The sequence below is a fragment of the Diplotaxodon limnothrissa genome, linkage group LG7 (genome assembly GCF_057381915.1).
Source record: "Diplotaxodon limnothrissa isolate DT_005_m linkage group LG7, D_limnothrissa_male_GT1.1, whole genome shotgun sequence".
NCBI classification, from domain to species: Eukaryota; Metazoa; Chordata; class Actinopteri; order Cichliformes; family Cichlidae; genus Diplotaxodon; species Diplotaxodon limnothrissa.
Genome location: NC_140602.1, coordinates 66906324 through 67194681, shown reverse-complemented (window position 1 = coordinate 67194681; position 288358 = coordinate 66906324). Strand labels below are relative to the sequence as shown.

Sequence of the window (288358 nt, the reverse complement as noted above, 5' to 3'; positions counted from 1 at the left end):
AAAACTTTGTAATTTTATAACAAAGTGTAAAAAATGACTGCAATTCAGGTTATGCAATACTTCTGTTAAACACCTTAAATTAAAGCTAAATGTCTGAACTTCAACCACATCTTGATTGCTTTAATTCACTGTGGTGGTATACAGAGGAAATATTACAAAACTCTCCCAATACCTATGATCCTAACTGCATACTATTTAGAAACAGTTATAGTTAATATCCAAACTGTTATAAGATTCTTGCCTTTTGTGGATCCCAAGGGTACATGCTGAATTGACTTTGAGGTCAAGCAACATCAGTTTCATTAACTTGGTGTTGGTATAGATGGTATACACTGAGATACACGGTTGATTGACTGTGCATTCAGTGGATGCTGATAAGATGTGATGACTTCAACCTGAGAAAAAACAATATTACGTGTTACAATATTACAGTCTTACAGCACTTTGAATGACGCTGAAAGCTGCTAGCCCCATATCATGACAGACACACCTCGTTGTTTTGCATCATTCACTGTTGTCTGCATGTCCAAGCAGGTTACCGCCCTGCAGTTTTACAGAAGTTTCCTGACTCAACTTTCTGTTCCTCTTAAGGTCTTACACAAAAGAAACTGAATGCCGTGAGATGACTTGTTGGGAATATAAATGACGCAGTCATGTTGTGCCATTCATATTCAAAATGTAATGTAGTTTTACCCAAATACTGAGTAGTCCGTACATCTATATGAGAGAGGGTGTCAGGAGCATCCTGAGCTTATTGCATGTTGCTCTTTGTATCATATTTGTATCGAGTTTTTTGGTTTTTCCTTTATTATGATTTATTCCCTGAGGTTTCTCTTGTGTGTTTGTCTCCTCCCCGTGTGTTTGCATTTGTCTCTCGCCCCTCCGTGTGTCTTGTGTCTCCATGTTTTCATCTCTTTTTGCCCGCTCTGTGTCTTAGTCGTGTCACCGTGTTTAGTCTCACCTGTCTTGCCCTGCTCCTCTCCTCGTGTTTCATCTTTTCCCTCCCTGTTCATGCCGGCCGCTGTGTCAAGCCTGTGTGTTTCCTGTTTTATTTTGACAGTCTTGCGTCCCATGTTCAATGTGTTCTGCTTTGCGTCGCTCTGTCTCGTCACCTTTAATTTGTCCCAGCTGTTCCCCCCATGTGTTTCCACTTCCCCGATCACCCTCTTGTGTGTATTTATTGTGTCAGTTTTGCCTTGGTCTTCGTCGGTGTGTTGTGTTCCTCCCGGGAGTTGTCTGTGTTTCTTCCAGTGAATCCCTCCTCGTGTTTCCGTGTTGCCTCCAAGATTTTTCTAGTGTTCCAACTTTTGTGTTTACTTATTTAGTTCTCACAGTTTAGGTGTTTCTCGGTTTAGTTTTTTGTTATTTTGGATTTTTCCTGTCTGAGTTCACATTTTGAAAATCTGCCTAAATAAACAGCTCGCCCTTAGTTAACCACTACCTTGTCTCCTGCGGTCTATGTTTGGGTCCTCGTACAAACCTCACACGATCTGCACTCACCAAGAGATCGTGACAGAGGGACAGAGCTCTGTATTCATATAGACATATAGAGAGATTTATAGATGTATGAAAAACTAACACATTTACATTAATAGTTTGGCTTCTTTTTGTCTAATAGCTTTAACCCTGAGTGTTTTGTGCTGATTCAGCCACGGTTTTTTTTTTTCATCCGACTGTCTGAGCTGCCCCACAAACTCTTATTTGTATCTTTAACCCTTGTGACATTTCTCTAGTAATTATAGTCACAAGAAGGAATAAGTCAGATTATTCCTTCTTGTGACTGGATTATAATTCAAAGAAAAGATTCAAATAAACAAAGAAACTTACCTTCGAGGTAGCAGAGCTGATGCGCTGATCAAAAAGGGCAGTTTTGGGAGGTCGGACAGAATTTATGAGGATTCCTGATCATGTGGTCAGCCTAACTCCTCCCCTCCTTCCTGGTTTTTTCACAACTCTCACAGCTTTCTAAACAGCGCTGTGTGTGTTATGTGATCACTTCTGCTAACCACTGAAGGCGTATCTACTATGTAGGACTTCATTTCAGTAAAAAAAAAAACAGACATTACATGTTTTTAAGCTCTCAGCACTCAAACCAGGAAACCTTAATGTACAACACTCTGACTTTCAGTTTTGTTTCTCTGAAATCACTGTCGTCATTGCAGGAACACTCTGGACGTTCTTAAGTGCTTTGTGGGCAAACTGAAAAGTGTTATATTGCCTTCATAAGGTCTACTTTAGAGCTGGGGTGAGTCAATATTAGTGTACACTCTGCAAAACACCATTGTAATGTTCTGGGTGAACCACAATGAGTCTGAAAAAAAGAGTTTAAATGTTACTTTTAAGCTGCCATCAGCAGGTTTAAACAGAACGCAGCATGACAGTGATGCTCACACACTCTTTGTAGTGTTATAGTTCTGTATAGATCTCGTAAGTAGTTTGACTGAACGACCAGCAGAATTGAGAGCTACGACTGTCAGTTAAGCAAACGAGCTGCAGCTCATGAATTAATATTTTAAAACAAAAGGGCCCCCACTCTGGTGTGAGAGCTCTGTGACCGCTCTTGCAAGTAAAAACTGCAGCGTGTGTGTTTCTACTCTCTGACTCTCAGCTGAAGAAGTGTCTTTAGAATAAATCTCTTGACATCCTTATATACTACAAAGAAGAATCAGCTGCTGAGGAGGATTAATGAATGATGCCAGGGACACGTTGCTGTACTTGGTCTCCATGGTCTCCGGTTCATCAGCTGACAGGAAGTAAAGATGCTCTGTGTGGTGAAGTATCTGGTTCTGTAAAGGTTCTGTAGCACCAGCTGGAAACCTTCGACCAGTTGATATGAGGACAGTGTTGTGCAAAAGTCTTGACCTGCTCCTCATTTCCATCCATCTTCATCCGCTTTATCCGAGGCCGGGTCGCGGGGGCAGCAGCCTAAGCAAAGAGGCCCAGACCTCCCTCTCCCCAGCCACCTCCTCCAGCTTATCCGGGGGAACACCAAGGCGTTCCCAGGCCAGCCGAGAGATATAACCTTTCCAGAGTGTCCTGGGTCTGCCCCGGGCAGACATCCTTGTCAGATGCCCGAACCACCTCAGCTGGCTCCTTTCAATTTTGCCAACCAGCCATTCTTGTAAATTTTTTTAAGTTGTCTTGAATAATAGTTCATCAGGCTTTCTGAAGGTCTTTCAATTGTTTTTAAGTTTTGGGTCATTGGCTGCTTTTTCACTCATTCTCAATCCAGTCCTTTTTCCATTTTCAGATTAATTTGTTTAAGCCACTCAGCATTAAACTTTGAATCATTTAAGCATTCAAAAACTCACCAGATATTATATCTTGATTAGTCCTCAGTGAGAATTATCACCTGAACCAGGAGACAATAATGTACAATACTCTCACTTTCAGTTTTGTTTCTCTGAAATCCCTGACATCATCACGAGAAAAACCTGTGTGGGTGTGCTTTAATGCTTTGCCAGTTATTAGAAGAGATAAAGCTAAATGTGTTCCAAAAGGAAGAAGAAGAATATTTTAACTTGAACTGCAGTGTAGAAAAGTGCAAGAACCTCAAATTTGTAATCAGGCACAGCCGAGTACTTGAACATATCAGTGAGGTTGAATATTTAACCTCAGTTTTAATGGTCTGCTGTAAGTCCATCAAAGCCCATCAAAGAAAGTTTTGCATTCTTCCTGACAGACACCTCAGAGTCTGCCTGACCTTCTCCTCATTCTTCCAGGTAACGACTTCCACAAAGCAGCAGGCTGGAAGAACCGTGGTCAAAGGTTCAGTGGAAGAATCTGACTCATAGGTGAGAGAGTGCATCAGGTTTTGTGTTCTTACAGCATGGTCAATATGACATGTGAAATTAAATATATTAAAGATGAGCCCACCTGGCTTGTCTTGGGTTTAGCTTCTTGGCAAGTGAAGGAACTTGAGGTTCTTACAGTTAGTTCAATCTAGGAAAAGCCTCTCTGCTCCCTCTGGGTGGATCTATTCCTCCAGAGCCACCTTGAGTAGGTTATAGTCACCCACCCAAAGAGGACTTCATACAATTTTCCATCTTTTTTGACAAACATTCAGGCTTTTGTTTTACTATAGATTTTTCATACCCATTCTCTTTGCAATTTTTGCCTTTATGGACTAAATTTAGTTTGGTTTGTGGTTGTGGCTCACATCTTTGACATGGGGAACAAGAACACATGGATTTAAATGCAGACTCAGACAAGCGACAAAAGTTTCAATGATTTTTATTATAAGTAAAAGATGGCACAGAGCCAGAGGATCCAGTCCAGCACACACACCAGGAAGGAACTGAGAAGGACACAAGAATCCAAAATAAGGACACTAGGAACGTTTCCTTCTACAGAGAGGTGATGTAATCCTGATTTACTGCTTCTGGAGTGTAAAACATCGTGCAGGATGGAGGAGAAACCGATGTTTGAGCACACTGCTGGTTGTTGAGAGCAGGTGTGTTGACTGAACTCCACCAGCTGATGGAGCTGTGCTCACTGGACTGGAGAATCCTGCCACTCACTAACACACAAACCAACAGGAGGAGGCAGCAAGACAGAGAACAAAGATGAGATTTTTCTGTTCCAAGCTACAAGATATTGTTACAGTTAATAACTCATCAACTCACCTTTGGTGTGAGCAGCCTCGGCCATTAATGATCAGCGCATCAGCTCTGCTGCCTCGTAGGAGTCCTCGTTGAACACCTCCAGTCTCAGCTCCAGATTCAGCCACAGATCCACGTGAGCCCCTCGGCACGCTACAGTCACCAGGCTGTTTGCTCTCAGAGTTCAGCTCCCCTGGATTACTGACTACCTGACAGGCGGCAAACTGCAGTCTACGGCTGTTACTCTGGACGTATATAAATATCTATTAAATTATATATCTTATGATATATAATTTAATATATGTTTTTAAAAAGGGTTTTATTATTAATTATTAATTAACTCTAGAACAACACCAGGTGATTTTCACCTGAGCAAATATATTTAAATGATTTTGAATATGTTGCGTTTGTCTGAGTGTCATGGGTCCTTGGGTAGCTTCAGCATTGTCTTTGACGTCTTTGAAGGTACAGCCTGCTTTTTTCTCTTTTTTTTCTTTTCTTTTCTTTTCTTTTTTTTTTTTTTTTTTTTACAGCCATGTATGATTTTCACCTGGCAATAGTGATAGAGGGTAAAGCAGGTTTTGGGTGAATTTCACTTAGTTTTTACCCACCAATACAACAAAGTACAATTTTTTGTTTCTCTATCCTGCACCTGTTCGCTTGTCGAGGAGACTGTGCCTTCACCAGAGAAGTTTAAAATTTTCCATTAATTATTTTTTTGTTAAAGAATTTTTTGTTCTCAAATTCAAAATTTTTCAGTAATGTTGGAGCATTTTTTAGGGTCCCCCATGGCACTTCTTTTTCCATTTTGTTTGACATGGCACAGTTGGAAATAAAAGATGGCCACTCTAATTGATCATGTGTTGTCATATTTTGGTATATATTGATGCCAAGTACTTCTTGTTGGGTATATTATATTGGGTAAAAATCACCCGGCGTTAGTGATGGTGTTATAGTGATAGTGTTTTAGGGTTAATTATTATATATATATAATATATATAATAAATATATAATATATAATTATTATATTATTATTATATTATATTATATTATATTATATTATTATTATATTATATTATATTATTAATTAATTACTAATAATTGTTTTTCTATTATTAATCTATTATTAATCAAAATTAATATTAATTTCATTAATTTGAGTGTAATTATGGTTTATTTTGAAGATGGTAAAGATTTAAAGGACTGTTGGTCTCACAAGAGGAGATAGGATTTTGGTAAATAAGTTCCAGTGTGAAATTAGTGCAATTCATGGCCATTTTATTTCTAATTTTTGGCACAGTAATTTTCTCCTTGGGAGACTCGTTCACCAGTTCACACCAGTCGCTTAAAAGACTGACTCTACATGCATCTTGGATCTTTGGGGGAAATATGAAAGAAGAAATTGTGTCTTTACCATGTTGTATATGTGTTTCACGTGAACAAAAGGAATTTTTTGCCAGTGTTTCCAGCACAGACACATAGGATTTTATTTTCTTATGGAAGCTGCGTCTTTCTTCTTTTTCACTAAGTTCTGTGATATATTGGAAGATTTTACGTGTGACTGTGAAAGACTTCAGTTTGAAGTGATCACGCTTACATCTTTGACTGTCTTCATAAAACACACCGCGTGGACCTAACATGTTGGTAGATGAGTAGGTGAGAGTTTGGAAACAATTTTGTTTATAAAATTGTGTGAATGCTACAGTTGTGGAAAATCCATATTTAAAGCGCCAGAGATAAGCTTTTCCAAGAAGTAGACACAAACATCCTAAACAAGGACTATTGAATGTATAAATCAGAATATCCTCCACTAAAATTCCAAACTGTTGCAAAAAAGGTTCCAAAGCTTCACATAAACAAGGTTCACTATGCTTTATTGTTTTCTGGGTTTTTTGGGTTTTAAAATCTGGCCTAAATGCTGGAGAAACAATGATATTTTTACTATGTTTCATGACAACAATAGCAAATGCATACTGCTTTTGTTCATTACTTTGAAGGTATTCTTTCAGAAATGGAAAAAATCTGTTTGGATCAACACTTGGAATTTTTTTCTGCATTTCTTCAATTATTAAATGATAAAATTTCTCATACTCGTTATTCTGTCGATGAATCGGTTTACATTCATCCTTAAGCTTCAGTTCTTTCTGCTCTTCTATTCTACAAGTATTGAGTTTATCATTTAAATGTTTCACTTCAGCTGCTGTCAATATCTCAGAAAAAATTTGTGCATTGAAACTTTTAACTTCGGATAAAAAAAAAATCTGATTGCCGGGTATGCTGAGAATTATTAAAGAAAAAGAAATTTCAGAGAATTTCATATATTCATGATTTCTTTTTGATTTCTTAGGAACGGTAAAAACATTTGAAAATGCATATTTTCTTTTGAGGAGGTTATTAGATTTTGTTTTAGATACAGTATGAACCTGAGTTGATTTATCACACCAATTTTTAAAGACAACATGTCGAATGTTGAAGTCACCTTTATGGAGATAATTAAAACTGAATGATATTTGTGGTATTATTTTGGTAAATGCAGTGGGTTTTTTTTGCTTGTGTTTAAAAATGTAATTTTCTTTGTTATGGAACAAGGGTGCTGATTTCTTAGCTGTAAAAAGAGTAAAAAAAGATGTATGATTAAGGAATTCACAACTGCTGTAACTGCATTATTTAAAGGGTTGGATGATCCAAATTACAAAAAGATTTTCTATATGGTATCCCAGTTAAAACCACAATAAGCAACTTTCCTCAGAAAGTAAATAAATGAGTCAAAACACAATCCATGAATTTGCAAACTGTTTGAACAAACATTAAACTAATAATATGATACATCAACTTTTTTACCAGTGATATTTTGCATTTTCCTTCCTTTAAAAAAGAAAAGAAAAGAAGAAAACCTGAATTTACTCTCTTTGAATTTGTTGCCAGCAACAAATGTTCTCCAAAAATGAAGCACCAGTAAATACATAAAAAAAAAAAAAAAAAAAAAAAAAAAAATCATGATTCTCATTGGTGTATGACCAAAAACCTGACAGCATTCCTGACAGCATTTTTGCTCTTAGCTTGGACTTAGTCTAAACAGATGCGCTGATGAGCTTTATCTCCTGACAATGTGATTTCCATTTCATCATCATAACTGTTTTTAATTGACTAGAACAGAGGAATGTTTCTTACATAGCCTTAACCAGGACAGAAGACAAACCACAGGAGGTTATAGGCAAAATGTTTTGCTGGCATCAAATTCAAAATAAGCTGGTATAATTGAAAAAAAAAAAGTCTAATTAAACATTGTATGATTTGTGCCTTAACTTTAACTTAAAAGTGTTTTTTTTAATTAAAAAAGACAAGTAAAAATAAGACAAAAAATAAGATAAAAGTAACTACTACTTTCTTTTTTTAACTTCCAAGTTTCAAGAAAATGTAAAGGAAAACATATGGGCTCAAATTGTGGTCATAAATATTTTGTACTTGTAAATCAGGATTTGTATGTGTAAAAACAATTTGTGTGCGTAAAGAAAAGATTTGTGTGTGGACTTAGCCAAAAAGTATGTGTGAAGGACCTGAAGCTCCATAAAGCACCCCTCCAATAGCCAAACCCACCTGTTCTCTGATTGGATAGTTAAATTTGTGATTGACACACGTATTTTTTGGCTAAGTCCACACACAAACCTTTTTTACACACACAAATTCTTTTTACACATACAAATCCTGATTTACAAGTACAAAATATTTATGACCACAATTTGAGCCCATAAAAACAAGCGTTATTAACCTACCGTTGGTATGTATAGCCATGTACCTGTAACAGATAATTGAGATCATTAACATTTTAACTTAATATGGGGAAACAGAATATACAGTCAGGTTTGCAATTATTTGAACAATGACTGAATGCAAAATTTTAATAAAACACTTTAATTACAGCTAAAGGTCAGAACTTCAACCACATCTTTAATCAAACAAAGGGGAGATTCACAAAAACTGTGTTTCTGTCCAAGTACTTAGGGACCTAATTGTATATGCTACACTTGGAATAAAAACAAAGAAGAAAAGATTTTAGAGACAGTTACAGTTAATATCCAAACTGAGATGATGTAAAATACTTGCTTTCTATGGCTTAAAAACAGATACTTTTCCATGGTAACGGACTGATGAATCGTGGTTGTGGTTGTAGTTGGTTTGAGCTGATTTACGTCACTGGATTCTCACAAAAAGTTGTTACGATTTTTCAACCTAAATAGAAAATATATTACACATATTACCACAGCATGTTAGATACCATACACTGAACCCTCTCTAGTCGCATATTATCACAGTCAAATCTAATTTTTATTGCATCATTCACTCTTGTGTCCCTGTGAAACTACATGCAGCAGGTATCTGACCTACTTTTATAGATGTTTCTTGTTTTTGTCCTCCCAGCTGTTTCAGTTTCTTGTGCAAGGAAAGTGTTGTCTTATCAAGCTTTCTTTTAAAATTGCCCGAGGTGATTAATCTGTGTGCACATGCATGTATACATATAGCTATCTGTAAAGTAAGGAACAGAGAGATCTATATCTGTGTAGACAGATAAGATAACTGCTCTACGGTACTGAACAGGTTTACTTCATCAAGCTATGAGCCAAATAAGCTGATACCAAATCATTGCTTTTCTTTTTGTGTTTTGATAGTAGTAAAGCTGAAACAAACATGCTTTTTTGATCCATAGAGTTTGTTACATTGTTCACTTCACTGCCTAAGCTGCCACAGAAACTCTGATTTGCGTTTTAACCCTTGTGACAAAGTATAAGTATAAAAACAGGATACAAAGAAACTTACCTACGAGGCAGCAGAGGTGGGTCGCTGATCAAAAGGGACGTTTTGGAAGATCTGACAGGATTTTATAACAATTTCTGACCATGTGACCACACTAACTCCTCCCCTTTTCTACCTGATCATTTCACAAGTATATTGAACACAAATTATCTTAAATTTCAACGAGAATAGTAGAGTGTGTTTTGTGATCACATCTTCTAATCACTAAAAGTGTATCCAGTCACACAAGTTTATTTCCATTAAAAATCAGAGATTGTAGCATGACTTGCCCTCAGTAAGCACAATCACCTGAACCAGGAAACAACAATGTAGAACAGGTTTACTTTCAGTTTAGCTTCTATGAAATTACTGTGATCAGAACAGTAATATCACTGTAGATAAAGCCTAAGGGCTTTATTGATTAATTGAAAATTCTTATATATACTGTAAAGTGTAGAAGTAAATTTAAATATAAATTGATATACAAAGAGGTGTTTACAAGGGTTATAGAGCTGGTTACGTAGCTATTTGGTGGTTACGTGTTTTGATATTTACATGTTTACACATTTGAATGTTTACACATGCATGTTCAAAGCAGTAATACGTATGTATTATAGCTACCTACCGGTACTTGTTTTCCGTGCATTGATCTGAGTATAAGATTTCCTAGCTTCTGAGAGGCCAGTGAAGTATTCATGAGAGCGGTACACAGGAAGTGTTGGTTGTTGTTGCTGTGTGCTGAGAGTAAGGAGGCTGCTAAGAAAGTTATCAGTCTCCATCTTGCTGTTCCTAATTATTCAGAGAGATTCCAAACCATCTAGTGAACCCTCACGTTACAATAGACAATGTAAGACTATTTATACTCATATTCTTGCAAAAGCCTGATGTTTTAGGTGAACCCCCTCGAGCCCTGATGTCTGAAACAAGAGTTAAAAAACCTTTTAGTTAGAAAAATGAAACTGCTTTCATCTGTCCATTTCCAAAACCAGGTTCAGCTGCATTATGTGTACAGACAATGTTGTGTACTCACACTAAACACTAAAGGAAATGTTTGCATTCTCCTGGACTGGCAAACATTTTGTAATCATCTCTCTGAAAGTTCCTCTGTCAGTTCTCAACTCCAATAAGAGATCTTAAACACCTCCTCAATTACAAACTCAGAAAACTACCATCACATTTTGATCCAACATGCAAAACTATCTGGAAATTGTCTGACTGGCAATGGCTTCATTAGGGGACCTGATCCTTGGAGTGGACCAATGTTTGGCACGGCATGTTTTGGGGTTTAAAGCCACAGAGACTCTGTGTTTAGAAAAAATGTGTCTTAGCTGTTCTGATACTCCTGACACATATGGGATGACTAACAGTTTTTGGTTAGACAGCAGTTGTCCTTCTTCTCTCCTGGATCACCTCGAGGTTTCTTTAGCAGCCTTCCCAGCTTGGACAAATATCCTGCTGGGATGATCACTTTTACTCAGGGCCTTCTTGATATAATATTCTTTTGTTTTCTCCCAATGAAAACGTTACATCCAGATAGACAGAATCAACTTTTGGGGGTTTCCTTATTTGGATGATTGAGCATGTATCAAAACGATAAAAGAAAACCACACGTCAGCCATGGACTGGCCTCCGAAGACTGTGGACCTCAACATTTTTATATTATTGTAGCAGCGTGGGATCATCTTGACATAGAAGAGAAGAAAAGGAAGAAACATCAAAAGAAGAGCTTTGAATGCACTTCAAAAAACCTGGAGAACTACTCCTGAACACTACTTTCACTAAATTCAACGTAGCTTTCCTGAGAGAACATGATGCGTGATAAGCAGATGACCTAACAAGGAAAAAAACGAAACTCACACAATATATATGGAGAAGGGTGATGGGGGAAGTGGAAACACTAGGGGTACGAATTAAGCATGAGGAGACAGGAGGAAGTAAAACTAAACCCACTGAACACAGGATGCGAGGCTGTAAGTTACAAATAAAAATAATAAGGCTTTAAAGTAAAACAGGAAGTACACGAACCCCCAAACCTGACACAGGATTGGGGATAAACCAAGACGAAACACACAGACATGACATACTTGTTTTTTATGGATTACAGAAGACCTCTTTGGATTTGCTGTGGCTTTGTGGTCAGGCAACACCAAAGATCCAAATGACATGTGGCTTTCTTTTATAGCGTATATCATGATTTACACAGGTGGTAGGATGCAGTGAATTCTCACAACATGCTGTGTTGGTTTTTCAAGCTGAACAGAAAAAAAAAGTCGCATGCATTATGGCAAATGGACGGGTTCTTATACATCGATTTTCTACTTTATCTGAGCACTCAAAACGTTTTACACAACTTGTGCATTCACCCAAGCACTTTCTTCTACACTGTTTCTAATTCCTATCTAACATTCACACACATTCATACTCTGATGGATGCATCGGAGAGCAACATGGGGGTACTATCTTGGCATATAGACTGGAACAGACTGGGATTGAACCCCCAAGCTTCCGGTTAGTTGGTGACCTGATCTACCAACCAATAAGCAAAACACATTTAATGACACACACTGAAAGCTCTCCGGCCCCAGATCCTCACGGTGGCACCTCACTGTTTTTACGTCATTTTCTCTGGTATGCATGTGAAACTGGTTGTAGCAGGTGTCTTGTGACATTTCTCACATTTTCTCCCTGCTGTCATGAATCTGATGTACATAACAAAGGGTTGTCTCTGAACGTTCTTTACCCTTAGAAAATAAAATGCCTGTGGTGACTGTGTGAGACAAAAAAATACATTATATGTGTTTGGTTTCTGTTTAATCTGAAAGTTCTGCTTTTAAAAAGGCAAGTTTATTAAGTTGTCGCCTTAAAATGTGATTTAAATTTGTAATCATTGTGCGAACACTCTAACAACTTTTACCACAAAAAGGAATCTATAAAAATGTAAAGTACCAACTACAGTGAACACAAATTACATTCAAATTGGACAAGTATAGTAAAACATGTTATCTGGTTACTTCTTCTCATCATTGAAAATGTATCCAGTCAGCCAGGAGTTTCATTTCTGTGAAAATAAAAACAAAACAATCCTGACAACATGATTACACCTGTGTATGTTTCAGTTTTGTTTGTCTGAAATTCCTGCCATCAGCCTCTTAAAACGAGTTTGCGTGCTGTCACGACTTCAAGTTGTTACTTAATTGAAAGTTTCCACACAGACTCTATAAAGTCTAGTTTAGAGTCCAGGGTTAAGAGTGTAGACGTAACAGTATCACTACTGCAATAGTTTATAAACTTAAAAAAGGGTTGTTTATAAAAAATGTGAAGAAGATGGTCCTTTGGAAATGAAATGATTAATTGTATAAATGAATGTGTTTGTATGTGACCCGTACACTCAGTGTGTGATGATCTGTGGTTAGTGGCCTTCTCTCTTTTCTTCCATTACACTTCCATTTTGTGTAACAATGAGTGTAAATAACTTCAGGTACAACAAAGACAGTTGGAAGGAGGTAACCCAGAAAGACATTAAAGTATACATGCGTCTTGATTTTGAGTGGTGTGCATACATCTAGTAATGTGTAGTCTAGTGATAAGACTACACACCTTCGGAGCGAGAGTCACAAGTTCGATTTCCACCCGGTATCCAGTAAGCGTCCTGGCTAGACCTGCCATACTAAAACCAAGCCCTGGAATGGTGCAGCAATATCTGCAGCTCGGACACAGGAATTTCGCTACATGTTGTACTCTGTATAATTGTGTATGTGACAAATAAAGGTTTTTGTTCTGTTAATGATTTTACCTGCAGTTTATGTGATACAGAGTCTGCCCAGATGATTTTTTCGACCACCATGTCACTCCAGAAATGTTACATGTTTTTACCGGTGATTCACTTTGACAACCGTGACAAAAAACAAGCCAACAAGACAATCATCTATGTCCCCAATCCAAACATCACAGTGGATGAGCATCTGGTCGCTTTAGGTGACGCTGGCCTTTCAAACGGAAATGCCAAGAAAGCAGTTAAATATACCATGAAGATGTTGGCAACGTGTGATGCCAGGACAAATTATGTGTGGAACATGAAACGTGTAGACGGTTCTCCTGTAAAGAACCAATTGAAGTTTGTGGTTCTGGAGATTGATTGGAGGTCTCAAGAGACATAAGACATAATTGTTTTTCATTAATTGTCCTCCTGGTCTGGAGCCGTGCCAGAATCAAGTGTAACTTTCAGATAATTTTCTGCAATCACTTTTGACCAGGAGCACAACAGATGTTACTTTATTTCACAGGTGTCAAACTCCAGGCCTCGGGGGTCGGTGTCCTGCAGGTTTTAGATGTATCCTTGAGCCAACACAGCTGATTTCAACGGCTAAATCATGGCCTGGAACGGCCTGGTAATGAACTAATGATTTGACTCAGGTGTGTTGACCCAGGGTGAGATCTAAAACATGCAGGACACTGGCCCTCGAGGCCTGGAGCTTGACACCTCTGCTTTATTTGATGTATATAAATTTTAAATGGTTTCAAAGCAATGTTAATGGAAACTTTGACCCAAAGTAGTCTGTGATTAACAGTATACTATGTATGTTTGATGATTATTTCTTATTTTCAAAATAACACAGAAATTATGTTTTTTTGGAATTTGAATTCAAGCTATATAAGCTCAGATTAATGAGACTTTCTATATATAATAAACGGAAGTAAAAAAAAAAAAACCTGTAATGTTCAAAAGAATTGAAGTTGATAAAAAGATCGAACACAGCAAGCAGTGATACTATATCTGTTACTACAGTTGTTGTGATGAGTCTTGAGGGGGAGGTCATTTTTGGGTGGGAACACAAAACTGTTTAACAAGAAATAAACACATGAGGGTTAATTATCTGAGAAGTGTAAAGATATCTTGTTCAGTGCCTCCTCCTGCCTTACCTGTGCCTTAGGCCTTCAACATTCCTCCTTTTAGAAAAGACTTTTATATCTTTTGTTGATGTGATTTAGCAGCCAAACTAGCTCAACCAGATGAACCTGGGTTGCCACCCAGCTGTTGGAGTTTCATACACTTCTCTGCCACTCCTGACTTTCTCATAGAGTACCACAGTTCCACTCTTGGCACGCCCATTATATGTTTTTTAGATCCACAAAGTCAGCAGAGCTCCTTCTCCGTCTTTTCTCTGCATGAAACCCTACCACTGCTCACTGATCATTACCCTTTCCCTTATCTCGGCTTATGGAGAGAGGTGGGGCAGAGAGAGACTGAAGCCCCCTGGCTTTCCCTTGCCTTCCTAGCCTTATGTGATAAAAAAAAAAATGATCAGAGTGCTAAAACAGAGTCTGCTTGTAGTAAATCCTCTTTATTTTTAATCAAAGATAAATCAAAAATATTAATTTGATCAATATATAAAAGAGAAATGTAGTTTGAGTAGTGAATATCAATGTTCTGATTTTGTGTGTGTACATGATCCAGCTTTGACCTTGGTGCTCATGGTTTGACTGCATGCAAGAAGATAAAAATTCTGTTACCAATCCATTATTGTACGTGATCTTGAAGAAAGGGGGCATTAATGGTTGAATTATTGATTGGTTGGTTGATTGGTTGAATCATAATTAATAATTGAATTAATTGAATAATTGCATTTGCTGATTGCTAATTACACAGAATACTGATTAGACTAGAATCAGGTTTACTCAACATGACTATATTTAGGTTTAAACCATAAAATTCACCGTGGTGGTGTACAGAGGCAAAACTGCAGTAGTCATAGTACAAACTATCATTGTCCAAATATTTATGGACCTAACTACATATACTATACTTGAAAACAGAATTATTTAGAGACAGTCACAGTAATATTCAAAGTGGAATGTTTCAAACTCTTCGAGGATGTGTGTGCAGTGAATTCTCACAACATGTTGAGCTGGTTTTTCAAGCTGAACAGAAAATATGTTGCAAGTATTATCACAAGTTCAATGACACACACTGAAAGCTCTCCAGCTACAGATCACTGCCACACCACTGTTTTTACGTCATTTGCTCTGGTATGCATGCAGGTGAAACTGGTTGTCCACCCTAATCTTACGACAGTTCTCACATTTTCTTCCTGCTGTTATGAATCTGATGCACAAAACAAAGGATTTTGGACGTTCTTTATCTTTAGAAAATAAAATGCCTAAGGTGACTGTTTGAGCCAAAAAAAATAAATTATATGTGTTTAGTTTCTGTTCTTAGAGTCCATTTTTTTTCTTCTACTGTACCATTCTGCTGAGTGACTGTCTTCTGCTCGTCAAATACATTTCATGGCGATGTTGACCCTGTGCTAACTTGCATATGACAAATAAAACTGAAAACTTAAATTTAAATCTGATCTAAAATCATCCTTTTTGGGGCGATCGTGGCTCAAGAGTTGACAGTTCATCTTGTAATTGGAAGTTTGCTGGTTCGAGCCCCGGCTTGGACAGTGTCGGTCGTTGTGTTCTTGGGCAAGACACTTCACCCGTTGCCTACTGGTGGTGGTCAGTGCGCCCCAGGGTGGCTGTGGCTACAATGTAACTGCCATCACCAGTGTGTAAATGTGTGGATGACTGAATGTAGTGTAAAGCACTTTGGGGTCCTTAGGGACTAAGCAAAGTGCTATACAAATACAGGTCATTTACCTTTTTATTTTCTATCAGAGATCAATTTAAATTAGTTCCATCAATTTATATAAATGAGAAATGTAGTTTGAATAGTGAAAATGTTTTTTCTGATGTCTGAATTTTGTGTGTGTACATGATCCAGACCAGTGGCAGTCCTGTTTGGCGCCCTGGGCGAACACTCTCTCTGAACACCAAGTTAATCAGAGCTGGGCTATTCCCTTCACCCACATCGGCTCCATCTGAACTCTGCATTGCCTGCTGGGTACTGCTCATAGGATCAGACATTTTTTAACAGAGAGCCAAACAGATGTGTAGTGGTGCTGGTGCTGATGATCAACAGGCTCAGCTGATTTATTCCTCTGTTGTTACACCAACAACAGACTGTACACCCACTTTGTCTTTGCTAAACTCTTACTTTAAATTCTTCCCTATAGATCCTCATTTCAACACCAATCTGATTTTAGTATATACTTTGACTAGGCCACTCCAAAGCCTTTGTTTGTCTGCTTTTTCAATTAATGTATTTATTTCTGTTTTGAGGTAATTCGGAGGTAAACTTGAATCATTGCCCTGCTGCATAACTTGAATGTGCTTGAACTTATATATGGCATGAACTGATAACCAGACATTTTTCAGAATCAGACTCAAAATATTTTATTAATCCCTGTAGAATTTCTGTCACATTTGAGCCAAGAAAGTACAAACAGTGACTAAATTAAATATTACAATCTATACAAATGGTTCAATTATAAATATCCCAGTATATTACACAAATTAAAATATATGGTTGACATTGAGGTGACCCTCTTTCAGTTAGGATTTTCTGGTACAAAGTAGAATCTGTGTTTCCATTAACTGCAGCAAGTCGTTCAGATCCTAAAGCATCAAATTCCCAGACGATTGTTGGAAGCCTAGCAGTGACTTCTTGTGGTGAAGGAGTTAATTACAATCACATGACTGGCTGCCCTTTGGTGGATGGCAACAAATGTAAAATGTAAATGTAAAAACCATTAAAATGCTAATGTCACACATCCAGATTCTAAGTGTGGACCGGGGGCGGGCAAGATGGCGGACTGAGCAGTCGCATCCGTCTGAACTCCTCACTAAAGTCCCGATGTTTTAATCTTGAAGTTATAAAATCCACTCCTTTGAGCTATATTGACGACGTTTCAGCTCGAACATGAAGAAAACCAACAACACGAAACCTCCGGCAGTGAAAAACCTCCCTTTTACAACCCAGAGAAACACCGAGCATGACTACCCAGCTCCGATGGAAACGGCTAATTCCAGCAGCAACAAGAGGGACAGACTGTTAACAACCCCTGATAATACTCCTGAGAAACCACATATGGAGAAAAAAGCAAAAGGTACGGCTAGTGATAATGACTCCAACACATCCACTGACACTATACTGAAAGCTATTGAGAGTCTTGGAAAACGTGTTGATGACCGCATGGACGAAGTTGGCAAACAAATTCAACAACATAGCGCCATGCTGGCTTCCATCGCTAAATCGGTGCAGTTTAATTCAGAGGAGCTGCAAGAATGCAAAAAGAAAATAAAACACCTGGAAAAAGAGATGGAATCAATCAAAAAAGATAATGACGATATTAAGGATCGTGTATTGAGCCAGGAAAGATACAAAAGAAGATGGTGTCTTCGTATCAAAGGGAAAAAGGAGAAAACAAATGAAAATATCAGAGAAGAAGTGGTGGAACTTCTAGGAAGGATTGCTCCGGACCTAAAGATGAAGATGGAAGAAGCAGTTGATGTTGTCCACAGAGTGGGAAGAGCGGTGGAGAATAAGCATCGACAAATCATTATTCTGTTTGTGAGACGTGCCGTGAGTGATGACATCTGGAGGCGAACAAAGACTTCTCCCGTGTGCAAAGAAGAAGGCATCCGCTTTGCTGAAGACCTGACCCCAGAGGACGGGAGATCCAGACAAGCGTTGTGGCCAAAAATCGACCAGGCTCGGTAGGAAGGCAAGGCTGCAGGCTTCAGGGGCCCTTTTGGTTTCATAGAAGGCAAACGTATCAGGGTAGAGACTCCAGGTACGGGCTGACATCTGACTACGAAAGGAATGTACAGTGGAACATTTCGGATGATGGGACTTTTACCTCAAGATTTTCCTACTCCATCTCCTAAACTTCCTCTTTAAAGCTGTTCATGTGTTCCGTGTTCCAACTAAAAACTAATATTTCTTTTTTTTTCCTTTAACACAAGGGGACTTAAAGACTCAATTAAGCGCAAAGCTGTTTTTCTGTTCTGCAAGGGGCAACAGGCAAATTGTTTTTTTCTCCAGGAAACTCATTCTGAGGAATCTGATGTGAAATTTTGGTCACAACAATGGGGAGATAAAAAATTTTTTAGTCATGGTACAAACAGGTCGGCTGGGGTTGCTATTTGTTTCAACAGATGTCCTGGAAGGTTTTTGTGCAACATGGCAGACAAAAATGGACATTGGGTTGCCTGTGTGTTAAATACTGATAATACTCTGATTATTTTTGGTTAATGTTTATGGATACAACAATGATCAAGAGAATAAGAACCTGCTGCATCAAATTTCTACAGTTATAAAGGAACTTTATACCAAATTCCCTACTGATTATATAGTAGTTGGAGGTGATTTCAATGTGACTCCTGATGAATGGTTGGATAGATGGCCTTCAAAGTTTTCAAGAGAACATAAAAACCCAATATTTGAAAAATTAATAGATGTATGGAGAGTGTTAAACGAAGATGTAAAACAATTCACCTGGCACAAACCTAATGTTCAAAGCAGGTCACGTATTGATTATTGGTTGGTATCCAACTCAATTTTACAATATGTTAAGGAAACAGTCATCTCTAACAGTCCCTTAAGTGACCATTGCGCCTTTATTCTGAGACTACAAAGCAAAGACCAAAACAACACATTTAAGGATTATTGGAAATTTAATTGTCAGATGCTGAGAAATGAGGAGTATTGTAATTCTATTAAAAAATTAATTTTAGATATCCAGAATGATGAAGCCATCAATACACCGATACTCAAATGGGAATATCTTAAATTTAGAATCAGAAAAACCTCAATTGCATTCGGTAAAAAGTTAAACAGACAAAGAAAAGAAGAGGAATCAAATGTAGTAAAAGAACTTATGAATCTGTATGGCAAATTGAATTGGACTGAGGAAGAAAAAGGAAAAATTAATAATTTACAATCTAAATTGGACGAAATGTACCTTTATAGAGCCAAGGCTGCTTATTTGCAATCCAAAGCAAAGTGGATAGAAGAGGGTGAAAAGAACACTGCCTATTTTTGCAATCTAGAAAAACATAGACAAGAATATAACTCAATATGTAACCTAATAATCGACGGAGAGGAATGTACAGACCCTAAACGCATTTCAAATGAAGTATTTACTTTTTACAGTAACCTTTATAAGTCTTCATACTCAGAACAAAATGTCACCTCCTTCTTTGACAAAATAAGATAAGATAAGATAACCTTTATTAGTCCCACACGTGGGAAATTTGTTTTGTCACAGCAGGAAGTGGACAGTGCAAAAGTTATGACGCAAAAATTAGAATACAATAAGAATAAATACAGTACACAACTGTACAGAATAGAATAAAATAATATACTATATACAGTAGAATAAAATAGAATAAAAATATACAATAAGATAAAAATAGAATACGAATGCTATATACAACTGAGTAAAAATACAACGATGCCAGAAAGGATTATTGCACTTAGTGTTATTGCACATGTGTGGATGTGTGTGTTTGTTCAGTTAAAGTCTTTGTTGTGGAGTCTGACAGCAGTGGGGAGGAAAGACCTGCGAAATCTCTCCGTCCCACACCGTGGGTGCCGCAGTCTCCCACTGAAGGAGCTGCTCAGTGCTGTCACAGTCTGCTGCATGGGGTGGGAGACGTTGTCCAACAGGGATGACAGCTTAGCCGCCATTCTCCTGTCACTCACCACCTCCACTGGGTCCAGAGGGCATCCTAGAACAGAGCTGGCCCTTCGGATCACCCTGTTCAGTCTCTTCCTGTCCCCAGCAGAGATGCTGCCGCCCCAGCAGACCACACCATAAAAGATAGCAGAAGCCACCACAGAGTCATAGAAGGTCTTCAGGAGTGGGCCCTCCACCCCAAACGACCTGAGTCTCCGCAGCAGGTACAGTAATCAGTAAATCAGTAATTGGATTCCAGTAATTGATGATAATTTTAGAGAAATTTGTGATGAAGACCTGACTATAGAAGAATTTGATTTTGCTATTAAGAGCATGGCATCTGACCGTTCACCGAGACCAGATGGTATAACAACTAATTTCTATAAGCACGTTTGGGAAGACCGAAAATTACTATTATTCAGTGCGATAAATGAATGTATAAATCAAAAGGAGCTTATGACAACAATGAAACAGGGAGTTATAAAATGAATTCCAAAACCGGGGAAAGATAAGAAAAAACTATCTAAGACCTATAACACTTTTAAATACAGACTACAAAGTTTTTACAAAAGTTTTAGCAACAAGACTAAAAACAGGTATTTCTGAAATAATTAGCCCAACACAATCAGGATTTCTCAAAGGACGGTTGATCCAAAATAATATCCGCTTGGTTTTGGACCTCATTGATTACAATTACCTAATTAAGGATAATGGTTTTATGTTGTTCTTGGACTTCCATAAAGCATTTGATTCTATTGAACACACTTTTATTATTAAGACATTTAAACATTTTGGGTTTGGTGATGCATTTCTGGATATGGTCACTATGTTGTATACTGATATTAATAGTTGTGTTTCTCTTTTAGAAGGCACATGTCCCAGGTTCAGGGTGGAGAGAGGTATCAGGCAGGGCTGCAGCATCTCACCTCTTTTATTCATTGTAGCCACTGAATTACTTGCTACAGTGGGGCAAAAAAGTATTTAGTCAGCCACCGATTGTGCAAGTTCCCCCACCTAAAATGATGACAGAGGTCAGTAATTTGCACCAGAGGTACACTTCAACTGTGAGAGACAGAATGTGAAAGAAAAATCCATGAATTCACATGGTAGGATTTGTAAAGAATTTATTCGTAAATCAGGGTGGAAAATAAGTATTTGGTCAATAACAAAAATACAACTCAATACTTTGTAACATAACCTTTGTTGGCAATAACAGAGGTCAAACGTTTACTATAGGTCTTTACCAGGTTTGCACACACAGTAGCTGGTATTTTGGCCCATTCCTCCATGCAGATCTTCTCGAGAGCAGTGATGTTTTGGGGCTGTCGCCGAGCAACACGGACTTTCAACTCCCGCCACAGATTTTCTATGGGGTTGAGGTCTGGAGACTGGCTAGGCCACTCCAGGACTTTCAAATGCTTCTTACGGAGCCACTCCTTTGTTGCCCGGGCGGTGTGTTTTGGATCATTGTCATGTTGGAAGACCCAGCCTCGTTTCATCTTCAAAGTTCTCACTGATGGAAGGAGGTTTTGGCTCAAAATCTCACGATACATGGCCCCATTCATTCTGTCCTTAACACGGATCAGTCGTCCTGTCCCCTTGGCAGAAAAACAGCCCCATAGCATGATGTTTCCACCCCCATGCTTCACAGTAGGTATGGTGTTCTTGGGATGCAACTCAGTATTCTTCTTCCTCCAAACACGACGAGTTGAGTTTATACCAAAAAGTTCTACTTTGGTTTCATCTGACCACATGACATTCTCCCAATCCTCTGCTGTATCATCCATGTGCTCTCTGGCAAACTTCAGACGGGCCTGGACATGCACTGGCTTCAGCAGCGGAACACGTCTGGCACTGCGGGATTTGATTCCCTGCCGTTGTAGTGTGTTACTGATGGTGACCTTTGTTACTTTGGTCCCAGCTCTCTGCAGGTCATTCACCAGGTCCCCCCGTGTGGTTCTGGGATCTTTGCTCACCGTTCTCATGATCATTTTGACCCCACGGGATGAGATCTTGCGTGGAGCCCCAGATCGTGGGAGATTATCAGTGGTCTTGTATGTCTTCCATTTTCTGATGATTGCTCCCACAGTTGATTTTTTCACACCAAGCTGCTTGCATATTGTAGATTCACTCTTCCCAGTCTGGTGCAGGTCTACAATACTTTTCCTGGTGTCCTTCGAGAGCTCTTTGGTCTTGGCCATGGCGGAGTTTGGAGTCTGACTGTTTGAGGCTGTGGACAGGTGTCTTTTATACAGATGATGAGTTCAAACAGGTGCCATTCATACAGGTAACGAGTGGGGGACAGAAAAGCTTCTTACAGAAGACGTTACAGGTCTGTGAGAGCCAGAGATTTTCCATGTTTGAGGTGACCAAATACTTATTTGCCACCCTGATTTACGGATAAATTCTTTACAAATCCTACCATGTGAATTCATGGATTTTTTTTTCACATTCTGTCTCTCACAGTTGAAGTGTACCTCTGGTGCAAATTACTGACCTCTGTCATCATTTTAAGTGGGGGAACTTGCACAATCGGTGGCTGACTAAATACTTTTTTGCCCCACTGTATTACTGTCATAAACTCAAACATCAAAGGATTAGACATAAATAATCACAAATTAATAATAAGTCAGCTTGCCGATGATACAACAGTCTTTCTAAAAAATAAAGAACAAATTCCACTGGCCTTAGATACAATAAAGATCTTTTCTGATGCTTCTGGACTACGCCTGAACCTGGACAAATGTGAACTCATGAGTATCCACAATTGTTCTCACTCTCTTTGTATGATATACCTGTCAAAAATGAAATCAAATATATCTTGGAATCTGGATAACTAAATGCATGGCTGATAGTGAAGAAAAGAATATTCAGAATACAATTGACAAATGCAAAAAAACTCTAAACCATTGGCTACAGAGAGATTTAACGTTGTTCGGCAGGATAATGTTGACCAAGGTTGAATCTTTGTCCAGATTAATCTATCCAGCTTATTCCCTAGCCATCCCACCAAGAATTATAAAAGACATCAATAAGGTGAATTTTAATTTCATATGGAAAAATAAACATCATTATGTTAGTAACAGGGACTTGATAAAAGATTATGAAGAGGGGGGTTTAAAAGCAATCGATTTTGAAATAATGAATGGCATTTTAAAGATTAATTGGCTACGATCTTTCTTGAAAAATGATAATGAGATCTGGTTCTTGATACCATCTCTTATTTTCAACAAAGTTGGGGGGATCCAATTCCTTTTAGTATGTGATTTTGAAATTTCTAAACTACCGTACCCATAAAACTTTCCAAATTTCATCAACAAGTTTTGTTAAATTGGAAATTAATGTTTAAACATAACTTCAGTCCCCACAATGTTCCACTGTGGAATAATAGGGTGATATTGAATCGGGGGAAATCTATGTTTGTGGAAGAATGGATGACTAAACAAATTTGGTCTGTGACACATATAATGGATGAAAATGGAGATATACTTGAATTAAACAGGCTTAATGAGAAATATGACATGAGTTGCTCGTTCGAGCTCTATAAAAAGGTTTCACAGAATATCCCAACAGTCCTTGTAAATACGGTAAAGATCAATTTTTCAAATATACAGACTCCAAATTTGCATAAAGTTAAACTAGATGGTCTTGACTTGGTTAATGGAAAATGCAATAATCAGTTTTTGAGGAGGTATTTGGTTAACACCTTATATCCAGGTAGGACAAAACATTCACTCGTCTTTAAAGATTATAACAAATCTGAGATCTCGTTGATCAGAACCAAATATTTAACATTTCCAATTCCCCCCAAATTTAAAGAAGTCCATTTTAGAACTACAAAAAATATTTACCCCTCCAATGAATTTATGAGAGACAGATTTAAATTTGTGTTAGACAACTGTTATATTTGTAAAACAACTTCGGAAACAACAGAGCACATGTTCTATGGATGTGTGACAATCCAGAATTTATGGAAATCTCTCCATGTCCTAATATTGTCCCAGTATGGATATATTGATTTTTGGTCTTTTCAAAATATTCAAATTGGAGTAATCCTTAAGGACAAAAATAGTGAGTTTTTAGTTAACAATCTCATTATTATAACAAAGTATTACATACATAAATGCCGATATGCTAAATCCCCCCCTTCATGGCCTGCTCTTAAAAACGACCTCTCCCTGTTCCGTAAATCTCTTAAGCTAATAAATAAGCCCCAAGCAATCAAATTGCATAGATTTTTAGAAGAGTTTGATTTTTCTTAGCCCCTTATTTAAGTTATGTGTCTTGTTTATGGAACCTCACTTTTAGAGATTTTATGATCCCCCTTGTCTTCTTTATTTCTGTTCCTTGTTTTTCATTCTTTTTTTATTCTTATTTATTTTTGTATTGGTTATTCATCTTTTTATATTATTATTATGTAGATGTGTGAATATGGATGTGTATGTATGCATGTGTATATGCATATATATGTATATATGTGTGTGTATGTATGTTTACTTTCAGTTATTGTCGATTTCATTGTGGTGTATAGGAGATGTGATTCTGTTCTGATTGATTTAATATGTCGCTTGTCTCTTTGAGATTGTCATTGTTATTGTTCTAAATAAAGTTCATAAAATAAAAAAAATTATTGAACGCGAAAAAAAAAAAAAAAAAAAAGATTCTAAGTGTGACCGACTGCCTCTGCCGTGGGCAAAAGATGACTTAGACTTAGTTCCTCCTACGCCGGGCGGCGCATCGGGCAGCTAGTGATCTCCGTCGATGTCGGTCAGCAGCGACTGCTTCAGCTTCGTCCCGGGCAATGTCGACAGTTCTCAGATCGTCCATGAATGTTCGACGCCATGTGGTCTTTGGTCGGTGTTGTGGCCATTTTTGTTGAATGTTTATAGAATGCAATTTGTATTCATTTTTTGTTTTTTTCCTTGAAGGTGTAAGAATATACTGACCTTAATTTGTAATTAATTTTATTGGATAAGCATTCGAAAAGTGATTGGTTTATTAGTTTATGGACCCTCCCATTAATTAAGAGATTAAGAGCACCCGGGAGGGGTGTGGTAAAGAGGTTTTTTGTTTTGTTTGCCAAATGTCAGATGGGAAGACGGGAGGGTTAAAAAATGATTTTTTGAACACTTTTGAAATTGTTAAAACAAATTAAGTTAACTTTCGTTTAAGTTTAAGTTTTAAGAAGTTATTTGGCTGATTTCTGTTTGTATTTTTTTCCCGAAATAAACGGCATATGATTTTTAAACAATGGAGTCAGAAGTGCGTAGCAAAACAAACCTCCCGTTGCCACCCACGGCCTTTCCTCGGATTTTTTTGTTTGGAAAGTAAAAGGCCGCGACATTTAAGTCAAAAAATCATTTTGACTCGCTTGGATGTCAACTTGGAAGATGGGAAAACTTGCAAGAATTGGACTTGGAAGATTGGATCTTCGCAGAATGGACTGAAAAAAAATGACGCAAAGTTCGTGAGTAAATGCGAAACTTTGTTTGGATCAACCGAGATGCTGAGCTGCAACATGAAACATTTGTATTAAACAATTATCTTTTGGACCTTGTGAAACGAATTTTCTGGTTAAAATGGAGGAACAAGAAAGAGAGCTTTTTAATTTAATTAAAAAACGCAGAGCGAAGCTTGGCGTTCTGACAAGAAAACGAAATGACATTAATGCTCTCATTGATGCTGGAGAATCAAAAGCCTCCATAGATGAACACATGAGAACATTTAATGATTATTTGGGAGAGTTTATGGACTTACAGACTTCAGTTCAAAAATTGCTGAACGATGATGAAAAAGAAACAGATCACAGCGATTGGTATGAACCTAAGCTGATCAGTTTTAAAGACTTTCTGCATGAAATCGACACTTGGATAAATGCAGACCCTGATCCACAAAAGGATGAAGTTGTAGCCTCTAATGTTGGATCAAAGGTAGCATCTCATGACAGTGACATTGCGCCGCATGATAGTGTCTCACAAGTAGCGCAAGAAGCGAGCGACATGATTTCTGAACGAGTTGCTAAACCTGGCAGCAAGGGCTCTAGTAAAGCGCCCAGTAATGTTACTGCAGCCTTAACTTTAAGGAGTAAAAGCTCGCGTGCGGCTTCAATTGCGCTGATGGAAGCGGAAGTGGAAAGAGCCGCTTTAAAAGCGGAGGTGGACGCACTGCAAGAAAAACATGCACTCGAACTGGAAGAAGTTCAATTAAAAGCAAGAAAAGAAGCATTGGCTCTAAGAACTAAGTTGATTAAGGCTGATGCAAAAAGGCAAATTCTCACCTCTGCTCAGGATCGGCAGAGCCTTGCATCCAGGGCTGAGGTTGAATCAGAAGGCGGGATTACAGCGCCTTCTGGAACATCTACTGAGTTCATACCTGCTGCTACAGCTCGAAAGGCCACAAGACCAAAGAAAACCCCTTTAGTTCATTCTCCTTTGCCAATGCCCCTAGAGACACATGCGCCTGCTGGGGTCAAACCAGAAGGGGAGAGCCCAAGGCCAATCTCTTCACAGGTTGATATTCACAGCAGTGCCCTAATAGAGATTATGACAAAGCAAAATGAAATTACTCAGATGCTTGTAAACCAACAGAGGTTGTCACTGCTTCCAGCTATAGACATTCCTGTTTTTGGTGGTGATCCTTTACGTTTTAGATCCTTTCTTAAGGCTTTTGAACAAGGAATAGAGACTAAAACTGATAATATGCAGGATAGGCTTTATTATTTAGAACAGTTTATTACAGGACAGCCCAGAATTTTAGTGAGAAGTTGTATGCACATGAGTCCACAGACAGCTTACGTTGAGGCAAAAAGGCAGCTTGAGTGGAACTTTGGTAACAGAGCAAAGATAACGTCTGCATTTATAGACAAGGCTCTTAACTGGTCAGTTTTAAAGTCTGACGATGCTTCAGCATTACGTGCTTACACATTCTTTCTAAGAAGCTGCTTCAACACAATGGATGAAGCTGGGTTTCTTGATGAGCTGGAAAATTCAACCAATATGAGGATTCTTGTTTCAAAGTTGCCTTTTAGACTTCGTGATAAATGGCGACTAATAATCGTTGATATAACAGAAACGTGCGATCGCAGAGCAGGGTTTAAAGATCTTCTTGATTTTCTTGAAAAGCAAACAAGAGCTGCATTAGATCCTGTTTTTGGAGAGAGTCAAAACACAAAAGAAAAGAGAGCTTCAAAACCATCAAAGACACCGCTTAAAACTAAAAGCAGTAGCTTTGCTACTTCTGTAGCTGTAGTTTCAGAACAGATCAATGACAAACTCAAACCGGAACGGATTCAGATAAGCCATGAAGATAAAGGGTTAGACCAAACTCGGTGCTTGTTTTGTGACCAAACTCATTTTTTGGACGTATGTGACTTATTCAAACTAAAAGCCAACAAAGAAAAGGTGACATTCCTTAAGAGTAAAGGTTTATGCTTTGGTTGCTTACAGAGAGGCCACATGAGTAAAACTTGTCCACATCGTTTGACGTGCCACACCTGTAACAAAACTCACCCTACTGTTCTCCACATAGACTCAAATGAACGGCAGTGGCAAGCAGCTAAAGCTGAATGCAAGGAATCATCAGTCTCAAATGCTCTTGTTTCTTTGAACTTTGGTAGCCATACTGGGGCCGGGGCTAATGAATGTGCCTTGTCAGTTGTTCCAGTAAAAGTGAAGTTGGAAAATGGGACGAAGGTTGTGGAGACGTACGCCTTTCTTGATCCCGGCAGCTCTGCAACCTTTTGCACTGAGGCGTTGATGATGCAGTTAAATGCATCTGGAAAGAAAGTGGAAATCATGTTAAAGACTATGGGTCAGGAAAGGCCAGTAAGTAGCTATAAACTTTTTGGTATGGAAGTAGCTGCTTTGAAACAGAATGAGTATTTGAGGTTGCCTGATGTGTACACTCAAAAGTTTATTCCTGTCACTAAAGAAAATATCCCTAAAGAAGAAAACTTAAGAAAATGGCCTTACTTAAAGGAGGTTAAGTTGACACCGATAAATGCTGGCATTGGGCTGCTTATTGGTGTAAATTCTCCCAAAGCGCTGGAACCTTGGAGAATCATTAACAGTGAGGGTAATGGACCCTATGCTGTGCTAACTCGTCTCGGTTGGGTTGTCAATGGGCCACTCAATCAGGGTAGTGAAAAGGATGAGCATGATGCTAGTTTTGTCCAGGTAAACCGCATTTCTATAAGTAGTTTAGAGGAAATGCTGGTTAAGCAGTATAATCATGATTTTGTGGAGAACCAGTGTAATGAGCGTGCAGAAATGTCTGTAGAAGATAAACAGTTCATGAACATAATGTTAGAGTCAGCTGTACTTAAGGATGGCCATTATTACTTGAAATTACCCTTTCGTAAACCTGAAGTAAGAATGCCAAACAACAAACAGGTGGCTCAGCAGAGGGCGCAATATCTGCTAAAACGGTTTCAGAAGGATCAGTTATTCTTTGAAGAATACAAAGAATTCATGCACAATGTTAGTATGGAGGGACATTCAGAAATCATACCACAAGAACAGTTGAAGAATGAGTAAGGAAAGGTGTGGTATATACCTCATCATGGGGTCTACCACCCCCGCAAGAAAACACTGCGTGTTGTGTATGATTGTGCTTCAACATTTTCTGGAACATCACTGAACAAAGAGCTATTACAAGGCCCAGATCTGACTAGCACTTTATTAGGTGTGCTGATTCGCTTTCGGCAGGGTCCAATAGCACTTATGACAGACATTAAAGGGATGTTTCATCAGGTCAGAGTAGCTGAGGAACACGTAAACTTTTTGCGTTTTCTCTGGTGGCCCGATGGTGACATCACAAAACAGCTGGTGGAACATAGAATGCTAGTCCACATTTTTGGTGCAGTATCCTCCCCCAGCTGTGCCACCTATGCACTACTAAAGACTGCTAATGACAACCAACATCTGTACCCAGAGGAGGTTATACATACAATCAGGCATAGTTTTTATGTAGATGACTGTCTTAAATCTGCTCAGTCTGTTGAGCAGGCCATCTCACTTTATCAGCAGCTTACTGAGGTGTGTGCCAAGGGGGGATTTAAGCTCAATAAGTGGGTATGTAGTGATCGCTCTGTCCTCTGTCAGATCCCGGAAGAAAATAGAGCCACAGGTGTAAAGATGCTGGACCTTAGTCGGGATCAGCTACCCACAGAAAGAGCTCTCGGTGTGCAATGGGATATTGAACGTGATGTTTTCACATTCAGTATTGTGAACAAGAACAAACCACTTACAAGACGTGGTATTCTGTCCAATGTCAGCTCCATTTATGACCCTTTGGGTTTCTTAGCTCCAGTCATTCTGCCTGCAAAACAAATTCTGCAACATCTATGTAAACTGAGGTTTGGCTGGGATGAGACAATACCAGCAGAAATGTCACAAACTTGGCAAAAATGGGTTGAGGATTTAGTTCTTCTTAACAAGTTTAGTATTAGTAGATGTGTCACACCCAAAGGATTTGGGGAGATAGAAAGTGCACAGCTGCATCACTTTTGTGATGCCAGTGAAACTGGATATGGTACCGTATCATATCTTAGGCTATCTAATGGCAAGCAGGAAGTGTGTGTTTCCTTTATTATTGGTAAAGCAAGGGTGGCGCCGTTAAAACAAGTCACCATCCCACGTCTTGAGCTGGCTGCTGCAGTTTTAGCTGTGCGCTTAGACAAAATGCTATCAGTTGAACTTAATCTTAATCTGAGTGAGTCAGTCTTTTGGTCTGACAGCACAACTGTGCTACAGTACATTGCAAACACAACCACACGGTTCAAAACGTATGTAGCTAATAGAGTTTCCACCATTCATGCTTTGACAAAAGTTGAGCAGTGGAGGTACATCAGTTCAAAGCTGAATCCAGCTGATGCAGCCACAAGAGGAATGACAGTTGGCTGTTTCCTGAAATCAGCCACCTGGATCAGTGGTCCAGAATTTCTCAGTAAACCTGTTGGTCACTGGCCCGTAGGCATGAATTGTGTATCTGTCCATTTGGAAGCTGACCCAGAAATAAAAGGGGAGGGCCTGATGTGTGCAGCTGTGCTGAAAGAAGATGTGTGTCCCACTACTAAGCTGCTGTTGTACTTCTCCAGCTGGACAAAATTAAAAAGGTGTGTGGCATGGATCCTGAAAGTAAAAGAAAAACTTAAACTGCAAACAAGGAAAAGACAGAAGTTGCTGGGCACGCACTGTGGAAGTCAAATATGTGTTAAGCAAGAGGATAAATGGAACACTCTGCTCAAAACTGAGGATTTGTCCAAGGCTGAGGAAGCTATAGTGAGCTTTGTGCAGAGAAAACATTTTGCTGATGAAATGACTGCCCTAAACTCTGGCACTGTAAGGAAGTCAAGTCATCTGTATAAGCTTGATCCTGTAGTTGCTAATGGTGTCTTGAGAGTGGGTGGAAGACTGAGCAAAGCGGATTTACCTGAGGAAACAAAACATCCTGCAATTTTGCCAAAAGAAAGCAATGTTTCAAAGCTTATTCTTCAGCATATTCACGAAAAGATTGGTCACAGAGGAAGAAATCACATGCTTTCAACCCTTCGCCGTCAATACTGGATCCCTCATGCTAATTCAGCAGCTAGAAAATTAATCAAAGACTGTATAGTGTGTCAAAGACAACGGCAAAAGCCAGGTGAGCAGAAAATGTCGGATCTTCCTATTGACAGAATCTCAGCTGATCTTCCACCATTTACTTATGTTGGTGTTGATTATTTTGGACCAATAGAAGTAAAGAGAGGCAGGAGTCTTGTTAAGAGATATGGAGTTCTCTTCACATGCCTAACCTGTCGTGCAGTCCACCTTGAGGTGGCACATTCTCTTGATACAGGCTCCTGCATTAATGCCATCAGGAGATTCATCTGCCGCAGAGGACAGGTCAAAGAAATCCGGTCAGACAATGGAACCAACTTTGTCAGCTCAAATCGTGAGTTAAAACAAGCTATGTTAGAGCTAAACCAAAGTAAAATCCAAAAAGGTTTAGCACAGGATGGCATAAAGTGGACCTTTAACCCGCCCTATGGGGCCCATCATGGTGGAGTATGGGAGCGCTTGGTGCAAGAAATAAAGAGAATATTATACTCTATCACAAACCAGCAAGTACTAGATGATGAAACCTTGCATACAGTTTTTTGTGAAGTGGAGGCTATACTGAATGACCGCCCAATCACACCTTCTTCTGACGATCCTAATGATGTAGAAGCTCTTACTCCAAATCACTTGCTCCAGTTAAAAGGCAAACCTGTGCTGCCACCAGGTTTATTTAAAAAAGAGGATCTGTATCTGCGAAGACGATGGAAACAAGCCCAGTATATTGCGGATCTATTCTGGAAAAGGTGGGTGAAAGAATACCTTCCTATGTTGCAGGAACGACAGAAATGGAACAAGATTCATAGGAACTTTTGCATTGGTGATGTTGTGCTTGTTGTTGATGGAGCTGCACCAAGAAATTCTTGGCCCATTGGCCGCATCACTGAAACCATGGCCGATGCACACGGAGTAGTTCGCCGTGTTAGAGTTAAGACACGAACAAATGAGCTGGAGAGGCCAATCAACAAAATATGTCTCCTGGTGGAGGCCATCTAGAGGAAACAATGAATGTTTGCCTCCAACTGAGCCAAGTTCTGGAACCTCTGGCTCTACATTTACACTGACACTCACTTTGCCCTACACTCCATTATACAACATACACCTTTTTTGAATACACACAAAGCAAACAACATGAACATCGGCCTTGCTTTCGCTTGCCAGTGCGTGGACGGCACTGGCAAGAACTCTGCCATTGCCGGTGTTGTGCCAAAAAGTGATTCCCTGCCAGAAACTGATTGCCGTCCGCGGGAGCGCGCAGCTGCTTAAAGCTGCAGCGCCCGGATTACTTGCGTTGCCAGCTACTTCCGTGCAACTGATATAACGTGGGGGGAAAAAACCCAAACACATTTATGCCTTTGTTATTAGGCAAAGGTATGCATTTATGGAGCTTTAACGTTTCTTGTAACCGAATTATGACGCTATCAGAAGGTTGCTTTCAGTGTGTAGCGCAGTCACGAATGACTACACGCGTCACGATGGAATAATTAATGCCTACAGGTTTAGTATGTCTACTCTCGTTGTTCATATTTGTTATAAGACTGTCGAATAGTAGTTAAAACAAGAAAGACCTATTGTGCCAGTATCACCATGATTCTTTCTTGTTTGTTCAGAATAACGACTGAGAACATGGCATTTTAGCGCTACCAAAAAGTGATTGTGGCCTATAACTTGTCACTGAAACAATATTTCGGCTTCAAACTTGTTGGATATATTCCAGAAGGGTTACATGTGATATATTATATCCCAAAAACTCTCCAAGAACTGCTGAATAACTTGTACAGGAACAATAAAACTGATAATATGCCATTTTCAAGCTGCCAAAAAGTGATTGTGGACTATAACTTGTCACTGAAACAATATTTCTGCTTCAAACTTGTTGGGTATCATCCAAAAGGATGATATGTGGCACATCATATCCCAAACAGCCTCTAAGAAATGCTGAATAACTTTTAAAGGATCATTAATACCCATAATATGCCATTTTCAGCCTGCCAAAAAGTGATTGCCACCTATATCTTGTCACTGAAACAATGTTTCTGCTTCAAAATTTTTGGATATCATCCAGAAGGGTTACATGTGACATATTATATCCCAAACACTCTCCAAGAACTGCTGAATAACTTTTAAAGGAACATTAACATTGATAATATGCCATTTTCAAGCTGCCAAAAAGTGATTGTGGACTATAACTTGTCACTGAAACAATATTTCTGCTTCAAACTTTTAACAAAATACTCGTGTTACCTTGTTTTGTCTAATTCATACTGGCTGCAAGATTTACCCACTGTGGTACCACAGGAGCTGTGCCAAGAAGCCCCGCAAGACCAAAAAAACCCCATTTGTTTGTGAAGCATGCTGGTCAGAGGGTCGCTGTCAATGTTTCAATGTTTTTGAAATGTTTCTTGTTTTGTATCGTCGTCTCCTATAATATTTATTGGTTGTTTATTAATTCATTAATTTATGTTCGTGTTGCTGTGTGTTTCTCTGTGTTGTTCACAACATTAGAGTTCAGCTTTGATTGCAATTTGTTTGTAGGATGATTCAATTATTTTGTGTTTCCTAACATGTTAGCATAGTTACTGTATGCAAAGAATTAATATATATGTTGTTCCATGGTTTACTGGTGTTGAGCTTCCGCTATACCCCCTATTTCTGGTCTATTTGTTAGTTTATTTTAACTGGTGGTTTCTTCTTTAATTAGATGTAATTATTTGTTTTTGGTTTTCGTTTCAATTAATAAGTGCTGTATTGGAATGACATTTTTATTACCGTTTATTTTGTCTTTCCTATTACTTGGTGTTCCTAATGTGTTTAAGCAGATCTCCTCCCACCTGTTTCCATTTGGCCATTATCCTTTTTTTGTATTATTTTTGAATTACAACATTTTTGAAATTTGACATTTTATGCACAGGTTGAAAATGACATATTATCGGTATTAATGTTCTTTTAAAAGTTATTCAGCAGCTCTTGGAGAGTTTTTGGGATATAATATATCACATGTAACCCTTCTGGATGATATCCAACAAGTTTGAAGCCGAAATATTGTTTCAGTGACAAGTTATAGGCCACAATCACTTTTTGGTAGCGCTAAAATGCCATGTTCTCAGTCGTTATTCTGAATAAACAAGAAAGAATCATGGTGATACTGGCACAATAGGTCTTTATTGTTTTAACTACTATTCGACAGTCTTATAACAAATATGAACAACGAGAGTAGACATACTAAACCTGTAGGCATTAATTATTCCATCGTGATGCGTGTAGTCATTCGTGACTGCGCTACCCACTGAAAGCAACCTTCTGATAAGCGTCATAATTCGGTTACAAGAAACGTTAAAGCTCCATAAATGCATATCTTTGCCTAATAACAAAGGCATAAATGTGTTTGGGTGTTTTTTTTCCCCCCCACGTTATATCAGTTGCACGGAAGTAGCTGGCAACGCAAGTAATCCGGGCGCTGCAGCTTTAAGCAGCTGCGCGCGCTCCCGCGGATGGCAATCAGTTTCTGGCAGACAAGGAGGGTTGGGCGTGGGGCTAGCAACCCCACCCTTTAAAAACTCCAACTGCTACGGAAACAGCAAGTGAATCTCATTATCGACTGAATCAGGGCGAAGATGATCGGCAACCCTTAATGACGGCAGTGGAGAAAAGCCCTCGGGTCGTCCACTGCCCGATGCGTCGACCAATTTTCGACCCAAAAGAAACTACTCGTTATGGAATATGGAATGTACGGACTCTGTACCAAACAGGTAAATTGTCCCAGCTTCTATATGAATTTGGGCAAAAGATGACAGTCAATAAAAATCTAAATGATAATTTCTTAATACAATGATCCAAAAATGAAGGATTAAACAGTCCAGTGTCCCACTTGAGTACAAAATAAAACACACAGTCCAAGGCCAGAGCCAGCTATCCCACAAGCCAGTTGCACTTCACATGTTGACCACTTTAACAGGAATCAGCAGTTGTCTTCCAGGACCCACCACCCTGTAAGTAGAAGGCCAGTAATCACTCCGGCCTCAGCAACTCAACTCTGCCTTTAGGCTGCAGCATGTAGTAGGATAACAGAGTAACAAACTATCCATCATAAACATATCAGGTCATCCTAGATTTGGTCATATTACATACCTGCACAGAGAGACAAAATATCACAGCAGTGTTTGTAGTGTGGGCTATAAGTAGATTAGAGTATCAATGTAATCAAATACACTTAACTTCAGTTGGTCCAACCTCATCACAGCAAATGTGACACACAAAACCACTGCCAAACCAGTACAACTTCACACAATAAACATGGAGATGAATTAACACAGGCAACACTAGTCCACCATGTTACACTTACCATGCACTGGCCATTTCCTCCTGTGCACTTATAAAGCAGCTGTTAGTATGCTTTAGCTCTCCATTTAGAGTGTTGGATGATGATGTTGAACAGCTTTAAGCTCAACCCCCAAAAGGTTGATTCTGTTCATCTGGTCGTAATGTTTTCAGTGGGAGAAACGTTTCGTCACTCATCCAAGTGATTTCTTCAGGTTTCCCTAACCTTATAAACAGTACATTGCATAATGACCGAAGGCACCTAAAGATAGTTCCAGCCGATCCAGGAGAAAAGGGCAACCGCTGCCTAAGCGAAAACTCGTAGTCATCCTGTATCTGAACAGGATGACTACCTGAACATCTCAACTGTTCAGGTGTTTCGGAACAGTTGAGATGCATTTGAGTCTCTGTAGCTTTTAAACCCCAAAACACGCTGCGGCAAAAACCGGTCCTCCTCAAGGATCGGGTCCCCCGACACAGTAATATAGTGGAGGATTGCCAGGATTTGTACATCGGGGAAACCAAACAACCTCTGGTGAAGCAGATGGCACCCAGTCAGGCCAGGACTCTGCAGTCTATTTACACCTGCAGGCCAGTGGACACTCTTTCAAAGATGAGGATGTACACATCCTGGACAGGGAGGAACGCTGGTTTGAGCGCAGAGTCAAGGAGGCCATTTACGTGAAAAGGGAAAGACCATCTCTGAATCGAGGAGGGGGCCTAAGGGTACATCTTTCGCCATCTTACAATGCTGTGATTGCAGCCGTTCCCCAACTCTCTGTGAATGGTAGTGGTTGTTGACCAATAGTCATGAGAATTTGCATTTTAATGATCATCATAATTATGATGAAGGAACTGACCTCCCAGCCCATTGTTCCTTCAGTGGGCTGGTTTCAGTCATTATGCAAATGTACTGTTTATAAGATTGAAACCTGTAGTCAGCTGAGACTGAAGAAGTCACCTGGATGAGTGACGAAATATTTCTCCCACTGAAAATGCTGCGTCCAGATGAACAGAATCAACTTTGGGGGTTCTGTTTACGTTTGTTAGCCACTTGGATATGATAGTAAACAGTAGACAGACAGTAGACACTGATGTGGCTGATTGAATCTTTTGGACTGTGTTCAGCATAATTAGCCATTAATTGGAAGAGGTGTATTGTTGATTTGTCAGCTATTCTCAATGTATGATGAATTATAATGGGTGTTTGTTATCTATTTGTATACTCACTATGGAGAGAGAGTGTGTATTATTGTCATGGTGTGGTGTGTGAGAGTAAGGAAGCAAGATGCAGACAAAAGACTGTGATGCGAGTGAGCGTTTATTTACAGAATGTGAGACTATTAACAAAGTGAGGGCCACAACGGAAACTAAGAAAACAAACTGCAGTGGGTGAGCTAGCATCAGAGGGAGGGTTCGCCCAGCGCATCAAAAAGGCCAGGACCGCCCCTGACTGTATATTTATTTTTTGTTGCCCTAACTTAGTCATCGTAAGTAAGCCTTATTTAGTTTTTCAAGGCAACGAGTTTAAGTTCTGGGAACTAATTAGATTTGACAGCGCTGGTGCTCAGTTTGGCTTATACCTTTAGTAGTATTGTGAAAATTAACTATATACCAGGTTTTTATTATTGTGAGCTCAAATACAGAAATTTGCAGGAGTGCTGGACTTTTTTAAAAATTTTAACAAGCTAATTATAATAAATGATAAATTGTTTATTGTATCTGTTACAAACAGAATTGTTTTGTATTGACTAGAATTTGGATTTTTGTTTTATTATGGTTTTAATGGTTTTATTATGGTGATATGTTCACCTTTATGGACTAAATTTAGTTTGGTTTGTGGTTGTGGCTCACATCTTTGACACAGAGAACAAGAACACATGGATTTAAATGCAGACTCAGACGAGTGACACAAGTTTCAATGATTTTTATTTTAAGTAAAAGATGGCACAGAGCCAGAGGATCCAGTCCAGCACACACACCAGGAAGGAACTGAGAAGGAGACAAGAATCCAAATTAAGGACACTAGGAGAGTTTCCTTCTACAGAGAGGTGATGTAATCCTGATTTACTGCTTCTGGAGTGTAAAACATCGTGTAGGATGGAGGAGAAACCGATGTTTGAGCACACTGCTGGTTGTTGAGAGCAGGTCTGTTGACTGAACTCCACCAACTGATGGAGCTGTGCTCACTGGACTGGAGAATCCTGCCACTCACTAACACACAAACCAACAGGAGGAGGCAGCAAGACAGAGAACAAAGATGAGATTTTTCTGTTCCAAGCTACAAGATATTGTTACAGTTTATAACTCATCAACCCACCTTTGGTGTGAGCAGCCTCGGCCATTAATGATCAGCGCATCAGCTCTGCTGCCTCGTAGGAGTCCTCGTTGAACACCTCCAGTCTCAGCTCCAGATTCAGCCACAGATCCACGTGAGCCCCTCGGCACGCTACAGTCACCAGGCTGTTTGCTCTCAGAGTTCAGCTCCCCTGGATTACTGACTACCTGACAGGCGGCAAACTGCAGTCTACGGCTGTTACTCTGGACGTATATAAATATCTATTAAATTATATATCTTATGATATATAATTTAAAAAAAATTTTTTTAAGTATTTACTTTTTCATTCACTTTGAATGAATTAAGTTAATTTTAATTTATAATCCATTCCAACCTATTATATTATGTAATAAAATTCTTTTTTTTTTCTTTTCTTTTTTTTTTAAATATTCATGCTTAATATGCCTCCCAATCTAAATGATTCAGAGGAATATGGCAAAGCTTTAAAGGACTATTGTTCCCACAAGAGGACTTCAGATTTTGGTAAATAACTTCAACTACTGCAACATTAAAATCCTTGGTTATTTGTTTTATAACATTTGATTTGGCACAGTCATTCACAAGTGCTGACCAATCGTCTAAAAGACTGTGTCTACATTCATTTTGGATCTTTTGGGGAAATACGAAAGAATAAATTGTGTTTTCACCACATTGTAAATGTGTTTCACGTGAACAAAAGGAAATTTTTGCCAGTGTTTTCAGCACAGACACGTAAAATTCAATTTTCTTACGGCAGCTGTGTTTTTCTTCTTTTTTAATAAGTTTCCTGATATTTTGGAAGATTTTACTGTTGACCGTGAAAGACTTCAATTTGAAGGGATTGCTCTTGCATTGTATACTTTCATGAAAAACGCTCTTTGGATCCAACATGTTGGTATATGAGCAGGTAATATTTTGAAAAAAGTCTTGACCACTCAATCCCCAAAATTGTGTGAATCCTACAGTTGTTGAAATTCCATATTCTCTGTGCCAAGAATACGCTTCTTTACTGAGTACAGACATACAGTTCAGGCAAGGACTATTGAGCGTATAAACCAGAATGCTCTCCACAAAGGTTCCAAGCTGTTGCAAAATAATTTCAACCTCTTGACATAAAAGTGGCTCAGTATGTGTGTCATTTTCATAATCTACCTCAAATTCCGGTGAAACAAAGACGGTCTTACTGCGTTTCATGAAAAAAATGGCCAATGCATATTGTTTACGTTCATGCATCTGCAGATAATCTTTGAGGGAATCAAAAAATTTATTTGCATCGACACTTGGAATTTTGTCTGCCTCTCTCTGCATTTCTTTGATTTGATGATAACAGTCCTCTTTCTTTTTCTTTTTAAATCCTCGAATCAAATCACAGTTTTTCTTAAACAGTTCAATGTTTTGCTCGAATTCCAAACGGCAAGAACTGAGTTCATTGCGTTTCAAATTTGGTAAACCGTTTAAGTGTGGCATTTGAAGTTTTGTCAGTATCTCCGAATAATCATTACAGGTTTCAAATTTAGGTAAAAAAATGATCTGATGACCGGATATGTTGAGAATGTTTGAAGTAAGAGGATTCACGGAGTCTGGGTGTGCATGAGATCTTTTTGGTTTCTTGATAGTTATATACTGATCTGGGAATGAGTCTTTCCTTTTGGTCGAGTGATCGCCTTTGGTTTTGGAAACAAAAGAAGCCGTTTGTTTATTATAGCGATTTTTAAAGAAGATAATCTTTCTGATGTTAAATTGGCATTTACTGTGAAAGGACGATAATATCTTTGTTTTTTTGCTATTAAACATCCTGCTTTCTTTTGGTTTATTTAAGTCATATTCTTTGTGTTTCAAGCTCGATTTTATTTTCTGGAGCCAGTGTGCTCTTCTTTTCACTAAAGAAAGAGAGGAAAAAAGGCACAATTTGTGAATTTACAGCTGTTAAAGTCGTGTTATTTAAAAAACGTGGCTGGTCCAAATTACAAATAAGATATTCTGTTTGGCATCTCACAGTAAATAAAAACACAATCCATCAATTTGCAGGTAACTGAAAACACTACAAAGATGGAACATACAGTGTTGAAGCAGAGGTATTTTGCTGTGTTTAATTTACTGACTTTTAATTTGCTGCCAGTAAATGGCCCCGAAATACCCGCCTCTAGCGTTCAGCCCAACCGCCCCAAAAACAGAAAAATTGATTCATCACATTTTTCCAGTTTTATATAAGCATTAACTCACCTTTGGTACGAATAGCCGTGCAGCTGTAACGGGCCGACTTTCTTGTCTTTTTCAAATATTTCATTAACTTGTCTGACCTGAAACAGGACAAATAATTGGGAAAGAATGAGTTCATCTTAACCTGGGAAAACAGTGCATACAGTCAGATCTGTAATTATTTGGATAATGACTCTGTAAGTATAAAAATGGCAGTAATTCCTAAGCTGCAACATTTGTGTTATGTCCAAATACTTAAGGACCTAACTGTATGTGCTACACTTGGAATCCAAAAAGTATTTTTAGAGACTGTTACAGTTAATATCCAGACTGAGATGATGTAAAATACTTGCTTTTTATGGATGATAGACGGTTTTTTCTTTGCCATGGCAAACTCTCAGATGATTTGTGGTTTCGGTTGTAGTTGGTTTGCGTTGATTGGATTCTCCCAAAAAGTTGTTAAAATTTTTCAATCTAAACAGAAAAAAAATATTACCTGTATTACCACAGCATGTTAGATACCACACACTGAAAGCTCTCATATCACATGGATACTCTTGTATCCATGTAAAATTACATGCAGCAGGTATCTGACCTACTTTTATAGATGTTTCTTGTTTTTGTCCTCTCAACAGTTTCAGTTTCTTGTGCAAGGAAAGTGTTGTCCTATCAGGCTTTCTTTTAAAATTGCCCGAGGTGATTAATGTGTGTGCATATGCACGTATACATATTAGTGATGCGCGATACCACTGATTTCCTTTCCGATCCGATACCAAGTAATATTCAGGGTGCTGATCCGATACCGATACTTTTTACAAAAACGTATTTTATTTATTGTATCTCAAATGATAGCGTCATAATGATTACAGAACATCAGATTACTTGTTCTTATCACTTAATAATGCAGAGTTCATCACATAGAAATAAAAAACTGAAGTTGTGCGCTATTTGAACACCTTGCCTGCTTGCAGCACTAAAGGACTCCATGAGAGAGGTCTGTCTCGCCCTAGCACCACCTGTCCCTGTCCTCCTCTTCAGTTCACCTCAACATACGCTCGTCATATTCTGTGATGTGATTTACTCTGAGGTGTTTGACAAGGTTAGTGATGTTGCCACAACCATACATGCCAACCCTCTCGATTTTTCCGGGAGAATCCCGGAGCCACCATTCTCCCGAATTTCCACCTGGACAACAAAATTGAAAAACCATATCGCAGAATTCCTATCATGGCCCAGCCAATTCCAGTTTCCAACAATGGCGGCAGCTACTTAGTTTTAATATTACTCTTATTTCTCTTTCTGGGTCGCAAAAAAAAAACAACCCCAAAACATTTTAACATATTGTCAGGTGAGAATGTAGCTGTGGAAACTTCAAATATCTGAGCCGACCGACACATCGTTTTCAAACCCCCGCGGGCTTTCGCTACTCGGGTTAAACATGATATATAAGTCACTTTGATAACTTAAAAATGTTATTGTTTGGCTTTTTCAGTGTTTTATTTGTTCGTGAGTAAATCGGTTTGGCTGAGAATAAAGTTATTAGATTAGATTAAATTAAATTTAACTTTATTAATCCGTCGGGTGGGTTCCTCCGGGGTTTTCACACAGCTGAATAAACATCAAACAGAAAACTAATTAAAGAAAGTCTGAGACGGTCGAGAGTTTACGCCAGCGCCCGGTTATATTTTAGATAGCAAGGAGCAGACGGCAGAGTTTCACTCCACCGAGGGATCCTGTGACGTACTACCCGGCTTTCTTTAGACCGCGAAGGCAGGGTCCTCAGGTGGAAGCAGCCTCTGAATTTGGACACCCCCGCTGTTTCCGGGCCGGTGTTGTGCCAAAAAGTGATTGTCTGCCAAAAACTGATTTCCGGTATTTGCCAAAAAGCGATTGCTCATATTTAAAGTGCTATAAGTAACTTGTTGGGCTATAATATGTTAAACATATGTCAAATGCATCCCTTATGGATGACATAAAGTCATCTTGAGCCACAAACAACATTCGTGTAGCAAGATACAAGCCGCAATCAGTTTTTGGCAGCGACTTTTATATAACCTTTATTTATGCAGTAAAAAAAATCTCATTAACATTAAAAATGTATTTTGTAAGAGTAAGTTGCCCAACAGGACAGCAGAAATGGCAGCAAATATTACAATAGTTCTGTAAAAATATTTTAAGTGGGGATAAAGGACCGGATTGGTTATAATGTAAGTACAAGTTGTAAAGATACTTAAAAAACAGATAATTTTTTAATTCTTTATGTAACCCCTTTGTATCCCCTGTTCACCGAAGTCTATTTACGAACATACGTAAAGATATTACACATAAAAAATACACAGAAACACTGGAAATCAGTTTTTGGCAGACAATCGCTTTTTGGCACAACACCGGCTAACAATAACGGTGACATATAATATCGACATTTTAATGTGAGAATTGATTCTAGAACATAAATGACTGCTATCGGAGGAATCGATATTTCAGGATCGATCCGCACATCACTAATACATGTAGCTGTAAGAGACAGAGAGATCTATATCTGTGTGTAGACAGATAAGATAACTGCTCTACGGTACTGAACAGGTTTACTTCAAGAAAATATCTGAGCCAAATAAGCTGATACCAAATCATTAGGGTTTGTTGTGTTCTAATAGTAGAGTTGAAAGCTGAAACATGCTTTTTTGATCCATAGAGTTTGTTACATTGTTCACCTCACTGCCTAAGCTGCCACAGAAACTCAGATTTTTATTATTAACCCTAATATGTATCAAAAACAACATACAAAGAACAAAGAAACTTACCTACGAGGCAGCAGAGCTGAGCAGTGGTAAAGTAGATCTGACACGATTTTATAACCATACCTGAGCATGTGACCACTCTAACCCCTCCCCTTTCCTACCTGATCATATTACATTTATACTGACACAAATTACCGTAAATGGTACCTGAACCAGGGAACAATAATCCACATCACACCCACTTTCAGTTTTCATTACTCTGAAATAGCACTAAAATTTTTCATCATTTAATTGAAAAGTGTTAATAATAAAGTCTATATTTTATTATTTCATTATATAATATTTATTATATCATATATTAAATCTATGTAACAAAGTCAGCCTTTATAATGTCTATTTTAGGGAGGTACAGGAGCAATGTGTCGGTTAATGGACTTATTGTAGTATCACTACAGTGGTTGATAAACTGTTTACTTATATTACTTACTAATTATTATTATTATTACTTATTGCTTATTTATTATTACTTATTTATTTATTTAGTAATATTATTACTTATTACTTATGTATTTCAAATATGAAACAAAGTAATCTTGATTACTGTGAGTGTTATCTGAACCAGGTAGCAAAAATGTACAACACTCACACACTCTCAGTTTTGTTTCTCTGAAGTCACTGTGGGTGTGCTTAAGTGTTTATGAGTTAACCGGAAAGTGTTACATAGCCTCCTGTCTGCCACACAGTGCTTCCTGACACTCAGGAAGACTGCAACAGCAATTACTTATGATGTTCAACATCAGGGAAACAGTCATGTTGCAATAGTGTGCAAAACCAGACCTAAGAATGACTGACGTAACAAGTTAACAGAAGTGACATTTATTCACTATAGCAAAAGTCATCTGTAATGAAATACACACATTTTATTTTATTTTTATTTTTATTTTTATTTTTTCTTTCCTTATTCTTTAAGAGGACCAAAATGTGCCAAAACAATATTCCCAACAATATTCAGCCTGGACTGCTGAAACAAAGCCAGGCTGGTCAGTGGACTCATGCTGCTCATGCCAAATTCTGATCATCTGCAGCCTCAGTGACGTTTTTTCCTGTCTTCAAATCTCCAGTTTTACTGATCCTGTGCCCACTGCAGGCTCGGATTTCTGTTCTTGGCTGACACAGCCTTCTGCTGTTGTAGTCCATCTGCCTCAATGTGTTGTTTCACTCTGAGTTGCTTTTCTGCTCACCAGGGCTGCACAGAGTGGTTACTGAGTTACCATACAGAGAGTATGGTAACTCAGTAACCACTCTGTGCAGAGTGTTTGGAGCCAACAGAGAGTTGGCTCCAAACACTCTCATTTAACTCTAGAGACTGTTGTGAAAATCCCAGCAGATCAGCAGTGTTTAAACCAGCCCGTCTGGCACCGCCAATTACGCCACAGTCACCGAGCTCACATTTTTTCCCGTTCTGATGTTTGATGTGAGCATTAACCGGAGCACCTGACCTGTGTGTGCGAGATTTTATCAATTGTAGTACCGCCACATTCTAATCTGACTGGATAATCACATGATTATCCAGGTGTGCAGGTGTTAGCCAAGCTGTATTTTTTGGCTTTTTTCACAGCAGATGTTTCATAGCAGGGGAAGCACAGGTGTAACTGATTGCACCGAAAAACAACTGTGCTGTGTAGTTGAGGTAATTACAGGGTCGTGGTATTGTTCATGCTGGTTCACTGTCATGGCTTACTGGGATGTTTGTTGGAAATGAGCCATCGCTACCAAATCTGTTCCTGCTATGACAGTCAAAAAGTCTGCTGTGTACTGAAAAGGCTTCAATTAAAATATGGTGATGTGGTCATGTTTTCACACATGCTGTAATAATGATTAATGATGGAGAAATATACGTGCAGCGTATTTCATAATGTAACAGCACATATGCAGCATCACAATCAACAGATGTCCATGGGCAATGTTTCTGGGCTAAATCTGGCTGAGTGAGAAAAGTCTTTTGTTTTCAGACTGGTATAAAATATCTTTTTTAATTTTCTCTCAAACATTTGAAGAGGCTGAATGTTGGAGAGCTTAATCATGCAGGAGGGGCTAAGTGTACAACAATAGAAACCAAATGAGGCGCTTTGGGCATTTGACGCCTCCAAAATGTCAGGTTTTGGGTATGTTTTCTTTTTTTTTTTGGCCTGTCCCATTTGGCTCTTTTGCCATCAGAATTGTTGTCTAAAGGCAAAGAAAGATGCCCAACGGATTTACTTTACCAAACTGACCATCCCAGCCTTGCCGTAATGGTCCATTTGATTCACCTTTTATTGTTTATTTTATTTTCACTTGCTGAATACGGGACAGACTTGACTGGGGGAAAGAAGGGGAGAAAGAAAGAGGGAAAGAGAAACAGCTGAGAAGAGGGACGGGGGAGAAGGGCAAAAGACAAAAACCAACAGAACGGGCAGAGAAAAAAAATGCATATATCAATCACCTGGATCACCTGCTGAGAAAGAAAAAAGAAAGCAAGCAGAAGAGAACAAGAGTAATAGAATAAACAACATCACAATGATATATGGGAATATGACAGTAAATACTAAATATTAAACATTATTGTGCAGCACATAAGATCAACAGAACACAGTGTGCTTTGAGGTAGGAGCCAAAAAGGGTGTAGTTTGTGGGTGTGATCACCCGTGTGTACACCTGTGAGCATGGACGCGCTTGTTTTTAAAAGGTTCCTTCATGTAATGATCTGCTAGAGGGTGTGGGGGGGCCACTGCCCCGTCCTCCAGAGCATGAAGCAAGTATGGAGGAGATCAAAACTCCAGACATCCAGAGGCCCCCAGAACACAAGAGACCAAGGAAGACCAACAGAGGGGCAGCCGTGCCACTGTCCCAGAAAGAGCTGAGGAGAGTCCCAGATGAGGGCTCACCCAGCAGCCGCGGAGCAGAAGCCAGGGGGAGTTGCAGTGACGCGCCCGTGAGCTCCGCCGGCAGCCAGCTGTGCCTGAGTGATCGAGCCCCAGGCCGAGAGGTCGGGGGCACCCCACCTCCGAAGTGGCCCGAGCGAGCCCCAGGCTCCAGGCCCCGATAAGCGGCCGCCAAGGAGTGAGCCGGTGTGTACCTGGACGCCCATCCCCAGACACAAAGAACCACCAACGCACCGATGTCTGAGGGAGTCCGCCACTGGCAGGGGAAGTGGTGGTGGTGGGGGGGGGGGATAGGCCTCCAAACCTTGGAGGGCCTGAGATGTCCCCAGAGAGGTGGCATCTGATACCTAACCTGACATATAGACACAGACATACAGGCACACACAGATACAAACATCCATTCCCACCCTCATGCTCTCATTACCTCCACAAATACACACATTTTAGATGTAAGCACAGGAGGGAAAAATGAAAGCGGGATTGTTTTATTATTCTTAGAATAATAAAAGCAATTTAATGTCATTAAAGAGTGTCTATTCTAAAGAGTAGACAATTACTAGTCTACTCTCAACATTCTATTCTACAATACATATCTTTGTAATATAAAAGAGAAAACATAAATGTGATAAAAAAAAATTATGAGATAATTGAAAAATATAAAATAATGAGGTACACATGTCCAGCTGGGATAATCACACCAGGGTCTTCTTGATGTGATGTTCGTCTATTTCTCTGGCCGCTGCATCTGTGGGGACGGCGTTCGCTGATCCATTTGTGATGGTTTATGGTACACATCAACTTTTAAATGCCCCATTATTGATGAAAATCTCACAGTCTAAGAAGCCTAACCTGCCACTTTTCATTTCCTCCCTGGTGAATTTGATGTGTTGGTGCACCAAGTTGATGGAATCAGGGAATTGTGGTACGTCCTGAGACTTGATTTTCACCCAGGTGTCAATGACTTCCAGGGTAAAATAACAAAGCCCTCTTTTCCACTTCTTCCATGTACAAATTGAGCACAATGGGTGAAACTAGGGAACCCATGGACATCCATGTTTCTCCCTGTACTGACCCTTGTATGTAAAACATGTGGAATTAAGACACTGTTCAAAGAACAAACACACTTGTTTGGTGCTGAGGCTGGGGTCATCCTCACGAACTACCTCCACTGCTTCAGTAATAAGTTTTATTAGGTTTCTGTTCTTAGAGTGATATTTTAATATGAGTCTAGCTGTATGGGCTTCCCCAGAAATGTGATTTACATCTTTAAACCTTGTGCTAACACTCTGAGAACTATTTCAAAAGAATCAGAAAAAATTTAATCTATCAACTATTTTGAACACAAATTATATTAAAATTGTACAAGTATATAAGACATGTTATTTGCTCGCTTCTTCTAATCACAGTCAGGCAGGAGTTTAATTTCTGTTAAAAAAAATATACAGACCTGATTAGCCCGTTATAAGCATCAGCACCTGAAGCAGGAACAATAATGCACAACACACACTTTCAGTTTTGTTTCTCTGACATTCCTGCATCACCCGAGGAAAATGAATGTGTGTGCTTTCACTGCTTTGAGTTGTTATGTAAAAGTTTTACACAGCCTGGATTCAAGGGAAAGAATCAGCATCACTGCAATAGTTCATAAACTTAAAACAGGTTGTGTTTAAAAAAATGTTGCCCAGCTACACTCATCCTGTACACCACCTTACAGACTTCAGATTGCAGTGTTTGCATAAGATGTTGTTCACCTGCGTGCACCTTCCTCCACTCTTACAGTGTCATGAAAATGTATTTGACCCCATCCTGATTTCTGATGTTTTTTTAAAAATATTTTTCACACTTTACATGTTTCAGATCAAACAAACATAATATTGATGGTAAATGGCCTGTATTTATATAGCGCTTTATTTTGTCCCTATGGACCCCAAAGCGCTTTACACATTCAGTCATCCACCCATTCACACACTGGTGATGCCAAGCTACATTGTAGCCACAGCTGCCCTGGGGCGCACTGACAGAGGCGAGGCTGCTGGACACTGGTGCCCCCGGGCCCTCTGACCACCACCAGTTGAGCTATTCAGAGGTGGACTGTGATCACTGTCCTGCTGCATAACCTGAATGAGCAGTTACAGCAAGTTGTCCAGATCCTGAAGCAGCCCCAGACCATCACACTGCCACGACTGTTGGAATCTTGGCAGTGACACCTTGTGGCGAAAGAGTTAATTACAGCCACATGACTGGCTGCCCTTTGACGTATGGCAACACAACAGCATAGAAAAGCCTGATTTTCCAGATACCTGCTGCATTTTAATGTTTGACTTTGTGCTGACTTTAGAATAACCACCATGTTTGACTGTTGGTTTCTTCTTATGAAATGCTGCTAATTTATGCCAGATGTGACAGGATGTAAACCTTCCAAAACCTTTTGTCCCTTCAGTTCACATAGTATTTAAATGTGGAATATTTGTGGAAATATTTCTTTATTTTATTTCTTTACTTGGGCAGCGGTGGCTACCACCACAGAATTCATTTTTCAAGCCATGTGCCAATGCAGAGCAGAGCAGCTACAGTTAGGTCCATAAATATTTGGACAGAGGCAATTTTTCTAATTTTGGTTCTGCACATTACCAGTAAATTTTAAACAAAACAGCTTAGATGGAGTTGAAGTGCAGACTCTGAGCTTTAATTGGGCCTGAACAAAACAATTACACAAAAATGTGAATAAAGCATTTGGACAATTTGCATTACTCAAAATAAAATGTTCATTTCTAATATTTGTTTGAAAACACTTTGCTGTAAATGACAGCCTGAAGTCTTGAACTCTTGGACATCACCTGGGTTTCCTCCTTTGTAATTCCACTACTTTGCTTTAATAAACTCCTCTGTGGAGGTAAGCATCAACGACACAGAGCTCTCAGTTCTCACTCCTTTATTCGTCTCCAACATCAACTGCGCATATCGCGCCACAAAACACAGGAACACACTTCCTATACACTGGGTCTGAGTGGAGCCCTCTAGTGGTCCACCACACATGCCCCCCCGAACACCCAGCAGAACTAGTCCAGGACCCGGGGCTTAAGCAAACGGCCGGAACGGCTGAACTGGGGGGGGGGGAACTGACAGAGGGCAACCCAGCCCGGGAGCGAGGCTGGCACTGGCGGTCAGAAAAAGCTGCAGACGACTCGGACTCCGTTGATTTTGGGTCGCTCCTGGGGGAAAAAACAGAATCCATCAGCCCGGTGGCAGGTGGGCGGCTGCGGCGAGGGGCCTGGGCCAGGACCACCTGATCCTCTTGCATAACATGTGCAGGCTTAAGTCTAGCAACAGAGACAACTTCCTGCCGACCGCCAAAGTCCAAAATGAAATGTTTGTTGCCTGGTTTAAGAACCCTGTATGGCCCGTCATATGGTGGACGCAGCGGAGTCCTATGGGCATCGTGCCTGACGAAAACGAAACGAGCAGAGTCCAACGAACTCGGAACAAAAGTGTCAGGCAGGCAGTGGTGCACAGGACCAGGAACAGGAAATGAGTCTCTTGGGGGGCGAAAAGGCAACAAAGAGGTATCGAAACATGGGGGAGGGCTCTCAGGTAAGAATTCCCCGGGGACCCGGAGAGGCTGGCCGAGCACCAGTTCAGCTGGGGAAACCCCGAGGTCTTCTTTAACCGCACTACGCAATCCCAGCAAAACCCACGGAAGACGGTCGACCCAGTCGCCACTTGTTAAGGAAGCCTGGAGCGCGGCCTTAAGTAACCGGTGAAACCGTTCGCACATCCCATTAGCTTGCGGGTGGTATGCTGTGGTGAGGTGGACCTTGACTCCCAGGCCGTCAGCCATAGCAGACCAAAGCTCGGAAACAAACTGGGGGCCCCTGTCCGAGGTAATGTCAGCAGGGGGGCCGAAACGTGAAACCCACGTTGACAAAAATGCCCTGGCCACCGTCGCCGCTGTCGTGGACGCCAGGGGTACCGCCTCCGGCCACCTGGTTGTGCGGTCCACCACAGTCAAAAGGTGCGTGAAACCCTGTGACTGTGGCAAGGGACCAACCAGGTCCACATGAACGTGATCGAAACGCCTATCCGGGACACGGAAACGTTCGAGGGGTGCCTGTGTGTGCCGGTGGATTTTCGAGCGTTGGCATGGGATACAAACCGCCGCCCATTCTTTCACCGTCTTGCGAAGGCCCGGCCAAACAAACCTGGCGCTGACCAGCTTGACCGAGGCCCGGACGCCGGGATGAGAGAGGGCATGCACCGAGTCAAAAACACAATGACGCCACGAAAGGGGAACCACCGGGCGGGGGCGGCCGGTGGAAACGTCGCAAAGAAGGTGCGGACCGCCGTCCCACATCGGGGTGTCCTCCAGCACGAGGCCCGTTTTTGTTGACTGAAGGGCAAGGACGTCCGGGTCAGCACGTTGCTCGGCGGCCATGGCAGCGTAGTCGATGCCGACATACACCGGAGAAACCAACACACGTGAGAGACAGTCAGCGACGTGATTGGACTTACCAGCCACATGCTGAATGTCTGTGGTAAACTCCGAAATGGCCGCCAACTGGCACTGCTGGCGTGCGCTCCATGGGTCAGAGACATTGGACATCGGAAACATCAAAGGTTTGTGGTCAACGTACGCAGTAAAGTTGCGACCCTCGAGGAAAAAACGAAAATGTCGTGTCGCGAAGTGCAGGGCTAGCAACTCCCTGTCAAAAACACTGTACTTGCGTTCAGCATCCCGGAGCATACGACTGAAAAAGGCGAGTGGTTGCCAGAGACCTGAAACCCGCTGTTCCAACACCCCACCCACTGCCACGTCAGAGGCATCGGTGGTCAATGCGATCTCCGCCGATGGAAGCGGGTGGGCCAGCAGGGCTGCGTCAGCCAGCGCAGACTTGGCTGCGGAAAACGCACGGACGCGTTCCGGCAGCCAGTCAACCGGATCTTTGGCTGTTTTACCTTTTAAGGCAGCATAGAGTGGCTGTAGCAGCTGGGCAGCTCTGGGGAGAAAGCGGTTGTAAAAATTTATCATCCCCAAGAACTCCTGCAACGCTTTAACCGACGTGGGACGCGGAAAAGCCGAAACGGCCTGGACTCTGTCGGGCAACGGAACCACACCTTCAGCGGAAATGCGGTGCCCGAGGAAATCCAGAACAGGCAACCCAAACTGGCACTTGGAAGGGTTGATGATCAGGCCGTGCGCTGCCAAACGCTGGAAAACCTGGCGCAGATGGGACTCGTGCTGGCTCGCTGAGCAGCTGGCCACCAATATATCGTCCAGATAAACAAAAACGAACGGCAGCCCACGCAAAACTGAGTCCATCAGCCGCTGAAAGGTCTGGGCGACACCTTTCAGGCCAAACGGCATGCGCAAAAACTCGAACAAGCCGAAGGGGGTGATGACAGCGGTTTTAGGAATGTCTTCGGCGCGCACGGGAACATGGTGATACCCCCGCACCAAGTCAATTTTAAAAAATCGACGTTCAGGCGAGATTGGCAGAAAAATCCTGAATGTGGGGGATGGGGTAACGGTCATTCTCCGTGGCATTATTTAAACGGCGGAAATCTCCGCATGGCCGCCACCGACCGTCCGATTTGGGCACCATGTGAAGCAGAGAGGCCCATGCACTGTTCGAACGCTGTACAATGCCAAGGCGCTCCATGGCTGCAAACTCTTCCCGAGCGACGGACAGTTTCGCGGGGTCGAGGCGGCGCGCGCGCGCAAACACCGGGGGCCCGACCGTGGGAATATAATGCTCAACCCCATGCTTCGTTACCGTGCTAGAGAAATTAGGGACAGACAGCGATGGAAACTCTAAAAGCAAACGCTGAAAAGCATCCCCGGAGGTCACTACATTAGCCCGAATCAGGGGCTCGGCGGCCCGAGTAAAACAGGGTAGCGAAGAAAACGAGAGAGCATCGATTAAACGTCTGTTAGCGACATCGACAAGTAGTCCATGAGCACACAGGAAATCAGCACCCAAAATAGGTACAGAGCTAGTAGCAACAACAAAGTTCCACTGGAAATCCCGGCCATGAAAACAAACAGTCACCAACCTTTCCCCAAACGTTTTGATGGGAGAGCCATTAGCTACAATGAGCTGCGGCCCACAGTTCGCTGCTAGTCCGTCGGCAGCGGTAGGGGGAAGGAGGCTCTTCTGGGAGCCGGAGTCCACGAGAAAACGTCTCCCGGAGCGCGAGTCCTCTATGAAGAGCAGCCTTTCTGTATTGCCAGCGGTCGCGGCTGCTACGGCGCGCTGGTAGGTCCGTTTCCCTGGGCCGTGAAAGCGCAAGGCGGCAGGCAGTGACGCGCTCTGTCGCCAAAGCGCTGATGGTAGAAACAGATGCTCTTTCCGCGGTGCCGGCGTGTAGCAATCCCTGCCGTCAGCAAGGGGGCGGATGCTCCGGGGGAGGCAGGTGGAGGCGTGGAAGGTGCCGCCGGCGTGTCCGTAGCCAGGGCGTGAACGTCGAAAGTGCGGCTAGCCAGGAGAATGCGATCCGCTTCTTCAGCCAGGGAGCAATAATCCTTCGCAGGCAGAAGCGGAGAGTTTGCGAGGACAGCTCTCACGGCGGCCGGTAGTTGGCGGAGGAAGAGGTGGGCGAAGAGGAAACCACTGTCATCCGGCCCGAGCAATGATAGCATGTTCTCCATGAGCTCGAGCGCGGTACCGCCACCCAAGCCTGACAGGTTGAGGAGCTTTTCGGCTCGTTCAGCGTCGGAGAGGGCATAAGCAGCTCTTTGAGGGCGGCGTATTTCCCTTGGGCGGGTGGGTCCCGGAGGAGCGCCATCGCGCGACAGGTGGCCAGCGGGTCGAGCGAGGCCACCGCATGGTGATACTTCGTGTCGTCAGCCGAGATGCCGCGAAGGGTGAACTGAGCCTCCACGTGTACAAACCATGACGGGGGGTCATGGAGCCAAAAGTCCGGCAGTTTAAGCGCCACAGCGAACGCAGCTGCAACAGGAGGCGGAGGTCCGGCGGCCGCTGATGCATCCATAGCGGAGTCTGCGTTATCTGCGGCCCGTTGCATGCTCGAGTCAGGGGTCACCAATGTGGAGGTAAGCATCAACGAGACAGAGCTCTCAGTTCTCACTCCTTCTTTATTCGTCTCCAACATCAACTGCACATATCGCGCCACAAAACACAGGAACACACTTCCTATACACTGGGTGTGAGTGGAGCCCTCTAGTGGTCCACCACACCTCAGTTGTTTTGGCTATATGTTTGGGTCATTCATCTGTATTACAAAACACCACCCCATCAATGTGACTGCATTTAGCTGGATGTGAGCAGACAGTATGTCTGTTAACACCTCAGAATTCATTCGGGTGCTTCTGTCCTGTGTCACATCATCAATAAACAGTAGTGTCCCAGTGCCACTGGTATCCATGCTCGCCTAAGGTAGGCTTTGAATCATGAGCTGCTCCATGTTTTCTCCATATTTTTTTCTTCCCATCAGTGTGGTAGAGGTGGATCTTGGTTTCATCTGTCAAATGAACTGTGCTGACTTGCACCTTGTGGTGAATCCTCTGTATTTACTTCCATGCAATCTTCCCTTTGTGGTAAACTTAAATATATCCATACACCTACCTCCTGGACAGTCTCGTTTACTTGGTTGGCTGTTGTGAAAGGGTTTCTTGTCACCGTTGAAATGATTCTTTGATCATCCGCCAACAGTGGATGAGCCGTGGACCTCCAAGTCTTTTTTGCATTGCTGAGTTCACCAATGCTTTCTTTCTTTCCCAGGATGCAACAAACTGTAGATTTAGTCCAAAGATCCAGACTTGGAGGCAAACCTGACCAATGGAAGATTGGCCTTTATTTACATGGTAGCAACAAATCCACAGCAATAGTGAAAACAGCTCTGTAATGAATCCAAGAGCAAAACACAAGGGCACACAAACAGTACATCACAGAAAATAGTTAAGAAAACTGAGGACTTAAATACACACAAGGTAATAGCTGGCAAAACAAGATCACATTTAACACAACTAGGACAAGAGATTATTTAAAAAAAACAAAAAACAAAAGAAAAAACAGAAAAAACAAATGCTGAGACTTGACAGGCCAAACTAAACACAAAGGCTAAACTGACTAAACATAAAACATATGACAGAAACACATTAGACATGAAGAACATAGGCGTGCAGGAAAAACTTGAGAATAACAATGAAATCGATGAATACAAAGGTATTTAAAAAACTGAAAACTACAAAAGTAGTAAATTCATCCCACTCCCATCCTGTTTTCTAGCTTCAGGAGCAGCAAGAAGACAGCTGTAGACTTTCAAAAATAATCAGGAGGCAGGTACAAATAAGTGCAGAGGAGTCCAAAAGACAGTCCCCTTGTCTGTCACAGGCATCTCATTTTGTTTTGTTTTTTTACTCATGTTTAAAGTGCCTTTGGGTTTCTTACAAATCTAAGTAATTCATCAGCATCATCATCATCATTATAATAATAATAATTATTAATAATAATCATTAGTATGACATCCGCATTGTGGACTCCTCAGTTGTTCTCCTCAGGAACAATGGAAGGTGAGATGAACTGTGTCAGTGTGAAGCACTGAATTACAGGCTGATGTCAAAACAGGTGACAACTCTACTATTGGGGATGTTTCAGAGAAAGAGGAATCAGCACTGCTTCTGCCCCACCTGGAAATCCTCCTATATTTTGAATGAAAAATGCAAAATCTTGCATAAATATTTTTCTCATGCCTAAAGATGAATAAAAATACTTGAATATGAATAAAAAAAAATTTGTCCCCATAAGTGACTGTTGGTCCCCACAACCATAGTTGAGTGCTAATTTTTCTGTCCTCACAAAGATGTCTAAACATGCACACACACACACACACACACACACACAGCTAAGGCAGCCTGTCAGTACTTTATTTTATTACTTCCAGCCACCGGGGGGCGCTTGTTATCGTTTTTTCTCTGAAGCCAATGCCTCCGATCCTCAAATGCTTCATAAAATATCTTCGTAACTGTTTTGTTTACGTTTCATGATTCAGGAGATACGATATTTTAAAGATAGTTCTCTTTCTTTTCTCTTTTTTCCATTAAGCCCCGCCCAGCCGTGCAGCGTTGAGAAACAAAACGTGCGGCCGAACGCATGCTGATGACGACACCGTCGACGATCCACAACAACAAAACAACAACAGAACTCAGCTGTTTGCTAGCTAACTAGCCGGCCTGGTTGTTCAGCGCTGTTCTCGGCAGTTTCCCGTCACTCTGGTTTAGCCACAGAAGTTTTAGAGCTGCTAATACGTCTGGCTATGAAATGGTTTCTAGAAAACCCTCAGTTATGTTCTGCAGTTGGGTTTAATTTTAACTTCCTTTGTCTCCTTTTTGCGGGCTTCTAGCTGATTAGCTTTACGACTGAGGACGGAAAGGAGGCTGTCTGCTCGCCATAAAGGTAACCACTCGTAACGCGCAAAAAACAAGCGCATAATGTCCAATGCGGTGTTAGTGCGCAGACTGTGAAATAGTCTAAATGTTGGCCTGTTGCATTTGAGAGAAGCTGGAAGCGAAGTATGAGTGATGGTGGGCGAATAACGGAACATTCAGCGCACCTGTGCTCAGGTTACGCTGTCACGTGATCTATCCTGTAACTTCACTCCTGCACGTTATCTGAAGTTATTAAATGTGGAAGTAGTAGCGTTACAAAAACCTGGTTGTTGCTCTATGTGCAGCACCTTGATCAACCTTTGTCGTTTTTAAATACATTTACTTGACAGGATTTCCCAGGAAAAGCAATAAAGTTGCACTTTAAAGCAAAAAGACAAATTAATGGGAACATGTTCTGCGCATGTCTTTCTGCTCTTTATTTATTTTTAGTTTTTTAATTTAATTTGTGGACTCCTTTTCGCTTAAGGCACCTTTCTTATGATTGGCTGCACCAAGCAAAGTGGAGGCTTGAACGGCAGGTGGGTGTGGCACACGGATATCCTCATTCTTTCAAGGCGTAACAGAGCTGACCTCTGACCTTTTGGCTCACAGGAATTAGTTGTATGTACACTGACGTCAGTATTTGAAACTTTGTATTTAATGTGACAATACACTACTGAAAGAGCATGATGCATATGACAGATAAAATGATATTTTGGCAGTGCTCTTTTCAACTTACAGAATGGGTTGACTTTGTTCCTATTATATGTTGTTGTTTAAGGTGTTTCCTCCTGGGTTTACATTTCTATACTTTATACGTTATCATCACACAGGCACAGTTAATGGTTTATATCTCTCAGAAGTCAACTTGAAATGACCCACTGGCCAAATTTAGTTGGACAAAAAGCAATATCTTTAAGAATGAGCCTGGTATTTCTTTAAAAAATATCAGTATCCACAGCAGGGCTTATAAAACTGCAATGTTACATATTTGTAGTGTAGAAGTGGCTAATTATTTTGAGTGCTTCATTTGTATGTTACAAACTGATTAGGCCTCAGTCACACAGGCTTAGAAACAGAGTAATGATGTGAATTGCCTGACCAGTTGGCAGCTGTGCACCAAACCCTCCCTGCAGGCCTCGACTGGGACAAAAAAATCGGCCCGGGCATTTTGACTAGAGACCAGTCCACAAAGTATTATAGGAAAAGCCATAAAGCCTTTGAATGAAAACAAATGCTGCTGTGACAGTAATGTACACGCTCTTGTTGGTATATATGATTTCTATACATTTTATATCAGATGACCACTTTGGTTTTAAGATTTAGAATTAATTATTTATTAAAAGCGAGATATTTTAAATGAGAATAAGAAAGAAAAGTATTTCTTTGTGCCCCCCTCTCCCTGTTAATACCCTACCTGGCCCCCTGGCAACACTTTGCCAGACCCGCCCCTGCACAGTTACCAGCTGTCAGCTACTTAGAAAAGGATCCTGGTGTTATTTGTCTCTCAGAAACGGTTCATAACTTCCCTTCATGTCACCTTAAAGGTAAACATGTTTCTCAGTCACCTGTTGATGATCCAGTAAGGACATCTCCTGGTTTCATCCTCATGTTTCCCTCTCACCACATAACCAAACCGATATCATAACCAGCAGCTTTTACAGCTGTGGCTCCAGCAAACATCAGCTGATACTAGAAATTAATATTAAATAAATTCTAACAACAGCTGATCAAGCTTAAACGTGCTGCTGTTGTTTAGCGTGACATCTGCTGGTTTCCTCTTTCTGGCACAAAGTGGGCGATAAACAAACAAGAGAGAAAAGCCGATCAGCTGATCATTGATCAGTTTCATGATTGAAGTAGCAACAGGAGAGGGAGGGGAGAGAATGAGAGAAGAAGAGGCAGCTGCAGCGTAAAGAGATAAATAAAATAAATCCAGATTTGTGTCTTTTTCTTTTTCATTCTAGCTGAAGTACGGGACAAATCACGTTCCTTTCCACCTCAATACCATCTTCTTCTGTTTGTCTGTGATAAGACTGCTTTCAGAGCAAAGGGGAGGGTGTATCTGACCTCAGCTGTAACCACTCCAGCCCAGAGTCGATCATGAAACACTGGCCAATCCACCATCTTTCATTGTTTATACTGTTACAAAAAACAAAACATTGGCCCACCCGGCAAATGCCCAATGGCCAGTCCAGCTGTGCTTCCCTGTGATTGGTGACTGCAGTCACTTGTAGCTTGCATGGGAGGCATTGACTTGTCTGCAAGAACTCACCATTTACTCTCCAAGCTGCAGTGAAATTTGCAGCTGCCATCAGCCTCCTGTAACCACTCACTCATACACTTTTTACCCCTCAGCTGTAAAAGGCTGATGGGCGACAGGGACACCCAAGATTGTGAATGCGACAACTCGAGAAAATGGCAATGAAGGACTTTCAAATTGATACCATGTGTGTATCTAGTAAAAACAGACGAGTTTGAATCTTAGTGACATCGTCCTCAAGGTCAGGGGTCAGAGGTAAATTTTTCTGACTATCTTGAGAATGCGATAACTTGAGATGGAAGTCACTTAGGATTATTAAATTCATATCTACTAGCAGGCTGAGGGGTACCACTGGCTACTTGTTTCCTTTACCATTTGGTGGTTGCCAGCTGGGTCACTTATTGGTCTGTAGCCCTGGGTGACTGAGGCCTCGAGCAGCTTGTTTCATGCTCATGAACTCCAGCGAGTGTCATAAAACTGTTTTCAGTTACATTAAAAAAAATTGTGGGCATTGACCAGAGAAAACAAAGAGAAGGTGCTTAAGGTCTTAATCTACGTTGTCCATAAGATTCTGTAACACTGAGAAGGCTTTAGAGTCTGTTCTGTCCAAGGGAGCCCACGACAGATTTATTGGTGAGATTTAGGAAAATCAGCGAAGGTATTCACGTACTTGGTGAAGGCAATTAAGCCACAGTCTTTCAGGAATACTAAGGTTCAGTAAACAGCTCCACAAACCATCATCAGGCAGGCCGCGTTGTTAAGTTTTACCAGACTGGCAAAGACTGTAGCTGAGGACGTTTCCATGATGTTAAATGTAAAAACTCTTACTAACACTCTGAATTTAAGGAATTCAGCGAGAATATAAACATGAATATTGGCGTTGATGATGAGGATAAATGATGCGTACGAGACACATAGTTTAGTATAAAAATCACACAAACTAGCTCCTGCAGAGATTATTTTATTCCATGTTATCATCAGCAACTTGGAAAAAAAACGTATTTGTTTCTGCTTCATGTTTTTATCTTTAAGGCACTGATGCAACAATGTTTATGGCAAAGTCTGACTCCAAAACCAACTGGTGGAGATTCTGACCCCCACCAATGACCACGAATATTATTTCTTCACCGTTCATCATGTCCCCACGAAAAAGAACCCTCGTCCCGGTAAGCAGCCGGCGGAAAGCAGCGGACGACTACTTCCCCTTCAACTTGCTGCCGGTGGAGTGCCAGCTGCACGTCCTGTCCTTTCTGAACGAGGTGGATAAGTGTAGCTGCGCCCTGGTTTGCGCAAGCTGGAGCTGCCTCGTCCGCTCGTGGAAGCTGTGGCGGGTGGCCGACTACTCCCGTCGTGTTGGCTTCCACCTCGGTCAGGAGGGGTTGCTCGTTTCCAACCGGGAGTTCGAGAGGTGGAAATCCTGGGTCCAGCACTACACCTACCACCTCATCTCCCGCCGGGCCAGCCTGCTCACGCTGAGGGCCAGCTTCGACCTGGGGGATCGCTGCAACAAGTGGGGCGAGCTGCTGAGCCACCTACTGGACAATGTCCACTGCAGAGACCTCAGCCACCTCGACCTTAACTGGACTTTTACTCTTTTAGAGCCGCTCGACCTCAGGGTCCACTCCAGCCCCAGTTCCCACCAGGATAACATTACCAAAATGGACAAGGTAATTTGTTTCTACTGGTTTTATTTTCTAAGAACTGCCACCTTACACATTAGTTCAGGTAGAAAGAAATAAGTTTTCTTTATATCAAGCTAGAAGGCAAACAGTATATCAGGTATGAGTAGTCATTTTTTTTCTTTATTTTGTGCTTTTTTGTGCTGTAGAATAAAAGAGAACAAGAGAAAAAGAATCAGGCATATTGTTGCTCTCTGGAGGTCTGAGCACAAACCCACGATTATATGATGTACAGGAGAGCATGAAGTCCTTATTTTTAGCAATCAAATTTTAACAGAGGCCATCCTGAAACAGGAAACAAGTAAATACCCCAAAACAGCTCCTCCTATTGTACATGTCAGTGCACATCCCACCTAAAAATCCACAGAATCCCATCTGACTTAAACAAATAACTACATGGTCTATAACAGATAGATATTTCTGTTAACTCTGCATAAGTCAAATCTTTTCACGTGGCTCTAAATGGGTCCCCAAACAGCTTTGCCTATTTTGCGGTTTCTACTGAAGTTTGCAGTGTTTTTTGACGTAGCGATTTCAGGCCTCAGTGGATGAAATAACTTCAACAAGGATCAACTTCAAGGCGACTACTAATTAGAGCACAGGAATCTGCTGATTGATATGTGATAAGGTAGTTCCTGTGTCGACGCCCATTTACCGAGTGTTCATTTTAGTCCATTTCTCCCCAAGCGAGGCCATTATCTTTGTGCCTTTTTAAAGTTTGTTCAGTTTTTATCATTAAAATATGGAAAACATCCTAACTCGGCAAAATAAATACAAAACCATAAAGATGGAAAAAAGGAGACAAATTACATTTTAAAAAATAAATAAAAAAACCTAAATGTGATGCAATAAGGAGCCAGTCCAGTAAGTGATGCAGAGGGTGCTTCAGTTAGTGTTTATTGTCTTTTTGGAAATTCTATTTGTGGCAACTGTCAGGTGAACAAAAAAGACATCATATTCACAGACGATACATGCATCAACAACAGCTGGAATTTCACCAAGAGTCAGAGCATCACAGCGTACAAGCTACACACCTCATGTCACCACAGTCGTTCATTAGATTTATACTAGAAGGTAGAAAAGAGGTGGTTCCCTGTACCTGGGTCCTCATGATCGTAGCGCATCATACAGTCTTATTGAGGGTTTGGGGGGGTTTCTTTATTATCTACATTAGCGAAAAGTAGCAGGCAATAAAACAGAGTCAGAAGCACGTAGGTTATTTGTCCATAATTGTTCGTGATGGCTGCAGCCGTTTGGATGAGCTCTGCGTTAGCTGATGAAGGAATCCAACCAATGTGTTGATTCAAAATGACCTAAAACAGCAGCAAGTTTGGATGCATTTCACGACAAGCAGATGAATAATCCAGGTAACAGAAACATTCCTCCACAGTAACGTGTCCGGGATTAAACTACAAACAGTGTAATCCCCCCACATTCCTTCTTGCAGCTCAGATTAACACCCAGCACCTTTAACCGCTTTGCAGCTGTTATAGGATTAATGCATTCTTATGTTGTGTATCGTGCGGTCCGTGTAACTGTAGATGTTTTATTTTCTTAAAGATTTTTACTCAGTTTGAATTTATGCTTGAATTTTTTATAAAGGGTGTGATGACATCAGTATTCAGATGGTTTTGAAGCCTTTTAAGGTCTGAAGCTCAAATATAGCATCTGCTGTCCCACATGGTGCAACACTGAGACGAAGATATGTTTTACATTTGGAGTACCAGTCCACTTTTACATGTGTTTCATAGTGAGTGAGTATGAATCCATAGGGAGAGGTAGATTTAAACCCTATCGTAAGAGGAACAGAAGGAGTAGAGGTGTTTTCTGAGAAGCCTGGACAGCACCGGCTAACTCATTTTGCATAACTGGTTCAAGTTCCACCTGCAAGTGAGGCAAATATGAATGCAAGCATCCATGACCGGCAACGCTAATGTGTCACTTGTTTTCTTTTCTTTTGTCTTTGATTTGTCAGGTGACCCGCTTTCAGGAGCTGCTGAGCAAGCTGACCCAGAACTGCCCACGCATCTCCAAGATGCGCCTACATTTTGACTGGTCGGATTTGTCCGTGTCGCTGCTCACGCAGTTCCAGCAGCTCCGAGTCCTCGAGCTCAAATACTTCTGGGTCTTTAAATGCGTGACTCCCTCAACGCTGCAGATGCTCATCAAATCCCTGCCTAACCTCAAGTCTCTGACGTTAAACATCTTGGTGCCGCTGAGGAACCTCGGCATCTCCTACACCCTGGAGTCTCAGTCTCTGGAGTTTTTGGACGTGTCTCCGAGCCGAGGCTTGGTCTTCTCCTGCCTTAAGCTGCCAGCCCTGCGTGAACTTCGAGCCAAGAAGATTGTCCTGCGTGTCACGCTGGACCGCAGGACCAGGACGCGCATCCAGAGCCGCTGGCCCTGCCTGTACCACGTCCTCCGGGAGGGGACGCCGAGGCTTCAGGCTCTAAACAACGAGAGGCTCCTCCCTACATGGAGAGAGAAAAGTTACGGAGAGCTGACTGCTATCCTGGAACAGTCCTGCTACTGTGTTCAGCATCTAGACAGCTGGCTGTGGTAGTCAAACGCATGACATTACATGAAGTTCTTACATTTATCATTTTATGGTGAAATCTATAAAGGAGCTAAATATTGCTTTTACGTCGCATTTTTTTATTATTATTGTTTAAAAGAACTGAAGACTCAGAATAACAAACTTGTTGCTGACAGAAGCAGATAAAAGCTGAGATTTGATAGAAAAGTAGTTTCCAACTCTTTAACAGAAAGCTGCTGTTCCAGTTGGAAACGCTGTCCAAATCCTGACAAGGCAATCACCCACAACACAGCTTTCTTAATTTTGTCCAGTTTTCTCAAAGCTTAATGTTAATTATGTGATTGAAAATCTGCTGGAAACATTTGTAACGCCCACAAGCGGATATGCATACATTGTAGCTACAACTACACCATGAGATGTGTGCAATGAGGCCCAATACCAGAAGACAGCGTGTACTGGTGACGATTAGAGAATAAAGGCAAAATGTTTTAGATTTATTTATAAATTTTATTCTTAAGAAATAGAAATCAATATGGGGGGAAAGCTGTCAGCACTAAATTCAAAGAAATGAAGGTAAGAAAATATTGACTCTGGTAAAGTCTTACAGTATGACTGCTTCATTCTGAAATTATTAACTTTTGACTGGGAAAGACACTTTCTCCCTCATGAAAATATTTTAGCTCTATTCTATGAACATTACATTTGCAGATCTTACTCTAAAACTATTCTCTCGCTCCTCAGTATAAATACAGAATAGGCTTGGTTTCAATCCCAGAAATATTGTGGCTCTTCTTAATATATCAAAATTTAATTTTACAGCTAAAAAATTGCAGTTTTTATTTGTATTGTGTATATGTATGTATGTGTGTGTGTATATATGTGTGTGTGTGTGTATGTGTGTGTGTGTGTATATATATATATATATGTATATGTATATATATATATATATATATATATATATATATATATATATATATATATATATATATATATATATATATATTTATAATTCTATTTTTTTTTTAATTTTCTTTTAAAGACTTTGTACATTACTTTGCCTTTATTCTCAGCATCAGATTACCAGCATATTTCCTCCACTGTAGAAAGCAGATGGTTATTGTACTGTATTTTGTACTCAGTCGTTCCTTGAATTCGGTTGTATTTATTAGCGTCGATTACTAACTCAAACGGAAGACACATCGAGTCTTTTGCTAGAGAATTGCACAGATGAACACATGAGATCCGTGTATGAATGCAGTAAATGGGTAAGAGTGTGTGGGAGACGTGGTGCAGGACCAAAAATGCCAACGTGAAGCTCTTCTTCCTAAAAAGCAGCTGAAGAACATCAGCTGTTTCGGTGTGACTGCTCTGACTCGGCTGCTGATTGCTTTCGTTAAGCTGGTGTAATTCTGATCACAGGCTGCCGGGAATGCAGAAACAGTTCATTCCAGTGCTGGGCCACATTATTTTAATCTCGAGTGCCCCCTCTGTGGGCAGGTTTATTGTTGATGTGCATCATGTAAATGTGTTTGTCTGAAGAGGGAGCTAATGAGTTTCAGCAAACTTTACCCTGCCCGTCTTTAAAATTAGTCAGCTTCTGATGTCTCGAAACTTTTTGCACATTTCCTTTGCTGTCACAAAAGGCTGATTATTTCAAGTCAAATTCCAGCTGGTTTTTTTTTGTTTGTTTGTTTGTTTTGTTTTCAGCTTCATTTGTCTGCTTGTGACAGCAGAGACAGTCGAGTTAATGCACTTGCAGTTACCCTTCTTGTCAGCAGAGGTCCTTATTATCAAAGATTTGCCCTTGAAGATTTCTGTCCCTGTTTAAACCTGCACTGGTGTAACTGGTGGTTTACCTGATGGGCTCCTGTTTGTTTGTTTTGTTTTGTTTTTTTTTAATGGCTGAAAGAAAATGATCCTGAACAATGTAAAATTACCAAGATTTTGCCTTGATTACCTGTAACACGGTCTGATTTAGATCCAAGTTGCAGTTATAATCTGAATGTGTTTCAACTGGACAAATGCAGAGTAAAAGTAAGAAAAGTCTTTGTAGCTGCTTATGAGACTGAAGCAGATGATTTTTACATTTTTCCTTCTACTTAACTCTTTAAGACCTCAGCAGCTCTTACCCTGTGGTTATCAGAATTTTTGTTACAATTTAGTCGTTGTAAGTTGTAACACGCATAAAATGATGTATTTTCCACCTATAACGTGCCTTTTTCTCTCTCCAGATAATACAGAATTAGAGTTAGACCTAACCCCAGCTGTGTGATGGATTGGGCCTTCAGAGCGTTTATGAGTGCAAAAATCTTGGTAATTTAATTAAAGCTTGTTTTTTTTTAAACCAAATATCCTTGAGAGAATGTGTGTGTATATACGCGAGAGTGCTTGTAGTGAGAGATCTGGTTGACATTTCACAGATTTCTTCCAAAAGAGTTGTGCTCTGTATTGACACGTGAAAGTTCCTGTTGCTGCCTCGCTTGCACACATCAATCCAAATTAAATGCATTATGAAACTGATGACCTACCTCTTCCTTTCTAAGGAGTAAATCTTGAACGTAAGAGCAGAAACCTGTGACATTCAGGCAGATGTTATAACATCTGGTTCACTTGTCTCACATAATAAAAATGACAGTTGAGTTTTTGGGTTTACTTGTTTTATTGTTGCTGGGGTCTTTATTTGCTTTGGTATCCGATGTTGATGTAGTTTTAATGTGAACAGGAATGTGGCCTTGCTGCCTCAGCTGCTCATCCACCTGACTTTGGCCTCAGGGCGCTGATGGTTGGTCTCCAGTGTTATCAATATGCTCAGGATGATTTGACCACCTTGACCCTCCAACAGCAACATCTGTTCTCAGTACAAATAACCAGCAACACTCCCATCTCCGGCCCTCTTTTCCTGCATTATTCCCATTTTGCCTATTAGTCTCCCTCCTCTTTCCTCTCCTGAGATGAAGAATATGTGCACAGTGGTCACGGTGGTCGTCGTTACCCGCGGTTGGAGCTTTCCAGGAAGTTTAGTGATGTACCAATCACTATGGTCTATGTTCTCCTCTTTTTTTTTCTTCTGTTTTATTCAGCCCACTCAGCAGTCCTCTCTTTATATACCGTCTTGGTGGGAGAGACTTGCATGGTCTCTGTTTAGATAAGAACCCTTGGACCCCTCCTGCTGCAGAGACTTGCTTGCAGAAATTTAAGGAAGAACAGCTGTATTTCGAAACTTTGAACACCTCTTACAATCAAAAGCGGCGATGCTGGATGTGTTCCCCACTGAGGATTTTGTTGTGCCCGGGGGTGTTTGTGTGTGATTGTGATGGTTTGAGGAGTGTTCACAGAAAGGGAATGTGAGGAAGTGTGGGATGGGGTAGGAGAGTGCAGTGTGAGGACTTGCGGTTTACCTAACCCCAGCATTAGTGGCATGACCGCAGTAACCACCTCCAGATGTTTGGGAGCACAATCTGACTGATTATTTACAGTGAACATCGCCCTCTTCACACTGCAATGTGTACTCTTTGCTCCTTTGGCAGTGTCAAAGTTAATGCTTAATCCAAGTACAGACCCTTAATTGCTAAGGCCAAGCCCTGTTTATTGGAGGGAGGTTACATGCCTGTGAACAGATCAGACAGCACAGACCAGAGGCAGACTCACTCAGGGAATCATCTCTACCAGGCAAGCAGCAGGACAGACCAAAAGAAGCAGCTACAATGCCACTGAAGTTTGGAACGACAAAGGCTATCGCCATCGCCTTTGGTGTTCTGACCGTCTCTTCCATCGGCGGCATGTTCACCATGATTATTCTGTTCAAGGCTCAGACCCAAAACATTACCATGACGCCACCTCCAACCCTGCCACCCACCACCATGGCCCCACCGCCAGACATGCGGCTGCCGAAGAGCTTGGTACCTCAGAAGTACGAAATTGTACTCGCAGTTCACCTCTACACTAAAATCATAGAGGAGGGGAACGGCTCCAATCCCAACATCACCACTCCGAACCAGACCATGATCTTCACGGGAAACTCGACTGTCCACTTTCAATGTGCCCAAAAGACGATGAGCATCTTTCTCAACAGCAGATACCTGAACGTGTCCTCGCCGGTGGTGTTGAACGAAAATACAAAAAGGAATATTAAAGTGTCTGGAATGAAACACCACGATGATGAAAGGGACTTCCTCGAGCTCGAATTGATGGATCCCTTGGAGACAGGAGGGAACTACTCTTTGTTTTTGTCTTTCCACGGCGAAGTCTCGGATAATCTGGAAGCACTGTATCTAAGCAGATATACTGATGGTATCTTTGACTATGAAAGTGTAGATGATCCAAATGCGGACAGGTACGTATAAAAGCTCTGCGTATAGAATATATATCAATACATTTAATTATTTGTTGAATTTGGAGTTTCTAAAACAATTTCAGAGCTTTTCATTACTGCAACTTTAAAGTTTATGGTATTCCGTACAATAATCGGCAATTAGAGCTTAGAGGGTTTCTGAGAAAGTGAAAGAAATGTGGTCGTGTTTATTCCAGTTGGAAAAATAATCTATATTAAATTAAATCTATATTTAATTTATTTATTTTTTATCTGAAATCTATGAAAGTTATGTAAGTATTCTGTATTTAATGCTATTTTTAGGATTTCAAGATTCCAATTTTTTCTGGAGTGAAAAATAAATACAAAATTTAAATTTAAGTGTTTTGTTTTTTTTATAAGAAAACTATTAAGGGAAAAATATTTGGAAAGGTTTCAAGGAAAAGGACATAAAGGCTGGATGCTAAATACAAACTGAAAAGAGTCAGTTATATTAAGAAAAATAAATAATTAAATAATTTCTTAAATCGATATTTCAAGAAGATGCAACTCCAAATATTAAATGATTAAATAAGTAAATATATAAGCCTTATTTTTGATTTTTAGCATTGTTCAAAGTGTAATTCCCTTTTAATATAAAGGAGAGAAAAAAATATCTATACAAGCTTACAAACTTTATCACTCAGCCATAATAACTGTAATAATTCATAATAAGCCATAATAATATTCCATCAGGTTACAGAGATGTTCAAGTTTCCACAGTGAATTAATTTCTCAACTTGAGTGTTTTTTAGAAACAGTGAGTCATCTGGATGACTAAACACAGTGATAGCTCAAACACAAAGTCATTTTCTAATATAACAATGATGCATCCCACATTTTTTCAAATCACTATTTATTTTCCACTGACGTGCAGTTCTTTGTGTCAGTTTTAATCTGACATGTAAAACAATAACCCAAACTGACTGTTCATCGTACCCTTATCCTAGATGTTGCACAAACCCATAAAAAATAATTCACAGTGGAACTTTGGCATTAAAGTTACAGAAACTGCGGCCAGGACATTTTTGTCTTTTGATAAAACTGAGTTGGCTCAACTGATTTACACAGCTTAAGATGAGGCCTAATCAAAATGCAGTTAAGCTGGAACCAGTAAGTATCCAACAGAAAGGACAAACAATATCTTTCAGAATGAAAAAACCTGTAATAATAGTAAAATAATCCATTCATAATCAATGTTTGTTACAACACGTCGCTGGGGTAACATCACTGATTGGTTACATGTGTGCTTGCACCTGCAGTGGTGTAATAAGTATTTAGTTACAAGTAAAAGTCCTGGCTTTAAAATGTGCCGTAAAAAGAAGTACACAGGCAAAATTTGCAACAGTATCAAAGTAAAAGCAATCATTCTGCAATACGCTCACGATTTTTATAAATATAATCACAAAGATCTTTTTTCAATAGCATCTTAATCTAAAGACCAGTAGCTTCAAATAAATGTAGGGGAGGAAAAAAGTCAAATTAAACTCTAAAAATAAAAGAAGCTATAAAGCAGCAAAGAAGTTTTTTTAAAAAAAGTAGCTTATTGTTTTTCTGTCTTCTCAGTTTTTGATTCTTGGATATGGTGTCTCACATTGAACTTAAAGAGTTGTACACTTATATGTTTACACATTTACAACCTCTGATCACGCACTATTCTACAGTGAAGACAATAATTTAATACATGTAACCAGCCCGTTCAGGTGGGGACCTCAACTTTTCAACCGCTACACTTGTACTTCATGTATCCTTTCGTCTTTTTCTTTTTTACAAGAGTACTGCTCACAACTCTCTCACATCTTTTTGTTTTTACACATTCATACTCATATGAATTTGTGAGAATCAGGCACATCCAAAACCTAACCAAACCAAACCCAACATACATGAACACCTAGACATAGAACACAATGAACACCTTGGGATAGTTACACACACATCTTTTTCTCAGTTGTTGTTAACCAGCTACACTCTGTCTTTTCCATTTCTCACTCATTAATGTTTTTAACAAGTTATTGTGCATTCTTTAAATGGTACAATATGGCCACAAGATGATTCACTTGCAATTAATGTAACAAATTAGTCAAAAAAGTGCAGCAACATCATAGTCAAAGACCAATAAAAGCTGTTGATAAAAGCGATGATAAAGAATATGTTGGGACATTTTGATCCAATTAAAAGAGACCTGAACACTCTCTCGCTCTCTATTCCCTGTATGCTTAGATTCATTGCTGCCACCAATCTGCAGCCAACAGATGCCAGGAAAGTGTTTCCTTGTTTCGATGAGCCAGACATGAAGGCTGTGTTTAAATTGACCATCATCCACAGGCGAGAAACCAGAGCTCTGGGAAATGCAGCCCCTTATGGTAAAAACAAGTTCCTGTGTCAATACGCGATATAGGTCACCTGCTGAGGAGTCAAACATTAACTTTAACAATAGGAGTAAAAGATGTCCTCATTATGTATTTCCTTGTCTCCCTTCTTTCAGAAAGCAACATTTTAGATGACGAATGGCAATACACTATCTTTAGAGCAACACCAAAGATGTCCACCTACTTATTCGCCTTCGCAGTGGTCGACGACAGCTTCAAATCCATCCCCTCTCCAAGCTCTGATACTGATCGCGTGGAGATAAATGTAGGCTACATGTCCTGCAGGATGAATCTGATGCAGTGTTATTGATGTTTTTGTTTTTGCCAGTACACTTTGAAAGTCAGCAAAACGGGGCTAGTAGCCAGTGAGGTTTTACTATTTTTACCACTCAGTGCCATTTCTGTGTTTTGTTTGTGCAGACGTATGCTCGTCCTGAAGCCATCAATGCAGGACACGCTGATTATGCCGGCGACATTGCCAGAAAGCTCCTTCGATTCTACGAAAGCCAATTTGAAATGAAATATTCAATGGAAAAAATAGGTAAACTATACCTACTTACATCTGTGAAGGGTCTCAGTCATCCAGGTCATTGTAGTCTAAGCAGCTTGGAAAGAAAGGTGTCTGGACTTCTCGGATGAGAGGTGAAACGTCTTCAAGAAACTTAAAGAAGTCCAGGCGCCTCTCTTCCCAAACTATACCTACTTACATTTCAGTCTTCTTCTTTTATCAGCTCACTTTTGGGGTCACCCGCACAAAACGGTCTTTGTTCAGTATGTTGCTTTTATTGTGGATATAAACTCCCATGAATTAAATGTGTTGAACCCACACTTTGACTTGTTATCCACATTTTATGGCTCACAAGTACTGTTTTTGATTTTTAGATGCATCACTTACTGCTTAATCAAAATACTGTATTGAGTAGCTCATACATGTCTCATAGGGGATAATCTGGTTTTTAATACTGAAGGGTCTTTATGCTCTGATATGAAGCACCTTCAATTATGTTGTTGTGAATTGGTGCTATGTAGACCGAACTGAACTGAACTGATTTGAACAGAATTGTGTCCATTTCTTTGTGATCTCCTTAGACCAGCTTGCACTGCCAGACTTATACCCTGCTGCGATGGAAAACTGGGGACTGATCACATACCAGGAAGGATTCCTGCTCTATCAGGAAGGCGTCTCCTCCCTGTTGCACAAGGAAGATATTGCCACTGTCATTGCACATGAACTGGCACACCAGGTTAGAGAGCAGTAAAACAAATAAAGCATCTGATTTCAATCCTCTGAGTCATTTTCCTGTTAAGACCACAGACAGGAGTAGCAAAACATATGGTTTTAGCAGCAAAAGTAAAGATCATTCAACATTTTCACATGATAAGAAACACCGTTTTGGATTAAGGAAGTTGTTTTTAAGTTTATTACAACTTTTACAACAATATTGAATAGCAATGCAACCTTTCCTGTGCAATGATTTATTTTTATTTTGTTGGCAGTGGTTTGGAAATGAGGTGACAATGAAATGGTGGAACGACCTTTGGCTGAATGAGGGCATTGCTACCTACCTATCTTACATTGCTGTGGACAGTGTGGAGCCTACGTTCAATATAGTAAGTCCAGCCTTGCAATATCTCTGGAGTTCTGCTAAATGCTCAGGCAAAATTGTTTAAGCTTACAGTCTCGTCCATGTTTGTTTTCTACAGAAAGAAATATCTATCATGAATGATCTCCACGATGCGTTTAGAGAGGATGCTTTGGCCTCATCCCATCCTCTCAGTCCTGCATCAAAAGAGATCAATACGACAGATCACATCCTTGGAATGTTTGATTCGATCAGCTACAGCAAGGTAGCTAGTCAAAGCTGTTAATACACAATTTGCCACCGTGTGTTTTCTACTAACAGGAACATGTAATCTGTGTTCACTTTGTTAGGGCGCAATTGTGCTGAGAATGCTGGCAAACCATGTGGGAGAAGTTGTTTTCAACAAAGGGCTCCAAGTAAGCAAAAATGATTTTCCTTTCAGGTCCTTCCCAAGGCTTAAACGATCGTGGCTCAAGAGTTGGCAGTTCATCTTGTAATCGGAAGGTTGCCAGTTCGAGCCCCGGCTCTGACTGTCTTGGTCGTTGTGTCCTTGGGAAAGACACTTCACCCTTTGCCTGCTGGTGGTGGTCAGAGGGCCCGGTGGTGCCAGTGTCCGGCAGCCTCGCCTCTGTCAGTGCGCCCCAGGGCGGCTGTGGCTACAATGTAGCTGCCATCACCAGTGTGTGAATGTGTGTGTGAATGGGTGGATGACTGAATGTAGTGTAAAGTGCTTTGGGGTCCATAAGGACTGAGTAAAGCGCTATACAAATACAGGCCATTTACCATTTAAACTTAAAAACAAACAATAAAACTAAAGGGTTTCACTTGACTGCCAGTCTGCAGTTGAAACTCACTTCTGCCAAGACAATCCAAATGCAGAATCCTGGAAACGTTTTCATGAGAAAATCCAACCATTTTGATGATGTCATGGCTCATGTATCTGGAGCCACGACAATATTGAAAGAGGACACAGATGTAGCAATCGTACCGTTTGATGCTTTAATTAGCTATTAAATCTCATCTAATATGCATATAACTTGTTTGCTTTTGAAACCAAAGTCTTGGCAAATGTAAGGAAACGGAACATTTGTGAAGTCCCTTGTGTGCTACAAAACGCTGAGCGCCTCACAGGCTTTTGAGATGGATGGAAAGGAAGAGCAGATTTGGCTGGCCATAATTGGTGCCAGATATTGACACATAGGCTTACGTAGCCACAGCTTGTGGCATTACGAAATGAACTCACTAATTTTTGTCCACAGGATCAGGATTTGTCCCACTGTAGCTGTCATCCCTGTTAGTCTGACTTACTGAACTGGGCCACTTCAGCCCCCCTGCAACTCTGATGTTGGAAGAAAATAGATGGGTGGAATTTATGAATGCAGCTTAGCAACAAAGCTTGCAAGTGTTAGCTGATAACTTAGCACTCCAGCCTTTGATCCAAATATGGTAACTTCTGCATTTAAAAAAAGAAAAAAAGTCACGGTGGTGGCCAAAATGCTAATAAGGCATCACAATCTGCACTCCAAAACCAGTGGGTGGTGTCACAGTGGTTACGCCCATCCTTTGAATACAGTCTTTGATCCAGCGGTGTATTGTTTCAGTTTAGTCGTGTAAAATGATCTTTGGAAACTTTTGAAACAACTGAAAAAATAATAATAACACAAAGTTGTAATTCCAAAATGGATCAGGCTTCATTTGAAAGGCAACACTTTCTAGTTTCATAAAACTTGTCTGTATATCATGTGGCTAAAATAATCCCAAACCCTCGACAGGTTGCAGGTAACCTGGTGTATTCGAAGAGGTTAACCTTTTTTTTTTTTACCATCAATAGACACCAGCTTCTGTCATACATCCAAATTGAACATGTTGAAAATAAAGCCCTCAGTGCTGCTCTGAACGAAAGCATTCCAACATCTGGTTCGTGTCTGCAGAAATGCGGAAGGCACGCAGCTTTTGTCCACTTGTGTTTTCCACTGCCTCATGCAAAATGAATAAGGGTGTTGTGTTTTCCTTGTCAGATATACAAGGAAGAGGCTAAATGTCTGTTCAAACCTTCATTTTTGTAACACACCAAACTCATTGTGAATGTTCACGTGTATCCGGGCAGAAGACTAAAAACAAAACAAACAAAAAAACAAGGAAAAACTAAAACGTTTTTTACTCAGAGATTTATTACAACATCACATCTCCCTCAGGTCCAACTGCTCACAGCTGCAATTGAATCTTTTCACCCAGCTCTTATTCCAACAGCTCCACGGGGAAATAATTCTTTTTTTGTGCCTGATGCAACTGTGTCCACTGTTACTCAATCGTTCTGATTTGCTCTGCTTTCATATATTTCATAGATGTATCTCAAGGCCTTTCAATATGGAAACGTAGAAAAGGATGACCTCTTGAAGTATATACAAATGGTAAGATGATAAATTATCCAGGCTGTTTTATTCTGCCAAATTTCTGTTGCTTACTCTATGCATGCCTTGTCATCAAAATCATTCCCACACTTTCATTGCCTGAGGATTAATCACAACATTGTATTTATCCCAGATTTTAAGTATTTTGGACAAATCATAGTTTTTGGTCTGTGTTTTAGCTCATTTAATTTAAAACAATGGCTAGCACATTAAAATGCCAAACAGCAGCTTTTAGAAAGCAAAGACCTGCGTGGTATATTTAGCTCTTTTAAAGCAAAGGGTTCGAAAATGTTCAGATACTAATGAATTCAGTTATCATAAATCATATTTACAAATACATCGGGTTTGGACTGCACATGGAAAGATATTCATTGGCTTGTTTAATGTTGGCAGGCTGCGAATCAGAACCGCGGTAACAAAGCTGTCCGCAGCACTGATGACATCGCTGGATTCATGAACCCTTGGACCACCCAAAGTGGCTATCCTGTCATTACCATCAACACTACCAATGGACAAGTCTACCAGAAGCAGTTTCTCTTCAATAACTCTGCCAATTCCTCGTAGGTGTCTTCCACATCTTTCTACAAACTTGACCTAACTTTGTGTAAACCAACTATTTTTTTTCCAGCCTAGACAAATCTGTAATAAAATCATCTAGCTTGAGTTAACATTTTGTACCACTTTTAATGATAATACAGATTAAATAACCATCTGTGGTAAAAAGTCAAGTTATTCAATGAATAACTCACATCGTTAAGAAAGTATTGGGCCACAACTGATTTCATTGCTTTTGGATGCGCCTTTGCCTTCGAACTCCATGATGCTGCCATGATGAATCATACAGGGTCCAGACTGGGATACCTCTAGATCCTGGAGACTCTGGCATGATAGTGGCACAGATTAGGTTATTACAAAGGAAAATAGATTTCATGCTCATGTTTTTGTCTCTAAAATGCTTCTTTTCAGTTTGTGAGCTTTAAAAAGTCTGTAAAACTCACAATTATTGCTCACTTTATTTTCTGGGGCATGTGAAACTACATCCAGTGTAAGATCTACCTGTTCTTTTTCTGTTTAGCAATTCATGGACAGTGGAGATTGAGTTCATCTCAAATGCGTCGTCTAAATTCGAGAAAGTGTATTTGTATAACAACAAGCCAGGTAAGATGCAGGAGAACACAAAGTATTTTTTATTTTACATCTTCTGTTTCAAAGGAAACCAGAATAATGTTTTATTTTATTATTAATGTGGGATGAGACATAATCAAGCCATTGGTTAAAAAAACAAACAAACAAAAAAAACACAAGATTTTTCAGTGAAATGTTTATTTGCCCCAAAAGTTCTTAAATCAGCTACAAAGGCTTTAGATATTCCTGGAATGGAATTTTCTTTAAATGCACAAAAATAAAAATTGGCCAAAGAAATGTTTTGCATATATTTTAGGAGGTATAGAAAACCATTAATCACATACATCGTTAATCATCCTTAGTGTTGCTGAATTTGAATGACATTTGTGCATGTAATGTTGCAAACACATACAGTGTCAGAATAGTTAATCATACAAACTGACTTTCAAGACACAAAAAAGCATCAAAACAACTACAGATAAACAGATGTGAATCCCAAATGCCACCTGACGTGTCCGTGAAAAAATACAGAACAAAAGGAAGCGATAATGGGAATTTATCACAAAGAGTAAAAGAGTTGCAAAAATGACATCAAAGATATACGAACCAAAAAACGGAGATACAAAAACATCTGGGAGAAGCAAAATGACTGCACACAGTGCATCTGCTTTCAGTTTGGTTGTCTTCATGTTTTTACTTCTTAAGTCTCGTCTCAGTCTCTGTCAAGTTTCCTTTTTCTCCATTCAAGTGCTTCATTTTACTCACTCGCAAAAAAATTTAACACATTTTCAACTAATTGATGTCTCGTGAACAGTAAACAAAGAAGCTTTCATAGCTAAGAATGGTGAATGGATCCTGGCAAATATCAACTGCATCGGATACTACAGAGTCAATTACAATCCAGAGAACTGGGAACGCCTTCTAGCACAGCTGCAGAAGAATCGGCATGTAAGTACTGGGCCACTCCAGTTTTACACATTTTACTGGGTGATTTTTACTGGAAATATTACGACATCTTATCTTCTGAAGCTTCTTTGTTCCATACCAGGCAATAAATGCAGGGATTTTGTGAGTTATTGGTTAATTATCAAAATAAAATCTAATTACATTTATATAAACTGACAAGGTTATATTGAAGAGAAATAACTTATTGTCGAAGGCAGATTCATTGGACTGCAAAGGTTTTCTAGAGGCTTTAAAGAGCAACAATAAAAGCATCCAAGTTTGCTTCCTTTATTACACAGTGAAGTTTGATAGATTGTGTTGGAGGGTAAGCCAGAGATGCTGTTTGAACAAAGTAGACCAGACCAAGAATTGGCCTTGAACCAAAAGCTCAGAGGTTAACTCAATCCTTCAAAGCGAACATTTGTCGTCGTAGATCCCGAGTTACACAAAAAAGGCCTTACTTGTGCCTCACGTATAACTTTTACAACTAACCTGCTTTTTTCTGGATGTACGAGTCTGTAGTTCTATCAGCAATGTCGTCACCATGTTCACGGATTGTTTGGTTGGTTGATCTACCACTCAGTTGTTCATGTTCTGTCATCAATAATTCGCGGTGCAGAGAAAGAAAGCTTTCTTAACGCCTGTGACTTTCCATCCAGTGCAACGAACGGGGCAAGGGTTACTATTGTTACAGTTTCTGCTACAAAGCACACACTGACTAAGGCAACTCCTCTTAAACACTTGTCATAAACATACCTGAATTCCCTATGACACTGATTGGGGAACAAAACAAATGGTGGAGGGAGAATAATTTTGTGGACAAACACGGGATAGCAGGAGTAGAGAATTCCAGGTTAGTGGGTGGGAATCAGATGGCAAGGAAAGTCACGTTCAGTAACCTTTAAAGTCTTTAACTTTAAAATGGCAGCTCCCAGGTAAGAAAGAAGTAGCGCTCGGTGGCTCTCTAACTTTGAAACTCTTGTGTTTTTCCAGAGTATCCCGCTGTTGAACAGAGGACAACTTATTGATGACGCATTTAACTTGGCAAGGTACTGACTGTGACCTGTTCATTTAATAAAAAAATAATAATGCTGTGCTATTAATATATTAGATATGTTAAGCGATAAGAGGAAACTAGAACGTTATTAAGAAGTCCACTTAACTTAACATGCAGCTTTGCATCAGGCAGTGGTTTGCTGAATATTTAGATCTGGCCTTTTGAAAAACTCTCTCATTCTTTCAGTATTAATCACAAACCCCCTTCCAAACCAAACAGCCTAACATTATTAAATGTTATTTGACATTTATTTTACCAAAGAACGTGGCTACTTTGCTCCAGTTTCTAGGGAAGGCATTTATTTGAGATAATGAAGTATATTATATGTGTTTTATTGAGATATTGGATTAGCTGGAGCCTGTCATGGTAGGCTACACCCTGGACAGGCTGACACGCTATCACAGAGCTAACACACGCTATTGACACCCTGCTGCTTATTGCAGCTAGCTGGACATTAACCCTGTGAGCTCTTGTTATGATCGGTGTTATCCCCAGCTCTAACCCTAGTCTTGGCAGTCGGGGTAAAAAAAAAAAAAATCCTTGTAACTTACAGGCATTACTTACATTTTCCCCCCAAAAATGCCCTTTTGTTTTTCTCCAAAACTCAGGGTTAGACATGCCAGTGATTTCAACTCATACCTCAGAGAGTTAAATGCAAATAGATAATTTTCTTTAGACAACAACATTTGTCAGCCATCATTATTTTACTCATCCGATTATCTGTCCAGGATAGGGTTGAGTTTTGTTAGAGCCAATTATTAAACAGGCAAATCCCGACAAGTCACAGCGGGCACTTTAAATAAAGTCTGAGACATTTTGCCGCTGCAGTATTTCTAAAAAAAACATTTTCCATTTGATCTGATGCTAACCAAAGACGTCCCAACCAAATTGTGGAGACTTAATTTTTTCATAACATTTAGCTGTAAGAAAATGTGATTGTAGAAGCAGTCCCATTGGAGGTTGTATAAATAAAAATGGCTAAAGCACAGGCGGTGTGTGGATGCTCCAATATTGCTTTTTTGTGAATTTTGAATAAATGGCTGTACTGAGATCTCACTCTTGTTCTAATCAGGGCTAAACTTGTCAACGTGACTCTGGCTCTGAATTCAACCCTTTTCCTCACAAAAGAGACAGAGTTTCTTCCCTGGGAGTCAGCGGTCAGGAATCTCGAGTACTTCATCCTCATGTTTGACCGCTCTGAGGTGTATGGACCCATGCAGGTATCTGTCATCTGTTTTCACTAGTTGTACAACTTGTCTTATGTTATTATATTTAACAGGCTTAATGTGATCTTCTGATTTTGTTGATGTTCAATAATTGGAACAATGTGCAGAAAATATTGTATACATTGCCGAAACTCTGCCGTCTCTTCCTGCAGACATACCTGCGGGAACAGGTTAGAGAGCTGTATAACGTCTTCAAAAACGACACGGACGATGACCGCGTCCCACAGAACGATCACTCCTTACAGTAAGTAAGATCTTTATTTTTAAGACGGAATTCATCCTGAGTTAATCGTCAACAGATTTACACATGCTTGCATGTAGTTTACGGTTCATAAAATCACACTCGAGTCCAAAGGTGCTAATAAAAAGCAGATGTGTGAGTTTGTATTTTTGCCTTTGTGCTGTAACAGATGTGTGATGTGGACTGTCAGTGTTGTTTTAAAGGAAGCAGTTCTCGTGTCATCAAGGATCATTTAAAGTGGTCTGCTTTTTTCTCATATAAACTGTTGCAGGGGTGGATGTTCATGTTAAACACGGCCAAGGTTTCAAATAATGACTTCATCAAAAAACACAGGTCTCAGAAAGAAAGAGTGGGGATATCTGTTAACTGGACTGTTCTAGTAACGTATAAGAATAAAACTGTAGAGCTGGAAGTAAGAATGATAAACTGTAAACTGATTATTTGATAATTAATCTTTGTTTATGTGGCACAACAATATGGCATTATAGGTCGACGTGATAATGAGGGTAGAATTAGTCTTAGTGGTATCATTTTCACCTTTCCTTAGAAATTGCCACTTGTTAGTCATTTATTCTTCTGTAACTGCACTTTAAGTGTCACTAAGAGTACATTCAGCTGCTGAAAATTACGCCCCAAGTTAGAAACATTTACCGGGTAAATGCTGAGCAGTCACTGGCTGTATGGCTAGACCACAAAGTGCTACCAAAAGATGACATAAAAGAAAGAAACTGGAAGCTTTCAATGAACGCGTAGGCCCTCTCGGTTTCAAAACCATTGGTAAAACAATTCGTTAGAGAACTGTCAGTGTTAGATGAGTAGTAAGAGTCCATTTAAGGGTTAAAAAACTCCTGTCTCCAAATTATTCTCATATTTGGAAACACTCTGGCATTTCATACCTTTGCATTTATCATACAAAATGTTGTTCCATCCTAAGGTACACCCAGCTCTTAGCCATAAAGCTGGCATGTTCCAATGGACTACCAGAATGCGTAGAGATGGCTAAGCAGAAGTATGCCGCCTGGATGGAGAGCAACAATACCAACAGGTGTGGACTTTTCTAGAATAAGTATCTTTGTTTTCTGTGTCACACTTTCTGGAATTATCCAATGATCATCTAACTGTATTAGCTTTCCATATATTCTGTAGCTTTGCTCTCCGGTAATGATTTAGTAAAGGTATGTGTAATCTAATCCCTCTTTCATGTCAGTTGTTGGTATCTGTGCATTGTGGATGTTGGTAAAGCTGCACTTGGTGGGATTTTCAAGCAATCTCACTCTAATTTTCAATTCCAACATCTTTTCCCAAACAAGTGCTCTGGTGCGCTTACAGCTAGCATTTTTGAAAAGTTTCCAAGTGCAACTTTAAAAAATTGGGACTAAGACTGTATATAAAGGATGGACGTAGCCACAATGACATCACTAATTGGTTAGGGACCTTGAGGCGTGGATCTGACTAAGAACCTAAGGAACAACACGACACTCATCTGCAGTGTCGGGGAAAAGCAGACAGTGTATTCTCTCAACCCCAAACTGGTTGCAGTAAATAGCTGCCCCTCTCCAAGCCTGCTTCTGCTGCAGGTGTCTTCCTGTAAAAAAGGAGTTCTTCCTTCCATGTTTCCACATGTTTGTTCATAAGGGATTGTCTGATCGCTGGGGTTTTCTCTGTAATATTTGTAGGACCTTCGATTTCCTATACAACAAGCTTTGAGGCTACGTCTATCTTTTATTTACAGTTAAATACGTTCACTGCATGTGCTTGTTACTTCAATGTGGAAATGCCTTTGTGCTTGACTGCAATACTGTGTGGATATGTATGCTCCATGTTATACTGTATACACATTATAAATTAGGGCGGGGGGGCATATTCTGGATTTGTTATCTTGTGTTCAAGAAAATCAAAATCATCTTCAGAGAAGTCACAGAATAGTAACCAAAGTCTGACATCCATGGATTCTTTTATATTCTTTAGCCTTTATTTTGTCCAAAAATGCTCACTTGGGCCGTGTATATGTCTGACTTTGCCAGATGTGACAACAACTTCAATCTAAAATGAGTACATCAAGGATAAAATGAGATTTAATTAGATTTAATTATGTCAGACTTAGACATTCTGTCAGTTTCTTTTGCTATATCACTATACTAAAAAGCAAGACTGCAGAAAGACAAACAGACACTCGTCTCACACTCATGACTCCAGCATAGTGAACCCAGCACTTAAGCTCTCAACTTAATCACTTACTGTAAAACCGCTAAGCACACTTTGTCTTTTTAATCTGGGGGTGTTGAAAGTCAAGAGGTCGAAATAAATATTTTCGCCATGCAAAACCTGAACATGAAATGGGAATATAATTCAGATGTGGATACACATGAATACCATATTTCCTTTATCATGCAACTCAGACATTTATGATGGGATACAAATAGACTATAAAAGAGGCTAAAACAGGTCTTGCATGTAGCTGTGCCTCCAAGATCAATAAATGGCCTTCAGATTATTTTATCCCAGTTAATAGATTTCATGTTCCATAACAACAGCTTTTTGTATCAGAAAGAATTAAATAGCCAAAGCTCAAAGTGGTTTATATTTGCTTTATCGCTCCCGCATTCTTGGCCTGCATGTTACTGCAGTGGTTAGCACAGTTGCTGCAAAGCAGAAGGCTGTAGGTTTGAATCTGCTGCTCTGCACGGCGTCTCTACCAGTGGTATTTGTGGAGGTAGGGAAATGAGCATGATTCGTGATTTGTCTGTCTCTACGGCTCTGCCAGGATACCTCAATAACACAAGTTGAAGAAGTCCTTAAGAACCTGGATGGATGGGACATCATTTCACTTTTCAAACTAATTTAGACATCAGGGGACATTTTCTCTTTTAGCATATGGACTTTTCCAAATCTTAAAAAATCTAGCAGTGTTGTGTTTTCATTGAATTTTTGATGGGTGGGCAGATGTTGGACCATGCCATTGGATGTCTTCTTTTTCAATTGTCAACAACGTCAATAATTTGAGCATTTTCTGTGACTTCTGTAAACATCAATATATAAACCACATACATAAACTGACAATGTTCACAGTCTACTATACTGATGAGCCATTTCTATAAAGTATAATGGACTGCATTTTATTTTGGCGGGTAGAGTTTTTTCTTATACTGCTGATGAGATTCCTTCTGAAGCAAAAACATGTGATGTCAGCCGTCCAGCACAAAGAAAAAAATGTGAAAATTAGATGGTCCTGAAACAGGAAAAATAAAGTGTGTGTGTGTGATTCAGCATCCACCCAAACCTGCGGTCTGAAATCTACTGCCAAGCTGTGGCTGCTGGTGAGAAGGAAGAGTGGGAATTTGCCTGGGACATGTATCAGACCTCCAGCAACACCTCGGAGAAAGAGCAGCTCCGTCGTGCTCTGTCCTGCACCAAGAAGATCTGGTTGCTCAGCAGGTAAAGCATAAAATCCTAAAGTGTATGCCACATGTGTAAACTGTTTTAATAAAGCAGTTCCCAATACACATGGGTTTTATTCATTAGGTTTCCAGTAAGAGCCTTCCTTATCTTGCAGATACCTTGATTACACTTTGGACCCTGAGAAGATACGTCTGATGGACGTCGCTTCTACAATTTACTACATAGCCCAGAACTCAGCGGGGCAGGCGCTGGCCTGGAACTTTATCAGAGCAAACTGGGACTACGTCAGCCAAGGGTAGGTTGCTATTTAAACTGCTTTTAGTCCCTCTCATATTGGTTTTTACAGATGCCATCTCATTTTCTGAGTCATCTCTTTTGCACTGTGGATTAGACAAACATACATGATGCCAGTATTCTTGGGTTGAGGTTGATGATAGGTCACATTTCCTTCAGTGATGAGTGTTTATTTAGCCTTTTTATTCCAACAAATTTACAAGGAGTTTAAGAATTCATGGCTTACCTCAGAACATACACTTATAAAGGTGGAGGAGTTTCCATAACACCCCAGTTAGATGTGTGAAAACTCTGGATGAGCTCAGTTTTTGGCAGTATGACCTCATTTCAGCTGGCTTGTAAAAATGTGAATTTGCTCAGTGGCTTCCTGTTGTAGAATTGCGAGTATATTTCAATGGCGTTGGCACAAAGCAACAAAAACAACCAACCCACAGCAGCGTGTTTCTTTTTTTTCCTCCTATTGATTTAGTTCAAGAAGACAATAAAATGCAGCACTGTTGCAACCATTGGTAGCTATGTTTCTGACTATTTAACAGGAGGGACAATGCAAAAAGAAAATATCCATATATGGGATTACCTGGCTTGGTGTGGATATGATCTTGTGGTGTCTGCATTGACCTTATGGCTCTAAGTTTAATGTGATTAAATATTATCTCCTTTTTAGATCTGTTTATCTATGATGGCCTTCTGGAGTGCAGTTTGAAGGCCATAAGTTTTCAGCCAAAAAATGACCTGCCTTTAAGAAGACGTGTAGCCTGTTTTAGGTCGTGGTTTCAGGTTTTTCCTCCTGAATTCGACATGTTCATTCAGTCTCAGCTGCGCCTTCAACCCACTTGCCAGCATCAAACAGACTAACCAAGACTAGATAAGAGAAATCTTTATTGGTGTCCACAGGGGAAATGTAGTTGCTTGAGAAACTTGAAGCTAATGAAGAGCAAAAAAAAAAAACATTAACAGTACAAGTTTTGCTAAGAAACAAGCCAACAGTGTCAAGATAACTACAATATTTTTTCAGGATTGGGTGGAGACCAAAACTGAACTAACAAAGTAACGTTACCAGTTTTTGGTTGAAAATGAAAATATGGCGAGGGCTTGGGGTTATATGGCGCCACCACATGTTTCTCGATTATGTTTTGGCTTCTGCTTTATGCGCAGAGGAGACATATTTGCTGCTTCATCACAGAGAGTCGAGGGCCTCGGCTGGTTCAGGGGCCAGATGTTTATAGAGCACTTAGTGACCTGTGAACAAACTAGCTGGGCCATAAAAAAATCAGGCATTTATAAACAGTCGACTATAAAAATCCTGCACTGTGTCATCAAGTGCAAAGGTCCTGTTATTTAATCACTTCTTATCATTACCTCTCCTGTTTGTGCTGTTACCAGGAAGTTAAAATAAACTGTATCACAGTATAATTAAAGGGCGGCGGGGGGGGGGGGGGGGGGGGGGTCATTTCGTGGCCACACTGACATGCGAACGTTATCTAAAGTAAATTATTTAATTAGCAGGGGATTGAAACTCAATTTTTCCTTGACTAATCATTACCTGTCATTACCAAGTTCATAATGTAAAACAAATGAAAACTAACTAAAACTAACCATCAGTATCAACTTACGGTAGTTGATACTGATGGTTAGTATCAACACTTATAAATGAATCACTTGAGTTTCACTGAAAACTGTTGCTAATATTTTACCAGGGACGGGGCGATGCTGATTGCAGGAGTGACCAGCAGATTCTCGACAGAGTTTGAACTGGAAGAGGTAATTTACCAGTCATTTTTATTGCTAAAATGAGTATGAGTATGCAGGAGTATGAGTTGTCTTTCTAATCACAATCCAGTAATCTGCTCACACCAAATCAGATACACCCCAATACTTCATTTATTTATGACTCCATAATTAATCTTACTTACCTTTGACAGATGACACAGAATTTGTGTCATTAGCTTTATTTCCCTTGTACTAATCAGCAGTTCTCAAAACTCTTCTTCATTAACACATTTAACACGGTCATTTTTATTTGTATGATGTTAACTGCTACAAATGACACATTAGTTTCTGAAATCTCACTTGACAAAAGCTGAATGTCTTATTTTTCAACTACGTTTCAGCTCATATTTATTCAATTACATAACAGGTTACTCACATATTATTTACCTTCAGCCACCCTTTTACCTTTTTCAGCAAACATTTACATTTAGCCACATATCAACATTCTTTATTTTAACTTTATATTAATGTTACTGTTTTACTTTAGCTGTTCTAATCATTGCTTTTAGTTTTTTTTATATTACTTCCAACTATTTCAGATCTTTAGCTTTTTTTTTTAATTGTTGAATTTATCATTTACATTTAGCTTTTTAAACATTCATAACTTACTTTTAGATATATTTTAAAAATGGGAACTATTGCTTTTCACTTTTTCAATATCATGTCATGTTTCAGGTAATTAAATTATTAGCTGTTGTTTTAACTAAATTACTTCGTTGTATCTTTATCTTTCAATACATATGTAACTTACATTAGTTAAATATTTTATTTAACCGTTTTTCATGATTATAAATATGACATTTTCTTTTTTAACCTTCTGAAGATAATTTTAAACATTTTACCTGCCAATACTTTTGGCCTTTAAACATTACTAAATGAGTATTATTTAAGACACTGTCTGTGGTGTTTTCATTATTTATGCTACTTATTTGAGCTTTTTCAACATTTCCAACATTCACAGCTGTTCAGAAAAGGGAAAGAAATGTAATTTCACATGCTGTTACTTTTAGCTATATTTTAACAGTGGCAACAGCTGCTTTTAGCTCTCTCTTTTAGCTTTTTTTTTTTATCTAAATGCTAATTACAATATTGTAGCTATTCTTTTAGCTAATTACTCCAACATATCTGTATCCTTTTCAATATGTGTAAATTAGATTCAATATTTTATTTAATCATTTTTTCATGAGGGCATAATTACATTTTCTTTTTTATCTTTTAAGTTTATCTATGAATTATATTTTATTTTTAACTCCAAATATTTTAACTGTTGCACCAATTACTTTAGGCCTTTCAACATTGTTGAATTATGTTGAGATCATTGTTTTATTCACCGTCTATAGCATTTTCATAATTTATACTACTTTAGCTTATATTTCAAGTATTGTATTTAATTTAATAATGTTCAAAAACTGATAGCTGCAGAAAAAAGAACAGAAACGGTCTTTCACATGCTGCTGTGTCATGCCAACACCTAACTTTGTGTTTTTTTTCTCACCCCTTTGTGTCTACAGCTCATGCGTTTTCAAAATTACGACCTGGGTGGTGCCTCCAGGGCTGTGTCTCTGGCCATCGAGCAAACCCAAGTGAACATCCAGTGGGTCAAAGAGAACAAAGACGATGTTCTGCGGTGGTTCGAACAAAAAACTTCTTCTGTAAGACAAATGGAGTACTAACAGGTTCAGAGCCTCTGATCTGATTGCCAGCTTATTCTCTCGAAGCTGCACATTTTTAGTCAATATGACTTTACAAGAAAAAGAATTGAATGTAATTCAATTCCAAGCTGAAATATGACTTGTGCAGCACATAGTATATTATAATAAGTACTAAGAGAAATGTTCAGTATTCATGTATATACTTCTGTGCATTATTTATATCATACACTCAATGAAAATGGAGAAATAAAAACCAATCTGTTCAACATTTGTGAATTTTGCACATAATGCTAATGAAGGATGTATTAGCTGTATGGCTGCATGTTAAAAAATTGCATTTATCCTAGAAAATCCATTGTTGCTTTGCATAATTGCTTTTTAGGGGTTTGTTTAGTTTAGTTTATTTTAAGTGAAAACAAACGTCTCTTTGTTCCATTTGCTTCTGTTGCCACTTTGTCGTTTGCAAAATCTATTAAATGTGCTATAATCAAGAAGCCAAACTGATCTTGCGTTGCTGAAATTGTTATATTTAATAATAAAATACACACGAGCCTTTTAATTGTGTTACTTTGGTTAATGGGTATTGCAACAATGTCACAACTGGAATGCTTTTGGGGTGTGACTGCTTACAGTTAGGAAAAACGAAAAGTTTGTTCCTAATATGTTTAAAAGTTGATGTCCCTTACCCAAAGAGACTATATGTGTGAAATTTAAATTATACAATTTTAGGGGAAAAAAAAAACCAATATAAAACTTGAAAATCGTCAAAATTTGTCTGTTTCTTAGTCTGTATCTGCAATACAGGCACACTCTCTGAAGTGCATCAAGTTTGGTCTCAGTAGTTCTTTCCTGAAAATATTGAAAGCATTAAAATAAAAATTGTTTCCCCAAATTTTGTTGCATTGCTCCTATGTTCTAAAATGCATTAATGATGTGAATGTGATTGTGATTTGAGGCTTTATAACTGACTTTCCCTGAAGAAGAACCCCAGCTGGGTTTGTGACATTAAGCTCTAATGAGGACACTGTATGTTCCTCTGCACACAGTGAAACTTTAATTAGCTGAAATCCCAGTTTTAGATCCCCACCTTAAAATTTGACACAAAAACAAAGCGCAATCGTCATTTAACACACATTCATTGGTTTTATTCAAAGCACAAAGTCATATTGTCCTTTAGCTCAACCACGAAGGAGTATTAGAGCCACATTAAGAAAAAAAGAAATTAGCGTTCATTTTGAGATTAAAGTCAGAACTTGTAGATGAAACTCAAAATACTAGTTTGAGAATAAAGTTGAAATGTGAAGATTACAATTGTTGTTTAAAGCCAAACAACTGCCACGGCTCCTGCAACCTCTGCAAAATGCCTCGTGTAGACGATTTAGTGAAACAACTCGATCAGCTGTCTCATCGTGATATGACATCCATCTTTATTGCATAGCCATCGGTATCCTTGCATGCGTCCACTGCCAGACATTGGTTCCGGTTTGTTTTTTTAACTTCTGATCAGCTGCAGATTTCTGCACCATCTCTTCAGTGTTTTTTAATTATCACCGCTCCGTGTTTATGAGCTAAAAGACAAATAACTTAACGCAAGACATTTTTAATTTCCACATTTCTTTCCTTTATTCTCAAAATATTATTTAAACTTTAATCTTAAAATTTTGTTTTTATTCTTAAATTGATCAATAATTTTTTTTCTTAACGTGGCCCAAATAGGTCCTTGTATTCAAAGCCAAAAAGCACTTAAAAAAAAGCCAGTTGAGAAAAACAGGTTTGCAATTTGAGGGCTCTCCACTTGTGTAGCATGCTGCATCTTTATTTAGAAAACCATAATGCTCAAGCCTGTGCTCTTTAATACTGCACACTGGCTGCACTTTAATATAACAGATGGTTGGAAACATCATGTCTATAAAATTCATAAAAGTTAAACAAAAATAATTTGTAAAATCGTCACATTAAAGTCACTTTTTTCTCAGTTAAAATTAGAATAAGAATTTGTGATATTACAAACTTCATTACTACCATGAATTCTTTGCAGGCCTCCATATTCAAAAACATGAACATGCAGGTTGACTCATGTAAATGTGGTGAAGCATACAAGAGAAGAGCACAGTTTCCAAGACAGCTAGTCCCATACTGTAGAGGTGACGCGAGGTTTCCAGCCCTACGGCAACATATGCAAGATATAATAGTCAAAGTCCAGTCCATGCTGGAGATTGGATCGGGGCCCTGAGTTCAGACTGGTGGGAAACACAGTTTTCTCAATCATCCTGTGGATAAAACAAAGCAGGGGCAGTGAGTGCTTTCTGGTTTCTGTTTGTCTAAAGCTTCGATTATGTTCTGAATAACAGCCGCAGAAGGTTTTTGCTGTCCATTTCACGCCAGGCCAAATCATAGCTCGTTTTCCAGATCACACTATAAAAAGGTGGAGTTCTCCCATGCAGGCCTGATAGCTTGTGCAACTCACTGCATTTCTCTCACTTCCTTAAATAACTGATGTTATGAGTCCACAAAGCAAAGTTCTTGCAGGAAATCCTCGGCACAAAATTCTTGCTCTCCAGAAAGTCTTTTATACGTCTCATAAATTTTAGCAGGAAATATTGTTTGAAACCTTTAATCAAAGTCTGAGGCAGTAAAGAGGATTTGCACAGGTCAGGTTGAGCAACAGCCTGTCTGGTTCTGTTTGTACTAAAAAGTCAAGAAGGAAGTCAAGAAGCTAAATATGCATCTGATTTAAAGGGGAAAACCTGTTCTATCATTAAAGAACTCGTGGTCTTAACGTCCACCAGGTCACCGGTGACCCGTTAACAACCTGTTTTTAACTCTAATTTCAAAAATCAAAATAAACCCTGACCCTCGTGTCTGACCCACGTCAACAACGAGCAAAGTAACTGCTGAAGTATATCGACCGTATGTGCCAAAAGCCAGACTATTAATACTAGTTTTCCACCAGTGCGGTGCTAAAAGCTGGCTACAGTCAGCGACACAAAATTAAGGGACTCAGAGTTCAAACCGCTGACCTCAGTGGTGATGGGAGAGGCAACCGCAAGAGAGGAGCCCTACAGATTCTTTCCGACATAACTTTGTTCTCATGGAAATTGCTTTAACGTTTTCGGTGTAACACTGAGTAACATGTGGGTCCAAAACCTGCTGACTGCTCCTCAACAGTTACTGAAACACAGCTAGCTTTGATTCAGAGGCTAGTAGAGCTTCTGTCATGTTGAAGCCGGTGATCCAGCTGCTGTGAGGCTGCCAGTGGAAACTGAGGGGCTGGCCAGATTTCTTTCTTCTCACATATTCATTCAGGAAGGCACCTAACTCAGGTCTACCTCAACAACTCTATGGATATCGAGCCATCTGCGATAGAGTCATGGGTTACTCATACACTAGTCTATAAGCGAGAGGTCTACAGTGTTGTAACAATCTGAAGTTAATTACTACTGCACATCATCTTAAAGCTTGATCAGATACACATGCAAACAGCGTTTATTCAGAGTCCAGTTGTGACACCTGTTGGCAGCGATACAAACTGCATTTCGCTATCTGCATACACTTTAGTATAATAGATTCAAAGGGCATCACCTACTGATGAGGCCAGTCTAAGGATGCTAGTGACACTTCAAAGTTGGATGCAGTGAGTCCAGGGAGGATGAGTATCAGATCTTTCCAGCCCCTCAGTTTTCACCACCAGCAGCACATAAAGTCTATGAAGCTCTGATGCACACACAGACCTGTCAAACCTCCAAACAGTCTTTTGTTTTTTTCCCCTTACATCCCTCGTCTGTGATGGCCTTCGATAGCTACATCAATATTCAATTCAATTTTATTCATACAGCACCAAATCACAACAACAGTCCCCTCAAGTAGCTTTATATTGTAAGGTCGACCCTACAATGATAAATACAGAGAAAAACCATCAGTTATATGACCCCCTATGAGCAAGCACATTGGCAACAATGGGAAGGAAAAACTCCTTTTAACAGGAAGAAGGTGTGTAATCAATGCACTACGATGTCTAAGAATATACAGTATTCATCTGTGAATCATCTGACCTGTAATTTCCAGCTAATTTCCTATAATTTAGTTAAAAATCAGCTTGCATTTGGCTGTACAATATCTCATAAATTCATACACAATGCATTACAAACAGAGGAAAATGAGTCTTTGCAGCTGCAGTAACTCGACCTTTTTGTCACAAGAACTTTCTTCCAGTAATTAAAAAGTAAGTAAATTGGATAGATCATAAAAGCAAACAATCCTGAGCACGTAGCACCTTAGCCTGCCAGCACCGCCCCCAAGGTTGCAAACTTTTTGCGAATGAGTCACATTGAACAGAGTAGAATAAATCTCCTGGAAGTTAAGTTAACCCCACGGCGAACAGATCCTGGTCACTGGGAAGTTTGTGCAGTGGAAAAATGGCTTATGTTACATGGTGGGCTGTGGAATTAGGCAGAAATATGTTTGTTAGTATAACTGCTGCACGACTGAAATTTTTAATAACGTTGGTATTTGAGAGCATGATATCATTTCCACTGCAGCTGAAAAAATGATTGTTTGAGGAAAGCCACAAAGCTCAGCCTTAGCTGCATTCCAGCCAGACCAGATCCTAATGCTCGCCCGCATCAGCTGACGGCTCACCTCATGCCCTGGGTAATTGTCATACAGGGCAATCAATTCAAGCTACTTCAGCCTTCCTGCAGTGGCTGCACATCTGCAATCAACTTTACAACGTATCCCCGCTCCTCCTTCACGTTGTCTCCGACTCCATGTCACGCCTGTTGTCAGAGATACCTGATCTGTTCTTGCGAGGGCCTTGGCGGCTGCTCTTTATTTTGAGTTAGTTTTCAGGAAATTAAAAGAAACTCTTTCAGGAATTTGTAAGAAAAGGAAAAATAAATGACAAACCACCGATCTGGGCTACATCCCTGATATTATGTGAGTCATTTCATTTGTTTAGAGATTTGGTCCTCACCCATTCGTCCTCCTCTGCTCCCTCGCCTCCTCCTCCAGGCTGCCGAGTGCTGCTGGTGTCTGATTTGTTGGCCATTATTTTGTCTGTCCATGAAGCTCCAGCCTTATCGTCTCCAGCAAAGTTACACTTGGTCACTGTGCCGCCATCAATTCTGGCCAAAGAGACTGGAATTTGAAGAAGGTAATGAAGTTATTTACGCATGACACAAAACAAAGAAGTACGTAAGGTTTTTAAAGGCATTTATAGAACTTAAACGAAGTGAGCTACCAACTTTGAATTCTACTCTTTAAGCTTTATCACCTCTGTAAGGATATGCCAACTTGATTATTAACCGTTCACTGACTTTGATAGAGAAGAAATCTGAAAAATCTGAGAAAGTTTTCAAAACTTTGAATGTCAGATTCATGTTTAAGTTCTAACTCTACACAGAATTAAGAAAGCAACAAGATGGAGACATCTGATAATAAATGTTCAAATATCCATCACATCTGAATAAATCCAGGCTAAAAACCAAAGGACAGGTATTGATATCAGTCTAAACCAGAGGTCGGCAACCTGCATGCGGCTCTTTAGTCTTTATACTGCGGCTCTGCCTGGTTTGGGGAAATAAATTACAAGTATTTAGCTAAAGTGTAATTTATTTCCAATTAGTTTTTAAAAGTCAGGTCAAGGCTCCAAAAGCACAAAGGCGATATGAGGGTGGTGGCTCACAACAGTTTTTGTTTGCTACATGGATCATTTTAGTTCAGCTGGGTGTCTTTCCTTTTGTTATCAAAGGAGCTTGCAAAGAAAAGCGTCTGGACTTCTTTAACTTGCTTGAAGACGTTTCACCTCTCATCCGAGAAGCTTCTTCAAGTCTAAGGTCAAATGGTGGGGAGTCCCAGATTTAAACCTAGTGGGAGTATCCCCCCAAAAAGGGGGATGGAGATGAAGCATCGCTGAATATGTTTCCAAACCAACTTCATTCTAAGCCAAAGACTAGAAAATATGGTGAAGCATATCTGCCCTTTGGCTTCACCTGCACAAGTACTGAGGTAGGTCTCCCCTGCACAATTGGTTTTTCCTTCGTCGGGAGCAGCGCTGGGCTGTTCAAATCACGGACTAACAGTATCCCACAGTTGTTTATGTTTTTAAACCCATTTTGCACAGAGAGGCATTTTTTGAAAAATGTATTGATAGCAATGTTGAATATTATTACACATGAAAAAAAAAAAAAACTACATGTAAAATAATCACACCATGACGCCTCTGCCTTTGTAAATGGAGGGACAGTAACTGCATGTGTGTAAAACCTGCAGATAGTCAGATTAACAGTATTTTGTCTCCATCTGCTATTCTGCAATTCATCTCATGTAAAAAACTAACGTGTGCACAGCTGATGTGAACAAAGGCCCATACCTTTGACTTTTCGTGACCAACTCTGTATTCCTCGTCCACACGTAAACGGAAAAAAGGAGTTTTAAAAGTTTTCAGTGATTCGAAACGGCGTTTACATGGACTGCGTTTTCAAAAATACCCGTGTAGGTGTGGACGCAGCGTAAAAGAGTTAGTAGCTTATTTTCTTACTACCTGTAATTTACTGCAGATTGCTTGTATTTGCTTAATTGTTTACTAAATGTTTGAGGTGTGAAATTAACCGCAATGGAGCAAAATATGTGCAGGGGGGGGGGGGCAACATTTTTCTTGTAAAACAAAGAGGGCCCAGCAAAAAAAGTTTGGGAACCACTGTGTTAACCGACAGTTGCAGTCTTAAGGATTCTTTACATTTACAGCTCAATGTGACATACAGGGTGTCTCCAGGTACAATTAACTGAAGCATGATGTGAAATTTAGGACTAAACTTGTCATGGAAGCAGACAGACCAGAAATATACTTATTTAACCAAGTGAACACATGCATGCCACTTCAAAATGAACAGTAAAGTAAAATGAAAGCATTTGGTTAGGCTTAAAAACTCCAACTGTGTTAACTTAACTGATAAAGATAGACAAAGGCAGACAGCCTTGACCCAAACCTCCTGGCCGTAGGCTGTGAGAACATGTGGTTTTTGGCTTTGCTCTCCCAAGTCTTGGCAATCGGGAAAGAAAAAATAATAATCACATAATAACTAGAGCTATTCCAAAATAAACCAATTTCTCTTTCTGCAGAGAAATACAACCCGATGTTCATTTTTGTCCTAAACGATGTCCCCTCGTCCCAGTTTTGAAACACATGGAGTATGTTGCTTTGTATTTCCAGGCACCAGTTTCAACAAGTATTATTCGTTTTTCTTCTAACCGTTTCTTTAAGCTAGTGAGCAAGCTGGTGGAAATCTGAATCAAATTAAAGACTGTGAAGCTCTGAAGTGTCTTTTATATTATTTCATCTGCCTTTACAAAAGGATTAGATACACAGAGGAAAAGGTCTCAAAGCATGTGATGACAAAAGAAGGCAAACCTTGAACCTTTAAATCATGCATCCACACAATGTCTGCAGTTCATCAGTGACAGAACAGAGTTTACTAAAGCATACCACAGAAGGTGTAAATCAGAAGCTACCCCTTCCTGTTTTACAACTCCAGATGCAGATTCAAGTTCATATACAAGTCAGACAATAGTTACACAAACAAAGAAGACGACTGCAGCTTTAGGTGTAGACAGTTAAGCAGTGATTCATTTCTATTAACTTGTATTTTTTACTACACTGACTAGCAGTTTACAGCATAAACAGACCCTTTGCTGGGCCGATGTCACCAAACTCAGACCCAACCCTAACCGCAGACAGCACAGACGGTGTACATGGATGTTAAGATCTTAGGCAGGACAATTCACAGAAAGGCTCTACAGGCAAGTAAATAACAAACATCAAGTTCAGACTCACATACGAAAGGACTGTTTCCTCTAGTCTTCAACCGTACATCCTGTCCTGTTTCCAGGTCCGTTTTTTCCATGTCTGCCTCCGGATACCAAAAGGCCCAGGTCCCAGCGGGTCTGTGCTTCTCAGTTATCTTCATTAGCTCGGCTTTGTTCACCGCGGCTGACAGCTGCTCCTCAGACAAACGGTCCGACTCCCCTTTAGCTTCTACCTCTGTAAAGACGGAAAACACAATGAAGCCAAGTAAATGAAGGGAATTAAGAGCTCCGCACCCACGAGGCTTTTTCTTGTTACATATCAGTGGCGTATTTAAGAAACAGAGCTAGCATTAGCATGCAATCATCGCTGCTTGCCTTCCTGTAAAAGTCGCTGCATGAAGTTGGTGAATTGTAGGACAGGGTTAGACTTTTCAGGTTTGCATGCTGCACTACTGATCTGTTCTACTTCAGACCTCAACAAAAAAGTATTTATTACATCTCATCAATCAGACTGAGGAACTGAACTGCAGCTAGTTCTCGTCATACAAATAAATGGAGATTTCTAGAGTTTGCACCTGACCGCACCTCATGTCTTGCTCGGCCTATTCTGACACTGCACAGCCAGCAGATCCAACTCCAGTGTACTCACTGTAGGAGGACATGAGGAAACCAGTGTTGACCTTTTTGGTGTCACTGAAGTTGGGCTCCACTTCCTTTCCACTGGCATCAAACTTCCGCTGATGGATGCGGCTCGGTTGGATGTACAGCACGTAGAAACGTACCTGCAGGTGACAGAAGGATGAATAAATACCTTCCAGTGGTTTTCAGCTTTACTTATTTCTGCTTATTATCACCAATGCCTGCTCCTCGAATAGTGACCTGAAAACCCTCACAGTCTTTTTACAATTATTTGCATCTACTGAGAAGAAGGCGTCATGCTGGGCTCTTATAACCGATGGTTTTATTACTGTACCTTTTGATTGTTGCTGTCAGTGATTGCATGTCTGGAAACATCGAGCAGCTTCCCTTCTAAAAGCACTCCAGGGCCACTGTGTAGAAAAACAATAATGAGTATCTAAATGTGTACTGGCGAAATAAAGTGCTGTTTTATTGGGACTGAGTGCTAAATAGGGACTCAGTTAAACGCAGAACTAGAACTGCAGGGAGGATGATTCATAGCACACATAAATCCTACAGAATAAAGGCATTCAAACGTTTTTCAGAACAAACCAATGCAGTAAAAGTTCGACTGTGCTCTGAAACCCAAACTCACCATTTCCATTTGCTTTAGTCACATGACAGTAGTTTTGTTACTGGATCTAGCAAAGACCACGAACTGGCAGCTCGTCCACACACTGTGATCAAAGTTACATCACTTTACATCCAGCCAGCAGCAGGCAAGCAAAATGAAGGGGAAGTCTTAGCCCGGCATGTCTAAAGTCCCTGAATTTTACCACATGTTAGCTGTTATATCAAAACCTCAGGGGATCAGTCTGCAAGCTTGCTGTAGGCAGACAATATGTGCAGTTCCCAATATTACATTTTTCCCCTACTGGCCTCCAGCACCAGCAGTTTTACTGGCCACATACTGTAATATCTACTCAGAGTCATATAACTCTTTCCTAGTCTTACCGACTGAGTTTAGAATTACAAAGGAATAGAGCCTGACTGATTACCGGTAGACTCACTCACTTCCTTTAAAGTGAAAATATTGTCAGCAAGAAGAAAAAATGGCTTCTTAGATAAAATAAAAATAACTGAAAAAGTATATAGAACATAGAACGTATGTAGAACAAGTATAGAGAGCAGTGTTGGGACTAAGGCGTTATTAAGTAACGCATTACAGTAACTACGTTATTATTGTGGTAACGAGCACGGTAACTAGTTATTATGCCAAAACCGGGAACGCGTTACTCGTTACTGGGATTTAGGTAGGCTCGTTATTCGTTACTTCGTGTGGTGGCTATCGCGGAGCTTCCACAGATTCAGTAACATTAGCAAGTGGTGGAGGCCAGCAGGTGGATGAAGGAAAAGGCAGGCAAGAGGAGAGACCCGAGGCGCCGGTCCGAGTGTCAGGTGAACTGAACTTCAGGTAAGAAGTTATGACCTGCAGTCCATCTGGGTCAGATATGAACCAAGTTTAGGTGGAGTTTATTTTCGTTATGCTGACTTTTCCGTACTGCGTGCTAGCTAGCATGACGGAGTTTATACAGCTGGGTGGTGCTATGAAGTTAATGATGTTGAACTTTATTTTGTTCATAAGGTTAATTATTAGAGTTGCCAACCGTCCCGTAAAAAACGGAATCGTCTCGTATTCAAAGAAAATATTACGCGTTTCGTATTGAGGTGAAAAGGAACATTTTGTCCTGGACTTCAGCTACAATGAAAAAGACACAAAGCTGGAGTTATTCTGTGTTTACGATGCACAGCTGCCTCTTCTTCTCTCATTCTCCCCCCCTCCCTCTCCTGTATCTACTCAATCATGAAACTGATCAATGATCAGCTGATCGGCTTTTCTCTCTTGTTTGTTTATCACCCACTTTGCGCCAGAAAGAGGAAACCAGCGGATGTCGCGGTAAACAACAGCAGCACGTTTAAGTTTAATAAGCTGCTGTTAGAATATATTTAATATTAATTTCTAGTATCAGCTGATGTTTGCTGGAGCCACAGCTGTAAAGCTGCTGGTCATGATATCGGTTTGAATATGTGATGAGAGTGAAACATGAAGATGAAACCAGGAGATGTCCTTACTGAATCATCAGAGATGGGCAGGTGATGGAGAAACAGGTTTACCTTTTAGGTGACATGAATGAGTTGAAGGGAAGTTATGAACTGTTTCTGAGAGACAAATAACAGCAGGATCCTTTTTTAGGTAGCTGGCAGCTGGTAACTGTGCAGGGGCGGGTCTAGCAAAGTGTTGCCAGGGGGGCAGGTAGGGCATTAACAGGGAAAGGGGGGCACAAAGACATACTTTCTTATTCTCATTTAAAATGTCCCACTTTTAAAAAAATAATTATCTGAATCTTGCAACAAACAATTGATAGATTGATACATATATACCATCAGAACAGTGAACATCACTGTCAGAACAGTGTTTGTTTTCATTCAAAGGCTTTATGATTTTTACTATAATGGCAGCCGGTCTCTAGTCAAAATGCCCGGGATGATTTTTTTGTCCCAGTCCAGCTCTGTATGCAGCTCATCTGCAGTCTGGTGTTACCTACATCTTCCTATTCAGAAGGCAGAATTTCAGAGTTCTGAGTACAATCGAAAGCACCACGACTGCAGTTTTTGTGTTGATGTAAAAAGCAGGCTAGGATAGAATCAGGTGTGGGATTTCTCTCGTGGAAATGTGCACATTATTTTTTCCTTTCTATTGGTAGGTGGCACAGTGCACTTGTGGCAAGTAAGCAAGCTAGAAGACTGGCAAAGCTATGGAAGCAACACATTAACAAGAGAATTCTGAGTAAAACCAAAGTTACTTTCCCTAGTAACTAGTTACTCTGAAAGTAACAAGTAACTTGAAGTAACCGAGTTACTTTTGATAGAAGTAACTAGTAATGTAACTAAGTTACTAATTTAAAGTAACTTACCCAACACTGATAGAGAGCATTTTATTGATGCATTCCCTCTTAGTTATGTTAATAACATACTAAGATATATTAACATGTTAATAACATACTAGAATTCCACGTGAAAGTTTCAAATTTCTTTGATGCTCTGTACCTCACATTAGAGCAAATATTTCCCAGATAATTACATCAAAATGCTGAAAAAGGCCCAAACGGGGTCAAGAGGTTCAGTCCAGTGACCCCTATTAGCCTGGCTTTGTTATAGTCAGGCCCCACGGTCCGGGCTCATCCAAAAAAGACACCGTGACCCTCAGTGGAATTATTAGTTTCTTTCTAACTATAAGTAAAAGGAAGCAATACAGTTTTGTAATAAAAAAAAAGTGAAACATCTAAACTGATGTTAAGTCACTCCAGTATTAAACCATGTTAGCTGTTTGGTTAACAGCTTAGTGTCTCTTTGAAGCTACAACGCAGTCACTTATCAGGCGGTGCGGCTAGCTTTGAAGCATGGTTTTCCTTGAAAAATGCAAAACAAATAGAAAAGCGTTGAGGAGGAGTTCACACTTGTGGCCCCAGCTGCTCTAGTGTGTGATGAGTTTGTTAATTCACTTCTGCACCTTGAGAAAATGCCTCGTGTTAGTTCTACAATGTCATCTAAAGCACTTTGATTATCGCAGCTACAATTTTACCATGAGTGAAATGATCTGTTTTTGTACCACGTTGCAAACATGTTTTTTTTTTTTTTTTCGTTTATGTTGAACACGGGAGTCAATACTGTGTCAGCCTCTAGTGGCCACAACAGGAAGTGCAGCCAGGGCGCTCTGATACTGCTGGTCGTACATCCACCTACACTGCGCTGTGCTGCATATACCCGACATAATTTCATTTTTAAAATGTTTTGAACAGTGTACAACTCACAGATCTGCTCTCTGGGAACACCGAGGGATTTATTGACGGAGTCTGGTGCTGCCCCCTCACAGGGGAAACACTGTAGCGTGTGAACGCGAGCACATACCTCTCAAACGCAGAGGGACACCACGCACGGTCAAACTTTTCACTGTGGACTGGCTTGTTCTGCAGAGACGTGTTGTGATAAATGCGACTCATCTTTCATAAAATCGTAACTTTTCCCTTCCCTCAGATTTTTCCTTTTTCCGGACTTCCTGTTCGTCCCTGAATGAGAGGTGCGCTCGGTTTTCTACACAGCAGACGCCGGCGGGTAATAGTGCAGAAGAGAATGCGTGCGGTGAGAGTGGACGGACAGCCCGGACTCTTCTCATTTATGCAGAAATTGCCTGCAGATCACCTAGGGGGCGCATGATGGCCCTCATTGAACAGCAGTGAATGCAGCGCAAGTACATGTAGTTTTTTTCTTTTTCATTACTAATTAGGCGCTAATTAGTATTCTTAATGTTTGTTAAAGTTGTTTCTCGTGCGGTCTTTAGTGAGGGGATCATCCTCTGAGAAATACCAGTATCTGAACAGGGACTCAAACCAGCAACCTGCAGGTACAGCTTGTATTTTCAGGTGTCTGCACACACAGCAAGTCCAGATTTACGCTTTATTTCTACACAAAAAGCTTTTACAAGTATCTGCTGATTATTGTCAGAACTGTTGATTTTACACGTTAAATGCAAGCATTGTGCAAACTGTTGCACCATTTCTGAACACCAGAACTACAAAGTTAGCAATGATTCAAGGGTTTGTACTCTCATTCCAGCACATTTATTCTTAGGAGGTGAAAGGAAAACTTGCACTCATAATCCAACAAGAATACAAACACACATAGATTTTTATTTAATCCCACTCTGGGGGAAATTCATTTATTACACCAGCACGAGGGAAAGGAACAAAAAGTGAATTAGAGATATATTAGAAAAATAAAAAACCAAGAAGAAACACAATGAGAACAGTGTACAAAAAAGCCGAAATACTATGTATATAGATGGTTGCTTTAAACAAGGCAAGGCAAGGCAAGGCAAGTTTATTTGTATAGCACAATTCAACAACAAGGTGATTCAAAGTGCTTTACAGAGACATTAGAAACAAGAACAAATAAAAAGCATGATTTAAAATTGATTAAAACAAGCAAATAAACTAACTAACTAATTAACAAACAAACAAACAAACAAACAAACAAACAAACAACAGTATATAAAACCAAAACAGATAAAATCAGAACAGTAGATAAAATCAGTAGTTAAATGTAAGTTTTGAAATTTAAGCTTAAAGTGTGGATTTGGTGCTTTATTCAAATGCAGCTGAGAACAGGTGAGTCTTCAACCTGGATTTAAATAAACTGAGTGTTTCAGCTGATCTGAGGCTTTCTGGGAGTTTGTTCCAGATATAAGGAGCATAAAAGCTGAATGCAGCTTCTCCGTGTCTGGTTCTGACTCTGGGAACTGATAAAAGACCGGATCCAGATGACCTGAGGGATCTGGATGGTTCATACTGGGTCAGGAGGTCATTGATGTATTTTGGTCCTAAACCATTCAGAGCTTTATAGGCCAGCATCAGAACTTTAAAGTCTATCCTCTGACGGACAATACACCAAGATTTTTTCTTTTTATATGTACCTAAAGTGCAGTGGGCGAGATGATAATACATCTGTAGTTTTAAACAATTTTTCCTCCGTGAGCACATCAGGAGCAACTCAGGGTTTGGGATACTTTGGCATGCAGGCTGGAGCAGTCAAGGACCAAACCACCAACCGTCCAATGAGTCGACGGGTTGCTCTATCTCCTAATCCACACCAAGCCTCAGAAGCTGTGGTTTTTTATGTGATTAGTGCAGAAAAAACTATATTGTAGCTCTTTATTGATTGATCCTGTGCATTAATAGTTAAGCATAATAATCTGAGGTCACCGTATGAACCCCAACCTTGCATCTAAAATGGGTTGAAATGCTGTGCAAGTTGTACCCACGGAGCAAATGCATATGCTATACTCTAATAATAATCTGTGTGGATGTATTTATGTTTGAAGGCAAAAATCAATAACTCAGACACATGGTTTTTATTTAGCACAAACACTATTAAGTAGCCACAAAGAAACACGATACTACAAAGACACACAAAAAGGTTTATTGTGCATGTTTAGGTACATGCAGTCTGCTGTTCATTCAAAACTCACTTTGATTTGATGGAAAGAACACAAAGTCACCTAAATGAATGTGGATATGGTTTCGGTTAAGTGTCCGAACATTCTCTGCGGGCTCTGCTGCTGAATGCAGTCTTTGTGTGTACATGTTTCAACTCACTTCTGGCTCGTTTGGGAATTTTCTGCATGTCCTCTGGTTCCTGTCTGTGGTGCTTTGTAGATTTGGAAGCCTTGGATTTCAAAGCCTGTGCTGTGTTTAGGAGCCGGGTGGGAGGTCCAGATTGCACATGGATAGTTTGGGCTGCAGGGCTACATCCTGTTCCAGGGAGCTCGCTGCTCAGGGACCATCTTCCTTGGCTTGGCTCACATGATTTAAATTGCTGTTCAGCAGAGTCCAACACCACTGCGGTGTTTACACCAGTGCTTCCCAGTGTGCCCAGGTCCAGTATACAAGTCTGCATGGAGATAAACAGAATTGGATAAATTATTGCTGCTTACACAAAATAGCTACAGGAGACATTAAAAAAAAAACTACAAAGAGTCACAACATGAGAACAAAAATCCACAAACCCTCTGAAGTGGGTGAGAAACATTCTCGGGGGGCATGAACGTCAATACAAAATCTCACGAAAGCATTTTCTGTGCCACAATTTGATGTGTGGTTTACACAAGTTTGAAGCTTATGGTGTGAACCTCCTACTGCTGGTAACTCTCACTCTGTTATTGACATATATGCTGGTCTCTATAAAGTTACATTGTAAGAGAAGATAAAATAGATAGCAGGACTCTCATATGGACGTCGTATAATACCAGATAATAATAATGTCATCTCACAGCATATGGTAAGATTATTGGGAGGAACATAGCATTTGTTCCTAGAGCAAGAACATAGTATGATATCATCTCGAAGAATCATACGCGGCCCTGATTGTCAATGCAAAATATCATAAAATCATTTTCTGAGCCATGAGCTGGTAGCTTGTTTGACGTTTAATATCTCAAATGTGCCAAAAGAGATGCAGGGCTTTTAGCCAGCAAGCATCTGGCCCTGTAGCAGTGACAGGACGTGGCATTGGTGGTTCAGTGGTAGATGCAGGAGACGCAGGGCCAATTCCCGGCCAATGCGCTGCTACTTTTTAACAGAATCAGGTAAAGGAAAAAAGTGTGCAAATTTACACACTCAGCCGTACTGGAACTCATTTCACTGCACTGTGTTGAACATGCCAGTTCTTGATACATGCAATCTCAAAGCATATTACATATTTGGGTCAAGAGCTGACAGACAAAAAGGTGAAAACCCACAAGTCTATGTCTGGTTTCACATTGTTTAAAGTCTGAAGGTCTGGGATTAGTCACTCTGCTTTCATAGTGCCACCAAGTGACTCAGTGTGATTCTCCTCACTGACACTTGCACATATAATTCAGTTTCAGATCAATCTATAAAAGCACTGAAAGCTTTGAAATATTAATAATCTTGATTTCATCTCAAGTGATCAGTACAGTCGATGACATTCATCCTCTGGTGACCGTGAAAGTAGAAAAGTCAGAGGCTTGTTTTCACATCCTCTTCTGTTTAAAGCAGTAGGTCTGAGAGCGGTCCCCAAAATAACTGTGCTTCCGTTGTTAAAGCCAGACGCGCTATTTTAGCCTTCTAGTGAGGCTCAGTGGTAGAACAAAGCGCCTCACAGTATTGTGAGGTGAAACCCAACAATTCCTCAGAGAGCAAGAACATGTAGCACCTAAATCTAAACGTGAGGCCATACAGATCATAACAAGTCCAAAATCAATCATAAAGTCAAGCACTCGATACACTAAACTGCAACAATTACAAAATCTCATGGAATCGTCTTCTAAGTGTACCGTGTGATGTTTCGTGTCCATGAGGGTCTGCTTGGATCCCCGTTGGGCAGAGAGATGGAAATTTGTCATCAGAGACTCTTTCACGGAGACATTACAACGCACAAACTATGCAAGCACCCTTCAGGTGGACTCCATGGAAGTGTAACAGGAATGACTACGAGTCCCAAATGTCTGCAGCTGTCGACACACCAGAATATTATTCTGGTCATACCAAATCAGTAGTGGGTCATCATTGCTGCAAATTACAACATTTCTCTGGGAAACTAATTAGACATTAAGATCTCCTTAGCAACACTAGAATAGTCAGTAAAACAGGTAAATTCACTGTTAATAAAACTATAAAATATCAAACTAAGCCTTACTGGACGTATTTACTTTCATCCATTCATTTTCAAAACTATAAACCTCAGAGGAGCCTCGAACAGCCATCAGCTGAAATTAAAGTTTTCAATGAAAACGCCGGCTTCAACAAGCTCTTGATATAGCCATGAACAGTGTTGGTCAAGTTACTTGAAAAAAGTAATCAGTAACTAATTACTGATTACTTCCCCAAAAAAGTAATCCTGTTACTTTACTGATTACTTATTTTAAGAACCATGTGTCTGAGTTACAAGTAACGCGTTACTGTGGGCAGTACTGATCTCTGGCCATGAATGTGAAGTGTGTGACGAGTAGCTGTTTCAGTCTAAGTTGGCTGAAGATGTTTTTCAGTGTAATCGTGGAGAAACTGAGGCCATGTCCACACTAATAAGTTTTGGTTTGAAAACGCATCATTTTGGCCTTCCGTCCACACTGAGACGGCGTTTTCGGTCAAGGAAAACGCAGCGTTTTGAAAACGCTCTCCAAAGTGGATACATTTGGGAAAATGTTTTCGCGTCGCAGTGTTGACAGCGAACTTGGAGCCTTTTCGAAAACGATGACGCATGTTAGTCATGTGATGCAGTCATGTGACCAATTAAACTAAGATAGCAGAGGGCATTATACAGCAGTTGTTTTGCTTGCGCTCAATTTTGACAGCCCTATTAAAGGTTAATATCAGTCTGTACGTGCTCCAGAGAGCTTTTCTTCAAATTCTTTAATTCTCACTCTCTTTTACAACTTTGTACTTTTGTGTTACTCGCAGCAATAACTCCGTCTCATTGTTGGTCCATTTAAAAAACTCGGTGCTTTTCCTCAACGTTTTGCTGCAACGTTTCAAAGAGCTGAAAAGTAAATAAACAGCAGATGGATTTAAGGCAGGTCGAATCGTCTTGCGTATCACGCATGCGCAGTACTGAAACGCAAGCATTTCTGTGAAAACAAATGAAAACGATAGTGTGGAGGCGGAGCGTTTTCAGACGCCATTTTCAAATTCACCCAGGCTAGTGTGGACGTAGCCTGACATTCTTACCTTGTGAAAGGAGTCCTTGAGTGCATTTCTCTGTGTTTCTCCTGATATTGGGCTGCTCTCCTTATCAGTACCTAAAAGATGTGAGTCAGATAAGGACACGTGCCGTCTTCAAGACATTCCCACGTTAGCAATTCAATATAAATCTGAAAATATTCTTAAACCCATAAAAAACAAACCAATGTTTACCGAGGCAGTAGCGTCCGAGCAGAATGTTAAGCCAGATGTTTCGTCGTTGAGTCCAGCCCCCTGGAGCTTCCACCTCGTACAGACGCTCTCGATACTGCTGGTGCTTCTGCAGGAACCTTTTGAACACTGAACACACAAACACATGTTTTGTTGTATTTCTGTTGGAGCATGGATAAGTCTGAGTGATTATATGAGTAGATAATGAGGCTGAATGCGCTTAGAAATCCAAGACAGCATTTTGTCCTGCAGATTTTTTCTTTGCAACCTGTAGGAACCATGTTTTTAAGGCTTCACCACGGGATGGAAGCTTTGCCCTGTTGTCTACTTTGGGTATAAAATCATTTAATGATCTATTCTAAGGGCATTTTCTCTTCCTTTGAACAACTTGAACAATGAAACCCACTTTTTTGGGTACCCACAGGTCTGTAGCTTTATTCGAGGGATGACACCTCATTTTCCCTCTCAGCCTTTAACCCCACTCATTGAGACTCTTTTGCGTCCACCTCCAAATTAAAACGGTGCTGCTTCATGCAGCTATGAAGAATCCTTTATCTCCGGAGTGTCCCAGTGTTAACTATTCAGTCGCTTTGGGAGCAGGACCTTGGTAAGGAAATCACCCAGGACTTTTGGGAGGATATACTCTTCCGGGTCCACTCGTCATCTATTAGTGCCGGGCATACACTGGTCCAGTGCAAAGTGCTGCACCACACCCACTGGTGAAAACTCGCACTTTCCAAAATCTACCCTGATGCTGATCCTGTCTGTGATAGATGCAAACAAGCCCACGCCTCACTGATGTTGTGGTCCTGTCCCTGCCTTACTAGAGGTACTTCAGGAGCACTTAGATCTAAATGTGTCGGTCTTTGCTGTGACACCTGGTGAGACTGCTTTGCTAGCGTTGACAGATTTCGTGGCTTTTTTAACTCTTTTGGCCAGATGTCTGATTTTGCTCCAGTGGAAGTCAGTCACCCTCCTCTCTCTGAGGCCTGGATTACAGGTGTTCTTTTTAGCAATGTGGAAACGGTAAAACATACTCTATGTGGGTCAACGGCAATATTTCTGAATTCATGGAAACCCTTTTTCAACAATGTAGAAACAGTGCAGTTGTCATGGTTGGCTGTGTGGCAGGCAGGCAAGCAGGAGTGGTGGACCCAAAATGCAGAACTCAGACACGGAAGTGGGACTTAAAGCGCAGCTTTATTGCTGGGAGAAACCTCGTACTAAATAAACTCACTAAAAGACAAACAAAGGTCATAACAGAGGAACTGAGGACTGAAACACTAAACTGGAGCAGGTGACTAAACACTAGAGACGCAAAATACACAGCTAGTTGAGAGTACAACGCGACACTGACACAGAGAAACACAGGGCTTAAATACACAGATGGCAGTAATCAAGGGATGAGAGACAGGAGGGGAACACACCTGGGAGAAATCACAGCTGACGAGACAGGGGAAACGTAAACTGAGCACACTCACATAAGACACAGACCTTCACAATAAAACAGGAAACTCAGACACAGGGAACCAGACAAGACGCTGAACTGAACAGACAGAATCAGAATCAGAAAGGGTTTTATTGCCAAATGTTGAGCAGGTTTACAACATTAGGAAATTGCTGCGGTGCTTCAGTGCAAACATACTGTCATACAGACAGATTCACAAACAGACGGGGTGACACCATAGACAGACAGAGATACAGACTCAGAGGCAGACCGAATATAACACATAGAACTCAAACAATAATCATCATCATAATAATAAACTAGAAAATGATAATAATAAACTTAAAGCGCTGGGTCACCGACCCAGGACCATGACAGCAGTTCTGTGATATACCACTGTGAATCTGGCTGTCCCTATTTTATTGTACTTGGTTCTATGCTACTCTACTGCTTTTATTTTGTTTTATTTTTGTTCACTCCTGACTTCTTTTGGTCATGAGGTACTCTATTATTATTCTGTTTTTTCTACCAAAGATAATCTTGAGTTGCTGTGGATATCCCGTACTGTCTCCACTCTGTGGTTTGCTGTGGGGACCGCGTTTATGACATGGTTAGGTTTCTTTTACATGTATAGCCACAATGTCACTTTGACCGGCACTTTTGGGCACAGCTAAGTCTTTTTTGTCTTTTTTACATGGTGTGCAATCACTCTGTTGTTGTACTGTAATTTGCTGTGATTCTGAAAAATAAAAAGAGTTTGGGAAAAAAAGGAATAAAAGAAAGCAGCAAAAGTCTGGGAAACAACGCTTTGCACACAATGAGCTTTGGAAAAATGGTCTATATCACCTTAATCTGGCACTTTAAAGGAGATCTGTGTAACCTTGTAAAAACCATTGTCATTAATCAGTGAAATGAAGCAATTAGTGAGTCTTCCCATGAGTGTTCAGGCTCTCTCTCCTTCAAAAAGGACGTTTTGGTCAGATTCAAGTGTTCCTTAAGTGTTCTTTCCAGCGCCTGACAATATCTTTAGTTCTGGACAGCAGTTTTTATCCCTGACCGAGCCTGAGCCCAGCCCTGCTTTCCTTTCCTGAGCTGCCGGACAGCTTGCCAGAACTTTCATGAGGCCAGCTAAAAAATCTGTTCTCCATGGTCTCCTCAGACTTTTCCAAACCCAAGTTTCTGCTTCTGTGAAGCTGCAAAACTTCAGCAAAACTCTTTGATACCAATCGGCTGTTTCAGGCGACCTCTGAGCCAACCATTCAGACTCCACATCCACAACCACTGCTGGGACCCAAGAGACACGATTATAACAGTTATGTGCCACCATACGCTTTAATATGGTGATTGTTACGGTCACCCGTGCTTAGCGCCAAGGTATAATAACAAAAACAGTAGAGTATCCTGACACCTGCCGGGCACATCTCACCAGGAGACACTCTGGGAAAAGCGACGACAAAAAACTTCAAATGAAACACTCATTGGTTGACCAAATGCCTTTCATTTAAATGAGGGGCTAAATCATCAAGTTCACCTCTGTTTCCAGTTACAGTCAGCGTCATCTTGGATTTCTGTGTGTTTCACTTGGGAAATGCAAATTCCACTATTAAAAAAAACCTATTACATTTTTTTGCGTCATGATGTACAGGTGTGTGATCAGCTTTTAGCTATAACTAGATCATTAGTGCGTGAGTCTACTGAACATTTCTATTGAACAAAAGCGAAGAAAACATGCAGTTCCTTGACCAGATACAGCAAACTGTCTGACAGAGACCTAAAGAAACAAGTATACAAACAGGTCAAAGAAGGACCCGAGCTGACCTGCAGCCATGCTGGGGGATAATGGAGAGCTGACTCCCAGAAACTCCTCCGTAGAGAAGGAGGAGCAGAAATCCTCCAGCATCTGAAGGCCGAAGCCTCTCCTCCTGCAGCTCCTCCTCACCAGCACAGTGTCCAGAACAGGCAGCAGGTAACAGCAGCTGCTCCAGCCGTCACACAGACTCCCTGAAACAGCAGAGGAGGACATGGATTGCATTTAAGAGGTGGATGTAGCTTCCAGGTCTGAAAAGCTAAGTCAGTGTAACTCCTTCAAATAGAAGGACAACAGAGGGTATGATTTATCCATAGAAAGAGATTTGTGAAGCTTCAAAGTGAACACCTTCCTAATAGTCATCTTGGCGTGATTAGTTAGGCCTGGATGTGATCAGAAAATTGAGGAATTGCTCGGTCCTGGAAGATCATCTGATGCAAATTCACATCCAACTCATCTATCTCATATAAGATATTTTAGATCATCCACACTTGCTGCACATCTGCAGGCCACTTTGCAGCCCGCCTCCACCCAGCTCCTAATTTCATGCTGTTTCTGACTTAATTAAAGTTTCAATCCGACTCAAGCCAGTCTTCTGCCCTTAACTTTGCAGCTTTCTTCACATTTGTCCAAACTCCTGCTGGACATACACAAAATATAAATCGCAACCTGCAGATGTGTATGTTCACTGATACCCTGTTTGCCAATCACTCTCATCCTCCTCTGCCCACCTTTGTGCTTCACGGTGTAAAAGCCGACCGCCTGGTTGTCTTTCCACAGCACTTTGCAGCTCTCTTTGGGAGGATGCAGGGAGAACAGTGAAGGCCTCTCCATTATCTGACTGAGCAGAAATACAATCACCCTCTCCATAACAGACTGGACCTGCGGACAACATGCAGAAGTTTCCAGACAGTCGGCTCTGGTAGATTAACGATTCAGCAAATCTTCATTTAGAAATTGATAGAACAGACTTTTTCTGTGAATTTACACCTGAAGCCTGTAAAACTATGGCAAGCTTCAAAAGCCAGTATAACATAGGTTCATGCGTTTTCCAGCTTCACACTCCACTGCACAGCTTGGTTGTATGTATTTATGGTTGTATTTATGTATGTCTTAAGACTTGAAAAAAAAGAAGGCAACTTGACTTCTTTAAGTTTGTTAAGACATTTCACCTCGAATTCAAGAGGCTTCTTCAGTTCTAAAAACAAATAGTGGACTGTGTCAGGTATTTTATTCCTAATGGGGGCTGTCACCTCTAGAGGTGGTCCTGAGGGTCGTTGACCACTATTTTTATCTTGCACGTCACCATATTGCTGAGTCTGAAGTACACTGAGATGACGTGGTTGGAGAAAATTCTCCCGAGTTTCTCCCGCAAACCCGCTGCATAAGCTGCTACCGACCACACCTACAATGCAATCTTGAGATGATTCTTGTCATGAGTAGACTGATTTATTCTCTCACTGTTCACACCTGTGTACGAGCCATGAAGTGACATAGTGTCTAGACAAATGTACTTTAACACAGTTACCGACACCAAACCACTTCTGGATTTGCTTGACGTTCGCAAGACGTCATCCAAAAGCCACCACTTCCCGTGCAGGTATAGGCTGACCACTGGAAGGTAACATCAGAGCAGAGAGCGTCAGTCTGTGTCTGAGGCTGGAACATCTCACAGAGCAGCGTGCTGAACCCAAACCTTGTGTTTGATCATCCGAAGGGTGCAGTGCCAGCACCGCGCAGGCAGGCTGGCCATCCTCAAACAGCTGCAGCTGGCTCACATTTGTTGCCGTTATTGCCACCTGAGCAGACAGGAAGATAACATCAAGCCAAATGTTGGTAAGGTGGTAAAAACACTTCCACCATAGTTCCCGTTCGAGAGTCACAGTAACCACACAGAGAGTTAATTCAGGGCATCTGCACGCCAAAACAAGTTAAGTTTAATGCTTTAAAAGATCTGTTGTGTATTTCAATACCAAAACATATGCATGATTAGGTGTTATTACATCCAACTCTGTTGTATTTATATAGCGCCAAATCACAACAGTCACCTCAAGGCGCTTCAAATTGTAAGGCAAAGACTCGACAATAATACAGAGAACAATGAGACGATCCCTTATGAGCATGCAGTTGGTGACAGAGGGAAGGAAAAACTCCCTTTTAACAGGAAGAAACCTACATCTACATAAGATTTCAAAGTTTACACTTACTAACTCAAAGTTTTGAGAAAATAACTTGAAATGTAGACGATAAAGTTACATTTCGAGTTACTAGGAGAACACAGTTAATGGATAATATGGATGCTAAAAGATTTTAGGCTCTTGATTTAAGAATGTGAAGCTGTTTATGGTTAGCTGAGATTTTTCTAGATTTTACTGTAGACTAAATAAACAAGTCCGTGTGAATAACTGCAAACATAATTTCATTTACAGCAGACCTTGAAGAATAAACAGGGAGTGCAGAATTATTAGGCAAATGAGTATTTTGTCCACATCATCCTCTTCATGCATGTTGCCTTACTCCAAGCTGTACAGGCTCGAAAGCCTACTACCAATTAAGCATATTAGGTGATGTGCATCTCTGTAATGAGAAGGGGTGTGGTCTAATGACATCAACACCCTATATCAGGTGTGCATAATTATTAGGCAACGTCCTTTCCTTTGGCAAAATGGGTCAAAAGAAGGACTTGACAGGCTCAGAAAAGTCAAAAATAGTGAGATATCTTGCAGAGGGATGCAGCAGTCTCAAAATTGCAAAGCTTCTGAAGCGTGATCATCGAACAATCAAGCGTTTCATTCAAAATAGTCAACAGGGTCGCAAGAAGCGTGTGGAAAAACCAAGGCGCAAAATAACTGCCCATGAACTGAGAAAAGTCAAGCGTGCAGCTGCCAAGATGCCACTTGCCACCAGTTTGGCCATATTTCAAAGCTGCAACATCACTGGAGTGCCCAAAAGCACAAGGTGTGCAATACTCAGAGACATGGCCAAGGTAAGAAAGGCTGAAAGACGACCACCACTGAACAAGACACACAAGCTGAAACGTCAAGACTGGGCCAAGAAATATCTCAAGATTGGTTTTTCTAAGGTTTTATGGACTGATGAAATGAGAGTGAGTCTTGATGGGCCAGATGGATGGGCCCGTGGCTGGATTGGTAAAGGGCAGAGAGCTCCAGTCCCACTCAGACGCCAGCAAGGTGGAGGTGGAGTACTGGTTTGGGCTGGTATCATCAAAGATGAGCTTGTGGGGCCTTTTCGGGTTGAGGATGGAGTCAAGCTCAACTCCCAGTCCTACTGCCAGTTTCTGGAAGACACCTTCTTCAAGCAGTGGTACAGGAAGAAGTCTGCATCCTTCAAGAAAAACATGATTTTCATGCAGGACAATGCTCCATCACACGCGTCCAAGTACTCCACAGCGTGGCTGGCAAGAAAGGGTATAAAAGAAGAAAAACTAATGACATGGCCACCTTGTTCACCTGATCTGAACCCCATCGAGAACCTGTGGTCCATCATCAAATGTGAGATTTACAAGGAGGGAAAACAGTACACCTCTCTGAACAGTGTCTGGGAGGCTGTGGTTGCTGCTGCACGCAATGTTGATGGTGAACAGATCAGAACACTGACAGAATCCATGGATGGCAGGCTTTTGAGTGTCCTTGCAAAGAAAGGTGGCTATATTGGTCGCTGATTTGTTTTTGTTTTGTTTTTGAATGTCAGAAATGTATATTTGTGAATGTGGAGATGTTATATTGGTTTCACTGGTAAAAATAAATCATTGAAATGGGTATATATTTGTTTTTTGTTAAGTTGCCTAATAATTCTGCACAGTAATAGTCACCTGCACACACAGATATCCCCCTAAAATAGCTAAAACTACAAACAAACTAAAAACTACTTCCAAAAACATTCAGCTTTGATATTAATGAGTTTTTTGGGTTCACTGAGAACATGGTTGTTGTTCAATAATAAAATTATTCCTCAAAAATACAACTTGCCTAATAATTCTGCACTCCCTGTATTATTTGCAATAATAATCAGTCACCCAAATGTGGTTAGGTACCTTTGAGGTCTGCGATGACTGAAACCACTCATTATCACAGGGGCTGGACTCCAGAGAGGACATGTACTGTTCAGACGCAGATGTCAGGTCATTGTGATCCACAGATGGCAGGTCTACAGGGTACATGGCCTCTTGGAGAGGATACAGATGTTTAAGATGTACTTACGCATTTACACAAGATACAAAAAATAGAAACAAAACGTGAGTCTTGACTTTATGGATCTGATTACATTAGTATTCTCCCGTGTGCGACCACCAGATTGTCTTTAAAACGGTTAATCTTTAAAGCTGCGTCCCCTTCATTTAAAGACAGGACTCACATGTTTTCATTTCTAGTCTTTAAAACCTGTCTCTATCAGGGACGTGCAGAGAGGTTTAAAGGGGCGGGTGCTCAAAGTTAAAAAGGGGCACATTGAACCATGCTGAATAACAACAACACACATTCATCAAGAATCTAATATGGGAAGGGCAGGGCTGTGTTGATCTGAGACTGTAGACATTAAAAAGTCCACAGGAGAGATGGTAGCTGATTAAACAAGTTTCATGAGATAATAACAAAATGCAAAGATTGGTGACAGCGCTTGGAACCATAAGGCAACGAAAAACTGTGACATAAACTCGGCTCTGCCTGTGAATCACTCTTTGCTTCTCTTCTTCCTTCCTTCCCATCATTTCATATATCACTCTCCACTTGCTGTCTATCTGAGAACAAGGCACAACTTGCTATTGCAATAAACTATAATCTAATTATCCACACCTAACAACTCTTGCACTTAATCTATAATAAAATGATGACAGCAAAATGTTATAGCCCTGCCTTTAGTAGCCTCATACAGCTCCTACTGTTTCCTCCTCATGTCCTTACCAGCCATGTCTGCACAATGTTATATCATGAGTAATATTTTTTTAAATCCAGCTAAATAAAACACACACATGCACACACAGTGACATTTTAGACCTTCTTCAGAATACTGTATATACTATGGGCATCCTTACATTATTATTTATTACTAGAGCTACAATAATAAAGCAATGAGGAGGGGGAAGTAATAAATATGAAATAATGTATTTATGATGATTCCATTTGTTTCACTATCCACTCTGTGCAGGGGCAAAGCTTATTACATCTTTAAACTGTAGAGATACAATCATTTTACTGCTGTAAAATCCAACTTTTGTCTTATTTAAAATATAAATCTAATATAATCTGCTTCTTAATGTATGTTCTTTAAAATACAGCTTGTGTTTTTTAATATATTATAATTATAATAATTATTATGTGGACATGCATATTAGATCGTTTTTTAGTGAAATATAATCCCTCCAGAAAGGCAGGAAATGCCCAGAAACTTACTTTAAAACTAAATATGTTCCCTAAAACGGTGACAGAGCTACAGACCCATGACAGCCTTACACAGGTAGCCAGCAGCTATGACCAGCACTACTTGTGCAGTTAATAAAAGGACAGGTAATGTTTGTCGCGCTGTTGCACACACAGCACGCTCGTTTGTTTCAGTTCGTCAGTTGCAACAAGACAGCTTACCAACGTGTATGTAATAAGCTAATACTCCTGTGTGCTACACACTACAGTGTGCGCTGTACACCTACTTACTGGGTTTGTCGCATCAGTCTGTGTCTCTGAGTTAACTTGTGTTTCTCCTACAGCTCCGGACCGCAACAAATGCGCGTGCTCTTTGTGAGCTCGTTCCCGGCTCGTAACCAGCGCGTTCTGCCGTCGAGGGCGATCATTGGTTAAATGTGATCATGTGACTGATGCAAGCCAGATCCTTTTATTTAGCAAAACTATGATTAATAGTTAAATATTATTGTTGAGGGGCACAGACAGGACTCCGCACGCACACACACATAAAATAAATAAATAAATAAATAAAAAAAATTTAAAAGTTGCCTCAACAAAAGGGCACTTTGGGCACTCATCAGGAAAGGGGCGGGTGCTCAAGCCCCTCTAGCCCCCCCCCCTCTGCACGTCCCTGGTCTCTATCCATCTAGTATTAAATCTTTCTGGGAAACAAGTATGTATATTATGCACACACACAAACACACATGCAGCTATTACCTATTTCTTGTTTTTATACCTAAGATGAATTATTGTTGAATGAAGACATTTTTCAAACAAATGTAAAATGTGGGCAATTGTGTTTATTGGGTAAAGGAAAAGGCAGAAGGGGGGGAAAGGATAGAAAGAATGAAAGAGAGAGATGAGAGAAAACCCCAACAATCCCCTCTGAGCAAGCAGCAGGCGACAGTGGATAGGAAAAACTCCTTTTAAAGTGAAAGACACCTAAAGGAGAAACCTATGGCAGAACCAGGCTCAGGAGGGGGCAGTCAACTGCCGGGACTGGTCGGGGGGTGAGGGTGAAAAAAGAAAAAGGAGGGAGGGGAAGGGGGGAAATGAAGATGGAATAGAGGTGGAGGAAGACGAGGTTACATCAGGTGAGAAGCAGCAGTGCCCCTCCTCCAGAACCAGTGGAAGCGTTTTTTCTTCTTTTTCAGATACTCTTCCACCAGCACTTTTTTCTCAATGATGAGGGTTTTCAGCTCATCGATTGTTTCTGCGTTTTCTTTCTCAAGTTTGTTGCATCTTTTCACCATGTCTTCTAATTGTTCTTGTTTTTCTTTAAGCTTGTCTTTCAGTTCTTTAACTATTGCCTCCTCTATTCGCTTTGCCTTGTGCACATCTGTGTGCATGTCTTCCAGCTGCTGGTTTCTCTTCTGGATTTCTTGAAGTCTACACTGCAGGTCTTTATGTGTTTTCTGTTGTTCTTGCTTTTGCGCCTGGATTTCAGTGTTTTTGTACTTCAAGGTCTTAGAAAGTTCCTCAAGTTCGGTATTTTTTCTCAGCATCTCATTGATGCTACTCTGCATCGCTGAGCATTGTTTTTCCAGCTTTTTCTTTTCTTCTTCCAGTACAGTTGATTTGTACTTTGTTTCGTTATACAATTCTTGGAGTGCTTGATTTTTCCTCTGGAGATGAAGTTTTTCTTCTTCCTGTTGTATTTTCTGTTGGTCTTTTTCTTGAAGAAGCTCTTTATTTCCGTGCACTTTTTTATCAAGCCTGATTTGGAGCGATCTGTGTTTTTCCTCCATCTCGTCAAGCTTGGAGTCCATTTCTTTCTGTTTCATTTCCAGTTTCTTCTTGTCTTGAAGCAACTGTTGACTTTTGTGCAGAGTTTTGTCATGTTTCACCTGCAGCGCTTTGTATTTTTCCTCCATGGCTTGGAGTTTGCTCTGCAGGTCTCTCTGCTCTACGGGCTCTTGTTTCTTTTCTTGGAGGTTCTCCTTATTTCTCTCCAGAGCTTCATCAAGCATTACTCGCAAGCCTTCATTTTGTTTCTCAATGTTCCTCAGCTTGCAATCCATTTCTTCCTTTTTTATTTTCTGTTGGTCTATCTTGTGAAGAAACTCTTTATTTCTCTCCAGAGCTTCATCAAGCATCACTTGCAAGCCTTCATTCTGTTTCTTGATGTGCCTCAGCTTGCAATCCATTTCTTCCTTTTTTATTTTCTGTTGGTCTTTCTCGTGCAGAAACTCTTTATTTCTCTCCAGAGCTTCATCAAGCATCACTTGCAAGCCTTCATTTTGTTTCTCGATGTTCCTCAGCTTGCAATCCATTTCTTCCTGATGTATTTTCTGTTGGTCTTTTTCTTGAAGCAGCTCTTTATTTTTGAGCAGTGTTTCCTCAAGAGTTAGTTGCAGCATTTTCAGTTTTTCCTCCAAGACTTCAAGCTGGGAGTCTGTTTCTTTCTCCAGCATTTCTTGTTGCTCTCTCTCTTGAATGAACTCTTTATTTCTGTGCACTGTTTTCTCAAGCTTGATTTGGAGCGATCTGTGTTTTTCCTCCATCTCGTCAAGCTTGGAGTCAATTTCCTTCTGTTTCATTTCCATTTGCTTCTTGTCTTGAAGCAACTGTTGACTTTTGTGCAGAGTTTTGTCATGTTTCACCTGCAGCGCTTTGTATTTTTCCTCCATGGCTTGGAGTTTGCTCTGCATGTCTCTCTGCTGTGTGGACTGTTGCTTCTCTTCTTGGTGGATTTCCTTCAGTTTTTCCAGAGCTTCGTCAAGCTTCTCTTGGAGCTCCTGATTCTTCTTGACCATGTTTTCCTGTTTTATGCTCTCTTTTTTCTCCTTTTGGAGCAGATCTTTATTTTTTTCCAGAGCTCCATCAAGCTTTTCTTGGAGCTCCTGATTCTTCTTGAGCATTTTATCCCCTTTAATGCTCTCTTTTTTCTCATTTTGGAGCAGATCTTTAATTTTTTCTAGAGCTTCATCAAGCTTTTCTTGGAGCTCGTGATTCTTCTTATCTTGGAGAGCCCATTGTTTCTCCTCAATAATACCTTCCCTTTCCTGAAGCTGGTAGGATAATTTTTCTAATTCAGCGCTCTTTCTCTCATTTTCTTCTGTCAGGATCTTAATCTTTTCTCTGTTCATGAGATTTTCCTTCTCCATTTCTTCCAATCGCTTTTCCTCTAATTCCACCTGTTCATCCCAAGGAAGAGAGCTGATGTAAGGGTCTAGGGACTCATACCATGGAATAGAGCTGGGGTCAGCTTCTTGTCTTTCTTGCTCTTTCTGAGACATGTTGGAGTCTGTATACCGTGAGTACGAAAAGTATCCAGATGTTTGAAAATGCTTTACTGGTGAACGTTTGAATGCTGCTAACATAAGTGCTGCAAATAACGGACTGAAAGTTGTACCTCCTCACCCCTATTTATGGATTCAGAAGCCTGTGACATCACAATTCCATAAGCCAATGAGGTTGTCACATGACATTCTAGAATGAGGTCATGTTTTTGTATGAATTTTTTAAATAACATCAACATTCCGTAAGCCAATGAGGTTCTTACATGACTTTTGAATGAGGATAATTATTTTGTGTTAATCGACATAGCCTGCTGCAGCTCAGAGCTCGTGAGCTCAAACGATCCTCCAACCTCAGCCTCCCGGTAGCTTGGATTACAGGCACGCGCCACCGCACCCGGCGAGAAGCAGCTACGTTAACAGGGCTTTTGACTATGTCTGAGGTGACATCATGACACTAACCTGCTGCCCATCATTAGCAAAGTTGTAATGATGGGCAGCAAAGATGAGGAATGAATGGTGCACAATTGTTATATGCAAGTTTTTAGAAAGCTCGTGGTTAACCCAAGAGTATTTTGTCACAATATCAAGAAGAGTAAAGCTTCAATGTCAAGAATAGATAGGAATATAGGGAATTATATATTTTTATTTAACACTGCAAATACACGAGAGAATGAATTATGAGTCCGCACAAGCTGTCCGGTCCTCCCGGTAAAATCGGCGCATAAGTTAATGCAACGGTCCCCAGTCCCCGGGCCACGGACCGGTACTGGCCCGTGAGTCGTTTGGTAGCGGGCCGCGAGAGTTGAGGCTCGAGTGTGAAATTTAGGGGTTTTATTTATTATTTATTTTTTATCGTTAACTTGGTTTCCCTGGGTCTTTTCCCATGTGTTATGAATAAATTTTCTTGTTTTCTGGTACCGGTACTGGTTTTATTTTGTTGTATTTATCCGCGACACCTTAAAGGCTGGTCCATGAAACTCTTGTCGGACATAGACCGGTCCGTGGCGCAATAAAGGTTGGGAACCGCAGGGTTACAGTTTTTTTACAGACTTAGGTCACTTTTGCAAAACTCTTCACACAATCCTCCTAACTGACCGTCAGCTTGGCAAAGCAGTTCATTTCACATTCAAAATGCACTACAACTACCAAAACACTTCATTCAGGTCTCAAATAAACTCATTCTTCCAGAACACTAGCAAAGGTTGACAGCCGACAAACACACTTTGTCACCCACAAAACAATGACCTAAAAAACACTAACAACATGTAGCATTACACAGTGTTTTCTTGTGTAAAACAAGGACACATCTCTGTTTATAATTTCAGTATATGTTACTGGAATGAATCAGACATCATGCAGAATTCGTTAATATTTGTTTATGTATTTTTATTTTTTTGCACTAAGTAATCCCAAAATACAAGAATTTGTATACACACCATCCACTGATACACATACAATAGTAATGCTAATCTACTCGGTCTTCTCCATTTGGCCACAGGTTCTCATCCACATCACATCTTATGTCATCTAGGGCAATACACCTAGGAAAGAATCTTCTGGCTGCCAGAATTGAAGGAGTTGAAAAATTGAAGGAGTAACACCTGTGTAGATGTTCATCTACAATGAGAATAAGCTGTGGCTGGTTAAACTGCATTTTTAGATTTAAAATATGTTTCAATAAAATATTGTTGTTGAATTTTGCTGTCTTTTCAAGTTTTGCATTGTGTTATTGTTTTGGCCATAAGTTTAACAGTTTTGAAAACAGTATGTAAGCACATGCAAAATGTCCTGTACGTACAAAGATTTTTGGCAGTTGTTGTGTCTGAGTGAGAAGATAATTCATGAAATTTGAGAGATGTAGTCATTGAATGCATTTTGTGCCAAAACAATGATAACTGGTCCTCAGTTTAGCCCACATAGACTTCTGTTGTGCTCACTGTGTGAGGAGTTTTGCAAACGTGACCTAAGTATTGGGAAATGTGTCCTAGCGTCTGTAAAAAACTGTAATGCAGATTTCTGCTAAACAATCGGTTCACACAGCCAAATCAAACCAACTCTGATCGGTGGATCTGAAGGAAACAAAATCAAAATGTAGCAGATAGCAACCTAAGAACTGTTTACTTCAATCGTTTCATAAAAAGGCTGCAAATGATCATACGCTGCTTGAGCTGCTTTTAATCTGAGTGCTGTAAACAGCTGTGTGAACCTTGAACTGCAACGCAAACAAGAACACGTCACGACAAAGGCTTCATAACAAACTCGAACATGAATTTATTTAATTTCGTTAACTTACTTTCTATGGACCGGATGAGCACATATTGCTTATCAGCAACGTCCCTACAGTCCCGAAATGTAACTTTGATGAGCCTACTCAACCACTAACATCTTCTTTTCTTTGGCCCGGAGCGCCAACCTCTGGTCACAGAGAGAGTTACAAAAATACACGCCATTGTTCGCGGTCTGACTCCATTAACCAATCACAGCAGAGTGTACCTTCGGCGATGACCCTTTGGGCGATGTAATTTAGCACTGGCATGGAATACAGGCATGACGGGAAATGCGCATTGACGGTTTCAGAATAAAAGAACACGCTTTACCAAGCAAGCACAAAAGGACATTGTTTTTATTTAGCTCATGTTAAAATCTTGCAGTAACAGTCAATCTTCGCTATCTGTTATTAATTTGTAACTTTTTTTTGTTTAACCTCCTAGGACCTGGCGTCCACATATGTGGGCATCACATTTTGGGTTATTTAGACCAAAATACTAAATTTTGCTCTGCAAGGGCCTGATATCCACTTACGAGGACATTATACTGTTACTGTCCTATCGAAATTTCAAACGAATATTCTTATATGTGGCTCTCATTTTCAGGTCCCAGGTCAGCATTGGTGGTTCGGGTCTCAGGAGGTTAACACTTAGAAAATCCTTGAAAAAACAGTTTTTACCCTAACTTCCCAAAAATGGCTGCAAAAATATTATATAGTGATATTTATTTTCCATTATAAATGACTCAGTCTTTTACAAATGCTTCATCCTGGACTATACATATTTCATATTACATAGTTTATTATATAGTTAGATGGTTATAGAGAGAGAGAGAGAGAGAGAGAGAGAGTGAGTTTTGTTTTATTTTGAAAACAGAGTCCCGGAAGCGGTATGCTAGAAGTAGCTTTTATGTTGTCAGCGGCAGTCTGTGTTTGTGTTTCGCCGTCGGTGACCTGTCGGTGACATTTGCAAACAATGCTCCTCGGGCTGACTAGAGGGCGGGTGCTGCCGTCTCCTCGGCGCTGCCTCCTGCATTGTCGCCACATTAAATCTGCAGCCACCGCTGCGGTGAGTGTTATTTAACGTCCTTCATGTTGGTCGTTTAACTTCAATGCGTGTTGTGCACGAAGTCACGTGCACAGCATGTCTTACCTGCGTGCACGGTACAACCTGCTAGCAAAGCATTAATTAACAAGGCTAATTATGAATAAGCATTAATTAAAAGGGTTAATAAAGCACGAGGCCCAATACCACCGTGTACAAATGCTAATTATTATCTCTGCGCATTAAACTTGAGTCAGCGAAACCTGTAAAAGTTTAGGCGGCACTAAAGGTCTTTGCGAAGGCTTTTTATATGTTAGCATACACTACAAGCGAACCTTAAATTGCAAAATACGGCGACCCGTATTTTTTTCCCAAATGAAATATGAAATTGTCACACCCTTCTGAGCTATTTAGACGAAATATTGAGTCCAGAAAAACAAGCAATTCAACCCTTGGAATGTGTCACAGAATTTTTCTTGATTCTTGATTATTCTTGTCTATGTGCGCATTGGTGGTTCAGTGGTAGAATTCTCGCCTGCCACGCGGGAGGCCCGGGTTCGATTCCCGGCCAATGCAACCTTCCTTTTTCTTTGTCAGAGGCGACATACAAATTATGCGTCTACTTTCTCGAATCAAATAAATATGAATAAGTATTTGGATGCGTTCATAAAAGGTATAAATTCTCTAAGCCTATTGTAGAATGCACCGTTTTTCCTGTTTGCTGGAAATGTAACATTGATCTCTACCGTCTACTGAGTGTTGAAATAGTGTAAGAATTGCGGAAGGGGGCGGCAATCGGTTCTTATTCTGTTGTGCAAAAATCCTTAGTGTGCGCATTGGTGGTTCAGTGGTAGAATTCTCGCCTGCCACGCGGGAGGCCCGGGTTCGATTCCCGGCCAATGCAACACCTAATTTTCTTTTCTTTGTGTCATGAGAGGTGTGCAACTATAGCAACTTTAAAATATATGACACCATATTTCTTTTTCTGAAAGAAATATGGTGTCATCTTATCACCCAGTAGGATTAGCCTGATGGTGTTAAAGGCACTGGAAATTTCAAAAAGCATAATGCTTAGTACATGCCGACTGACCCAGAAAGCCCTCCATTTCCTGTGCAAAAGTCATATCAGCAAGCATTGGTGGTTCAGTGGTAGAATTCTCGCCTGCCACGCGGGAGGCCCGGGTTCGATTCCCGGCCAATGCAAGGCTAGTTCTTTTCTTCCGTGTGTGGGTATTTAGAGCAGCTATGAATATCTACGTTTAAAACTGCTTCTGTACTTACTATATAGGACTGAAAGCTAGTGTGGTGAACTTTGGATAGAATACAGGTTAAAGTCACTTTTGCATTTGCTTGCTCTTTGTGGCACAGAAATTGGCTGTGGGGCCATGATCTGTTTTCTGTTCAAAGGCCACAGTGTCAAGCATTGGTGGTTCAGTGGTAGAATTCTCGCCTGCCACGCGGGAGGCCCGGGTTCGATTCCCGGCCAATGCAAGGCTTACTTTTCATCCCCCTCTCTATTATTTATGTGTAGGCATTCAGACGGGCTATAAATTCTTTAACTGTCTTGTGGACAGCACACCTTAAATTCTACTTATCTGTTAGCCAGCAATCAAACTTGTACAGATGCTGTACAGCTGGCTCATCTGCAGAACTGTAGGTGAGTCCCCGCCCCCAGTGTGTTCGCTTGAGAGGTAACATCTTCCTGAACTTGGCTCAAAATGAGCCCACAGACAGTTTGCAGTTATTTGAGAATAGGGCTGTGCGATATGACCAAAATCCCATATCCCGATATAAGACATCTATCGTCCGATAACGATATAAGTCACAAAAATGTAACATTTTCTGTAAATTCTGTGAATCTCGGGCAGCTCGACCTGCGTGAAATGTTTCCAGCTTGGCGTCGTGTACCTGGAGTCGAGTGTTTTAACCGATGCATGAAACGATACATTTTTAGACATAAGTTGTAACGGCCGTTGTTTTCTTTGTGAGTATTTATTACACAGTGTGCTGCGGGGAAAAGCCTGTTCTAACGTTTGAGTCTAAGGTTTATTTTTTAGCACCTGACGGCTCCTTTTTGCTTCTCATCCGTAAACAGTCTGCGTTCTCTTTCACATGATTCAGTTTATTTTGAACAGTCTCAACAGGATCTTGAGCTTTATTCTGAAAGGTTTATGTGGAAAATAAACAAGCGGACACATGGCGCGATGGTTTTACCGTCGTTGTTGTTAACGACAACACATAAAAACAGGCACTTGTCCGTCCGTGTGGTTATATTAAATATAAGAGAAAGAGAGAACTTTAAGAAATTAATATAGCCACTACAGTGACCATCAAAATGATGAAAAATATCGCCGTGAACAGTTTAGTTTATTTTGCGACATCACGAAACAAACGATAGCGTAAAATGAAACGATAGACGTTTTTATATCGTCATCCGATATATATCGTTATATCGAACAGCTCTATTTGAGAATGTGCTTGTTTTATTGATTGTAACATGGGAACATGTACAATCATACAGCTTGTTGGAGACACGCTTATTGGGGCACAACAATGAAATACAGTGGGAACACCTGATGTGGTCACCTGTACATCTAACACATCCTGACAGAGTGATAAAACCGCAGACAGTAAAAAAAAAATTTTTGTGTGCAGTGCCTTCTGGGACCGACAACCTGAACAGAACTTAAGGGGCACCTCTTGGTTGTCAACAGATGGGGAGCATCTCCTTGCTGCTAGAGTCCCTCCCCACTGAGCCCCTCTCAGCAGGAAGTCAAGTAGGCCATTTACATAAAAAGGGGAAGACCATCTCTGAATCGAGAAGGGTGCCTAAGCCCATTGTTTGTCAGTGGTGCTAGTTTCAGTCATTATGCAAATATATTGTTTTTAAGGTTGAGGAAATATGCAGTTAGCAATGGTTTCTCTGTTTCCATTGCCAGCTCCTTCAGTCTCAGGAAAACCAGGGCCATCACAGGTGACCCCTTGCACCCTACCCACCACTTGTTTGCCACACTGTCCTCTGGTGGGCACCTTAGATCAGTCAGGTTCAACACCTGCTGACTCCTTTCGATGTGTAGGAGCAGCAGTTACATCTATTACTATTACATCTGGTGCCAACTAGTGAGATCAATGATGGGTTTGTTGACTAGTCGCACACATCCCTAATATAGACAGTATAAAAGACGTAGCTACCACATTGTCATCCATTGATTACTGAAGCATTTCTGCTGTCTTGTTTTTTAAAAAAAACTAGACAAAACAACAATGGGTGGGTCTTTCTGTGAAATGGCTCACTCATTGGCTAATGACCATAAGCATACCATGGATATCCTTTTTTCTAAAACACGATATGCCCAAGAATTAAAATACAGACAATTTTTGTTATCCAGTGTGACTCAAAACAAGTGACCGATTCCAGTAATTTAGCAGAAAAAATCTACAGCGGTCAAGTCAGAAATAAATACAGGGTATTTCATTTGTATTATTACATATTATCAGGCTATCATTATAACAAGTAGTGGATGCTTTTGGTATTGTATTGTGTGTAACTCTGTATTCATTTATGTGTCTGCACAGAGTGGTGTTGGAGACAGCGTGCTCTCTGCATTTAGGTCTATATGTGGCGAGGACGGCGTCTCATTGGGCGAAGCTGTTAGAGAACAACATGGCAAAGATGAGTCTGTACACAGGTCAGCATCTCCCATCTCACACACAAAAAATCAAACATTGACCTATACTGATTTACAGATAAGCAGAGGAGCTGCCATATTTCTTGTGTTTTTCTCCAGACTTTAACTTTTTTTCTTGTTTCTGTGTCTTTTACTCAGTATCAGAGTGTTTTGTCGTTTTCATACCTTTCTCTCAAACATGTATTGAGAGAGTTTTTGTTGTTGTTCTTGTTGCCGTGGAACTGTTACTTTCATTGAGGAATGGGACTGTGGTGTTTACTCTTTTGTTTTTTAAACTAAACTTTTTGTCATTGGCAGACAATCAAACATTGATCTGTACTGATTTAGAGACAAGCAGAGGGGCCACCATCTTTCTTGTGTGCTTAAGTTGCTGACTGTGTAGTTGGCCAATTTTAGTTTCACGGTCAGATCCACCCTTGCTCGTCACACATGGGCCTGAAAACAATGCTAAATGTGCTAGTGGCCTGTGGGGCCATCATGTGTTTTCAGTGGAGAAGTTTCTGCAGCAAGCATTGGTGGTTCAGTGGTAGAATTCTCGCCTGCCACGCGGGAGGCCCGGGTTCGATTCCCGGCCAATGCAACACTAATTTTTCTTCCCTTTTTTATTATATATGTGTAAATCTGTTATAGAATCATAACTTTCTGTTTTCAGTGGATCACCCATGCTAGCACCATTGACCAACAATGGGCCAGCAGGTCAGTGTCATAATCATTAATATGCAAATTATCATGATCATTGATCAATGGCTATAGTACCATTCACAGGGAGTTGAACAATGGCTCCAATCACAGCATTATAAGATGGTGAACGATGTACTCTTAGAACCCCTCCTCCATTCAGAAATGGTCATTTACATTTTCACATAAATGGGCTCTTCGACTTCCTGCTCAAACCGCAAATCAAACAGCACCAGTCGATCCAATCGCACATTTTTAGCCAGTGAAAAATCACCTGATTACTTACATGTAACTGTCTGAGTGTGGGTTCGAGTTCTGATTGGGACAAAGCTTGTGTTACATTAACACAGTGGTTCCCAAACGTTTTTTGCTGGGCCCCCCTTTGTTTTACAAGAAAAATGTTCGCGCCCCCCACGCACAAACACATCCTCCAACCACACACACCTATATTTTGATCCATTGCGGTTAATTTCACACCTCAAACATTTAGCAAACAATTAAGCAAATACAAGTAATCTGCAGTAAATTACAGGTAGTAAGAAAATAAACTACAAACTCTTTTACGCTACGTCCACACCTACACGGGTATTTTTGAAAACGCAGCTGTTTCGTCCACATGTAAACGAGATTTTTTAAAAACAGAGTTCGTCAAGCAATGTCAAAGGTATGTGCCTTTTTTCACGTCACGCTGTGCGCCACGTTATTGTTTACATGAGATGAATTGCAGAATAGCAGATAGAGACAAAATACTGTTAATCTGACTATCTGCAGGTTTTACACGCTTACATACACACGCAGTTACAGTCCCTCCATTTACAAAGGCAGAGGCCGGGTTCGATTCCCGGCCAATGCAGTCTAATTTTCTTCTTCTTTTCTTTGTGTCATGAGACGTGTGCAACTATAGAAAATTAGACTGCATTGGCCGGGAATCGAACCCGGGCCTTAACAGCTTTTTTGTACTCCAAGTGCTTCTGCTTCAAATGATGAAATAGGTTTGTAGTGTTTCCTCTCTTCGCCACGACGGCCCGCTTGCATGTTCCACGAAAAAATTGTGCTTTGGTGGGTATCGGATGGACGAAAACCAAACCACTTCCACACCACCGAAGTTGCACCATTTTTACTGACCAATTCTGCTTCACCCGTTTCATTCAAAGATGCGCTTTTGTCCATGTCATTGTCCATCGCCGCCATACTTTTTCTGCCATGTGCGTATGAGCGTATAAAAACAAAGGCACTGCGCATTTTACCCATATTCTATTGCGATATTTCATTTTCTTATCGTTGCCTAACGTTATGCCAGTATTACCGTGAACGGTATAATGTGGCCCAGCCCTATTGCTGAGTTTTGTGAAGATGTGTAGGGATCGAAGGCAACGTGCTATGTTGTTAGCAAAAGAGGCTCTCTGTGTGTCCCAGGTTAACACGAAGAAATGGTTTGATAGTAAAGCACTAAAAAGGCAATTTCAGCCTGGGGACAGGTCTGTCCGTCCCTGCTTCTGCTCTTGGGCCCCTATTTTATAGTGAAGAAGGTGACAGGTGTTCACATTAAAAAAATAAGAGTTTGGCAAGGCAACAGTAACGTACCTAGGTAAGCAGGTTGGTTTTGGACAGGTCCACCCGGTGGAGGCAAAGATTGTCGCAGTCTTGAACTATCCGACTCCGACCACCAGGCAGGAGCTAAAGCAGTTCCTCGGTATGATATTACCGGTGTTTCTGTAAAAACTTCTCTGCCAATGTGGTTCTTTTAACCAGGTTATGTAGCCCAAAGGTACAATTGGAATGGTCTGTAGAGTGCCAGCATGCATTCGAGTGAGCAAATTCCTTCCACTGCAGCGCCCCTGTCTTAGCGGCTCCTGATTCTCTCAACCTTTCAAGCTAGATGTTGATGCTAGTGCCACTGGAGCTGATGTTGTGTTATCGCAGGATGATGAGGCGTGCGTGTGTCATCCTGTCTTGTTTTTTCTATATCAAGTTGAAATGCCATCAGCAGAACTATTCTACTGTAGAGAAGGAAGCATGAGCTCTGCTTCTCGCCCTGCAGCATTTTGCAGTGCATGTTGGCTCCAGCTCCTCTCTGGTAACTGTACTCACAGACCACAATCCTGTCGTTTTTCTTCACCGAATGTACAATGATAACCAACGACTGGGCACTGCTGGCACAGGATTATAATCTTGTGATTAAGCATAAGAAAGATACTGACAACATAGTAGCTGACGCACTCTCATGCAGCTCACAGTGAAGTGTTTTGTAGCCAACAATCCTAAATGTGCTACTGGCCTGTGGGACCGTCCTCTGTCTTCTGCGCAAAGGGTGCATTGGTGGTTCAGTGGTAGAATTCTCGCCTGCCACGCGGGAGGCCTCGGGTTCGATTCCCGGCCAATGCAACACCTACTTTTTTTTCACACACACACACACTATATAACAATATATACACAGTTAAGTCTGTAATTATCCATACCCCTGGCAAATTTTGTCTTACAAAGTTACTTTTATTCAACCCGCAAATTTATTTTTTGTTTTGACTGGAAAGGACACAGGCAGACACTCACAACTAGAACAAAACTGTCTTATATACAATATCAACTGTTTCTTCCTCATTAGTTTTTTTTCCTTCCATCCATCTAAGTCTCTCTGTCTCATAGAAAGCAGACTCCTGAAACTCCTTCCAGGTCATTTCTTTGTCCATGCCTTTGTCTCTGTATAGAGTACACTTTCAAAGGGCAGCAAATATAGTTTTCCTGCCACTTCAGGGAAGCCCGTATGAATGTGTGGACTATTTGGTCCCTGTGGCTGAATCTGCAGAGGTAGCGTCCGGTTCCCTCTGGAAAAATTCTGTCTGAACAAATTCTTCAAAGGGCATTTTAGGGTTACTGATTCCCTCAGCAGCATAACTTTGATGTATCTTCTTTGAACAATAGAAATACGGCACAGGCCCTCGATGGTAAAAAAAAAATAGTGGATGGAAGATCCACCTGTCTCATACTGGGACTTGGGCTGTCCACAGGCAAGACAAATCTTTCTGCCTTCCTTCCTCAGGTTGCTCCTGCTGTTGATTCTCTAAGATGCGTTCCACAATCTTCTCTATTGAGTCTTGTGTCAGAGGTGTAGACAGGGCAGGAGGAGGTGGGTTTAAGTAAGCTGGCTCCATGGTGACCACAGGAACACTGGTTGTCTCACTCCCTTCAGTTAAAGAGTGCCACAGTTGCTGAGTCTGCAGAAGTTTTTCTGGGCTTGTGTTCAAAGAAGTGTTTAGAAGCTTAGCCAAGTGTTTCACATAACAGGATATGTGTAACTTGGATGTGGGTGCAGCAAGCTGTTGAGATCAGCACACTAGGTCCTGCTTCACAGGTGCAGACTTGTCCTGAAGCTAATTTTTAATTCTTGTATCTTCATCCGATGGGTCCTGGAGAAGGTATCGAAGTGGCTCCTTGTGGAACGCCACCGATTTTCCCTGAGTAGAATACAACTTTCTTGTGAATCTTGACATACAATCATCAATGGTCATGAAAATTTGCATATTAATGATAATGAAACTGGCCTCACAGCCCATTGTTTATTTAGTGGACTAGTTTCAGTCTGTGTGCAAATGTACTGTTCAGAAGTTTGAGGAAACCTGCATCCAGCTGAGACTAAAGAAGTCATTTGGATGAGTTACGAAACGTTTCTCCCACTGAAAACACTACGTCCAGATGTACAGAATCAACTTTTTGGAATTTACTTTCCGGGATGATTGAGCATACGTCAAGACAGAATAGTTCATAATTTACCATGCCTTTTTATCACAGCTGATAAAATGTAACCGTCTTTAACCAAGTGATGGACGTTTTCTTACACTAATCAAGTAAATTAAATCACAGTGAACACTTCTCTTACCTTTAAAATACACCTGCAATTTTTAATCTATTGGTTTACTCTTATTTTAAACAACGTTTATTACCTTTGACGAATGAACAAGGATCGCTGAGATCTGTTGCAAGTGGTGCATAACTTGTCTTTTTTCCTGAAATTTAAAAGTGGAAATTGTTTAAAACTGCCAGGTCTCAAACTCGCAACAGCGCCGGAAGGGTCACAGTGGTGAATAATATATTAAATCCGTAGTTTAGCACTACCATAGAGAATGAATGGGAAACTGTTTAGACCTGTTGAGCTAAACAATCCCAGCCTCCCATGCAGAGGCCCGGGTTTGATTCCTGGCCACTGCAGAAATTCCTACAGCAAGCAATCCTTTTTAAATTCAACCCAGTAACTCCAAGTAGGCTGGTGTTACATCCTGTGAGACTGTGGGAGTGTGTGGGTGTGGTGTTGCTCTCTCTCCCCCTCCTCCTCTCTAGCTCCACCCCTCTCTGTCTCTTTTTCTCTCTGCCCTCTCTCCACGACGGAGCTGCTGCTCACTCCCTCATTTGGCACCAGGACCCAGTCAGCAATTAACTCTCAGATGTTATATAGGGTTGGGGAAGAACTGTGTGGTTTTGGGTTTTTTTTCCCTTCATCTTTGCACTGCTTTCTATTGAATGAAGAGGTCCTATGGTGTGGTTGTCCTTGCTGCAGTTTGGAGTTGTGAAAGCAGTGGGGAGGTTGCTACATTGGTAGCGTGGGCTTGTGGGCCTCAGCAGCAGTAAGGTGTGTGTTGCTAGTAATGGTTAGGGTGGGCCTGTGGGCTCCAGAAGTGCATTTTTCTTTGTTGTTTGTTTGTTCATCCTCCTTTAGACACATAAGACTTAGTTGTGACCTTTTTTCTTTTTTTTATCTTATTGATAAAGCAGTGTTGCCATCTCTTTGTGTTAGGATTGTTTGTAATAAAAACGTAATATTTGCCATACTGCTCTGTTTGGCTCCCTTCTCATTCTTTCCCGGTTCTATTTGTTACTGTTCCCCACGTCTTTGCTGAGACCTTATTTGTGGGGACGTAACAATGTGGGGGTTCGTCCGGGATCTCAGTGAAAGGAATTGAAACAGCTTTGTATGAGTTTTGGTGTCTGTATGTTGTTCTCGGGTTGCTTGCTTAACTCTGGTGTATTTGGAACTCTCTCCCCAGTTAGCGCAGGTGAGTGTCTAGCTGAGTGTAATCTCTTCCTTCAGACACTCGTTCTTTATTTTGCCTTTTTTATTTTCGGAGTAATCCCGGGTGGGGATTAGGTCCCTGTCGGGGGTAGGCTTTTCAGTGCTTTGAGCACTGAAGGTTCGCCTTTAAAGTTGCCTCGAGCCTGGTACACTCCAGAAGCTAGGTAGGCTAGCATTCGAGGGTAGGTAGGACTGAGGAGAGGTTCCATGGTATTGTTATTCATTGTTTAGCCCCAAGGGTATATGTTTCCTCCTTCCTTTGGAGTGTGTGTTACATGTCTCTCTTTTATTGGTATTGTTAGCCCTGAAGTATTGTTGATAAAGTGGCTAATGGTGCCTAAGAACAGGCGCAAAGTGTGGTTGAGCCAGCTACTGAATCTGAGAATCCCTCCACTTACCCATCATTAGCCAAATGTCTTACCGCTGCGCCTGAAGATGATGGTACAAAGGGGGGTAAGTAGCAAACATGTTTGGTTTCTGACGGTTTGTTGATACACAGGTGGAGTCCAATGTCAGGAGACAAGTACAGTTCAGCAGATGGTGTTTCCAATTTTCACCAGCAGGTGCTACGGTTAGCACATGAACATTCATAGTCCGGTCATTTGGGTGTTACAAGACATATGACCGCATATTGGAACATTTCTTTTGGCCAGCAATGAAAGCAGATGTGGTGCAGTTATGTAACACAGCATGCAGTTCCAGCATGCGTTCGAGTCAGCAAATTCCTTCCACTGCAGCGCCCCTGTCTTAGCGGCTCCTGATTCTCTCAACCTTTCAAGCTCGATGTTGATACATTCACCGAATGTACAATGATAACCAACGACTGATGCACTGGGCACTGCTGGCACAGGATTATAATCTTGTGATTAAGCATAAGAAAGATACTGACAACATAGTAGCTGACGCACTCTCACGCAGCTCATAGTGAAGTGTTGTAGCCAACAATCCTAAATGTGCTACTGGCCTGTGGGACCGTCCTCTGTCTTCTGTGCAAAGGGTGCTGCAGCGTGCATTGGTGGTTCAGTGGTAGAATTCTCGCCTGCCACGCGGGAGGCCCGGGTTCGATTCCCGGCCAATGCAGCACCTGTTTTTCTTTCCTCTTTTTACACACACACACACACACACACACACACACACACACACAATATAACAATATATACACAGTTAAGCCTGTAATTATCCATACCCCTGGCAAATTTTGTCTTAAAGTTACTTTTATTCAACCCGCAAATTTATTTTTTGTTTTGACTGGAAAGGACACAGGCAGACACTCACAACTAGAACAAAACTGTCTTATATACAATATCAACTGTTTCTTCCTCATTAGTTTTTTTTCCTTCCATCCATCTAAGTCTCTCTGCCTCATAGAAAGCAGACTCCTGAAACTCCTTCCAGGTCATTTCCTTGTCCACGCCTTTGTCTCTGTATAGAGTACACTTTCAAAGGGCAGCAAATATTTTTCCTGCCACTCCAGCGAAGCCCGTATGAATGTGTGGACTATTTGGTCCCTGTTTCAGGTCCCTGTGGCTGAATCTGCTTTTCCTCCATCCTTCTCTTCTCCCTCTTCTTGGTAGCATCCGGTTCCCTCTGGAAAAATTCTGTCTGAGCAAATTCTTCAAAGGGCATTTTAGGGTTACAGATTCCCTCAGCAGCATAACTTTGATGCACCTTGTTGGAACAATAGGAATAGCGCACAGGCCCTCTCTGGTAAAAATAATGGACGGTGGATCCATCTGTCTCATATTGAGACTTGGGCTGTCCACAGGCAAGACAAGTCTTTGTCTGCCTTTTTCCCCTCAGGCTGCTGCTGCCTTTCCAAGATGCCCTCCACAATCTTCTCTATTGAGACTTGTGTCAGTGGTGTAGACAGGGCAGGAGGAGGCGGGTTAAAGACGGCAGGCTTTATGGTGACTACAGGGACACTAGTTGTTTCACTGCCTTCAGTTAAAGAGTGCCCCAGCTGCTGAGTCTCCAGAAGTTTTTCTGGGCTTATGTTCAAAGATGAATTGGTGTTGAGAAGTTTAGCCAAGTGCTTCACATACCGGGATACGTGCACCTTGGATGTGGGATGCAGCAAGCTGTTGGGATCTGTAGCAGAGCGATGGACCATGTCTGCATAATCTTGATCCACAAGCTTCAGGATGTCCTTCTTCCCATGGTACTTTAGCAACAGATCATCTATTGCCTCTTTCATGGGTCGTGTCCAGCGTGTGTGGTCCAGCACAAAAACCTGTCCACCTGTCTTTATAGGTCCAGTGTGAGCACTCCTTGGTGAGGCCCGCATCGGCAGAGGTAGAGCTTTAGAGATTTCTGGGAAACAATAGTAATAGTTACTCATATATCATGTAATGAACTAATAATAATAATAATAATAATAATAATAATAATAATAATAATAATAATAATAATAATAATAATAATGACACGGAATTCTTTGACAATACCATTATGTTAACTTACCCATGACTGTTGTAGGTTACTGGGTGTCTTCTGATGCTAACTCCTGCTTTAAAAGTGCACCAGAGAAAGGGTGGATGACAAGTGGTGCTGGTGCGCAGGATGCCACACCTAGCGGTGCCATGCTGGAGGAGGGTCCCGCTGCTGGAACCTGAAGTTGGGCAGCCACAGGTTTTGGAACCGAGGATGGGGGCTGAAGGGCAGCCGGTTCATCTTTTCTCAAGGTTTTGTGTTTGTCCCAGTTCAGAGTGACTGGATGGCAGCCTGGCTCTCTGTATTCAAGCCCAAATCGCTCACCAGTGTCTCTGTCAGAGAGGTGAAGTGCAGGGTCACTCTCCTGGAGGCTGCATTCAACTCCACCACTAGAGCTGGATCAAAAACAGAAGGGAGAATGACATCTGGCTGCTTACGGTCCACCAGTCTTTGGTAGTTCCATCGTGCCACCCCTGTCATGCCCTGGGCCTGGAATAGTTCAGTGGATACGTGAGTCCCGGTAATCCACTGGGCCTGGTGGAAATTATAACCCTCCTGCTGTGAAGTGCCTTGGACAGGAATCCAGATGGGGACCTTGGCACCTTCACCAGGGACATGGTTAAGCTGAAGAGTCCCACCGTACCTAAACATTACACCCTCTGAGAGCTCAGGGTCACTGAGGCAGCCACGCAAAATGTGGACTCTCTGAACGCGCCACGCCTTCAGCATGGTTGGCTTGAAGAGTGGGAGGTTGTTGGGGTCTGTGGCCAGGTGAAAATGGTTCAGGATCTTTTCCACTCTGTTCAGCAGTTCAGTGGGTTGTGGTATTTGGATCCTGCAGTGCTCCCGTATGTGTTGCTTTGTGGGATTAGCAGGATGGATGCCACAGAACTTATAAGCATGGAGCCTTTTCAGGTCTGCCTGATCAACCACTGAGAATGCAGCAGAGAGAAGCTGGCAGAAAGTGCTGAACAGAGGATGATGCTCAGAGGTGCAATCTCGCAAAAATCGCCTCAGGCAGTGGAACAGGTTCAGTTTTACAATAATGTTCTTATTGTAGTGGGTTCGAGAGGCACAGCTGTTTGCCACTGGTCCAGATGTGGCCGCAGCAATAACAGCAGGAGTAGTTTTCCAGGCATCCCACGATAGATTTTCACCAGGGATACAGTCTGGGTTCTTAAATGGAGCACAGCAATCCCTAAATGTAAAAAATACAAATACATGTAAGTATATGGAATATTATATGTGTGCATCAAATTGATCTTAAAAAGGAAAAACTCAGTTTGTCCAGACAGATTAGCAGTTTGAATGACAAGGATGATTACGGTTTTTACCTGTCCACCCAGTGGTAGCCGGCCTTTTCCACTCCTGCATCACTGTACCTCTTGGCCATTCCCTGGTACATGGGCTCCAAGGACCTTTCTGTCTCAGACTGAACCATGACCCACGAAACAATCAGCCAGTTTTCATTCATTATGGAATAACTGGACATGACCCCAGATGCCAGTGTGACTTTTCGTGCCGCCTTCCTGGTGTGGTCAGACCTGAAGATGTGGCCAAAAGTGCCCGGGCGGAGTTTGGATATGGCTGGATGTTGACGTCGGAATTCGTCGAGCAGGCAGTCTGTCAGGTAATGGCTGGACACAGAGACGCCACACCAGGCATGTGGGTCTTCATAAGACCTGAACTCCTGTGGCTTATTTTCCTTCCTCAGGAACTGCCCAATGGTCCTCTGTCCATGAGCTCCTGCCTCAGAATCCCAGACCGATCCTGTGGCATGGAGGTACGCCAGGTGAGCTCGCTCGTACTTGAGGTGCATGAGTTCATTTATTGGGTTTGCCATGTCTGCTGGAGGTTTGCCAGTCCTCCTGAGCTCATCCGTAACAGACTTGCAGATGGCCTTTTTGTATGTAAGAAAAGCAGGGAGAAGGTTGGTAAACCTTTTGGGCAGTTTCTCTAGCCATCGTTGATTGTCAGCAAACCAGTTCCTGCGACAAGCCCTGCAGCAGAGTCGTGAGGAGAGGATGTAATACTGACCACTGGTGCCAACAAGTACTCGTGGCCTGCCCACACCAGCAGAGACCACTTGTGAACGAAAGCAACCATGGAGACATGGCAAGATATAATTGTTTCTTAACCTGACCATGATAGCACTTTCAGGTTTCCAACTAAAGAAGGGGTGGAGCTGGAAAAAAAATTGGCGATGGAAGGTCAGCCACTGTATCTATGAGCTCAGGCTGTGGAGGGAGACGCCAGAGTGAAATCGCGTTCCCTGCGTGACGCACTGGTCGAGACCCAGGCCACAGTCCAAGGTCCTGCAGCTCAGTCTTCATCCACAGCTTCTTGTGCGGAGAACAATTCCAGCTGCTGAGGTCGTGCTCAGCATTTGACTCAGGTCTTTCTGTTTGACTGACCTGTGGTCTCCTTTAGTAGAAATGCCGGCTCCTGTGGGAGGGGCACAGGTGACTTCCTCGTCACACCTGAGGCTGCACTTACAGGTATAGTTTCCCCCCCCCCCCCTCTTCTTCTTCTGCCTGTCCCGTTTGGTACTTTTGCCATCAGAATTATTGTCTAAAGGTGAGGAAAGATGCCCAACGGATTTACTTTACCAAACTGACCATCCCAGCCTTGCCGTAATGGTCTATTTGATTCATCTTTTATTGTTTTTTTTTTGTTTTTTTTCCCCACTTGCTAGATACGGGACAGACTTGAATGAGGAAAGGGAAGAAAGGAAGAGGGGGGGAAAAAAAAACAAAACAAAAAAACAAAAAAAAACAAAAACAAGATTACTAAATAAGCAGACAAAAAAAATACATATATCAATCACCTGGATCACCTGTTGAGAAAGAAAAAAGTAAAACAAGCGGAAGAAAACGAGAGCAATACAATAAACAACATCACGATGATCTATGGGAATATAACAGTAAATACTAAATATTAAACATTATTGTGCAGCACGTAATATCGACAGCGCACAGTGTGCTTTGAGGTAGGAGCCAAAAAGGGTGTAGTTTGTGTGTGTGAGTGTAACACTTCTGGAGTCGTTACAGTATACTAGGACCAGTTAGGTTCGACTACTAGAGCAGTAATGAGTGTAGCATGTAATAAAGACCACAGACCAGTAAATACGTTTAAATTGCCGGCTTGTTATTTTGTGAAGACAGAATAGACAGTTATAGACACATTACATAACACATTCAACATCACACATTTAAGGAAAACAAGATATTTTCTTTCCCCTTTTTAGTTCAGTATGTTCTGTTCGTTCATCCTATTTATCTCAAAACCTTTTATTTGGCTTTAGAAGGATGTTATTTTCAACCTAGGTTACTGTCTTATTTATTTCAAGTTCTAAGTTCAAGTTTATCCTATTCTTGAGTTAACACTGTGTTATTTTAAATCAAGTTCAGTTCTTTAGGCCCAAGATTTAATTTAATCTTGGTCTAGGTTCACCTTTAAATTTCAACCAGTTCTTATTTTGTTTTAACCCAACAAAATTATTTACATTTCCATTAACACCATTACAGCATTAAAATGTAAGGTTGACCAAAATAAATTACAAAAATAAATAAATAAATGCAAAACTGAAAACAATTCAGCAAAAGGCTGAATGAATCCCTTAAACAAACAAACAAAGAAACAAAAGAAAGTTTTCTTTGTGTCCTTTAACTATTAATCCTGGAATTACTCCAAATGGTTATCCAGTGCTTTGAAAGTCCGCTGTTCTTTTGCAGAGGTGTATGGATTATTCCTACCAGTTTTTTTCAGCGAAAGAGCTCAACGTCCAGCAGGGGGAGTTTTCCTTTTTTCCTGCTCGGTACAGTTCAATGGGTCCGTGGGTGGCTCGCCATCTTGTTTCTCGCTCAGCGGATCAAACTCCGATTCTAGCTCGGCATTTCCCGATCCAAACCTTAATGGCCTACCATAGCAACAAAATAAAGTGCATAAACATTCGAAAATAACACAAGGATAGCCCTTAAATAACAGTAAAAGTCAGTTTTTTCCAGCTTATTTAGCCGTAAATGAGGTGATGCCAATATGGCGCGCTGAAACACCTTCAAAGGCCTTTGAAGTACAGCCTGTGTGTCGGTTAAGCATGAATCCACCGTTTTTAACATAAAACAACAAATCTGCTACCTTGGCTCTCCATTTGCATGAAATGAGCAATATAATACAACAAAACATTTCTTGCATGAAATAAAATACAACAATACAAATAAAATTTCTGAACTCACCAAGTCCCGTTCGGTTATGTTTACAACGTCACCAAGGCAAGGACAGGTCGGAAAAACAAAAATACATTCTCCAGAGTACAAAAATGGCTTTATGTAGATTTCTGGCTTGTTTTTACTATTTTTTCACTCATTTAAGCAGCAGCTCTGCAAGGACTGTCTGCATTTCTCTCTCTCCAGCATCAAAAAGAAGGAACAACCCGATTGGGTGTGGCTATCACAGGAGTCACGCTGCAGCGTGCCCTTTCACAATAAGAGTCTCAATACATATTTTAGCCATTTTACCTGAATTAACATAAAACACCATGAATTAGCAAGTTCTGCACCCTTTTAACATGTTTTTAAACACAAAAGAAATCCTATAACATGAATTATATCATTGCTGATGTTTTTAATGAATTTTCTAACCATTATGATCTATTTATTGACTATTTATCACCTGTAATATATTTCTTATGACTGTTTTTACTAACAGGCTTTTATTTATTGACAGCTATGTTAACCAGGGTTACATGAGCACCCGTGTGTACACCTGTGAGTATGGACGCACTTGTTTTTAAAAGGTTCCTTCACGCCCCCGAAGCGATAGAGTACATCGCTTGGGGGGCGTGAGGTCGTGGACTGGGAGACCACGTCCTATTGTGGCCAAATTCGGTCAATTCAAACAGAAGGAACAGGTGAAGAGTCGCGGCAGAGAGCTGAAAGGAACGGACTTCAGCGTGAACGACCAGTTCCCCAAAGAGATCCTGGAACGACGCAAGGTCCTGTTCCCAGTTCGACGTAGCTTCATCCAGAAAGGCTCCCGTGCTGTCATCGCCGTGGACCGGCTCTACGTGGACGGACAGCTGTACCGCGACCCCGGCACCACACCGTGGTTATATTGACTGCACTCCAGATAAGAACCCGCTACACTCTTTTCTTATTCATTCACACTTTCTCCTTTAACATGGGTTTAACCTAGTAATATCAGTATGATCTCATAGCAGATATAACACCGTCACCCTCCGTCATTACTTTAATTGGAATGTTTCCGTTTCGTTTCTTTTTTTTTTTTGTTGTTGTTGTTGCTCACAGTTCATGTGGTTTCTTTCTTTCTCTTGTCTTTCACTGCTTCCCCACTCACCTACAAACAACACCCTCTATTTCTCCATATTTTCACACCACGATCACGCAAACACATCCGCTCAACGGCAGCATATTCACAACAGCCTCACAGCACGCACAGACTTGCAGGACACATAACACAAGCCACGCTTGTTCATATTAGTGAATATTCACACACATAGTCAGACTTATGGAGCCTCTCACCACACTTTTTTTTTTCTCTCTCTCTTTCTATTTACAAACAAGGGATGTTTCCACATTCTCTCCACCTGTCTAAACGAAACACCCAGCGTACATCATTAGACATACACACACAATTATGGGCATGCTGAGGTTTGTCACATGGAATGTAAATGGAGCTGGCACCAGAGGAAAGAGGTTAAAGATATTTAACCAGCTTAAAAAACTACAGGCAGATGTTGTTTTATTACAAGAAACTCACAGACCTGTCACATGTTTAAACGAACTTAAAACACCTGAGTTTCCTAACGTGTTTGCAGCCTGTTATAATTCTAGACAACGGGGAGTAGCAATTTTAATACATAAAAATGTTAATTTTACAGTACTCGATACAGTTATAGATCCAGAGGGTAGATTTCTAATTATTAAACTATCAATATTGAACAAAAAACTATGTATTGTAAGTATATATGGTCCAAATGTTGATGAACCCTCATTCTTCCACGGATTTTTTAGTGCACTCTCTGAACACCTCGAATGCACACTCATTCTTGGCGGTGACCTCAACCTTGGACTAAATGAAGAAATGGATAGGCTCAACACAACAGGAACTCAGCGCAATTGGCAATCCACAAATATAATCAAACAGTATATGAGCGACTTTGGCCTTCGCGATGCATGGCGCTCCCTTCACCCCAACAGTAAGGAATATACTTTTTTCTCGCATGTTCATCACTCCTACTCTCGTCTGGATTATTTTCTGGTCAGCAGCTCACTGCTGAGTGACATTTCAGACACTGAGATTCATCCTATAGCTGTCAGCGATCATGCTCCTGTATCTTTAACACTAATGCACAAGAATAATACTACACCAAGTAAAAACTGGAGATTTAATACATCATTGCTTAAAGATGAAGACTTTATTAAATATTTTAAAAAGGAATGGACTTCATATTTAGACTTTAATGACACTCCCGGAATATCTGCTTCTGTTCTATGGGAAGCAGGGAAAGCTGTGATGAGAGGTAAAATAATTTCTTTCTCATCACACAAAAAGAAAGAAGAAAACAAAAATATTCAGGAATTAAAAAAAACAAAAAACATCAAATCACTAGAAGAAGCCTACGCGTGCGACCAAGATCAGGAAACATTGAACAAAATACGCAAGACAAAACTAGAATTAAATGAAACTATTAATTAAAAAAAACAATTCCTTATACAAAGACTTCGCTTGCAGAATTTTGAACACAGTAACAAATCAGGTCGATTTCTAGCTAACCAGTTAAAAATAAATAAAGAAAAAACAACTATGTGCTGCTAAAGATTTATCGGGGAACACAATATATGACCCTGGAAGAATAAACAACATTTTTAGGGATTTCTATGAAACTTTATACTCACCACAAATAAACCCATCTAAAAAATGAAATTGATCTGTTTCTTGACAACGTAACTCTTCCAAAATTACTAGACAGTCAAGCAATGGAACTGGATTCGCCACTGACGCCAAGTGAACTCCAGGAAGCCCTGATAAGTATGCCCAATAATAAGGCTCCAGGTCCAGACGGCTTCCCTGCAGAATTCTACAAAGAATTCTGGACAATTCTGGCACCAGTATTCCACGGAATGTTGCAGGAAATCGAGGAAAATGGCAGACTACCACCAAATATGAATTCTGCCAACATTAGTCTCCTGCTAAAACCAGGCAAAGACCCTTTATTTCCCTCAAGCTATCGTCCAATTTCTCTTTTAAATGTAGACCTTAAAATAATCTGCAAAGCTCTCTCAAAGAGATTAGAGAAAATAACCCCCCTCTTAATTCATCCTGACCAAACTGGTTTCATAAAAGGTCGGCACTCCTCAACAAACACTCGTAGATTACTTAATTTAATAGACTACTCATACAATAAAAACATCGAAACCATAATATTATCCCTAGATGCAGAAAAAGCATTTGACAGAGTTAACTGGAAATTTTTATTCGCAACTTTACACAAATTTGGTTTTGGAAACTCTTTCATAAACTGGATAAGAATATTATACAACTCCCCTACAGCTCATATCAGAACAAATGACCAGACATCCTCCAGTTTCTGTCTCCTGAGGGGCACCAGACAGGGATGCCCACTCTCCCGTTCACTTTTTGCAATTTTTATCGAACCTCTAGCAGCAGCATTTAGACAGGCTACAACAATTAAGGGCATAAAATGTAAGAACATAGAACATAAAATCAGTCTCTATGCAGATGATGTGTTGCTTTTTCTGCAAAGCACACAAACCAACCTCTCTGAGGTAATTACTCTAATAAACTGGTTTTCAAGAGTTTCAGATTATTCAATTAACTGGCCAAAATCTACAGTTCTCCCCATTAACTGCTCCTTCCATAATTCTTCCTCTGCCCCACTGCAATCCGGAAATATTAAATATTTAGGTATTAATGTTTCTCCTAAGCTTTCAGACTTAACTAAATTAAACCACATCCCACTTCTAAAGAAAGTAGAAGGCGATCTGACTAGATGGAAATCTTTACCCATATCACTCATGGGAAGGGTCGCCACTATAAAAATGATGATCTTGCCAAAAATAAATTACTTATTTTTGATGATCCCTAACAAACCATCACAAGCTTGGTTCAGATCTCTGGATTCATACATTTCCAAATTCCTTTGGAAAGATAAACCCCCGCGTATCAGCTTAAAAACGCTACAAAGAACCAAGGAGGAGGATTAGATCTGCCTAATTTTCACCAATACTTCTTAGCCAACAGGCTTCAGCTCATCTCAGAATGGTCAAAACATACCTTCTTAGATGAGCCCTGGCTAGATGTTGAACAGGCACTATGCAAGGATCTAGAGATTTCAGACCTACCATTTATTAGCTCAAACATCAAAAGACATGAATGCTTTAAAAGTATCAACATCAGCTTCTCTCTGACAGCATGGTGGGAGTTTCTAAAAATAACGGAGTCTTCATTAATCCCATGCAAACGTACACCTATCTGGAATAACCCTGACATATTACAAAACAATAATATGATTAATTTCCCAGAATGGAGTTGTAAAGGAATTAAATACTTAGAACATATATTAGAGGGAACAGAATTTATTCCATTTGACAGACTAGTTGCACAATATGGGATCAACAAGAAAAGATTTTTAGAATATCAACAAATTAAATCCATAGTAAAAAAGAAATTTAACCTCAGTCAAGTTTAATTACAAACACCACCAAGTGCGGCACATTTTCTTACTCTTAAATCCCCCAAATTATTATCCAAAATATACAGAACACTTTCTAAATTAGATGAATCAATATCCCTTCCTATTGCAAAGTGGGAAGCAGATCTATCAGTCAGTTTAGACTGAAACTTCTGGTCTCAGGTATGCTTAAAAACCTTTAAATTGATTAAAAATCCCAGTCTGCAATTAATACAATACAAAATACTACATAGAGTGCACTATACAGGTCATCGGATGTTCAAGATGGGCTTTACATCTTCCAACAACTGCTCACACTGTCAAGGCAATACACCAGACAATTACATTCACGCTCTTTGGTTCTGTCCACCAGTGCAGAAGTTTTGGCGCGAGATATGTGAAGACTTATCAAAGTGTCTGAAATGTAACATTCCAACTTCCCCCTTAGTGTGTTTGTTGGGCAGCTTAGATGTCACTTCAGAAAAGAATATAGCCCATATGGTTTTCACTGCCCTATGCATAGCCAAGAAAACTGTCCTCATGAACTGGAAAAATAAAAACAATCTTAATTCTAACCAATATAGAAATTATCTATTAGATTACATTAGTCTTGATTAGGGATGGGTACTGGTGGCACCAGTTCTGACATAAACGGTAGTAACCAGACCGAAAAGCAGCGCACATTTCGGTGCTTTTTTTTCCTGAGCTGTGATACACTTCTAGCCAATCATTTTACGTTTCCGAGGATAGTAGGCGGGGCCAGGTACGTACGTTCTTTTATGCAGAGCTACAGATTAAAAATGCCCAAGGCGAAGCGGTCAAAAGTCTGGCTGTACTTCACAGCAAAATATGCAAACTCAGCATCCTGCAACAAGTGCTTTAAGATGATACTGTGATACTGTCAAAGGAAGTAACACCTCGAATCCGATGAAACACCTGGCGACGCATAGCATTTTTTTTTTTTTTTAAAAGCCGAGAAATGCGCCGTATTTGATGGCAGCAGCAGCCGTTCTTCTCTGCGTGAGTAGCTTAATGTTGTTTGTGTGTAATTTACGTTGAGTAGGCTAACCACGTTATTACATTAATGCATGTAAGGTGAACTAGCAAACATCATCATAGCTACATGCGGCTGTCTTCTTGTTTGATGGCAGATACTCCCTTCACCCTGGCCAAAAAGGCTAAAATGACCAAAGAAAAAGAGGGAAACAGCTAAACATGAGAGGTTTTTGGACAAAGTTTGTATTTTTTCCATTGTTTAAGCACTGCTTCCAGCTAAGAGTGATACCATATATGCCCCATAGCTGCAGAAAAGGCTAACATTGTTATCTTTTTACAAAAAACCAGCTGAATATGAGAGGTTTTTGGACCAATTTTGTGTTCTCCATTCTTTAAGCACCGGTTTGAGCACCGTTTGAGCACCGGCACAGTTTCAAAAGTACCGATTTGGCACCGGTATCAGATAAAACCTAAACGATACCCATCCCTAGTCTTGATACAGCCTCTGCCACCACATCAGATCAATTGCTCTGGGCTCCTTTGATCAGCTCCATCACCTAGTGGGGGTGGGGGGGGGGTCATAGTTTGGTCCCGCCTTCACTGTTGTGATTGGTGTGGGGGTAGGGACAGGCTTAGGGCGTCGGGGGGGTTCCCCGGAGGCATATTCCTTGGGGGGCTCAACCCGGGGTAACGGTCATGTCCGATTGGGGGCTCTTTTGGCTCTCGGGTGACCGTTTCCTCGTGGCTGTGTGCAGCGGGGCTAGGGGAGGGTCTGTGCTGACGGACGTGGGTTACTGACCTGGTAGCCTGTCTGCCCCTGGGTGGGTCCGGGATGGGCGTGAGGTTCTGGGGGCGCTCCGTCTCTGGGCTGGGGCCCTGGCCGGGCCTCGGGGCCTTGGGTCCTGGTTTGTGTGTTGCTGGGGTTGTGGGCGGGTGGGTGCATGGGGGCCCATCCCTGGCGCAGGGTGCCGCCGGTGCGTCGAGCCACCTGGGGGGCTCTTCAACTGGTGGGGGAGATTGTCACACCTAGCAGGAGCTTTCCTCTCCCCAGGAACTCTCTGCAGGAGGGGGAGATACAGGAGAGGTGGAGGAAGATCTCAGCCTGGGCGTCTATTGTCTCATGTAGTCTGGAAGATGAGTGGATGGTGGGGTGGGTGCAGTTTTCTCTGTGGTGGGGCTGGGTGGACTGTCCCGGGCTCTGTGGGGCCGGGGGGCGCTGCTGCGCTGGGCCCTGGTCTGGATGGGCCTGGGCCCCCTTTCCCTGGCGGGTCGCGGAGTATGGGAGTGCCTACTGGGGTCAGCGGGGGAGCTGGCCCCAGGGAGGGGTCACCTGCCCCTCCCTTCCTTCCCTCCCCATCTCCAGCTGCCTCCCTCCTCCCGCTCCACCACAACCACCCACACATGCAGGGCCTTGGAGTAGGGGTATGTCACCAGGGTGCAGAGGAGGCTACCCCCCCTTCTGTCCCCTTCTGGCTGCCTCTGCCTCAATTTTATCCCACAACTTAGACATTCACATTACTCACACTCTCATTACACATACATATAGGATCTTGGGGGTGGGCACGATACACGGAGTCCAAATTACCATCAGGGTGTACACCTTACCCCTGGCGTCGTTGCCCACCTCTCAATTTTGAATACACGTAGACATTGAGGGCTAGCAGGAGGGACTATGCGCTTACCTGCTGCTCTCTGGCAGGTAGCTCCATGCCCTCCTGGGTTTTAATTGCACCTTAGAACACACATGCATCAACACTACAATGAGCGGGTGGAGGGAGGTTTGGAGTCTTCTCTCACCCCCGTTCTCTGCGGCCTGCTGGAGCGGGGGGCTAGGAGGAGTTGGCCGTCCGACTGCGGTCTGGAGTGTGGGGCCTCCCTGCTGCTGCGGAGTCGGGGCGGTCTGCCTCTCCCCACCGCAGGGAAAAGGGTAACACCACCTGGGTCTGGGTGCAGTTCCCCCCTCCAGGGGCAAGGGTACCTAGACCTGGTTCGTAGAGTACGCTTGGGGAGTGTGATCGTGTGTACAGCGTCTCTTAATGTCTGTCTCCACGTTGGTTGAGTGTGGAGTAAGTGCATATGAGAGCATGAGGGTGGGAATGGATGTTTGTGTCTGTGTGTGCCTGTATGTCTGTGTCTATATGTCAGGTTGGGTATCAGACGCCACCTCTCTGTGGACATCTCAGGCCCTCCAAGGTTTGGAGGCCTATCTCCACCCACCACCACTTCCCCTGCCAGTGGCGGACTCCCTCAGACATCGGTGCGTTGGTGGTTCTTTGTGTCTGGGGATGGGCGTCCGGGTACACACCGGCTCACTCCTTGGCGGCCGCTTATCAGGGCCTGGAGCCTGGGGCTCGCTCGGGCCACTTCGGAGGTGCGGTGCCCCCGGCCTTTCGGCCTGGGGCTCGGTCACTCAGGCACAGCTGGCTGCCGGCGGAGCGCACGGGCACGTCACTGCAACCCCCCCTGGCTTCTGCTCCGCGGCTGCTGAGTGAGCCCTCATCTGGGACTCTCCTCAGCTCTTACTGAGACAGTGGCGCGGCTGCCCCTCTGTTGGTCTTCCTTGGTCTCTTGTGTTCTGGGGGCCTCTGGATGTCTGGAGTTTTGATCTCCTCCATACCTGCTTCATACCCTGGAGGACGGGGCTGTGGCTCCCCACACTCCCTAGCAGATCGTTACATGGAGAAACCTTTGGAATGCAAGCATGCTGATCCACACAGGTATGCACACAGGTGTACACACGGGTATTCACAGACGCGGACTACAGCTTTCTTGGCTGCTGCCTCAAAGCACATTGTGCGCTGTCTATCTTGCGTGCTGCACAATATCGTTTATTACTTAGTATCTACTGATATTTACTGCTAGCTAGTTTATTGTGATGGTGCCGTTTTTTTATTATGTTGCTCTTTGTTGTTTGCTTTCTCTTCTGTTTTTTTCTCTCTGTACAGGTGACCCAGGTGTTTTTTTTTTTCTTTCTTCCCCCCTTCTCACCGTCTCTTCTCCCCTTTGGTTTTCTTTCTCTCCCTCTCTTTCTTTCATTCTTTCTCCCTGTCCTATCCCCCAGTCATGTCTGTCCCGTTTGTAGGAACTGAAAATAAAATAAATTCATAATTATAATAAAGGTCAATCAAATGGACCAATATGGCAAGGCCATGATGATCCACTTGATAAAATAAATCCGCTTGGCATCTTTCTTGGCCTTAAGACAACAATTCTGATGGCTAAAGATCCAAACGGGACACACAAAAAAAAAAAAAGGAAAAGGAAAAAAAGGTTCCTTCATGTATGTCTGTGAAGGTTCTCAGTCATCCAGGTCATCGTAGTCAAAGGAGCTTGCAAAGAAAAGCGTCTGGACTTCTTTAAGATGCTTGATGTAATGTTCCTTCATGTAATGATCTGCTAGAGGGTATGGGGGAGCCACAGCCCCGTCCTCCAGGGCATGAAGCAGGTATGGAGGAGATCAAGACTCCAGACATCCAGAGGCCCCCAGAACACAAGAGACCAAGGAAGACCAACAGAGGGGCAGCCGCGCCACTGTCCCAGAAAAAGCCGAGGAGAGTCCCAGATGAGGGCTCACTCAGCAGCCGCAGAGCAGAAGCCGGGGGGGTTGCAGTGACGTGCCCGTGAGCTCCGCCGGCAGCCAGCTGTGCCAGAGTGACCGAGCCCCAGTCCGAGAGGCCGAGGGCACCCCACCCCCGAAGTGGCCTGAGCGAGCCCCAGGCCCTGACAAGCAGCCACCAGGAGTGAGCTGGTGTGTACCTGGGCGCCCATCCCCGGACACAAAAAACCACCAACGCACCGATGTCTGAGGGAGTCCGCCACTGGCAGGGGGGGAAGTGGGGGGAGATAGGCCTCCATACCTTAGAGGTCCTGAGATGTCCCCAGAGAGGTGGCGTCTGGTACCCAACCTGACATATAGACACAGACATACAGGCACACACAGATACAAACATCCATTCCTACCCTCATGCTCTCATATGCAATTACTCAACACTCAACCAACGTGGAGACAGACATAGAGAGACACTGTACACACAATCACACTCCAAGCGTGCTCTAAGAACTGAGTCTAGGTACCCTTGCCCCTGGAGGGGGAAACTGCACCCAGACCCAGGTGGTGTTAGCATAATGCCAGCATACAACTATACTATTAGAGGAACATCGCCAGAACACACAAAAACAAGACAATATATAAAAGTTAAAGTTCAGGCTCAGCTTTGGAGAACAATTCATGTAAAACAATTGTACTCCAGTTCTGAAACCTTTCATTTGAAAGCCTGTGTTTGCTCCGGAAGATCCTCTGGGTGTGGACCCTTTTGCTGCTGCTGGCACAGTGACTAGTTATGCAGAGACAGAGGCATATAAGATAGAAACAGACTTAGCCATTATCACGTCTGACATTTAGTAATAGCGCAGTACTTACAGCTCTGCATTTGTAGTTTTACAGGTGAGATGCTCAGCATTGCGTCCTCCAGGGCTTTATCCTCATCCATCCCTATGATGCAGGCAACAATTAGATAAATATATACTGAACTTATTTCACATCAACAACGTTATTAAATATTATTAAAACAATTTACCCAGGGGTTTAGTTGGAGGATTTTTGCAATCAGACGCAGACTGCTGCTTCTTCCGCAGGTACTGCTGCAACTTATGCATCCATGTTCCTTGACTGCAGCTCTTCCTCATGATAAAGGCTGCATAGCCGTCACCTCTGCCATCCCAAATATCCTTCCAGGTGCTCTTGGTTCGTGAGCCAAAGCCAACCAGCTGATCATCCTCAGAGGCATCTGCAGCAACACTCACTCTGCTGGTCTCGCAGTTCAGAAGAGTCTTTCTCTGTAAAGCTGAGGGCATACTGTACAAATGAATGCAAGCTCTCCTTGCCATGCCTTTCTTCCACAGAGGTCCCTGCAGCCTCTTCCTTCTGGAGATCTTTGATCAGGTACATGGTGTACCCGACATCATTCTCCAGAAGCCACCGGAAAGATTTCCCTTTATACTTTCCAAACTGCAGGATGTACTCTCTCCCTGCACTTCCTTCATGTCAGACACATCCCCTCCTCTCTGATAGACGTCAGTCAGAGCATTCTGACGTACAAAGTCCTCCCTCACAGGTGCAGACTTGTCCTGCAGTTTGGGGTCATTTTTAATCCGTCGAGCTTCTTTTGACGGGTCCTGGAGAGTGTATCCAAGTGGCCCCTTGCGGAACACCACTGAGATTTTCCCTGGATATGGCGCAACTTTCTTGTGCATCTTGACATGCAGTGAAAAAATAAACAGTTATATTAAACAAAATTGATTCCAAACAGAAACAAAGACATTTCAGGTTATAATCTTGCTGCACATTGTGGCTGGGTTTAACAGCAGGATGCAGGAGAACAATAAAGAGAAAATCTGAATAAACATTTGCGATAAGTGTTTTTTCTCCAGGCAATACAAACTGTGTCGCAGTGTTCATTTGATTTTGGGACCTGAAGCAGACGGAGTTTTGGACCCAGATTACTCTGCGAGGCTCCTGACTACAGTAGCCGTAATGCTCCGGCAATCCACCAAGCGGTGCGCCTTCGTAGCTTACCAAAGTTGTACTAAAACATTGGACAGATTTCTGCGCGCCATGTACCATATAAAATCTGTTCGAGGTCAGTAAGCACAACCAGAATTCATACATAAAGCACACTGTCGATTTTTGAGAAAATTAAAGGATTTTAAGTTCGCCTTACAGTGTGTAAAATACGTTATACAGGGGGGGGGGGGGGAAGGAGAAAAAAAAAAAAAAAAAAATCGCGATATATATCTATCTATTTTAGGCCATATCGCCCAGCCCTTGTCCATTGCATCGCAAATGATATTGCAACACATCTGTTATCTTTAAAATACACCTGAAAATTTATTCTGTTTATTTTCATTTCAAACAACGTTTCTTATCTTTGATCAATGACCAAGGAGCCGATGGTGCTCTTCGGGCTCGATCTCCTCCATGCCTCTTTCATGCCCTGGGGGACGGGGCTAATGCTCCCCACACCCCCTAACAGATCGTTACATGGAGAAACCTTTTGAATACAAGTGCGCTCATCCATACAGATGCGCACACAGGTGTTCACAGAAAAAAATTCACCTTTCTTGGCTGCTACCTCTTCCCCTCTGTTTTTCTTTACACCCCTCTCTTTTGTTCTCTCTTACCTATCCCTCAGTCATGTCTGTCCCATCTGTAACAACTGAAAAATAAAAATAATCATAATAACAACAACAAAAAGGTCAAATGGACCAATATGGCAGAGCCGTGATGATCCACTTGGTAAAGTAAATCTGTTGGGCATCCTTCTTGGCCTTCAGACAATAATTCTGATGGCTAAAGACCCAAACGGGACAGGCAAAAAAATAAAATGAAAAAAAAAAAAAAAAAAAAAAAAAAAAAAGAACATAAACAAGGATCGCTGAGATCTGTTGCAAGCGGTGCATAATTTGTTTTGTCTTCTGAAATTTAAAAGAAAAAAAAAAAAAGCCGTATCTCAAACTCGCAAGAGCACCAGAAGACCATAGTGGCCAAAAATATATTACATCTGTAGTGGTTTAGCACTACCATAGAAAATGAATGGAAAACTGTTTGGGGCCGTTTAGTTAAGCAATCCCAACCTCCCATGCAGGAGGCCTGGTTTTGATTCCCAGCCAGTGCAAGAGTGTTTACACCAGTATAAAACACCTGTGTTTTTAGTGGATGGCCGACGCTAGCACCATTGACCAACAATGGGCCTTCAGGTCTGTGTCATAATCATTAATATGCAAATTATCAAATCAAATCAAAATTTATTTATATAGCACATATTAAAAACAACAGTGTTGACCATAGTGCTTCACAGTCAATAAAAACATGAGACAGTTAAAACAAACAATAGAAGAGGACAACAAACAATAGGTAACAACGCAACAAGCTAAAACAGCCAACTAGACAGAATCAAAAGCCAAAGTAAAAAAATAAGTTTTAAGACGTAATTTAAAAGACTGGATAGACTCGGCAGTGCGAATATGAACGGGGAGGTTATTCCAGAGTCTGGGTGCCACGGATGCAAAGGCCCGGTCGCCTCTCGACTTCATTCGAGTCCTAGGTTGTGCTAGGAGCCTATGGTTGGATGATCTAAGTGCCCTGTTGGGATTGTATGAATGGAGTAAATCAGAAAGATAACTGGGCGCTAAATTATTCTAAATATTAAAAGTGAACAAAAGAATTTTAAAATCTATACGATATTTAACAGGGAGCCAATGTAATTTGGCTAAAATTGGAGTTATGTGTTCATGAATTCTCGTACCTGTTAAAAGACGCGCCGCTGCATTTTGAATTAACTGGAGCCGGCAAAGAGAGGAGTGTTGGAGGCCCGAGTAGAGGGAGTTACAGTAGTCCAATCTGGATGTAATAAATGCGTGGATAAGCTTTTCAAGATCTTTTAAAGGAAGGAACGGCTTTGCTTTGGAAATCTGACGCAACTGGTAAAAGCTGTTTTTTACCACAGTGGACACCTGTTTCTCGAGTTTAACAGAGCCATCCAGGAACACTCCGAGGTTTCTTACAGTGGACGAAAGATGGCTAGCGAGAGGGCCTAGGGCATCAGCTAACTGGTCTAGCGGAGTGTGACTACCAAAGACTATGATTTCGGTCTTATTCTCGTTCAATGTAAGAAAATTATGTGATAACCAAATTTTTACTTCATGCAAACAGTTGAACAGAGGTTGCAAAGAAGCAGTCACATCGGATTTCAAAGGTAAATAAATCTGGATATCATCGGCATAACAGTGAAAGGAGAAGTTATGTTTTCTAAAAATTAATCCCAACGGCAACATGTACAAAGAGAAAAGAGCAGGACCGAGCACGGACCCTTGAGGCACACCACAATAAATAGGGGCAGAAGCCGAGGAGTGTTGCCCCATAGCAACAGAGAACGACCTCTCTGAGAGATAGGATTTAAACCAAGATAAAACCGTACCTTTGAGACCAACAACATGTTCCACTCTTGATAGAAGAGTGTTGTGATTAACCGTGTCAAAAGCAGCAGACAAGTCAAGTAAAACTAAGACCACAGAATATCCAGAATCTACAGTTAAAAGAAGATCATTAAAAACTCTAAGTAAGGCTGTCTCTGTGCTGTGGCGAGGTTTAAAACCAGACTGAAACTTTTCATTAATACCATTTGCATCTAAAAAGGCCTGAAGTTGTTTTAGAACTACCTTTTCCAATATTTTGGAAATAAAAGGGAGTTTAGAGATCGGCCTGAAGTTAGTGAGAGCATTAGGGTCAAGATTTTTCTTTTTCATAATAGGTTGCACAACAGCATGCTTAAAGACAGACGGTACACAACCTGATGACAATGATGCATTCAGCAGAGATAAGATACAAGGACCAATAACATGTAAAGCTTCCTTAAAGAAACAAGAAGGAAGAATATCATGCGGGGAACCAGAGATTTTGAGATGATCAATTATATCTTTTAAAGCAGAATAAGACACTGGCTCAAACTGTTGAAAGACAGTCAAGCATTCAGAAGCTGGAACTGGGTCTAAAACTGATGATGGGTGAGATGGATGAGAAGCCCTTAGAGCTGAGATTTTATCAGAGAAATACTTTAAGAATTTATCACAAAGAGCAGGGGAGGCATCCCTATAAGTGGTAGTGCAAGGGTTTATCACAGAATTAAAAGTATTAAAAAGTGCTCGGGGGTTGTGGCTATTAGTCATAATAATGCTAGACAAAAAGGCAGATTTGGCAGCTTTAACAGACTTTTGATACTTAGACAATTTTGGAGGATGTCCAGAGAGACGTGGAGTTTGTCTTTCCTCCATTTTCTTTCAGCACGACAACATTCACGCCTAAGGGCGCGAGTAGTATCATTTAGCCAGGGTTGTGAGGATTTGGCACGTTTAATTCTCAGAGGTGCCACAGAATTAAGGATGTCAGCGCATGTAGTATAAAAGAGGTTAGCAAGCTCATCCGCTGATAAAAACCCCATTACAGTTAGCATCAGAGAGGGGAGAGTCAAGGAAAGCATCAATGAAGTGGGCGATTGACTGGGAGTTAATCGTGCGCGATTGCCGCACAGGGCCATCACTGTTCAAATCCACATCGCTCGCTACAGTATTAAACAAAACCGGAAAGTGATCTGAAATTATCATGATCATTGATCAATGGCCATGAGTACTACTCACCAAGAGTTGAACAATGGCTCCAGTCACAGCATTGTAAGATGGTGAACAATGTACTCTTAGATTCAGACTCTTAAAAATATTCAGCAGTCGATCAAAAACACAAGAAAACCATGAATCAACATGCTCTGCTTTAACTTTACCTGATGCTGCTGAAGTAGAGTTTTTATTAGAAACACAGAAATTCTTTTATCATGGTTTGCTGTATGGGAGGCAGGATGAAGGAACCAAATGCAGAACTCTGAGACACTAGGGTGAACTAAAAGAGGCAGCTTTATTGCGCTGTAGCAGAAAACGCCATAAAATAAACTTGCAACAAACTAACGTGAAAACTGGAAACTAAAACTAAACACTGGGAAGCTACAAAACTGGAAACGACAGACTAGGAACAAAGATAACAGTGAGTACTTGGGGACGGGGGGAAAAAAAAAAAAACAAAAAAAAAAACAACACACAACAACAACACAGATGTGGACCCTGAGACAGAGGCATGAACTGTGGGACAGGAAAAATAAGTGGAGTAGACATAATACGGACACAGGGAAGGCACATTGTTGTTCTAGCTTCTAGTTTCAAAAGAACTAAAACCATTAATAACAATACCCAAGAAATATAAATTAAACACAAAACACTGGGTCACACCCAGGACCATGATATTGGCATAAAAAGTTTACATTTCTTCGGCATTGAACAGCAGAAATTAGGATCTCTTGTCGGAGGTGATTTCTTTCTGTTCTTGAAGTACACAGAGAGAGAAAGAGCTGTGCACGAAGTGCGATTTTATCGTGGTGGAAGCAAAACGGCAAAAGTAAGAGTGAATTAATGATGATATTTATCAAATGTGAAGCTTAGTTTGGATCTTTTGCTGCTGGTTCAGTGAATTTTGGTTGGAGAGAGATAAAAACCTGCAGCTCAGAATCTGTGAGATGTCAGCTTTCAGCCTCCAGTGTGTCTGCGTACGTGCCGTCGGGTGAGAACGCAAACATCTTATAGATTCTGATGCATCGGGTGCGCACTCTCCTTTTACGTCTTTGTGTGGAATCCATTTACCTGCTCTCGTTTGCCGTTTTACCTGTTTAGTGGTTGTTGAAATAGTTTTGTGAGCTTTAACCAGAGATTTGGCATTTTTGGCAAAACACGCATGTAAAAATCGATCCAGGATTTAATGAATCAATATCGCTTTATTCAAATTAAGAGATTTAAAATCAGAAAATCAATTATTTAAACCCACCCCTATGAAACAGACAGAAACATGACTGCTTGACTTTTAATATAAATAAAACAAAGGCTATAAAGATACAAACTGTGAGACCCCTCTAGAGAAAACATGGTTGAAATAATATATAAGATTTAAAGCCAGCACTCACAACTTGCTTAAATCAACTTTTTCAAAACACTGTATGCTTACCTGATGGTAAGCATACAGTGTAATATGAACATGTAGGTGAACTTTTTGCTGTGCTCCATTTAGGATCCCAGACTGTATCCTTGGTGAAAATCTATCGTGGGATGCCTGGAAAACGACTCCTGCTATTGTTGCTAGGGCCTTAAACCCACTAAAATAGCAGCATTATTGTGAAACTTGACCTGTTGCACTGCCTGAGGCGATTTGTGGGAGTTCACCTCTGAGCATCATCCATTGATCAGCACTTTCTGCCAGCTTCTCTGCTGCCTTCTCAGTGGTTGATCAGGCGACCCTGAAGAGGCTCCATGCTTATAAGTTCTGTTGTATACATTCTGCTAATCGCACTAAGCAACACATACGAGAGCATTGCGGGAGCAAAATATCGCAACCCACAGAGCTGCTGAACAGAGTGGAAAAGAGTCCTAAACCATTTTTACCTGGCCACAGGCCCCAACAACGTCCCACTTTTCAAGCCATCCATGCTGAAGGTGTGGCGCATAGAGAGAGTGCATATTCCTTGTGGTTAGCTGAGTGACCCTGAACTTTCCGAGGGTGTAATGTTTCGGTATGGTGGGACTCTTTAGCTAAACTATGTTCCTGGCGAAGGCGCTAAGGACCCCATCTGGATTCCCTTCCGATGCACTTCACAGCTGGAGGGTTACCATTTTCACCAGGCCCAGTGGATCACCGGCACTCATGTATCCACTGAATTATTCCAGGCCCAGGGCATGACAGGGGTGGCACGATGGAACTACCAAAGACTGGTGGACCGTAAGCAGCCGGCTGTCATTCTCCCTTCTGTTTTTGATCCAGCTCTAGTGGTGGAGTTGAATGCAGCCTCCAGGAGAGTGACCGGTCAGGAGAAGTAATAATAATAATAATAATAATAATAATGGATTGGATTTATATAGCGCTTTTCAAGGAACCCAAAGCGCTTTACAATACCACTATTCATTCACTCTCACAATCATACACTGGTGGAGGCAAGCTACAGTTGTAGCCACAGCTGCCCTGGGGCAGACTGACAGAAGCGAGGCTGCCATATCGCGCCATTGGCCCCTCTGGCCAACACCAGTAGGCAAGTAGGGTAAAGTGTCTTGCCCAGGGACACAACGACCAGGACAGAGAGCCCAGGGATCGAACCGGCGACCTTCCAGTTACAGATGCAATTCCCAACCCCCTGAGCCACGGTCACCTCTCTGTCAGACACTGGAGAGCGATTTGGGCTTGAATACAGAGAGCCAGGCTGCCGTCCAGTCCCTTTAAACTGGGACAAACACAAAACCCAGAAGGTGAACTGGGTGCCCTTCAGGCCCCATCTTCTGTACAAAAACCTGTCTCTGCCCAACTTCAGGTTCCAGCATTGGGACCCTTCTCCAGCTAGCCGTGGCATTACATGCATCAGCACCACCTGTGACCCAACCATTTTCTGCTAGTGTGCTTTTAAAGCAGGAGATACCATCAGAAGACATCCAGCAACCTACAGTCATGTGAAAGTTAACATATTAGTATTGTCAAACAATTTGGCATTATTATTATTATTACATGATATGAGCAACCACTGAACTATTACTATTGTTTCCCAGAAAGCTCTACTTTTGTCGATGTAGTCCTCGTCATCGAGTGCTCGCACTGGACCCATAAAGACAGGTGGACGGATTTTTGTGCTGGACCACACACGCTAGACACGACCCATGAAAGAGACAATAGATGACTTTCTGCAAAAGCACCACGGGAAGAAAAACCTTGTGGATCAAGATTATGCAAACAAGGTCCATTGTTCTGCTACAGATCCCAACGGCTTGCTGCACCGCACATGTAAGCTACACATATCCCGTTATGTGAAACACTTGGCTAAGCTTCTAAACACTTCTTTGAACACAAGCCCAGAAAAACTTCTGTAGACTCAGCAACTGTGGCACTCTTTAACAGAAGGGAGTGAGACAACCAGTGTTCCTGTGGTCACCATGGAGCCAGCTTACTTAAACCCACCTCCTCCTGCCCTGTCTACACCTCTGACACAAGACTCAATAGAGAAGATTGTGGAACGCATCTTAGAGAATCAACAGCAGGAGCAACCTGAGGAAGGAAGGCAGAAAGATTTGTCTTGCCTGTGGACAGCCCAAGTCCCAGTATGAGACAGATGGATCTTCCATCCACTATTTTGTACCAGCGAGGGCCTGTGCCGTATTTCTATTGTTCAAAGAAGATACATCAAAGTTATGCTGCTGAGGGAATCGGTAACCCTAAAATGCCCTTTGAAGAATTTGTTCAGACAGAATTTTTCCAGAGGGAACCGGACGCTACCTCTGCAGATTCAGCCACAGGGACCAAATAGTCCACACATTCATACGGGCTTCCCTGAAGTGGCAGGAAAACTATATTTGCTGCGTGAAGCTTGTGGATCAAGATTATGCAGACATGGTCCATCGCTCTGCTACAGATCCCAACAGCTTGCTGCATCCCACATCCAAGGTGCACGTATCCCGGTATGTGAAGCACTTGGCTAAACTTCTCAACACCAATTCATCTTTGAACATAAGCCCAGAAAAACTTCTGGAGACTCAGCAGCTGGGGCACTCTTTAACTGAAGGCAGTGAAACAACTAGTATCCCTGTAGTCACCATAAAGCCTGCCGTCTTTAACCCGCCTCCTCCTGCCCTGTCTACACCACTGACACAAGTCTCAATAGAGAAGATTGTGGAGGGCATCCTGGAAAGGCAGCAGCAGCCTGAGGGGAAAAAGGCAGACAAAGACTTGTCTTGCCTGTGGACAGCCCAAGTCTCAATATGAGACAGATGGATCCACCGTCCATTATTTTTACCAGAGAGGGTCTGTGCGCTATTCCTATTGTTCCAACAAGGTGCATCAAAGTTATGCTGCTGAGGGAATCGGTAACCCTAAAATGCCCTTTGAAGAATTTGCTCAGACAGAATTTTTCCAGAGGGAACCGGATGCTACCAAGAAGAGGGAGAAGAGAAGGATTGAGGAAAAGCAGATTCAGCCACAGGGACCTGAAACAGGGACCAAATAGTCCACACATTCATACGGGCTTCGCTGGAGTGGCAGGAAAACTATATTTGCTGCCCTTTGAAAGTGTACTCTATACAGAGACAAAGGCGTGGACAAGGAAATGACCTGGAAGGAGTTTCAGGAGTCTGCTTTCTATGAGGCAGAGAGACTTAGATGGAAGAAAAAAAGAAAGAAAAAAAAAAAAAAGGGAAAAGAAATGAGGAAGAAACAGTTGACACTGTACCTAAGAGTTTTTTTTCTCTAGTTACATTTCTTTTGTTTATATAAATAACATTGTAAATGTAAAAAAGTAAATTGTTTTCTGCAAAAGTATCACTCTTCTTTATAACCTGTTAGAGTTCACCTACATGTTTATATAACTGTATGCTTACCATCAGGTAATCTGTTTAAAAAAAAAATTAAAAAAAATAAATTGTTAGTGCTGCCCTTAAATCTTGTACATTATTTCTAAGTCACGTCATGTGATGATAACAATCACACTTTCTCTAGAGGGGTCTCACAGCTTTTATCTTCATAACCTTCTGTTTGATTTATATTATTAGAAACACGACTGCTTGTCTTTTACCTGTGTGACTGTACAGCCTATGTCAGACATGTCCACCAGACAGAAGAATCAATTCAGGACAATGTCTGAAGTTATCTTTAATACATGCAGCGAACAGCTGGAGATGGTCCAGACACTTTGGCTGTCACACACAACGCGCTCTGTTTAGACCCAGACCAAACAGTATTGTTTGACTGATGGCCTTAATATAAAGACTTAGGACTTTATGTTTCCCAATTTTTGCTTTAAGTTATTTTGTTATTTACATAATAATGTAAATAACCTAATAATTATCCTTATTGCTGTTTTAGAGGAGCGGTGCTTCAAAGGATAGTTGCAGATTTCTGTCAGAATCTGCAGATTATATAGTACAAATAAAATGTTCACGTTTCTCCAACGTTGTCTTCCCAACAGTTTCACTGACATCTACACTGGATGGCCAGGAAGCGTTCGCAATGTCTTATCGGCCGCTTCTCCGGAGCTGATAATTGGCATCTGTCTTGTGTCAGTGACGTAAAAGACGGATTTAATGCGACATGACCGTTCAAACAGCAGTCGCTTTCTAAAACATCGGATATGTATCGGATTCAGTACCACATATGAAAGTGACCCAGATCGGATTTGTGCCGTTCACACTGTCATATCATGATCGATATGGGTCGCATTGGGTCCAAAAAAAAAAAAAAAAAAAAATTCCCTTCCTCTGTAACTGCCCAATGTTCCCCTGTCCTTGTGCTTCATGCCTCAGAGTCCCAGACACAGTCTGTGGCATGGAGGTATGCCAGGTGAGCTCATACTCGTGGTGCATGAGTTCGTCGATTTGGTTTGCCATGTTTGCTGGAGATTTGTCAGTCCACCTCAGCTCATCCGTAAAGACTTGCAGATGGCCTTTTTGGATGTCAGAAAAGTTCGGTAAACCTTTTGGACAGTTTCTCCAGCCATCGTGGATTGTCAGCACACCAGTTCTTGTCAGTCATGAGGATAGGATGTAATACTGACCAGTGGTGCCAACAATTGGCCTGCCCACACCAGCAGAGACCACTTGTAGACGAAAGCAACCATGGAGTCATGGCAAGATGTATTTGTTTCTTAACCTGACAATGATAACACACTCTGGTTTCCATATAAAGAAGGGGTGGAGCTGGAAGAAATTTGGAGATGGTAGGTCAGCCACTCAGGTTGTGGAGGGAGACGCCGGAGTGAAGTGGCGTTCCCTTGGAGTTACGCACTGGTTGAGACCCAGGCCACAGTCCAAGATCCTGAAGCTCAGTCTTCATCCACAGCTTCTGGTGTGAAGAGAAAGTCCAGCTGCTGAGGTCATGCTTATAACCAGCCATAGCTGGCTGAACTGAAGGAGCTAAAATTTAAACATAAATATTTGAAAAGCAGTGTTACTCTTACATTGTTTCTCTTAGAATACATTAAAAAAAAATATAAAATTTTTAAAAATCAGCGTTACAGCAGCATCACTAGTGCTAAAAATCTAGGAACTTTTCACGTGCTGTACACGCTCACCTTCTGTCCACAAAGTGCTCACTTTTGAAAACAGCAGTGAAGATGTGCAAGCAGCATCTGTACTGGGTCCTGAAAAAAAATGAATGCAGTCTCTCTGTAATTAATTTGTGCAAATTCTGAGCGAGATGAAAAGATGAGAAAATGTAAAAGTGATTTTGAATAATTAATGATCTATGCATTAAGCAGATGTTTAAGTGAACATCAACCATAAATGAAAATGGAGAGAGACCGGGATTTGACTCAGGCCTGATTGAGCATGCATCAAGACAGGTTCATTCGTCATTTTCATCATGCCATTTTACCACAGCTGATTAAATCTAACCGCCTTTACCCAAGCGATAGAAGCTTCCTTAAACAAATCAAGTAAATGAAATCACAGTGGACACTTCTGTTACCTTTAAAATACACCTGAAAAGTTAATCTGTTGGTTTACTCTCATTACAAACAACGTTTCTTACTTTTGATGAATGAACAAGGATCGCTGAGATCTGTTTCAGGTGGTACATAAGTTGTCTTGTTTCCTGAAATTTAAAAGTGGGAAATTTTTAAAAAGTGCCGCATCTCAAACTCACAACAGCACAAGAAGGATCACGATGGTTAAAAATATGACACCTGAAGTTTAGCACTACCATAGAGAATGAAAAGGAAACTGCTTAGGCCTGTTGAGCTAAACAATCCCAAGCTCCCACGCGGGAGGCCTGGGTTTTATTCCCAGCCACTGCAAAAGTTCCTAGCGCGCAATAAGCAAGCAATACTTTAACTTCAACCCAGTAACTCCTAATACGCTGGGACTCATCTTAATGGTCGTGCATCATAACAGTTTCCTGATTCTTTTCAAAAGATTCACTTTTTATATTTATCTTTCTGAGAAATCCTTTCATGTCCTTATTGATACAGCCCATATCAAAGTACATTTCGTGTGAATTAAAAAGCGCAGACTAAAGCAACGTCTACAAATTCATTGTTCTCTCTCACTGACAGTCCAAAATACAAAAGACTAAACGTGTTAAATGTCATGTTGTAAAAGATAATTGCAGTGCTGTAAAGATAATACTCTAACAAAATGTTTTATCTTATAACCATATTCAGTCAGTCAAGTTTACCAAACTTTACCATGAGGGATGTGACATTCAGTAACTTGGAAATTCTATTGTGACGACAAACGTTAGATCTGTTTAGTTAATTTGTTTTATTTAGTAGACTTTTGGTTATTGTACTTTCTCTCTAGCTTCTCTTCAGTTTTTCGGTTCACTGTCCAGTCAGCTAATCATTTACCTCCGTTAATGAACACTTTCAAAAGCTTAGAGCTTCCAGATTCTCTGAGTAGTTGAGGATACCAGTATAAATCCTAGGGACACCTCAGTTTTGTTCTGTACCCAACTGAAGTAGGATCCAAGGAAGAAATGTAGTATATGACGTTTGCCATTTAAGATTCATCAGGCATTGGTACAGTAGTGAGCACTTTTTGAAAGGTGTTCATTGTCTTGTGACTGACTGTGTTGTTAGCCAATTTCAGTTTCACATTCAGATCCACCCTTGCTCTTCACATACAGTTCCCAACACTTAGAGAAAACCCTAAACAACGTTCTACTGGACTGTGGGCCGTCCTCTGTTTTCTGTGCAAAAGTTGCTGCAGCAAGCATTGGTGGTTCAGTGGTAGAATTCTCGCCTGCCACGCGGGAGGCCCGGGTTCGATTCCCGGCCAATGCAGGGCTTACTTTTCTTCCCTCCATCTATATATTTTTAAATCTGAATCTATAAAATGCACACCTTTAAAACTGCTTCTCTCTTAGTCAGAAATCAAACATTGACAGATGTTGTGCTACCTAGGGGTTAAAATGAAGTGTAAACCTATTGTAACATTACCCTAAAAGGTCCAGGGGATGACGGGGAAGTAACAAAAGGTGTCCAAATTGAAAAAAAAGGAGACAGGGAGGCAAATGGTTAAATTAAACTGAAAAAGAGGCAAGCCGCTATCACCTTTTAGAGAAGGAAAACAACAAAACCCAGATGTTGGTCAATAAACTGAACAGTGAGTCAAAGAAAAAAAAAAAAAAAAAAAGGGTTAGTCACCAAAACAGTCCTCTCCACAGAGCAGGGGAAACCAGTCACCATACGCACAGCTCACTAGCTACAAAAACCAACGAGGCTCTCTGGCACCCGCTGCATATGCAAAACCACCAGCATTGTGGAGGACCCCACACACCCCTAACATACAATCTTCAACCTTCTGGCAAGAGGTACCGGAGCAGTAGGGCCCTCACTGCCAGACAGCAAAACGGTTTCTTCCCCCAAGCCGTCAGACTCCTAAACAGATCAGTGACTGGACTGACACACACACACACACACACACACGTCAAGTCACTTTTATCACAACCCACTGTTGTTGTTGCACTTTTCTATTGCACTGTCTTGTGTCGGCGTTATTCTGTTCTGTCTGGTGTTGTGCTGTTTCGTTTTTTGCACACTTACACTTTATGTAGTCCTTTGTTGATAGCCTGTTATATGTAGCACCATGGTCTTGGAGGACCGATGTCGCATTTCACTGTGTACTGCACGACTGCTCATAGTTAAAATGACAATAAAGCCACTTAATGTGGCACTAGAGCTCGCCTTAAGTACACTTAATTGCTAATTAGAGTCAGCTTAGGTAGCACCTAAGGCAGGAGAGATGGCAGGACACACCTACACGTCGTTCCAGACCATACTCCATACCAGTTGGTGGCGGTAATGCACCTTTCACTTGTTTGCCAACCGCCAATATAACTGTAAGAAAGAAAGAAAGACACACCCACACAAGGTCAGTTGGACAGGAGCCCCTGCAAGGGCCATAACACTATATTCTTATGTGAATAACTGGCCAGAGGGACCACTGTCTGTCTTCTGTGCAAAAGTTCCTGCAACTATTCCCCATTGAAGTAGGATCCAAGTAATCGTTGGTTTTAACTTACATCGAGAAACTCCAAGTAGACTGGCTACACTGAGCTGTGGTTTGTCGCACAAATAATATGACCCATTGGGAAAACCCTAATGTACAGTCAGTGAACCAGGTGGAAACAATTATACACACCGCTGCCTGTCGTCTCTTACCTAGGGTAACTCTGGAGAGAAATAAAGTCCAGCTACTCTCCACGAAATTAGTTCTAGAGCCCAAGCTGTGTGTGATATTCAGTAACTTGGAAATTGTATTGTGACGACAAACACTGAATCTGTTTAGTTAATTGATTTTGTGTAGTAGACACAGGGCTGACAACAATGCTAAATGTGCTACTGGCCGGTGGGGCCGTCTCCTGTTTTCTATGCAAAAATCAGCTTATCACCCAGTAGGATTAGCCTGATGGTGTTAAATGCACTGGAAGTTTGCTTCGTACATGCCGACTGGCCCAGAAAGCCCTCCATTTCCTGTGCGAAAGTCACAGCAGCAAGCATTGGTGGTTCAGTGGTAGAATTCTCGCCTGCCACGCGGGAGGCCCGGGTTCGATTCCCGGCCAATGCAGTTCTTATTTTTCCGCTATATATGTGTAAATCTGTTATAGAATGCACCACTCTAAAACTGCTTCTCTGTTAGCCAAAAAACAAACATTGACAGATGTTGTGTCCCTAGTGTTAAAATGAAGTGTTTCAAGAAAGAAGACCTTAATCTATATACTTGCATGTGCAACTGGCCAGAGGGGCCACTGTCTATTTTCCCTGCAGAAGTTCCTACAGTAAGCAAATAACGGTGAGCGATAGAACAAATATACTTGATGTGGAAGTTTTTCCATGTACGATGGCAAACATGGCTTTATTGTAACCATGGGGTATAACAGACCAGGATCACTGGGTCTCAGCAGTCCTTTTAAGGGTTATCTGAGCAGGTCTTTGTCTAGCCTCTAACATCACTAAAATGTCAGCTGTTCCCCAGTTTTAGTTTCACAGTCATAGTCACACTTAGTCTCATAATCCTGAAATACAGAGAATGCTTGAACAATGTGAAATACACGTGTGTCAGCCGGCTCACCCACTGTCTTCCGTGCAAAAGTTGCTGCAGCAAGCATTGGTGGTTCAGTGGTAGAATTCTCGCCTGCCACGCGGGAGGCCCGGGTTCGATTCCCGGCCAATGCAACTCTAGTTTTTCTCCTGCTTTGTGTTATATTATATAAAGCATGTAGTACCCAATAATCTGGAGAGGCTAAGTTGTCGAGGCCCCTCTCTCTGAGCTAAGGCCAACATGTCGGTTGTGTCTGATGACGGTTTTGACCGCACATCCTGTGTCACGCGACGCAATCTTTGTGGCGTGTCAGTTGGTCATGCAACTTTTGCAACTGTTTAAAAACTTGAGCTTGTGGAAAGAACTTTGCAAAAACCTTGACAAAGTACTGGCTTCTGGTTTTGTCTCTTTCCCCTCCTTATCAGCACACATGCCACAATATTGTCTGAGTAGCGACCCCTTTGGTTTGGTAGAATACTGCAGCGCCTTAGTGGCAGGTATAAATGGCTGCATCTGTGTGATGACAGCATGGCGGTGAGCAAAGCGACCTCTGCAGCTAAATGCTGCCTCAGCACATTTGCAAAGGTGCGAGGAGTGAGCTGATCTGTACTGTACTGATTATAGCACGAGAACATGTAGATTCATACACTTTTATTGGAGAACAACAACGAAACGCCTGATGCGTTAGCCTGAACATCTAACACACTCTTACAGGGAGACACAACCTGAGGCAAAAACGTGTGTGGTGAGCTGTGGTTTCTGGCTCAGCTGCTGGGAGCAGTGGGAAGAATGGGTGTGGTTCTTTGGAGAAGTAGAAAAAACAGAATGTGACAGCATTGCATTATTTTTGTGCAGATGCCGTCCTCCAGATGTGGTGGTGTTTCCACGTTGTGTGGAGGAGGTCAGTGCCTTGGCAAAGGTCTGCCACAAGCACCGCCTTCCCATCATCCCTTTTGGCACTGGGACTGGCTTGGAGGGAGGGGTTGGAGCTATGAAGGTGAGATATTTGTGTGGTCATACTTTCTCCCACTTAGAACAGTTAACATCTTTAGTAACAACAATAACCAGCAGGATGTCATCTTGGTGATAACTGTCATAAGTCTTATTTCCTGTGTTTGTTTGTGTCATCATCCTTCAGGGGGGAGTGTGCTTCAGCTTAAGGAACATGGAACAGGTTCTGGATCTCCACCCAGAGGACTTTGATGTGACGGTGGAGCCTGGTGTGACTCGAAAGACTCTCAATGCATACCTGCGAGACACAGGCCTCTGGTTTCCTGTTGGTCAGTCAGGATGTTCACAGGGATTCACACAGATTAAGCATTAAGTCAACACTTTTGACATGAGTGTTCAGTTTAGGGGCGGTGGTCGGGGTCTTTTTGACCGTCATAGCACCAAGAGAACAGCTGCTAGTTATCTTGGCCTGTCAGCACAAGTTGTACCAAAAGATGAAAGAAAAACTACTGCACAGAATTAGTGATGTTGTATGATGTTGATGCTGATTTGTTAAAAAATATATTGATATTATATAATATAATAATATAATGTGATGATAAAACCCCCAACTATGATGGTAGTGTTAAAAGGAATGATGAAGAATACCTAAATAATACTTCAATGCAGGATGTTTTTAGGGTTTTTTCACATGCACAGGAATCTTTGCTTCTCTGTAAACAAGTACAAGAGAGTAGGTAGCAGCCAGATCATTAACTGATCATCAGCAACTGTGAGCATGTGCTACAGGCCTCAGTTAGCATGTTAAAATATTAAAGTTCATGACAGCTGCCCTCTTATTCACAAGTGGTCACTGCGGTTGTCCCAAGTTGTAAATATCTGGGTTATACAAAGTTACTGTCAGATTACAGATGTGTCCTTTTTTAATAATTGACCCAACCCTGGTTATGTGCTTTGTCTCAGATCCTGGAGCTGATGCATCTCTGTGTGGTATGGCTGCCACCAGTGCATCAGGTACTAATGCAGTGCGTTATGGGACTATGAGGGAAAATGTTATAAACCTGGAGGTAGTGTTGGCTGATGGGAGCGTCGTACACACTGCCGGGAAGGGCCGCCGTCCCAGGTACTCACCAGGCAAATGTGATGTATCGTTATGATCTTGAAAGCCTCTTACCTTTGCTTCTGTCTTGGTTTCTCTCCTCAGGAAGACGTCAGCTGGCTATAACTTGACAAACCTGTTTGTAGGCTCAGAGGGGACCCTGGGGATCATCACTAAGACCACATTACACCTCTATGGCATCCCAGAGGCCATGGTGTCAGCGGTCTGCTCATTTCCTTCTGTCCAGGCTGCTGTAGACAGCACAGTGCAGACGCTACAAGCTGGAGTACCCATCGCTCGCATCGGTGAGCAGGAAACTTGGAAATAATGCAAAATAACGGCACACTGTGATTCAGAGGGCTCAATGTTAAGGGATAATTCTGGATTATTTTGAACTGTTAAATAAAATGATGTTAGCAAAATGCACTCAAAAACAAACATTTCAAACATTGCCAAAGTTTCACAGAATAAGGTCCGTGTATCAAACGTTGAGGATCCAGTACTCTAATGTAGAAAGTTCGAAATACTGTTTAAAGGTGAAAATGGTGAAAACATAACTGATCACTTAAATATTCCTTATTTATGTGTTTCTCTCAATTCTATTATTCCCATCATCATCTTCACTGTAAACGCATTGTTTCCTTTCTTAGCGTAAGCCTCAGTCGTGGAGAAAACAGACACATAAAGATTTATAGACATAATGAGGAAGAGACAAAACTTTATTGCTCTTTTCAGAAACGCGATTTTTGCAGTGGTAGTGGTAAAACGGTCTGACCTCAGGGTCCAAACTCTGCTTCAGGTCCCAAAGTCAAACAAACACTGCGGCGTCACTGAGAGTTACAAACTTTAATAAAGTGATCAGTGTGTAACAATTAGGTTTAACATCCAGCCATCCATGAAAACAGGATTTATGAAGTTTAACGGAGTTCAAAGTTAGCAGGGAGTTAGCTCACTACTTTCCATCTAAACATAATATACTATGTTCTGACTGAGAGATTTCTGAAAAATTCAAACGTACAGCTCTGCTATCACTTCCAACATAAATGAAGACAGAAAACTAAACAGCAGTGACGTTTGTAGGGTTACTGAAGTTGGACTAGCTGGTATATAATGTTGTGCTACGTGACTGCTAGTGACACAGCTATGTTAGCATAATATAAACACAGTAATGCTGGAGGATGAACGCTAACTTTTTTCCACTCGTTAACGTGAGGGTTCCCAATGATTAGGGACAAATGCAATCGCATGGCAGGATGCTGTAAACGGACCGAACTTCAGTCAGGAGAACAATAGAGATAATCCATCCACAATACGAGGTTAGTCATTCATATACTGCTGCATGGGCTGGGCTGTAGTTGCATTGTAAGGTTTTAAAAACTGAGCTTTAAAATGTATAGTGGTAATAAAACCCGAGAGAGGCCGACAGTGATCACTGACTGTTTTTAGAGGCTTGGTCAGATTAAATAGAACAAGATACAAAACATTAAAGCATGTTAAAACACAGCAGCCTTAATAAACGCAGAGTAGTTTAGGACCTGGAGGCAGGGTTCATACAGCATCACTTAAAAACCGTATAGAATCCAGGAGGGAAGAATTTATCCTCAAACTAGAGATGAAAATGAGATCAATACCAATTATTGACAGCTGGAACCTACGCAGCAATGATGCAAGTGAATGACTTTAGATCATCTTACCTACATTTCCTTTAATCGTGTGTTTGTCCTGTGTGTGTGTGTGTGTGTGATCCAGAGTTTCTGGATGATGTGATGATTGATGCGTGCAACAGGTTCAGCTCTCTGTCCTACCCCGTGACCCCAACTCTGTTCCTGGAGTTCCACGGCTCAGAACAAAGCCTCGAGGAACAGGTCAAAACAGCCGGTGTGTGTGTTTGCTGATATCAGACCAGATGTTCTCCCATTAGATAAAGCAGTTTCTGAAAGATATTGAGCTTTAGTGTTAGTTTCCCAGATATGGCCAGGATATGAAAAGTAAAGAGTCATGAAGTCAGTGAACCATTTGTAAACATTTCAGGGTCCTCGGTTTTGTTGTAGACTGTCGTAGATGTTAACAGTAGTCACAAATATTTGTCTGTGAGGGGATGTGTCCAACAAAGCTTATTATTATTTGTAAACTGGTTGGTCCATCCACTGGATCTCAGGACAGTGCTTCTGAAAACTGCTTAACAGTCACATAACAGTAGTGTTGTGGAAGTGGGAGCAGATTTTCTCTCTTTGGTTAAAGTTTGGATGTAATGTGATTTATTGAAAGCAAGCAAACTCCCATTGAAGGTCAGTGTGTGTGTTTCTACAGAGGACATCACTCAGAGTAACGGAGGGTCAGACTTTCAGTGGGCTCGAGATACGGAAACACGGAATCGGTTGTGGAAAGCTCGTCATGATGCCTGGTACGCTGCTCTGGCTCTCAGACCGGGCTGCAAGGTAAACAAAGTCACCTGCTTCAGAGACCGGACTTCGAGCATGATTTTCTCTGTAGGTCGATTATTTTCATTTCCATCAAACAATGTGGCATCCTTTCTTTCCTAACACATTACCCAGTCCATATCATTATAGACATCCAGCACGATTTTTTTCCATTGAGGCCTCAAAGTGTTCCTTTAATTTTTGAGCAGTGAACTAAACAGTGCGTGGTCGTATCTTATTGGCTACTGCAGTTCTTGTTTGTGTTTTGTTTGCTTGGTATCTTGAGGTTAGAGGGTCCCGCCCCTAATAAACTATGGAAAAGGGAAAAAAAATGTGTGACAGTCTGTGCTGTGCCTTGTTTCTCTCCTCCTGTGCTGTTTCACCTCGTTTGTGGAATAAAGAGGTTTAATCATATTTTGACAGTTTGATTTAAAACCCACTGTGACAGAAAAGAGTGTAAGCGTCCAAACATTTATGGAGCTAACTGTACACTAAAACACCTTTCCTCGGCACTGACACTAAGGAAGGTAAAAAGAAGAAGGTGTATTACAGCGTGAGAGGGCTCCGTGTTGGGCAGATGTAATATTGCTCCAAAGGGATTACACACAGCCTGCAGTGTGATATTATTATAACTTATCACTGCTGTGTGAAAACTCAGTACCATTCGAGTTGAGGTTGTTGGATATGTTGCCTTTTAATAGTGAGGCTTTGTGTGACAGCGCTGTGCTACACAAACACAGTCACTGCTCGGAGGCACTTTTATGTCTCACTTTATTAACGTTTTAAATCCTGAAGATTGCACAAGACACCTGCTTGATGCCTTTCCAATATCGTGACCTTATCTTCCCTGTGTGTGTGTGTGTGTGTGTGTGTGTGTAGGCCTACTCTACAGATGTGTGTGTTCCTCTGTCTCGACTGCCTCAAATTATTGTGGAGACAAAGGAGGACCTGATTGAGAACAGACTTACAGGTGAGCACACATCCACTTGACTTCACGCTGAAAGCGCACCCACAGCTGAATTTTACACCATGTTGTTCATTCAAGGCACTTGAATCTCTCTTATTCCTCAAAGCATTCATCTTTAATGTTAGAAAAAAAAATAATAGAAATTTATGAAAAGAAAATAATTTCTTTCTTTTTGGGATTTCAGTGAACCAGTTTGAGTGAGCTTTCTGGTAGCTGGTCAGCTGACCCGTGTGGTGGAGTAGAGAAGCTGCAGGAAGGTTGATTAAAACGTGTAGTTTGAGGTGCATATTTTAACTGAAGGAAGCACTTTGAGGTCTAAGGGATCAATGAATGAGACTTAACTCCTAATACTACAACTTTTAAATACAGGAACTCTTGTTAAGCTCCAGGATGTAGGGGTCATTCTGGTGTATCATCACAAGAGCACAGAAGAAGAAAGTGATGTAAAAAGCTGATGTTTTTTGGCACTGTATTGAATGTGGATGGCTTCTGCCCTCAGGTCCCATAGCAGGCCACGTGGGCGATGGGAATTTCCACTGTCTGATGGTGGTGGATCCAAACGACCCCGAGGAGATGCACAGAGTCCACCTGTTCACTGAGAGACTGGCTAGGTATGGTGTCACCTCGCACTCACTCACAAATCTTCTACCAATCAGGATTTCACTTGTTTTTCTGGAAGATTGTCGCCATCCATCGAGCCGTTCACTGCTTCAGGGTTGACAACAACAGGATGTGAGGACACAGTTCATATCTGTGACTCATTCATACAAATAAATGTACAGTGTTTAATCAGCAGACATTTTATTCTAGTTTGTCATTTTTATTATGACAAACCTACAGTAAGCAGACCTCACTCTAACTGGAGTCCCTGTATGGACATATCTGATGGGTAATACAGTTGTCCAGGAAGTTAAGCTGCATCCATTTGAGGCGACTCGCACTGGACACGCTGCTTTGAAGCTGACAGTTGGTCACTAGCCTGATATATATTGTCTAACCTCTCATGTTTTAGTCAAAGTTGTCCCACGCCCCCACTGGTAGTTGCGTCAGGCGCTTGCCTTGAAGTTAATAAAAGTTTATCTTGTAATGTGTGCAGTTCTCATTGCCAGTATTTTGTTTTTGAATGTTGTTGGCTATCTAATATGGCCTCTGGTATCGTTGTGCATTGCTTCCTATGTGGACTCTCCCACACAGCACATACAGTTCATGCCCACATGGACCAGCTTCAAGTAGAAACCAGCCCTGCATTCTGTGCAGCTCGAGGAGAGACTTTAAAGCTCCGCCCACCCCCGTGACTGAGCTCGCAGATGTCGTTAACATGATCAAAGTGATAAAATGATTACAGAGTAATCTTGACTGTTTTTAACGTGTATCTGAACGAACACTCCTCTGAAAAGGTTATTATCGCATACAGTAGTAATCAGCTACATGGTAACACTAAAATTACCATTAAAAAACATTTATTGTACTAGCAAAAGACATAGACAGGAGCCTCGAACCACCTGACAGCTGCTGTAATGTTTTATTTATACTTCCTTCAGATCCCATCAAGCAGACACACATTGTTACTGAATACCAGATGTTCTTACTAACAGTAATCTCCTTTTTTTTAAGTCTTATTGGTTGAGCGCGTATGCCTCATGTACCTGTCAGGCAGCCTGGCCTCACTGCTCCATTTTAGCAACTTTCCTTGTTATTACCTTCATTGTCAGTCTCTCTTCAACACGTTTCTCTTCACCCTAATCCTCCCCACACTCGCCGTAATCCTCCTTACTCCGCTTGCTTATCTTCAAACAAATTCCTCCCCATTGGAATCGCGCTCTCGCCCATCTCTCTCGGTTAATATTGATTCCAGAGGGCCAAACGTTTAAGTCTTGGGACTTGCAAAGACTTGTGGGCTGTCTTTCTATAGATGGAGGGGTTTAGCTATGTACCAATACAATCTTCTCAAAATCTGTTTTCAAAGACTTTAAACACCACCAGCTATGCCAGGGTCAGGCTCAGACCACAGAGGGTAATGGCATAGAGGATTAGATGGAAGAAAGCCACAGCTCACCTGAATTAGACCTGAGCGAAGGCAGCGGAGACTCCAATGCACAAAACAACTCTAACTCCCGTCCTTCTCCTTTTAAGCCATCTTTCTTCTGATTGGCTGCCCCTTTTCCAACAGCAGGTGGGTGGGGCTTCTGTGCTGTGGACCATGAATTGGCCATATTAAAAATATACACTCTGTATTGCGTCATATAGAGCCAAGAAAACACAGCCTGAAGCCTGAGCTTCTGGCTCACAGCGATTACTTTCGTATGAATGTTTGTGGATAGAAAGTGAAACATTTTGAAACATTTGTAAAGGTTTCAGAAAACTTTCAAACTTTTTGCTCCTAAAAAATGTATTTGCTTCTTGCAGGCGAGCCTTGGCCATGGATGGTACGTGTACAGGGGAGCATGGAGTGGGTTTAGGAAAAAGGGCGCTGCTGTGCGAGGAGATGGGGCCTGTGGGCATCCAGGTCATGCAGAGTCTCAAGGACGCCCTCGACCCAAACAACCTGATGAATCCTGGGAAAATCCTGCAGCGAGAAGAGCCATGAGCAGCGTGTCCATCTGAGTGAAGTTTGTGGACGCACCTCTGTTAAAGGAGCACAAGCAAACATATGAAATCATTGAAGCAGTGATTTGCAAATTCAGTTAAATCAAGAAAGCTATACGTGTTTTGTGGGATTTCTCACGAATGTTCCTACATGCACCAGAAAACCTGACTCTTGGAAAATGATGAGTGTTAATAGAATCCTTTTTGCTAACTCCAAATTTGAGTTTTTAAGGAAGACCTGGTCTGTTGTTGCAGACCAGCATTATGTAAAGATTATCTTCCACAGATCCTTTCTTTTTGTGTCATTAAAATTAATGTCTAATATGTGGACTCACTCCAAGTGCTGTTCAACCTGTTTATTGCCTGCTGAATACATTTCATTGAAAGTAGACACTACAGTTTATTATGCTTTTGCTTTTGTAAACACTTTACCTAACTGCAGATGAGCATTTTGACACAGGACTCCATTATTCTATTGATTTGCATAGCTGTTTAAAGAGTATCTAGAATTCAGCGACTATATGTTGTATACTTTAAATAAATCACAGTATGCAATGGTTTCAGTGAAATCCTTGACCATGATGACCTACATAAAGAAACTGAAAGTTTTTGTTAATTCACAGAATGTAATGTAGGATGAATGTCCATGGGTGAGGTCTGCATCAGCAGGAAAAGCTGAAAAACCTGTTAAGATATATTTAAAAGTCCAAAATCTTTGCCCTCTTTCACATTTTTCAAAGCTATACAGTGGGACAGATCCATCTTTGACGACCTGATTCTAGGCCCCAGGCCTTATCTTTGACCTCCCTGATATAGGTTGTCAGGAGGTCATTAATGACAAAAGTACAGTAACTTCTAATAATTTGGAGCGCTGCATTTGAGCGCTACAAAGTTGGCTATTGTTAAGAAGCTACATAAAAGTGAGAAAAACAAACATGTTAGCTTTTCAGCATGTTAAATTCATTTCACTGTCCGCTAACCGGAATGGAGGCAGCTTTCAAGGAAGCGAGCAAACTTCAAGTAATTTAAGTTGCCATCATTTGGATTCACTGCGTTTTATGTCACAAACCATTAAACAAGAAAATTATCAGAGCCAAATGAACCTTCAGGCGTCTTTGTACCTGGATTTCTTCCTTCTGTCTGTGATGAAGCAACGCTCTACACCACCACACGGTGTCAGTGGTGCATCCTTGAGAGACAAACCTGCAGCGTGTCAGCCAGAAGATCAAAATATAATGCTCATTTCTGCCTCGGCAGCTTTGTAACTATTGTTTTCCCAGCTTGCAGCCACTAACTGAACATTAAGAAAGACGTGAAGAGCACTAACACACTCGCACAGCCACTGAGCTACAATCAAATCTCCTTTTAAATAAAAACACTGCGTGACTTTGTTATAGCTCACTCTGAGTTCTGTTTATTTTATTCTTATTGATTTGCATAGCTGTTTAAGCAGTCTACAGTTCAGTGACTATTTCCTGCAGCCTTTCTAATAAGTCATATTTGTTTTCCGTGAAATCCTTGACGATGGTTCAGGAGGCCTTTAAAAAAGATGCATTGAAACTTATAATTAATAACAACCACAAAATGATCACAAAGAGACCATGCATTCATTTAAAAAGACAAAAGAAGAAAATAAATAAGTGCAATATACATTCTAAAGTTATATTTCATGTGGGTTTGAAAAAAATCCACACATGCAAAAGAAAAACGCTATTTTCTCCCCATTTTACCTGAAAAAAATATACAAATATAGCAGAAATGGGCTGGTAATCCAGTTTTCACCACCTCTGTTAAGTGGCCTTTTATGACTAAACTAACTAATGATGATATGTTGAGAATGTTATTAAGGGTGTTAATGAATCCTTTACTTCATTAGGGTATTTTTGGTAATCCACTCATTGAGAGTTAATGTTTAGTTATACTTTAATAAACAGATTTTTGACTCAGATTCTTCACAGCTGCGGACCAAACATGACAAATTTGTTAACATTAAATAAAGTTAGAAGTCACGTTTCCTTTATAAATGTATTAAATGTATATGGGCAACTTGTTAAAAGGTGGCACTAAAATTTTCTTGGTTATGGATTCGCTGGAACTATTAAAAAGAAAACTGGCTGAGAACCTGCTTACACTGTGTTTTTGTGAGCTTGATTTTTTTTATTATACTGGTGCAGTGTGTGTGTGTGTGTGTGTGTGTGTGTGTGTGTGTGTGTGTGAGAGAGAGAGAGAGAGAGAGAGAGAGAGAGAGCATGAGAAGCAAGGGAAGCATTTTAGTTTTACTAACAAGTTGATTTCTTATCCTCTGTGTCAAAAAGCAGTTTTTCCTCTTCTAATTTTTCCTGTGTGGAGACTGTGTAGCAAACCTTGTTTCTTTTATTCATTTTACATTCTGTGTGTGATGTTGTCTGTTATCAGTGTTACTAAGATCTCATGTTAAACCTCTACACCAGTGATTTCTACTCATTTTGGGCCTTTTATCCAGACCTGTCATATTAGTATAATCACCAACACACTGCTCATGTTTCAGTGTTTTATATTTATCTAACATGGCTCATTTTTTTGCTTTGTTATTATATACTTTACATTTACTTAACTGTTTTTACATTTTGAATGCTGTCATCATAACTGTTTTAAGCGTTCATCCATTACCTTTATGAGCATTAATACTGAAAATCAAAACTACAAGTGAATTAAATATTTCATGTCTAACTGACTAATTGAATCCATATTTGCTTATTTATTACTTCTTAGTACTGCATTAGAGCCTATCACAGCAGCTGTAATGGGATGAGACGTGGGGCTATTCTGAAATTAATAAAATAAATAAATAAAAATCTTTATTTTCTTTGGAAGAAAATAAATTTTACATTTATATTTATTATTTCTGTATGTTGCGGTTCCCATATTCCTTGAATTTGCAGGGTCTGGACAGCAGCCTTTGTAATCTTATAGAATATTCAGGTTTTTAATCTTCCTCTAAGATTTCTCAGTGTTTTATTATAAATGTATGACTTTAAGCCCTAAAAAACATTTTTCTCGAAATATTACCCCCAACTCCTTCTACCCAGTTTTTTTTAATTATTGTGAGTTCATGAGGAGCCCTCACAGTTTGTGTTGTACATGTACAATGACAATAAAGGGCTATTGTAGTCTATATTATTCCTTTATCTAGAATAGTCACAATATGTCATCATAACTTGGTGCCTTTAGATAATTATTTATTAATAGTAGCTAACCATGGAGCTGTACATTACCACTGTTTCTTTAACAATGTATTCATTAGCCTGATTTAATAATGTGGCCTGTATTTTGACCTTTGCCCCTCATTTCAGGGATTTTTTACTTTAAGCTGTATTTTTGTTTTTATCCCTTATTCCACTATTTTGCAGCGGTGCTTTAAATCAGCTGGAGCTGATTGTGTGTGTCTGGCTTTGTGTGTGTTTACATGCCTGTGGAGCAGAGAGGGATCCATTTATAGGCTTGCTGTCATTATAGCGGGATAGATTAACACCTACTGTACTGTAAGTACTCAACAATAGTTTACCTTATTGGGTAGTAAACCCAAGAAGGCTGCACGAGTCTGACTTTGTTTTACTGTGGAAGAACAAAGAGCCAAGGAGAATATAACCAGCCTAATTACACACACAGACACACACATGCAGGATTAAACGGAGCAGGCCTAATCCCAAACCAAACATGGTCACCAGTGATCCCAATAACTTAGCATACAGGATGGTGGCAAAATCTGTGAATAGCCTGGTAATGACATCAGTCTGCAGGACTAAAGACTTAAGGCCTGACCTTGTGGGGCAGCAGCAGAGGAGCATCGACGATGCAGAAGAAAAGGGGTTAATTAATGTTTTAATTAAGAATTTAATCTGAGAGGGGATTCACCAACCATTCAGATATATTCCCAGAATGTTTTAATCCAGACTCTTTAAGACCTGTGACTGTACAGTGCTTTCCTCCTCAGTGCATCATTGTAAACCATAGTTTTATAATGGTGAACACAAAAATATGATATACAGCTCTGGAGTTGTAAAAACAATAGAGTTCAAAGTTTTAACAAACAAGGACTCCCCTTCATAAACCTCAAAGTGGTTCGGTCCACATCCTGCTGCATCTTTTACCTTGCAAAGGTGAACTGAAAGGATGTCAGTGGAATTAAACATATTAATGCTGCTGTACGGACTTTATTCTGGAGGTCAGCCCATCATGAAAATCATCAGAACTTAAAGACTTGACTGGATTTTCAAATCATTTTCAGACTGTTTCGTGACATTTTTTAATTTCTCATATAGATAGTTATTCCTCAATTCGTCCAAAATCCAGCACGATACCACGATAACCATAAAGTGACTGTCTGATAATGTAGAAACTTCATAGCTAGAGCCGATATATCTGTGACAGGACAGATACTGGACGATAACTAACGAGCGATCAGAGCAGTTTAAAATTATTCTGTCTTTGTGTATTTTTATGTCAGTTCTTTTGTTTCCTTTGTTTGTTTGCTTTTTCTTTCGGCTACCTGGTGCGTTCCCCCTCCACCGCCGTCACACCTGTCCTGTCCTAAAATGCCCCATAATCCAACATGTGAAAAAAAAGAAAGAAAAACAGGCCAATCCCATGTCGGGGAATTAGAAACGGCGTGCATCTGTCTCCCATACTGTCTGTATTTATGATCCGAGCCTGCGCACTAAGCGCGTCCATTGTCTGGCCAGCAGCAGCAGCAGCGGCTGAGGCGGAGCGGAGAGGAGCGGAGCGCCGATCTGAGCGCAGGGGAGCGGCTTCACTGTGACCCCGATCTCCGGGGGGTGGGAAAAAAAGCGAGCCCACCAGACCGGACGGACGACGTCATTTATTTGTGTGTGTGCGCGCGTGTGTGTGTCAGAGACAGACCGTCGTTTTGCTGGCGGTCAGACAGACAGCAACAGTTGTCACGATGTCTGAGATCAGATGAGGGCAGAGCAGCGGAGGGAACACTGCGGCGCTGCTGTGATCCGGGCCGGCCGCCTGCGATGAGACAGCCGCGTTAACCAGCCGGGACAGCAGGGCAGCAGCGCAGCGCGCGCATCTGTTCGCGGAGCGCGGATTTCGGCGTCAGTCAAACGCTCTCCGCTCGTTCCTCCCGGTGGTGTGTGCGGGTGAGGTGAATCCAGACGTCAGGGCTGGCTCATGTTCCGCTCAGCAGGGAAACGGGCTGTTGCGTCTGCGGAGAGTCAGAGCTGACGAGCCTGCCGACACACACGGACGGATAGGCAGGCAGGCAGGCCGACAGACAGACAGGAGCGAGGGGAGGGGGGCACAGCCTGCCCTCTGCGGATCGAGCCGAGCCCCCTCCTGTACCCACCCAGAACCCCCACCCACTCCTCTCCCCGCTTTGGATGGGGGGAAAGCAGAGCACGGCGGGGCGGCCCCGGGGTGCTTTTCCTGGTGTCTCTACGGATGACAGCGCGGTGCCACCCTCGGCCCACTTTGGTCACTACCGGCCGAGCGGCACCATGGGCCTGCGGAGCCGCTCGGTGAGCTCCGTGGCTGGGATGGGCATCGAACACAGTCCCGCCGTGCCCTTCGGCTTCTACACCCCAAGAGGAACGGACTCGGATCGAGCCGGAGGGGGGTCAGGGGGCACTACCGCGGCCCCTCACGGGACCGGCTACCAGGACACTGGGGGCGGAGGGCACCACACGGACGGGGTGCTGTATCTGGGGTCCCGGGGGTCGCTGGCTGACACCTTGCCCCTGCACATCGCACCCCGCTGGTTCAGCGCGCACAGCGGTAAGGTCTGCAGGCTACACACACACACACACACACACACACACACACACACACACACACACACACACACACACACTGTTAACCAGCAGATATTCGGGGGACGGCTGACGGATTAATCATCACACAAAAAAGCACGAACACATTCCCACGGACACCTGCTCCTACTGCCAGACACCTACCTTGTTTACCTGCAGGTAGGCTGCTGAACGACACCAATGCGGTGCCCATAAATTTCACCGCAATCACGGGGAAGTTAAGCCCGAGGACGCACTCAGAAACAAGCAGAAAGGAGGCTTTTGTCTGAGAAAAATAAGACTGCCCTGTATGGAAAACATGTTGTGCTTCACGTTCTCTCCGCTGGCTGTAGGGAAAAAAAATCTGGGGCACTGGGATGAATTTTTTCAGCAAGAAACTGGAGATGTCGATGTTTCATCATTGGTGATGAAATGTGTTTAAAGCTCATTTCTGTGTGCGGATGTTTTGGGGAGAACATAGTCACCGCTGCGCCGTCTGCGTAGGTCATTGCTTGTTGTGTGAAATGACTCTAATAAGCCTGTTGCCAAATCTGGCTGGGTGAATTAGCCCAGCGATTATAGGGGAGAGAGGGAGGGAGGATGGATGGATGGGGGGGAGGAAGGGCTGAGAGGGCTGTTCATGCTCATCATCGGCTTACCACCCTGCACAATATGTCTGTGTGCGCCTGAACACAGCTGCACACTCACAGGTATATGTAGGTCTGATGTCGGGCGCCTCCTCACACTCACAGAGAATATCAGTTTGGCTGTTTCCTGTGGCGCTTAGAAGGAACAGCAGCACTTCAGAGACGAAAAGAGAATCAGCTGGCACATAAATCTGATCCTTCTGAAATCTTAGAGGGTAATTTGCACTTAGAAATGCCAATCTCACCGCTTTCAGTGGTGTTAAAACACAATTTATTGTTATCATCATTATTATTTTACAGCTGGTCATGTAACATTATAAGCTGTGTAGACCTGCCATGTCAAACTCATTTGAGTTTATGACCAAATCACATTGGTTATACGTGATTTATGACCATACATAACAAATGTGATTTCAGTTGATTAGTAGTATGAACTGCACAAACTGAGTCATCTTTTTTAAATACAAGTGCAAACGTCTGGGGGTTTAGGGAGCCAACCTTACCCACCAGAAACAACGCTTAGCCACATATCCATCTTTGGATGTAGTATAACTTTGTGTATTCAAATATTTAATAAGTAATTGAGGAACCTTATAAACACTGTCTTCTCTCCATTACACAAAGCAGCCTCAGCCTGGTCCCCAGGCTCTCATTATCAGCGCTCTGACCGGCTCATGGAAAGAGAATAACAAGTTGGATGTCAGTATACATGTTGTTTGCACCTGGCCTACATTGTCCGGTGACTCCAATGTGCTCTCATAACCAGGTTGGAGGATCGGAGTGTAAAACTGGAGAAATGAGCAAAAATATGTAAATATTAAACAGACAGGAAGCAGAAGCATGGTCACGGCTGAACAACCTTTGATTTTCAGCAGATCTATTGGGTTTCTGTAGAGTTCACCAAGTTAAGCTTATGACTCACACCAGTACATTCACCATTACAATAAAGAATGGAAGGATTACTGAAGGGCCTGCTGTGCACAAGGCTAAGGGGAACATAGGTCCATTAGTCCACCACAAAAAACCACAAAGAGGTCCAAAGTGTCCATAAAGAGATGCAAAATCACTGGAGAAAGGAGAAACAAAACAACCATAAACATAAAGTTATGCAAAAATACAAAACGTCAATAAAGAGACTGTGCATAATAGCTACAGAGAGAAATAAGATGTCCATAATGAGATGCAAAATAACCATAAAGATATGCAAAGAGACACAAAACGAATGCACAGAAAAATAAAACGCCCACAGCTACAAATAAGCTCAAAATAGAGATGCAAAGCATCAATACAGAAAGTAGAAACAGTTACAAAGATATGGACAATAACTATAAAGAGATGCAAAAATGCCATAAAGAGATGTAAAAAAGCCTCGAACATACAAAATGCTCATAGAGAAGGCAGAAATCATGATAGAGAGATGGAGAGTATTTAAAAAGAGATGCATGACAGCTACAGACAGATCCCAAACTTCCATAACACAATGTAACGTGACTCTGAAGAGATGCAGGGTAGATGCAAAGAGCTGCAGAAACATGCAAAATTATCCGAGTCAGAAAACAGCTCCAACTACAAAACGGCAGAAAAAGTGACACGAAGGTTGCAAACTAGCATGTGAGGAAGGCAGCTCTGACCAAAATGTCACCGTTTTAATGCTGTAATAAAAAAACTGGTTGCTTTTGTTGCAAGTTTTGCTATTTTTCATCTGTCTACGCTTTAGCACGGCTTTTGGTTTATAACTTTTCTCGGCTGGGTTTTATTCTGGGTGTTTTTCTTGGCTGCATTTAGAACCACAATAGAGCTGTGTCAGAAAATCCAGGACCCTCATTTATTTCCACTGCGAGCGCACAGTGGGGTGCCACCGCAAAGGGCCCCGGCAAGAAAACGCCCGTAATCTGTCAGAAAAAGTCCATCCCGGTTCAAAATGATCAGCGTCACTGAGCTTTTCACCGTCAGCCAAAACCATGCGTGAAACTGTCTGTATTTAATAGACAAGATCAAAAGATCACTGTCGCCTGCTTTTTTAGCTTTTATTCTCATTTATTCATTGACCTGAAAATCTTTGGTCACAACTTGTTTTCAAAGGTTAGCAGGAACTTTTTTGTCAGGTGGGAATTTGTGTTTATTCCCGTCGTGCACAGATGCTTTATGTAATCACGCAGCTCGGAAACCGTTACACCGTCGTTCTGATCAGGACTCTCATCAGACCACATCCTAAAGTTCAATTAAGCTGTTAGCACGTAGCATCATGCTACATAATACTATAGTCCTAGTAGTGTAACTACATAACATTATTTTGCACAGTATGATTTGTTTTCTTCCTTTCTCTGCACATTTATTACCAAAAGCCTTGAACCATTCCAGCAATCAAAAGAACTGCCCTTGAAATCAGACAGCATAAAGGATTTATTACTCTAATTACCTGAGGTCGACCCCATCTAGCAGATTCTCTTTCTTTGAAAACAGCAGGGTGACAAAAACATCACAATTAAATCTTAATGTTCAAAGCAGTGCGTCTCACCTTGCTGTCTGTAATCAAAGGCCTCACACGCAGCCGCTGGTCTGTAGGGAAAAATGGCTGTGACTGGTTGGTGCGTGGCTGGAGGTTGCTGCCATTAATTTGGTACTAAAGAGGTGTACAAGGCTGCCTGCAGATTGCTGCAGTTGGCAGCAGTCAGTATGGAAAATGACAACATGTCAAGCAGGTTGAAATCTCTTAAAAGTGTGAAAGCAGAAACGGAGAAGTTTGCTTTTGAAAATAAAAGTTCCGCCTTTTCAAATGCATTGGTTGCAGCGGTGCAGCACGCTCTTTGCAGCAACCACTTGGCAACTGGTTGGGGAGTGGAATATGTGTTTTTTCTTAGTGGCCGGTGTTTGCTGTGTCTGTAGTCTTCATGTTTCTGCACCTTTGGGCTCATCTGCCTCCATCTCACCCAATCCCAACATCCTCTCTGTCACGATAAACGCTCTGCCCGTCCTTCTTCTGTTGTATTCTAGGCAAAAGACGGATGCAACTGAATTTTAACAAGCCTCTGTGTGTATTTAAAAACTGCTGTCAGGGAGGCGCAGTTACAACATAGTGATGGGAAAACATGTTTTATCAGCTCACCATATTGCTCATGTATCTGTATCTGTTTTACAGCTCAAATTTAGGAAGGAAAATATTTAAATATAAAGTTTATGGTATACACTATTTATTTATTGACATGACTGCAATGATTGCTGCTGGGAATGCTAATTTAAAGTGTTATCAGAACAAGTCTGCAGCTCCCCCAGGGGGCAGCTCCCAGCTGTGAGCGTGGTGTAGAACTTTGGGTTTTTCCTGCAGGCTGTCACTCTAAATGTTTAGAGCTGCTTCTACAGTATTACATACAGTCTGGGAAGCACATGGATCCAAGCTACGATTACCTCGCACTAGTTTTTATAAGTAAAAAGCTGCGCCCATCCCGTCCTTGTGTTTGGACACAGGTTTTTACTTATTTGTGGCGCTATCGCTAAATCGAGTTAGTCGTTATTAAAATGAACTACAGTGGGGCAAAAAAGTATTTAGTCAGCCACCGATTGTGCAAGTTCCCCCACCTAAAATGATGACAGAGGTCAGTAATTTGCACCAGAGGTGCACTTCAACTGTGAGAGACAGAATGTGAAAAAAAAATCCATGAATTCACATGGTAGGATTTGTAAAGAATTTATTCGTAAATCAGGGTGGAAAATAAGTATTTGGTCACCTCAAACAAGGAAAATCTCTGGCTCTCACAGACCTGTAACGTCTTCTGTAAGACACTTTTCTGTCCCCCACTCGTTACCTGTATGAATGGCACCTGTTTGAACTCATCATCTGTATAAAAGACACCTGTCCACAGCCTCAAAGAGTCAGACTCCAAACTCCACCATGGCCAAGACCAAAGAGCTTTCGAAGGACACCAGGAAAAGTATTGTAGACCTGCACCAGACTGGGAAGAGTGAATCTACAATAGGCAAGCAGCTTGGTGTGAAAGAATCAACTGTGGGAGCAATCATCAGAAAATGGAAGACATACAAGACCACTGATAATCTCCCTCGATCTGGGGCTCCACGCAAGATCTCATCCCGTGGGGTCAAAATGATCATGAGAACGGTGAGCAAAGATCCCAGAACCACACGGGGGGACCTGGTGAATGACCTGCAGAGAGCTGGGACCAAAGTAACAAAGGTCACCATCAGTAACACACTACAACGGCAGGGAATCAAATCCCGCAGTGCCAGACGTGTTCCGCTGCTGAAGCCAGTGCATGTCCAGGCCCGTCTGAAGTTTGCCAGAGAGCACATGGATGATACAGCAGAGGATTGGGAGAATGTCATGTGGTCAGATGAAACCAAAGTAGAACTTTTTGGTATAAACTCAACTCGTCGTGTTTGGAGGAAGAAGAATACTGAGTTGCATCCCAAGAACACCATACCTACTGTGAAGCATGGGGGTGGAAACATCATGCTATGGGGCTGTTTTTCTGCCAAGGGGACAGGACGACTGATCCGTGTTAAGGACAGAATGAATGGGGCCATGTATCGTGAGATTTTGAGCCAAAACCTCCTTCCATCAGTGAGAACTTTGAAGATGAAACGAGGCTGGGTCTTCTAACATGACAATGATCCAAAACACACCGCCCGGGCAACAAAGGAGTGGCTCCGTAAGAAGCATTTGAAAGTCCTGGAGTGGCCTAGCCAGTCTCCAGACCTCAACCCCATAGAAAATCTGTGGCGGGAGTTGAAAGTCCGTGTTGCTCGGCGACAGCCCCAAAACATCACTGCTCTCGAGAAGATCTGCATGGAGGAATGGGCCAAAATACCAGCTACTGTGTGTGCAAACCTGGTAAAGACCTATAGTAAACGTTTGACCTCTGTTATTGCCAACAAAGGTTATGTTACAAAGTATTGAGTTGTATTTTTGTTATTGACCAAATACTTATTTTCCACCCTGATTTACGAATAAATTCTTTACAAATCCTACCATGTGGATTCATGGATTTTTTTTTCACATTCTGTCTCTCACAGTTGAAGTGTACCTCTGGTGCAAATTACTGACCTCTGTCATCATTTTAGGTGGGGGAACTTGCACAATCGGTGGCTGACTAAATACTTTTTTGCCCCACTGTAGTTGTGTCAATTTTCTCAAATTTCACGTCATTGTTAGCTTTGCTAAGTTTCCTCTCACACCGACATCAACCTCACAAACTCTGTTGTTGTGATTTTCTGCTATATAAATAAAGCTGAATTAAAAAGATTGTGATGCAGGTGAAAAGTAGCAGTTCTGACAGAACATGAGTTACTTTGTTTTGATTTCGTGGACAAATATGGACAAAAGAGTAATTTTTAAAGTAAAAATAACGCAGTGCAGGAGCAGCAGAAATATATATATAGTTTTCATGGTGTTCATGGTGTTAACAGGTTTGGGTTAAAGACAAAGAGCAGACTGTCGGCTGATCTCGTTAGACTGATTTGCTCCATTACAAAATCACCAAGTTATGTCGAACTCTGTGCAGCATCAGCTCATGTACATGTTCTTCTTCAAACACACTTTATGATCCTTCAGCGATGATTTAGAAAAAAATTTTTTTTTCCAAAACAACAGGGAAACTCTTAAATACCAGAGCAGATAAAAATACTCACACTTCAAACGAATGCTCATTTGTGGCTTTTGTGGACCATGAAAATGCCACATTTCTTGGTAAAATGGATTACTTAAATTTTTTTATTATGAAGCTTAACTGTAGCATTACACAGATGCAATAATAAAATGGGCTTTGAAGGAATATCTTCTGCAAATCAGGTCTGTTTAGGCGTCTGAGACGAAAACATAAGAGCCACAGGTGCGACTTGGAAAAGCTCGATCGAGTTCGCCAGAACGGACTGACCATCTTTTTAAAACAGACAGTTTATGATTTGTTTGTTGCTCTCTATGAATCTGCTGTCAGATTTGCTGTATAGACGTTGCTGAAGTACAAGAGAACGTTTGAAGACACTACGGTGCCCCTGTGCCAGTGCAACAGGATTAATGGTTAATACAGATGTAAATATAAGAATCCTTCCATAGATTCCTTGAATCACTTGCCTCTTTTTATATGAGGGCTCTGCTTTACCACATTTGGAAGCTCATTTGAAGTTTGGGCTCCTTGTACAAATGTCCAGAGATGCAGATGTCATCATTATTTTACAAAATAGCCAACGACAGTGCTGGGATGTCCTTTCGGTCCTTTTAGCTACTTAGATAAGTCACCTTTTTTATTACAAGGACAAACATGTCTGTGCGCCACCTCTACTACCTTTGGTATCAACCTGGGACTGAAGTAGCAATCCTCACTTTGTCCCTCTAAGGATTGTATAGGAATTTCTTTTACTTATGTATTAATCACATTATTTTATTGTATGATGTCTTGGTGCCACTGGACTTTAACATGTCTCACACTCACACAGTAAGACAAATGGTGGGGGTCCAGTAAGGAAGTTGGGGGAAGCAGACAGCTCCACAGGTAGAGTCTTTTGTCTCTTCGAGGACTCTGGGAGGTAGCAAGGGAGTGTGAACCTTAAGGTGTGAAACAGCTGTGTACTGCCTTTTGTTCCTGAAGAAGGTATTTAACTGAGAGCCATGTTAGACTCAGGGAGACTCTGCTGATCGTCTGTCCCGCGGTCATGTAGGCTCTCCACAGGCTTGGTTGTCTGTTCTTTGTGTGTTTTGATTAAAGAATGTTAGCTATCGCTCACCGCACGTCTGCAGGCTTTATTTCATGGAAACCTTCCACAACAGGGTCAAACAGTATCTATACGTCTACATACACAAATCCTTGTTTTATCCTTCGATGAAAACACATCTGCTGTGGAAAATGTCTGTTAATCAGACAGGCCACACGTGCCTCCATCCCTTTGCCCTTGGGAGGTCGGTGTGTGTTTGTGAACACGGTAGAGAGCGAGCGCAGGGGGAGAGCAACTCCAGCCTCAAAATCATCATCACAAGGGAGAACAGATTGTGTCTTTGAAATTCAAGTAAAGGCCAGTGATAACGCAAAAGTGTGTGTGTGTGTGTGTGTGTGTGTGTGTGTGTGTGTGTGTGTGTGTGTGTGTGTGTGTGCGCTGAGCTATTCAGATGCTAAGAGATCCAGGCTAATGTTTATCATGACACAGTCCAGTACGAGCTTTGCAATTGCATTTTAATATGACCTCGCCTCACATCTTGCCTCAAGATCGCGTTAGGTTGCTTCATCCTCGCATCCATGTTCGGTCCCCAGCAGGTGGAGGTCAAACAGGCCACACGCTGAGCCGCATCACGTGGCTTCTGCTTGAGTCTGGATTTGGGGATTTTTACAACGTTCATTCATGTTTTTGCAGCAGCTTCATCTCACTAGCCTTCTGCTGACAGAACACATGGCAACGGGCATCTGTGCGAGTCGGACCCCACAGCGAGGAACTGCTGTGTTGTGTCTGCAGCGGGTATTTGGATATTCAGTAACAAGCGGCGTGATGAAGTGTTTCATGTTTAAAGAAGAAGTGATCCTGCAAACTTCAAAGCAGATTTTGATAGCTGTTTAATGGCTTCATATATTTAAAAATAGCTGAAAAGTGCTTATAATATCAGCTTTTCTCAATCAATATTTGTGGGGTTGGATTTTAGGTCATTCAAACATGTCACAGATCACCTTTTTGATGTTTTATAGTCTGATTAAGGTTGGATTTTAGGAAGATGCTAAGCCATGTATGCATGTACAATACAGTTACAATAATTTAAAGTTCAACAATGGATAATAATTTGTTTTTTTTTTCATGTGAAAAGTGCAAAGTGTTGCATAAGTTAGCACGGATACAATTTGAATATTAATATTTAAGTAAGTAAGTTGGGGAAAAATGCATTTTGTGTTCACTCCGACGTATCCAAGGCAGAAACGGTTTTTTATGGACATAAAAATGTGGCCTGCAAAAGTTAAGTAACAGAAACCAGTCTTGTTTCATAACACTTGTGTTTTTTTCTGCTTCGCTTTGGTCTTGTATGTAAAAGGCTTTCTTCAGTTCTTAATTGCTTTCATTACTTCCAACGTTCCACATCTGCTGCCAGTGAGAAGCATGAAAGGCCGAACAGTTTGAAAAGGGTTTGAACTTGGAGACCTTCCTTTAATGCTGGAGTGTCTGTAATTAATATGTCAAAAAAACAGACAGATGTGACAGAATGGCGAGGCCAGAAGAGAGGCACACCAGACTGAATGAATCATTAAAGGAAACGGACAGAAAAGAATAAATCTGTTCATTGTTGTGAGATGTCAGCGTGATGTAACTGAAGGACAGCAGAGAGAGAGCGCAGGAAATGTTGTGACGAATAAAGACAGTTTAACTATTCAGTCCCCATTTTTACACTCATGCTGCTCTCATCTGTGTACTATAGCGGTAGCACAACTAAAACCCAAGTTATGACATCCATAAACGCCGATATTGAATCTGAAATTGGTGGAGAATTTTGAACTTGAATTAGGTGTAGTGCAAAAAAGTTTAGAATGCAGTTAGAAAAATATAGCCTACTAATATTTAGCTAAGAGCACAAAAGGTAGGCTACTGATAAAAAGCTTCCGGTTGTTGTTCTTGTTGCTAGCAGGAAAAAGTAGAGTGCCCTCTGGTGGACAAGCCGTGCAATGTCAACACTCAGAGCACGGATGAAATCCTTACTTTTTAAATTAGAATTTGTCAGCTATTATAAATATTGATACTGATGGATGTTTGTGGAGGAGCGTGGGGATAGTTATAACATTTCTTAACATCTTTTAATAATAACAGTAATTAATTAGTCATACAATTAATTAACTAGACCCCCATCCCTGAACTGGATAAGCAGAAGAAAATGGATAATGAGGCTTTGGCTCAGTGGCCCTGTTAGGATGTTGGTGGTCTTTATCTACTCGACTGACATAGATAGGTTAGAAGCGTCTCCACCTAAAGCAAATTCAAAGACTTTATGTGAAGTTTGGTGAGGCACAGGTGTACAAGAAAATTTGCAAATCTCTCAGTGAAGTAACACGTCTGACTTCACAGTACAGCCTAGCGCTTTGGCGAGCCTTTTATTACTGTATCCATCGGTCAGAGTCACAGTCATCCTTAGACCAACAGGCCTCCCCTCTACCCTCCTGCCTCTTTATCGGCATAGCCTTTCAATACAGCATCAGTGCTTAATCAATACACCATTTGCACTTTTTTTCTGACCAGCAAGTTTAATCCCTGCCGGCTCTGACTGCGAATTCCCCAGCGGTAAATGGCAAGTGGAAAAGCATTTCTAAAGCTTGATTACATCGCCTGCTTGAACAGAACAGGGCAGAAAACAATGGAACAAACTCAGTACAATCAGAGGCCTTTGCAGATGCTTCACAAATGTCCCAAGACCACAGAGGGGCTCATTTGCCCATTTCTTACAGGGAAGAGCAGAAGTGATGAGCTGGCTGCTTATTTGAAGAATACTTTTAAGTGATTTGAATTACTGGAGTGCTGAGCTCAATAAGACTTTTATATCGGCATCCAAATTTTTTGGATGTAAATTTGTCGTGTAACATATAAGCAAACCAAATGGTTTGCTTTTTTGTAAAAAAAATGTGTCGTTTTAAAAAACATCCCAAAAAATTGAGTTAATGTGAAGCAATGATGAGCTGGTCCCGATTTTTCTACACAAGAAAAGAATGAAATGAAGATTCTGGGTTCATCCAATTCTCCAGAGAAGGCAGCAGCAGGGAGCATTTCTTACATATTTCAGGATGTCAGTGGGGCAGTTTGAGCTCGTGTTGACAGAGTTGGGACCACATCTGTGTGTCTGAAGTAGGACAGTGTTATTTTACTATTTCTATATCGTTTGAAAATTCACTACCAGTGTGTGTTTTGAGCTACTTCTGCCCTTGTTGCCAAATGGAGCGATCTGATTGGTCATATGGAGCTTGATCCAAAAAAAAAATAAATCTGAAAATTTATCCTGTAAAATTATGTTTTTGGTTTTAACAGCTCCATTAAGAACAGGTGAGTAAAAAATATTTTTCACAAATTGTGTTTGGTGGTCTGCTGTGTAAAACCTTTACTAATATATTCATTGCCAGGGACGTCCCCATCTTTATATGGAACACATTCGATTATCTAATGCTAGCTAGCTAAGCAAATAACGTGAAAATGTAAAAGTAATTTTGATGATTTAAAATTAGATTTATTTGATGTATAGTAACAAGTGAAAGCTGCAGAGTTTGATCCTTAGAGGAGACACAAGTCAGTTTGAGGTTGCGTCAGGAAGAGCAGCCTGCGTAAAAATGGCAGGACAGAAGAATAAGACATTGCAATCATGTAGTTTATGCTAAAACGCACACCTGGAGCGTACAGGCCTCTTAGTAGCCCAACTTTAAAGAAATTCTACTCGCAAATCTCATACTGGGTTTAGTATCTAAACTGCTTCAGCCTGCATACAGTTTCTAGTGCCTCTGCTGCTTTGCAACCCACCTCCACCTCACCTCCTTTGTGCTAGTTAAGCTGTTTCGGATTCAACAGTTTGTTGTCACTGATGCCTGTTTTGTTCTCTGAGAGGGTCTTAGGCACCTCTTCTCTGATCTTTTAGCTCTTTGAACATGCGCCACACTTACAAACAGAACTTCAGTGATGTACATTCATACTATATTGGTCCTGACAGGATTATATTCCCTGTTATTGTTGACCATTAACAATAGATCTGTGCTGTTCACATGCAGAGTTATTAAGTATGAAATAAAGGTTTGTAAACTCGTACCCAAATCAGTGAGTGTAGAAATCCATGGGCAGAGGAAAACACAATTTCACACTTCCACAAGCACACATACTGCAAAAATGCTATTGCACTGTTATACACACTCATAATAGACACAAACACACAGGAAAACAAAGCTTTTCTCTCTCTCTCACACACACACACACACACACACACACACACACACACACACACACACACACACACACACACACACACACACACACACACACACACACTCTCAATGTCTCTCTCAGCTGGCCTAAACTAGGCTAGAGGATGACTCTTTTCACGACGCTGCATGTAATCTCCTGCCTCAGAGTTCACTCACCCATCTGAAATACAAAGCAATTACTCAGCAACCCCATCATTTCCTCTGACCCCTCTGCCCAGCCCCCCTCCCTGCACTCATCTCATGAGTGGATGTCTGCGTGCTATTGTTCTTAGATTACAGGCACATAAGCGAAGCTGTTGCCTTCATGGAGAGGTGCTTTTTCATTTAAATGTGATAAGCAGAAACATGCACACAACCGTTCGTTCCAAGACCCGCTCTCAGCTTAGACTAATAGGAAGGGTATTGAAAAAATAGGCGTGGCAACAGCAGAGAAGCACCTCCTACAGTCCGATCTGCCAAATCTGATTTTGGCTGATTTGAGTTTTCACTCTAAGAAATACAAATGAGAGCAAACATGAGTTGTGTAGTTTTTCTTGAAGGGAATTTTTATTTCGTGCCTATAATAAAACACAGACTAATTGAGTATTTGTAAATAAAAACTGAATGACAGCATGACGCTCTTTATCTTACATGTTTCCCACCTCTGTGTGGGGGGGTGTTGGGGGTGGAGCTTCTTACAGACACGTGTCAGACACAGGTGGCTGTCTGCTTCATCCCTTCATCCTCCGTGAGTCACAAACTGCTTTGTTTGTACAGTTGGGCCCTTTTGGAGCATTTTAATGAAATGATCTGAAATATTCTGGTGTTGCTGTGTGGAACAGTACACACACGAGTGTCAGCTTTTGTGAGTGAAATTATGGTATTTCTTTAGTCTGTATGCAGCAGTAGATAACAGGTACATGCAGAACTTTATGTTTTTGTGGTATTGTGTTATCTGTTCCAACATGTAAGCAACAGATCCATGATTGGACTTGTTAACTATGCCAGGTAATTCTTTCACTTGTCCTCTCAGTGTGGTCACCTGCCAACCAACAAACCAGCCCTGCAGTTGGTTTGTTGGTTAAAACAGGATGATTCTGATTGGCAGAGGTATGAGGAGAGGAGACAGACGACACTAGCTAATTATCAGCCACTGTGTGAGAATCACAGCCTTCAAATACGTCACTTTGTTCCACAGAAGAAATATTATTTCTCAGATTAATATGCTGTGCTTGCACAGCTGCTCTATATGGGCAAAAGTATTGGGGCAAATCTTTCCCTCTTAGATATTCCACGATCAACTGTGAGTGCTATTATTCCAAAGGGAAACCATTCAGGACCCACAGAGTGTTGACGCTGAGTGCTGAGTTTAAAGACCTCCAAACCTCCTCTGACAATAACATCAGCACATCGTTTTGATCTTGGAGCATCATGGGATGGATTTGCATGAACGAGGAGCTCCTGTAGGTGTAAAGTGTCGGTGCCCAAGCATTTTTTTCCACATAGTTTACTGAGTGGAACAATCCTGTTGCCGTGTGCGGTGCAGCAGTTACAGTTATGAAGGCGACAGCTCATGAACCACTCACAGTCAGTCAGCCAAAAACCAGCCGATTCTGTTCAGAGGCCACTCTGTCGGAGTAATAGTTAAGATTAATATCCAGGTATGTAACATGCAGCAAGTCTTATTTCTCCCCTTACAACTGTGGCAAAGTTAACTTATTGTTGTTTTTCTTACATAAGAGAAAGAAATTCAGTTTCTCTGACTAAACTCATATATTAAAGAACACAAATGGTTATGTAATAACTCCTATATTGTTTTAAAATGAGCTGAAAAAACAATGAAACGAGGAAGCAAGGAAACAGAAGTATGATGAAACAGATTTACAAGGATACAGACAACAGTTTGAGGGCTTTGTGTTTTTATTTTTACTAAATTTACAAAGAAGTGCGGTTTGGGTTAAATGGTTCTTTAACATAAGATGCGAGAAATGACCAAGAAAAGACAAAATAATCACACATGTACTGGTAACGACAACAGAGAGTCCCAAAATGACCACAAAGAGACAAAAAGCAACCATAAAGAGACACACAAAGACACCCTGGATGGTGAAAGTGGCACAAAAGCACACATAGAAGAAACAAAAGCAAACTGAAAAAGTTGGAAATATGATTTTCTGTAATGGGTTTAGATTCTACGAGGCAAAAGGGAGTATTTCTATAATAACACAAAATACATAAAAATATGCAATAACACAAAAAAGGAGAGTGCAGGTTGAGTCTGGTAGACAGTGAGATTAGACGCTGCTGCTCGGGCCGGTGCTTGCATCATCATGTTCAGGATTTGGAGGGATGAAAAGATGCAGATTATTGACAAGTGTATAACGGCGTCCATACTCTGACACATGGATATGAAAATCTGTGAAGTGCTCCTTTGAACACTAAAATAAATCAGCACAGATCCTCCCACACATGCTTGCAGCAGCGCACACAAACAAATAAAAACACCACCCGCTGATGCACGGCGTACGTGGGACTCAATCAGAGCTGCTGCCGTCCATGTGATCGGTGAGTTGTGGCTGGATTTCACAGCAGAGGGTTTCAGAAACACGGGGATGGGGGGAACATCTGTGCCGCTGAACCGTCTGGTTGCGGGATTCGAGAATATAGGTCAGCACTGCAATTTATTTCTGTTTCCTCTGCCGCGCTCTCGCACACACTTCCCATCTTTCCTTGTCTCTTTCCTCTCTGTTAACTCAGCACACTGAATTCTCAGAGGAGGTTTGTAAGGACACACACAGACACACACAAATGCACACACACACACACCTACACACACAAACACACACAGACACTCTGAATACATGCAAGGACAGAATGAGATGACGGGGAATGAAGGAGAGTCTGCGAGGTTGGGAGATGGGATTTTTGTTGCTGTGACAACTACAATGCTGCCTATCGCTGTTGGTTGAATAAGCTCACTATGCACATGCACACACGCACACGTGTGCATGTACACACACATGCATGTACACACACATGCATGTGCAGACAGACACGTGCACACATACAGCGTCACCTTTAGGAAAAGTTATCTCAATCCGACTATTCCTGAATTACTTTTGAAACAACCACAGTCACACACACACACACACACACACACACACACACACACACACACACACACACACACAAACAGAATGCTACTTATCATGGCAGAATTACCCAAAGGGTCTAATGGGCAGAGGCCCGTTAGACACGTATAAAGGAACTAATAATATTCTTTTGTTGACCATAAAATAATCACAGTGAATAAAAAAAAGACCACAAAAGGACTTAAAATGGTTACAAACAGACAAGATGACTACAGTTAGACCACAATCAACCTTTGTTGTTACAGCACTTTGTGCACAACACAGCCATAAAAACAGAGAAAGAATCAGATATACAACTGTAGCACAAAACAAAAACTGCACCATTATTTAGCTTATTGTTCCTGACTAACACAGCCATCTTGTAACCTGACTCGGCTGCGATAGCTGGCACTGGGAGTGTGTAATTATGTAGAATGACAGCAAAAGGTGCTGTCAACACGTACAGTGCCAAAGCTTCGGGTCCATCCTCTAGTTTGTAGCTGAGTCCTGACTCTGAATGTTTAGAAGCATACCGGGCTTCATTCCTCCATGCACTCTGCATGGACATCTTTACTTTTCTGTACTGAATTCTTGGCCGAAGAATTATAAAATACTAATACTTGCATAACTAAATAAAAATTTGGTACATTACCAAAAAATAATTTACTGTTAGGTGAGATGAAGTGGTGGAGAAAGGTTTTTAGAACTATTACTTTAGCAATAAAACGGGATGAAAACACCTTACTACACATAAAGCTGTTGTGTTGGCAAATTCTAGATAATGTATAAAAAATTAAAGTATTTATTCTGGAGAAAAATGTTCCCCAGCAGTGGTAAATGAGCTTGAGCTCATTTTAAACACGTCATACTCTATTTAATCTACAGCAATTCATCTTATTCTATAAAGGATATAAAAAGAAGCTGCTAATGAGCTCAGAAACAAATGCCGAGGTCTTGATTTTTGAAAAATTATTTTAAAATATTTTAATAAAAAAAGAAAATCACTGCTTGTTAACTGTCAGATAAAAGCATTAATGAAAAATGAAGATGTGTTGGGAAAACTGCTTGTTAAACTTAGATTTATCCTATATGCTAATCTGACAGTGATGACTAAGGCTGCACATGTTCCACTGCCTGTTTTATTAGACTGGATTTGACCTCTTCTCTCCATCATCAAGGCTAAAATACAGAAGACATCCAATTGCTAATGCTAGCTCTGCTGGGACATGAAGCAGAAAGCAGAGCTGGTGACAGCTCGGTCCCCTGTCAGTCACTCATCAAAGATTGGAGGTTTATCCAGAATGCACATGTGGCCTCTCAGCTCCATGAAATGGAGACGCGCTACAGTTGCCAACAGGATCCACGGCAAGCGGAGCTTCCAGCGACAATAGCCAATTACAGCCACAAGATGGGAGTAATGTAATCGATGCAAACAGAAGCTTTATGACAGGACGCTATGCGAGATTAAAGGACTAGAGAAGTTGGTGTATTTTAATTGATGTCTATTTTTTGATTTCGCTGGTCAAGCACTGCTTGCCTTGCTTTCCCTGACAGAATGCCACTGACTGAATGTAATTCAGATTTTGCAGAAAAAAAGTTTGTTGCCTACAGAGTGTCATGTGTGCATTTGTTGTTTGTCATGATAATAATGATCACGTCAGCTGTCAGACACAACTTATTTGCAACAAAGCAGCTCGTTTCCAGCTCAGTTCTGCTCACTTTCTGACGCTCCTGTATCAATAAATATCGACTCTCTGTCCTCTATATGCTCTTCTGGAGAGAAGCACACGCTGGAAATCTGTGCTGACTCTGTCCCATGTTTGTCACATTACAATTACACAAGCAGCACCTGTCTTGTTAGTAGATTATGTGCTCCCTTAATCAGTCTGCCTGTTTGCAACCTGCTAATTTGCGCTGCTCTTGGTACATTGTGATGGTCATTACTGAAACAAACTGCCTGCCTCTGTGTTCACAAAGTGGCGCTTTGTTAGTGGATCACATGCAAATATTCCACTATCATTGCTACAGTTTTTGATTGCAGCATCCTTTTAATTTGCTCGCTTAGTCATTCTCACACTGAGTAACCACAAAAAGAGAGACAAAACAAAGCTGCTGCTTTCACTGTGTTTGTTGCCCCTATAGAGGAAGAAGTACAAGGCCTGTAACGTGTCTGCGCACGGGCTTGGTGTTCCTATTATACATGCATTTGTTTTAAAAAAACAAAACAAATGAGCATAATGTAAGAAAAAGAGACAGAGCTAGAAAATAAGTGAGGAAGACACTCTGTTCTGTCCGCAAGCATTCATAACACCGTTTAAAAAGGTCATCAAAGGTTGGATCAGCCGTGCGGCTGCATGTCAACACCTTATGCACTGTAATTGCAAAGGCCTGGGCAATTATGAGCAGCGAGGGTTCAGCAGTCACCGTGGCAGTCAGTGGGCACGGCGACCGTTGCTATGGACAGCGCCTTAATGTCATCACAGCAGAGCAAAGAGACTTTCTAAAGATAAATCTGTGACTTGGGCAGCGAGTGGAGCAAGGAAAGGCAACTGCTTACAGGCAACGAGAGCGAGATATGAACACTTAACTCAGTCATATAAAGGCACGCTTGGATGTAGTGGCTTGCTTCTGTTATGTTTTTCACAACAACCTTGCTGCAGCGATCGTACTTCTATCCTTTTCATACATTCATCAATAGAAATCTTACAGAACATGAATATCTTTAAATGGATATTAGTTGGTATGTGCAAACATTTTCCTGTTGTGATAAATCACAGTGTGCTTCAGAACGGGCTTGCTTTCTCACGTATAAATCACTCCCCTATTAGCATCAAGTGTCTCTTGAGTCAGAGCCGCCTTCTACCCCCATAAATGGGGACAACGCAAATCCTCAGTTTGAGGCTTCGTCCTCTATCTTTTATGTACAGTCTCTGGCCTAGTGTTTGTCAAATATGCAAAATATTTTCTGGTTCTAGCTTTTCAAAATGCAAATGATCAAAGTTGCTGATTTACTGATTAGTTGAGTGACAGAAAATGAACAACTGTTGTGTAACTGAAGATCTTTGAGTTTCAAACTGCAATCAGATAAGAAAACGTTAAAACAGAAGGACATTGAGGTCGTCGTTTTCACTGGAATCTGACATTTTATAGACTGAACATTTGTCTAGCTCACAGTTTAATCAATAAATTATGATAGACAAAATCATGGTTCACTTTAAACTGCACTGACGAAACAAACAAACGTGTCGTTTGCTGTGTGACATCGTTTTCATGTCAGCAGAGAGGCTTTTTGATGTTTCAACATTATTGCGATGTTACATGTTGTGTTAGTAAGTTTCAACTGTACTCTGAGACCTTAAACTTGTTGCTGTACTACTTTCACAACCGACAGATATTATCAGTGTTTTCTTTCTCTGGTTGCTGTGTATGAAATGGGTTATTATTACAAGAATTTGGTACAAATTCAAGTTAATGCATCCAATGGATTGCAATGGAAAACCTTTTTGAATATACGAACAGATCGTCTGCTCAGTTTCATATCGATAGTCTATCCAGTGCAAAAACTCCACTACCAGTGGCATTAAATATTTGAATAACTAGTGACGTTTATGAACTTCAAGCTAAAAAGCAGAAAGTAGCATTAATAACAGTCACTGGAGAATATTATTCAACCTTAAACTAGTTAAAGAGGATCAGACTGATGTGGTGTAGCACCTCAAATAAACAATGAGGCAGAAAGTGTAACACTCACCAGCCAGAGCGAGTTATTTAGCCCGTGTATTTTAAATGGCACTGGTTCATTTTAAATCTGATCTGACAAACTATATATAGACAAGACAAAGACACGTGTCAAATGGTGTAAACCATTTTAAGACACCAGCAGAACAGGAGCAATAGTTCTGTAATAGGAGTGCGTAGACAGCAAAATTGCAGTTTCTGTATGTTTCTGTGCAGGTACATACTCGCACATATCTGATGAATCACGATGTGATGCACACTGTTTTTACACAGAGTCCAACAAAGAAAATGTTTCCAAGCTTTTAGTGGTTTTTACCAGATGGGGGAAAGAAGCTCAAACGTGATTATTGCACAGAGTCATTTCTTTCTAGCTGGAGCTGAAAATCAAATTCAATTTCTCAGTTAGCCGTCTATGGCATGAATTCTGAGGGGATTTTTGGAGAAGAAAAATATTTCCACTATCATTGCTGCAGGTCTTGATTGTGACATAATTTGAAATGACCTATAACTGACTTCGGATCTTCTAACAGTTACTCAAACCTGATTCTGGGCTCCGCTCTTACTCACTGTTATTCTTTTCAAGTTCACTGAAGAATGAGTTTAACTATCCAGTCACATCTGTCCTCCAATCAAAGGTTCTTGTGCCCATTTTCTGTAAGTTAGTACAAGTTTATGTTCGTGCATGGTTTGCCTACTTATCCTGCCACTCCGTGCTGTCACAATGTTTAAACAGAGATTCTCCTGTAGATCCCAATCCCTGCTGCAACCAGAGATGGGCAGTAATCTGATTACTTTTTTCAAGTAACGAGTAAAGTAAGGGATTACTATTGCAAAAAAGGTAATTAGATTACCGTTACTTTCCCGTAAGCACGCTGCGTTACTAAAACCGTGATTTTTTTGCGACAGTGTCTCATGACAATGATGTAAGCGAGTGAAACGTTTGTGGCAACAGCTGTGTGCAGATCAACAATGGATCATGTATCGAGTGCGGCAGCGAGTATGAGCGTGCAGCGTTTAAAGCGTGGAAGTACTGACCTTATTTTGAGTTTGATTCCGTAAAAAGTGACAAAAACATTAGCGTCCGCTGCTCACTGCGTGGGAAGAAAACTTCTTTTACACCGAAAAAAAACAACTTCCGAGCAAGTACCGACAGTACGCTGCCACGGGAATGTGAAATCCACAGATCCTTCCACTGACCGCTACGACACACCTGCACCAGGGTAAACCTCCGCCTGCCCCACTCCTGCTATACAGGTGAAAATAGAGCAACAGGACCGCTGAGACTTTGATTTTATTTATTTTCTGCTGTGTTTTACTTGCATCTATTTGAAAGAGTGAGTGTAAACACAAAAAACTATTTTATTTTATGTGCTGGAATGTGCAGAAAATAGGTTTAAATGTTAAACAAATTTCTTCCAGTCAGAGAATGTTGCATATAATTTAATGTTTGCTTCATGCGTTAAGTTAAAAGATTAAAACTAATAAAACAATTTTCAAAAAGAGACTTTTTCATTTGATTACATTTTGTATGATGGATTATGCAGAAAAAATAGAATTGGGCTGAAAGATCTATCGCTTTATCATCTATTCAGGCTGTAAATCATGTTTTAAAACAGAAACTAAGTAACTAATTACTTTTGAAAATAAGTAATGAGTAAAGTAACAGGATTACCTTTTTTGGGGAAGTAATCAGTAATTAGTTACTGATTACTTTTTTCAAGTAACTTGAACAACACAGGCTGCAACACACCTGAACCAACCGAACTGAGTATTTTGACCATATGTGAAGTGATTATAAAGTTAAACAATTAAAAAAAGACCAAAATATATTTTATTCCAGGCTCCAAACTGGATTTTAATGCCATTCATGTGGACATTTTAACCCTGGAGTCTATGAGGTTTGGATCTTTTGGAACTGGCCTCTAGTGGCCATTATGGGAACTGCTGGATCTGGCACTTCAGCGCTTTGAAATTCATAATCCTTATTTACTGGATGTGTAAGAAATGCAACATAATGAGAGGGAATGTAACGGGCATTTTTAAAAATTCATTTTTTGTTACCTTTAAAGTAATCTACAGATAAACTGACAGATTTAAAAAAGGAGGACGTTGGAGCCCTCACTGATGCGTCGCTCATCTTACAGCTCATCTACATTTAATCGGTGTTGGGGGAGGAGCACGGTGTGAAGCTGCTCTGCGAAGGCTGTTCAGAGCCAGTTATGTTCACTGTGTTGTTTACTGTCCCCGTTCAGGCCCGCTGTGGTCCCCGGAGAGGAGGGCTCGGAGGGGTTGATTGAGCATTCAGGGACTCTCGTTGTTGCAAACATCCTAATTTAACCCCCGGTGACGCTGGATTGCACAGACCCAAAGCGCAGTCCGTGCTATCTTCAAGCTGCGGCCCGTCCTTTGTTTTTCCACGGTATAATTATCCTTTTCTCTGTCTTCACCTCCATCTGAGGTTACATTACCTCCCCGTGTAACAAACAAAACACGTTTCTCGCTTTTCTCGCATTTCTCCTCACACCCCCAACATCCATCCTCTCCTCTGTCTCTCCATCTCTCTATTTTCTCTTGTTCTGTCCTGTTCCCATGGAAACTGCTGGTCTTTCCGGTAAGGTAAGGAGAGTTTGTTGGCGAGAGTTGCGTTAGTTGTAAGTTGTGATGTAATCAACCTAACAGTTTCCAGGGCTGCCGTTTATGGTCACGACAGTGGTAGGCTGCTGACGATCGGGCCTCCTCCTGTCTGACTGTGAGGCTCAGTGCGGTACAGATCCTCCTTTCTGATTCCCATTATGTCTCCTTTTGTGTGTTCTTTTTGTGGAACCTTCATAAATTCCCTCGTTCAACACTTTCTATTAGTTATAAACTTTGAGGGGGAAAACCACAAGCGAGCTTAACCTCTCTTCCATTGTCCTGTTCTTCACTCACACTGGGTTTTTCATTTTCCTACAGGTACATCTGTGCTGCAACGCTGTCTCTTTCTCATTTCCCCTCTTAGTGGTTACCTGTGCATCTTATATGCTTTCAGGCCTGTTCCTCCACTGTCCTCTGTCACATTGGCATATGGTATATGTAACAAATCTAGGAGCTTCTTTGACAAATTCAAGACTTGGATATATCCTTAGCCAGGTAGCCTAAAATTGGTCTTTTGACTCTACCTTAATAATGTTAGTGTTACCTGTCAGAAGGTCTTGAGGATTAATGTTAACCTAATTAAGTTAGGCATTTGCTTTAGTCCTTTGTGTGTCTTTTTTCTTATCATTTGCCTTTTTTGCTCGCAGCTATGCTTGTCTGGCCTCAAGTTCACATCTTGTCTCTGTATGCTACCCACAGTTCCAGAAACCACATAGAGCGTGTAGACTTGCAGAGAGAGGAAAAGAGGTGTTTTCCAGGTTGGATGTCCGTGTAGGTCCATTCCTGTAGCACGTCTGACCAGCTGATCTGCATCAGTACAAACATTTGAATTTTATTAGATCCCTGTAATGTTTTACTTGCAGCCCTGCACTGAAATTTAAGGTCTGGCAGATAAAGTGAGCACAGTTACAGTAGACTTTGGAGTAAAATTAGAAAGCCATGATACAGAAACAAAAGTCTTTATTAAGGACTGAGCATGAAAGGTCTTACTGAAGCTTTGATATGATACAGCAGTTTGCTTTAATCAGTTTCCATTTTTCATTCCTTTTTTTAAGCTCCTACCATCCTCAAAAAGACAGGAAGTGAAGCTGGGAGTGACCAGGATGGAAAAGATTAGAAATGAGTACTACTACTAGTACTACTACTAGTACTACTACTACTAGAAGCCTTATTATTTCATCCCAAATCTATCCCTATAGACCAGGGGTAGGCAACTCCAGGCCTCGAGGGCCGGTGTCCCTGCAGGTTTTAGATGTGTCCTTGAACCAACACAGCTGATTTAAATGGCTAAATTAGCTCCTCAACATGTCCTGCAGTTCTCCAGAGGCCTGGTAACGAACTAATCATGTGATTCAGGTGTGTTGACCCAAGGTGAGATCTAAAACCTGCAGGAATTGCCCACCCCTGCTATAGACTCTAACAATGCAAATACAGCTGCAAGCACCAATTAAGGTGCGGAGCAGTTCAAATGATGCAAGATTTGTGCAACCAAAGAAACACGTGGCTGTCTAAATGTTCTTTGATGAAATTTCGCTTGATGAAATTTTAAAGAAGTCTGAATACAATTTGACACCCATGAATGGTTTTTAACCTTCTGTTTTTAGGGATATGAACCCTATCTATTTAAACTGAGTGTAGGAATCATATCTTTGAGGAAAAAGCTCATTTAAAAAGCTTAACAGTTCATTCTTGCATCTTAAAACTTTGCAATTAAAACTGAATAATAAAAATATCATTTAAATATGCAAAAACTTGTAATGGTCACTCGTGCCTTCCTGTGTCCTGGTTAGATTACTATAAATCACAGTATTGATATCGTAGTCAGTACTCAATGTCCAAACAAGAACTTGTGCAGAATCCACCAAGCAGCAAATCTCACCACTCGGCAACAATATTGAAATACTTCCAGGTACATTTTTGAGCAGTCAGTTTGAAATATTGTCTAAATTAAGCTTAATTTCAGCGGTCACTTGGACCAAAAAGAATCACCTGTCAAATCTGATTTAAAAATTGCCTAAAATATATGAACTTTTCTGAAAAATCAGATTTCAAAAAGCTTTTCCTTTTGTTTGCTTCTCGAAGTTCTACATCTACAGCAGTCTTTGCTGTTGAAGACTTTTTCCCACAACCTTTTTAATGCAGGACTCTTTGAATGACTTCTGCTAAATCTGATAAAATATTTCCAAAATACAAACTACTATTTCATTAGCTGGACAAGCTTACACTATGTGGTCAACTCTGTTCAGTTTGGAAAAACAAAAAGTATACCTACCCCAACCTGGGGACCAGAATTGAAGATTAAAAGGTGATACACCTGAAGGACATGCATTTCACTCATTTGGTGTTTTGGTTTGTAAGGGAACAGGCTCCAAATACTACAGGAAATTGGTTCTCATTCTTTCCACCTGTATAACTGAATCAATTTCAACCCTTCATCTTTGGGACAGTATTGGAGGACGTGGATTTTCAGTCGGTTAAAATGACTTTATTGTCTGCGATCCTCCCAAGCACCAAAGCATTACTGTAGGCAGTGAAATGTAAAAGTTCAGCCGAAGGCTCGTTGTGTTTGGACACTTTGGGATACCAGGAAAAAACTGTCCAGCCAACATTGTGCTAGAGTGTGATGGGAAACAAAATGTGTGATAAAGAGCCTTCAGTGATCTGTCATACTGGGGGGAAACATTTTATATAATCTAGATTTAAAACACTGCAGCTGGTGACCAGCTTCGATCTGAACTGGGTGTCTAGTATTGATGGATTTCTGGTGATGCTCTCGGCCCACATTGTTACAGACAGGCCGGTCCCCAAGTCGTATTGCTCTATACTTTATCTATTGGAGATTAGAAACTAGGTCTGAGGTACAAAGATACAAATAAGTGCCTCCTGCCAGCGTCACAAGTCAGAGATATCTTAGATGAAGCCATCACAATGATAAAGACACAACAAGGCTGAGACTTACCTGAGACTTTGGGTAACTTTTGCCACATAACAGATACTAATCCTGTACAACACATTGACTAATATTTAAATTGAAGCACAAACAAAGCCCTTCTAGACTTGCTTACTTAATGGAAACCATTAACAGGTCACGAAAGGCAGGGAAACCAGTCATTTGTAAAAGATTCCAAAGGATGCATTATGATGTCAAAAATGCTGTGATCACAATGTATGATCTGTAGAAAGGGAAGAAATGGGAGTTGGGAAGGTCACATTCATGCCAGAGCAGAGTTAAATAGTAACTGACAGAAGTTTCAAAGGGCTTATTTCTGACTCGGTATCTTATTATGAAACGAAATCCTCTGTTCCATCATCTACAAGAAGGCGGGAGGGTCATCAGCTTCCACTCGGGGAGAATAAGAACAAAATTGCCTCACTTTTATTTAAAGAGCCATTCTTACTAAACCACGATGTTATATATCATGTCTTTTTTAAAAACAAGTTAAAGTGCACATTCCTAAGAGTGTATCATCTTTGATATCTATTGATGAATACAGAATAGGTAAAGCTGTATTCTCCTGTTGTGCACCTCATGGGTGGAAGAGGCTTCAGAGCTCAGTTTATCTTCTCTTAGGTGATGTTTTATATACTGAAAAGGTTTAACATAAAAACTGTAACGGTAGAAAGAGTGTATGAGACTTTCAAAGGTAATGTTTTGAGTTTAAACTTCGGAAAAGTGAACCTAAATCCTCGGTTGCTTCTCTTTCTTCGAAGAAATTAGAAGTCTGGTAGATATGCAGAGGTTAAGATTGCACTGGCAGACCTGTATGTATGTATTTATGTGCATGTGGCTACACAGTTGGGAATTAATGTTACAACATTAAATGGACTGGTTCTTGTATGGTGCTTTTCTGCTCTACCTGCGCACTCAAAGCATTTTATACCCGACCTCCTGAGCCACAGCCACCATGCTCAACCTGTGATGTAAAGATTAGAGGAACAGAAAAGTCGCATGTAATGTCATAAATGTGGAATTATATTTTTATGAGCTACACGTGTGTCATTACTGAAGATGAAGAGTCCAGGTTCTGCTCATCTCCCCTCCACGTTCTTCCTTGTAGCTGGTTCCTCTGCAGCGTGACAAGCAGTATGACTGGAGTTGCTCTCAGACTTTCCATCTGTAGTATTAATGGTGTCTTCTCTCTCCTTCTCTCTGATCTGTCTGCCTGACACCGCCTGCCTGGAGTGCCACTGTGTGTTAAATCTCCACCTTCAGTCTGCGATGCCACAGAGCTAAACCCCTAGAGTGGCTTTGTTGTGCTTCTGCAGTGGAATCTCTGCCTTCAGCCTGTCTGCCGTAGCTAAATCTCAGCATGGCTGTGTGTGTGTGTGTGTGTGTGTGCATGCGCGTGCATCTGCAGCTGAATCGGTTTCCAACTTCTGCCACGGAGCTGAAAAGCTCCAGTGTCCTCGCTTCCAGAATTAGAACAGAAATTAGCAGAAACATCTTGAACTTGTGGAGCCGGTCATGTGCGCAGCTTACCGTTGACCTTACAGGCTCGCTACTGTGTGTTTGCTCTGTGAGATTTTGTCATTTTTAGTAAAATGTCTTGGTTTTTATGTAGCTTATTTAGTGGACCACCTCTTGAGAATTCAGTTCCTGAAATAATAACAAAGTATCTATTTTTTTAAATCACTTTTGTATTACATCGGATTCATCAACTTTTTTCTGAATGCAGTTTTGCCTTTTTACCTGCTTCACCCATAGCCACTGTTTCATGCTCCACCACCTCCACTAAAGCATTACCATTACCTGTGAGTGTGACTTGTGGATGGTGACCTTTTGTTTTCTGCGGTGTCGCTGAAATTGCTGTGTCACTGTGTCTTAGTCTGCCGCCCAAGCCTAAACATCTCTTATCATCAGTTTTATTATCTTAATGTACCATCTCCAGCAGCGCTAAAACATTTTCTCCTGCATTGAGGGACCTCTACGGGTCCTTGATGTCCATCAGGAAGATCCTCTGAAAAATCTGTTTCTTTTAAATAATTATATGTAATTAAACTTTAGTGCAAACTTGACTTCTATTGTTTGGCTCCATTTGATTTCAGAGGACAGGAAACTACAAACTAGATTATGTATTCTGAGCTACAGGAAGGAAAGATTTTGGTTTGCTGTCTTTGACCAAATGAGATGGTGCACGTATGACGTCAGTATGAAAAAGACTTTCCCAGTATCCTGATAGTGAATACTAATTAAAACAATTAACATTTGACTATAAATTAAAGTGGTTTGCTTTGGAATCCGCACGCAACATTAAGTACAGCATTCCTGATATATTCTTTTGTACACTGGTGGACACAGTGGCCAGACGAATGGAAGGGCCTGGAGTCTGGAGACTGAAACATTTTTAAGCCAACCCTGGTCGCAAGTGACAGTGACACAAACTTTAAAGACACAAAAGCAGCAAAATAAGAAATGAAAACAATAAGAGAGATAAAAAGGGCATGAAAAAGACAACAAATGATAACAAAGACACAAAAAAGATGTAAAACAACAGCCTGAAAAAATTTAAATACCAAGACAAGTAGAAGAGCATCAAACAAATGAAGTACAGCAGCAGGACTGCATTACACATAAGCATAAATGAGATTTTTTTTTCATATTATAAACAGCAAATATAATGATATAAATCAAATCCATTTGTTTTGTCAAGCTTAAAGATTCCTTTGAGGTTTCTAAGATGTGAAAATGTCATAAAGGTCCTCGTTAGTTTTAGTTTAAATATTATTTCTTTTCTATCAGAAGCTGAAAATGGCAAACGTACTGCAACACACTGAATAACTGTATTTGAAATAAGAAACATAGCTATAGATAATAAACTCAGTTCTTAATTCTGACCAGGTAGAAGCTTCAGGTGTTCCAGAAGAACAAGAAGCAAAATGGAAAATGAAGAGTTGGGCAGTTTCATATAAATATTAATCGTCAAAAAATACTCCATCATTTCATTTGTATGGATTCAACTGGTTTCAATTTTGGAATATATTTAATATAATAAGTGTGTAAATAGAAAAAGAAGAAGCTTTCCAATTAAACGAAGAAGAATATAAACAAAAGTTTTAGCTGTGTTCTTCTTGTGCTCCAAAGAAAAGAGAAAGGTACAGGAAAGCCCCGTTAGTGCAGTGAAGTGGATGGTGAGGCTCATATATGATGTGCGACTTGACCACAAATCCAATGTGTGCAGCTCCTTTCCAGCTGTCGCTCTACACTTGTGTACTCTTCTTTTTCTGTTGTCAGGTATGGTGCTCGAGAAAAGTCATGCTTTGTGCGCGCTCTAAAGGCTGCCACTGACTTTGATGCTAATAACTGCTAGTGGTATTAGTGCCCTTGTCTTTTCAGCTTTGTGTTTGTTGGATGTCTTCTTTGGTAATTTGCTCGAGTTTTTGCTAAAATTTTCTGTCTTTAATCTTTTTCTCCCCCCAATGTTTCACTGAAGTCGCCCAAACATTAGCACAGTGGTTCCTACATGTCAGGTGCAGGTGTTGCTCACCTGCTATTCAAAACCTTTGTATAGGATTGGTATTGCAGCTAATCTGGAAATGTCGGGAGCACTGAAGTCCTCAGAAACGTTGGCACGATCAGCTAAAAAAACCTTTATTGGCGAAAAGCATTTACGTCAGCATTATCTTTTAATGACCACTGACTGCACTGATTGTTTACACTTGGAATACTTGCCTGAAATTTGCATCCTCATGGCTCGGAGAGAAATTACACACAAGCTACTGTTGAAAAATGTATGAATGGCCCAGCTGTCGTTACCGTGCGGATCAGGTGGTAGTTTGAGGAAACAGCCTGTTAGACGAGCTTGGGCCGATGGTCACTTGGCAGCTCGGCAGCAGCTTTATTAAAAGGAGAACTCTGATGCATCTGTCCCATTTTCTTTGCTTTCTGCTTCTTTTCACTTTATCCCTTCACTTTGATCCAACGTTTTTGTAATTCCTAACTCAACTGAGCACTCTTCCCCCTCTCACCATCCATCAATCCCATAATTCAGAGTCAATCTCTGTTCAGGCTTAGTTTTTTGCTTTTCTTTTTCCTCCCTATATGTCCCTTGCAACCTCTCTTTTTCATCAATTCCCACTTTCTGTCTCGCCTTCCTCTTTTCTCTGCTTTATAGTCCCCTCTATCTCTCTCTGTCCTCCCATCCTCCTTCTCACTTCTGCATCATAAAGTAGATGGCTGGATGATTCATGTCTGCCCCCGGACTGTTGTGATCCTTATTTTACTGCACAGTTAAACAGGACTCCCCCTTTCCTCCTCCGTTGTGTGTCTGTCCTCTGCAGCTACCGACACTTATCAACCAAAGCGTCATAGCGTTAACACAGATAACAGCCAGGACTGGAAACAATAAACGTGTCTTCATCTGCTGGGTAATTATTGTTCTGCAGATATTTTATGCGAGGACTGAATACAGTCTGGATTTTACAGTGCTATTGATTGGATCTGGGAGAGTTGTTTGTGCGACCATTAAGCTCCCAGGCACCAGTCTGATTTAGACTGGCTCCTCTCCATGACTCTGGGCATCCACAGTCCAGCTGTCTTTTTCTCTGCACTATTCATCATTATGAGAGGGACATCCATGTTTTAATCAGTTTGTCTGCTGCGGTATTACTACATATCGCTGTAGTCGTTCATTGCTCACAGGCAAGCGAGGTTGTTCAATGATTGATGTTATACATAGAATCTGTCAGTGAGAGTCTGAATGATTGAGTCAGTGTGTTTGCCAACGGATGTCTTTCCAACTCATTTAAAGTGCAAGTGTTTGATGTGCGTTGCTGCAGGGTTTAAGTTCAACTTATGCTCTCTTTTAAAACTGCATTCTCCACAACATTTTCTCCGGGTCTGCACTTGATATCTCACAAATACATTTTTAATAAATCTTTCCTCTTTATTGCTCACTTTCACTCCCCCGCCATTGCCCCGGTAAGCAACAAAACAGAGCACAAGCTTCTAAGTGAGGTTTCAGTCATTATCTGCAATGACCCGAGCTAACCCTAACTGCTGGTGTGCAGAACATGTAGATACTGGTTATTTTTCTTTACAGCTTTTCTGTTAATGCTTTTCCAAGCAGGCGAAACTTCTATAACTGTCACGGCTGGGGGAGGGAGCCGTGTGGTGTGGAGGAAAAGGAGGACCCAAAATGCAGCAAACTGATGATACGAATGACGTTTTATTTACAGGGTGGTAGTGGCAAAAACAGGCAATGAAGCACGAGTAATTACAAACGGAAACCTAAACTGGGAGAAACTAAAGAGCAAACCTGAAATCTTACAAAACGGAGAGCGGAGCAGAGAGACGCAGACCAAGGACCAGGATACCAAGAAACACAGACGAGCCGACAACGAACACAGACCGACACCCACTATATATACACACACACACAAGGTAATCGGGTAATCGCACACAGGAGGGAAGAACAGCTGATCTGAATACACATGATGACTGGAGGACACAAGCTGAACACAATGACAACAGACACAGACTTTCAGAACAAAACAGGAAATCTAGAACCCGAACCGGACACAAGGGGGGAGGACACAGAATAACTAGAACAGAGGGAAATAATCACAAAACACAAAACGCTGGGTCAACGACCCAGGACCATGACAGTACCCCCCCTCCAAGGGCTGGCTCCAGACAGCCCAAAACAAAAACAGACGACCAACCCAGGGCGGGCGGCGGGGGCCCAGGACGGAGGGACCAACACAAGCTCCAGCGAACCGAGAGAATTGTCCAAAACAAAAACACACATGCTGGAGCACGAGAACAAAACACAGTTCAGGAGGCCGGCCCGGAGGCTGACAACTCAGAAGTCCAGGACAGTTCATCTTCTGAGGCCGGCCACGTCGGCGACGTAGATCCATAAGCCGACCGAGCAGAAGGCAGCGGTGGCGGAGTGGAGGCAGTTCAGGGGGCCGACCGTGCACACGGCAGCGGCGGCGACGGGGAAACCGTTCAGGCGGCCGACCGTGCGGACAGCAACGGCGGCGACGAGGAAACCGTTCAGGCGGCCGACCGTGCGGACAGCAATGGCGACGATGACACAAGTCTGGAGGCCGACCGCGCGGAAGGCAGCGGCGGCGTCTAGGAGGTCGTCCATATTGACGATGACGCTCCACCAGCGGCCTGGTAGATGACCGCCGATGTCGAGGCGGCAGTTCGGGACCCGAAGGTGGCGTGGCCGTCGCAGCACCAGACGAGACCGAAGCAGCGGCTGGTCCAGGCGCGGCTGAAGCTGAAGCGGAGGCCGGACCAGGCGCGGCTGAAGCTGAAGCGGAGGCCGGACCAGGCGCGGCTGAAGCAGAGGCCGGACCAGAGGCCGGACCAGACGAGGCTGAAGCAGAGGCCGGACCAGACGAGGCTGAAGCAGAGGCCGGACCAGACGAGGCTGAAGCAGAGGCCGGACCAGACGAGGCAGATGACGAGGCTGAAGCAGAGGCCGGACCAGGCGAGGCAGATGACGAGGCTGAAGCAGAGGCCGGACCAGGCGAGGCAGATGACGAGGCTGAAGCAGAGGCCGGACCAGGCGAGGCAGATGACGAGGCTGCAGCCGGGCCAGGTGAGGCAGATGACGATGCTGCAGCCGGGCCAGGCGAGGCAGATGATGATGCTGCACCGGGCGAGGATGAAGGCTCGGAGGCTGCAGCTGGCGAGGATGATGAGGCTGCAGCAGGCGACGGCGTGGAAGCCGGAGACTGTAGCGCTGCAGGCGTGGAAGAAGCTGCTGCTGCCCGTGGCGTGGATGAAGCTGCAGCTGGCGAGGATGATGAGGCTGCAGTTGGCAGCTGGACGGGCTCCTCGGGCCCTCCAGCTGACGAGGCAGGAGGCTGGCTAGGTTCTCCTGAACCTCCAGCTGACGAGTCTTGAGGCTGGACGGGCTCCTCGGGCCCTCCAGCTGACGAGGCAGGAGGCTGGCTAGGTTCTCCTGAACCTCCAGCTGACGAGTCTTGAGGCTGGACGGGCTCCTCGGGCCCCCCAGCTGACGAGTCTTGAGGCTGGACGGGCTCCTCGGGCCCCCCAGCAGGCGAAGCAGGAGGCTGGACGGGCTCCTCGGGCCCCCCAGCAGGCGAAGCAGGAGGCTGGACGGGCTCCTCGGGCCCCCCAGCGAAAACAGTCTCTGGACCAGTGGGCACCGGGGCCCCTGGAACACACAGGTCAGAACCAGTAGGCGCACGGGCCTCTGGCAGGCACAGTTCAGAACCAGCAGGCGCACGGGCCTCTGGCAGGCACAGTTCAGAACCAGTAGGCGCACGGGCCTCTGGCAGGCACGGGTCAGAACCAGCAGGCACACGGGCCTCTGGCAGGTACGGGTCAGAACCAGCAGGCACACGGGCCTCTGGCAAACACAAGGCAGACTGCAGCTGCACAGAGCATTGACCCAGCTCGGGCAGCGACAGCCGGATACAGTCCTCAGCTGGCTTCTTAATCTCCAGGGGTCCAGAGTCGGCCGGGGGCTGGGACCCAGCCTCTGGGGAGGCCCTGGAGTGTGTCACAGTCTCTGGGCTGGCCAGCTTTTGAGGACTGATTACAATATTATGTGGTGTGTCTCTCTGCTTGACATGAACTGGTGAAAAATAGTTCTTTCCGGGTTGGATGGACTTAACTTGTTGTGCAGGAGGAGTTGGTGACAACGATGGCTGAATAGGTGATAATAAGGCGGATGAGTCTCTTGTCAACTGAGCTATTGACTGAGCTATGGATTGTAACCAAGTGTCTAATAGGTCTGGCTGTGACTGTAATGGGGGTGACGGTTGAGTGGCTAACTGAGCTAGTGGCTGCTGGGCAGCTAACTGAGCTACCGGCAGGGCAGCCGACTCAAAAAACACAGCCCCGGAATAAACAGACACACAGTCCAAAACAGAAAAAGGGTCCTTTTCACTCACCACAGCTGGCAGTTCCAAAGTCCTAGTCTTCGGCTGTGGGGTGATGCGCCGACGGCGCGATCGTCGCTTCCTCCCGGGCAAAACCTCCGGCGGGCCGGGCAAAACCTCCGGCGGGCCGGGCAAAACCTCCGGCGGGCCGGGCAAAACCTCCGGCGGGCCGGGCAAAATCTTCGCCGCCGGGCTGAGTTGGGAAGCGGTAGCGGCTGGTGGGTGAAGGTGCAGTTCGTTGAGTATGAAGTCCTGTGCGAGCGGGTGAAGAGAGTCCAGCAGCCAGGAGTGAGCAGAGATGAGCTGCTGTAGCCTGGCTTCTACAGCGCGGAGACACTCTTCCCCCTCATGCTCGAGCCATAGGTTAACCAACCTGGAAACAGAGTCAATTAGTTCCTCCCGAAGCTCCTCGGGAGGTGCGGATGCCGCTGGGTCCATGTTTGGTCGGCTCGTACTGTCACGGCTGGGGGAGGGAGCCGTGTGGTGTGGAGGAAAAGGAGGACCCAAAATGCAGCAAACTGATGATACGAATGACGTTTTATTTACAGGGTGGTAGTGGCAAAAACAGGCAATGAAGCACGAGTAATTACAAACGGAAACCTAAACTGGGAGAAACTAAAGAGCAAACCTGAAATCTTACAAAACGGAGAGCGGAGCAGAGAGACGCAGACCAAGGACCAGGATACCAAGAAACACAGACGAGCCGACAACGAACACAGACCGACACCCACAGGACACAAGCTGAACACAATGACAACAGACACAGACTTTCAGAACAAAACAGGAAATCTAGAACCCGAACCGGACACAAGGGGGGAGGACACAGAATAACTAGAACAGAGGGAAATAATCACAAAACACAAAACGCTGGGTCAACAACCCAGGACCATGACAATAACAAACCCAAACTCTAAACATAACCCTAAAAGGGTCAAAAGTGACCTGGTGAATGATAACAAAACCAAGTAGAGACTACAACGGAAATGTCAGGATAGCATTTCTACATCTTTCAGCTTGACTTCTGATCATATTGGTGCGTCGTACCCACGTAAACAATCCTAGGTCACCCATACCCCCAACCTGTTGCAGCAGATGGCTGTTTCTCCCTGAGCCTGGTTCTGCTGGAGGTTTCTTCCTGTTGAAAGGGAGTTTTTCCTTCCCACTGTCGCCAAATTGTTTTCTCATAGGGGATCACCTGATTGTTGGGGTTTTCTCTGTTTTCTTTGTATTACTGTAGAGTCTTTACCTTTCAATATAAAGCGCCTTGAGGCAACTGCTGTTGTGATTTGGCACCATATAAGAAAAATAGAATTTAAATGAAATTGAAAAAGCTGTAATATTAATAAAAACATAGCTGATTTATTGTCAGGACAAGAATTGACCTCATTCCTTTTAAATGTACAAAAACTTTATCAAACTCTATGAACAATGCATAAAGAGGACAAAACTCTGTGCTTGAGCCCACACTGTCCCTTACATGCTGTGTGCTGCTGTGGTTTGGAGACACTCATTCCCTTGGGAGGAAGGTTCACTGCAAATCAATACAAAGCTGCTCTGAGTGATCATCATTGTCCTAACATGAAACATTTCCATCCTGAAGGGAGTGTTTGAGCATATTTTGCTCAAATGGTGCCCGGTCCTAATTTTAAGAGATAATGTTTGTAGAAAGTATGAATCTTACCCTCAGCAAAACAAGCAAAGGAGGATGAGGACCACGGATCAACCAAACAGTGGGTTCTAGGATTCAAGCTTCTTTCCCCAACTAATATCAGCAAAACTGAAGTAATAGCACCCAAAGTGAAAACACAACTGTAAGTGATTAACTCGTAATTAATAAACAAAACTGCAAAATCAACTGAGGATTAACGCTGGTGCTGATGGATGTGACAGAGAGAGAAAGAGGTCACCTCTTTTTTGTGTTTCTCAGTGTAGGCACCATAATTTACAACATAAAGATTGTGTGTAAGTCTTGAAACCAGCAAATGAGACCCAAAGGGCATGGATCAGTTAACTGTTAGATAATTGCCCGCCTTTATTTTGAAAGTTCAGTCACTGCTAAGACACTGCTGAGTCTGAGAATCTCTGTGGGGCGACAGCTGTTGTTTGCTCTGTTATTTACTGTCATGAAGTATATTTAGTATGATTTATTCATCTATTTGAGAAAATGTGAGGGCATCTCCTTTTGCAAGCATGCTGCTGAAGCTACTGCTTTCATTGATTTTGGTCTGTTTTTATTATTTTAGCTTTCGTTTTATGATGTCAGGGGCCTGATTGGGATGATCTGCAGTTCTGGCCCCTAGTGTGTTGTGTTCGTTGCTGCCTGTGTGTCTGAAGCGTCATTTGCCATTGCTCATGTCTCTATTTGCTTAAACCTTTCTCCTGCAGCATGCAAAGTCTGAAGAGCATCTGGACTTTAAGATGTTTCACCTCTCATCTAAGAGGCTTCTTCACTTCTAAAACCAAATGGCACTGGTCCAAGTATAAACCCTAGAGCAGGTTGTCCCTTAAGAGGGTCGTTGATCCACTATTACTCATGTGCATCATCACAATAGCCAAGATGGTTTCCGGTGAAACCACTGTGAGCTCTTGCCTCATCCTATCATGTGACCTGTTAAGATTACCTGACACAAGACGTGAGTGTGGGTTAAACAGGAATCAACAACCCTCTAAAGGGAAAACCTCCACTTGGGTTTAAATACCTTGGACTGTCCACCATTCGGTTTTAGAACTGAAGAAGCCTCTCGGGTGAGAAGTGAAACATCTTCACAAAGCTTAAAGAAGTCTAGTTGCTTTCTGTCCAAGTTCCTTAGACTATCATGAACTTACAGAGACAGCACATTTTGTTTTAACAAAATCCTTTAATGCACATGTCCTGGGGAAGTAGAAGCATCTCAGAGTGAAGTACAAGATCTCACTGTGTTAGTCACGAATGTGAACAACACCAGCACAGACCTGACTGCTCTCACCAGCATCAAACACTTGAGTGCCCGCTACTGAAATGTGTAGCCAAGTTTCTGTTGAGCATAACAAATCTGCAAAGTACCTTGCATGAGGTCAGATTTCTATTACTTTGTTGTTTATTGATCTCAAATTTGTGAGTATCCTCAGTGGGTGCGGTGACCTTGTGTACTTTTCTCCTGACACCACCTCTCCCTCCCTCCCTATAACTTCTGCCAGCCTGTTGTCCTTTTACGTCTGGTAAATATCCTTATCTAAATATCCTGATGTCATCCACATGTTCGTAAGTTCAGCTGTGGGGGAAAACATGTCTTTCAGAACTAACATACAGTAAGACAAAAAAAGAACGAAAAACCCCGAATAAAGTCACCTGGACAGGTAAGCCATGCAAGTGTGCAAAGCACTTTGTGCAATTAGAAGTGAATAGGCACTATTGCTATTTTGTAATTTAAAACACAAATGATCAAGATAGTGAAAAAAGGATAAAACAGTTTTAAAGTTGACTTTTATTGGAATAATTAAATGACACATTATTACCTGCAAAGCTCTACTAATGAGACAGTTTGGGTCAGCCTGGCCTTGTGTGCAAAACTGAGGCCAAAAAGTGCCACAAGGCTTTGGCTTACACGTTCGGTATTGATTGTAGGGTACAGTAATTGAATGCAGCCTTACTGAGAGGTTTTATGAACTCAGAGCATCAATCACTATTACCATTCAGTAAACAGAGATTGTTAGAATCGCAGAGACTGTAGCACTAAACTGCAAGAGCATGGTTTCAAAAAGTGAATCCCCACTACCACCACAGTCTTACCTTCCAGCTTGCTACAAAATCAGCACACTGTTTCTGCACTGGCACTGAATGTTGGCTGCAGTGAGACACAGAGTCTTCCAGGATGAGTATAATTCCTAGAGCTGGTGCCATCCTTCAGCTCCTGGCTGTTATTGGAGGAACTCATATGACTCTCTTTGTCATGGAACCCTAACCCCGTGTTCTTGAGAGCAGTGAAAGTACTTAATTGGAAAAATAATAATATAGTTTTTGCTGTCAGTTAAGAGTGTTTTCTTCTGTCTCATTATTGCAAAAACTTGGGAAAAAAAATGTTCTGACAGCAGAGCGTTAGGGTCATCAACGATAATGACCGAGACATCAAAGAGGTTAACAAGTGAGTCAAATTCAAGTTCTGATGTGATGAAAACACAATAAAATCGATCCATCTATAATTGCCTGTGACACCAACCAAAGGAAGGACACCGAACCTTAGGTAATTAAATGTTATCAAGGATGAGCTGTGAGCAGTGAGCCTGAGATTAATGGAGTATGTCCAGACAAGGTGATTCAAGACCCTGTTAAGGCTCACCCAAATTTATAGGCCTTTGATTCAATTTTTAATCAATTATATGTGAGACATATATATTACAAACTGCATCTGCATCCCATTGAAACATCTGTAATATTATATCTGAAAGTCAGAATGAAGTTTCTTCATATTTGGTCAAAAAAGAAGGCAAACGCTGTGAACTGTAATGCACTCACATTTAAGTAGCGCTTTTTTTTACTGTCTATTTAAAGTGCCTTAGATTACAAGTCACATTATACCCATACATTCATTAAGCACATTATTCTATGCAGATCGCACCTGTGGCCAATTTAGAGACTCTAATTAAGCTTACATGCACGTCTGTGGACCCAGAAACATACTGAGAACATGCAAACTCCACACATTTTGACGCCTTAATAGTTTGTGACCACAAATGTCTCGAGAAAAATGATATTGTGAACCTTGGTCATTTCAGCTGTTATATTTATTTATTTATTTTGAATGGTTCCTTTTCTTTGTACATGATTCTTTCATTTTCTTAAGCTAGGCTTTCTCCTGCTCTCCTGCCTTAGCAGCGCAGGCTTCTCTCTTGCAGCACTGTCACCACTTTTGCTGCTTCACCTGGAGATAAATGTGTTTCCTTATATAGAAACTTGGGGGTGTGACAGCATTCAGATGGTATATTGCACAAGCCTGCTGGTTCAGAATAGTTTACCAACATACGCACAGTGATACAAGCAATATCGGCTGGAGCGCACATTTCATAAATCTGTAACAACTGTAAATTTTGCAAATGCACTTGTTTTTGTTGTGCAGGATAAGAACGTTCCACGCACATGTAAGTAAATGAGAAGCAATGTTCAGCTGGTTGTCAGCTGAACAGATGATGCTGGTGAGACTATCATCAATGAATTGTCCTTTTTCACTTCTTAGTCCTTTTTTAATTTGCTTCTTATATGATGTTGCTCACAAATAAAAGCCAGTGTTTGAAACAATTGCTTTTGTTTTTTCAATGGTCGTCTGCATTTTAACTGACTCAGCCTACTTCACACTTCTCATGCTGTCAAATTCTCGATTCATCAGCATCACAGGCAGAGGCAACTGGCTCTTAAGTACTTCCAGTATCCGTGCACATATCTGTGATTATTGGTAAGAATCTTATAGGGAAAAAATGTTCAGGACGTTCTTTAAAACTATCAAAATTACATATTATAGACATTAGCATGCAACCCAGACCTGAGAATCATCACACACAATAATGCAATCACCATTTTACACGGGTAGATTGGTGATTGCTGAGAGATGCACATAAAAAGTGAATTGCAATAATCAAGACGGGAGAAAATTAAAGTGTGTACAAAAAGTTTGAGATGATTGACTGACAGTAAACGTTTGACTTTTACAATATTTCTAAGATGAAGGAAACAAAACGAACCAGCAACTTGACAAAAACTAATTCAGGCTAAAAATGAGACCCGACATTTGAGTGAGACTTCTGATTCTGTTTTTTAACAAAGAATGTCGAAACTTAACATAAACACTGAAACTGGAGTGACGTCAGGTGCACAAAATAATTTGAATATCGACTTTTTTTCCCCATTATCTGGTTTGACAAAACCTAAAATCCAAGTCTGAATTTGCTACCCAAGACTTTCTGCTTTGGGCTCTGTGAGGGTCTCAGTGTCCTTTGACTTTTCAACACATAAAGTAGTGACGCCAACTTCAGTCACAGATATTATCAGGAAAGGAGGCAAAAAATAAACATGTCAAAACACAACACATTGCATGCATTGTGTGCTTTCAGGTTTCAGGACATCGTCTTGCCTTTCCATCACTGATCTGTGGCCAGTGTCGGTGGTAAACAGCCAAAAACAGACTGATTAGTTTTCTAATCTGTGCTTTACGAGCTACAGTTACAGTTGTGTAAAAACATGTTTATATATTGTCTTCATCACCATTTCGGTGTCTTTCTGACACATGCAATTTGCACTGTTTTCAGTTTACTGCACCACTCGTTTTAGTGGTATAACTGACTTACAGCTCAGCATGTTGCACATATAAAATGCATTAATTCAGCACAGATCCTGTAGAAAAGAAGGAGATAAATGTGATACTTTCAGACAGTTACACACTAAGCTTGGAGACATGACACAGGAAACACAGACCTTCGGCTCCACATACCTTGCAAAACATTTAATATTGCTGTCCATAAGTAACCTTGCTACTGTAACTGCTGTTTCCAAATCCACTTTGAGCCATTTGTTGCTGATGCAGTGTTTACTGTGGGGTTGCAAGGTTTTAACACTCTGCAACAAAGGCCAGCTGACTCTTGGATGTTTTTGTGACCTATAATGGGTTACTGAACATTGTGAAACAAGTAAGATACTCTGTGTGCACTCTCAGAATTGTCTTGAGCAGCAGGCGCTTCAGAAAGCCACATGCAGTGTGGCCAGTAAGAACCAACCAAAACTCATTTGTACCATCGGTTGTCGAATGTATGCATTTGTTCAAGTTTGGGTTATAGACAGTTTCTTTTTGAATGTATTTATTGCATTATTAGGTCTTCATCATTAATATTATTAGGACTAATTAAAAAGAGTATCTTATTTGTCATCTAATGTTAGTATTGTTCGCTAACAAGACACCAGCATCTTTTTCACTCAAGTGTTTTCAGCAGTCATATCACACATTAACCCTGACCCTAACTCTAGTCAGTCACAATATATAAATGTTTCATTTTTTGTTAATCTGCCAGCTACTAAGGCAGACTATGTGTGATGTTTGATTTTGAGAATGTGATCATTTCATGGGTTCACATGTCAAAACTGCTTTAGAGAACACAAGCATGAGACCCGAACCTTTTAATACGTATTCAGCCGTTCTCATTCAGCTCAGGCTTAAAGTAGCAGCCCACGCAAACATGTCATACATGTCAGTGTGTTGTTCGTGGCTTCCTGCTGACAGAGTTCAGCGTCAGTGTCTGTCTTGATGTCTTTATCAGTGGCCGGTGGTTATTTGGGAGCTGCAGCAGGGTGTCAGGCGGGGCTTGGCCACCAAGGCTCGATGAAATATGCATTGGCCCGAGATTGAGTTGACTGACCTTGCTCGGTTGTGTGTGTTGTCTGTGCTGGGGTTTGACAAGAATAAGTCTTTAATAGCACTCGGGCTCAGAGGGTGTGACTGCTCTGTTCGGCCCCTTTCCTTGTTGTTACTGCATAGTCATGCAAGTTATGTGCCGGTGCTGTTTGTGTGTTTTTAGTCCATAAACAGGTGGACTGGAGAACAGATTGCCTGAAGGTTTGAATGGCAGCTTCAGTGCAGAGCGTCTCCATTTCTTATACCTGGATGGATTGTTTTGACAGAAGTCACGACCACGAAAAAACTGAAATGACTACAGTGCATGAAGAACTCAATTACCAAGCTCGGACCTGTAGGCCTTATTAACATCCCTCCCTGCAAAACTCGTTGACTTTGACCAAGAGGCTGTTGACCTGAGCCGTTAGTATCAATCATTTTCAAAGCGCGACACATACGAAGCTGTTTTGCATCACATTTTGTTTCATTTTGGGGAAAAAAGTATCCGTTATTAACATTTCCTTTTTGTGCTGACAGCCGACACCGGATTAGAGGTTCATACTTTGATTACAATTAAACATTGACAAGCATCTGACATTTTTAGATAATCTTGTCATGAATGTGCGATGATGTCATTGGTCAGAACTGGAAATGCAACCTGTGAGGAGTATTCATACAGCTGAGAATAATAATATTGATAAAGTTGCTGGTGTTATGATGTAATTGACCAATTTCAGAGCATAATCAGCTAATCTGAGACACATTGTGTTTTTTATGGAATATTTTTTAAAAACAACCATCCTTCAGTTTTAAAGAAGCACAAAGGCAGTAAGATGTTTTAGCAAGTGAACCTCTGTTTTGTAATTTCACTCGCTTCATGAGACGCAGTTACTGAGTGAAAATGTTTACCAGCTACATAGAATTCACTTCTGTGGTGCTGATTTAACTTATAATCTGATTTATAAGTCAAAGTAGAAACTTCTAGCTAATTGTGGTGGTGCCACAGGCTCATATACCGCAGCCTATGGCGCTAACGTCGTACATATAGAAGAGTAAGAGGAGAATGACTCAGAGTTGTTAGAGAAAAGCTTCAAAGTAGCACCAGGAGGCACTGGAGAAAAAGCTAACGGGCATATGGAACCGAACTTTTCTTTCAAAAAGAATACAGTTAAAAGCAACATTCACACTTTCTAGCTAAGCTGTCACCCAAGATAACGGCCCACGCTCTTTTAAGTATCAATCCTGTGAGCAGCACAAAGTTGATCGTTTAAGCAACTCTGTTACACTTCATTGGAAATCATAGGCACATTTAACATTTAGTTATTGGGCTGTTAGAGGAGCACTATCATTGTTGAGTGTGTGTTTATGTGTTTGAGCTGGCTAAGTTTGCTCAATACGGCCAGTTTCTCTTGTTCTCAGTCATGTCACAAATATGCTGCTGTATTGCACACAAGATCCATAGAGGCCGGGGTCTATCACACCAGGCAAGACCCCAGGTGCAGGCTGTGTAAAGATGCCCCTGAGACAATCCAGCATAACAGCAGGGTGCAAGATGCTAGCAGGCAAGGCATACATGGAACACCATAACCAAGTGGCCGGCATAGTGTACAGGAACATCTGTGCAGAGTATGGCCTGGAAGTCCTGAGGTCAAATGGGAGATGGAGAATTGCCGAGCTAAGATCCTGTGGGACTTCCAGATACAGACGGACACAATTGTGATGGCTAACCGACCGGACACAGTGGCGTTAGAAAAACAGAGGAAGACGGCCATAGTGATAGATGTAGCGGTTCCGAATGACAGCAACATCAGGAAGAAGGAACATGAGAAGCTTAAGAAAATCCAAGGGCTCAGAGAAGAGCTCGAGAAGATCTTGAGGGTGAAGGTAACAGTGGTCCCAGTGATAATCGGAGAACTAGGTGCGGTAACTCCCAAGCAAGGCGAATGGCTGTCCAGAAGTGTGTGGCATAGAAAGAACTTAAGCTCAACTTAAGACGAACCAGGTCAGAGCTGTATTTTCAGGCACTAACTGCCTCCAAGTGTTGAAAGCTTCAGATAAATTCTGCAGAGCACAATTACAAAAAGTACCTTTAATGAAACTATTTGCTATCAGAAATTTTTATTTACACTACTTTATAAAAGTGTTAATAAGGCTGCCCCCTACATAAGAAACAATAAAATGCTGTACTTGGGTTTGAGTGGTGTGGTGGTTAACACCTTTGCTTTACTACAAGAAGGTTGTCGGTTGATACTTCCCGATCAGCTGAAGCCTTATTGTGCCACTTGTGTTCTCAGACAGTTTTAAAAGATTGTCTCGCATCATTAACTCGTGTTTGAAAAGAGGTGGTTGGTATGAACACAGAGAGGAAAGAGTTCTTTCTAAACTCCAGCCCAAACCAGTTTAGTTTAATGCTTAGCTATGAAGCGCTGAAAATCTGCACGTTCTTGTTCATCTATTCTTTGTCGCAGAGAATATGTGAAGAGTTAGCGTCACAATGACAGGATGGATGCAAGTCAGTTGAGGCTCCAAGAACCATCAACTTGTTTGCATTAATCCTGTATTATATCATAATTAGTAAAGAGCAATATATTTATGTCGAAAACAACATTAACGATTATTTTAGTCAACATTTCCTGCTGTGAAGTGTAATAATAATAATAATAACAAAGGTTATTAAAGGTCAGTCATTCAATCAGTCAGTTTATTAGTATTCAGCACCAATCAGCATGATTTTGCTGCGAGTGACTGATGTCATTAAGAGGATGAATGACTGTTAATTACAAGTGGATGTGTTTTAATTGCTTTAGCCGTAATCGGATGTTTCTGTTGTGATTACAAATTGATTTTCAGTGGATATACAGGAATTGATTTTCTCATCCCTTTTGTGATTGTTGAATGGAGCAGATTTCGCCCTTTTGATAGTTTGTTTCTACTTGAGGCAGGAGTGGCAGTACCCATCTGATAGAGAAGATTTTAAGGACCCATCTGCTGTTGGAAAAATCCAAGAGCAAAGATATCTGACAATGTTCTGCCAAATTAATGTGGGGTTTTTTCTGCTTCAAGAACTGAGCTCATCTCCTACAGCGGCTGAAGACTCTTGGATACTGTGTTGTGCTAAGAAAGAGAGCGCAGAGAGAGATGTAATGAAATTAAAATGCAGGCACTGAAATTGATTTTGGCCCAAACTAAATAATCATCTGTTGGTGAGGACATTAACTCAGCTTCCGGGTGGTATTCCAGTGCACCCGTCACACTTCATGCATATTACATTCGCTTTGTCACAGTTTATAAACCGTCATCTGGTGTTTTAATGTGACCAATCAGGCGAGGCTGCCTATCATGTGGTGGTCCTCCTGACACAAATCGTGATTTAGTAAGACGCCAGCAATGAGCCAGCTGCAGGGAAATCCCGACTGGAAGCTTAACAACAGATTTTGCATTAGGGTCCTTATCCAGCTTTGATTTCCACCGTTCACTGAATGCTAATTATTGTATCACAGCGTCGCGCTGCTCTTCTCTGCAACTTTGACACACAGATGTTTTTCATCACTAAAACATCAGAGAGGACTGACTGAGAAAACAGGATAACTCAGCATTCAGTTTAATTCAAGTGTTGGCTCTGAATGTAAAAAAATGGTAATACATGCAGCACCTGCAGCCAGACAGAAAACACAAACACCGAGCAACAAGGTGAGATTTTCTGCACTTTAAAAAGAATCATTATTTTAATTTTCCATCTAAAAGTAGCAGCGCCAAAGGGGAGAATGTTCTTTACCAGTTATTAGTTCTTACCTTATAAAGATTTCAGTTTCATTTAAACTGGTGCGATCTTCTGCTGCTGTACCACGTCTACTTCAAGGTTTGGCGCATTAAGCATTCATGCTGTTCTGCATACCTTCTAAGATAGGATAGATCAAGAGATAATTTATTGATCCCACAAGGGAAATTGTTGTAACAAGTGGTTATTTAAGTTACTACTAGGTTAAAGCAGTCTGGTAATTCCCTTCTGACCTCTGACATCAACAAGGCATTTTCTCCTTGAGAAATACTGCTCACTGGATATTTTTTGTTTTTCCAGTCTGTTCTCTGTAAACCCCAGAGATGCTTGTGCAGGAAAATCCCCAAAAGATAAGTAGTGTCTGAAATTTGCGTATGAAAACAAAGGCACTGCGCATGCGCGTTTTACCCATATTCTATCGAGATATTTCATTTTCTTATCGTTGCCCAACATATACCGCTATTACCGTGAACGGCATGATATGGCCCAGCCCTACCAACAACCATGCCGTGTTTAAAGTCACCCTAATCGTCTGTTTGAACTTCAGCTGTTCAAAATGCACCGAATTGGTGGTTCTTGCTCTTGGTTCAAAATGAGTGGACGAGACAAGAAAAGAAATCAAAGGGACAGGCTTTGGAGCCGTACGGGACGCACAGCCTGACAATACACAGCAGCTTACATCCACTTTGCCTTTAAAGCTGGTGTGAAGGGAGGTTGAAGAAAGCGCTGAGCGGGTGCACCAAATAAATAAGGATCAATCAGGTCTCTTAGAACCCTAGAGTAAAAATATGGAGCTGGAGATGAGCACAATAGATTCTCTTTAAAGTCTTTTAATACAATCACCTCGTCCTGTATCCTAATTGAGATATACCAACAGAAATCCAGCCCAATTGTTTCTGAATGTAAGTTCATCCCAAATCAAACTGATACAAGAAATCCTTTGCAGTGAAAGATTACAGCTAAGCCAAGGGTGAAATCAGTCTTTGTTGCTTTCTAACAAACATCATCTAATGAACAATGGCTGCCGTATGTAATATGTTAGTAAGAAAAGAATTACTGGATATGAGCAAAGATTTGTATAAAGAGCCATTGCTGCTGAATGTTTATATGTAGCTCTATATTACTTTGAGTAATGCAAGGCAAACACATTTCACTTCTATTATTGTCAAGAGAACAACAGATACCTCTAAAACTGGACACCTCACACTAGAATAATCTAGATCAGGGATGTGAAGCTCATTTTACGTTGTGGGTCACATACAACCCAGTTTGATCTTAAGTGGGCTGGACCAGAGAAACTACAGGATAAACATGTAAAGATAGATAGAAGGTTCTAGTAGTTCATTTAAGTCAGTCATTGTTAAGTCAGCGTATAATTTAGTTGTAAAAAAACTAGTGCTGTCAGTGTTAATCTCGTTAAAATGACATAACCGCATTAATGTGGCAAATCTCTGTTAGCGAGGGATTGCCCCGTGCATGGGGCTGCACGGTGTCAACGCGTTGGCGCGGTTAGCTCATTAATACGTTAGCACCGTGCAGCCCCACGCACAGGGTGATCTGCGTTTACTCGCTAATGGGGACTGCCGCGTTAATGCGGTTAACGAGATTAACACTGACAGGACAAAAACCCAGATGATTTCCCCCCGAAACAGATAATTTTCAATAGCAGATGGTGTAAAAACGGGAACCTTTCTCTCATTTGATTGTTTATTTCTGGCTTCATTACTTTGGTGTTTTATGAATGGCAGTTGGTGAAGGTGGGGGTGGGGGGGTTTATTAATAGAAAAAGGTGTAAAACTACAGAAAATACAGTTAAAAGTTGATTATCTGTGCACTTGTTCACATTTTCTAAAGCTGTTCAGTGGGCCAGATGGGAGTCTTTGCTGGGTCAATTCTAGCCCCTGGGCCTTATGTTTAACACGCCTGATCTACAGGTTTAAACATTATTGGCTATTACTGGCCAGATGAATATTAAATCAATGTTGCTATGTGGTGAACTGTCCACCCTCCACAGAAAACTGTCTGGACTTTTTTAAGTTTCTTGAAGACGTTTCATCCGAGAAGCTTCTTCAGTTCTAAGAGCAAATAGTGGAGAGTCCCAGATTTTAAGCCCTATGGGAGTGTCCCCAAGAGGGTCATGGACCCCTTTTTGATCACCTTGGCTCATGTGATTGCTCTTAGAACTGAAGAAGCTTCTCGGATGAGAGGTGAAACGTCTTCAAGGAAACTTAAAGAAGTCCAGACGCTTTTCTCTTTCTTTCTTCACAGACATGTCGTTCTCAGCAGCACTGAGAAATTTCTCCTCTTTGTCATTTGGTGCCAACCGTCCCACAGCTCGCGACCATAAAAGCGCTGTGTGGCATTTATCGCCACACCACCTGTGGTCCTAAGATGACACTGAAGGAAAATATTAGAGAAATGTGCCCATTTGACACGAACCAACTCCTGTACAGTAGGACTGCAAAACAGGCCTGCGCACACTCACAGCAGACATCTGTGTCCATGCTCTCACATAGGCACCAGTATAATTAATTTATGATCCAGCCCTGTGATTTATTTTCGTCCCTATCTGACCTTATGCGCTCCTTGAATACGAAATGTCCGCGAGGATTCGCGGTGCTTGGCTGAGTTGAAAGCGAACGCACACACAAGCTGCGCAGCTAGAGTCCTGCTGGACCACGTATCACAATCCTTCATTTCTCCTCGAAACGCTTCAGCTCTCTCACCTTCTTCCTGCACCTCTTTTTCGCTCATTTCTTCCATCTCCCACTCTCTGCTCATCCCTATGGAGCGTCTGAAAATAGCAGCTAAGGGAAATGTGGGTCAGCTGCCATGTAGTGTGTGTAGTGAACGTTTCTCTGTGTGTTTTCTACCTGCACCTCCTTAGCGTTTTTCACATTTCACAGAAATGAGCACCACGTATGTATGCTGCAGTTCTGCAGTGTTATTTTTGTTTTTTACTTTATTTTCCACTTGTAAGCCTGTGAATGTCTTAGAACTGTATGTGTCATCACTCCAGCAAAAACACAGGAGAAGCTCAAACCTTTGTTTAGCTTTAAGTCCTCTTCACACTGAAGGTCCCTTTACCTCAGCCAGGTACAGGGACCTGTCATTAATTTCCATTTTTGTCAGCTACCAATTTTCTATCATGGTAGCTGCCGTTTGTGGACTGAGGCTGCCTCGTATTGCTACAATTTAAATGGAGCATTTATTATGCCTTATTTCTGTTTCATCAAATTTGGTAGAGTTGCATCTAACCATCTTTAGAATGAGCTCCGTATCACCAGTGCTTGTTTAACGACTGTTATTTAGTGGCGATTTTATGGGGGAAATGCTTTTCTCATCCAGTCATCAGAACAAAACTGAGAGGATGTTTTGCTGCGTGGGTATAAAAAGTTCAGCATATGTCAAATGAATATCGTACGGTAAAATCTGATATTGTGGCAGAGAGTGAAATTATGTTTGACAAATATGTTAATAATATCAACAATCTGACATTCACCTACAGAATGATCCACCATTTGGTGAAAGTGGGGAAGAAGAGCAAACTTAACTAGGGCGAGAGGAAAGAGAAACACACACAAAGTACAAGAACTACAGGAAGAACGGGTAAAAATGAATGACATGCAGCAGTGGCATATGAATACATGATGACTGAAAAGAGGGGAGGGAAGAAGAAATGCCCATGTCATCACAGGAAGTCCCCAATATCATGAGCCTATAGCAACGTAACTAAGGTAAGGTCACCTGAGTTTAAAGTAGAGATGGTGTCTGCCTCCTGAAGAGTCTGATAGTTGAAGTCTCTGCCACATATTCGAGTTTTAGAAAGTTTAGGAAGCACACGTTACCCTGTACACTTAAAGCAATGAACTCTTTTGGGATAACCTCATAGTGTTAAATAATATATATTAATATATGATCAAGCCTGATCATACAAGACATTAACAGGGAACTGGTGAGGGAAAAATACAACCTCTGTTAATACTCTTCTTGCAGAATTTGTACCAACTGAAAGCTCTTCTCCTCACAACTTTAACTTAAAAATTAATTTGGTCACAGTTATGTTATATGCACAGGACGCTGCCATGTTGCAGTTTAGTTGTAGGTGGGCTATTTTTTTAACTAGAGTCGTCACATGTCACATGTCCAGTGTTATTTGTAGCTTGCAGTTCCTCCTGATAGACGGAGAAGCTCCTACTTTTAAAATAACACCCCATTAGTAATGTCTACGAGCTGTTATCGTTATCTATAACTGACAATTTGGTGTTAAGTATCATTTAGGAAGAGTAGAATAGAATAGAATAGAATATCCCTTTATTGTCATTGTACGTGTATAATGACACTGTGAGTGGTCCACACCAACTGTGCAGGAATAAAATATAAATAGTAAGACAGTGAATATTGTAAAGGTTTTAAAACGACACAAGCAAGACGTTTTACTGCCTAAAGCTAACCAAATGACATAAATGAAAATAAATGGTTACTGAAAGCTACAAAAGGGCCTCAGATCAGAGCTGAACTAAACCCTCTTGGCTGAAAATGAGATTATTAGTTTCTTATTTGGAAGACTTTCAAACTTGTTGGCACCACAGGCACATCAGTGACCACCTGTCATAAATGTTTGACCTCTTATCAGAATATAGTGGTTGGGGATTTGGAGCGGGGACATCGTCCTGACACACCCAGCAGCGAGTTGGGAGTTATTTGCTTGCGCCTTGTCCCATCTCGTCAAGCAGATCCCAGAGCTTGCCTTCTCCACCTGGGTGGTGTCTGGCCCCCTGTAGCACCAGTTCCTGGAGATGATGAGTTTGCAGAAAAGCCTCCACTCCCACTCAGCGTCCCAACTTCTGTCCAAGACACGCTGCTTATCTTGACTGTGCGCTGCAGCAGTCTTGCAGAACTGCTGCGGCTCACATACCTGTGGACATTGTGGAGCTGATACTATTCCAAACTTTATTCCAAACTCCTTTCTCTGTAACATTTAACGAAACTGATTTTTTTCACAGCAGCAGTCCTGGCCACAGCAAGTTTATCTCACTTTACCTCATGCAGCCTGACCTTATTGAGAAACGTTGGAAGTTGTTGGTCTAAAACTAGCAAAAGACAAGAAAGGAAAGAGGAATTAGGAAAAGAAAAAGACAGAACATTACAAATTAAGAGGTCTAATACTTCCAGGATTAGTTAGCAACAGCGAAACGCTATGCACCTAAAACTTTTCCACAGAAAGTCTCTGAAAAGAAGAAGGGGAAAAATGCTCAGCAAGAATCAGTGTAATTGTTTATATATATGCAAATCTCATTAAACCACCAAACAACTGTAGCGTTACCTATCATATAATCAATTTTTAATAAACGGAAACCAAAAGGCAGTGAAACTGGTGGATTTTTCAAAGAATTTACACATTGAAATGAGCAGTTTTGTATTTTGTAAATGGTTTTTTTTAGCAGTTTGTTGGTACCAGTCTTGATTTGAGCAAAGGTACAGTAGAGTGAGCTCAGTAAACTGAAGTAATCTGGATACAAAACCCACTGGCCTAAAACCTGCTGAAACATATCCCATTCTCAGCGATGCTGAACGTGAAGAGTCACTGCCGTTTTGATTGAAGCTTCCTTTTGTCACAGTCGCAGCTGTTTTCAGCTGTGTGGCCCAGTGTTGACCTAATTATCTGGTATGTGTTATACTAATATAGTCAACCCTGATGGCTCCAAAGAGCACAAACAGAGAGTACTGACACAGCTACAACTTTACAGAACTTGGCAAAACAAGCACAGATGAGTGTTTTTAAAGTGTGCATTGGGGTGAAAGGGAAGAACTGGATAGCACAATGATAACGGCCTGGGTTCATTCTAATCAGTCTTCCATATCACAAAGTTTTATTTTAGTCAATGTTTCTTTCCTTAACTGATAATAAAGCAGTGGCTAATGATTCAGCCTGTTTGTTTTTTTTAGAAAGGCAGACCTTCTACTCCATCTGAGACCAATTTTTCCCATTAGTAAGCTGGATATGCTAATGGCCACGCTAATAGAAGCCAATAAGTGGGTTATTATTTTTTATCCATTCTCTTATTTTGAAAGTTAACTCAAAAACACCTTCCTGTCTTTTGTTTTCTCTTCTGGTTGGCTCACTTGTGGCGGTCCTTGATATCGTTGATCTCATTCAGCCCAAGATGGCGGCCATCCTGGGCTTCAGCTGGGGTCCGTAGTCCTTCCTACGGTGCGAGTTAGAAATGTGCTCTAACTCGAACATGCAGCAGGTGGAAAACCGGATCATGCGCTGTTATGATAAGTTCACCAAAGCTGCAGAGCAGAACAAAGAACCTTGCCAGCTGTATTCAAAGACTGTTTGGGTCTATTTGGGTATTTTAACATCAGAACGGCCGGGATTTCCTATTATCACATTCTTTTACATTACAAAATGACATTTTACATTTCGTTCCTTTGGGTGAAATGCACTCACAATGAAGCCGATGCTTGTTTATTTCACAGTCATGTGTGTGTATATATGTTTGCACTGATCTTTTACTTTGCTCCTCTTCTTCCTAGGATTCAAGTGTCCTGTCTGCTCCAAGTCTGTGGCGTCCAATGAAATGGAGGTTCACTTTATCATGTGTCTAAGCAAGCCTCGCCTCTCTTACAATGGTAAGAAACACCTCCTTCTGTTCTTTTTATGATCGATCTGGTAGAAATCAGGCTCGCTGTGCCAGGGAACAATGAGCTTGAAGGCCTTGAAGCTGCTGCGCTCATAAATATTCGTGACAAGGTGGGCGGGTCTAAAGACAGGAACATGTTATCGAGCTAGTCCTTCAAAAACATGATAAATATGAATGAGGGGCAATGAGGAAAATCATAAAAATTCATAACATGAATTTACACAACCCGACAGTTTCAGCCATCCACTTTGGAAAATACAAACACAGCTGAGGCTGCAAAGCCCTCGACTGCTGCGCTCTGACATGTGACCTCTTCAGTTTCACAGCTCTTACTGGTTCTGTGTGATTCTGTTATGCCTGTTGGAGGTTTTTACTTTTTGCTGTCATTCTACTGGAGTACTAAACTGTACTTGCAAGATCCAAGACACGCTGCTTATCTTGACTGTAGGCTACAGCAGTCTTGCAGAACTGCTGCGGTTCACATAACCTGTGGACATCGCGGTGCTGATACTACCAACCCTGCCTCAGTACATTGAGTTTTTTCTTTTATAATAACAGCCTACATTGAATCTCAGCTATAAGAGTACAGTGTGTATTTAGTCTTCACTTTTATAGGTTTAAGATGAGTTGGTATTAAGCTGCAACCTCCAGGGCTAACAAACCAAGCCATAAACTGCAGTTTCTGAATTCCAAAAGCAACTCAGTCACTACTGACTGCCATGATGACGTGTCCAACTTTACAGTAGGCTTAAATATGTTTACAAACTGCTGCACAAACCCATGCATTTGGATACTGGTTAGGTTGAAAATTAGGGGTGTTTCTGCTTTGAGCAGGGCGCCAACCTTTGCTTGTTTTATGGTACTGCAGTTGTTTTTGTCTGGGTATGAATTTTATTACAAATAGAAAACCAACTTATCATGAGCAAGTTTGCATTGGTTGAAAAACCAATGTACTATTGCCGGGTGTAGGTTGAATGGTGACTGGTTGAGAAGTCGGCCAGAACAAGGAAGAGACCAACAGGGACAAGGAAAGTCAAAGATGATCAAAAGCAGCATGAAGAGGACTTAGCTTCACTTCAGCTCTTTGGATGTTCTAACGCCGTTCTTCTCTGTGGCTGAAGGATCAGTAGCAGCACAAGCAAGACTAGCTCACAGACCAGTTGCCCCTCAGCACAGTACACAGCTACAACTTCAACTTCATGTCTTCAAAGCTAAGCTCTGCACACGAGCAACGCAAAAGAATGAAAGGCCACAAATTATCAGCTTACTCTAAGTGCTGCAAACAGTGTAGGGATGTGGAGCCGGGCATGTCAGGGTCTTTTGTTTTACTTCATTGACCATGTGGGCAGTGCTGCCCTGTGTCACTCTGTTAGCTCATCCCTCCCTGTCTGCTGCCCGGCTGTTTTTCTCCCTGTTATCTAACCAACAGTTATAACTGATCATCTGGGACTTGTTATTGTGTTTCTAAGGGATTACACCTGCTGTTGGTTCAAGTACATCTTGAAATTGTTCAGCCTTTGTTGGATTGATCAACTGATCAATGAGTGATAATGAGCTAATCCCAGTGTGGGACTGCAGCTGGGGAAGGTATCATACAAGGCAGTTCTCCAACTGCTGCAGGATCAGGTTGGAGTGGCTTTTAAGCTCTCAGCAGATAAATACACATTATCAGCTGCAGCCCTTGACCAGTCTGGGGCTGTGTAGAGAGCCCAAGGGGACGTGTTTGCTGGGTGGACTGTAGGTATGTGAGGGTGAATGGTTTGCCTCTTGTTCCGTGTCAGCTGGGCTCCAGCCCCCAAAGTAGGCAAAGAAAATGTATTGAGATGGTAAGAGCTGTGAATAACCTTCGAAAAGCAACTACGCATGCACGGATCCATCAGTTTTCTTCCACTTGTCAAATTCAAAGTCGGTAGTGGAGGTCGGCAGTCTGTCACGTAGCTACGGCATAGAAACATTCACAACTACAGCAAACTTGGAATGATCACCTAATCTAACAAACATGTATTTGTACTGTGGGAGGAAGCCAGACTATGAAGAGAGAAACCACACATGTAAACGTCCCAGCAAAAGATTCAGATCCTTCTTGCTGTGAAGCAGCAATTCAAACTGCTGCACGCCTGCACACAACTAAACTTTCAACATAAGACCCACTGGATTGTCCCAGTGAACTGATGGTGAAATCCTTTGTTTTCTTGAATAAACTCTGGAAAAATATATTTGTTCGGCTGTTAAAATATGTGGGTGGCCTTCTAAGTAAAGTCTATGTTTACCTCGAGGTGTGGGCCAGTGTTCTGACATCGCACACATTTAAATACAGCATCGTTCCTAAGTAGACGACCCACAGGATGGTGAATATGCATTGGGAAATGAATTCACTCATGGTTTTAGGTAAAATTTGAAAAATAAAGCACAGGTTTTATAACACTGAGCTCTTTGGTCCATTTTAGACTCAGTTATAAATAAATAAATAAATACTGAATTTTACCATTTTTAAAAAGCCAGATGATTCCTGACTTGGGGGAATATTGCTGTGATTCTGACATCATTCATGTTTACTGTTACTCGGTGTCCACAGTGCTGCTCTGGGCTATTTATGAATGACATAAAAAAGTACATAAAGCTGCTGCAGACACACGGTCTACCTTCCAGTCTCCTGTTATTTCCTCAAGCAGGCTTCTGTTTTAATTATGGCCTCGACTGCCGCTCCTGGTTGCTTGGAGACACGCGGTCATCATGTCTGTTTGTTGCCCCACAGCAGTAAGTTGATTGACACTTACTTGTTTGACTGTGTGTCTAAATGGGTGACCTTGCAAAAGTCTGCTCATACGTGGTGCTCATGTTTCTGAGCGTAACAATAACTAATTGAGTGAATTTGTTAGAGGCTGACAGAGACGGACACGAGAAGTCTTCAACCTGGTCATCGAGGCCGGTGCAGTAAAAAAACTACTGTAAGGCCTGCAGCTGAATTTGGATTGAGTGACAGAGACAGAGAGAGGAGAATTTTAACTGTCTTAAGGAAGATGGGATCCAGAATGATGGAGGACCCTGATGGCTGATAACGGACGAGAGGAAAGGGCAAAAGGAGAAACACTCCCATAATTCCTCCTTTTTCGGCACCTCCTGTCCTTCCTGTCACTCTTTATTTCCAACAAATTACTCTCTCGTTCTCCCTCTGTCCCTCTCTCATCTGTGAGTCTGTCTGTCTGTTCCTGCTGTGTAATCTCGCTGTAATTTCTTTTTTCCCTCTATCTTCTTCCGTGTCTGTTCTCTTGGGTTTTTGAGGCCCACAAAATGGGCTGTGCTTATCTTGTTTCCCAGCATGCTCAGGGGTGTATTGTCAATCACCTGGACCGACTGACTGCCGCACATCGGCACATCACACACATACACTCACACACACACACACATCTACTGTTCAGGAGATTCATGAATGCACTGATAAACCTCTAAAGTTAAGCTGACTTGCTTATAACCTGCTTTCAAAATGAAGTTTTTAATACCACATCATCTGCATACATTTGTAGTTTTGTAGCAGAATTGTCGGAAGTGCTTCTTCCTGTCAGGGTGTTGATAGGCATTACATACATTTCAAATTTGAAGCAGTACAACTGAGCAGACTTTATTCAGTTTCAGCGTAGAGTGCCTGTCTGCTGTGATGCACTGGATTCAAGGGCAAGGTTTCATAGCCTTTTGGTCGAACGCACAAGGTTATGGCACATATGGTCAAAGGACCACTTGCTTCACACCCAAATGAATAATTACACACTTTTGTCATGTAGAAACTTCACTAAGCAGGTTTAAATGCTTAGACCTGAACAAAATCACAAAATTCTTCTGGCTCATATCCTTTTGATACCCCTCTAACTTCCTAATAAAGATTTTATCGCTCTGTGAATGAGGGCTGTTATCGTTCTGCATCTAACTGTGGCTGGCACATCAAGAGGCTGGACTCAAAGGACACCTTGTACATATCTCTGAGCTACTTGGAGTCATTGGTCAGCCCTGGCTTGTCATTTCATTCTGGAATTTAGACTTGTGACTAAATCCTTTCTGCTGAAGCAGGCTTTTTACCAGGCTCAACCTCACAACAAGAAGGTTCCTGGTTCAAAGATGTTTGTGGCCTTTCTGGGTGCTTCAATTTTCTCTGGGTACACCAGCTTCCTCGCTTCAATAACAGTAGAAAAACATATATAAAGTACATTACATTACAAATGTCATTATTCAAAGTGTACATGTGTTTATGAATCTGCTTGGCTATGTTACTACATGGTAACACTATCAAGAGTTAGAATTAGAAACATATGGCTTAGTTAGGTAGTAAATGTGCACATATTTATTCAAACTGTGTCGGATTATCAAAGACATCATTAAAACCTTCTGGTTCTGATGCCTCAACACTGCCATTTTGAACAGCCTCATATTTTAGCATTAGCCTAGCCAAACATTTAGCTTCATAGTGGCCTCTGTTGATAAACTGAGCCTCTCCCACCCAAAGCCTGTAATTTTGTACTTTCTTCTTGAAACATCACATTATTTCACAAATGACAGAGCATTTTTTCATTTATAACTTCTGCAGTATCATAAAAGACAGGTCACTGTTGCAGGATTGTGGAGGAACTGTAAAATCTCACCCTACTTCATAAATCCATATCTTTGTTATCATATAGATTTAGTATGAGTAAGCTAATACTGGCAGTGAGTAATAACAGCATTCTAACAAAGCTTTTTAAGGGCCAACATAATGTAAGGGCGTCTTGTGGGATTAATTTGAAGTTTAAATCTCAGTACGTTGAAATAACGTCCTTTTTGTGTCTATGTGCTTACCCACCTGCCTGAGCAGTGCAGAAGCAGGTGAGGGTTGTAGGTAGCACGAGTCCACGTGAGCTGACCACCGGATCTTTTCTGGGTTTTGACTTTCGCATGATGTTATTTTAATGCCTTGCACTAAATATAGCTCGTTGCAACGAGGGTGAGAAGGGGCCTCGTAAAGACCTGGAATGTCAGGGGGAGGTAGCACGAAGACACAGACAGATAAGAAAAAGGTGAAGAGGGGGGTGCAAGGCATGCAGTTTGCCTCACGCGGATCAAGTCATTGGAGGATACACGAAGAGGTTAAAAAAAGAGAGTTTGGTGCTGTGATTCAGAAAGGCAAAGAGCACCTCATCTAAGTCATTATAGACGCCAAATATCTGTTTGCAAGTGTGCAAGTTAGGAGGGAAGCAGGCAGGTGAGGAGAGACTGAGTGATTGAGAGACTTGCAGCACTGACACATATCTCACATCACATTCTTCCATATTTGCATCACAGTCCAATGCTTTGGTGTAATTTGCACCGTAAAGTTTACTTTCATATCAGAAATACTTTGATTTTCGTTTCATTGTTACAGCTCTTTTTCAGTTGCATCTTATCTCATTATTATGAGAAGATGTCACGGTTGTTATCAGTCATTGCTATACTTGTGAGGTCAGGGCTGATGATGCTACCAGATTTAATATAATGGATTTGAGCTTTACTTTGTTATAATTATTTTTTTTAATCTGATGACGGCCACCTGGTTCCTGAAGACTTGATTGCCTTTGATGGTGGCGACCGATGTCTTTTTGGTACCAGCCAACAACTGCAGATGTTGCTGTTTGGTTTTTACAGCACAGATGTAAATGTGCAGAAATAAATTCCTCAATGTAAACTGTGACGTCTGCACAACTTAAAATGACCTTGTGTACATTTTTCCTTTTGACAACAGATACAAACCTGACAAAATTAACAAAATCACTAGAATGTAACTTTATCTGAGAAACATCTATGTTAAACTAGGGACGGGTTGTACTTTCCTGTAATACCATTTTATACCACAAGTTGGTACAAGGAGTCAATGTCATTGTTTTTTTTGGCTACAATTAATGTCAAATGTTTTTTAGTTTTTTTTTTTAAACCCACTGTTAAAATACTGCCCTCTGGTGGTAAAAGTTTACATTTTGTAGAGTGCATAAAACCAATTTCAACCTAAACTCCACTCTAAATGACAAACATTGATGTTTTACATTGTTTTTATGCAAGCATACATCAGCATCGTGTTTTTAGTACATCACATATTAGATTACATCAGCAGGCTGGTGTCTATAAGCTGTAACAATGTTAAGATATAATCATGCATTGTGTGATTTTTGCAAAACTTTATTTTGTCATGGTGACACCGGAGGGCGTTGTATTATAAAATAACAACTGTGTTGTACAGCTCTCTGCAGGCCCTTTCATTTGATATATTACTCAATATATTTCTTGAAAAAAGGTTTCAAGGTCAACCTTGACCTTGGGCACTAAAAAGAAAGGTCAAGGTCAAATTGTTAGTCAACCTAGTTACTCATGTCCCCAAAGGCCTAGTATATCGTTGTGAAGTTTGGAGACAATAAAAACATATTTGTAATCATGTTTTAACAGATTTTTACATTTGGTGTGACCTTGATCCGATTTTCAACAACATTAAATCAACTCGGATGGTTATTGGTATCTACCGTCATCGAGTGAAAATTGTACCAAAACAAGTACCAAAATGTTCCCTCCAAAATGTATACTTATTCAGAAACATTGTATTCAAACTGTTATAGCCTGTTACTGTAAAGTAACAGGCTATAACCTCCTGAGAGGTTATAGCCTGAGAGGTTATTACCTCCTCCCGAGAACCAGCCTATCTTTTAAATTATTTGAGCTACCCTGCTAAGTCCTGATGTACTAAAGAGAGGACATCCTGGGCTTTCCATTGATATCTTATGTGTTTGGGTGGCCTCTATTACGTCCAAAGAGGAAGGAAATCCCCAAAAAAGTTAAATGGGAAGATTCCTCGGTTCTCAGGAGGATTTATCAAAGTCTTTCTCCAAAAGTTGATTCTGTTCATCTGGACGTAGCGTTTTGTGGGAGAAACGTTTCGTCACTCATCCAAGTGACTTCTTCAGTCTCAGCTGACTGCAGGTTTCCCCAAATCTTATAAACAGTACATTTGCATAATGACTGAAACCAGCCCACTGGCCTGTAGGTGTGAATAGACTGTCCTGGCCTGACGACACTCTTTCAAGGATGAGGATGTACACATCCTGGACAGGGAAGAACGCCATTTCCCTTTTCACGCCATTTACGTGAAAAGGGAAAGACTATCTCTGAATCGAGGAGGGGGCCTAAGGGTACATCTTTCGCCATCTTACATGCTGTGATTGCAGCCATTCCCCAACTCTCTGTGAATGGTACTCATGGCCATTGATCAGTGGGTTTTGGTCAGTAGTTGTTGATCAATGGTCATGAGAATTTGCATAATTATGATTAAGGAACTGACCTCCCAGCCCATTGTTCCTTCAGTGGGCTGGTTTCAGCCATTATGCAAATGTACTGTTTATAAGATTTGGGGAAACCTGCAGTCAGCTGAGACTGAAGAAGTCACTTGGATGAGTGACGAAACGTTTCTCCCACAAAACGCTACGTCCAGATGAACAGAATCAACTTTTTGGAGATTTACTTTCCTGGATGATTGAGATGCATCAAGACATTTATCAAAGTCATAACACACGATCGTTAATTATATCACTACATCACTATAGGTCGTTTGTACAAACAATGGCAACAAGTAATGTAGTTTTAAATAGCTCTGTATAGCATTATTATCACTTTGACCTTGAGATCAATCAGTTAACTTATATGACAAATTAGAGGTCAAATGTGACACAGTTTAAATCTTTATAAGGTACTTTCAATATGTTGACATAAGACAGCACACTTGTAAGAATCATGCAAGTTATAAGGCTTGTTGATTTTTGACCAATGTACCATAAAGTTTACCTTGCAGACCTTGGCGGATGTAAGTCAAATTTGAATGGATTGTTAACATGGTCCCACTCTACAGCCCTACAAAGTGTTATCAGAATTCATACAGACCTGCATGCAAACGCTATCAAAAACATAACCTCCTTAGCAGAGGTAATTATGAGCTCTCTATTCAGGAAGTTGTTTTCCTTTTGCCTAAACTCAGCTAAACCCTAACCCTGCTGTTGTTGCATCATAAAACTGAATTCCCTGCTCTAATCAAACAGTGTCATCTCTGGTAAACTGGATTCCTGTACAAGCTTTGGTATTAGAGAAGGTCACAGCACATTAATGTTGTTGCAATATTACGAAAGGAATTAAACGTTAACACTAAAGTCAGCTGTAAGATTCTCTGGGACTGTGGTGGTTTGCTAGAACAGAGGTGACAGGCTGCTGCCTGATATTTAAAAGCCTTGCAGCTGCAGCTGCGATCAATACTGAGACTTCTGGCTGAGGCAGAGCTGTGATGAGTTAGAGCGCTGGCTTCATCCAGATGACCTCATTTTTTAAAGCATTTCCACAGGTGAAGCAAACACGATTGAACAACCCTCTTAACTTGATTATCAGCTCAGGTCAGGTGTTGACTTTAAATTTAATACACTTTGCACTCATTTCCAAACGGGCAAAACTGTGTGGCTTAAAGGACTGTGCCGGCTTTTTGGCAGTTGATTGATTTCTAAGTTTTTCCTGGTTTGATTTGCAGGCTAATAAGAAGTAATGTGCAAGATGCTAAGAGGAGGACTGGATGTATTGTTATCAGACGCGATGTAGATTACTGCCACTTAATCCAGAGTGCTTATTCTGAGAGATCCTGGGTGTTTTTAGGGGGTGGATGGATGTGAACAATAGACAGGAGACACTATTTTTCAAAAGAAAGAAAGAGGGGAGGGAGGGATGAGAGGAGCGGGGTTATGGGAGTTTGTTGAGGAACTAAGCTGATTTGCAGTCTGAGCATATGCTGTCTCTTATTCCATCTCACAGTCTGCCCCCATCAAGTATCCTTCTTTTCGCTTTACTGATAAAAACGGGATCTTCTATCATTTTGGCAAATCCTCAATGCCGTTTTTTCCAGCCTCAAAGCAATGATGTGTGGCATTTCCACATGAATAATATTAATGTGGGTTCCTATGGTTGCGTAACAGTGACTGAAACTTTATCTAGGGTTAGGATTAGGTTATGGGGTTATGGCTGGGCTCAAATTCTACCTCCACTGACAATTTATGAGGCCTTATCTGTGACTTTATTTTACAGTTAAAAAACTTTTACAGGTCATTGGATTAGAGGATAATTCCTTATGACTTTACATATAATGTCAGGTCCAAATTCCGCACAGATCCCTGCAAATCTAATGATACTGTGCTTTACTAATGAACTCGGATCACATCTCTTGTATGCATCTTGTTGTTATATGTTGGTTATGAGATTTGCCAAAGATGGGTCCTGGACAGGCAATAAGTGCACCGTAAAAAAAAAAATCTTTAAAAAACAGTAATATTCCAGCAGCTGGGGTGCTAAAATAATACAATATAAAATAACAGAAAAAAACTTTCCCATGAAAATACAGTTATTTTCAGTAATGACAATACAGTTTGCTGCCCTAATTTTACATGGGATTTTGCATTTTTCAAGTGCTTTTAAACATTAAATTAGGAACAATTTAATGTGATTAAACAATGAAATTACCTATAAAAAAGGTCAATGAATGCGGCAATATGAAAAATAATACCTAAATGTACAGAAATATACAGTTAGTTTAAATAATGATGGATTGCATTCATATAGCGCTTAAAGCACTTTACAATTCCACTTCATAATTCCCCTCTGACCATCACCAGTAGGGGGTAGGTGAAATGTCTTCTTGCCCAAGGACACAACGACCGAGAGTGTCCGAGCCGGGGCTCAAACCGGCAACCTTCTGATTATAAGGCGAACTGCCAACTCTTGAGCCACAATCGCCCTAAATAACAATAATAATAATTATTATTTGATGTAAAAAAAGTTTATGCGAATGATTTTATATATTTTTCCATAGCATTACATTTGAATTTTACAGTTTTACAGTTTTTTACAGTTTTATCACGATATTTTTTACAGTGTGGGTGGATGTTAAGAGATTAACATGCTGCAGTAAGACAGTGAATATTACTGTGATGGTTCTAGTTCCAAGGAAGGGCTAGAGGTCGATACTGGGGGACTGGCAGGTTAACCTGGTTAGAGCTGGGTTTTGTTTTGCCACCAGCAGAGCAGGAACATTTTCCAAATGTTTTGGTGTTTTGGTGTTACAGGTTTTTTTTTTTTTTTTAAAAGATCTTTATGTTCCAGACAGATGTGTGTGTGTGTGTGTGTATATATATATATATATATTGTTAATCCTCTGAGGTCTAAGTCATGATTAATATTTAATTTTTCCTTTTATTAAATTGTTCTACTAAGTCTTGCCAATCAGAGAACTGTTCTACTTAATTAAGCTCTTAATTTATGTTGCTGCTTGCTGTGCTTAATATTTTGGGGTGTAAAACAGGATTTCCTAAGTTTTTTGGATGAAAAACCTCATCTGTCTCACCTTATCTTTTTAAGTACAACGTGACAGTGGTTGAAGACGGAGCACCGAAAATTAGTTTGAGACTCAGATTTAGATTTAACAATAAAACACATTAAGCTGAAGAATCATTCTGTAAAATATAAAAATAGATTGTTTAATTTTACTGTTATACAAATGTACAATGTCAGCAGCAATGCTCCTGCAGGCTGTGGCATTCAGACTATGATTGATCATTTTCCGGGGACCAAAGTATGCCAAGAAAACATTTCCCACCTCATTACACCAGCAGCAGCAGCAGCAGCAGTGGCAGTGGTGGCCTGGACAGTTGACATAAGGGAGGGTGGGGCCATGGATTCATTCTGTTGATGCTAAATTGTGGCCCTAACATCTGCGGCTTCAGCAGAAAAGGAGATCCGTCAGACCGTGGTGTTTTTTTTCCTTCATTCTTTACTGGTTCAGTCCTGGGGGGCCAGTGTCCACCACCGTCACAAATTTCTCTTCTTGGCTGACAGGAGCTCAAACCAGTGTGACCTTTCATTCAATTCTGAGTAAACTCGAATTCTCAGGGTATCAGCAGTCGCAGAAATACTTACTATGCTGCAGTCGGTCACATGTTTGATGTTCACTAATGCTCCTGACACGTATTTATGTAGGCTGAGGAGTCGGCAGTTTCATTCGATTGTGTTTGTACTTGTAGCATTGGGCACAGGACACACCCAAGCCTGAGTAAAGTAAAGTATTAACTAAAGTAAATTAAAAACACTTTGTAAGGGCTTAGGTTTGCTTCCTCTAGTCGTCCTTTCATCATCACCATCGACAGCAGGTTATCTTGACCGTGTCTACATGCTTACGTGGACTGAGATGCTGCCATGTGATTGGCTGATTAGATGTTTGTTTGAAGAGCTGCTGAAATAGTTTATGTAAAAAAAAAAAAAGGCCAGTCAACGTATTTTTTCAGTTTTGATTGCCATTTATATCTGTAAAGCAACTCTTAGGGGGCAAAAAATAAAGTTTTCTGATTTTCTTTCATTAGCAGGGACATAATGTTGGATTACATTTTGTGCTTTTTGTTGTTTTTGGCATTTAAAGTGTTTTTTGAATCTACATCATTGTTTCCTTTGGGGAATCACTCTGAATGCTGACATATGTGTTGCTAATTGATGCACCACAATGAACTGGTTTTGAAACCTTTACAATAATAAGTTCTATTTGGCATCGTGTTGGGTTTATGGAACTGAAAACAGGGGGTGGAGGGCAGAGTTATTGGCTAGTGCTAGCGACTTTTTAAAACTAAGATTAAAAAAAAGAAAAAAAGAAATCACCATCTACAGTTTCTGAAGGGGAATATATTGCTGTATTTTGTTGTACCAGACTGTAAAGTTGGGTGTGTAACAGGAGTGACTTGATGTTACAACCAGCCTCAGCTGTCCATAAGAATAATAACATTTTTTGCCACATGTGGATTGGCTTATTTTTTGGCTCAGAGGTTGTAGCTTACATAAATACCCATGATAATAATCCATTTAATTTATATAAAAGTTTATTTTAGTCTATGGGTCTATGGGGTTCACTTAATCATTTGTAGTAAGCCTCAAGTGGCCATTTAAGGAACTGCAGTTTTTGGCACTTTGTTTTTATGGTTATTTATTTATTTTCATCACAGGAAATATGATCTTGACAGTTCTAATATTTGTCCAATATTTCAGTGCACCCCTACTTTTGTTTATGAGAAACCAGCACAGAGTTTCTTTAATGTTAGACAGAAACACTCTAAAAGTGAAGCCAGGTTTTCAGGGAATATGAATATGATCATACACTGTGGATGAAAGAACCATTCTGCATTGCTGGGTTACGCTGTATATTAGCATGAAAGCAGAATCTCAGCACTCGTTAAGCAGATTGAAGAAATCAATCCAGTTCCACAAGGAGAAACAGACTCGAAGCTCCTGATTCATCTCCAAACTCCTTCTCGTGCATGTTCACTGCTGCACGGAGCGAACGGTAACCACTAAGCTGTGTCTGCTGTGTGCGATGCACCAATCTGCTCCCCCCCACTGCTCTCTACTGTGTTTGATATGCTCTGAAATGTTTTTGGTGCATACTGATTCGTCTTCTGCTGTGTGTGTGTCTGTGTGCGGCTGCCACCTCAGATGATGTGTTGGCGAGGGATGCCGGTGAGTGTGTGATATGTCTAGAGGAACTGCAGCAAGGGGACACCATAGCCAGACTGCCGTGCCTCTGCATCTACCACAAAAGGTGAATGACACACACACACACACACACACACACACACACACACACACACACACACACACACACACATTTGAATCACTGCCCGTTATATAATTTTGCACTTCTTCTAATTAAATCGACTTACAGCATCTCGATAAAGGCATTCCTTAATGATGGACGGGTCCTGTGCCTTTGATTTAAAGGTTATTCATATTATACTATTGAATGATAGCATATCTAAACACTGATATATCACTGTCACATTATCTGGATGGCTTGAGATGATTACCACATACGAATGGAAAAGCCTTATGCAACTGCCTATTGATCCCTAGAAGTCCCAAAAGTCCCGGGTTCACTGAGTTTGTCACCGTAATGTAATCAGAATTATATTTTCAAAATAAAGGTGGCTATATAGTATATTACCCAGGAGAAGTACTCCGTCCATACATTTTCTACCAGCAGTGTAAGCAGAGAGCAACTCCTAAATGAAACTAAAGAACCGTTCTGAGAATCGTGTTTTGTTTCTTTTATTTTCTCTGTTTGTTTGTGTTGTTCCTCCCAGGAGAATATCCTCCATCATGACCTTAATAATTTTTACATTATATTGAGCTCATTTGTCATAAAGTTAAGCTAAACGCCTGCAAGTTTTTGCGTGTGTTTAGTAAATAACTGCAAGGCTGTAACTCATCATTAGCCAGCCATTAGACCCTAAAGCCCAAATTTACATGTCTGAATTGTTTTCTTGCGTCTAAGAGTTAAAAACTTTTATAATGCAGCTCAGCATAACTTCCAGAAAAGAAAAAAAAACATTTGTTATTAATGACATCATTAAGTGAACTGCATTTACCATCTTCTTACACACATTAGCTTGTGCTCACACAGTTTATATAAGCTAGCACTGGGATCAGGTATACATTAGACTCCGGGTCAGTAAGTAAGCTGCTCAAAAAAATGAGTCTCACCTGCTTCTAGACATAAAAGCCCAGACTTTTGATTTTTATAAATAAGGTACTGACAATTCAAACAAGTAAAACAACATCTTAGCTTTTCTTACAGGGAAGCCTGTTTTTTCCATATGATGCATGCTGACTACGCAGTCATGGATTTACAACTGGATGCACTCTGATGATAGTGCCTTTTTCCAACCAATACCTCCAACAGATGTTTGAAGCGTAGCAAATGAAAAACAGAAAGCGGTAAACTAAGTTAACTACGTTTCTTTTATTTATTGGCCAGCAGGGGGCGACTGCTGTGGTTCCAAAAAGACTTCTGGTTGTATAGAAGTAATAAAAAGGAGTTTCATCCAGCGTATGCTCATCGCTCAACAACTAATCACTCAGAAATTGTTAGCCAATGAGAGTGCAGTTTCACAGTTAGCTCCACCCCTGCCTCGTAGTGTCCTGTGTCGAAACACCGAGACGCAGCAGCAAAAACACTCTCCCCAAGGTTTCGCAATAAGAGTAATCATCATTCATACTGTGGATGATGGGCGCTGTTTGCTTTGTGATTGTGATCAAAATGTCACATGGGGCACATTTACTCACAGAATTTTCACTTTTAGCCTCCGAATTTATATATCTGGGGCACAGCTCCACAGGGCCACATTGATTCTGAAGTATCGTTTTGAAAACAAAAGTCAGTCATTTTAAGACAGCAATGCAATATATCAGTTTATTTTATTTTCCTTACTTTTCTCTCAAATCAAGTTTTTCCAGCAAATTATGTTTTTCAGTTCCAGCTTATATGTGACGTGTGTTAAAAACAGTGAATATTACCAATATGGTGTAAGTACGGTGTTTTGTTGAAAAATTCATACCTGTGTTACTGTTATAGCTGTTACCCTTCAAGTGTTGGATTCATATGCTCCTAAATGTTACATAAATCATCTTTTTCCTTCACTGTAGTAATTTTTAAAAAGGTACCATGCTTATATAAAATCCTGGTAAAATGCTTGGAGCTGCTTTGCAAAACAGCTGCTTTTTTTGGTTATTAAAAAACATTTTGATGGTTGCACCTCATGTATTTCTACTTGTAATGTAGCATTTTATACTTTACGGTGCTTAAATTGCCGCTTAAAACAAAAGATGTCCTTCCACCCACACACAGACTTATGGGGTGTTTTATTGCAAACTTTTCCATAAACACAGCGAGAATGTAAAATGTTACAAGTTGAGAAATAATGCACATTAGTGCCGCTCTTGTGTTCCCCCCTGGGTCTCGTTTACAGTATAAGTTGCATGTTGTGTATGTATTGCTAATGTGGGAGGATATGGAGGCCTTCCAACATGCCTACGTGTTACTTTAGCAACAACCCTCTGTAGTATTGAATCCATCTTAGACTGCAGTATAATTCAATTGTGTTCTTATGAGCTCTCAACGCTTAATCAAATTTCTATTTTTATCAGCTGCATAGATCAAGTAATCGCACTAAGTTCACTCTGTGTTTGTAGCTGCATTCAGGACGCAGCGTCATGCCTTCTGTTTGTTTCTGCAGCTGTATAGACTCATGGTTTGAGATCAATCGGTCCTGCCCTGAACACCCCTCTGACTGACTGACCACCGGGCCCACTCTGAATACTGTTCAAGGTAAGAAACACACTCAGAAGGCCAAATATTACAGACGAAATGTGTGTACAGTGTGCAAAAGAGCCAGTGTTGTCTTTTTACTGCTGCTTAAATGGTGGATTTGATCAGGACAGACTGAAAATGAGGCATACATACCAAAGAGTAAAATCTCTTTCTGTTTCTTGACCTTCTTGTCTGTTACAGGACATCTCGTGGTCCTGCCGGGGATATCTGGACACAGGCGTAACCAAATCTGGTGAAACAATCAAAGTGATCAACACTTACGTATCCTGACAGAATCCATCATCCTACCAAAATAATTACTCCTTGAGAACTGAACCAAAAGAAAAAAAAAGCGTAACTGTCGAACCATCATTCACTCCCTCCATCTTACATCTGCTGATGATACTGCTGAGAACCCACCACCCTTCCTTTCATCCTTCGCACCTCTTCAAGCTAACAGAGTCCCTTAAAGGGCTTAGTTGGCCTCAGCTCCCCTTCTGACTCAACCGCGGCCAGCTGCTTCCCTGACACGCTCAGGTCCTCGCAGGCCTTACATCACATCTTTGGATTCAGGCTTGTCAGTTACTTGTGTCCAGCCCTCCCATGGCCTTAACTCGGAAGAGGAGTGGAAGCAGAGCGGAGGAAGGAAGAAGGAAGGGAACCAGTGATATGGAAGGAGGAGGAGAAGGAGAAAACCGGCAAATGGATGATTGTTGAGCTGCAGGAGCTCGCTATGAGAAAAAGACTTGTACATTAGTGGGTGGGCCTCTTATCTCAATAGGACGTCAACTTGGTGATGTCCTATCATAACAGACTGGCTCCCAGTGTGCTCTTTTCTCATAGTTCCTGCCTCAGTTCTGCACTCTTCCTCACCAATATGACTCAAATAATTAATTTAAAGTCTCCGCAGTGCTATTTAGATGTGGTTCACGCATACCTGGGCAGGCAGAAAGAGTCAAAAGTGTCAAACTGGGACGTCAGCTTGTATTGTATGTATGGGTTGGTAAGAGGGACTGGGGGCTTGGTGGAAAGGAGCAGTCCTGACTGGGAGGCCAGAAGGAGCCAGCGATGTAGTTTATGCTCCTACTGTGTGATATGTGTGTTTGGGATGCTCCACTGTCAGGCTTCACCTGGTATGTGTATGTACACTATGTGGGTGTGTGTGTATGCGTGGACTGGTGACAATGTAGCTTTTGCTGAAGCCTTGTGTGTGTGTGTGTGTGTGTGTGTGTGTGTGTGTGTGTGTGTGTGTGTGTGTGTGTGTGTGTGTGTGAGTGAGTGAGGCAGCATGAAAGGTTATCGTAGAGGGCTGACTGAGACAGTGCCGTGAGTGTTTTGAAATGTTTACAGTGTAGCTGTCCATGTTCCCCGTGTGTGCGACTGGCAGTCCTCCCTTTACTTTGCTGATGTTTACAGCTACAGAGAAGCGACATGACATATTGTAAATTTCACTTGTAACCTCTCTCGGCTCTTTCTTTTAAGATCTGCCAGATTTTTCATGTGATCATGATTAGTCATTTTCTTGTGAGAGCCTCGACTAAGAGCCAGTGTGAATGAGTGTCTCTGTGCATATGACTGTTTGCATGGAAGGATTTCTGAACAGGCCCACTGGGCACAGCACCAAGGCCCAAGGAGTCAGATAACCCCGGTCCAGAGTCTGTCTTTTCTTGCTAATAAATAATAAGAGGACTTGAAAATACTCAAAAAGACCCAAACAATTTGAAAATGGAACAAATAAATAAAAAGAAACTGAAAATATTCTAAAACCAGCTCCAAAGAAATTTGAAAAGATCCAAATCAGAGACCCACAGCTACCTAAAACAGCTACAGACAGACTCGACTGACTCAAAACAGCAACAAAGAGACTTAAAATGATTTAAAACTGCTGCAAAGACACTTAAACTAACTTCAGTGGCTACCAAATGACTGAAAACAACTACAAAGAGACACTAATGATTCAAAAATGACGTAGAAAGATTCAAAAATAACTCAAAACAACAGCCACGACTACCAAAGGGACTCAAAATGACCTGAAACAGCCACAGACAGATTAATGACACAAGAAAAAACAACTACAGACACATAATAATTTATAATACTCAAAATGACTCAAATGAATCAAAACAGTTAGAATTTTTTTTAAATGGGCTCAAAATGTCTACTGAGAGACTAGAATGACTTCCAAACAGCCAAAAATTGACTCTAAATAATTTAAAACTGCAACATGGACATTCATAATCAATTAAATCAAAGAAATTCATAATTCCACAAAAACAAATGAAAATCAGAATTTCTAAAACAATTTAAAATGATGTAAAAAAAACCCCCAAGAATTTTAAAGAAATAAAAAAAGGACCAGGTAGAGAAATAAATGGACACAATGGAGGAACAAACGCAGAAGCACCCTGAAGACGAGCAGAGGTGGACAACAGCGACGACCGTGTCAGTTAAAGTCTTTTGTCGTTTCTTTGTGTCTTCCTTGGTGGAGGCCTTTTACAAGCCTGTGCCCGCGGGCCTGTTGGCTCACGATCCATCCATGACTGTTCGTGCATGTGTGCTTGCAACTGAAAAGGCGCCTCTTGGTCTTTGCGACTGTCGGTTCCCCACATTGTATTTCTGCTAGAGCAGGTCTGGCTGTCTGCGACGGGAGACGTGAGCCACTCAGACCCTTAAAAGGACTCTGTAGTCCCACTGTGGAGCCGCTGAACGGGGCTTATTTATTCATTTGTTCATATTTAACAATATTTGTTTAATATTCCAGTCATGTGGGGTGTTACTCACTCTTCAGAATGCCAAGAGCTGATGTGTGAAGACTACTACGAATCAACATACAAACTGCATTTACAAAGCTACTGTAAACAAATGGTGGAATAAATTGTGCTAGATGACAGACCATTTTCAGCTTTCATTCTGTGACCCAGATTCAACTTCTCCAGCAGGAGAAGTGGGTTTCATGGTCAACCTGCATGTGTTTTACTGGGACATGGTGTTGTTGCTGATCCCTTCAGGATAACACTCTTACATCGCTCAGAAATGTTCAGCACACAACCCCCCCCCCCCCCCCCCCCCGCCCTTCCAGGAGTTATTTTAGGACTGAATGCGAGGTATCTGCTTTCAACCTATTTCACTCTGTCATTTAACATTTAACAACATTTCCCAGAACCCAATCTGATAGTTTCCAGAGAGAAAACATTTAAAAGGCAATGAGTATGGGGTAAGAGTTTAAAATCTTTGTTTGTGCATTAGACTGCCTGAGTCATGAAGCCTGCAGGTCAAGAATAATGAGATAGGATTGGTAACTAACAATAAATCAACACTACGAGGTCTAATTTCATGCTGAGAAGTCAAACCCTAAACCTAACTATGTTGTAAATATAAACAACAGTTTATGAAACACTTTTTACATACATTTTTTCTTTTAGTTGCCACGACTTGCAGGAACAATTTCCAAAAGCCCCAAATTACATATTCTGATACCACAGGATTAGCATCAAGGGCTTTACTTTACTAGCCAGATAATGAAAACCACTGAAAACAGACAAATCCTTCATTTCCAGCCTGAACATAGAGGTGGTTCAAAACAGCAAGCCCAAATGTGTGTGTCAATAAAGTTTTAAATCAGTTCTGATTGACACATGTAGACACTGCAAGAAGCCCAAGATGGAAAAAGAGGCACAAAACAACAAGGAAGCTCAAGCAAAATGAAAGCTAATCTATATATCAAGGGAATATCAGAGCATGCAAGCACGGGACAACAAATAACCCACAATTCCATGCACATGTGCTGCACACCGATCAAGGCTGTCAAAGTCTAACGTCGGTAATAATCTGAGTGTTTAAATATATATGTATTTTTTTTCTACACCTAATATACTTTTCGAATTTGTAAAGAATTTCTTGGTGTATCTCAAATGAAGATGGGTTGAAATATTCACAGGTCTCCAGTTGGCAGCATAACTCAAGAAGTCAGTTTACATACTGTCGAGTGTGCCCAAAAGGACACTTACCACAGTTTATTTACACAAATGCATGGCGGGAAACATACTGAGCATGTTGCATAGTGCGGGATGTCAGCAGATGACTTTACAGAAACACAAAAAGAGCGCTAGTAGCTGCAAAACAGCTGCAAAGACACAAAAGACCAAAAATAACAATGAAAAAAGATCTGAAAGGAGCAGGAAAATGAACACAAATGGCCTGTATTTGTATAGCGCTTTTCTAGTCCTAAGGACCCCAAAGTGCTTTACACATCCAGTCATCCACCCATTCACACACTGGTGATAGCAAGCGACGTTGTAGCCACAGCCACCCTGGGGCGCACTGACAGAGCCGAGGCTGCCTGGCGCCACCGGGCCCTCTGACCACCACCAGTAGGCAACGGGTGAAGTGTCTTGCCCAAGGACACAACGACCGAGACTGTCCAAGCCGGGGCGAACTCCCAACTCTTGAGCCACGATCGCCCACAAGTAAACGCAAAGCAATTAACAGAAAGAAAAGCCCCTCTCAGGCTTCATCAGTTTGTTAAAGTGATGACACTTTGTCATGCAGACTCTTTGACTGGTGAGACATGACAGAATAAAACAGTACTTGTGCGATATTATGTAATATACATCAGTACACAAAATTTTCTTTTCTTGTCTTGCAATATTTTGACAGCTTTTTCATTTAAGAAGGCAACTTCCAGTATGTAGTCATGGAAACAGGTCCATATGCACTTGAGCAGACCTTAAATGGGTCAGGCAGATGTTCCACTGCAGGTTAAAAACTGCGACATACTGAACTTGCCACTGCTGTGCTGTTTGCATAACTGCATACTGCTCACTTCCTTTTGGAGACAGTCATGGGTCTGCTGCTGGATGATTCACCTGAAACACTTCTAGATGCAACCTGGAGCAACAAACTGATTGTCAGAGTCTTTCTGTCTTCATCACGGAAAGTCTGTGTCAGAAACGTATGATTCAGTCTGACATAGACGTTTCACTGCAGAGGAAATAAATGAGGTAAATTTGAACATATGTGAAAGCTTGGAAACATTAGTGTGGCCCCCTCCCAGCAATAAAAGGTATGTGAACTTTTGCACTACTTTTTTACACAGCGTTAAACATGTAAACACATCCTGAAAAACAATAAATCAATCAAAACATGCATGCATGCATATTCAGACTTGATCCTGTGAACAGAAAAATAAATGGGCATCTTTGAGCCTTACATGAGATTATTTTGGGCAAAGTTAAACTATTTTTGATAGTTGCAGCACATAAAAGAAAGAGAAGAGCTGGCAGCGCCACGTGGGAGGCTTACATGTCTGCCTATTTACAGCTCCACCTCAGCTCCTAGAGTCCTTCCTCTTTATAGGGTTAAAATCCAAAAAACATAATTAATATTAGATATTTAAATTGCAGGCTGAAGCAGTTTTACTGTGTCATTTAAAGTGGAAAAAATGATTACTATATAATACTTTTACAGCCATTTGTGGGAAGGTGGCATTATTTTCATTAGGATTTTTTTTCTCTGACACTGTTGAAAAAATAAGAATGCATGAAAATCAATGCTGCCAATCATTGACCCAGCTTAGGACCTGATAAAATTAATTGGATCATTTACTCCTTAAAATGTATTTTATGGAGATTACTTTTGGTTTGTTGTTGTTTTTTTTGATAAAAATTAGTGGAGCTATGTAAACATACTGGCCTTTAAAGGGTTAAAATCACAAAACATATGATTAAATACAAATAATATTTGATATTTATGTTTCAGGCTGAAGTAGTTTTAAACACCGAGTCATTTAAAGTGGAAAAAATATGACTTTATAAGAATTTTTACAGCAGTTTCTGAGAAGGTGGCATTTTTATCCTCGGGGTAAAAAGAGCTGGGATTTTGGGATTTTTAAGGTTGACAACAGGATCCTAAACTACGCTGACTCTATAAATAACTAAAGTCCTGCCAAAACCAAACAAAAAAAAAAAAACCTTGCTAATAACCTAATTAGCAGCTGTGTGTAGTTAGTAGAAATGTACAGTTCAAAATGTAAACGAACAAGTCAGCGCTACCTAAAGGTGCGAACAACATTAACAACTGCAAATTTGATAAAGACATCACAAAATATGTCAGTTTTATGCTGTTTTTTCTGTTGCCTTTCCAAATGTACACATGTTAGCAAAGTTTCCTCTACAGCATGTGGGGATTATATCATTTTATATCATTTTATATCAGGTTGATTCTTTTACATCTTTTTATTTAGCTTTGAGCAGTGTCATTTGATTAAACATTTCAGTTTCAATCTTGTTTTTCAGTTTCATAATGTCCATCAAAGTGTTCCAGGTTCACAGCCGGTGCGCTCTCACTCATATGTAAAGTAATGCCATTTTGTGAAAGTTGCCAGCATGTCTCAGGGCCTCAGGATGTCCAGGCTGTGACTCACTGGATTGGGGTATTACTGATACTGGGCTGTCACTTTCAGCTGGTCACCAGTGGTTATTTTATGCCAAACCACGGTCCTTCTAAACCACATGCAGACACAAATTACTGAAGCAAGAAGATGTAAAAAACCAGAGACATCTTGTGCACAGTGCTGAGATGCAGGTGGCATGTGACAAAATACAGTGTGATGTACTGGGTTTAGAATTTATGGCAAATTTTTAACATTTGCCAGGTTTGTGTGGGTCACTTATATCAGGGTTAGGGGTGGGAGTGAGCTTAGGTTAACATCCATCTTGTTTTAAGGAACTTTTGCCTGTTTGCTTGAAAAAACTTACGGCAGCAGAACTGCAGGACCAAAATGTCTTCATGGTACTGTCTGGAAAGCAAATCTTAACCCTAACCTTAATGCTGAGTTCAAGCACCTCTCCTGTATAATACGTTTTGGTTAATTCTGGGTAGAATCATGTTACTTTGCGTAGACACAGGACCTCTGAAGGGTTCCTGAAGAGTTTGGCACTGAGACACTGACAGATGATGCTTTGGGTCATGTGGGTTGTGGGCTTCTCCATGGATCTGACTTGTTCACGCGCACCCTTCAGATTCTGGATCAGATTAGGAGTTTGGAGGCCAGCTGAAAGACTTTAGGCTGTTTCCCTGCAGCCATTCCTGGGCAGGTTTGCGGTGTAGTGGGGATACACTGTCATGCTGTCCGAGGCAGCTGCCATCAGGGAGCACCACTGGGGAGGAGTGTGCTTGGTCTGCAGCTATGTTGGGTGTGTGGTACATGTTGGTTAGGAGTCAAAACACCATTCATATCATGCCAGAAGTTTATCCCAGCCAAAAATTACATAATAATGACACAAAAATCCTCAAGTTATTTATTTGTGACTTTAACTCTGTTCCTGATTTGAGTAATACTTCACCTGTCAGTGTTTACGTGCTCACCAAATCAACCAGAAGTTTTTGTTGGTTTTTTTTTTTGCAGGAATTCCATTCCATATTTTACTCAAGAGTTTCTTCTGGAGCACCCACATTGTGTCACAATGCCTAATGCAGTGTTAGCGGAAAGTGCTACGAACTTCAGCACAAAGTGTTCAATCCCACTTGCGTGTTTTTCTAATATTAGAGCACTTGCGGTCATAATGTGGTTATGATGCCTCATGAGCGCCACTTCAAATAAAGTGTTGCAGGCCTGTTAGTGCTGAGATCATCCCTTCTGCTTATTATGGCCATGATGCATGGAGGGATTTCAGGAGAAGATTTTAACTTCAGCATTATGATGCATGGAACACAGAAAACCAACTAATAATAATAACTGCAGCTATTATTGCCTGTTTATGGGACACACAGTGTTCTCAGTCTATCATAGCCTGCAGCTAACAGAGGGGGATGATGTTTTGTGGAAATTAGTCAGTTTCTCACAGTGAAAAGTCCCTGCTGGCTCAGCTCAAACAAACGAAGATAGTACCTTCATTCACTACTGCTGCATTTTATTTAAATTAATGACTTATTTTACATTCTGAGCATTTGAATAATCACATGTTTATTGTGGATACTAGCATGACTCATGACTTTGGTGTGCAGTATGCACATCCAAGGCAAACTGAAGGTACCCTTACTGAATGGAGAGAAGGAAGATTACTGAATAGACTTGCTGCAATTTTTCTTTTATAAACTCATCAATGTCATCAAGAGATATATAAAGAAGGTCAGAGGGAAGACAAGTTTGAAGTATGCTAATTTCACTTTTAAGTGTGCTTCACAGAAAACTTAGTGTTAACTTGGCATTCATAGTTTAAGATACTTATCTTCTTTTTACAATTGTAGATGTAATTATTACAATTGCAATCATTACAGCGAAACATTCTTACAACCTGATACAAGGTGACTTTACATTTTTAATGGTTACATTCTGACCTCTAATGGCTGAAATTGTAATTACAGATTGCTTTTTATGGACAAATTTTTTTATGCTTTTCTTTGAATGAACAACTTGTATTATAATAAGGGCTAAGCCTGTTATTTGTCCTTACATAATTTGAAAATGAAATTCAGCACGTTTAAAAAAAATCAAAAACACAAAAAACAAAAAAAGAAGAGAAAAATAATCGATAACTGATTTTCGTTTGATTTTCACTAGCAATCGATTGCTCTGGTCTTGAGCTCTCTGCGCCGCTCTGGTTGTTTCGTCATATTTTCTGGCGCCAAAACAGCAAAGGTAAAACAGACTGTAAACATAGCGGAGCTGGGTTGCGTCAATAACAGTTTACTAAAAGTATTTTTGTTACTGACCGCTTTACAGATTATTCAAACGTAAATGGACACGCAGTCGTATTTTCCCGTACCGCCTGGGGTGGGTATGGAGGAGAATTTCCTGTCTTTGGACGATATTTTGCTCTCTCATGAGAGACTTCCTATCCGGACAGAGTGCACTTTCCCTCGGCTTGGCTTTCTGGAGAAGTCGAGTGACACGCAGGACATCCCGGAGGTCGGTAAACACATAACAGTTAAAGTTTTGCGAATGTATTTATGCTAAAACAAGTAAACCAAAAGTACCGGAATCGCCCGTTTATCTTTTTCACAAAGCTACTTACATCTCGCTAAACTTCATTCATATTTTTGATACTTTTGTTTATGTCATTGTATTTATAAAGGGAGAATCTTCGAAAAAGCAGTTTCCAGCGTTCAAGGATAGACAGGACTCGCGTGTAAATTCGGCGTATTTATAAACGCGAACAACTATACCAGTATCAAAATTTCTAACTTGTGTATGCTTAAGCTTCAGCTAGTTAGCATCGCAAGTGTTCTTCAGTCGGCTACCAGAAGGTGGTACTAGTCTTAAAAATCTACTACTAAACAAATAAACTACATTTGAAAAGCAATATTTCTAAGTACATAAAGGAGCAGGTAACGTCAAGCCTTGCTGTAGGTATTACAGTAAAGTGAACAGTGCTTTAGTACATGTGAGGTCTTGGAGTTCTTAAAAAATCCGGTGTACACCAAAACACACCCCTGTAGCACTATTAGAGCTCCAGAGAGCCGGGGTATTGTTACTCCATCACTGTCTTTTGTTTCATCCCAGGGTACAAAGATGGAGCTTCCTCTGTGGCTGACCAAGGGCCTGTACGAGAGGAAGAGGAAAGTGGTCTCTGTGGAGCTTCCTAAGGTGTACAAAGAGGGTTGGAGGACCGTGTTCAATGCTGATCCCAACGTGGTGGACCTCCATAAGATGGGGCCCTACTACTATGGCCTGGGATCCCAGATGCTGCACTTTGACAGCCCAGAGAATCCTGAGATCGCACAGACTTTGCTGCAGGTAAAAAAAAACAAACGTTAACATGGAGGTAATCAAGGATGAGAGAGACCAGAGTGTTATATACCTATGTGGTATGTGACTTTTGTTGCCATGATGCCAGGTCTCTCTTGGAAATGAGATTTTTAATCTCAATGAGATTTTTTACCTGGATAAATAAAGGATTAATAATAAAAAAAAAGAGTAGATCTGCATCACTGAAAGTGCAAAATAATCCTTATTTATCTTTTACTGTCCTGCAGTGCCTGCTCCAAAGCATGTTAGGTTCGACTTAAGAAATTAACAGGTGTCTGGAAAATAGTGTCACCATCTTTCAGACCTCTGTCTGGACTAGGGCTGCCACAAACGATTATTTTGATAGTCGACTAGTCACCGATTATTTATGCGATTAGTCGACTAATCAGATCATCATCCACTGGACGTAAAACTACAGCTTATTGCACCAGCAGCATCTGCTCTTATATAACTATCATTAGCTTACAGCTTTAAGCTTTTAAGGTGCTAACTAAAAATAAAGACAAGATGATAGTTTATTCAATTTTAATGAAATTTGCAGATTGTTTCGGTAAAGTTTAATAAACTCCTTGCTATCTAAAATATAACAGGACACCGGAGTATATTCTCCAGCATCTCACACTTCTGATAATCAGCTGTCTGCTTGACGTTTATTCAGCTGTGTAAAAACTATAACTTTAATCTCAGCCAAACCGATTTACTCAGGAACAAATAAAATACAAAAAAAAAAAAAGCCAAACAACAACATTTTTAATTTATCTAAGTGACTCATATATATTTAACCTGAGTCGCGAAAGACGGCGGTGGGTTTGAAAACAATTTGCCGGGAGTCCGGTGTTCTCACCGCGCTAGTGACCTAGCCCCCGGCTAGCTATCGAGCTAGTGGGTAACAGACGTCTCCGAAAACGTCGGAGCGCTTTTGAAAATATGTGGTGTCCTGATAAACTGAGCCGATATTTGAGGTTTACACAGCTACATTCTCGCCTGAAAATATGTTAAACGTTTATTTTGTGACCCAGAAAGAATAATAAGAGTAATATTAAAACTAACTAGCTACCGCCATTGTTGGAAACTAAGCTGGGCCGCGCTATGAATTCTGGGACACAGCTGCTTCTTCTTCTTCGGGGTTTAACGGCAGCTGGCATCCTTGTACATGCTGTGCTGCCATCTTCTGTTTCAGTCCGTTATTACACTCTTAAATCCTGCTATTATTCCTGCGTCTTTTGCGATCTTACAAAGCTTCAAACGACACGTCGACTATTAAATCAGTCGTCGACGATTTTGATAGTCGACGTAATCGTGACTAGGGCTGAACGATATATCGCATTTGCGATAATATCGCGACATGATCAAGTGCAATTTTCTAACCGCAAAGGCTGCGATTATACTCTGGACATGTCCAAATTCATGGGCTGCATCCTCCTGAGGCCGCATTTGTAGACCGATTACGTCACAGCGACGCGCCGAAGGCTGTCCAAATTACTACCATATCCCAGAATTCATAGCGCGGCCCAGCCAAACTCCAGTTTCCAGCAATGGCGGCCGCTACTAAGTTTTAAAATTACTCATACTAATCTTTCTGGGTCACAAAATAAACTTTTAACATATTTTCAGGCGAGAAAGTAGTTGTGTAAACATCAAATATCTGCTCGGTTTATCAAGATATCCCATATTTGCAAAAGTGCTTCGACGTTTTCAGAGGCGTCTGCTACCCACCAGCTCGACAGCTAGCCGGGAGCTCGAGGATTACTGATGCGGCCGAGAACGGCACAACTCCCGGCACATCATTTTCAGATCACCGTGGAGTTTCGCTGCTCGGGTTAAACGTAATATATAAGTCACTTAGACAACCTAAAAATGTTATTGTTGGGCTTTTTTCAGTGTTTTGTTTGTTCGTGAGTAAATCGGTTTGGCTGAGATTAAAGTTATTAGATTAGATAAAATAAAACTTTATTAATCCCCCGGGTGGGTTCCTCCTTGGTTTTCACACAGCTGACTAAACGTCAAACAGAAAACTTATTAAACAGAAGTATGAGACAGTCGAGAATTTACACCAGTGTCTGGTTATATTTTAGATAGCAAGAAGCAGACGGCCGAGTTTATTAAACTCCACCGAGACAGCGGTGACGCTAATCAGAACTAGACCGTCCAATTTCACGCCTTTAAACTTTAAAGGCGTGTTTGTGTGTGTGTTTATACAATTGCTATTATGTTTGCACTTTATGTGTAATGTTACTGACTGCAGAGATCAGTAAGATGTGTGTATTTTTTATTTATTAGTTTTATTTATTTAATATTATTTTTTAATTGAATGACTGTCTAGTAGTTCACAGATGTCGAAAAACTGAGTGTGGTAAAGCCACTGATTTTGTTTATGTATATTTCTGCAATCTGCACATTGTACTGACTTTCATTTTAATGTTTACACCAGGGTTCCTTGTCAGCACTTTATGCTCAGATGTTTGTAAGCTAAAAATAAACTATTGTGTATGTTCAAATATACTGTTGTGATTGAAGAAGTTAAATAAAAATGTCAGTCATCAATTCATGCATCACCTCATGTCATCATAACAGAGGTCTGTCTTCCAGGAAAGAACAGTTTAAAATTAATGTAATATAGTATTGGCCATACTATATGATGTATTGCTTGTCTTTGTTTAATAATACAGAAGACAAATACCTTAAAAAATAATCGCATATCGCATCGCAATCGCAATATTGGGGCAAAAAATCGCAATTAGATTATTTTCCATAATCGTTCAGCCCTAATCGTGACTAGTCGACAAATCGTGGCAGCCCTAGTCTGGACACGGTATGAGTGTCTAAAGTCTTAAAAACATTATTGAGAAGAATAGATTCTTAGGAACTTAATTCTGCTGTTGTTGTTGTTGTTTTTTTTTTTTTTTCATTCTTTGTTTTGTTTTTTTATTTATTCTGTAGGGAAATTTTAAACACTTTTATTGACCTATTGGCCTGGTTTTATTGATCATAAAACCAGGCACCTAAGCTGTGTCGCCGATCTTATATAAAATTTGTTAGTGAGCCTACTTACTTCTTTGATTTAGGCTTCTGTGTTTGTCCTTCACTAACTTGCCTTATTTTTCAGAACTGCAGCTGAAACAATATAGCCAACCTTATCTTAGATACAAGTAAATAACATTTTAATTGAACTAAATACAGTTTTAATTACAGTCACAGCCGCCTGTGTTTTAATGATAGAGCTGTGATTGTAAGAAGTATAAGCGACACACGTTATGTTTTTTTACTCTTATTCCATTTCATTGGTCACGCACTCCAAATACTGACTCTTTTTGCGAATGCTAAATCGTGGCTTGTTGAGTTTATAAGCACCTTGGGGTGGCTGTTGAGCCTGATCACCAATGTTTGGTTAAGTGATGCCAGCAGCTGTGGCTCAGGTGGTAGTTACTCCATTGGTAGGACGGTGGATCGATCCCCGACTCCTCCAGTCAGAAGTGTTCTTGGTCAAGATATTGAACCCTCGTTTGGCCCGTATGTGTTGAAGTGACTAGGGATAGACAAAAGGCCTGTGTGAATGTGTGTATGATTGGGTGAATGAAATTTGCAGTAGAAAGTGCTCTGATTACTCAACTGAGTAGAAAGATATTATAGAAGTGCCAGCTTTATCCTGTATATGTTAGTATTTGCCTCAGGTTTCATCATGTTTAGTATGAGCAGCCACCATTGTAACAGGAAAAAAGGAAACACAGACTAAGACCCACTGTAATAATAGCAGGTGTGTGCTGCACAGCCATGAAATAATACATATATAAATCAGACAGAGGTTTTTATTCCACATGACATGTGCAGTGATTGATTTCCTTCATCAAGGACACAGCATGTCTGCAGATTCGTGAAAACAGTGTGTGTGCGCGCGCTATGGGAGGTGAGGCAGACCTACAGGAGAAGTACAAGCCATTAGCTTCTTGTGGTGGCAGATATTAAGTGGACTCTTCATTAAAAGCTCAACATTTTAAAATGAGTGCATGGGTGGAATTTTAAGTTGCCACCAGAGTTTTGGATTGTCTGCGTATTGATCTTTGTGTACAGATGGTTTGTACCTGAGCAGCTCATTTTATTGCCACTCATAATATTTAAAAAAAAAAAACTGAAGGAAAACAAATGAAAGAGTCCAGCTTAAGCTGTCTATACCGACGGCCCATTCTGACTGTCACTTTCTACTCGTGTTTTGCAAGTGAGGATAATTTCTGCACTTTGTATGAGGTGGAAGATGGAAAAAAGAAATTGGAGCCTGTGTTTGGTCATCGTGACTGCGATCGCCTTTGAAACATACTGTCACTGAAGCCTTTGCATGGCTCTTGTATCTTTTCCGTTCCTGCTACACCTTTTTGTCCTTGTCTTATTATCAAAGTGTCTGAAGGTCTCAGAGTATCTTAAAGCATTCATGTTGTTTTCCTAAAACCTCCTAAATGTGGTGTCTGACTGCTGCTGGCAGTAATGCTGCTTAATGATTTCCAGGTAAACTGATCCTTGTGTGATGTAAGTTTAATATGCAGGCTTGAAATAACTCCATCCATCTTTTACTGTAAAAGTGCTTCCATTATTACCAAAAATGCTTCCTCCAATAGAAATTCAGGGTGTATATAATTATAGTTATCGTGTATATCATGACTATTCAGACTCAGCTGCTGAAATATTATATAACATGCAGATTTGGTAACTGGACTGACTCTTATGGAGTGCTTTTCTGTTATGCCTGAGCACTCAAAGAGGAGCAGTCTTTACTGAAAGCCACATTCACACAGTGCCACTGAGCACATGCTGACTGTCACACACACCGGTCGATGGAATCGGCCAATTAGAGTTCAGTATCTTTGCCAAAGAACATTTCAACATGTGGACTCAAGCAGCCAGGAATGGAACCAACAACCTCTGTTTGGTAGACAGCTCGCTCTACCTCCTGAACCAATTTCGACACTTTTTCTGTAGTTAACCAGAATGACCGAGGCCATATTTCTTAGCAAGCTGTGCAGATGCTTATAGAGAAAGCTGTGCAGTTTTAACCCATTTCCAATCAGGAAGATATTACAGATTTACTTCAATTATTCATTTTTTTTAAGCTATTAGATAACAAGAATATATGACTGCTTGTTTCCTTGGATGGCCTAAACCTCTTTGAGGGTGCAGGAATTAACTGAAAAGTTTGAAACAGTTGTGTTGGATACTTCTGAATTTTTCTAAAAAGTTATACTTTGGATACAACAGTTTTGTTTTCCCGCTGAGGAACACCTGCATGATGTTTTTCAGCTATGCATGTGTAGCTTTCTAGATTAATTGCTAATCTGAATGAAGAGGTTAATGTACAGTTTTGTTAAAATTGCTCCCAAAACAGATTTTTGTAACTTTTGAACACGAGCAGAACCATTTGATTAAACACGTGAGTTACTAAATGCAGAGTGTGATAAATGGCTTAAAAGGAATGTATTAATCGTGGACATTTGTACAATGTTTGATGGAGAAAAGGTGCAGAGTGGTGCATTAAAAACTGTCCAGAATTCACGAAATGTGGTATCTGATTTCCTCCCCACTTGATGAGGCACAGAACGTTTCTCTGTTTTAAGCCCTGTTTCAGTCTTCTCATCCTCTGAGGTGCTAAGCCCTCCAAATAAAGGATTTCTGCTGGATTAACACCAAGATCAAACGCGTGCTGATGGTATGTTATGCGTTCCTGGACCAGCAGGGGCAGACCACTGTTCTCTCTGCAGCCAGACATGAAGTTTTTCCTTGTAAAGAGGTCACAGTGTTTCATGGCTCTGATGTCACCTTCTGTGTCAAGCAGAAATCTGAACGTGAGATTTATTTGTTGCATAAATGAACAGATATGAGATTAGAAAGTGAGTCTTTAACTTTTAGGATTTGTCCTGGTGTAGCTGACTGACAGAAGCAGCAGCCCAGACGTTTTATTAAAAATGCTCACAGGACACACATTCACTGATAAACCAGTGTTACTCTCTTCATCACAGCTAGGGGGTGCAGTCAGCTCAGGAAGTGTTACAGTGCTGCTGTTACCAGGCAGACTCACTTTAACCTGACTCTGACACACAAACAGAAACACATGTTCAGAGTTCTTTGCAGCCTCTCATAACTCAAACTGTTAGAAGCTGTAAGATTATTTTTAACGTGAGCACAATAGCTTAATCTGTCGTGTTGAAATTTATCAGTTATGAATAGGGATGGGTATCGTTTAGGTTTTATCCGATACCGGTGCCAAACCGGTACTTTTGAAACGGTGCCGGTGCTCAAACGGTGCTCAAACCGGTGCTTAAAGAATGGAGAACACAAAGTTGGTCCAAAAACCTCTCATGTTCAGCTGGTTTTTTGTAAAAAGATAACAATGTTAGCCTTTTCTGCAGCTATGGGGCATATATGGTATCACTCTTGGCTGGAAGCAGTGCTTAAACAATGGAAAAAACACAAACTTTGTCCAAAACCTCTCATGTTTAACTGTTTTCCACTTTTTCTTTGGTCATTTTAGCCTTTTTTGCCAGGGTGAAGGGAGTATCTGCCATCAAACAAGAGGACAGCCGCATGTAGCTATGACGATGTTTGCTAGTTCACCTTACCTGCATTAATGTAATAACATGGTTAGACTACTCAACGTAAATTACACATGAACAACATTAAGCTACTCACGCAGAGAAGAACGGCTGCTGCTGCCATCATCATCCGTCATCATTTCTGCTACACTGGCAGGGCTAGGGGCCAGGACTCTCCTCTTCGTGTTTTTGGGGGATGTTGCTAACTCCGGGTCCGATAACAGGCAACCCACCCGCAGTAGATGTGCTCGGTGTGAGGTCTCGCAGCAAGCTATCAAATACGGCGCATTTCTGGGCTTTTAAAAAAAACCGCTATGCGTCGCCAGGTGTTTCATCGGATTCGAGGTGTTACCTCCTTTGACAGTATCACAGTATCAGCTTAAAGCACTTGTTGCTGCTGAGTTTGCATATTTTGCAGTGAAGTATAGCCAGGCTTTTGACCGCTTTGCCTTGGGCATTTTTAATCTGTAGCTCTGCTCTAAAAAAACGTACGTACCTGGACCCGCCTACTATCCTCGGAAACGTAAAACGATTGGCTAGAAGTGTATCACAGCTTGGGAAAAATAAAGCACCGAAATGTGCGCTGCCTTTCGGTCTGGTTACTACCGTTTGTCAGAACCCCTAGTTATGAATAATGCACGACTGCATTCTGACTGAAAAAATAGAAAACTAAAGGTGGCAATCAGTCTGGTGGCATAGTGATTGACAGAAAAATAACAGTTTGTTGTTTTGTTTTTTTTAAATTGTTTAAGTTTCTTGTTGAAATAGTAATTTTTTTCAATGTTCGAGTCACACATGTTAGTATTGATCTATATTGTCACAGCTGGATCTATAATATATTTGTGTGGCTATCCTTCTGTGCTAGAGATGCACTGACCCACTTTTGTCCAAGTCCTATCTGATATCGATACCATTACTTCAGATATCTGCTGATATTGAATCCTAAATTATTTCCTTGGGAATTAATAAAGTATTCTGATTCTGAAATACTAGTAATGAATTAATGACGTAATCATCCCCGTGACAAAATCACGTGCAAACTCCACACAAAGGCCTCGGCTGGGGTCGATGCTGATCGCTGTGACACCTGCCTCCCAACCTGTAACCCGGCCTTTGGAGTAAACTAAATGTTTATTCCAAAAGCCGGGTTAAATTAAAATATCCTGGGAACAAACCTTAATGCTCATGTTGACGTACTTGGATGACCCACAATTTCATTTTGTTCTTCCTGTGAAGTTGTTTTTTTTTTTTTTTTTTTTTTTAAATGTGAAATAGAAAAAGCAAATTAACTGTTATTGAAAATAATCGTTTATCTTTTTTAATTTAATGTTACAGCTCAATGTAGCAGCAACGGGGAGAGCCATGTTTAGACACACTCTGATGTTACCGCCAATATTTTTGAGATCAAGTTTTTTTTCTTTTTTTTTTTCTTCTTTTTTTGAAGCTTTGAAGTTTTGCCTGAAAGTTGAAAACATGAAATTCTACATGTCTGAAGTTTAGCATTAAAATGATTATCAAAGGTGAGCTGTGTTGCACAAACTGGGTCACTCTGATTGAAAACTTTGCAAGCATGCCTAAAATGTAAAATACATTCACTGCTTGGTGAGTTTCTGCACATTAAACTTTTCCTGCTGTCCTCCATCCAGACATTTATCGCTCGCTTCAGGCGAACCATGGACTCCTCCCAGAACGCCTACAACGAGGACACGTCAGCGTTCGTGGAGCGTCTGGACTGTCTGGAGAAGGCTCTATTCAGGTCTGGCCAGAGCGGCCTAAACGGCTTCCAGAGCTGGGAGAAGGGGCAGGCCTCGCAGCTCACTGCCTCCAGCCTGGTTCTCAACTACCGCAAGAGGAAAATCACTGATGTTCAGCCCTAGCCCTGCTCACCCGCAAGACTCTTTTTAGTGCCGTCTTTGTCCACGGACCGCTTCTTCCCCTCAGCCTGAGCCATGCAGGGAGTGTTGAGACGTGGACCCTGTAAGGAGTATAAAGACATTTCTATTTATTTGTCACATTGCGTGCATTAAGAAGCTTCTTTGTGACATTTACACAAGTAAAGACTGTTTTTACCAGTAAAGATTCAAAACATTTGCTACTTACTATCATTACAAGGCGAGTTATAATATCTTCTACTTTGGTTTGAATTTTTAAAAATCTAAAATCAAAGCAACGTTATGAAGATATTCATCCTAATATCTAAAGGCCTGTTAATAAACTTGTGATATTGGTATTAGAGCAGGGCGATATGACCAAAAATATTTATCACGATATACATTTGAAAATTTGCGATGATATAACTGACAATATAATTGACACCAGACAAAATACTTTACAACTCCACAACTTTATTAGTGCAAAAAAAACAAAACATCATTGTGTTTTCACTTAAACAAGCAGCTGGGTTTTTTTTTGTTTTTTTTTTAAATGTGCATTAAAGTTATATAAAAACTGTAAATAAAATTTCTTTCAAATTTTTTTATGCCCGCAGCACTTAAAAGGGTGAGCCAACACTTCAAGGTTCACCTGTATCTGAGCGTATTTGAGGAAAATTCAATTCAGTTGCTGTGAGGTGTTTTCTGTTCTAAGCTAAAAACCTTACAATAATATAGACAAAACCTCAACAATCAGATGACCTCATATGAGCAAGGCGACCGTGGGAAGAAAATCTCCCTTTTGACAGGACGAAACCTCTGGCAGAATTGAATTGAATTTTATTTATACAGCGCCAAATCACAACAACAGTCACCTCAAGGCACTTTATGTTGTACAGTAGATTAGAGATGGCACGATACCACTTTTTTATATCTGATATCAAAAATTTTGATATCTTCCGATACCGATATGAATCAGTTATAGTGTTTGTTTTTTTTTATATCTTGCTGATTTTTGTATAAGTTCATACTCAAGTTACAAAAAACAAACAAACACTAAAGTTATTTTGTTATACCTGTATGCAAAAAAAATATACTGCACCCAAAATATTTCATAGTTCAGAAATACTGATCAAAACCTACACCATCCTCCCTATTCTGGTATTTTAAAGAGTAAGCAACCTAACTAATAGGGTTGCAAACTCAAGCAAAAAAAAAAAAGAAATGGGGGAACCCCCCACCCTCCACCTCATGATGCTTAATCGACGTAATCAACTTTAATTTCATGCAGTGTGGGGAAAAAATGGACAGAAATAAACTATTTTTCAAGAATAATTAAATAGATTCAGCATCTTTCTTCAACAGAATTGCAGACTGCACAGATGGAAAAAGTACTATAGCTTACTAGGGTATATTAGACTTAATAGTTACTATATACAGTAATTGACTTCTATACATTTTTCATCAGATTAAAACTTTGGGTGTAAGATTCGGATAATTATTTATTAAAAGCTACACATTTTAAATGAGAATAAGAAAGAAAAGTATGACTTTGTGCCCCCTTTTCCCTGTTAATGCCCTATCGGCCCCCTTGGCTAAACTTTGCTAGATCCGCCCCTGCACAGTTACCAGCCGTTAGCTACGTAGAAAAAGATCCTGGTGTAGAAAGTAATATTAAATAAATTCTAACAACAGCTTATCAAGCTTAAACGTGCTGCTGTTGTTCAGCCGCTGGTTTCCTCTTTCTGGTGCGAAGTGGGCGATAAACAAACAAGAGAGACGGACTCGCGACAGAAAAGCCGATCAGCTGATCACTGATCAGTTTCATGATCGAAGTAGCAGCAGGAGAGGGAGGGAGAGAGAGGCAGTCGCTCCATATATCGGTTGTTAAGCTTAACGCGGGAATGCTTTACAAACATTCAGAGATTGACTTACACACTTGCTTTACTTCTCTCGGGGATAACTTTGTCGGAGATGAAATGCCGGGTTGGTAGCGAGGCTCCAAATGCTCAACCAGATCGCTGAGAGGTCTCGCACGCCACAGCCGCTCTATCACGTGACGCATACTGCTCCGATGTGCTAAGGTTATGAGGCGAGTTACGGAGTGTTGCAAGTTTTTTGAGGTGCTTTTTTGATATTTAACGGATCTGATTACATTTTTTATTTCTCTCTGATATCCAATCCAGTAATTTAGGTCAGTATCGGACCGATACGTAATATCGGATCGGCCCATCTCTACAGTAGATCCTACAATAATACATACAGAGAAAAACCCAACAATCATATGACCCCCTATGAGCAAACACTTTGGTGACAGTGGGAGGGGAAAAACTCCCTTTTTAACAGGAAGAAACCTCCGGCAGAACCAGGCTCAGGGAGGGGCGGGGCCATCTGCTGCAACTGGTTGTGGGTCAGGGGAGGGAGACGGGACAAAAGAGATGCTGTGAAAGAGAGCCAGAGGTTAATAACAACTGATGATTACCTTACCACCCCAGCTTTTCAGACACTTTGACACAGTCTATTAAGCTGTTACGCTGCCCATGCTTTCTGTCAAAAGGGCTGTTTAGTTTCTTTGCATGGTAACTAACCTCTCCTGACAGATGATGCAGCTGAGGGCTCCCGCAAGATCTACATGATGTGGTGATTGACTGCACTTGTGGGTAGCTGTGATTTGCTCCATAAAGGCGACTGAACAGTTTTTCCCTCTAATTATCCTCCTTGCTGTCAATCAGTCTTTGATGTCACACTTCCACCATCCAGAAATGAGTCAGTCGAGTCTTTTTTTTTTTTTTTAGATAATAATTATTATTTATCCCTGTATTTGTACAGGAAATTCATGCATTAAAAGGTATAAAATAAAGTGTCTTTGCATTGAATTGCATACTAAGAATCACTAGTTAGCCTAAAATAAATGCAATCAGACCGTTGGAGGAAATCTGTCAGGCATGAGTAGAACAAAAGACCCAGAGCTGACTGTGAGGAAACATACTAATCTCTGCACTGTTAATACAGAAGGCAGAAATGCTTTGCATTTTGTTTAAATATAAGAACAGTAAAATCTTTAAATATCAGGTGACATTGTGCCTGTAGGAAAAGAAATCTAAACTGTTTCGAGTCCATTTTCTGCTGCTTATCTGGACGCCGAGCAAGCCAAGACATCACTCTCCCGAGCAGTGTTTCCCTGCTCCACCTTAGGGATCGTGTGGAGTTAATTGGCTAGATGGGTGTATACTGAGGTATCCTACTAGTTGGATGCACTTGAACATTGATAAAAAGTACCCAGAATGCATCTTGATCAGATGTCTGTACCACCTCAGTGTGAAGGAACAGGGACTGTTTGTCCTCTTCTCACCTCGCCTCACCACAAAGAGCCAAGACTTCCTACAGTGGAAACTCATTTAGATTTTTCTCCGAGCGCAGTCATGCTCTGCTATCTGTCAACCATATCGGTGTGGGACAACGCCGCAATTTCTGCTGACTCTGCACCGATCTACCGTCACGCTGACTCTTACAGCGATTAACAGCATTGATTTCCTGACCTCAAATGAATCCCTGCTCCCCATGCAGGCCCGTGTTGTGTTTATTATAAATCATTGGCTTTAAAGAGAATTCTTTGTATTTGGGCTACGCATATCTGACATTTCTTGGTTAATGATCATCTATAAAATGTATTAAAAAATATATATAAATCACAAGTTGAGAGAAAAGTTTTCAGAGAAAAACATTTATAGTGTAGAATCATTCTGGATGCAGCTAATGAATATTAGCTTTAACAGAGAATCATGTGATCTCTCCAATTTGGAAAACACACAAGACAACAGTGCCAAAATTCCCAAATACTCAGGAAGAAGCTCAGAATCTTGGCATTCTCATTATCGTTCATCCTGTGCTCAGTTTGGATGTAAAACTGCTTTAAAATGTTATATTACAAAGGTCTTTGGTCTTCAACGTGACGGGAGGCCTGCAGGCACTCGAACAGTGAATACTGCACAGAGAGTCTCCACAGTGTGCAGATTGAGGTCACATCTATGCCAACTGTTGTACACAGTGAGCCGAATCTGTAATAACCACCTGCCGGGCACCAAATGCTCTTAAAATGTGTCTTTGGTAGAATTACCAGCGAGGGTCGTACACCTTGCAAACCACACAGTCATGACAAGACTTTCAGAAACAGTCTTTAGCAAAGCTGTGGTAACACTCCAAGGAGCTAAAAGTTGCTGTTGGATCCCTACAGATCCTCACAAACCAAACCAAACAAACCAGCGCTCCATGGAGCTGAAAGAAGGGGTTTATTTAAAAAAAAATTTAATCACTTATTAACCATTAAAACACTTTCTTTTATGCTAGTTCATTTATAGTTAATATATAAAAAGTTAAAAGATCAAGCATATTATACAAACATGAAACAAGATATTTAAAAGTCAAAAAACAAAACGGTAAAAACAGAGAAACGCCCACTCGCACAGACACATGAATATACAGTGTTCAGCATAAATGAGTACACCCACTTTAAAAAGTACGAATTTAATCAGTAGGTCAATGAACAAAAGGACAATTTCCAAAATGTTCACAAGGCTGAGTTTTATTGAACACTTGTTTAACTCCATAACATGAAATTAAGCTTATTAATATAACTTAGATCACAAAATCTTCAGTTTTACTCAAATTGGTTAAAGCAAAAATGAATACACCCCGCAACAAAAACTACCACATCTAGTATTTTGTATGACCACCATGATTTTTAAGGACAGCACCAAGCCTTCTAGGCATGGAATGAACAAGATGGTGACATATTGCAACATCTATCTTTTTCCATTCTTCAAGAATAAGCTCTTTTTGAGCCTGAATGCTGGATGGAGAGTGATGCTCAACTTGTTGCTTCAGAATTCCCCACAGGTATTCGATTGGGTTCAGATCAGGAGACATACTTGGCCATTCGATCACCTTCACCCTGTTCTTCTTCAGAAATGCAACAGTAGCTTTAGATGTGTGTTTTGGATCATTGTCGTGTTGGAAAAGTGCACGAAGTGATGGCAGCATCTTCTCCTTCAGTATAGAGCAGTACATTCTTGAGTTCATGATACCATCAATGAAATGCAGCTCCCCAACACCAGTAGCACTCATGCAGCCCCACATAAGGACACTGCCACCACCATGTTCCACTTTAGGCACCATTGTCTTTGAAATGCATGGTGCACAGGTGAGTCTAATGCATCTCATTAGACTCACCTGTGGTTGAATGCCTGTTAATTCGAATTTTGTAATCTTAATTGTGGCTTTTCTCCTAAGACTATAATTGGGGTGTACTCATTTTTGCGGCATGGGCTTGAATGAATTTGTTAGGAAAATCACTTTTTTGTGTGCGCAAATTAACAAATCTTATTTGCAATCAATGGCCCACATTTGTGGGAGTATTTTGTAGTATGTCATAGAAAATGTTGATTCTGAAAGGAAACTAAAGGTTTTCTGACAAATGAAGCAGGGTGTACTCATTTATGCTGAGCACTGTATGTACATTTGTATATACAAACCATGGTTTTATATCCTGTCTCTTTAGTTCAAATTCTTTGTGTTTTTCTTTCTATCTTAACTTCCTGTATTGTTCCTTTCGATTTCTGCATTGATGCACTTTGTAGGTTTAACCATTTCCTGGTTATTTGCTTCACTCTATTTATTCTCAGCACCCTAAATACTGTGTGATTAGTGTTGATGTGCAACAATGAACATAATAATATAACATTTTCATTACCTCGACCCCCCCCCCCCCCCAAAAAAAAAAAAAAAAATCAATAATGTATCAATGAAATGAATCTCAGTTGCTTCCTAGTTAAATAAATGTTAAAGTAAATTAAAATGAGATGAAATTAAAGGACGAGTTGGGAGACGATCCGTAGAAACCGCCTTCCTGTGGAACAACGCTGACCCCAGCTGGTGGGGAGTATCCTCTGTTTAAAGGTCTCAGATGCCAGCATTTACTGAATCGTCTGTGTATCCACAGCACGATGTAGCGCTGTCGTCCCTCTAATCAAAAATTACTACATTTCCCTGAGCCATGATTCATTGTGAAAAATCCAGTTATAGGCGATCTGAGCACCAGTTGCCACAGAGTGAGCATTTTCACTGGAACTGTTACTACATTCATCTGATTCCCATTGTAGCCCGGTTAGTGTTTTAACAGATAAACAAGCTTAAAGATAAAATAAAAGTTATTTTATTAAATGTGGGACTTTGCACCTCAGACCATCTGGTGTTTTATATTAGACGGTTCACAGGTGGAACTCATAATGTTAAGGGTGGGGTTGTTCAGTATGACAACGACAGTGAGTTTCTAAACATATCAGGGGCTGAAACTGGTTCATCTCCAGTAAGCAGTATATTACACAAAATTCCTTCACTGAACAATGAGAAAGAAGACGCTGAGAGAAACACTCAGCGTCGAAGGAGCTTGGAAAGAAAAGCGTCTGGACTCTCACCTCTTAGACTATGATGACCTGGAGGACTGAGAACCTTCACAGAGTAACTGGACACTGCAGTTTGGGCTTTTGAACCTCGAGCTTCAGAAAATGTCCAGGGGCATCTGGGTCCTTAAAGTTACTGCATTTCACTGCTAATGCAAACTCAACACTTAAAGTCATCTCTCCAAATGAAAGATTGTAGTGTTTTAGTAGACAGAAATTCTTTGTCAAACAGTTGGATTAAACTAAAGAAATGACGTGATCTGTACTGGATAGGTGTAATAAAAAGCCAGGCTTTCTTTGAGTTAGCTGGTGTAACAAAAATGAAATCTCAGTCGGAGATAACAGCTATCCTTGGTAGTCCAAGCTTACTGCTTTAGGTCATTTGACTCCTCTTCTTCACAAACTGAACCTACAAAGACATGTTGAGCAAATTATCACCAAGCATAAAAACATATTTATGCATTTTCTACATACCCAGGTGGATGCATACAAATTGACATGACAATGTGACAGTTTGCACAACTTACTTTACTGCACAACTTCATTAGGTGGCATTATTGACACACAACAGGTTGCAGGTATAAAATGTAATTTAGAACATGTCATAAGGACAGAATGAGTCAGTAGTACGGTGCCTCGAGATACCAAAACTATTTTATATTTTTTATATTCTAGGCTTTTAGCCATTTATATAAAAAAACAGTAATAATGTATAAACAAACAAATAAAACCACCCAGTGCTTGATTTAAATAGCAGACTGCATGATACAGATTGTTTTTACTGGATTACTTTGTGCACACAGGTAAAAGTGTGTGTGAGTTGGTGTGAGTATTCAGCAACATCCAGCTGACTACTGTAACGGGTCATGCATCAATTTATGTGAAAAAAAAGATGCATGTGAGCGTGTCCTGGCTGCAGTGCTGCCCTGAAGTGTTAGCCACGGGTCACATAATAGGAGTCAGAAGATAGGTCAGTGCTGATGAAGATATTGACATTGCCTCTGGGCTGTAACTGTTGACCCTGCTGACAGAGAGAGCACTAAACAAAGAGCCTTCACCACATCATTGCTCGATGAACCCGAGGTGATTTGTGTTCAGTGTCTGTTCTATTTTCTCCTGTGACATAACTCGGTTTATGTGGTTGGCCAAACCACTCATTACGACTGCTTTGATGGCATTTTCAGATCCGATGCCCTTAGGCTGCAGAAGGCTGGGAAATGAATATAAAATTAGATTCTTAATATGATCTAGTTGAGATGAATGATTCTTTCCCAATGTGGGTCAGTCAGTGATGACAGACACATAATGTGTGACATAAAACCAGAGCATGGAGTCAGATTTAAGCTCTTGTGGAGCTGCTGGTGCAGTGGGGGAAATGACTCAGCTTAAAATAACTGCTGAATGATTTTGTGCTGTGACCTCCAGGTTTCTCTTTGCACGCTGGTTGCAATCAGCTCACCTGTGTTGCTGCGGCTCTGTGCTTTACTGCTCTTTGTAGAACTGCGAGTTTTGATATATGAGCAGATGTTACATGAGCCGTCATGGCTGCTTTCCAACCTTGTGGAGGGGGTGGAGTTTGGTCAGTGCAAATAAAGAGCATCATCAGCTTGAATGCCAGGCTGTACCAGTCCAAAATAGTCCATCACTGTAACCTGAACCACAATAATAACAGCAGCACATCATGTACAGAGCAAATAACGATTAAGACATGACATTTCTTCTCCTTCTTTTAGCTGCTCCTATTAGGGCTGGCCTTGGCAGATTATCACACCATATCCCAGCATGCTCCTCTGTCACACCAAACCTCTGAATTCCCTTCTTCACCACATCTATGAATCTTCTCTGTGGTCTTCCTTTTTTCTTCCTGCCTGGAAGCATGCTTTGTCCAGTTTATCCACTTTCCCTACATCACACCTTTCTCACGCACTATGTGTTAACCTTAAAAACCTCTCTGCATTGAATCGTACCTGCTATTAATCTCCATCTCTCTTCCACAGCATGTCTTTATCCTGTTTTCCTTCTCCCACCCTAACCGGTCGCAGCAGATGGCCCCGCCCCTCCATGAACCTTGTTCTGAGTTTTCTTCCTGTTAAAAGGGAGTTTTTCCTTCCCACTTTCGCCAAAGTGCTTGCTCATAGGGGGCCATTTGATTGTTGGGTTTTTCTCTGTACAATATAAAGCGCCTTGAGGCGACTTTTGTTGTGATTTGGCGCTATATAACTAAAATTGGATTGAATTGAAGTGAATCATAGGCGGTCTTACTACCATCTTGTAAACCTTCCCTTTCATTCTTGTTGCCCTTGCTGACCCCAGGTATTTAAATTTATCTAACTTCGCTACCTCTGATCTTTGCAGGTTTACTGTCACACCTGTCTAGGGATGGGTATCATTTAGGTTTTATCCGATACCGGTGCCAAACCGGTACTTTTGAAATGGTGCTGGTGCTTAAACAGTGCTCGAACCGGTGCTTAAAGAATGGAGAACACAAACTTTGTCCAAAAACCTCTTATGTTTTTATTTTTAGAAGTCTTTTTTTTCTGCAAAATGATAACCAATTTAGCCTTTTCTGTTGATACAACATACCTCCTTTGGTTGGAACTGGTGCTTAAACAATGGAAAACACAAACTTTGTCCTCAAACCTCTCATGTTTAGCTGTTTTTTTTGTAAAAAGACAACAATGTTAGCCTTTTTTTTTGCAGCTATAGGGCATATATGGTATCACTCTATCAAATAAGAAGACAACCGCATGTAACTACAACGGTGTTTGCTAGTTCACCTTACGTGCATTGATTTAATAACGTGTTTAGCCTACTCAACGTAAATTACACACGAACAACATTAAGCTACTCATGCAGAGAAGAACAGCTTCTGCTGCCATCATCACCCGTCATCATTTCTGCTACACTGGCAGGGCTAGGGGCCAGGACTCTCCTCTTCGGGTTCTTGGGGGATGTTGCTAACTCCGGGTCCGATAACAGGCACCACACCCGCAGTAGATGTGCTGCAGCAAGCTATCAAATCCCTAAATTCCTTCGGGATTAATAAAGTATTCTGAATACGGTGCATTTCTCGGCTTTTAAAAAGACGAAATGCGTCGCCAGGTGTTTCATCAGATTCGAGGTGTTACCTCCTTTGACAGTATCACAGTATCACCTTAAAGCACTTGTTGCAGGCTGCTGAGTTTGCATCTTTTGCTGTGAAGTACAGCCAGACTTTTGACCGCTTTGCCTTGGGCATTTTTAATCTGTAGCTCTGCTCTAAAAGAACGTACGTACCTGGCCCTGCCTACTATCCTCGGAAACGTAAAATGATTGGCTAGAATCCAAAGTGTATGACATTTCAGGAAAAAAAAAGCACGGAAATAAAGCACCGACATGTGCGCTGTCTTACGGTCTGGTTACTACCGTTTATGTCAGAACCGGTGCCATAATTGGCACCGGATACCGGTACCCATCCCTACACCTGTCTCCCTCTCATTCACAAACATCTACTCTGTGTTCCTTCAACTGATTTTCATTCCTCTTCTCCCTAGTGCATACTTCCACTTCTCCACGGTCTTGTCACAAACATGTTGTGTGCAAACATCATAGTCCAGTTTATTACTTAGTATCTACTGATATTTACTGCTAGCTAGTTTATTGTGATGGTGCCGTTTTTTTATTATGTTGCTCTTTGTTGTTTGCTTTCTCTTCTGTTTTTTTTCTCCATACAGGTGACCCAGGTGTTTTTTTTGTTTTTTTGTTGTTTGGTTGTTTTTTTTTTCTTCTTTCTTCCCCCCCTTCTCACCGTCTCTTCTCCCCTTTGGTTTTCTTTCTCTCCCTCTTTTTCTTTCATTCTTTCTCCCTGTCCTATCCCCCAGTCATGTCTGTCCCGTTTGTAGCAACTGAAAATAAAATAAATTCATAATTATAATAAAGCTCAATCAAATGGACCAATATGGCAAGGCCATGATGATCCACTTGGTAAAATAAATCCGCTTGGCATCTTTCTTGGCCTTAAGACAACAATTCTGATGGCTAAAGATCCAAACGGGACACAAAAAAACCAAAAAAAACCCCAAACAAACAAAAAAAAAAAACCCATCATAGTCCACAGAGTGACCCACCTGACCTCAGCGCTTTCTCATGTAAACCTTCCCCCAACTTGAACCAATTATCCCAACAAACTGTCTTTATTTGTTATGACATTAGTTTGTTTGTTGTATTTCAGAACCCCACCCACCCCATTTTTGTTTTTCCTCCACTTGAAAAGCTGGCATATCTGAGCCTTTACCAAGTGTTTTTCTTGTTTCCTCTCCTGAGAAGTGGTTCATGGATGTTAGCCACCCTCTGAGACAACCACAGGAAAGCCTTCTATTCTCAGGATTTTCCCTGACTGGAGTCTTGTGTTCTGCATTTAGTTAACTCTGTGCCTGATGAAGTTGCTATTCTATCTTTCAGCAAAACAAAACTGGATGTATTGATCCTCTGTTGATGTCCTTACTTTTGCTCAGCCTGATGGTGCTTTGGGAAAAAGTGACCCAGTTTCCACAGTGCTTTAGAGCGCTATGTACTCCCCCCTTAGCAACCTTCAGTGTAGCCATGATTTGGCAGTGAGAAAATCCTTTCTCTTTGCTCACTAGGTACGCTGCCCACAGTCATTAAAAAAAAGCAGCTTGCTCTTTGGTGATGGATTTGTTATTGGCTCACTTCTGTTAAGCATCTACTTAGTGTTACTAAAACTGCAGTTGTCAGTCCCCTGCTGAAAAAAGTAAATCTGGTTGCTTCAAAACAACAAAACTCACAGCCTAAAATCTTCCCTGCATAACATCAAAGAGAATTTTGTTTTATTACATTCAATAATTTCTCCCTTCTTAACCAAATTTCTGCTCCTATTAAAGCACTGAAACTGCACTCAAAAATTTAAAGTGACTGAATAATGATTCATGGATCCAACAGTATTGGTGAGTTACTACTAGATAAATGGATTAATTGGGTCAGCCTCTTGGGAATTGTCGTGAGGTGGAGGCTCTGTGGGTTATTTTGAATCCAAACAAACTGTTATGAGGTGCGGGGTCCCACAAGGATTAGCCCTTGTGCCCCTCCTGTTGAAAGTTATGTTACCAAAGACTATAGAGCTCCTGCTTTTAACTCTTTCATTGAATTCTAGACCCACCAGTACGTGAACACAGGGCTCTATAGCAGGTTTTAGCAGCTGTCAACTGCTCAGCGAGGTGAGTTATAGTTGCACCTAATGAAGCGGAATTTTCTGGACAAAAGTTTTACAGTAAGTCTAATAAACTTCCACAAAGCTTATTTTCAACATGGCTTCCCTTCATTGGCTCCCTGTTAAATCCAGAATTCAAAATCCTGCTCCTCACATACAAGGTCTTAAATAATCAGGCCCCATCTTATCTTAATGACCTTGTAGTACCATATCACCCTATTAGAGCACTTCGCTCTCACACTGCAGGCCTACTTGTTGTTCCTAGAGTATTTAAAAGTAGAATGGGAGGCAGAGCCTTCAGTTTTCAGGCCCCTCTTCTGTGGAACCAGCTTCCAGTTTGGATTTAGGAGACAGACACTATCTCTACTTTCAAGATTAGGCTTAAAACTTTCCTTTCTGTTAAAGCATATAGTTAGGGCTGGACCAGGTGACCCTGAATCCTCCCTTAGTTATGCTGATATAGGTGTAGGCTGCTGGGGGATTCCCATGATGCATTGAGTATTTCTTCTTCATTCAGTATGTGTTAACAGACCTCTCTGCATTGAATCATACTTGTTATTAATCTCTGTCTCTCTTCCACAGCATGTCTTTATCCTGTCTTCCTTCTCCCACCCTAACCGGTCGCAGCTGATGGCCCCGCCCCTCCCTGAGCCTGGTTCTGCTGGAGGTTTCTTCCTGTTAAAAGGGAGTTTTTCCTTCCCACTGTCGCCAAAGTGCTTGCTCATAGGGGGTCATATGATTGTTGGGTTTTTCTCTGTATGTATTATTGTGCGATCTACTGTACTATATAAAGCGCCTTGAGGTGACTGTTGTTGTGATTTGGTGCTGTGTAAATAAAACTGACTTGATTTGAATCTAAATGCTCATTGGAAAAACCTCACTCACCAGGGCTGGACTATGACAAAAAGTCAGCCCTGGAATTTGTGGTCCAGCATGCCCACCATGATCACTAAAATACATACAATGTATACATATTTTGTATGTATACCATTTGACCTGAATCTTTTAATCTCTCCCTCCCTAAATATGTCCTGCCATCTAAGCACAGAATTCTTTATGTTGATGCATGTGGCTCTTGTGGTTCTCCATATCTATACTTTAATTTCATCCTTTTCCACCTTTCATCACTTCATAATCACTAAACTTTTTCTGCAAGCTGCGTTAGTAGACATCGAAGGTAAGGAAGGGGCTGGACGCCTTAAGAGATTTTATTGGGTAATCCAGTGTCAGTAATGAAAATGAAAGAATGGGTTGCTGTCAGTGCTTTTATGGCCAGTATGCCAGATTACCAGTCCAGCTCTGCCACTCAAGTTCTGTTTAGAGAATCAGACCAGTGCTAACTTCTGGATGGTTCCTCTGGTACTCAGTTTGCCAAGCTCTAACCTTATGTTTTAATTTATCTGAATGAATCATTATGATACTGACTGCCACTACCTCTATTGATAATGCCATGTTGTTATCAGGCAGCAAATGAAGAGGTTGGCAGGTTAGCTTAAGAGGGAATAAATATCCCATTCTAAATTTTTGCAAATGCAAATAATAAGTGTGTGAAATAAGTGTGACCACAGCCACCTGAAACCCCTCCGCTCAGTTAATTTGAAACATCTAAATTCCCATTAATCTCAGTGATCACCAGTGTTGGTCAAGTTACTTGAAAAAAGTAATCAGCAACTAATTACTGATTACTTCCCCAAAAAAGTAATCCCGTTACTTTACTGATTACTTATTTTCAAAAGTAATTAATTACTTAGTTACTTAGTTACTTTTTAAAAACACGATTTACAACCTGAGTAGGTGATAAAGCGATAGATCTTTCAGCCCAATTCTACTTTTTCTGCATAATCCATCATACAAAATGTAATCAAATGGAAGTATCTTTTTTTAACTTGTTTTATCAGTTTTAATCTTTTAACTTTATGCATCAAGCAAAAATTTAATTATATGCAACATTCTCTGACTTGAATAAATTAGTTTAACATTTAAACCTATTTTCTGCACATTCCAGCACATAAAATAAAATATTTTGTGTGTTTACACTCAGTCTTTCAAATAGATGCAAGTAAAACACAGCAGAAAATAAATAAAGTCAAAGTCTCAGCGGTCCTGTTGCTCTATTTTCACCTGTAAAGCAGGAGTGCGGTAGGCGGAGGTTTACCCTGGTGCAGGTGTGCCGCGGTCAGTGGAAGAATCCGCAAGTTTCTCTGTGAGTTTCCCATTACGTCGTAGCGCACTCGGTGCTTCCTTGGAAGTTTAGGGGTTTTTTTCGCTGTAAAAAGTTTTCTTCCCACGCACAACGGACACTAATGTTTTTGTCACTTTTTATGGAATCAAACTCAAAATAAGGTCAGTACTGCACGCTGCACGCTGAGCTGCATGCTCATACTCTCTCCCACAATCGATATGTGATCCATTGTTGATCTGCACACAGCTGTTGTCACTAACGGCGCACTCGCTTAAGTCACTGTCGTGAGACATTCTCGCAAAAAAATCACGGTTTTAATAACGCAGTAACGCAGCGTTCCTAATTACCGATTTTGCAATAGTAATCCCTTACTTTACTCGTTACTTGAAAAAAGTAATCAGATCAGTTACAAGTAACACGTTACTGCCCATCTCTGGTGATCACCAGCACATAAAAACTGCATGTGCAGACTCAGTCTGCTATCATAAAAATCACAGTTTCGGTAACTTTTTCAGTCTAAAGTTCATGATGAGAAATGCAAGCAGGCTTACTGTCTGATTGATTTTGTGTGAAATTAGATCCATCACAAGCCTTTCAATACATCTGTCTGTGCATCCTGTTGGGCAGTCTCAGCCAAAGATTTGGCTGAAGCAAAGGACAGACTGAATGGGAGCGTCCAGCAAGCTGACATACAAGACACTAATGCTGCCTCTGGCCTCTGTCTACGTTGAGGGCCTCTGACATTTGGTATTTGTTGGAAAGCTATTTCTATAAAATGCTGAGAGGAGCCCAAGGCTTAATCTCTCTCTCTCTGTGTCGTGGCCTCTCTCACTCTGCTTGTCTCTTATTTTCTACACATGAGTACATAAATTGTTGTGGCATTACTATTCTATTGTCATTTTACCACTGTCACTTCGATCAGACTTACAAGTAATATAATCACATAATACTTATCACAGGTTGTATTACAATTATCCATCCATCCATCCATCCATCCATCCATCCATCCATCCATCCATCCATCATCTTCTTTGGCTTATCTAATTCACAGCTTATGAACATAACTCCTGTGATTTTACTCTAGCTGTGATTCTCTGTAGCTCACATGAAAACATTGTAAAGCTGCTGATTCCTGATCAGCCACTGATTTCTGGTTCCTGCTGTAAAGAGCTTCCAGAGGGACACGTCTCTGGGATCTGTGATTTCTTTGCTCGTTAAAAAGAAAAACTCCGTTTTATTTTGTCTATTAGCCAGATTAGTTTCTGCCATTGTGAAGTGACAAGATAGTGTATAACCATGGAGACATCAACTTACGTAATAGATCCAGCCCCCAAGGAAGTGCTGGACAGTGAGGCCGAGAGTCTACAATTACAGCTGCAGGTGGTCAGGTGGCCTCTCATCCATCCATCCATCCATCCATCCATCCATCCATCCATCCATCCATCCATTTTCTCAACTGCTTTTCCAGCAGTTGATTTTGGAAATAAGTTGATTTTTATGATTCTTCATGATTACTTTTTAGTGCTCCTTATTACTGCAGCCATCAGTCACCAGCTTACTGGGATCGATCTGATTTTTATTTTTACCTAAAAGAGCCCTGAGATAACTGTCCTTGTGAATCGCTGCTGCATAAATAAAACCAACTGAACTGAAATGTAAGTAAACCAAAGTGAATGTATGAATATAAAACAGACCTGTTCCACCCCTGAGTTTGCCTGAGCTGACTTTTTTATTTATGCATTCCAACACAACACTGGAATCAATTCTGGTTCTACATTTACACCTGCTGTTGCCATTTCTTTCTGTAAAGTCTGGTCTTCACCTTTTGCAAAACAGATAATGCAGATTCACATAGTCAGACACATACGTATATCAGCAGCTACCAAATAGTTTCCTATTTTTTCCTCTCGGCTGCTGGCCACCTGCTACAGATAATGAAATGAGGCCTACAGTGTGCTGGACTCCCTTCCACTCCCAGCCCGGACAACATGGCATTGTATGAGCTGTTGCTCTTGTGCCAGCTTGGGATGGGGGGTGGGCGGTTGAGGAGGATATAATACTCATTTGGAGAGCATTGCTAGGGCGTTGCTTCAGATACAGCTAATCCTCACACCTCATCACAGGGATGTGGGGGGCTGCTGCAGCATTTCTTTACCCTTGGCTTTTTTCCCCTCCTCTCTTCACACATAAGCCCTCTCCCACTGTGTTTTTTCATCTCTAAGCCCTTTTCACATTTTCCCTTTCCTCTCCGGCATCATTTATCCTCTTTTCTGAGGCATAAGGGCTAAAAAGGCAGTAGAAAGAAGGAGGTAATAGAGGATTTAGTACTAGACAAGACTGGCTGAAAAGAACTGAGGACAGAGCACAGCAGGGATCAAAGCATAAAGTAGACTCTGCATTTGGTTCTGAGCTCCATTAAACGTTAAAAGTGTATTCATAAAATTCCAAGAATCTGCCATAGTTTTAGTGCTCATAATAAATCTTATAATAAACAACCTTTTCAAGCTGTTTAAGCATGCCCACAGTTACTACACATATACAAGCCACTTTGCAACCCACCTCCACCACAGCTATTCCTTTCATGCGTTACCTAAGTTAACCACTGTTATCTTGTAGTCATTCACAACTGCTCTGTTCTGTGCTGACATTTTTCTCTATCTAATCACATGCTCACAGAAAGTTGTTTGTGAGGAGGCAGAACACAACTATGCCACTAAACATAAACCTGGCCAACTTCCCACAGCTTCATAAATATATTCAATATGCACAAAAATGTTGGTCCACACCTCTTAATCTTTGAATTCATGTTTTTTGGTGTCTGTCTTTACAAACATTTGTGAAAGAACATGTCAGTGAAGCTCACTGAGTTCTTGTGTGGTACTGCAATAGAATTTCACCTCTGCGACATGTCTGTTTGTGAAATGTCTTCCCTTTGTGATATTCCACATTCAGCTGTAAGTGGTATTACTGCAAAGGGAAAGTGTGTAGGAACCACAGCAACTCAGCCCCAAAGTAGCAGACCATATAAAGTCACAGAGGGAAAAGTCACCAACAATCTGCCGACTCAAAAACTCCAAAAGTTCCAAACCTCCTCTGGCAATAACATCAGCACAGAAACTGTGTGCTGGAAGCTTCATGACATGGAGTCTCACAGTTCAGCAGCTCCACTGTGTAGATGGCCCCATTCTAACTTTATTATTCTTACTTTATAAATGTTCCTTTTCCAGTCTGTGTTCGTCTAATAAATAGAAGGATAGAAGGATGTAGCACATAGTGTCACTTTTATTTAATTTGGGAATTTTTCACAATGCTTAATATACCAAATAATATGGTGATAATAATGTTAGTTTCCAAATTTGTTATTCCAACTTTATTTTCTTGTGCTGGTTTTTTTATTATGCCAGATCCTTTTAAGGCACTTTTTGATTTCCTGTTTGTTTCAAAATTATTGTTTTATCTGTTAATAATGTAACTTTTTTCTGAATGATATTCTACACTCACCAGCACATTATCCTGATAACCGTGTCATAAAGCTCAGGCTCATCTTAGAGTGCTTTCTTGAACATGACAATGAGTTCACTGTACTCCAGTGACCTCCATAGTCACCAGTGGTGATAACTCTCTGACGTCTGACCCTAACTATAGGAAATCAAAATATGTATTTGTATGCCACCTATTGTGACTCTGACCTCAGAGGATTAAGACGCTATGTTAATATCAGTGAAAAATGGCAAATGGACGTGTTGTCATATATCGCTTTCTACTCTATCAGAGCACTCAAAGCACTGACTTCTGTTTGGGAAATGGTGGTTAATCTAAAGCTTAACACTGAACACCAGTCGGAAAGATCAAAACATACTAGTTTACCTTCTTATTTGTAAAGTTATGATTTGTGCAAAACAAATAAACAAAACAAAAGAAGAAAACAAAACAAAAAGCTGCGGCAGCTGAAAGAAAACATCATTTTAACTGGAGCCCTCTAAGAGAGCTTCATCCACTTTTCAACAGTTGCTTCCAAAACGTGAGCTCTGGGGTTCCTGGTGTGAGCTCAGGTGCAGCCCTGAGGTTTCAGCAAAGGTTAAGCAATTCAATCTCGGCCAAAGTAGTGACATTCACGTCATTAGGATTCAATTCATCGAATGTGGTTCTCAAAATTAAACAGCTTAGACCAGATGGGTTTCTATGTGACATTTGAGGCAATCAGTACTTTGGCACTTTTTGGAGATTTTATAATACAGCTCACAGGCACAAAAACCAGAGCAACACATTCAATTACATTATTTTGTTTTGGTAGTATGACTGGTAAAATTACATAACAACATGATAAATACTAGGTAGGAAAAGGAGCTGAGCTGGGGGAGATTTGATATATGGCACACGGGAATGAACTCAGGATATGCTCAGGAAGCAGCTGCAGTATTTTTCATTAATCCATTTGTTTGTCAGCGTTAACAAACTGCAGCTCGTACAGGTGTACAGACCTGTGGACCGTATCTCAGGAAGTGGTTCTAATGACACTTTTGTTGAGCCAGTATGACTAAAGGAAAGAAGAAAAAAAGAAACCCCAGTCTTGAGCAGTATACACATAGTGTCCATCACTAAAAACTGCAGAATACTTTCAATTTGATGTGTGTTTGTGCTTTTCAGACATTTATGAATTGGTGTTCTTAGATAGATTTAAAAAAATGTCTTTGTGTGTTGTTGCCAAATGTATATTTGTACCCTCTCAACACCAGTTAGATTAGAAGTTGTGGTCAAAATGAAGAATATCCACTCATGAATGTTCTGGTAACTTTAGTTTTTAATGAATTCCTTGAATTGTTCTTTTTCCAGTTTGAAATGATTATACAGAATCAATTTCTTAATGGCTTAAAAGAAACAAGAATTTGAGTTTGAATTTGTTTTGGATTTTCTCTAAATCACACAGAACATTAGTGTCATGATCCGGCTGTGTGCAGGCAGGAAGAGGACCTAAATGCAGACTTAGATGTAGGACGTGAACTCAAAAACCCCAGTTTTGTTGCTCGATGCAAAACAATACAAAACTAAACTGGAAAAACCTAAGAATCTAAATCCACAGGGAGAAACACAGCCGTGAGGGAGAACGCAACACAGAACGGAGGGAGATGCTGACAAACGTGATGGAATAAAACACAAGGAGGGAAAACAAGGCACAAGAACTCAAACAACTATATAAACACAGATGCGCAGACGGGGACACAGAGAGCAAAGAGACGAGGGGAGCCTAAATGTACAAAGCTTAACACAGAATAAACTCAGGATTACCACTAAGAATAATAAACCATAACACAAAAGGTCATAAAAACACAAGAAACATAAAATGCTGAGTCAAAAGGACCCAGAACCATGACAATTAGTAAGGTAAAGTAACTTGTTTCACTGCCCACTACTCTTGATGGACTTTCCCTCCCACTTCTTGCTCACGATATGAACATCTTCATTCTGGTCTCCATTCTTTCCATAGTACAAAAACAGCTCTTGTGACCACCTCTCTCATGGTTCACTCTACTTCAGTTAATTGGGGTGTGCCCCAGGGGTTTTCTCTTTATTATTTATCTCCTATCTCTGCAGTATTTTAGGGAATATAATATTCAGTTTCACTTTTATGCAGATGACACTCAGTTCTATTTCTTTTCCAAACCCTCTCCCATTTTCCTGCCCACTAGGGCTGGGCCATATCATACCGTTCACGGTAATACCGGTATAATGTTGGGCAATGATAAGAAAATGAAATATCGCAATAGAATATGGGTAAAACGCGCATGAGCAGTGCCTTTGTTTTCATACGCACATGGCGGAAAAAGCATGGCGGAGAATGAGAAGGGCGAAAGCGGATCGTTGAATGAAACGGATGAACCAGAATTGGTTTGTGAAAATGCTGCAACTTCACTGGTGTGGAACTGGTTTAGCTTTCGTCCATCAGATACACAACAAAGCACTATTTTTGGTAGAGCATGCTAGCGGGCCGTCGTTATTTTGGAAAATACGGCACACTTAAAATCAATCCTTTGATTTTTCTGAAAATCGACAGTGCCCCTTATAATCAGGGGTGCACATAAGTGGTCCGCAGGTGCGCATTCGCTGTCAAAATAAAAGACGTGCACCAGATAAGAAGTTGCAACGCGCGTTACACTAGTAGTAGCACAGGAACAGAGCCGGAGGGAAAGAGAGAGAAAGAGACACAACAGACAACAAATACATTGATGGGGGTTTTTTTTTTTGCACTAATAAAGTTGTGGAGTTTAGTATTGGAGTAAAGTATTTTGTCTAGTGTCAATTATATCGTCAGTTATATCGTTATCACAAATTTTCAAATGTATATCGTGATAAATATTTTTGGTCATATTGCCCTGCTCTACTGCCCACACCCGCTTCTGATCGTTTAAAGGAAATTAAAGTCATTCCTTCCCTTCAGGTTTAGACTCTGGGTGTCATCCTCGACAGCACTCTTGTCCTTCATGGCAGAATTCAGCTGACAACATTATATCCAGAACCAGAACATATAACACCTGGAGTAAAGTGGCTCCATTGGGTTCCAGTTCACCTAAGCATTAACTTCAAGACCCTCCTTCACATTTTCAAACCTCTTCATAACCTTGATTCTCCACACTTGTCTGTTCTCCTGGATACATGCTCGCCCTCTTTGACACTTCAGTCCTCTTCAGCTTTTCTTTTCTTTACTGCAGCTGCTCACACGACTACTGTGTCAGAGCGTTTAGTCCATCTTTTGACCTCTCTCTCTCTCTCTCTCTCTTTCTCTTTTTAGCAAAATTGGTAGAGCGTATTTAAACTCTTTTGCACAAACCAGGCTTTATAAATAATGTCCACTAATTTTTAATATTGTTGAGGTCAGAGCTTTAGGAAGGCAATTTTATACCTTTTATTTTAAAGGTATAAACGATGGGCTTCACACAGCTGAGATATTCAAAATTACAGTGGTAAGGTAAATCTACAAACTGCAAGTTTGTATTCATACATTGTTTTGGTTAATCAAGATAATCAGCTGATGATAAAACTTTCTGCCCATCACTGTTTCTGTGTGTTAAAAAAAGTATATTATCTTTTCAGGTTGCCTTGTTTAATTAAAAAAGGAACTAAATTTGAAGTATGTAATGACCATCTGAGACCATTAAACACAGCAGTAATAGGTTATAACACAATAATTTATGTTGCAGTTGTACCTAACACCATCACTTTAAAATAATCCTCTGAAAGGATGTCTCAGGTTGTTAAATGTTCTCAGCTCGTCTCTCCTCATGTCCCGAACTCGCCTCCTTGGCTCACATTTCTGGTGGGAATCAGAAGAAATTAGAAAGGAGGTGTGATATGTACACGCAGAGCGGATGAACAATCGAACAGGTGAACCTATTGAAAGCAGCACAGATAGCATGAAAGGAGGGAAAACACCAGACATGCACAAGTTAACTTTACAAACTAGACCAGAAAGCAAGTGGAAAAGACAGAAAGCAGAAAATCAAAGAAAAGCACAAAAGGCACAAAACAAATAATGCCGGATAAAATGAAAGTTACAAAAGAGACAGTTGTACAAAGTACCACAACCTTGTTGGGTGCTTGTTATAGTTGGTTGTGACCCAAATTAAAAACTGAATAAATAAATAAATAATAAGAGAAGAACACATTTATGTTCTAGGCCTGGTCATTCAAAGCCATTTCCTGCATCTGTGGCTGACTACAGAACGCCTGGCTCTGTCTCTTTTGTAAACTATACAACTTCACAACAGTTACTAGAAGCAGTTGATGCCTGTAATGACCCCATACTGCACAGAAACACTTTGGCATACATATCTTTGGAGGCCAATTTGCAGCATAACAGGCAGATGAGTCACAATAATTAAAACAGCAGCTCACTTCTCTCAGAGATCAGTCAGTCTGTTGGCAGCAGACGCTGTTTGGGCTTCTGTGACGTTCGTGCACAGAAAAAGTGCTTTTTAGACTGGATCAATAGGACCGGACATCTGGGACAGGCATGCCAGGGGATTAGCTTTGGGACTCATGCTTCGTTTTAATTTCCTGTCTGTGTTTGAACAGTTGTGCTTCCTAACTGTATGTCTTAAAGAGCATTTTAAAGGCATTTTAAAGGCACTGGGAAGTAGAGATGGCACGATACCACTTTTTAATGTCCGATACCGATTCTGATATCATAAATTTGGATATCTGCCGATACCAATATGGATCCGATATAGCGTATTTTGTAATCAACAAAACTGTTTTATATAACACTGATCAATCTAATAAATTTAAACCTACACCATCCTCCCTATTCTGGTATTTTAAAGAGTACTAACTAATAGGGTTGCCAACTCCCAGCAAAAATATCAGTGAACCACCCCTGCACTTAATCGATGTAATCAACTTTAATTTAATGCGTGTAAAACAAATGCACAGAATCAATTATTTTTCTACAATAATTAAATAGATTCAACATCTTTCTTCAACAGAATTGCAGACTGCACAGATGGTACCTTCCCAAAGGAAAAAGTACTATAGCTTACTAGGGTGTATATTACTATATACAATAATGGATTTCTATACATTTAATCGGATGACCACTTTTGTTTTAAGATTCAGATAATTATTTATTCAAAGTTTTTAAATGACATAACAAAGAAAACTATTTCTTTGTGCCCCCCTTTCCCTGTTAATGCCCAACCTGGCCCCCGACAAAACTTTGCTAGAGTCGCCCCTGCACAGTTACCAGCTGTCAGCTACTTAGAAAAGGATCCTGGTGTTATTTGTCTCTCAGAAACAGTTCATAACTTCCCTTCAACTCATTCATGTCACCTAAAAGGTAAACCTGTTTCTCCATCACCTGTTCAGCTCTGATGATTCAGTAAGGACATCTCCTGGTTTCATCTTCAAGTTTCCCTCTCACCACATATCCAAACCGACATCATGACCAGCAGCTTTTACAGCTGTGGCTCCAGCAAACATCAGCTGATAGTAGAAAGTAATATTAAATAAATTCTAACAACAGCTTATCACTTTTAAACGTGCTGCTGTTGTTTATCCGCTGGTTTCCTCTTTCTAGCGCAAAGTGGGTGATAAACAAGAAAGACAGGACTTGCAGCAGAAAAGCCGATCAGCTGATCATTGATCAGTTTCATGTTTGAAGTAATAACAGGAGAGGGAGGGGGAGTGAATGAGAGAAGTAGATGCAACTGCGCAGCAAAGACAGAATAACTCCAGCTTTGTGTCTATTTTTTAATTCTAGCTGAAGTACGGGACAAATTGCTTCCTTTTCACCTCAACATGGAACTCCGATGGCCAGTCCAGCTGTGGCTCAATATATCAGTTGTTAAGCTTAATGTGGAAATACTATGCAAACATTCAGGGATGAACTTACACACTTGCTTTACTTCTCTGGGATAGTTTTCGCCGAGATGAAATGCTGCGATTAGGAAGCATGTAGCGAGGCTCCAAATGCACCAACAGACCACCGACAGGTCTGGCAGACAACAGCCGCTCTGTCACGTGACACATACTGCTCCGATGCGGCGAGCTAGGTTACGCCAAGTAGCGCATTTTGTGAGGTCATTTTGTGATACTCGGATTACATTTTTTTTTATTTCTCTCCGATATCCGATCCAGTAATTTAGTTCAGTATCGGACCGATACCGATACATAATATCGGATCGGTCCATCTCTACTGGGAAGGTGGGTGAAACAAAGATTTTGGTGTTTCCGTTCATATATTTGGCAAGAGAAGAAAAAGCTAATTTAACAGACCCGATACAAACAATCTGTAACAGATTGACAGCCATGCCCACCACAGCTCTGTGAAGCTGTGATGCACTTCAGTACTAATATCAGCTTTCATGTTTTTGACATGTGTTAAATGAGGATGAAGGCACTAGATAAGCAGTTTTTTGATTAGAAATGTCATAATTTATATTGTTTCAGTTTATAGCGATCCATCCAACAGTTGCGGAGACATTCAAAACCACAAGCCAAACCTCATCATAGCAATAAAGGAAAATTTAAATGAAATGAAATGAGGACTGACTGTATGGGGAAAACTGTGTAATAATTAATAGCAGATCAAGGTGCTAGTTTAAGGTCACCAAAACCATGTAAATGACTCTTCTGGAGAGGTTGCATAGAACAATTTGAATGAAAACCCAAAACACATATTTCATAAACCTAATGGTGCGAGTGAAAGAACAAATTAAGTCAGGAGGATTAATTGATTAGTAACATTAATTATCAACATGCAATCGAGTCCTAGTTTATATATATATTGTGGTGGACCACTGGAGGGCTCCACTCACACCCAGTTCTCAGGAAGTGTTGTTGTTGTGTTTTGGAGGGAAAGTGTTCAGTTCTGTGGTGATGAGTAATAAACGAGCAGTGTTTATCGAGAGCTCTCGTGTCGTCTGTGTTTACCTCCACATTGGTGACCCCTGACTCGAACATGCTGCAGTCCAATGGTGGCGCCGACTCCGCTCTGGATGCATCAGCAGCCGCCAGCCCTCTGCCTCCGGCTGCAGCTACGTTTGCTGTGGCGCTCGAGCTGCCGGACTTTTGGCTTCACGATCTCCCGTCGTGGTTCGTGCACGTGGAGGCTCAGTTCGCCCTTCGTGGCATCTCGGCTGACGACACGAAATATCACCATGTGGTGGCTTCTCTCGACCCGCTAGCCACCCGTCGTGCGTTGACTCTCCTCCGGGACCCACCCACCCGAGGGAAGTACGCCGCCCTTAAGGAGCTGCTTCTTCGGCGCTATGCCCTCACCGACGCAGAGCGAGCCGAGAAGCTCCTCTCCCTCTCAGGCCTGGGTGGCGGTACGGCTCTCGAACTGATGGAGCACATACTATCCTTTCTCGGACCAGATGACGGGGGATTCCTCTTCGCCCACATTTTCCTCCGACAGCTGCCGGCGGCCGTGAGAGCCGGCCTCGCCAACTCTCCGCTTCTGGGCACGAAGGATTATCGCTCCCTGGCTGAGGATGCGGATCGTATTCTCCTGGCTACCCGCACTTTCCACGATCACGACCTAGTTCCAGCCTCGTCGGCGGTGCCTTCCACTTCCCCGCTGACCTGCCACGACGTACCCGATCCTTCGCTGACGACAAAGATCGCGGCACAGCGACACCACGGACGGGACCTCTGTTTCTACCATCAGCGTTTTGGCGCCGGAGCACGCTGCTGCCTGCCGCCTTGCGCTTTTCCGACCCTGGGACATGGACCCCGCAAGCGCGCTGTAGCGGCCGCGACCGCTGGCGACAAAGAAAAACTGCTCTTCATAGAAGACTCGCGCTCTGGGAGACGTTTCCTGGTTGACTCCGGCTCCCAGAAGAGCCTCCTTCCCCCGTCCGGAGCCGACAGTTTAACAGCGGGCTGCGGACCGCAGCTTATTGCGGCTAATGGCTCTCCCATCGCAACGTTCGGGGAAAGGTTCGTGACTGTTTGTTTTCATGGTCGGGATTTCCAATGGACCTTTGTTGTTGCCGCTAGCTCTGTACCTATTTTGGGCGCTGATTTTCTTTGTGCCCACGGACTGCTGGTCGATGTCGCTAACAGACGCTTAATCGATGCACTGTCTTTTTCTTCAATGCCCTGTTTCACTCGCGCCATCGAGCCCCTGAATTGGGCTAATTTAGTGACTTCAGGGAATGTTTTTCAGCGTTTGCTCTTGGAGTTCCCTTCACTGACTGTTCCTAATTTCTCGAACACGGCAACGAAGCACGGGGTTGAACATTATATTCCGACGGTCGGTCCCCCGGTGTTCGCACGCGCGTGCCGCCTCGGGCCCGCGAAACAAATCAAACGTTCCCAAATCAAAAACCCTGGATTAACGGAGATGTTCGCGCGGCACTGGCGGCACGGAGCACCGCCTTTGCCTCCGCGAACACATCGGACTACAAACACGCACATTACCAACTCCGGAAGACGATCAAAGCAGCCAAACGTGAATACAGGGACAGGGTGGAGCAACAGTTTGACAACCCTCGGAGTATGTGGCAGGGACTAAACACGATCACAGACTTTAGAGGGAAAACCAGCACACCGCAGACCACGGCCTCTCTGTGTGAGGATCTAAACGTATTCTACGCTAGATTCGACACAGCGAACACCATGAGACCGGACAGTGTGCGCACCGCGGATGACGTCAGTGCGCACACTGTGTCTGAGGAGGATGTGCGGAGGTGCTTCAGGAAGGTGAACGCACGCAAAGCTACTGGTCCGGACGGGATTCCCGGCCACGTCCTCAAGTCATGCGCGGCTCAGCTGGCTGGAGTGTTCACGCACATCTTCAACCTTTCCCTCTCTCTGTCTGTACTCCCAGCCTGCTTCAAAATGGCCACCATCGTCCCTGTACCCAAATCCTCCACCATCTCCTCATTGAACGACTGGCGACCTGTAGCCCTGACCCCCATCGTAAGCAAATGCTTCGAGAAGCTGGTCAGGAACTTCATCTGCTCTGCACTACCCGACTCACTGGACCCTCTACAGTTCGCATACCGCCACAACAGGTCCACTGATGATGCCATAGCCCTGACACTACATACTGCCCTGTCACACCTGGAGAAGAGAGACACGTATGTGAGAAGGCTGTTTGTAGATTACAGCTCAGCATTCAATACCATCGTTCCCTCGAAGCTGGACAGGAAGCTGCAGGATCTAGGACTGAGCAGCTCCCTCTGCAGCTGGATCCTTAGCTTCCTGTCTGACAGACGCCAAGTTGTCAGACTGGGCAGCATCACCTCATCCCCCATCACACTGAACACTGGTGCTCCACAGGGGTGTGTACTGAGCCCTCTCCTGTACTCACTCTACACCTACGACTGCACAGCCACTAACAGCTCCAACATCATTGTGAAGTTTGCGGACGACACTACAGTGGTGGGTCTCATCACCAACAGTGATGAGACAGCTTACAGGGAGGAGGTCAGCGCCCTGACCCACTGGTGTCAAGACAACCATCTCACCCTCAACGTCGCAAAGACAAAGGAGTTGATAGTGGACTTCCGGAGGTGCAGAGAAGTACACACCCCCATCACCATCAACGGCGCTGCTGTGGAGAGAGTGAGCAGCTTCCGGTTCCTTGGTGTACATCTGGCTGAGGATCTTACGTGGTCAGTACACACAAACAAAACAGTGAAGAAGGCGCAGCAGCGCCTCTTCTTTCTCAGGAGACTGAAAAGATTCGGCATGAGCCCCCGCATCCTCAGGACCTTCTATCACTGTGCCATTGAGAGCATCCTCACTGGATGCATCACCACCTGGTATGGCAACAGCACCGCCTACAACTGCAAAGCTCTCCAGCGAGTAGTGCGGTGCTCTGAACGGATAATTGGAGGTGAGCTTCCCTCCCTCCAAGACATCTACAGGAAGCGGTGCCTGAGGAAAGCGGGGAGGATCATCAAGGACTCCAGTCACCCCAGCCATAAACTGTTCAGACTACTTCCATCAGGAAGGAGGTTCTGCAGCATCCGGTCCCGTACCAGCAGACTGAGAGACAGCTTCTTCCATCAGGCCATCAGACTGCTGAACACTTCATAGACACCTCAGCTTCACTACTGGAACTTTAACATTATGCACTCCATACTGTACAGTAACGCCACTGTTTTGCACATGTCTCACTCTGTATATTTTATTTTATATATTTTATTTATTGTTTACTCTATTTAATTTGTAAAATATGTGTACACACACACACACACACACACACACACACACACACACACACACACACACACACACGTAGAAAAATATTTAGTATACACATCCAAAAATGCATATACTATTATATATTGTACATATATTTATTAGTTTCAGATGTAGCCATTATTGTATTTTGCACAACTCTGTTGCTTGTGAAGCTCGCACACAAGAATTTCACTCACATGTGCTGTACCAATGTACCTGCACATGTGATGTGACAATAAAAGTGATTTGATTTGATTTGAAACTCTCCGTCGCTCGGGAAGAGTTTGCCGCAATGTGCAGCGCTCGAATAGTGCCTGGGCTTCTCCGCTACACATGGTGCCCAAGTCAGACGGTCTGTGGCGGCCGTGTGGGGATTTTCGCCGTTTGAATAATGTCACGGAGAATGACCGTTACCCCATTCCCCACATCCAGGATTTTTCCGCCCACCTCGCCGGCACCTCGATTTTTTCTAAAATTGACTTGGTGCGGGGGTATCACCAGGTTCCCGTGCGCGCCGAAGACGTCCCCAAAACTGCCGTTATTACCCCTTTCGGCCTGTTTGAATTTTTGCGCATGCCGTTCGGTCTGAAAGGCGCCGCCCAGACTTTTCAGCGGTTGATGGACTCTGTTTTGCGCGGGCTGCCTTTCGTCTTCGTGTACCTTGACGATATATTGGTGGCCAGCTGCTCTGAGAGTCAGCACGCGTCCCATCTGCATCAGGTTTTCCAACGCTTGGCGGAACACGGCCTGATCGTCAACCCCTCCAAGTGCCAGTTCGGCTTGCCAGTTCTGGATTTCTTGGGCCACCGCATTTCCGCTGACGGTGTGGTTCCGTTGCCAGACAAGGTCCGGGCCATTTCGGCTTTTCCGCGTCCTACGTCCGTTAAAGCGCTGCAGGAGTTCTTGGGGATGGTCAATTTCTACAACCGCTTTCTCCCCAGAGCTGCGCACCTGCTGCAGCCTCTCTATGCTGCCTTGAAGGGTAAAACAGCTAAGGACCCGATTGATTGGCTCCCTGAACGCATCCAGGCATTTTCTGGGGCCAAGACCGCGCTGGCAAACGCCGCCCTGCTGGCCCACCCGTTTCCGTCGGCGGAGATTGTGTTGACCTCTGACGCGTCGGACGTGGCAGTGGGCGCAGTGTTAGAGCAGCGGGTCTCCGGTGTCTGGCAACCGCTCGCTTTTTTTAGTCGCACGCTTAGAGACAGTGAGTGCAAATATAGCGTTTTTGACAGGGAGTTGCTTGCCCTACACCTCACCACACGGCATTTTCGTTTTTTTCTCGAGGGTCGGAGCTTCACTGCGTACGTCGATCATAAAGGTCTCTGATCTGTGGAGCGGGCGCCAGCAGCGCCAGTTGGCAGCCATTTCCGAGTTCACAACTGACATTCAGCACGTGGCTGGTAAGTCCAACTGCGTGGCTGACTGTCTATCCCGTGTGCTGGTTTCTCCTGTTTATGTTGGCATAGACTTTGAGGCTATGGCCGCTGACCAACAGGCCGACCCGGACGTCCTTGCCCTTCGGTCTGCGCAAACGGGCCTTGTACTGGAGGACAGACCCGTGTGGAACGGCGGGCCTAGCCTGCTTTGCAATGTTTCCACCAGCCGTCCACGCCCTGTAGTTCCCCTTTCGTGGCGTCGTCGCGTTTTCGACTCCGTACACGCCCTCTCTCATCCAGGTGTCTGGGCCTCGGTCAGGCTGGTCAGCTCTAGGTTCGTTTGGCCAGGCCTTCGTAAATCGGTGAAAGACTGGGCAGCCGCGTGCATCCCATGCCAACGCGCTAAGATCCATAGGCACACACAGGCGCCCCTCGAATCCTTCCGCGTTCCAGGGAGGCGTTTTGATCATGTGCATGTGGATCTGGTTGGTCCTCTGCCGCAGTCACAAGGTTTCACGCACCTTTTGACTGTAGTGGACCGCACAACCCGCTGGCCTGAGGCAGTGCCTCTGGCGTCCACTACAGCAGCAGCAGTGGCCAGGGCATTTTTGTCAACGTGGGTTTCACGTTTCGGTCCCCCCGCTGACATTACCTCAGACAGGGGCCCCCAGTTCGTTTCCAAGCTTTGGTCTGCCATGGCTGACGGCCTGGGGGTCAAGGTCCACCGCACCACTGCGTACCACCCGCAGGCCAACGGGATGTGCAAACGTTTCCACCGGTCGCTTAAGGCCGCATTCCGTGCTTCTCTCACAGATGGCAACTGGGTTGACCGCCTTCCATGGGTTTTACTGGGGTTGCGCTGCACGGTTAAAGAAGACCTTGGGGTTTCCCCGGCTGAACTTGTCCTTGGTCAGCCCCTCCGGGTCCCCGGGGAATTCTTTCCTGAGAGCCCACCCCCGTGCTTTGCTCCCTCTGTGCTGTCTCTCCGTCCCCCTAGAGACTCGTTTTCTCTTCCTGGCCCAGTGCACCATTGTGTGCCCGACACCTTTGTTCCGAGGTCGTTGGACTCTTTGCAGTTTGTTTTTGTCAGGCATGACGCTCACAGGCCTCCGCTGCGTCCACTGTATGACGGCCCCTTTCGGGTTATTCAACCGGCCGGAAGCATTTCCTTTTGGATTTTGGGGGTCAGCAGGAGGCTGTTTCTATTGACAGACTTAAACCAGCACATGTGCTTCTGGATGACCAGGTGGTGCTGGCTCAGGCCCCCCGCCTTCCACTCCCGCCTTCCACTGGACTGGACAACCCTGCTTCTTCCTCTGGGAGCTCCCCCCACCTGGCGGGGCCCGAGCTATCTTCAGTTTTTCCTGACCGCCCATGCCAGCCTAGCCCTCAGGCTCGTTTCCCCTCCGCCAGCTCTCCACCTCCCCGGTTCAGCCGTTCTGGACGTTTAATTAAAGCAAGGGTTCTGGACTAGGGGATGACCCTACTGGGTGTTCGGGGGGGGGGGGGCATGTGTGGTGGACCACTGGAGGGCTCCACTCACACCCAGTTCTCAGGAAGTGTGGTGGCTGTGTTTTGGAGGGAAAGTGTTCAGTTCTGTGGTGATGAGTAATAAACGAGCAGTGTTTATCGAGAGCTCTCATGTCGTCTGTGTTTACCGCCACAATAATATATATATATATATATATATATATATATATACTAGGGGTGCAACGATACTCGTATCGATATTGAACCGTTCGATACAGTGCTTTCGGTTCGGTAGGCATATGTATCGAACAATACAAAATTTTTTATTTATTTTATCAACTTTCCTTCTGACGATGCTGTCTGTGTTGAGCGCTCAGTGCAGCCTAGGCAGAGTAGTCAAACGCAGATTCACTGAGTGCAGGGCAAACTAGCGAGACAGAAGCTAAGCTCGTTGCAACATGGCAAATTGAAGCTCCCCCACCCTCATTCAGATCTGGCGTTTGGAACTATTTTGGTTTTCATGTGACGTATGACCCAGAAGGTAAGCGCGTCATGGACAAAAGTAAAACAGTATGTTGGATGTGCCACGCAATGCTCAGTTACATTGGTGGGAACTAGTGTGTTAGCGCAGTTAGCTCGTTAACGTGTTGGCCGTCCAGCCCCACGCACGCACGGGCGATCCGCAGTAGCTCGTTAACGGAGATTTGCCGTGTTGTGGCGTTAATGTCATTTCAACGAGATTAACGCTGACAGCACTAGTGGGAACACAACGAATATGACTGCACATTTACTCCGACATCATCCTAGTGCAAAGACAAGTGGAAGCAGACAAAAACAACAAGCACGCATGCTACAAACTATCAGTGAACCACCCCCGCACTTAATCGATGTAATCAACTTTAATTTAATGCGTGTAAAACAAATGCACAGAATCAATTATTTTTCTACAATAATTAAATAGATTCAACATCTTTCTTCAACAGAATTGCAGACTGCACAGATGGTACCTTCCCAAAGGAAAAAGTACTATAGCTTACTAGGGTGTATATTACTATATACAATAATGGATTTCTATACATTTAATCGGATGACCACTTTTGTTTTAAGATTCAGATAATTATTTATTCAAAGTTTTTAAATGACATAACAAAGAAAACTATTTCTTTGTGCCCCCCTTTCCCTGTTAATGCCCAACCTGGCCCCCGACAAAACTTTGCTAGAGTCGCCCCTGCACAGTTACCAGCTGTCAGCTACTTAGAAAAGGATCCTGGTGTTATTTGTCTCTCAGAAACAGTTCATAACTTCCCTTCAACTCATTCATGTCACCTAAAAGGTAAACCTGTTTCTCCATCACCTGTTCAGCTCTGATGATTCAGTAAGGACATCTCCTGGTTTCATCTTCAAGTTTCCCTCTCACCACATATCCAAACCGACATCATGACCAGCAGCTTTTACAGCTGTGGCTCCAGCAAACATCAGCTGATAGTAGAAAGTAATATTAAATAAATTCTAACAACAGCTTATCACTTTTAAACGTGCTGCTGTTGTTTATCCGCTGGTTTCCTCTTTCTAGCGCAAAGTGGGTGATAAACAAGAAAGACAGGACTTGCAGCAGAAAAGCCGATCAGCTGATCATTGATCAGTTTCATGTTTGAAGTAATAACAGGAGAGGGAGGGGGAGTGAATGAGAGAAGTAGATGCAACTGCGCAGCAAAGACAGAATAACTCCAGCTTTGTGTCTATTTTTTAATTCTAGCTGAAGTACGGGACAAATTGCTTCCTTTTCACCTCAACATGGAACTCCGATGGCCAGTCCAGCTGTGGCTCAATATATCAGTTGTTAAGCTTAATGTGGAAATACTATGCAAACATTCAGGGATGAACTTACACACTTGCTTTACTTCTCTGGGATAGTTTTCGCCGAGATGAAATGCTGCGATTAGGAAGCATGTAGCGAGGCTCCAAATGCACCAACAGACCACCGACAGGTCTGGCAGACAACAGCCGCTCTGTCACGTGACACATACTGCTCCGATGCGGCGAGCTAGGTTACGCCAAGTAGCGCATTTTGTGAGGTCATTTTGTGATACTCGGATTACATTTTTTTTTATTTCTCTCCGATATCCGATCCAGTAATTTAGTTCAGTATCGGACCGATACCGATACATAATATCGGATCGGTCCATCTCTACTGGGAAGGTGGGTGAAACAAAGATTTTGGTGTTTCCGTTCATATATTTGGCAAGAGAAGAAAAAGCTAATTTAACAGACCCGATACAAACAATCTGTAACAGATTGACAGCCATGCCCACCACAGCTCTGTGAAGCTGTGATGCACTTCAGTACTAATATCAGCTTTCATGTTTTTGACATGTGTTAAATGAGGATGAAGGCACTAGATAAGCAGTTTTTTGATTAGAAATGTCATAATTTATATTGTTTCAGTTTATAGCGATCCATCCAACAGTTGCGGAGACATTCAAAACCACAAGCCAAACCTCATCATAGCAATAAAGGAAAATTTAAATGAAATGAAATGAGGACTGACTGTATGGGGAAAACTGTGTAATAATTAATAGCAGATCAAGGTGCTAGTTTAAGGTCACCAAAACCATGTAAATGACTCTTCTGGAGAGGTTGCATAGAACAATTTGAATGAAAACCCAAAACACATATTTCATAAACCTAATGGTGCGAGTGAAAGAACAAATTAAGTCAGGAGGATTAATTGATTAGTAACATTAATTATCAACATGCAATCGAGTCCTAGTTTATATATATATTGTGGTGGACCACTGGAGGGCTCCACTCACACCCAGTTCTCAGGAAGTGTTGTTGTTGTGTTTTGGAGGGAAAGTGTTCAGTTCTGTGGTGATGAGTAATAAACGAGCAGTGTTTATCGAGAGCTCTCGTGTCGTCTGTGTTTACCTCCACATTGGTGACCCCTGACTCGAACATGCTGCAGTCCAATGGTGGCGCCGACTCCGCTCTGGATGCATCAGCAGCCGCCAGCCCTCTGCCTCCGGCTGCAGCTACGTTTGCTGTGGCGCTCGAGCTGCCGGACTTTTGGCTTCACGATCTCCCGTCGTGGTTCGTGCACGTGGAGGCTCAGTTCGCCCTTCGTGGCATCTCGGCTGACGACACGAAATATCACCATGTGGTGGCTTCTCTCGACCCGCTAGCCACCCGTCGTGCGTTGACTCTCCTCCGGGACCCACCCACCCGAGGGAAGTACGCCGCCCTTAAGGAGCTGCTTCTTCGGCGCTATGCCCTCACCGACGCAGAGCGAGCCGAGAAGCTCCTCTCCCTCTCAGGCCTGGGTGGCGGTACGGCTCTCGAACTGATGGAGCACATACTATCCTTTCTCGGACCAGATGACGGGGGA

General features: G+C 41.5%; 11 protein-coding genes, 10 non-coding genes and 4 pseudogenes across 21 annotated transcripts in view; 17 read left to right on the top strand and 8 right to left on the bottom strand.

The window, feature by feature from the left end:
* Positions 1-1874, bottom strand: part of LOC146629648 (uncharacterized) — a 4470-nt gene extending 2596 nt beyond the window's left edge. Inside the window, exons 1-2 of the mRNA XM_085357144.1 lie at positions 1828-1874; positions 242-395 (exon numbers count right to left, since the gene is read on the bottom strand). Coding sequence (XP_085213270.1) covers positions 242-303 — 62 coding nt within the window. The 5' untranslated portion in view covers positions 304-395; positions 1828-1874. The remainder of the gene's footprint in view (positions 1-241; positions 396-1827) is intronic.
* Positions 1875-37603: 35729 nt separating this feature from the next.
* On the bottom strand, positions 37604-38980 carry LOC146629647 (uncharacterized). The gene has a single exon (XM_085357143.1). It carries the CDS (start codon positions 38978-38980, stop codon positions 37604-37606), a length of 1377 nt encoding a protein of 458 aa, XP_085213269.1.
* Positions 38981-54213: 15233 nt separating this feature from the next.
* Positions 54214-60934, top strand: LOC146629646 (uncharacterized). Its single transcript, XM_085358775.1, has 3 exons — positions 54214-54457; positions 57725-58359; positions 60347-60934. Exons 2-3 carry the CDS (start codon positions 57796-57798, stop codon positions 60932-60934), a joined length of 1152 nt encoding a protein of 383 aa, XP_085214901.1. The 5' UTR covers positions 54214-54457; positions 57725-57795.
* A 3100-nt stretch (positions 60935-64034) lies between these two features.
* anpeplb (alanyl (membrane) aminopeptidase-like b) lies at positions 64035-83363 on the top strand. Its single transcript, XM_085358774.1, has 20 exons — positions 64035-65240; positions 67476-67618; positions 67741-67889; positions 68045-68165; positions 68714-68868; positions 69122-69235; positions 69329-69472; positions 69558-69623; positions 71553-71618; positions 72012-72178; positions 72694-72776; positions 73558-73691; positions 74682-74737; positions 75818-75965; positions 76124-76215; positions 77147-77257; positions 79480-79647; positions 79766-79906; positions 81603-81666; positions 83187-83363. The coding sequence occupies exons 1-20, from the start codon at positions 64612-64614 to the stop codon at positions 83346-83348; spliced, it is 2913 nt and encodes a 970-aa protein (XP_085214900.1). The 5' UTR covers positions 64035-64611; the 3' UTR covers positions 83349-83363.
* A 1170-nt stretch (positions 83364-84533) lies between these two features.
* arpin (actin related protein 2/3 complex inhibitor) lies at positions 84534-95878 on the bottom strand. The gene is made up of 6 exons (XM_085358772.1): positions 95718-95878; positions 92104-92179; positions 91780-91912; positions 91159-91365; positions 88300-88463; positions 84534-85597 (listed from the first exon to the last, which is right to left on the bottom strand). Exons 1-6 carry the CDS (start codon positions 95807-95809, stop codon positions 85589-85591), a joined length of 681 nt encoding a protein of 226 aa, XP_085214898.1. The 5' UTR covers positions 95810-95878; the 3' UTR covers positions 84534-85588.
* Positions 95879-97832: 1954 nt separating this feature from the next.
* fam169b (family with sequence similarity 169 member B) lies at positions 97833-115526 on the bottom strand. Its single transcript, XM_085358771.1, has 9 exons — positions 115437-115526; positions 108542-108672; positions 106184-106286; positions 106016-106101; positions 105219-105369; positions 104499-104681; positions 101237-101362; positions 101051-101121; positions 97833-98255 (listed from the first exon to the last, which is right to left on the bottom strand). The coding sequence occupies exons 2-9, from the start codon at positions 108665-108667 to the stop codon at positions 97890-97892; spliced, it is 1212 nt and encodes a 403-aa protein (XP_085214897.1). The 5' UTR covers positions 108668-108672; positions 115437-115526; the 3' UTR covers positions 97833-97889.
* On the bottom strand, positions 110696-113364 carry LOC146629643 (uncharacterized). Its single transcript, XM_085358770.1, has one exon. It carries the CDS (start codon positions 113222-113224, stop codon positions 110987-110989), a length of 2238 nt encoding a protein of 745 aa, XP_085214896.1. The 5' UTR covers positions 113225-113364; the 3' UTR covers positions 110696-110986.
* An 804-nt stretch (positions 115527-116330) lies between the features above and the next one.
* Positions 116331-166210, top strand: ldhd (lactate dehydrogenase D). The gene is made up of 11 exons (XM_085360162.1): positions 116331-116478; positions 120031-120143; positions 158534-158675; positions 158817-158958; positions 159593-159752; positions 159834-160033; positions 161478-161606; positions 162039-162166; positions 163028-163118; positions 163615-163726; positions 165522-166210. The coding sequence occupies exons 1-11, from the start codon at positions 116386-116388 to the stop codon at positions 165700-165702; spliced, it is 1491 nt and encodes a 496-aa protein (XP_085216288.1). The 5' UTR covers positions 116331-116385; the 3' UTR covers positions 165703-166210.
* On the top strand, positions 116960-117030 carry trnag-gcc (transfer RNA glycine (anticodon GCC)). Its single transcript has one exon. It is a non-coding gene; the product is annotated as a tRNA-Gly (tRNA).
* On the top strand, positions 117288-117358 carry trnag-gcc (transfer RNA glycine (anticodon GCC)). The gene has a single exon. It is a non-coding gene; the product is annotated as a tRNA-Gly (tRNA).
* On the top strand, positions 117587-117657 carry trnag-gcc (transfer RNA glycine (anticodon GCC)). The gene has a single exon. It is a non-coding gene; the product is annotated as a tRNA-Gly (tRNA).
* On the top strand, positions 117875-117945 carry trnag-gcc (transfer RNA glycine (anticodon GCC)). Its single transcript has one exon. It is a non-coding gene; the product is annotated as a tRNA-Gly (tRNA).
* trnag-gcc (transfer RNA glycine (anticodon GCC)) lies at positions 120653-120723 on the top strand. The gene has a single exon. It is a non-coding gene; the product is annotated as a tRNA-Gly (tRNA).
* On the top strand, positions 123135-123206 carry trnag-gcc (transfer RNA glycine (anticodon GCC)). The gene has a single exon. It is a non-coding gene; the product is annotated as a tRNA-Gly (tRNA).
* LOC146629634 (uncharacterized) lies at positions 123800-130459 on the bottom strand (annotated as a pseudogene).
* trnag-gcc (transfer RNA glycine (anticodon GCC)) lies at positions 126893-126963 on the top strand. The gene has a single exon. It is a non-coding gene; the product is annotated as a tRNA-Gly (tRNA).
* LOC146629633 (uncharacterized) lies at positions 142586-143275 on the bottom strand (annotated as a pseudogene).
* On the top strand, positions 148669-150001 carry LOC146629632 (uncharacterized; annotated as a pseudogene).
* Positions 150584-153488, top strand: LOC146629631 (uncharacterized; annotated as a pseudogene).
* Positions 155348-155418, top strand: trnag-gcc (transfer RNA glycine (anticodon GCC)). The gene has a single exon. It is a non-coding gene; the product is annotated as a tRNA-Gly (tRNA).
* trnag-gcc (transfer RNA glycine (anticodon GCC)) lies at positions 157134-157204 on the top strand. Its single transcript has one exon. It is a non-coding gene; the product is annotated as a tRNA-Gly (tRNA).
* On the top strand, positions 157742-157812 carry trnag-gcc (transfer RNA glycine (anticodon GCC)). The gene has a single exon. It is a non-coding gene; the product is annotated as a tRNA-Gly (tRNA).
* Positions 166211-170442: 4232 nt separating the features above from the next.
* znrf1 (zinc and ring finger 1) lies at positions 170443-239277 on the top strand. The gene is made up of 5 exons (XM_085358769.1): positions 170443-171479; positions 221093-221188; positions 233740-233845; positions 236319-236410; positions 236594-239277. The coding sequence occupies exons 1-4, from the start codon at positions 171086-171088 to the stop codon at positions 236374-236376; spliced, it is 654 nt and encodes a 217-aa protein (XP_085214895.1). The 5' UTR covers positions 170443-171085; the 3' UTR covers positions 236377-236410; positions 236594-239277.
* LOC146629626 (uncharacterized) lies at positions 201002-204126 on the bottom strand. Its single transcript, XM_085358768.1, has 5 exons — positions 203432-204126; positions 202844-203185; positions 202592-202726; positions 201955-202426; positions 201002-201843 (listed from the first exon to the last, which is right to left on the bottom strand). Exons 1-5 carry the CDS (start codon positions 203855-203857, stop codon positions 201095-201097), a joined length of 2124 nt encoding a protein of 707 aa, XP_085214894.1. The 5' UTR covers positions 203858-204126; the 3' UTR covers positions 201002-201094.
* Positions 239278-245038: 5761 nt separating the features above from the next.
* gins3 (GINS complex subunit 3) lies at positions 245039-254826 on the top strand. Its single transcript, XM_085358767.1, has 3 exons — positions 245039-245300; positions 245895-246128; positions 254362-254826. The coding sequence occupies exons 1-3, from the start codon at positions 245130-245132 to the stop codon at positions 254590-254592; spliced, it is 636 nt and encodes a 211-aa protein (XP_085214893.1). The 5' UTR covers positions 245039-245129; the 3' UTR covers positions 254593-254826.
* The last annotated feature ends 33532 nt before the right edge of the window (positions 254827-288358 follow it).

Coding starts and splice junctions, on each gene's coding strand:
- LOC146629647 (XM_085357143.1), bottom strand. CDS start 38,980: ATGTTTAATAGCAAAAAAACAAAGATATTATCGTCCTTTCACAGTAAA.
- LOC146629646 (XM_085358775.1), top strand. CDS start 57,796: ATGACCACGAATATTATTTCTTCACCGTTCATCATGTCCCCACGAAAA. Junction 58,360..60,346: donor ACATTACCAAAATGGACAAG/GTAATTTGTTTC, acceptor TTGATTTGTCAG/GTGACCCGCTTTCAGGAGCT.
- anpeplb (XM_085358774.1), top strand. CDS start 64,612: ATGCCACTGAAGTTTGGAACGACAAAGGCTATCGCCATCGCCTTTGGT. Junction 67,890..68,044: donor CTGATCGCGTGGAGATAAAT/GTAGGCTACATG, acceptor TTGTTTGTGCAG/ACGTATGCTCGTCCTGAAGC. Junction 79,648..79,765: donor AAGATCTGGTTGCTCAGCAG/GTAAAGCATAAA, acceptor CTTATCTTGCAG/ATACCTTGATTACACTTTGG.
- arpin (XM_085358772.1), bottom strand. CDS start 95,809: ATGAGTCGCATTTATCACAACACGTCTCTGCAGAACAAGCCAGTCCAC. Junction 92,180..95,717: donor TGTCCCTCTGCGTTTGAGAG/GTATGTGCTCGC, acceptor TTTTCTACACAG/TGGCCCTGGAGTGCTTTTAG. Junction 88,464..91,158: donor AGGAAACAGTCCTTTCGTAT/GTGAGTCTGAAC, acceptor TTCAAATTCCAG/TCTCTTTGGCCAGAATTGAT.
- fam169b (XM_085358771.1), bottom strand. CDS start 108,667: ATGTACCCTGTAGACCTGCCATCTGTGGATCACAATGACCTGACATCT. Junction 105,370..106,015: donor CCAGAAGTGGTTTGGTGTCG/GTAACTGTGTTA, acceptor TGTTGTCCGCAG/GTCCAGTCTGTTATGGAGAG. Junction 101,363..104,498: donor ATCCCCCAGCATGGCTGCAG/GTCAGCTCGGGT, acceptor TTGTGTGTTCAG/TGTTCAAAAGGTTCCTGCAG.
- LOC146629643 (XM_085358770.1), bottom strand. CDS start 113,224: ATGTTAGCAGCATTCAAACGTTCACCAGTAAAGCATTTTCAAACATCT.
- ldhd (XM_085360162.1), top strand. CDS start 116,386: ATGCTCCTCGGGCTGACTAGAGGGCGGGTGCTGCCGTCTCCTCGGCGC. Junction 116,479..120,030: donor AATCTGCAGCCACCGCTGCG/GTGAGTGTTATT, acceptor GTGTCTGCACAG/AGTGGTGTTGGAGACAGCGT. Junction 161,607..162,038: donor GGAACAGGTCAAAACAGCCG/GTGTGTGTGTTT, acceptor GTGTTTCTACAG/AGGACATCACTCAGAGTAAC.
- znrf1 (XM_085358769.1), top strand. CDS start 171,086: ATGGGGGGAAAGCAGAGCACGGCGGGGCGGCCCCGGGGTGCTTTTCCT. Junction 171,480..221,092: donor CTGGTTCAGCGCGCACAGCG/GTAAGGTCTGCA, acceptor TCTTCTTCCTAG/GATTCAAGTGTCCTGTCTGC. Junction 221,189..233,739: donor GCCTCGCCTCTCTTACAATG/GTAAGAAACACC, acceptor CTGCCACCTCAG/ATGATGTGTTGGCGAGGGAT.
- LOC146629626 (XM_085358768.1), bottom strand. CDS start 203,857: ATGGACCCAGCGGCATCCGCACCTCCCGAGGAGCTTCGGGAGGAACTA. Junction 202,427..202,591: donor CTGGGGGGCCCGAGGAGCCC/GTCCAGCCTCCT, acceptor GGGCCCGAGGAG/CCCGTCCAGCCTCAAGACTC. Junction 201,844..201,954: donor CTCGTCATCTGCCTCGTCTG/GTCCGGCCTCTG, acceptor CCTCTGCTTCAG/CCGCGCCTGGTCCGGCCTCC.
- gins3 (XM_085358767.1), top strand. CDS start 245,130: ATGGACACGCAGTCGTATTTTCCCGTACCGCCTGGGGTGGGTATGGAG. Junction 245,301..245,894: donor ACACGCAGGACATCCCGGAG/GTCGGTAAACAC, acceptor GTTTCATCCCAG/GGTACAAAGATGGAGCTTCC. Junction 246,129..254,361: donor TCGCACAGACTTTGCTGCAG/GTAAAAAAAAAC, acceptor TCCTCCATCCAG/ACATTTATCGCTCGCTTCAG.